The sequence below is a fragment of the Coregonus lavaretus genome, assembly GCF_964263955.1.
Source record: "Coregonus lavaretus genome assembly, contig: SUPER_35_unloc_2, whole genome shotgun sequence".
Lineage (NCBI taxonomy): Eukaryota > Metazoa > Chordata > Actinopteri > Salmoniformes > Salmonidae > Coregonus > Coregonus lavaretus.
The window spans coordinates 2,123,078-2,364,383 of record NW_028167180.1 but is presented as its reverse complement, the minus strand read 5'-3'; the positions used below and the strand labels follow the sequence as shown (position 1 = coordinate 2,364,383).

Genomic DNA, 241,306 nt, shown 5'->3' with positions numbered 1-241,306 from the left:
GGAAAGCTCCTAAGAAGTTAAAATACTAACGTTGCCCATGATGTGATTCACAATCTGTAGAAACGATGAGAATAGAAAGGTTCAGAACTTTTCTAAAACATCACAGTACGGTTGAAATATATATGGCAAATAGAAATCCTATATGGATGGTGTTAAGAGATAGATGGGAGGTATTGAATAGAGTTGAAGGATGGGACAAATAACAAATAGCAACAAATAATAACAAAGATAGCTAATAACGTAAGCATACTGTTTCCATAATAAGTATATAGGTTGTATGTTGGGAGCTTTTGGGAAAGAGCACAGTTAGAAAGATATGGCATATAGAAGCAAACCGGATGGACATCATGAAAATGATCGGAGAGGTTGAGAGTAGAAGAAGTTCAGGAGTAAAAAAAGAATATATATATATATATATATATATATATATATATATATATATATATATATATATATATATATATATATATAATAGAATTATTGTAAAATTAACTGTGTCCAGAAGGTGTAGATAGTTAAGTATAGACCGGAAGTAGAGGCCTGGGCATTGTTGTTCACTAATTTACTCCAAGTAGGGAAAGGATGGCGGGGTTGAAAAGTAATAAAGGGGAGTATATATATCAAAAACATGGGGGATTGGAAGTGATGCAGACAATTACATTGATAGAAGATACAATCTATCTGCAATATTAAGCTGATCCATCCCCCCCCAAAAAAAAAAAAAAATAAATAAATAAAGAAGATAAAATACTAAATTTGCCCATGATGTGATTCGAACACACAACCTTTGGGTTGCTAGACATTTGCATCATACGGCCACCCATCCTCCCTCCTTTTGTTTTTGGCTTAAATAACCTTCTGTATTATGTAACACCACCAAACGTAACATATCATAGTAATCTGAGTGTCACAGATTTACATTTACTATGTTACGTCTAGTCTTAGTGACTGACTTGACTACTTACCAAGCTCAGAGAGCTACTTCCCCAGCGCCACCTTCTCATTGGTCAGAACACTGACCCTGTCTCTCAACATGTCCCTGTCTTTATTTGTAACGCTCCTGTAACAGTTTTTTGTCTTCTGTTTTCTCTGACTGGTCTCTGTCCCTCAGTAACTGGCCTTTTCCCCTCTCTAGCTGGTTCATGTCCTTCCGAAGCTGGTCTATCTCCTTCTGCAACTGGTCTCTCTCTGTATACATGTCAGTGATACCACTACTGGTATCTGGCTGGTCTCTGTCTTGTGCCAGTCCAGTGGTGTTGTAACAGGCCTCTAACTGGTTTCTCTCTTCTTTAGAGCGGGCTGAAAAAGAAGTTCCTGCATGCGATGCGTCCCAAATGACACCCTATTCCTTCCATAGTGCACTACTTTCTACGAAAGCCCTATGTACCCTGTTCAAAAGTAGTGCAATTTAAAGAGGATAGGGTGCCATTTGGGACACAGCCCTGGTTGTGATGTATACAATGTACACCATGTTCAGTGACTTACACAAGGCCAAGGGCACCAGTTACCGTAGACAATGTCGACTTTCTTTTTTTTCTTTTTTTTTTCTTTTTTATGTGTGTCAACAATATTGACAAACTACTGGTCCCACAAGCCATGTAAAGTCAAGTCTGAATTGTGATCCTTGCTTTGAGAGATCAGAACTACAGTGTGATATAAAATACATATCTGTCCTATGGGCCCTGGTTAAAAGTAATGCAGGAAATATCTTCCCGCAAGATATTGTGTTGTTTCACACACTACAAATGGTAAAGAGTGCGAGAAAAGAGGGAGACAGGCAGACAGGCAGGGAGACAGGCAGACAGGCAGGCAGACAGGCAGACAGGCAAGGAGACAGACAGGTTCTTGGTGCTATGTTGAAACAGCAGGCTCAGGGAGGAGGAGTATGAACAACACAGAGAAACAGTCTTACTCCTTACACAGTGGTCAGTGTTATCAGAGCAGTAGTATATTACCTTGGGGTGGTCAGTGTTATTAGAGCAGTAGTCGCTTACCTTGGGGTGGTCAGTGGTGTGCGGTCCACCCATCTCCAGGTCCCCTCAGTAACAGAGTCAGTCATACCGATCCAGGCTCTCTTGTTGAGGCCAAAGAGAAACTCCTGTTGGTGAGAAAGATACTGATATTGCCAACTGCAATAGACTACATGTGACCAAGGGATTCTCTCTCTCTCTGTCTCTCTGTCTCTCTCTCGGTCTCTCTCTCTGTCTCTCTCTGTCTCTCTCTCTCTCTCTCTCTCTCTCTCTCTCTCTCTCTCTCTCTCTCTCTCTCTCTCTCTCTCTCTCTCTCTCTCTCTCTCTCTCTCTCTCTCTCTCTCTCTCTCTCACACACACTCACACTCACACTCACACCTGTTCTTCCTTGCTGTTTATGATCACCAGGTCTGCTCCTTTTTTCAGAGAATCCATTCTACTCTCCTCCTAGGTTTTCATCTCATTAGACAGGAAGTAACAGCTGGATCCCAACAGCCTCCAACCCTCTGGACAAGTTTTCCAGATTTTCTGACAAATGTTTTGCTCTGTTGAAGAAATATACTGCATATGTGAAATATATAACATCTGTGTATTGTATTGAATAATTGTTTTATTTTGTCATTTAACTATTGGTGAATTCATGATTGTTGTGCACTGCACACAGTGTCTAAGTGCACACTTCAAGTTCCACCCTGGACTCAGGAACAGACGTAACATGGTAAATGTAAATCTGTCTCCCTCCATTTAGTATGATATGTTACGTTTCACATGGTATGTATTCATTTGTGGATATCCATCATCCATTTCATATGATATGTTATGAATTTCACTTTGTTGTGGCTAACGTTAGCTATGTGGCTAGGTTACTAACGTTATCTAGGTTAGGGATGGTATCTGGCTGGTCTCTGTCTTGTGCCAGTCCAGTGGTGTTGTAACAGGCCTCTAAGTGGTTTCTCTCATCGTTAGAGCAGGCTGAAAAAAATAAGAAGTTCCTGCATGCGATGCATCCCAAATGACACCCTATTCCTTCCATAGTGCACTACTTTCTACCAAAGCCCAATGTGCCCTGGTCAAAAGTAGTGCACTTTAAAGAAGATAGGGTGCCATTTGGGACAGAGCCCTGGTTGTGTTGTGTACAATGTACACCGTGTTCAGTGACTTACACAAGGCCAAGAGCACGAGTTACCGTAGTTACTACACGAGTTGCAGTATTTACTCAATTGTCTGTTGATGATGTTGACATTATTTGTTGTGTGTGTCAACAATATTGACAAAATACTGGTCCCACAAGTCTGAATTGTGATCCTTGAATTGTGAGTACATAACTATAGTGTGATAATGAAATGCATATCTGTCCTATGGGCCCTGGTCAAAAGTAATGCATTACAGTGCATTCAGAAAGTATTCAGAACTCTTACCTTTAACCACATTTTGTTACGTTACAGCCTTATTCTAAAATTGATTAAATAAAAAATGTTCCTCATTAATCTACATACAATACCCCATAATGATAAAGCGAAAACAGTTTTTTCTCAAACATTTTTGTACATGTATTACAAATATAAAAACAGAAATACCTTATTTACATAAGTATTCAGAGCCTTTGCTATGAGACTCGAAATTGAGCTCAGGTGCATCCTGTTTCAATTATTAATCCTTGAGATGTTTCTACAACTTCATTGGAGTCCACCTGTGGTAAATTCAATTGATTGGACATGATTTGGAAAGGCACACACCTGTCTATATAAGGTCCCACAATTGACAGCGCATGTCAGAGCAAAAACCAAGCCATGAGGTCGAAGGAATTATTATTATTATTATTATTATTATTATTATTATTATTATTATTATTGTCCATAGAGCTCAGAGAGAGGATTGTGTCGAGGCACAGATCTGGGGAAGGGTACCAAAACATTTCTGCAGCATTGAAGGTCCCCAAGAACACAGTGCCTCCATCATTCTTAACCCTTGTGTGGTGTTACTGTTTTTGTTATTCACACAATGTTCACAGGTCTGATGGACCCACAGCATTATTGGGATTTTAGAACAATACAGCCATAACAATTTACGTAAAAATACTTAATACTTAGATGTTGACTTATATCAATTACAAGCAGTATAGACAGCATACATGGTTCATATTTGCCATTTACCTCTGCTAGATCACATTTATCAAAAGCGATATTATTTTTGTTTTGATAAAATGTGATTTTTGTAAACAAAAATCAATTATAATCAAGACATGGGTGGAATAAATCATGTTTATCTTGAACAAATATAAATGAAACAAGGTTTTCATTACTATTGATGTTAATTGCTTTGAACTGAACACATTGGAAGGACAACTTTTACATACAGTATTTTATAGAAATGATAAATGAGCCCAATTGAACAGAAATATAGGCCGGTTTACACCCCACATGAGGGACACATTTTTACTGTGTGTGTGTTGCAAATGTATTTCTGGCACTTGATGCATGTGTACTGTGTCTTCCTGTCATTCTTGGGTCCACACACATTGCAGCGCTTCTTCTTCTTGTTGCTACCAGCTGCAATCTAGAATGATGAAAACACTTAGTTCTGGAAATTTACTAACAACTCACTCACTCACTCACTCACTCACTCACTCACTCACTCACTCACTCACTCACTCACTCACTCACTCACTCACTCACTCACTCACTCACTCACTCACTCACTCACTCACTCACTCACTCACTCACTCACTCACATACACTACCAGTAAAAAGTTTGGACACACCTACTCATTCAAGGGTTTTTCTTTTCTTTTAACTTTTTTTAATACATTGTAGAATAATAGTGAAGACATCAAAACTATAAAATAACACATATGGAATCATGTAGTAACCCAAAAAGTTTTAAACAAATCAAAATATATTTTATTTTTGAGATTCTTCAAATAGCCACCCTTTGCCTTGATGACAGTTTTGCACCCTCTTGGCATTCTCTCAACCAGCTTCATGAGGTAGTAACCTGGACTTGATTTCAATTAGCAGGTGTGCCTTCTTAAAGTTTAATTTGTGGAATTTCTTTCCTTCTTAATGCATTTGTGCCAATCAGTTGTGTTGTGACAAGGTAGAGGGCGTAAACAGCAAGCTTTTCATGTGGCGTCGACTGTTAATACTCTTCAGGGGGGCTTAGCATAGATGACCTCAGATATCTCCAACACAGTACTGTGTTTTCTGTCTTTCTGAGTGCATGCTTCTGTATGTGTGTGTGTGTGTGTGTGTGTGAGTGTGTGTGTGCTTTTCTCTCCTACGTCTAGTTCAGAGTCATCTATATTTTTCATAGCTGTCTATTTACCACCACAAACCAATGCTGGCATTAAGATTGCACTGAATGAGTTGTTTTCTGTCTTTCTGAGTGCATGCTTCTGTATGTGTGTGTGTGTGAGTGTGTGTGTGCTTTTCTCTCCTACGTCTAGTACAGAGTCATCTATATTTTTCATAGTTGTCTATTTACCACCACAAACCAATGCTGGCATTAAGATTGCACTGAATGAGTTGTACAAGGCCATTAATCAACAGGAAAACGCTCATCCAGATGCAGCGCTCCTAGTGGCCGGGGACTTTAATGCAGGGAAACTTAAATCCGTTCTACCTAATTTCTACCAGCATGTTAAATGTGCAACCAGAGGGAAAAAAACTCTAGACCACCTTTACTCCACACACAGAGACGCATACAAAGCTCTCCCTCGCCCTCCATTTGGCAAATCTGACCATAACTCTATCCTCCTGATTCCTGCTTATAAGCAAAAACTAAAGCAGGAAGCACCAGTGACTCGGTTAATAAAAAAGTGGTCAGATGACGCAGATGCTAAGCTACAGGACTGTTTTGCTAGCACAGACTGGAACATGTTCCGGGATTCTTCAGACAGCATTGAGGAGTACACCACATCAGTCACTGGCTTCATCAATAAGTGCATCGATGATGTCGTCCCCACAGTGACCGTACGTACATACCCCAACCAGAAGCCATGGATTACAGGAAACATCCGCACTGAGCTAAAGGGTAGAGCTGCCGCTTTCAAGGAACGGGACTCTAACCCGGACGCTTATAAGAAATCCCGCTATGACCTCCGACGAACCATCAAACAGGCAAAGAGTCAATACAGGTCTAAGATTGAATCGTACTACACTGGCTCTGACGCTCGTCGGATGTGGCAGGGCTTGAAAACCATTACAGACTACAAAGGGAAGCACAGCTGCGAGCTGCCCAGTGACACAAGCCTACCAGACGAGCTAAACCACTTCTATGCTCACTTCGAGGCAAGCAACACTGAAGCATGCATGAGAGCACCAGCTGTTCCGGATGACTATGTGATCACGCTCTCCGTAGCCGATGTGAGTAAGACTTTTAAGCAGGTCAACATTCACAAGGCCGCAGGGCCAGACGGATTACCAGGACGTGTACTCCGAGCATGTGCTGACCAACTGGCAAGTGTCTTCACTGACATTTTCAACATGTCCCTGACTGAGTCTGTAATACCAACATGTTTCAAGCAGACCACCATAGTCCCCGTGCCCAAGGACTCTAAGATAACCTGCCTAAATGACTACCGAACCGTAGCACTGACGTCTGTAGCCATGAAGTGCTTTGAAAGGCTGGTCATGGCTCACATCAACAGCATTATCCCAGAAACCCTAGACCCACTCCAATTTGCATACCGCCCCAACAGATCCACAGATGATGCAATCTCTATTGCACTCCACACTGCCCTTTCCCACCTGGAAAGAGGAAAACCTACGTGAGAATGCTATCCATTGACTACAGCTCAGCATTCAACACCATAGTGCCCTCTAAGCTCATCACTAAGCTAAGGATCCTGGGACTAAACACCTCCCTCTGCAACTGGATCCTGGACTTCCTGACGGGCCGCCCCCAGGTGGTAAGGGTAGGTAACAACACATCTGCCACACTGATCCTCAACACGGGGGCCCCTCAGGGGTGCGTGCTCAGTCCCCTCCTGTACTCTCTGTTCACCCATGACTGCATGGCCAGGCACGACTCCAACACCATCATTAAGTTTGCCGACGACACAACAATGGTAGGCCTGATCACCGACAACGATGAGACAGCCTATAGGGAGGAGGTCAGAGATCTGGCCGTGTGGTGCCAGGACAACAACCTCTCCCTCAACGTGACCAAGACAAAGGAGATGATTGTGGACTACAGGAAAAAAAAGATGACTTAGCACCCCCCCATACTCATCGACGGGGCTGTAGTGGAACAGGTTGAGAGCTTCAAGTTCCTTGGTGTCCACATCACCAACGAACTATCATGGTCCAAACACACCAAGACAGTCGTGAAGAGGGCACGACAAAGCCTATTCCCCCTCAGGAGACTAAAAAGATTTGGCATGGGTCCTCAGATCCTCAAAAAATTCTACAGCTGCACCATCGAGAGCATCCTGACTGGTTGCATCACCGCCTGGTATGGCAACTGCTTGGCCTCCGACCGCAAGGCACTACAGAGGGTAGTGCGTACGGCCCAGTACATCACTGGGGCAAAGCTTCCTGCCATCCAGGACCTCTATACCAGGCGGTGTCAGAGGAAGGCCCTCAAAATTGTCAAAGACTCCAGCCACCCTAGTCATAGACTGTTCTCTCTGCTACTGCACGGCAAGCGGTACCGGAGTGCCAAGTCTAGGTCCAAAAGACTTTTCAACAGCTTCTACCCCCAAGCCATAAGACTCCTGAACAGCTAATCATGGCTACCCAGACTATTTGCACTGACCTACCCATCCTTTTTACGCTGCTGCTACTCTGTTAAGTATTTATGCATAGTCACTTTAACTCTACCCACATGTACATATTACCTCAACTACCTCAACTAGCCGGTGCCCCCGCACATTGACTCTGCAACGGTACCCCCTGTATATATAGCCTCCCTACTGTCACTTTATTTTACTTCTGCTCTTTTTTTTTTCTCAACACTTTTTTTGTTGTTGTTTTATTTTTACTTTTTTTGTTTAAAATAAATGCACTGTTGGTTAAGGGCTGTAAGTAAGCATTTCACTGTAATGTCTGCACCTGTTGTATTCGGCGCATGTGACCAATAAAATTTGATTTGATTTGATTTGAGTGCCATTCTACCAAAATATGTTATCAGTCTTCAGAGTTCCATAAACAGCAGTGACTACAAAGAGCCTTTTTCACAGATCCAGTACTCTGGATATGAACACCGATAGTCCCACCATTCTCCTTGGCCTGATAACCAGTAATGTAGCACCAAACAGTTCTCCATTCCACCACCATTAGACTCTCCACTCCTCCAATAGCTGCAGTAGAAACAACAGAGTTAGACTGGCCACTCTCTCAGAACCTAGAATATGAACAACACAGAGAGTCAGTCCTACTCCTTACACTGTGGTCAGTGTGATTAGAGCAGCAGTCTCTTACCTTGGGGTGGTCAGTGTTATTATAGAGCAGTAGTCTCTTACCTTGGGGTGGTCAGTGTTATTATAGAGCAGTAGTCTCTTACCTTGGGGTGGTCAGTGGTGTGCCGTCCACCATTTCCAGGTCCCCTCAGTTACAGAGTCAGTCATACCAATCCAGGCTCTCTTGTTGAGGCCAAAGAGAAACTCCTGTTGGTGAGAAAGATACTGATATTGCCAACTGCAATAGACTACATGTGTTAAATACTGGAAGATACATTACTGACCAAGGGATTCTCTCTCTCTCTTTGTCTCTCTGTCTCTCTCTGTCTCTCTGTCTTTCTCTCTCTCTCTCTCTCTCTCTCTCTCTCTCTCTCTCTCTCTCTCTCTCTCTCTCTCTCTCTCTCTCTCTCTCTCTCTCTCTCTCTCTCTCTCTCTCACTCACTCACTCTCTCTCTCTCTCTCTCTCTCTCACACACACTCACACTCACACTCACACCTGTTCCTCGTTGCTGTTTATGATCACCAGGTTTGCTCCTCTCTTCAGACAATCCAGTCTGCTCACCTCCCAGGTTTTCATCTCAGTAGACAGGAAGTAACAGCTGGATCCCAACAGCCTCCAACCCTCTGGACAAGTTTTCCAGGTTTTCTGACAAATGTTTAGCTCTGTTGAAGAAATATACTTCATATGTGAAATATATAACACCTGTGTATTGTATTGAATAATTGTTTTATTTTGTCATTTAACTATTGGTGAATTCATGATTGGTGTGCACTGCACACGGTGTCCAAGTGCACACTTCAAGTTCCACCCTGGACTCAGGAACAGACGTAACATGGTAAATGTAAATCTGTCTCCCTCCATTTAGTATGATATGTTACGTTTCACATGGTATGTATTCATTTGTGGATATCCATCATCCATTTCATATGATATGTTATGAATTTCACTTTGTTGTGGCTAATGTTAGCTATGTGGCTAGGTTACTAACGTTATCTAGGTTAGGGATGGTATCTGGCAGGTATCTGTATTGTGCCAGTCCTGTGGTGTTGTAACAGGCCTCTAAGTGGTTTCTCTCATCGTTGGAGCAGGCTGAAAAAAATAAGAAGTTCCTGCATGCGATGCGTCCCAAATGACACCCTATTCTTTCCATAGTGCACTACTTTCTACCAAAGCCCAATGTGCCCTGGTCAAAAGTAGTGCACTTTAAAGAGGATAGGTTGCCATTTGGGACACAGCCCTGGTTGTGTTGTGTACAATGTACACCGTGTTCAGTGACTTACACAAGGCCAAGAGCACAAGTTACCATAGTTACTACACGAGTTGCAGTATTTACTCAATTGTCTGTGGATGATGTTGACATTCTTTGTTGTGTGTGTCAACAATATTGACAAAATACTGGTCCCACAAGTCTGAATTGTGATCCTTGAATTGTGAGTACATAACTATAGTGTGATAATGAAATGCATATCTGTCCTATGGGCCCTGGTCAAAAGTAATGCATTACAGTGCATTCAGAAAGTATTCAGACCCCTTACCTTTTTCCACATTTTGTTACGTTACAGCCTTATTCTAAAATTGTTAAATAAAAATTGTTCCTCATTAATCTACATAGAATACCCCATAATGATAAGGCGAAAACAGTTTTTTCTCAAACATTTTTGTACATGTATTACAAATAAAAAAACATAAATACCTTATTTACAAGCTTCCAGGAAATTGGAACGGAAATGGCGCCACACCAAACTGGAAGTCTTCCGACTAGCTTGGAAAGACAGTACCGTGCAGTACCGAAGAGCCCTCACTGCTGCTCGATCATCCTACTTTTCCAACTTAATCGAGGAAAATAAGAATAATCCAAAATTTATTTTTGATACTGTTGCAAAGCTAACTAAAAAGCAGCATTCCCCAAGAGAGGATGGCTTTCACTTCAGCAGTAATAAATTCATGAACTTCTTTGAGGAAAAGATCATGACCATTAGAAAGCAAATTACGGACTCCTCTTTGAATCTGCGTATTCCTCCAGGGCTTAGCTGTCCTGGATCTGCACAGCTCTGCGAGGGCCTGGGATCGGGAGAGACACTTAAGTGTTTTAGTACTATATCTCTTGACACAATGATGAAAATAATCATGGCCTCTAAACCTTCAAGCTGCATACTGGATCCTATTCCTACTAAACTGCTGAAGGAGCTGCTTCCTGTGCTTGGCCCTCCTATGTTGAACATAATAAACAGCTCTCTATCCACCGGATGTGTACCAAACTCACTAAAAGTGGCAGTGATAAAGCCTCTCTTGAAAAAGCCAAACCTTGACCCGGAAAATATAAAAAACTATCGGCCTATATCGAATCTTCCATTCCTCTCAAAAATTTTAGAAAAAGCTGTTGCGCAGCAACTCACTGCCTTTCTGAAGACAAACAATGTATACGAAATGCTTCAGTCTGGTTTTAGACCCCATCATAGCACTGAGACTGCACTTGTGAAGGTGGTAAATGACCTTTTAATGGCGTCAGACCGAGGCTCTGCATCTGTCCTCGTGCTACTAGACCTTAGTGCTGCCTTTGACACCATCGATCACCACATTCTTTTGGAGAGACTGGAAACCCAAATTGGTCTACACGGACAAGTTCTGGCCTGGTTTAGATCTTACCTGTCGGAAAGATATCAGTTTGTCTCTGTGAATGGTCTGTCCTCCGACAAATCAACTGTACATTTCGGTGTTCCTCAAGGTTCCGTTTTAGGACCACTATTGTTTTCACTATATATTTTACCTCTTGGGGATGTTATTCGAAAACATAATTTTAACTTTCACTGCTATGCGGATGACACACAGCTGTACATTTCAATGAAACATGGTGAAGCCCCAAAATTGCCCTCGCTAGAAGCCTGTGTTTCAGACATAAGGAAGTGGATGGCTGAAAACTTTTTACTTTTAAACTCGGACAAAACAGAGATGCTTGTTCTAGGTCCCAAGAAACAAAGAGATCTTCTGTTAAATCTGACAATTCATCTTGATGGTTGTAAAGTCGTCTCAAATAAAACTGTGAAGGACCTCGGCGTTACTCTTGACCCTGATCTCTCTTTTGACGAACATATCAAGACTGTTTCAAGGACAGCTTTTTTCCATCTACGTAACATTGCAAAAATCAGAAATTTTCTGTCCAAAAATGATGCAGAAAAATTAATCCATGCATTTGTTACTTCTAGGTTAGACTACTGCAATGCTCTATTTTCCGGCTACCCGGATAAAGCACTAAATAAACTTCAGTTAGTGCTAAATACGGCTGCTAGAATCCTGACTAGAACCAAGAAATTTGATCATATTACTCCAGTGCTAGCTTCCCTACACTGGCTTCCTGTTAAGGCAAGGGCTGATTTCAAGGTTTTACTGTTAACCTATAAAGCGTTACATGGGCTTGCTCCTACCTATCTTTCCGAGTTGGTCCTGCCGTACATACCAATACGTACGCTACGGTCACAAGACGCAGGCCTCCTAATTGTCCCTAGAATTTCTAAGCAAACAGCGGGAGGCAGGGCTTTCTCCTATAGATCTCCATTTTTATGGAACAGTCTGCCTACCCATGTGAGAGACGCAGACTCGGTCTCAACCTTTAAGTCTTTACTGAAGACTTATCTCTTCAGTAGGTCATATGATTGAGTGTAGTCTGGCCCAGGAGTGTGAAGGTGAACGGAAAGGCTCTGGAGCAACGAACAGCCCTTGCTGTCTCTGCCAGGCCGGTTCCCCTCTCCACTGGGGTTCTCTGCCTCTAACCCTGTTGCAGGGGCTGAGTCACTGGCTTGCTGGTGCTCTTTCATGCCGTCCCTGGGAGGGGTGCGTCACTTGAGTGGGTTGAGTTACTGACGTGATCTTCCTGTCTGGGTTGGCGCCCCCCCTTGGTTTGTGCTGTGGTGGAGACCTCTGTGGGCTATACTCGGCCTTGTCTCAGGATTGTAAGTTGGTGGTTGAGGATATCCCTCTAGTGGTGCGGGGGCTGTGCTTTGGCAGAGTGGGTGGGGTTATATCCTTCCTGTTTGGCCCTGTCCGGGGGTTTCTTCGGATGGGGCCACAGTGTCTCCGGACCGCTCCTGTCTCAGCCTCCAGTATTTATGCTGCAGTAGTTTATGTGTCGGGGGGCTGGGGTTAGTTGGTTATACCTGGAGTACTTCTCCTGTCTTATCCAGTGTCCTGTGTGAATTTAAGTATGCTCTCTCTAATTCTCTCGTTCTCTCTTTCTCTCTGAGAACCTGAGCCCTAGGACCATACGTCAGGACTACCGGGCATGATGACACCTTGCTGTCCCCAGTCCGCCTGGCCTTGCTGCTATTCCAGTTTCAACTGTTCTGCCTGCGGTTACGAAACCCCTACCTGTCCCAGACCTGCTGTTTTCAACTCTTAATGATCGGCTATGAAAAGCCAACTGAGAGACCTGAGCCCTAGGACCATACGTCGGGACTACCGGCCGTGGTGACTCCTTGCTGTCCCCAGTCCGCCTGGCCTTGCTGCTATTCCAGTTTCAACTGTTCTGCCTGCGTTTATGGAACCCCTACCTGTCCCAGACCTGCTGTTTTCAACTCTTAATGATCGGCTTTGAAAAGCCAACTGAGATTTATTCCTGATTATTATTTGACCATGCTTGTCACTTATGAACATTTTTGAACATCTTGGCATGGTTCTGTTATAATCTTCACCCGGCACAGCCAGAAGAGGACTGGCCACCCCTCATAGCCTGGTTCCTCTCTAGGTTTCTTCCTAGGTTTTCGCCTTTCTAGGGAGTTTTTCCTAGCCACCGTGCTTCTACACCTGCATTACTAGCTGTTTGGGGTTTTAGGCTGGGTTTCTGTACAGCACTTCGAGATATTAGCTGATGTAAGAAGGGCTATATAAAATAAAATTGATTGAAATTGATTGATTTACATAAGTATTCAGACCCTTTGCTATGAGACTCGAAATTGAGCTCAGGTGCATCCTGTTTCAATTATTAATCCTTGAGATGTTTCTACAACTTGATTGGAGTCCACCTGTGGTAAATTCAATTGATTGGACATGATTTGGAAAGGCACACACCTGTCTATATAAGGTCCCACAATTGACAGCGCATGTCAGAGCAAAAACCAAGCCATGAGGTCGAAGGAATTATTATTATTATTATTATTATTATTATTATTATTATTATTGTCCATAGAGCTCAGAGAGAGGATTGTGTCGAGGCACAGATCTGGGGAAGGGTGCCAAAACATTTCTGCAGCATTGAAGGTCCCCAAGAACACAGTGGCCTCCATCATTCTTAACCCTTGTGTGGTGTTACTGTTTTTGTTATTCACAGAATGTTCACAGGTCTGATGGACCCATAGCATTATTGGGATTTTAGAACAATACAGCCATAACAATTTACGTAAAAATACTTAATACTTAGATGTTGACTTATATCAATTACAAGCAGTATAGACATCATACATGGTTAATATTTGCCATTTACCTCTGCTAGATCACATTTATTAAAAAACAATATTATTTTTGTTTTGATAAAATGTGATTTTTGTAAACAAAAATCAATTATAATCAAGACATGGGTGGAATAAATCATGTTTATCTTGAACAAATATAAATGAAACAAGGTTTTCATCACTATTGATGTTAATTGCTTTGAACTGAACACATTGGAAGGACAACTTTTACATACAGTATTTTATAGAAATGATAAATGAGCCCAATTGAACAGAAATATAGTCCGGTTTACACCCCACATGAGGGACACATTTTTACTGTGTGTGTCGCAAATGTATTTCTTGCACTTGATGCATGTGTACTGTGTCTTCCTGTCATTCTTGGGTCCACACACATTGCAGCGCTTCTTCTTCTTGTTGCTACCAGCTGCAATCTAGAATGATAAAAACACTTAGTTCTGGAAATTTACTAACAACTCACTCAGTCACTCACTCACTCACTCACTCACTCACTCACTCACTCACTCACTCACTCACTCACTCACTCACTCACTCACTCACTCACTCACTCACTCACTCACTCACTCACTCACATACACTACCAGTAAAAAGTTTGGACACACCTACTCATTCAAGGGTTTTTCTTTTCTTTGTACTTTTTTTTTTACATTGTAGAATAATAGTGAATACATCAAAACTATAAAATAACACATATGGAATCATGTAGTAACCCAAAAAGTTTTAAACAAATCAAAATATATTTTATATTTGAGATTCTTCAATTAGCCAATCTTTGCCTTGATGACAGCTTTGCACCCTCTTGGCATTCTCTCAACCAGCTTCATGAGGTAGTAACCTGGAATTGATTTCAATTAGCAGGTGTGCCTTCTTAAAGTTTAATTTGTGGAATTTCTTTCCTTCTTAATGCATTTGTGCCAATCAGTTGTGTTTTGACAAGGTAGAGGGCGTAAACAGCAAGCTTTTCATGTGGCGTCGACTGTTAATACTCTTCAGGGGGGCTTAGCATAGATGACCTCAGATATCTCCAACACAGTACTGTGTTTTCTGTCTTTCTGAGTGCATGCTTCTGTATGTGTGTGTGTGTGTGTGAGAGTGTGTGTGTGTGAGTGTGTGTGTGCTTTTCTCTCCTACGTCTAGTTCAGAGTGCCATTCTACCAAAATATGTTATCAGTCTTCAGAGTTCCATAAACAGCAGTGACTACAAAGAGCCTTTTTCACAGATCCAGTACTCTGGATATGAACACCGATAGTCCCACCATTCTCCTTGGCCTGATGACAAGTAAGGTACCACCACACAGTTCTGACCTCCATCAACATTAGGCCCTCCACTCCTCCAATACCTGCAGTAGACACAACAGAGTTAGACTGGACACTCTCTCAGAACCTAGAGTATGAACAACACAGAGAATCAGTCTTACTCCTTACACTGTGTTCAGTGTTATTAATGAGCAGTAGTCTCTTACCTTGGGGTTTCAGGAGGTAGTAACTTGGAATTGATTTCAATTAGCAGGTGTGCCTTCTTAAAGTTTAATTTGTGGAATTTATTTCCTTCTTAATGCATTTGAGCCAATCAGTTGTGTTGTGACAAGGTAGAGGGGGTATACAGAAGATAGCCCTATTTGGTAAAAGACCAAGTCCATATTAAAGGCAAGAACAGCTCAAATAAGCAAAGATAAACGACCATCCTTACTTTAAGACATGAAGGTCAGTCAATACGGAAAATTTCAAGAACTTTGAATGTTTCTTCAAGTGAAGTCGCATAAACCATCAAGAGCTATGATGAAACTGTCTCTCATGAGGACCGCCACAGGAATGGAAGACCCAGAGTTACCTCTGCTGCAGAGGATAAGTTCATTAGAGTTACCACCCTCAGAAATTGTAGCCCAAATATATGCTTCACAGAGTTCAAGGGTATTGTGTGAATCAGGCCTTCATGGTTGAATTGCTGTAAAGAAACCACTACTAAAGGACACCAATAAGAAGAAGAGACCTGCTTGGGCCAAGACACACGAGCAATGGACATTAGACCGGTGGAAATTTGTCCTTTGGTTCAAACCGCCGTGTCTTTGTGAGACACGGTGTGAGTGAACGGATGATCTCCGCATGTGTAGTTCCCACCGTAAAGCACGGAGGAGGAGGTGTTATGGTGTGGGGGTGATTTTCTGGTGACACAGACTGTGATTTATTTAGAATTCAAGGCACACTTAACCAGCATGGATACCACAGCATTCTGCAGCGATACGCCATCCCATCTGGTTTGGGCTTAGTGGGACTATCATTTGTTTTTCAACAGGACAATGACCCAACACACCTCCAGGCCGTGTAAGGGCTATTTTACCAAGGAGAGTGATGGAATGCTGCATCAGATGACCTGGCTTCCACAATCCCCGGGATCAACCCAATTGAGATGGTTTGGGATGAGTCGCATGGCAGAGTGAAGGAAAAGCAGCCAACAAGTGCTCAGCATATGTGGGAACTCCTCAAGACTGTTGGAAAGCATTCAATGTGAAGCTGGTTGAGAGAATGCCAAGAGTGTGCAAAGCTGTCATCAAGGCAAAGGGTGGCTATTTGAAGAATCTCTCATTGTTTAACACTTTTTTGGTTACTTCATGATTCTATGTGTGTTATTTCATAGTTTTGATGTCGTCACTGTTATTATACAATGTACAAAATAGAAAAAAAAAAAAAAAAAACTTGAATGAGTAGGTGTGTCCAAACTTTTGACTGGTACTGGATATAGTTACAGCAGGCCAAGGTAGGAGATTCAGACACACGCATGCAACAACATCACTCACACTTTCTTCCGGTATTGGAGTTGTTGGTTCTGTGGGTCGGGCGGATGGGGAACCAGCATCCTCTTCCTGAATCCTCCTCACGATGGCTGCAGAAGCTGGGGTCCTTGGGATATGTTGCCTCCTCTGGATTTGAGATCTTACCAATGCCTTGCCCAGCTCCTCCAGAATGAGCCATCTCCTCTGGAGCTTCCCTCTGTTCCAATCTGGGTTCATTACCATCCAGATGACAAATACGTTGTATGCCGAGATGTCCAAGATGTTGAAGAATGTCACAAGTGGCCAGCGTAGGGTTCTTCTTTTGTAGCTGTAGCCAGTCACCAGCTTGTCTAATTTGTCCATCCTTCCTTTTGAGGTGTGGTGTCGAGAAAACGTTGCTAATTATGCTGTGAGACCAAGGAAATCCGCTGACGCTGTACTTTGATTACACAGGTTTATTTATATCAAAGGGTTACAGCTTCAATTTACAGATATCTGCCGATATCTGGAGAATAATCGCCCCATCTCAAATATGATTATTCTGTCCTCCTTTGTCTTAACTGTGGTATTTATATCCTATGCCCTATGTAACATAATATGGGTGGTTTTTCCTACCGACCAATGCCAGGAGGTCACCTAACAGACTTCCTCGGCTTTATGGTGCCCCTATAGAACTACTCCCCAGATGCTCCCTTTAAGCTTAGTCAACATCCTCTAAAACCATTTGAAACCATTAGCAAAGTCATTAATTCCTCAGATACCACAGAGGCATTGTAATCCATTATGATTTCTGGTTTTTGATGTTCCTGGCCACAGATTCTCCCATCCCTATGCAGCGTACTCATGAGTACCACATTTTTGCCTTTCTTTGGCACGTAGGACACTAGAGACGTGTCAGCCATGAACACAAACTTAGAGGAATTGATAGGCCTGTTCCGTGTATTCAACAGCTGAGGTGGGAGCTCTGGCTTGTTTTTTCCGTACTGTTCCTACCATCATCAGCTTCCTCTTGAGGAGCTCCTGTCACAGCTTGTGAGAAGTAAAAAAGTTATCACATGTGATGTTGTGGCCACGGAGTCCCTGTGTCACATCCAGGACAACCCGCATCCCTTGGTTCTTCTCAGGGGCTCCTCCATCTGGCTTCCCCATATACACTTGCAATTTCCATGCATATGATGAAGCAGCATCACAGGCAACCCAGATCTTGATTCCATATTTTGCGGGTTTAGACGGAATGTACTGCCTGAAGGGGCAGCGGCCCCTAAATGGCATAAACTGCTCATCAACAGTAAATTATTTCAAAGGCCCTCTATGCAGAGATGATTTTTGCCATACTGATTGATATTGGTAAGGATCCACACATGCAAAGCTATTTATTTGTTGTGTCCCTCCCCCAATTGCACCTGACTGGGGTAGAGTGAGGGAAAATACATACTTTTTTACAATGTATCGAAATATTGTATTGTAATAACATTGTGCAGCTTCCCGCAAGATATTGTGTAGTTTCACACACTACAAAGGGTAAAGAGTGCAAGAAAAGTTCTTGGTGCTATGTTGAAACAGTAGGCTCAGGAAAGAGGAAGACAGAGTGAAGGCACAGAGCAAACATTTTTGCTTCTTTTCACCTACACACACACAATTAGATTTTAGTCATTTAGCAGACGCTCTTATCCAGAGCAACTTAAAGGAGCAATTAGGGTAAAGTGCCTTGCTTAAGGGCACATCGACAGATTTTTCACCTAGTCGGCTCGGGGATTAGAACCAGCGACCTTTCGGTTACTGGCACAACACTCTTACCCACTAAGCTACCTGCCGCACACTTTTACACACTTTTATTACCCTCGGGTCCAGTGGACCAAAACACCACATATGTAATATAAATGTGTAGGGGGTTCACAGTGTGCACAAAATGAAAATGTGTTATTTTACATGTTCTTCACAGAAAATGAGCCAGTCTCAGGTTGAAAAGATAATTCATTGTATCATTTTTATTTTAGTAAACATTGAAAATGGGTCCCACAGACCCGAACACCACACAGCAACTAGATGTCAGTCCATACCATAGTGATTCCATTAGTCCTTAACAACTAGATGTCACCCCACACCATAGTGATTCCATTAGTCCTTTAACAACTAGATAACCTTACTTCTCACTTCTTTTTGTATTTTCAGACTAATTAAGCTATAATATATTGTAATGTATGAATGTGAACTGTATGAATGTTGTTTTGATGAGTTTCTCTGGTATCAAAGAATCAAGGATGCAAGGATATATACTTAGACACTTTGTAGAAAGTTAATGCAAATGTTTAATGATCGGTACCGGGTTCGTTACAACAATGACCAGAGCTTTGCCCTTGGTGTTACGAACTAACTTGATCAAAGGAGCCACTCTCCCTTATATACCCTCTGTTACCATCTTCTTGGCATACATCTTCTCCATGGGCACTCCCTGTCTTTGATGTTCATCACCCTTACCCCAAGTCATATATCCTGTCCCATCAATCATTCTAATATCAACCTCAGTGATCTCCTTTGACATAAGGAATGTAGACTCAGTGGGACCAAGTCAATTATCCCCTAACTCTTCCCTGGTCCACACAATACTATGAAATGACATCATTACAAATGTTAAATTACAACATACTGTATTAGAGTAGCTGGTCTGTAGCTGGTCTCTCTCCTCAGTCAGGTTGTTGTAACTGGCCAGTAACTGGTCTGTAGCTGGTCTCTCTCCTCAGTCAGGTTGTTGTAACTGGCCAGTAACTGGTCTGTAGCTGGTCTCTCTCCTCAGTCGGGTTGTTGTAACTGGCCAGTAACTGGTCTGTAGCTGGTCTCTCTCTTCAGTCAGGTTGTTGTAACTGGCCAGTAACTGGTCTGTAGCTGGTCTCTCTCCTCAGTCAGGTTGTTGTAACTGGCCAGTAACTGGTCTGTAGCTGGTCTCTCTCCTCAGTCGGGTTGTTGTAACTGGCCAGTAACTGGTCTGTAGCTGGTCTCTTTCCTCAGTCAGGTTGTTGTAACTGGCCAGTAGCTGGTCTGTAGCTGGTCTCTCTCCTCAGTCAGGTTGTTGTAACTGGCCAGTAACTGGGGTGGGTGGGTGGGTGTGTGTGCCTATGTGAAGCACATGGGGATGTGTGAAACTTACTCCTCAGCCTGAAGTGTCTTCACTTGTGCCAGCGAATAGCTAGCTCTTCACGTGGCGTCGACTGTTAAAACTCTTTAGGAGGGCTCAGCTTAGATGGCCTCAGACATCATCACCAAAAACGTACTGTGTTTTCTGTCTAACAAGTCTATGTTAAGTCTACCCAGGTTCTTTAGATATTTTTACCTCTGCCCTGTGTCTGTTCCTCCGCCTTACTGTAAGTGACACTGTTTTAACTTATAAGAAACTGTCAAATCAACACGTCACTGGCCACCACATGACTTCCCCCACTTTATAATAATTATTATATATATTTTTTTTATCCCCTTTACTCCTCAATTTCGTCATATCCAATTGGTAGTTACATTCGCTGCAACTCCTGTACGGACTCTGGAGAGGCGAAGGTCGAGAGCGGTGCGTCCTCCGAAACCCTAACCCCGCCAAGACACACTGCACGCTTAACCCGGAAGTCAGCCGCACAAATGTATCAAAGGAAACACTGTACACCTGGCGACCGTGTCAGCGTGCATGCGCCCGGCCCGCCACAGGAGTTGCTACAGCGCGACGGGACAAGGACATCCCATCCGGCCAAACCCTCCCCTATCCTGGACGACGCAGTGTCAATTGTGCATCGCCTCATGGGTCTCCCTGTCGCGGCCGGCTGCGACACAGTCCGGAATCGAACCAGGATCTGTAGTAACTCAGCTTGCACTGCGATGCAGTGCTTTAGACCGTTGAGCCACTCGGGAGGCTGACCCCACTTCAGTTTCTAACAGAAACGTTTTTGTTTCGCACCATGCACATGTTTTAAACATATGATTCAAGTTATAATTGAAGTGATACCCTTTGAATTCACATATAGATCATATAGTACTACTGAGGCTTTGACACGCCAGCCTTCAAACGGAGGTCACGTTATGGCTTGTTCTCTGTGGCCAGCCACCGATTTCATCACATACATCACCAATGGCCTTTTACCATAAATGGGCCATTTTTCTATCTATGCTGTCTGTGTGTAACATCAGTGTGAAGAGTTATCCAGAAGTGTGTGTGGGAAATCTATGTCTGGATCTTTCTCAGAAGTTTAAAAAGGGAAGTGTGTGTGTGGGCTCTCAGTACTGTTCTGCCTTCTGTGTGTGTCCAACTGCAGGTCACACTGTTTTATGAAAAAAAGCAAGAAAATATTTAAACTAAGCATAAGCCCATGGCAATGTTGCTAATAAACATAATTAATAAAATCATTTTACAGAGTACAGTTTGTCTACATCCTCTCCTCTACATCTAAAAATAACAATTACTTACCTTATTTTTTCTCTCTTCCTCATTCTCCTAATGTTCTTCTTCCTCCGCTATGTCTTTCTGACACTAAGGCTCTATCTCAATTAGTCTTTCCTAGATTCCTCTCTTCCTATCTCCTCATCTCTTATCTCTTCTCCTCCTATCTCCTCTCATCTTATCTCCTCTGCCATCTCCTCTCCTCCTATCTCCTCTCTTTACTCAGGTTGGTGTAACTGATCTTTAGCTGGTCTCTCTCAATAGTCAGGTTGTTGCAACTGATCTTTAGCTGGTCTCTCTTTAGTCAGGTTGTTGTAACTGGTCTGTAGCTGGTCTCTCTCCTCAGTCAGGTTGTTGTAACTGGTCTGTAACTGCTCGCTCTCTGCAGTCAGGTTATTGTAGATGGTCTGTAACTGGTCTCTCTCTTTAGTCAGGTTGTTGTAACTGGTCTGTAGCTGGTCTAGCTCTTTAGTCAGGTTGTTGTAGATGGTCTGTAACTGGTCTCGCTCTATAGTCAGGTTGTTGTAGCTTGTCATTAGCTGGTCTCTCTCTTTAGTCAGGTTGTTGTAACTGGTCTGTAGCTGGTCCAGCTCTTTAGTCAGGTTGTTGTAGATGGTCTGTAACTGGTCTCGCTCTATAGTCAGGTTGTTGTAGCTTGTCATTAGCTGGTCTCTCTCTTCAGTCAGGTTGTTGTAACTGGTCTGTAGCTGGTCTCGCTCTTTAGTCAGGTTGTTGTAACTGGTCTGTAACTGGTCTCTCTCTTTAGTCAGGGTATTGGAACTGGTCTGTAGCTGGTCTCGCTCTTTAGTCAGGTTGTTGTAGATGGTCTGTAACTGGTCTCTCTCTTTAGTCAGGTTGTTGTAGCTTGTCTGTAGCTGGTCTCTCTCTTTAGTCAGGGTGTTGTAACTGGTCTGTAGCTGGTCTCGCTCTTTAATCAGGTTGTTGTAACTGGTCTGTAACTGGTCTCTCTCTTTAGTCAGGGTGTTGTAACTGGTCTGTAGCTGGTCTTGCTCTTTAGTCAGGTTGTTGTAACTGGTCTGTAGCTGGTCTCTCTCTTTAGTCAGGGTGTTGTAACTGGTCTGTAGCTGGTCTCGCTCTTTAGTCAGGGTGTTGTAACTGGTCTGTAGTTGGTCTCGCTCTTTAGTCAGGTTGTTGTAACTGGTCTGTAAATGGTCTCACTCTTTAGTCAGGTTGTTGTAGCTGGTCTGTAGCTGGTCTCTCTCTGCAGTTGTGTTGGTCTTATAAACAGAATACCTCTTTGACAAGTTGCTCCTTTTATCTTCAGAAACTTTGATGGCTTTGTCAACTACAAAGTATAAATACATAGTTACTAAGTCTTTTACTAACTGTTCTGTAGCTGGTCTCGCTCTTTAGTCAGGTTGATGTAGCTTGTCTGTAGCTAGTCTCTCTCTTTAGTCAGGGTGTTGTAACTGGTCTGTAGCTGGTCTCGCTCTTTAATCAGGTTGTTGTAACTGGTCTGTAACTGGTCTCTCTCTTTAGTCAGGGTGTTGTAACTGGTCTGTAGCTGGTCTTGCTCTTTAGTCAGGTTGTTGTAACTGGTATGTAGCTGGTCTCTCTCTTTAGTCAGGGTGTTGTAACTGGTCTGTAGCTGGTCGCGCTCTTTAGTCAGGTTGTTGTTACTGGTCTGTAACTGGTCTCTCTCTTTAGTCAGGGTGTTGTAACTGGTCTGTAGTTGGTCTCGCTCTTTAGTCAGGTTGTTGTAACTGGTCTGTAAATGGTCTCTCTCTTTAGTCAGGTTGTTGTAGCTGGTCTGTAGCTGGTCTTTCTCTGCAGTTGTGTTGGTCTTATAAACAGAAAACCTCTTTGACAAGTCGCTCTTTTTATCTTCAGAATCTTTGATGGCTTTGTCAACTACAAAGTATAAATACATAGTTACTAAGTCTTTTACTAACTGTTCTGTAGCTGGTCTCGCTCTTTAGTCAGGTTGATGTAGCTTGTCTGTAGCTAGTCTCTCTCTTTAGTCAGGGTGTTGTAACTGGTGTGTAGCTGGTCTCGCTCTTTAATCAGGTTGTTGTAACTGGTCTGTAACTGGTCTCTCTCTTTAGTCAGGGTGTTGTAACTGGTCTGTAGCTGGTCTTGCTCTTTAGTCAGGTTGTTGTAACTGGTATGTAGCTGGTCTCTCTCTTTAGTCAGGGTGTTGTAACTGGTCTGTAGCTGGTCTCGCTCTTTAGTCAGGTTGTTGTTACTGGTCTGTAACTGGTCTCTCTCTTTAGTCAGGGTGTTGTAACTGGTCTGTAGTTGGTCTCGCTCTTTAGTCAGGTTGTTGTAACTGGTCTGTAAATGGTCTCTCTCTTTAGTCAGGTTGTTGTAGCTGGTCTGTAGCTGGTCTTTCTCTGCAGTTGTGTTGGTCTTATAAACAGAAAACCTCTTTGACAAGTCGCTCCTTTTATCTTCAGAATCTTTGATGGCTTTGTCAACTACAAAGTATAAATACATAGTTACTAAGTAAAACACCAGGTAAATAGGCCTAGTAACCAGTACTTCTTACAACTATGTGATAATCAATGAACATATGAAACAAACTCAGAGTAGACAGACAGGCCTATGATCCCAGCCAGTAGGAGAACACATAGCAGCCCCAGACACACTACAACAAGAAGGAAGGGTGTCTTCCCTGGCTCTTTGCACACTTAACATAATATTTTATGTGAGAGTACGTGTGTGTGTGTGCGTGCATGTCAGGTGGATGGAGATGTGTGAAACTTACTCCTCAGCCTGAAGTGTCCCCACTTGCACCAGCCAATAGCTAGCTTTTCGCATGGCGGCGACTGGTAAGACGCTTCAGGAAGGCAGTCACGTGTGCTAGCAAGGCAGAGGTCCTGAGTTCACACCAGGGAGTAAGTGGCATTCGCTAAGCATGCAGCGTGACGTCCTTTACACATTCATGTTTGTGTGTGTGTGTGTGTTACCTGAGTGCTGGTCTCCTGGTATATTATTAGGAGCAGTGTCTGCTGTCTCTTCTCTCTTGGTGCTGGTCTCACCTTCTCTCAGGGTGTTTGCACTGACGTAGATATCAACAATCCTCTCCTCAATCTCATCTCTGTCAAACCTCTTGGTCATATCTGGCTCAGCATAGATGTCCTCAGACATCGTTAACAATTTTCTCTTCTCGGTCATATCTGGCTCAGCATAGATGGCATCAGACATCTCCAACACTGTTTTCTTCTTGGTCCTATCTGGCTCAGCATAGATGGCCTCAGACATCTTCAACAATGTTTGACACTTTCTTTCTATGTAGGTCTCCTATATGTTCATTCTAGGTTCTAGTGATATCACTGCCTCTATCTCTCTGTGTCTGTCCGTCTCTATGTCTCCCTTCGTCTCTCTCTGTGTCATCTGTGTGTCTCTGTCTGAGTGACTTACTGTTGTAGGTGTTAACCATAGGGAAGTTTCAAAGGAAGTAAGCTGACCAAGAAATGTCATGGGTAGTTGTGATGCGGCATCTTCTCCTTTTTATATTTCTATCTGATTCCTGAGTAGTGTGTGTGTGCATACGGGTGTCTCTCTTCAGTAAGGTTTCTGTAACTTGTCTGTAGCTGGTCTCTCTCTTTAGTCAGGTTGTTATTACTGGTCTGTAGCTGGTCTCTCTCTTTAGTCAGGTTGTTGTATCTGGTCTGTAGCTGGTCTCTCTCTTCAGTCAGGTTGGTGTAGCTGGTCTCTCTCTCCTTCTTGACAAGTTGTAACTTTTATCCTCAATCGTTGATGGCTCTCTTATCTGCAAAGTATAAATACATAGTTACTAGCTAAAACATCAGGTAAGTAGTAACCATCTATTACATCTAGGGGATAAGCAATGAACACATGGCACAAACATTAAACTTACAGTGGACAGACAGTGCTATGATCCCAGCAGTGGAGGCTCCTCAGAGGAGGAAGGGGAGGTTATCCTCTTTAGATAAAACTATACTAAATATATTCATATATTCTCTTCAATACAAACTCTAGGACACTCTTGGTTCTCACCCCCTTCCATAGACTTACACAGTAATTATGACAAATTCCGGAGGACGTCCTCCATCCTATAAGAGCTCTTGCAGCATGAAGTGACATTTTGTCCACCCAATCAAAGGATCTGTCAGTGTTGATGTGGATGCGGTTGAGGAGTCAGACGCAGGACGCATAGGCTGAGTCAAACAAGACTTTACTAACTGTATAAACAATACAAAATAAAGGACCTCAAAACAAGGAAGCGAGCGACAACGCAACACAGTGCGTCACAAATAAACAAAGTCCAGAGTACTGCACAGGTGACACCAACGGACAGGCGGAAAATAACACACAAACTAATGAAAACAACATAGGAAACTTATAGGGCACATAATCAGACCCAAACGGACACAGGTGTAACGGACAGACCCAACCAAACGAACATCGAAACATTCAACGGTGGCAGCTAGTACTCCGGGGACGACGAACGCCGAAGCCTGCCCGAGCAAGCAGGAGGAGCAGTCTCGACAGAATTCGTGACAGTACCCCCCCCTTGACGCGCGGCTCCAGCCGTGCGCCGACCCCGGCCTCGGGGACGACCAGGAGGACGCGGAGCCGGGCGCGTGGGATGACCACGGTGGAACTCAGTCAGGAGGGATGGATCTAGGATATCCCTCCTAGGCACCCAGCACCGTTCCTCCGGGCCGTACCCCTCCCACTCCACGAGATACTGGAGACCCCCATCCGACGTCTCGAGTCCAAGATGGTCCTAAACGTGTACGCTGGAGCTCACTCGATGTCCAGTGGGGGCGGAGGGGTCTCTCCTATCTCACCTTCCTGGAGTGGACCAGCTACCACCTGCCTGAGAAGAGACACATGGAACGAGGGGTTAATATTCTTATAATCAATAGGCAGTTGTAACCTGTTACACACCTCGTTCAATCTCCTCAGGACTTTAAAAGGTCCCACAAACCGCCGACCCAGCTTCCGGCAGGGCAGGCAGAGGGGTAGGTTTCGAGTCGAGAGCCAGACTCGATCTCCCGGTGCGTACACCGGTACCTCACTGCGGTGGCGATCGGCGCTCGCCTTCTGTCGACGGATGGCCCGCTGCAGATGGACATGTGCAGCGTTCAACGTCTCCTCCGAGCGCCGAATCCACTCATCCACCGCAGGAGCCTCAATCTGGCTCTGGTGCCATGGTGCCAGAACCGGCTGATACCCTAACACACACTGGAAAGGGGTTAGATTGGTGGAGGAGTGGCGGAGAGAGTTCTGTGCCATCTCTGCCCAGGGGATATACCTTGACCACTCCTCCGGCCGGCCCTGGCAATAGGACCTCAGAAACCTACCCACATCCTGGTTGACTCGTTCTACCTGCCCATTGCTCTCTGGGTGGTAACCCAAGGTAAGGCTCACCGAGACCCCCAAGCGTTCCATGAACGCCCCCCAGACTCTGGAGGTGAACTGTGGACCTCGGTCAGACATTATATACTCGGGAACCCCATAGTGCCGGAAAACGTGGGTAAATAGGGCCTCAGCGGTCTGTAGGGCAGAAGGGAGACCCGACATTGGGAGGAGACGACAGGCCTTGGAAAACTGATCCACAACGACCAAAATTGTGATATTCCCCTGGGAGGGGGGAAGGTCGGTCACAAAATCCACCGAGAGGTGGAACCATGGTCGTTGTGGAACGGGCAGGGGATGTAACTTCCCCCTGGGCAGGTGTCTAGGCGCCTTACACTGGGCGCACACCGTGCAGGAGGAGACATAAACCCTCACATCCCTAGCTAACGTTGGCCACCAGTATTTCACGCTAAGGCAGTGCACTGTCCGGCCAATACCTGGATGTCCAGAGGAGGGTGATGTATGAGCCCAATAAATAAGGCGATTTCGAACCTCGAGCGGAACGTACGTCCGCCCCACAGGACACTCTGGGGGAGTAGGGTCGGTACGTAACGCCCGCTCGATCTCCGCATCGACCTCCCACACCACCGGAGCCACCAGACAAGACTCTGGCAGTATGGGAGTAGGCTCAATGGACCTCTCCTCTGTGTCATACCGCCGGGACAGGGCGTCTGCCTTCCCGTTCTGGGACCCTGGGATGTACGTGATCTTAAAAACAAACCGGGTCAGGAACATGTTCCACCTAGCCTGACGAGGGTTTAATCTCCTAGCAGCCCAAATGTACTCCAGGTTACGGATGCCTCCACACCTTTAGGGCCTGAACCACGGCTAACAGCTCCCTGTCCCCTACGTCATAATTACGCTCCGCCGGGCTGAGCTTCTTAGAATAGAACGCACAGGGGCGGAGTTTAGGTGGCGTGCCGAACCGTTGCGACAGAACTGCCCCAATACCGGCCTCTGACGCGTCTACCTCAACTTGGAATGGTAAAGCGGGGTCCGGATGCGCCAGCACCGGAGCCGAAGTGAACAGGTTCTTCAGTTTAACAAATGCCCTGTCCGCTTCAGCTGACCACTGCAAACGCACCGGGCCCCCCTTCAGCAGGGACGTAATGGGAGCTGCCACCTGTCCAAAGCCCCGGATAAACCTCTGGTATTAATTAGCAAAACCCCAAAACTGCTGCACCTCTTTTACAGTGGTTGGAGTTTGCCAATTACGCACGGCAAACACACGGTCAACCTCTATCTTCACACCAGACGCGGACAATCGATAACCCAAAAAGGAGATGGACTCCTGGAAAACAAGCATTTCTCTGCCTTGACATACAAGTCATGCTCCAACAGCCTCCTCAACACTCGGCGCACCAGGGCTACATGCTCGGCTCGTGTAGAAGAGTACACTAGGATGTCGTCGATGTACACTACCACACCCTGCCCATGCATGTCCCGGAAAATCTCGTCCACAAAGGATTGGAAGACTGAAGGAGCATTCATTAACCCGTTTGGCATGACGAGATACTCGTAATGACCCGAGGTGGTGCTAAATGCTGTTTTCCATTCATCTCCCTCCCTAATGCGCACCAGACTGTACGCGCTCCAAAGATCCAACTTTGTGAAGAACCGCGCTCCGCGTAATGATTCAGTCATAGTCGCAATCAGAGGAAGAGGATAACTGTACTTAACCGTGATCTGATTGAGACTACGGTAATCAATACACGGGCGCAAACCCCCGTCCTTCTTCTTCACAAAGAAGAAACTCGAGGAAACCGGGGAAGTGGAGGACTGTATGTATCCCTGTTCCAAGGACTCGGCTATGTAAGTCTCCATAGCCGCTGTCTCCTCTTGAGACAGGGGATACACACGGCTCCGCGGAAGTGCCGCTCCTGTTTGGAGATCTATCGCACAATCCCCCTGTCTATGAGGTGGCAACCGTGTTGCCCTAGTCTTGCTGAACACAAGTGCTAAATCCTCATATTCAGGGGGAATGCGCATTGCGGGCACTTGGTTCGGACTCTCCACCGAGGTCGCCCCTACGGAAACACAGAGACATCTCCCTACACACTGGGCAGACCACTCCATAAGAGCCCTCTGTTGCCACGCAATGGTAGGATCATGGGCGCTTAACCAGGGAAGCCCCAGCACCACGGGATACGCAGGAGAGTCGATCAGATAAAACTGAATGATCTCCTCATGACCCCCCTGCGTAATCATCTTAAGTGGTGCTGTGACTTCTCTAATCAACCCCGACCCCAGCGGCCGGCTGTCTAGGGCATGAACAGGGAAGGGGGCTTCCACCGGCCGAAGGGGAATTCCTAACCTAGAACAAAATTCATGATCAACAAAATTCCCAGCTGCGCCTGAATCTACTAGCGCCTTATGCTGGGAATGAGGTACCACCTGTGGAAATCTCACAGGTATACACAGGTGACCAACAGAGAGCTCTGGGTAAGTGGGGCGCCTACTCACCTGAAATGACTCCCCAGTGCGTGACCTGTTGTCCCCTCTCTCAGGAGACCCTCCCCAGCACCTAGCCGCAGTGTGCCCTCCACGGCCACAGTTGGTGCAGGGGACGGCCCCCCTTGGGTTCTCTCTCCTCCTCTCCCTAGCGCCAGCACGCCCGAGCTCCATGGGAATCGGCTCGGAGGTGCTGGAGGATAGAATGGACGACCCCCATTCGGGACGTCCGCGGGTAGCCAGCAGGGTGTCAAGACGGATGGAAATGTCCACCAACTGGTCGAAGGATAGGTTGGTGTCCCTGCAGGCCAGCTCACGACGAATGTCCTCTCGTAGGCTGCATCGATAGTGGTCGATGAGGGCCCTCCCATTCCACCCCGCATCCGCCGCTAGAGTCCGGAACTCCAGGGCGAACTCCTGTGCACTCCTCTTCCCCTGTCGGAGGTGGAACAGACGCTCCCCCGCCGCCTTCCCCTCAAGTGGATGATCAAACACTGCCCTGAAGCAGCGGGAGAACTCTGCATAGGTGATGGTGGCGGCGTCTATTCCCCTCCATTCCGCGTTGGCCCACTCCAACGCCTTGCCGGAGAGACAGGAGATGAGGGCGGAGACGCTCTCGTATCCCGAGGGCGCCGGGTGTATGGTGGCCAGGTAGAGTTCCACCTGCAGGAGGAACCCCTGACACCCGGCTGCGGTACCATCATATGCCCTCGGGAGCGAGAGCCGAATGCCACTGGGTTCCGGTGCTGGGAGAGGAGGACTGGCCGATGGTGATGGTAAGGTGTGCGAAGGTGTGGGCACCTCTCCGGTGACCAAACGGCGCAGAGTGTTGGACACCTCGTTCATGGCGGCCCCAAGTTGCCGGATCATGGAGTCTTGATCGCTGATCCGTTCCTCCAGCGACTTGGGTGCCGCCGCTGCTCCTGCTGACTCCATAGCGGGTGTGTTATTCTGTCAGTGTTGATGTGGATGCGGTTGAGGAGTCAGACGCAGGACGCATAGGCTGAGTCAAACAAGACTTTACTAACTGTATAAACAATACAAAATAAAGGACCTCAAAACAAGGAGCCGAGCGACAACACAACACAGTGCGTCACAAATAAACAAAGTCCAGAGTACTGCACAGGTGACACCAACGGACAGGCGGAAAATAACACACAAACTAACGAAAACAACATAGGAAACTTATAGGGCACAAAATCAGACCCAAACGGACACAGGTGTAACGGACAGACCCAACCAAACGAACATCGAAACATTCAACGGTGGCAGCTAGTACTCCGGGGACGATGAACGCCGAAGCCTGCCCGAGCAAGGAGGAGGAGCAGTCTCGGCAGAATTCGTGACAGGATCAGAGAATGAATCTAGTACTTAAAGCATAAGCTACAGCTGGCTAGCACTGCATTGCATAAAATGTGGTGAGTAGTTGAGTTAAAGAGAGAGAAAGACAATAGTTGAACAGTTTTGAACAAATTCATTTATTTTAAAAGGAAGGAGATGTAAGAGAAAGAGAGCTAGCAATATTTTGTTATATTTTTTTCCACTTTCACTTAGCTAGCGAATGCAGCCTTCTAGTTTAGCCTACTCAAACACCAGATTCAAATAGAGAGGGATGACATGTTAGCTAGCTGGCTATGGCTATACAACACTGGAAATCTTACAAGTCAAGGTAAGGTTTATAAATGTTTTGTCACCGGGGCCCGCTGGTGTAACTGCTAAACTGATTGCTGACTTGACTGTACACTGTACTGCATGATTGTGTTGGGTTTAATAACGCGTTAGTTCTAGTAGCTATGTTGACTAGCTATGACATTAGCTAAAATGGTGACAACGATGTAGGATGTGTGTAGCGGTTAGCGGTTATGATATGGTTTGTGTACTACACACTGACTGTAGTTCTCCAGCTGGGAAAACACTGGACCACTGCTATTCTCTCTTCCGGGATGCCATCCCCCGTCCTCCCTTCGGCAAGTCAGATCACGACTCCATTTTGCTCCTCCCTTCCTATAGGCAGAAACTAAAACAGGAAGTACCCATGCAAAGGTTTATTCAACGCTGGTCTGACCAATCGGAATCCATGCTTCAAGATTGTTTTGATCACGTGGGCTGGGATATAATCTGGGTAGCCTTGTAGAATAACATTGATGTACACATGGACACGGTGACTGAGTTCATCAGGAAGTGTATAGGGGATGTTGTTCCCATTGTGACTATTAAAACCTACCCAAACCAGAAACCGTGGATAGATGGCAGCATTCCCGTTAAACTGAAAGCGCGAACCACAGCATTTAACCATTGCAAGGTGACTGGGAATATGGTCTAACCCAAACAGTGTAGTTATTCCCTCCGTAAGGCAATCAAACAGGCAAAACGTCAGTACAGAGACAAAGTGGAGTTGCAATTAAACGGCTCAGACACAAGACGTATGTAGCAGGGTCTACAGACAATCACGGATTACCAAGGGAAAACCAGCCACGTCGCGGACACCAACGTCTTGCTCCCGGAAAAGCTAAACACTTTCTTTGCCCGCTTTGAGGATAACACAGTCCCATCGATGCGGCCCGCTCCTAAGGACTGTGGGCTCTCGTTCTCCGCGGCCGACGTGAGTAAGACATTTAAGCATGTTAACACTCGCAAGGCTGCCGGCCCAGACGGCATCCCTAGCCGCTTCCTCAGAGCATGCGCTGACCAGCTTGCTGGAGTGTTTACGGACATATTCAATCTCTCACTATCCCAGTCTGCTATCCCCACTTGTTTCAAGATGGCCCCCATTGTTCCTGTGTCCAAGAAAGCAAAGGTAACTGAACTAAATGACTATCGCCCCGTAGCACTTCTGTCCTCATGAAGTGCTTTGAGAGGCTAGTTAAGGATCATATCACCTCTACCTTAACTGACACCCTTGACCCACTTCAATTTGCTTACCGCCCCAATAGATCCACAGACGATGCAATCGCCATTGCACTGCACACTGAACTATCCCATCTGGACAAGAGGAATACCTATGTAAGAATGCTGTTCATTGACTATAGCTCAGCCTTCAACACCATAGTACCCTCCAAGCTCATCATCAAGCTTGGGGCCCTGGGTCTGAACCCTGCCCTGTGCAACTTGGTCCTGGACTTCCTGACGGGCCGCCCCCAGATGGTGAAGGTAGGAAACACCACCTCCACTTCACTGATCCTCAACACAGGGGCCACACAAGGGTGCGTGCTCAGCCCCCTCCTGTACTTCCTGTTCACCCATGACTGCGTGGCCACACATGCCTCCAACTCAATCACCAAGTTTGCAGACGACACAACAGTTGTAGGCATGTTTACCAACAATGACGAAACAGCCTACAGGGAGGAGGTGAGGGCTCTGGCGGAGTGGTGCCAGGAAATAACCTCTCCCTCAACGTCAACAAATCGAAGGAGCTGATCGTGGACTTCAGGAATCAGCAGAGGGAGCACCCCCCTATCCACATCGACGAGATCGCAGTGGAGAAGATGGATAGCTTCAAGTTTCACTGATAATCTGAAATGGTCCACCCACACAGACAATGTAGTGAAGAAGGCGCAACAGTACCTCTTCAACCCCAGGAGGCTGAAGGAATTTGGCTTGGCCCCTAAGACCCTCACAAACTTGGTGTGGTCTGCCCAACGCATCACCGGGGGAACACTGCCTGCCCTCCAGTACACCTACAGCACCCGATGTCACAGGAAGGCCGAAAATATCACCAAGGCAACTGCCTGTTCACCCCACCCGAGCAATCAACCACCCGAGCAACTGCCTGTTCACCCCGTTATCATCCAGAAGGCGAGGTCAGTACAGGTGCATCAAAGCTGGGACCGGGAGACTGAAAAACAGCTTCTATCCTCCAAGCTCATCATCAAGCTCTGGGCCCTGAGTCTGAACCCTGCACTGTGCAACTTGGTCCTGGACTTCCTGACGGGCCGCCCCCAGATGGTGAAGGTAGGAAACAACACCTCCCCATCAGACTGTTAAATAGCCATCACTAGGCGGCTACAACCCGGTTACTCAACCCTGCCCCTTCGAGGCTGCTGCCTTATACACATAGACATGGAATAACTGGTCACTTTAATAATGGAACACTAGTCACTTTAATAATGTTTAATACTGCTTTACTCATTTCATATGTATATACTGTATTCTATTCTACTGTATTTTAGTCAAAGCCACTGCTTTGCTTGTCCTAATATTTATTTATTTCTTAATTCCATTATTTTACTTTTAGATTTGTGTGTATTGTTGGAGCTAGTAACACAAGCATTTCGCTACACCTGCAATAACGTCTGTTAAATATGTGTATGTGACCAATACAATTTGATTTGATTTACTTGGAAAGGTTTTTTCGTCTGGTCACAGACAGCTGATGTGTTGCGCACTGAAGTCCACAAGTGAAAGTAAGAGGAGGAGGGCGCGTGAAGATGATGCGAGAAGGTATCATATATTATGCTGTTTGTATGTGGCTGCTATGAAAGTGAACAGTGTTTGCGTGTGATCAGGGATGTATTCATTCTGCCGATTCTGTTGAAAAACGTTTAATAAATGGAAGAAAACGGAACGAAACGGGAATAAACATACCTGATTGTGTCTAATAGAAACTCTTGTTTGCAACTGTTGGACTAACGATGACACCCTAGACCAGCTAGATACAGGCAAGAGTGTGCAAGGCGGTAAAAGTGTCACCGTCTGTCACCTTGATTACTGATAGAGGAATTTGTTAATGTGACTAAAAGTATTACACCTTGAAAATTATAGGAATGTGATAGAATCATAAAACTACAATAAGTTTAGTTAGAAGAAAAACGAGGGCTTTGGCTTATTTTCATATCAATGCTAGCATGAAACAGGATGTGAAACTAGACACTGAAGAACATGTTCCCATCTTAGGTGTCTGTGTAGGATGCATGTTTGCTCAGCAACAGACTATTTGGGTCTTAAAAAAAGAAGTGTGCTTCTTCAAGCTTATAGAGAAATGTGATAGTTGCCTAAATATGGGCTAGGAACTTTTTCATTGGCCCATTTAGGGGCGTAGTAAAGGTATAAAAACATTGTGCATTGTATGATTTTCAGAGCGCTCTCAATGAATAAAGGCTGACCATTGCAGAGTTGGGTCTTTGCTTATTTTATTTAAACTAAGACATTTACAACCTCTTGGGAAATATTCAAAGATTTAAGAAGTAGTTGACTTCAACCATTGAGATAACAAATTCTTGTGACAATTACTCCATTTTGTCTCTTGACCTGTGCACCTACGTTGTAAACTTTCATTCATAGGCTAGGTTGTAGCAACCTAATGATACTGTAGGTATAGGGAAAATGTCAGTGTCATGTAATAGCCTAAAACTATCCATGATACATAGAGCTGGGTGAATGGAATATGAACACACAGCAGCCCCAGAAACGCTGCAGCAACTCTGAAGGATCTCTTCCTTGTGCTATCACTCTCTGTGGAAACATAAAATATATGTATTTGTACAAACATTTTAAGATAACAAGAACAAAAGAGAATGAGAAATGGTATTTGTGTGTGTAACCTGTGGGCTGATTTCCTGGTTGGCTCGTTGGCGTGGTAACAGAGTCTGCTGCCTCTTCTCTCTTGGTGCTGGTCTCACCGTCTCTTAGGGTGTCTGCACTGACGTGGATATCCACAATCCTCTCCTCCATCTCATCTCTGTTAAACTTGACCTTCTTGGTAATATCTGGCTTGGTATAGACAGCCTCAACAAAGTTTTCTGACTATAGTTACGGTGCCTTACATGCTGACCAAACCGCTTGCGTTACCTGCTCAAACGTTACAAAATACATTTACATGTTATTCAATCATTTCATCCAAACTGCTCGAGCCCATCAATGAGCGTCTGTGTAGCCAGGCTCGGTTCTATTTTTGACTCTTGACTTGGTGCAAGTCCCGCCTCTCCCATCTCCTCATTGGTTTTTAGGAGCATATACCCATGTGGGTGATTGAAAGATGAACTGAGGTCCACACTCCAGTTCAGTTGGTGGTGGTTATGCACCTTTAAAGTTGGTTGCCAATCGCCATATAAAGTCCACAGAAGAAGAAGAAGAAAAAGAAGAAGAAGAAGAAGAAGAAGAAGAAGAAGAAGAAGAAGAAGAAGAAGAAGAAGAAGAAGAAGAAGAAGAAGAAGAAGAAGAAGAAGAAGACTGAAGGAGGAGAGATCACTAGAAACAAACTATATTTCCCCTTTTATCTGTGGATTAATTGTCGAAGTAAAGAACACACCATTTTGTGTGAGTCAAAATGGGTCAAAATTCTACAAAGATCCAGGAAAAAAAGGACCTGCATTTCAGTTAAAATAACAACCCAATGTTTATATCCCAGGACAAATTAGCTAGCAACAACCATGAATATTTCATGTGTTTCGACCTGTCCCCAAATTAATATAGTTGGTGCAGAGTTCATTTTGATATTTCAACCTGTGTGTCCTGATCGCGTTTGGTGTGGATGGACGAAATCAACATGCAAGCGATGGCGCACGCGGACACACGCGTGCCCGGTGTAGTCAGCATGTTAAAGTATGCAAGACAATTTCACTGGTTCAAGAGGGTATCTCTGCCCTGTGTCAGTGTCTGCTTTTGAACCTGTTTTAGGTGGGGGTTATCCCCAGCACAATGATAAAATATCAAAAGTTGAAGATAAAAACAACGTTTACATGGATTTGTGGAACAGAAACATGTCCTGGCTGGTTATAATTGGGACACTTTCTTCTTCTTCTTTCACCTTTTTATCTGATTTCTGGGTGACTTCCTGGTCTACTGAGGGAAGTTCCACCCACATACACCAGGTACAAACACCCTCTTATATGGTCTCCGACTGCTCTATATCACTGATTAACATATTGCACGTATTAATGGGACTTAATTTACCTTCTGTTTTTCTCTAAAGTAAACCAGGTAGAGTCTGGCATACCTCAGAGCAGCTGTCTAGGCCCCTTACTTTAAAAAATATTTTTACTAATGACCTACCACTAGCACTGAGTAAAGCCTGTGTGTCTATGTATGCTGATGACTGAACATTATACAAGGCAGCTACCACAGCAAGGGAAATCACTGCAACACTTAACAAAGAGCTATAGCCAGTTTAAGAATGGCTGGCATGTAGCTAATCCTAAATATATCAAAAAATGAAAAGCATTGTATGTGGGACCAATCATTCGCTAAACACTAAACCTCAACTGAATATTTTAATGAATAATGTGGAAATTGAGCAAGTTAAGGAGACTAAACTGCTTGTTGTAACCCTAAATTGTAATGTGACATCGTCAAAACATATTGATGCAATGGTAGCTAAGATGGAGAGAGGTCTGTCTGTGATAAAGCGCTGTTCTGTTTTCTTGACTTCACAATCAACCAAACAAATCATACAAGCCCTAGTTTTATGACAACTGCACTACTACCCAGTTATAGTGTCAAGTGCTGCAAAGAAGGACATGGGCAAATTACAGTTGGCCCAGAACAGAGCAGCAAGGCTAACATCAATAACATGCATGTTGATCTCTCCTGGTTCAAAGTAGAGGAGAGATTGACTTTATCACTACTACCTGTTGTTGTGAGAGGTATTGACGTGCTGAAAGCACCAAACTGTCTGTTCAAACAGCTAACACACAGCTCAGACACCCATACATACCCCACAAGACCTGGCACCAGGGGTCTCTTCACAGTCCCCAAGTCCAGAACTTACTCTGCGAAACGCACAGTACTACATAGAGCCATGGCGACATGGAACTCTCTTCCACATCAAGTAACTCAAGCGAGCAGTAAAATCAGATTTTTAAAAACAACACCTCACGGCACAACGCAGACAGTGAAGAGACACGCACACATTCTAACACAGGCACTCTACACACATACACACATTGTAGTATTGTAGTATTGTACATTTTCTATTGTACATTTGTAGTATTAGAGTAATTATGTAATAATGTCTTGTATGATGTATTGTTTTATTTATGATGTATACTGTTGTTATGTTTTGTTGTGATGTAATTGTTTTGAGTAATTGTTTTTATCCTTTTTGGAGCATAGGAAGAGTAGCTGCTGCCTTGGCAGGAACTAATGGCGACCCTAATAAATACAAATACAAAACATACATCTATTTGCATATTTAAAGTGCAATCTGCAGTTGCAACATACATTTTTTTGACTTATACATTTATGATATGTACCGATTTGATTCTTGAACAATATAATCTATAAATGCCTCATGGGCTTCTTTAACTGTTGTAACCCAATAGAACCCAAAATATACACTTGTTTTTCTACAATGTTTGCAAACAAATTAAGTGTATACAAACACTATATAGCCTGAAAAGACGGTTACAGCTATCATTTTTATATAATGGATGGTCATTCCTTGCATCCATAGCGCTGTTTATGAATTTGAGAGTGGTTACATTTCTTCAGCCCCATCCCCCAGCTTTTTACCAAAAAAGGTGTGGGGAGTCCCTTACTTTTAGTTTCAACTGCTTATTGTCCTTTTAAAGGTAAAATCAATAAAAAAAACCTGAGACTTATTATCCGTTTTTTTGCAGTGTTTTTGTGTCATGCATTTGTGTAAGTCTTTGTCAGTGTGTGATAGTTTTCTTAGTTCTTACGTGAGCGATGGGTCTCAGTCTACTCATTGCTGTGTTCTGAAATTTCTTCAATAACCTTGTTTTCTTCAACAATCCAGTTTAATGCAATAACCTGTTTGTTGACTCAGTCATCCATCTTAACTAACCTTATGATTACCTTTCTAACTGACTCCTAATGGTAATATCTACTGTATGATTACCTTTCTAACTGACTCCTAATGGTAATATCTACTGTATGATTACCTTTCTAACTGACTCCTAATGGTAATATCTACTGTATGATTACCTTTCTAACTGACTCCTAATGGCAATATCTACTGTATGATTGTAACTTCACTGACAAGTAGTTGAGTAGTTGGTCTGATTTGCATCTCTACCTGGTACCTCTGATCTCTGTCTGTGGTCCACTACAGTTGATATAATGTTGTAAGTATCCAATCATCTTCAATCAGGAAGTTCTAAACACAGTGATACAACATGATAGCTGCATGACAAGAAGTAGTGACGAGTGCAGCCTTTCATCCTATCACTTTGCCAGGCCTGTTTGTGGCATCCTTCAAATGGAGTTCAAATGGAGTTCACATTATGGCTCTTAATCTCTCTATGCCAGCCACCGATGGCCATATAGGGGCCCTTTACTTTTATCTATGCTGTATGTGTGTGACATCAGTGTGAGGAGTTATTAATGGGAGACCAATGGGGCGGCGCACAATTGGCCCAGCGTCGTCCAGGGTAGGGGAGGGAATGGCCGGCAGGGATGTAGCTCAGTTGGTAGAGCATGGCGTTTGCAACGCCAGGGTTGTGGGTTCGATTCCCACAGGGGGCCAGTATGAAAAAATAGAAAAATAATGTATGCACTCACTAACTGTAAGTCGCTCTGGATAAGAGCGTCTGCTAAATGACTAAAAATACATTATTCAGAGGTTTGTGTGTGTAGGAAATTGGTCTGTGTTTTTCTCAGAGGTTTTAAAGGGGAGCTTCACGTGCGTCCGTGTCTGCCTGTGTGCAGTGTGTCTGTCCTCTCACTACTGTTCTGCCCTCTGTCTGTGTCCAACTGCAGGTGACACTGCCTAAAACCAGTATTTCTGTGTACGGTGGCACTTTACATTTCGGCGCGCGCGAGTTACTGTTCATTCTCTTGAGAGAACAAAGATGAGAAGGAGAACCGGAGGTACTTCGTTAACTTGCTGCTACTATAGCTAGCTACTTTTGTTAGCCCATGATGAGATATTCAGAGTTATTGACCTCACAGTAAGCCAGATTCAAGTAATTTAGCTACGTTTCAACATGTTGACTCAAAAGCTGCACTGACAGATAACGTTAAGCTAGCTAACTAACGCTAGGGACTACCCAGTCTAGCAAATGTTATGACAGTAGATTATTAGCTATCTGGACACTGGACACTAAATCCAACTGCTGGAGCTCTGTTCACGACACGAAAAGTATCACTAACTAACCAATTACTGTCTAATCAATTACTGTCCAAATATGCAAAAAATATGCAAATAAAGCTATTTAGCTTGCTAACTTGAAGGGCATCAAAGACCAACATGACGTTAGCTACTTTTGGTAACCTGAGCTCAATTAACTGTTGAAAGATCAAAGCTGGATGGCTGCGTTAACATTGTTTTTCCAACTTGTAGAAGATGGACTTACAGAATTTCTTCTTGAGAAAGAGGGAGCTGGAGCTCGAGAGATGGAGCTCAGCAAACACTGAGACGGTCATTCTATTTGCAGGAGTAAGTGATTTTGTGTGTATGTGTGTTTACAATACAATTGCAAATGCACTGATATTATTCTACATCTACATAGAGAGACAGAGGCCCACAGGACAGACAGAGGAGAGTACAGGAGAACAGAGAGAGAGAACAAAGGTATTGTGGTTAGTGATAGGTTGACAGTTCAATGCTCATCAGCTTTAAGATTGAGTTGAACTGCTATTATCATTAAGGAATATAAATTATCTCAGATTTTACCTTTAGCTCAATTAAATTAAACATAATTTGCCCGTTTTCCTGTTCTTCACATTGCTTATTTGTGTGTGTGTGTGTGTGTGTGTGTGTGTGTGTGTGTGTGTGTGTGTGTGTGCGTGTGTGTTCAGAATGCTGATACTATTCCATCTTTGTAATAATATAAAGTAATAATATAAAGGATCTAGGAAAGCAGAACATCAGACAGCATGGAACAGAGGGGAGTGAGGAGCAGACAGGACAGAGAGAGGAGAACACAGGACAATATATATACACTGCTCAAAAAAATAAAGGGAACACTTAAACAACACATCCTAGATCTGAATGAATGAAATAATCTTATTAAATACTTTTTTCTTTACATAGTTGAATGTGCTGACAACAAAATCACACAAAAATTATCAATGGAAATCAAATTTATCAACCCATGGAGGTCTGGATTTGGAGTCACCCTCAAAATTAAAGTGGAAAACCACACTACAGGCTGATCCAACTTTGATGTAATGTCCTTAAAACAAGTCAAAATGAGGCTCAGTAGTGTGTGTGGCCTCCACGTGCCTGTATGACCTCCCTACAACGCCTGGGCATGCTCCTGATGAGGTGGCGGATGGTCTCCTGAGGGATCTCCTCCCAGACCTGGACTAAAGCATCCGCCAACTCCTGGACAGTCTGTGGTGCAACGTGGCGTTGGTGGATGGAGCGAGACATGATGTCCCAGATGTGCTCAATTGGATTCAGGTCTGGGGAATGGGCGGGCCAGTCCATAGCATCAATGCCTTCCTCTTGCAGGAACTGCTGACACACTCCAGCCACATGAGGTCTAGCATTGTCTTGCATTAGGAGGAACCCAGGGCCAACCGCACCAGCATATGGTCTCACAAGGGGTCTGAGGATCTAATCTCGGTACCTAATGGCAGTCACGCTACCTCTGGCGAGCACATGGAGGGCTGTGCGGCCCCCCAAAGAAATGCCACCCCACACCATGACTGACCCACCGCCAAACCAGTCATGCTGGAGGATGTTGCAGGCAGCAGAACATTCTCCACGGTGTCTCCAGACTCTGTCACGTCTGTCACATGTGCTCAGTGTGAACCTGCTTTCATCTGTGAAGAGCACAGGGCACCAGTGGCGAATATGCCAATCTTGGTGTTCTCTGGCAAATGCCAAACGTCCTGCACGGTGTTGGGCTGTAAGCACAACCCCCACCTGTGGACTTCGGGCCCTCATACCACCCTCATGGAGTCTGTTTCTGACCGTTTGAGCAGACACATGCACATTTGTGGCCTCCTGGAGGTAATTTTGCAGGGCTCTGGCAGTGCTCCTCCTGCTCCTCCTTGCACAAAGGCGGAGGTAGCGGTCCTGCTGCTGGGTTGTTGCCCTCCTACGGCCTCCTCCACGTCTCCTGATGTACTGGCCTGTCTCCTGGTATTGCCTCCATGCTCTGGACACTACGCTGACAGACACAGCAAACCTTCTTGCCACAGCTCGCATTGATGTGCCATCCTGGATGAGCTGCACTACCTGAGCCACTTGTGTGGGTTGTAGACTCCATCTCATGCTACCACTAGAGTGAAAGCACCGCCAGCATTCAAAAGTGACCAAAACATCAGCCAGGAAGCATAGGAACTGAGAAGTGGTCTGTGGTCACCACCTGCAGAACCACTTCTTTATTGGGGGTGTCTTGCTAATTGCCTATAATTTCCACCTGTTGTCTATTCCATTTGCACAACAGCATGTGAAATGTATTGTCAATCAGTGTTGCTTCCTAAGTGGACAGTTTGATTTCACAGAAGTGTGATTGACTTGGAGTTATATTGTGTTGTTTAAGTGTTCCCTTTATTTTTTTGAGCAGTGTATATATAAATATATATATATATATATATAGAGAGAGAGAGAGAGGAGGCCTACACAAGACAGACAGAGGAGCGTTCAGGAGAACAGAGATCTGCATGGATGTACTAACATCCTATTTCTGTGTATAATAACTTGCAAACATTGTGAATATTTAGTTGGAGAAAGGAGTGTATGCTGGTGTGTACATATGTGTAAAATTGTGATGTGTCACTACAGTAAAACCCACAAAAATGTTCTCAGGGGGAGGAGGTGGTGCATTTGTTTTTGTGTAATTAAATAAGTTGAAATATTGTCCTGTAGCTAATTGACATTGGAATCTGTGATTTATTACCACAAATAAATATACAATTATGATTTTCAAGTGTGTTTGGTGCCCGAGTTTGTACATATTATCTTTAAAAGTGGTGTGTCCCCCCATTCTACAGATATAACACAAGCCAACTGCTAATGTGAGTTTACGCAGTTCCAACATAATCCAAAGGATGGCAGCCTGAAATCCCAATCCTGCTACAGTGCACATAACCAGAATAATATTTACTGCAAAAATTATTTTTTTGGTCTAGGCTGCCACCCTTTGTAACAATTTGGAACTGCACCGTGCACGCAGCATAAACTCACATTAGTTATCAGTAACGTGACCAACATCAACATGTGGAGGCCCACTATCATGAGGTTTCCACGCCAAATCATCCTAAAGTATCAAAAACAATTATATGTAACTCAAAGTTACTTGTAGATGATTTGGAAAATAATACTTTAGGTACCATTGACTTGTACCCTCTTACATTTGACTGCTTTATTAAAATCTGATTACAATTTTTATCTTCAAACAAGTGGATTATGTATCTTTAGGCTCCCATAATGGTGTTTATATATAAAACGTTTATAGTTAATTTAATTTAACTTAATTAAATTATCTATATAACGTTTTCTAAATGACAAAATATTAGATCAACTTACCTCAGAATCGTTTTGCTAGTGACTTTAAAATGCATGAGACATAAAGTTTAAGTTGATCAAGATTAGTGGCAGTCAGGGAAAGTGTTGGAAAATAAATTGGTGACATAAAGTGGTTGCTGTGAGAATTAGGGAGTGGGGGGCTAGTTGCTCCACATTACCCTATATGCTAATAGATCTCAATAAATATATTATTAATAGTAGGTACGCAATTACCTAACACCATATTCCATGGGTTTACCGACCACAATCCGTTGAATTAATATAAAAAAGTGTTGATTAAAAGGCGTCAGGAGAGCACAGCATGTGGAAGAAAGCAGTGAGATATGGAACATGGTGTTATGTTTTGGCAAAAATGTTCACTGCTAGCGTGTAGGCCAAGAGTGCAAGGCGCTTCATTTCCGTCGCTCAGGTATCTGTGTTACAGTATGATGTCATGAAGAGGAGGCTGGTGGGAGGAGCTATAGGAGGACAGGCTCATTGTAATGGCTGGAATGGAATTAATGGAACGGAGTCGAACGTGTTTTCTATATGTTTGATGTGTTTGATACCGTTCCATAGATTCCATTCCAGTCATTACAATGAGCCCGCCCACCCTCCCACCCTCCCACCAGCCTCCTCTGTTGTCATGGTGTTGTTAAACCCGTTTTTCACAAATCCAGTGACGATTGTCTTCACATGACTGGTCATTCCATGCCTTTACAGGAAGCCATGTTTCTGTGTTCAGCTCAACACAGTCCTCCTCCCCATTTTCTGGGTCGTCATTACCATTGTCAGGCTGCTGTTGGTACCAGTAACTACAGGGTAAACAAGACAGAGAAAATTAAATAATAAACATTTGATTTGTCACATGCGACAAATACAACAGGCTTACACTTTACCATGAAATGCTTACTTACGGGTCCTTTCCCAACAATGCAGAGTTAAAATGTTAGAAAAAAAGAAATACTACATTTTCTAAACAAAAAAAAGGAAAATAGTAACACAATAAAATAACAATAACGAGGCTTTATACAAGGAATACCGGTACCGAGTCAATGTGCAGGGGTACGAGGTAGTTGAGGTAATTTAGGTACTATATACATGTAGGTAGGGGTAAAAGTGTCAAGGCAATCAGGTTAGATAATAAACAGAGTAGCAGCAGTGCATGAGAAAAGTGTGAAGGTGTGTCTATGTATGAGTGTGTGTGTGTGAGCGTAGGTAGTGTGTGTGTGTGTGTGTGTGAGTGTGTGTTGGTGTGTCAGTGTAGTATGTGTGTGTGTGTGTGTGTGTGTGGGTAGAGTCTAGTGAGGGTGCATAGAGCCAGTGGAAGAGAGCCAGTACAAAAATCAACAACAAAAAGGGGTCAAAGTAAATAGTCAGACACTGTGGTAGAAAACATCATCCTAAATTATAGACATGTTTTTTTAGCTTTAAAATGAAGATACCTCACCAAGCATGGACAAACAACCAAAACTTTAGTTGTATTTTTTGAATGCCATTTTCAAATGCAAATAGTACTTGGTTTCTATGCTATATCTTTAGTGCTTGTGGAATGACATCTATGAGTGAAAACAAGATTTGAAGCAATATGTAATTTGTTAAGTCTCCATATTACACCAGGAGGATCAAATCTCACCTCGTAGTCATTGGATTATGAACAACACAGAGAATCAGACCTACCCCTTACACTGTGGTCAGTGTTATTAGAGCAGTAGTCTCTTACCTTGGGGTGGTCAGTGGTGTGCGGTCCACCCATCTCCAGGTCCCCTCAGTAACAGAGTCATTCAGACCAATCCAGGCTCTCTTATCGAGGCCAAAGAGAAACTCCTGTTGATAAAGATACTGATATTGTCAACTGCAATAGACTACATGTGTTAAATATTGGAAGATACATTACTGACCAAGGGATGTTTGATCATAACCCCCCCCATATCTCTCTCTCTCTCTGTTCTCTCACCTGTTCCTTATAAATGTTTACGATGACTAGGTCAGCTCCTCTCTCCAGACAGTCCTCTCTGCTCTCCATCCAGGTTTTAGTCTCAGTAGACAGGAAGTACCAACTGGATTCAAACTTCTGCCAGCCTTTAGGACAGGTTTGTTCTACAAGACAAAAACATGAATTATTATACTGCACCTATTATTGAAGAATACAAACACAAGTTGACTGCATATTAGGCATGTGATGTTATGATCATTTATTAGGTGAACTCACTCAGATTAGAGAACTTTCTCTTGAGATCATCTCTCTCCTTCTGTAGCTGGCCTCTCTCTGTAGTCAGGGTGTTGTAACTGGTCTGTAGCTGGTCTCTCTCTTCAGTCAGGGTGTTGTAACTGGTCTGTAGCTGGTCTCTCTCTTTAGTCAGGTTGTTGTAACTGGTCTGTAGCTGGTCTCTCTCTGCAGTCACATTGGTTTTATCTCCCATGCCTCTGTTATCTAGAAAGGATTGATACATATACTGTAGCTACTGGTGAAAACACCATTTCTTACTTCTACTGTAATTGGCAGTTGTTAAAAACTGAAGGTCTATACAGTCTGCTAAAAGTGGACAGAATATTTTGGATGTGTTTTGTTAGTTCCTTGAACATGTCTAAAAGAGGAGGAATTTAGTTACACAGATAACAACATTCATCTGAATTTGGGACCTTGTGAAAAACTGATATAGTGTAATGATTAGATAACAATACACTCACAGACAAGTCTCAGGGAGATGTTGAGCGTGACTTGTAGAACACACAGCATCCCAAAGCTCACAGCACCCCTTCTCCCTGAATCCTCAGGTCCTGAGGAGATACACTCTGATGTGAGAACACACATACACAACGTTCCCATGCACACATACCCACACACACACACACACCCACATACACAACGTTCCCATGCACACAAACAAACACACGTAGACGAGGGTGGTGTTGGTCCATGACCAGCTACAAGAGGACTGTTTCTCAATGTTGTTTTAGAGGAGGTTACCATATCAGTATGACATGTTAGAAGCACATAATTACATTAATACATCTAAATACACTGAAAACATACAGCTATTTGCATATTTACATTCAAGGTAAAATCATTATAAAAAACTTCCACTGGGACTTGCTATCAATTAGCATTTTTCTGTGTTTTTGTGTCATGTGTAAGTCTTTGTCTTTGTGTGTGTGTGTGTGTGTGTGTGTGTGTGTGTGTGTGTGTGTGTGTGTGTGTGTGTATGTGACTTGAGATTTCTATAGTTTTAATTATACTTTGTGGCAAGTAACAATTTTTCCGGGGGAAGAAATAGTTTCTTTGGAGGTCACTATAACTTTTTGAATACAGATCCAAAAAAATTACAACTCTTTAAAACTGTTTGAATACAGATCTGAGAAAGCAACCACTCAGTCGGGGTCTCAACTTTGTAGAGAATACACAATGTGAATACACAATATGCAATTTGGAAATTAGGTTTTGCATCAGCAGTTTTTCTCTTGTTACGTCAGTCACTCTACTAGCCTTGTCAGCTAACAATTTTTAGAATGTCAGTTAGTCTAGCCAGCTATCTAAACTCTTTGTACTCATGGCCGAATACCGGTCTGGGCACATAGGATGTGTTCCCAGGGGCCCTGGCCTCCAGGGGTTCCCCATTTACTTATTTTGTCACTCTCACTCATATATCATTAACATGTCATAAGTCTTGACAAAATTTGTAGAATTGCAGGAAATGTGCTTTAAAAATGCAAAAATGTCTCTCCAGTCCATGGCAAAATGATTAGAATAGCAGAAAGCTTGCTTTAAAACGGCAACATTTTCTCTACTCCTTATGGCAAAATGTGTAAAATGTCAGGAAATTAACTTTAAAAGTAAAAGGTATTGACTATTTGTTTTTCCGCGTTATTTGTAATTTATTTTGTACATAATGTTTCTGCCATCGTCTCTTATAATCAAAAAGAGCTTCTGGATATCAGGACAGCGATTACTCACCTCGTATTGGACGAAGATTTTTTCTTCAACAAGGCGGCCGCGAAAGATATCCCACAGATACCCGACAAGGCCCAAATCCCCATCATTCGCATGAGGAAGAGACGGAAATATCGTGGACGTAGGTCGGGCTGCCTTGTAAGGATCCGACGGCGAGCGAGTAAACTGCCTCTGCCATCAATCCTATTAGCCAATCTTCAATCATTAGAGAACAAATTGGATGATTTAAGATTACGGTTATCCTACCAACAGGACATTAAAAACTGTAACATCTTATGTTTCATGGAGTCGTGAAGGAACGACGAAATGGACAACATACAGCTAGCGGGCTATACGCTACATCGGCAGGATAGAATGGCTGACTCCGGTAAGACAAGGGGTGGCGGTCTGTGTATATTTGTAAACAACAGCTGGTGCACAAAATCAAATACTAAGGAAGTCTCGAGGTTTTGCTCGCCTGAGGTAGAGTATCTTATGATAAGCTGTAGACCACACTATTTACCAAGAGAGTTTTCATCTATATTTTTAAGCAGGAAGCACCATTGACTCGGTTAATAAAAAAGTGGTCAGATGACGCAGATTCTAAGCTACAGGACTGTTTTGCTAGCACAGACTGGAACATGTTCCGGGATTCTTCAGATAGCATTGACGAGTACACCACATCAGTCACTGGCTTCATCAATAAGTGCATCGATGATGTCGTCCCCACAGTGACCGTACGTACATACCCCAACCAGAAGCCATGGATTACAGGAAACATCCGCACTGAGCTAAAGGGTAGAGCTGCCGCTTTCAAGGAGTGGGACTCTAACCCGGACGCTTATAAGAAATCCCGCTATGCCCTCCAACGAACCATCAAACAGGCAAAGAGTCAATACAGCGCTAAGATTGAATCATACTACACCGGCTCTGACGCTCGTCGGATGTGGCAGGGCTTGAAAACTATTACAGACTACAAAGGGAAGCACAGCCATGAGCTGCCCAGTGACACAAGACTTCCAGACGAGCTAAACCACTTCTATGCTCGCTTCGAGGCAAGCAACACTAAAGCATGCATGAGAGCACCAGCTGTTCCCGAGGACTATGTGATCACGCTCTCCGTAGCCGATGTGAGTAAGACTTTTAAGCAGGTCAACATTCACAAGGCCGCAGGGCCAGATGGCTTACCAGGACGTGTACTCTGAGCATATGCTGACCAACTGGCAAGTGTCTTCACTGACATTTTCAACATGTCCCTGACTGAGTCTGTAATACCAACATGTTTCAAGCAGACCACCATAGTCCCCGTGCCCAAGGACACTAAGATAACCTGCCTAAATGACTACCGACCCGTAGCACTGACGTCTGTAGCCATGAAGTGCTTTGAAAGGCTGGTCATGGCTCACATCAACACCATTATCCCAGAAACCCTAGACCCACTCCAATTTGCATACCGCCCCAACAGATCCACAGATGATGCAATCTCTATTGCACTCCACACTGCCCTTTCCCACCTGGACAAGAGGAACACCTACGTGAGAATGCTATTCATTGACTACAGCTCAGCATTCAACACCATAGTGCCCTCAAAGCTCATCACTAAGCTAAGGATCCTGGGACTAAACACCTCCCTCTGCAAATGGATCCTGGACTTCCTGACGGGCCGCCCCCAGGTGGTAAGGGTAGGTAACAACACATCTGCCACACTGATCCTCAACACGGGGGCCCTTCAGGGGTCCCCTCGTGTACTCCCTGTTCACCCATGACTGCATGGCCAGGCACGACTCCAACACCGTCATTAAGTTTGCAGACGACACAACAGTGGTAGGCCTGATCACCGACAACGATGAGACAGCCTATAGAGAGGAGGTCAGAGACCTGGCCGTGTGGTGCCAGGATAACAACCTCTCTCCCTCAACATGACCAAGAAAAAGGAGATGATTGTGGACTACAGGAAAACAAAGAGGACTGAGCACGCCCCCATTCTCATCGACGGGGCTGTAGTGGAACAGGTTGAGAGCTTCAAGTTCCTTGGTGTCCACATCACCAACGAACTATCATGGTCCAAACACACCAAAACAGTCGTGAAGAGGGCACGACAAAGCCTATTCCCCCTCAGGAGACTGAAAAGTTTTGGCATGGGTCCTCAGATCCTCAAAAAATTCTACAGCTGCACCATCGAGAGCAGCCTGACTGGTTGCATAACCACCTGGTATGGCAAATGCTTGGCCTCCGACCGCAAGGCACTACAGAGGGTAGTGCGTACGTCCCAGTACATCACTGAGGCCAAGCTTCCTGCCATCCAGGACCTCTATACCAGGCGATGTCAGAGGAAGGCCCTCAAAATTGTCAAAGACTCCAGCCACCCTAGTCATAGACTGTTCTCTCTGCTACCGCACGGCAAGCGGTACAGGAGTGCCAAGTCTAGGTCCAAAAGACTTCTCAACAGCTTCTACCCCCAAGCCATAAGACTCCTGAACAGCTAATCATGGCTACCCGGACTATTTGCACTGCCCTCCCACCCCCACTCCACCTTTTTACGCTGCTGCTACTCTGGTAATTATTTATGCATAGTCACTTTAACTCTACCCACATGTACATATTACTTCAATTACCTCAACTAGCCGGTGCCCCCGCACATTGACTCTGCACCGGTACCCCCCTGTATATATAGCCTCCCTACTGTTATTTTATTTTACTTCTGCTCTTTTTTTCTCAACACTTTTTTGATGTTGTTTTATTTTACTTTTTTATTAAAATAAATGCACTGTTGGTTAGGGGCTGTAAGTAAACATTTCATTGTAATGTCTGCACCTGTTGTATTCGGCACATGTGGACAATAACATTTGATTTGATTTGATTTGAAGCCACTAGCCAGCCATATATCATGAGTTAGAAGATTATGAACATTAGGTTATATTATGAAGTTATTATTTAAGAGCATTGAAGACTAATCACAATCAGTAAATAAAATAATGCAGATTAACATCAATCATCAAAATCAATGATTAGCTGATAGCCTACCCTCCTTTCCTGATGTCAATCATGTCTTTAGGAGCCACTGTAACTAGTGGTGTAGTGATATTTGTTTAGGTGAGGGAGCGCATAAAAAAAAGAATGATGTCATCGTTTGTCTCTAGAAAAACTTTTGTTTTAATAACCTCAAAACATCAATTTAGGCATATCTAATTTCAAAATAGGCAAACATCACTGTCAATCTTGAATGATAATTCCTCACGTTTTACTGATGAAATGTCCAAACTGCATTCCAATCATTTCAATCATTTTCATGGGAATATGCATTTAGATCTTCTTGAATTACTGTTTTGTGAGGTAATCAACCCAGATGGTGTTAACATAACTATTAGCCTTTCTTGTAGGCCTATTTTGTTTCAATCAAAGCATATATCCTGCCTACAGTGCTGTTGAGTTCTTCAGATAAGAAATGACTGAGGAGGTGTTTCTGGTGTAACATATTATAGACCTACTATGCTACAGGACAGTGCTTATAGAAAGTCTACACCCCCTTGATCTTTTATCACATTTTGCTGCCTTAAAATTACATCTTAAAAGGGTTTAATTCGATATATTTTCTACAGATCTACACAACCTACTCCACATTTTCAAAGTGAAAGACAGTTATAGAACAAAGAAAACTGAAATATCATAATTGGATACGTCTCCACCCCCCTGAGTTAATACTTGGTGGAAGCACCTTTTTGCTGCAATTACAGCTGTGAATCATTTGAATTAAGATTCTACCAAATTTTGCACAACAAAAATATATCCATTGTTTTTGTCAAATTTGCTTGGATCGCTTGCCTTCTGCCTAGGCAGCATTGCTACAATGCTTGAGCTGGTCCCATGGTTGATTCAGAGCGGTAGCAAAGACAGTGCAGTATGAAGATATGCTAAAACTGCGACTCGAATAGCAATCCCTGATCACATTTGTAGGCGATGTCATGGCGACGTTGGCTAGAGAAGCTCATGCGCAGAAACACGTCATTGGGTCTAATAGTCATCTTGCGCCGACGTGCCCATGTACAGGACATATAAAGTTGCTTTTGTCACATTCATGAGGATGGAGTAATAACATGTAGAACTAATTAAGACATTGGCTTGAATCTAGGTTGTGCCTTTAGATTTTGAGAAAATTAACAATTAAGGAAGAATTTTTCACATCTCTCATTGACTTCCCCAAACGCCGGCCTGGTGTGTTTGGTCTGTTTTGCAAGTGTTCAGGAAGTCTTGCAATGTTGTGCTTCTGGGTTTAGCAACCCTGCATTATTGTGACGCTGTTGTCTTAACCTTTGTAATTTTCAAGCTAGGATCAGTGTCAAGGGGCATCTTGCTCTCATGTGGAAATAAAGTTACACATACATACACAGAAACTGCAACATCACAACCTTTACAGCATCACCTTATGAAGACCCCCTCTGCGCAATTGAACTTGGTGAGGAGAGCAAATCGGTATGTTTTCTTGCGTCACTATGAGGAAACAGTTGTGGCTCTTCCACAGTATTGATTCACTTCCACAAGTCCATTTCCTCCTCCACTGAACATTTAAAAAAAGGAAATCATGGTTCTATTTATCTGAAACCCACAGCCTGAATGATTCAGAGATGCTTTGATTTCCTAACAGTGTTGATCCACATGATCCTGCTTGTTGTTCCCATCTTCTGACAGATCTCTTTGTCCTATGTCTTCTTCCTGTTTTACATTTACATTTTACATTGAAGTCATTTAGCAGACGCTCTTATCCAGAGCGACTTACAAATTGGTGCGTTCAACTTAGGATAGCCAGTGGGACAACTACATCTTGATCACAGTAAGTACACTTCTTCAAACAAGCAGCTGTTAGCAAAGTCAGTGCAATCAGGGACAACTACAGTGGGGAAAAAAAGTATTTAGTGAGCCACCAATTGTGCAAGTTCTCCCACTTAAAAAGATGAGAGAGGCCTGTAATTTTCATCATAGGTACACGTCAACTATGACAGACAAAATGAGAATTTTTTTCTCCAGAAAATCACATTGTAGGATTTTTAATGAATTTATTTGCAAATTATGGTGGAATATAAGTATTTGGTCAATAACAAAAGTTTCTCAATACTTTGTTATATACCCTTTGTTGGCAATGACACAGGTCAAACATTTTCTGTAAGTCTTCACAAGGTTTTCACACACTGTTGCTGGTATTTTGGCCCATTCCTCCATGCAGATCTCCTCTAGAGCAGTGATGTTTTAGGGCTGTCGCTGGGCAACATGGACTTTCAACTCCCTCCAAAGATTATCTATGGGGTTGAGATCTGGAGACTGGCTAGCCCACTCCAGGACCTTGAAATGCTTCTTACGAAGCCACTCCTTCGTTGCCCGGGTGGTGTGTTTGGGATCATTGTCTTGCTGAAAGACCCAGCCACGTTTCATCTTCAATGCCCTTGCTGATGGAAGGAGGTTTTCACTCAAAATCTCACGATACATGGCCCCATTAATTATTTCCTTTACACGGATCAGTCGTCCTGGTCCCTTTGCAGAAAAACACCCCCAAAGCATGATGTTTCCACCCCCATGCTTCACAGTAGGTATGGTGTTCTTTGGATTCAACTCAGCATTCTTTGTCCTCCAAACACGACAAATTGAGATTTTTCCAAAAAGTTATATTTTGGTTTCATCTGACCATATGACATTCTCCCAATCCTCTTCTGGATCATCCAAATGCACTCTAGCAAACTTCAGACGGGCCTGGACATGTACTGGCTTAAGCAGGGGGACACGTCTGGCACTGCAGGATTTGAGTCCCTGTTGGCGTAGTGTGTTACTGATGGTAGGCTTTTTTACTTTGGTCCAAGCTCTCTGCAGGTCATTCACTAGGTCCCCCCGTGTGGTTCTGGGATTTTTGCTCACCGTTCTTGTGATCATTTTGACCCCACGGGGTGAGATCTTGCGTGGAGCCCCAGATCGAGGGAGATTATCAGTGGTCTTGTATGTCTTCCATTTCCTAATAATTGCTCCCACAGTTGATTTCTTCAAACCAAGCTGCTTACCTATTGCAGATTCAGTCTTCCCAGCCTGGTGCAGGTCTACAATTTTGTTTCTGGTGTCCTTTGACAGCTCTTTGGTCTTGGCCATAGTGGAGTTTGGAGTGTTACTATTTGAGGTTGTGGACAGGTGTCTTTTATACTGATAACAAGTTCAAACAGGTGCCATTAATACAGGTAACGAGTGGAGGACAGAGGAGCCTCTTAAAGAAGAAGTTACAGGTCTGTGAGAGCCAGAAATCTTGCTTGTTTGTAGGTGACCAAATACTTATTTTCCACCATTCTCAATTTGTCTGTCAGAGTTGACGTGTACCTATGATGAAAATTACAGGCCTCTCTCATCTTTTAAGTGGGAGAACTTGCACAATTGGTGGCTGACTATATACTTTCTTTCCCCACTGTACATCTCGATCACATTTTCACTCAACAACTGTAGTTTAGACATGTTTGTGATCTAACTAACCCACAATCCTAATATTTGTGTAAACTCTTCACAGTTGTGTTCTGTGTGTGTAACTGAGTAGACTGATACCCCCTTTCATTGATCCACAATCCATAGGTAAGGCTGTACAGTGAAATAAAAGTATGCCCCGAGTCGTGGCTGAACAAGGACATTGTAAATATGAATCTAGCTGTTTTTTCTGTACACCGGCAGGACAGAACGGTGTTGGCAGGGAAGTTCAGTGGAGTGTGTCTCTTTGTTAACAACATCTGGTGTTATCAAGGAAGTCTCAAGATTCTGCTCACCTGAGTTAGAATACCTCATGATAATCTGTAGACCATAATATTTACCAAGAGAGTTTTCATCTATATTTTTTGTAGCTGTGTATTTACCACCACAAACCGATGCTGGCACTAAGACCTCACTCAAGGAGCTGTATATGGCCATTAGCAAACAAGAAAATGCTCACCCAGAGGTGGCACTCCTAGTGGCCGTTGACTTTAATGCAGGAAAACTTTAGTCTGTTTTACCTAATTTCTACTAGCACGTCACCTGTGCAACTGGAACTGAAAAAACTCTAAATCACCTTTACTCCACACACCGAGACACATACAAAGCTCTCCCTTGCCCTCCATTTGGCAAATCTGACCATAACTCTATCCTCCTGATTCTTGCCTACAAGCAATAACTAAAACAGGAAGTACCAATCACGCGCTCAATACAGAAGTGGTGCAATGAAGCGAATGTTAAGCTACAGGACTGTTTCTCTACGACAGACTGGAATATGTTCTGGGATTCATCCTATGGCATTGAAGAATTTACCACATCAGTGACCAGCTTCATTAGTAAGTGCATCGACGACATCTTCCCCACAGTGACCAGACGTACATATCCCAACCAGAAGCTATGGATTACAGGCAATATCGGCATTGGGCTAAAGGCTAGAGCTGCCACTTTCAAGGAGCGGGACACTAATCCAGACCCTTATAAGAAATCCCACTACCTCCTACGATGAACCATCAAACAGGCAAAGCTTCAATACAGGACCAAAATCGAATCCTACTACACAGGTTCTGACGCTCGTTGGATGTGGCAGGACTTGCAAACTATTACAAAGGGAAACCCAGCAGTGATTTGTCCAGTGACGCGAGCCTACCAGACAAGCTAGTTACACTATATATACAAAAGTATGTGAATTCCCCTTCAAATCAGTAGATTTGGCTATTTCAGACAAACCCGTTGCTGACAGGTGTATAAAATTGAGCACACAGCCATGCAATCTCCATAGAAAAAACACTGGCAGTAGAAAGGCCTTACCGAAGAGCTCAGTGACTTTCAATGTGGCACCATCATAGGATGCCACCTTTCCAACAAGTCAGTCAAATTTCTGCCCTGCTAGAGCTGCCCCGGTCAACTGTGAGTGCTATTATTGTAAAGTGGAAATGTATAGGAGCAACAGCGTCTCAGCTGTGAAGTGGTAGGCCACACAAGTTCACAGAACGGGACCGCCGAGTGCTGAAGCACGTAAAAATCGTCTATCCTCAGTTGTATCACTCACTCCCGAGTTCCAAACTGCCTCTGGAAGCAACTTCAGTACAATAGCAGCCGCACAGAAGCCTAAGATCACCATGTGCAATGCCAAGCGTCGGCTAAAGTGGTGTAAAGCTCGCCGTCATTGGACTATGGAGCAGTGGAAACGTGTTCTCTGGAGTGGTGAATCACGCTTCACCATCTGGCAGTCCGACGGACAAATCTGGGTTTGGCGGATAACAAGAGAACGCTACCTGCCCGAATGCAAAGTGCCAACTGTAAAGTTGGGTGGAGGAAGAATAATGGTCTGGGACGTTTTTTTATGGTTCGGGCTAGGCCCATTAGTTCCAGTGAAGGGAAATCTTAACGCCACAGCATACTATGACATTCTAGACGATTCTGTGCTTCCAACTTTGGGGCAAAAGTTTGGGGAAGGCCCTTTGCTGTTTTAGCATGACAATGACCCTGTGCACAAAGCGAGGTCCATACAGAAATGGTTTGTCGAGATCGGTGTGGAAGAACTTGACTGACCTGCACAGAGTCCTGAACTCAACCCAAATGAACACCTTTGGGATGAATTGGAATGCCGACTGCAAGCCAGGCCTAATCGCCTAACATCAGTGCCTCACCTCACTAATGCTCTTGTGGCTGAATGGAAGCAAGTCCCCGCAGCAATGTTCCAACATCTAGTGGAAAGCCTTCCCAGAAGAGTGGAGGCTGTTATAGCCGCAAAGGTGGGACAAACTCCATATTAATGCCCATGATTTTAGAATGAGATGTTCGACAAGCAGGTGTCCACATACTTTTGGTAATGTAGTATACCTTCTATGCTTGCTTTGAGGCTAGCAACACTAAACCATGCAGGAGAGCACCAGCTGTTCCGGACTACTGTGTGATCACGCTCTCCATGACTAAGACCTTTAAACAGCTTAGCATTCACAGACAAATTACCAGGACGCATAGTCAGAGCATGCGCTGAGCAACTGGAAAGTGTTTCAATGACATTTTCAACCTCTCCCTGACCCAGTCTGTAATACCTACATGTTTCAAGCAGACCACCATAGTCCCTGCGCCCAAGAATGCCTAATTAAACTGTCTAAATGACTATCGCCCTGTAGCACTCACACCTGTAGCCATGAAATGCTGTGAAAGGCTGGTCATGGCTCAGTTCAACACCATCATCCTAAACACCTTGGACCCACTCCAATTCGCATACCTCCCCACAGATCCACAGATGATACAATCTCTATGCTCATCATTGACTTCAGCTCAGAGTTCAACACCATAGTGCCCTCCAAGCTCAACACTAAACTAAGGACCCTGGGATTAAACAACTCCCTCTGCAACTGGATCCTAGACTTCCTGACGGGCTGCCCCCAGGTGGTGAGGGTAGGCAACAACATATCCGCCACACTGACCCTCAACATGGGGTCCCTCAGGGGTGCATGCTTAGTCCCTTTCTGTACTCTTTGTTCACCCATGACTGGGTGGCCGCGACCAACTCCAACACCATCATTAAATTTGCCGACGACACAACGGTGGTAGGCCTGATCACCTATGACGATGAGACGGCCTACAGCGAGGAGGTCAGAGACCTGGCAGTGTGGTGCCAAGATTAGTTTTGTTTTATTTCATACGATCAGTTACGAGTTTTGTAAATGTTTTCATTGTGTTTTGATTAGAGTGCTCCATGTCAGCAATGAGCATGTTTCTGGTTTCTCTGTCCTCTTAACATTGACGGAGAGTTTGTGCCAGAGCATGCATAGGTGTAGGCTAACTGGCCTGCTGCGTGCAAGTGTAGGTAAGTGCCATTTGGGGATGTCTGATTTCTGATTGCTTTAACTCACCATCACTAATAAGCTGAGCTTCTCAGTATTTTTGTTTCTCTCCGCACACAGTAAGTCAAAGAAGTCAGTATTATTGAATTTCAGTTGTGAATGTTAGTTCCTCAAAGTATTTAAAAAATCTTTCCAACACTCTCCCTTTTCGATAAACACCAGTCCACGGTGTGAAACAGCAAAATGTCATGTTCTGAAGATAGCATATATCCAGTAGAAATGTCATAAAATACCTGAACACATCTCCCTTTGCGTGAAAACAGCTGCGTCTCTCCCGAGTTTACTGGCACAAAACCTCTGAGGGCCCGGAATAGGCTAGTTGATTAAATGTTGCAAGTTCGCTAGCGTCAGCTTCCGGCCGGACCTCCATATATACAGTCATTGGGCCGGACCCAGTTGATTGATTTGATACAATGTTGCCATTCACTAACTGATTGATTTGATACAACGTTGCACTTCACTAGTGATAGCGCAAGTCAAGACTGAAAGGGACGCAGACAGGCAGAGTAAAGAGATGAATGAGATTGAAAGAACCTGCATTTTCATCAGGATATTTTCTGTTTTTATTTGTGGGGTTTATTCATTTTTACTTAGTTGACAATGGAAGTTATACTACTGCTACATTGGCCTATAGGCTATGTTGCTTAGTTCCATGCGCTAATTTATTAAGCCAATCAAGGTGTATCAATGTGTCCATATGGCAGAGGCTGGTTGATTTTGAGAAACAAAAACGTTATTGAAATTAAACTGTTCCACGAAAATACACATGAAAATCAGAACTGGCACGCAGATCAGTTGAAATGCTAGGGTAAACTTCCTCAAACTTTAAACTCACGCGCCACAAAAGAATAGACCGTTGTGAACAGGGTGCACGTTTCTTTGTACTACATAATTACAACGGGTGTGTTTTTGTGTGTCAAAAATATTGAAACATTTCTGGAATTGTGATACTTGCTTTGTCATTACTTAACTACATTGTGATAATACAATCTATACTGTGTATCTGCTCCATGGGCCCTGGTCAAAAATAGTGCATTAAAAAAGGGGAAGTCCCAAATGGCACCCTATTCCATATATGGTGCACTACGTTTGAACAGACCCTATGGGCCCTGGTCAAAGCAACTGTGCTAATAGGGAAGCATTTGGGACTATATTGAGATTGAGGGTTGGCAGCAAATGTTTGCTCAAGCTTGCAGTCATCTCAAATATGGTAAACAGGAACCTACTGTATGATTAAATTGCCAAAATTACACAATATAGCTGCAGCATGACTTAAAATGTGCAATCTGTGATTTCTAAATTAATGATATTTCCCCATTGATACTTGAAAATGTAACTTTTACTGTAAATGCCTCATGAGCTTAGTTGAAACGTCTAACCCCATCACGACCCAAAATATATGCTTGTTTCACGATGAAATTGTAAAAAAAACACCATACAGCTTCAGATGGTTAAAACTATCATTTTGATCTCGTGGATGGTCAGTCCTTGCATACATATATCTCTCTATGAATTTGAGAGTGGTTAAATTTTTCCAGCCCCGTCCCTCAGCTGTTTACCAAATACAGTGGCGGGGTGTCCCCTGTGTTGTTGTTTAAAAAGGTTATTTTCAATTGATCGTCTTTAAATAGTTCCAAATAGTTTCGATAAGTGAAGTAAAAAAATACATTGAATTGATACATTTTAGTGTACGTGACCCCAGCTGGTTTTGAACCACACGCTCTGTACCAACTGAACCACACAGAAGACAGAACCAAAAAAATGTGTTTTTTTCTATTACGTGGTGTTAGTGAGTGAGTGAGTGTGTGTGTGTGTGTGTGTGTGTGTGTGTGTGTGTGTGTGTGGACATGCGTTCAGTTAGTGCGTTCATAACTGCCTGCCTCCGCGTGTGAGAGAGAGAAAGATAGAGCTCATTCTTTGTACCTGAGAGATGGGTCTCAGTCTTCACGCTCCTTGTTGCTCTGTTCCGGTTTTCTTCAGTAACTTTGTTTAATTCAATCACCTGTTTGTTGATGTAGCTGGCCATCTTAACGAACTGTACCGAATATCAATGATTACCCCAATCAATCAATTAATCAACTAATTCAGTCTGTCTGACCTCTTATAGTGTTAACTTACTTATGATTACCTTTCTAATTGACTCGTAATGGTAATATCTACTGAATGATTCTAACTTCAATGACCAGTAGTTGAGTAGCTGCTCTGATATGCGTCTCTATTGCTTCCTCTCTGATGTCTGTCTGTGGTGCACTGCAGTTGGTAGAATGTTTTAAGTATCCAATCACTTTCAAGCAGGATGTAATATTTCGCAAGGCCTGTCTGTGGCATTGTTCATAAGGAAGTCACGTTATGTCTTGCACTCCGTGACTGGCCATCGATGTCCAAATAGGGTCCTTTCTTTCCATCTATGCTGTCTGTGTGTGACATCAGTGTGAGGAAATATTCAGAAGTGTGTTTAAGAAATCTGTCTGCATCTTTGTCAGAGGTTTTAAAGGGGAACTTCACAGACGTGCGTGCGTTGGTGGGTGCGTGCGGGTCTGCCTGCGAACAGTGTGTGTCCTCTAAGTTCTGTTTTGCCCTCTGCCTGTGTCCAACTGCAGGTCACACTTTTTTAAAGATCCAATCACATTCAATCAGGAAGCTGGCAGACCTCAGAGGACATTGTTCCTTTATTTATTAATCTCTGCTTTTGTTTTTCTTGTTATAAAAGTGATTTTTGAAAATAATGAATAAACTTATCAGAAACCCACATGGCAAATCACATGACATGTTGCTAATTAAAAGAGGTAGAGGGAGAGAGTGAGGTAGAGAGAGAGATTTTCGTAGAGCCTACATGCAATGTTACATAATGAACTGTACATCTTAACATTGACAACAGCTATTGAGTGATATATACCTACTTAGTTTTGTGTGCGTGCATGCGTGAGTGCATGCTTCCGTGTGTGTGTGTGTGTGTCAGCCTTTCTCTCCTACGTCTAGTTCAGAGTGCCATTCTACCAAAATATATAATCAGTCTTCAGAGTTCCTTAAACAGCAGTGACTACAAATAGCCTTTTTCACAGATCGAGTACTCTGGAATGGATCACCCATAGTCCCACCATTCTCCTTGGCCTGATGAACTGTAAGGTACCACCACACAGTTCTCCACTCCACCACCATTAGACTCTCCACTCCTCCAATACCTGCAGTAGAAACAACAGAGTTAGACTTGCCTCTCTCTCAGAACCTAGAGTATGAACAACACAGAGAATCAGTCCTACTCCTTACACTTTGGTCAGTGTTATTATAGAGCAGTAGTCTCTTACCTTGGGGTGGTCAGTGTTATTATAGAGCAGTAGTCTCTTACCTTGGGGTGGTCAGTGTCATTATAGAGCAGTAGTCTCTTACCTTGGGGTGGTCAGTGTTATTAGAGCAGTAGTCTCTTACCTTGGGGTGGTCAGTGTTATTAGAGCAGTAGTCTCTTACCTTGGGGTGGTCAGTGTTATTATAGAGCAGTAGTCTCTTACCTTGGGGTGGTCAGTGTTATTATAGAGCAGTAGTCTCTTACCTTGGGGTGGTCAGTGTCATTATAGAGCAGTAGTCTCTTACCTTGGGGTGGTCAGTGTTATTAGAGCAGTAATCTCTTACCTTGGGGTGGTCAGTGGTGTGCCGTCCACCCTTTTCCAGGTCCCCTCAGTAACAGAGTCAGTCAGACCAATCCAGGCTCTCTTATTGAGGTCAACTCCTGTTGTTGATAAAGATACTGATATTGTCAACTGCAATAGGCTACATAAGTTAAATACTGGAAGATACATTACTGACCAAGGGATGTTTGATTCTCACTCACTCACTCACTCACTCACTCACTCACTCACTCACTCACTCACTCACTCACTCACTCACTCACTCACTCACTCACTCACTCACTCACTCACTCACTCACTCACTCACTCACTCACTCACTCACTCACTCACTCACTCACTCACTCACTCACTCACTCACTCACTCTCTCACACATTCACTCACACATTCACTCACTCACTCACACTCACACCTGTTCCTCCTTGCTGTTTATGATCACCAGGTCTGCTCCTCTCTTCAGACAATCCAGTCTACTCTCCTCCCAGGTTTTCATCTCAGTAGACAGGAAGTAACAACTGCATCCCAACAGCCTCCAACCTTCTGGACAAGTTTTCCAGATTTTCCGACAATTAAAGAAATATACCTAATATATGAAATATGTAATACGTGTGTATTGTACAAAATATATTTTTTTACATTGTCATTTAACTATTGGTGAATCCATGATTGATGTGCTCTGCACACAGTGTCCAAGTGCACAGAGTGTCCACCCTGGACTCAGGAACAGACTTAACATGTTAAATGTAAATCTGGCTCCCTCCATTTAGTATGATATGTTACGTTCCACATGGTATGTATTAATTTGTGGATGTCCATTATCCATTTCGTATGATATGTTATGAATTTCACTTTGTTGTGGATAACGTTAGCTAGGTGGCTAGGTTGCTAACATAATCTAGGCTAGGGGTTAGGGATTAAGGTTAGGGTTTGGGGTTACGGTTAGGGTAAAAGGTTAGGGAAATGGTTAGATAACATGCTAAGTATATAGTTACAAAGTAGCTAAAAAGTAGTAAGTATTTGGAAAGCTGCTAAGAAGTTAAAATACTAGCGTTGCCCATGATGTGATTCACAATCTGTAGAAACGATGAGAATAGAAAGGTTCAGAACTTTTCTAAAACATCACAGTACGGTTGAAATATATATGGCAAATAGAAATCCTATATGGATGGTGTTAAGAGATAGATGGGAGGTATTGAATAGAGTTGAAGGATGGGACAAATAACAAATAGCAACAAATAATAACAAAGATAGCTAATAACGTAAGCATACTGTGTCCATAATAAGTATATAGGTTGTATGTTGGGAGCTTTTGGGAAAGAGCACAGTTAGAAAGATATGGCATATAGAAGCAAACCGGATGGACATCATGAAAATGATCGGAGAGGTTGAGAGTAGAAGAAGTTCAGGAGTAAAAAAAATAAAATATATATATGTATATAATATAATTATTATAAAATGAACTGTGTCCAGAAGGTGTAGATAGTTATGTATAGATCGGAAGTAGAGGCCTGGGCGTTGTTGTTCACTAATTTACTCCAAGTAGGGAAAGGATGGCGGGGTTGAAAAGTAATAAAGGGGAGTATATATATATCAAAAACATGGGGGATTGGAAGTGATGCAGACAATTACATTGATAGAAGATACAATCTATCTGCAATATTAAGCTGATCCACCCCCCCCCCCAAAAAAAAATAAAAAAAATAAAAAAATTAAGAAGATAAAATACTAAATTTGCCCATGATGTGATTCGAACACACAGCCTTTGGGTTACTAGACATTCGCATCATACGGCCACCCATCCTCCCTCCTTTTATTTTTAGCTTAAATAACCTTCTGTATTATGTAACACCACCAAACGTAACATATCATAGTAATCTGAGTGTCACAGATTTACATTTACTATGTTACGTCTAGTCTTAGTGACTGACTTGACTACTTACCAAGCTCAGAGAGCCACTTCCCCAGCGCCACCTTCTCATTGGTCAGAACACTGACCCTGTCTCTCAACATGTCCCTGTCTTTATTTGTAACGCTCCTGTAACTGGTTTTTGTCTTCTGTTTTCTCTGACTGGTCTCTGTCCCTCTTTAAGGAATACCTGGGATAGGATAAAGTAATCCTTCTAACCCCCCCCCCCCCCCCCAAATTGTAAAGTGGTTATCCCACTGGCTATAGGGTGAACGCACCAATTTGTGAGTCGCTCTGGCTAAGAGCGTCTGCTAAATGACGTTAATGTGCCCTTGAGCAAGGCACTTAACCCTAATTGCTCCTGTAAGTCGCTCTGGATAAGAGCGTCTGCTAAATGACTAAAATGTAAATGTAAATGTAAATGTAACTGGCCTTTTCCCCTCTCTAGCTGGATCATGTCCTTCCGACGCTGGTCTATCTCCTTCTGCAACTGGTCTCTCTCTGTACACAGGTCAGGGATACCACTACTGGTATCTGGCTGGTCTCTGTCTTGTGCCAGTCCAGTGGTGTTGTAACAGGCCTCTAACTGGTTTCTCTCTTCGTTAGAGCGGGCTGAAAAAATATGAAGTTCCTGCATGCGATGCATCCCAAATGACACCCTATTCCTTCTATAGTGCACTACTTTCTACCAAAGCCCTATGTGCCCTTGTCAAATGTAGTGCACTTTAAAGAGGATAGGGTGCCATTTGTGACACATACCTGGTAGTGGTGTATACATTGTACACCGTGTTCAGTGACTTACACAAGGCCAAGGGCACCAGTTACCATAGTTACTACATTTTCCGTTGACAATGTCGTCATTATTTTTTTGTGTGTCAACAATATTGACAAACTACTGGTCCCACAAGCCATGTAAAGTAAAGTCTGAATTGTGATCCTTGCTTTGTGAGTACATAACTACAGTGTGAAAATGAAATACATATCAGTCCTATGGGCCCTGGTCAAAAGTAATGCATTACAGTGCATTCAGAAAGTATTCAGACCCCTTTCCTTTTTCCACATTTTGTTACGTTACAGCCTCATTCTAAAATTGATTAAATAAAAATGTTTCCTCATTAATCTACACACAATACCCCATAATGACAAAGCGAAAACAGGTTTTTAGAAATGTTTGTAAATTTCTTAAATATAGAAAACGTATACAGTACCTTATTCACATAAGTACACAGAACCTTTGCTATTAGACTCGAAATTGAGCTCAGGTGCATCTTGTTTCCATTGTTGATCCACTTGTGGTAAATTGATTGGACATGAGAGCAAAAACCAAGCCATGAGGTTGAAGGAATTATTAAAGCTCCGAGACAGGATTGTGTCGAGGCACAGATCTGGGGAAGGGTACCAAAACATTTCTGCAGTATTAAAGGTCCCCAAGAACACAGTGGCCTCCATCATTCTTAAATGGAAGATGTTTGGAACCACATAGTCTCTTCCTAGAGCTGGCCGCCCGGCCAAACTGATCAATCGGGGGAGAAGGACCTTGGTCAGGGAGGCTATTAAGATGAGTAAGGAACAGCAAAAGCACTAGCCTATTTCACTCTACAATGCCCCATAGTACAAAAGTTGACCTATCCTGTTGGTCAGCTTGTCGTTCTGTGCGAGAAATAAATATTCTAGATTTTGAGACAGTTGTGGGACAATAGATCCCAAATTCAAAAACCACCGTACATCAAAAACACTTTTACAAGTATTGAAGCTGATGCAACAGATCTGACATTTTAGCTTAAAATATTCATAAATGATTAGGCTATTTCTTCACATTATAAGTGCAGCAATACACACACAGCAGTAGGCTAAAAGTGCGATTGTTTCAACATGCTAATTATGTATATACATTTACAAAGACTTGTGTTTTTTCTTAACAGAATGGCTAGTGTTTTTCCGTTTTCAAATCAATTTAACTGGCTATTTTGGTTCATGGCCATGGTGCCCTAGCAGATGGATGGTGCCCTGGCAGATTGGGCACTTCTTGAAGGCCAAATGGCCTTGCTCTTAAAATCACGAAATTCAAGGCCTGGTGTGCACATGTATGTGTGTGATAGAGAGTTTTCTTAGTTCTTACCTGAGCGATGCGTCTCAGTCTTCATTCACTTTGCTCTGTTCTCATTTTCTTCAACAACCTCTTCATTGACGTAGTCATCCATTCTTAACTAACTGTATGATTACCTTTCTAACAGACTCCTAATGGTAATATCTACTGTATGATTACCTTTCTAACTGACTCCTAATGGTAATATCTACTGTATGATTACCTTTCTAACTGACTCCTAATGGTAATATCTACTGTATGATTACCTTTCTAACTGACTCCTAATGGTAATATCTACTGTATGATTACCTTTCTAACTGTCTCCTAATGGTAATATCTACTGTATGATTACCCTTCTAACTGACTCCTAATGGTAATATCTACTGTATGATTACCTTTCTAACTGACTCCTAATGGTAATATCTACTGTATGATTACCTTTCTAACTGACTCCTAATGGTAATATCTACTGTATGATTACCTTTCTAACTGACTCCTAATGGTAATATCTACTGTATGATTACCTTTCTAACTGTCTCCTAATGGTAATATCTACTGTATGATTACCTTTCTAACTGACTCCTAATGGTAATATCTACTGTATGATTACCTTTCTAACTGACTCCTAATGGTAATATCTACTGTATGATTACCTTTCTAACAGACTCCTAATGGTAATATCTACTGTATGATTACCTTTCTAACTGACCCCTAATGGTAATATCTACTGTATGATTACCTTTCTAACTGACTCCTAATGGTAATATCTACTGTATGATTACCTTTCTAACTGACTCCTAATGGTAATATCTACTGTATGATTACCTTTCTAACAGACTCCTAATGGTAACACCTACTGTATGATTACCTTTCTAACTGACTCCTAATGGTAATATCTACTGTATGATTACCTTTCTAACTGACTCCTAATGGTAATATCTACTGTATGATTACCTTTCTAACTGACTCCTAATGGTAATATCTACTGTATGATTACCTTTCTAACTGACTCCTAATGGTAATATCTACTGTATGATTACCTTTCTAACTGACTCCTAATGGTAATATCTACTGTATCATTACCTTTCTAACTGACTCCTAATGGTAATATCTACTGTATCATTACCTTTCTAACTGACTCCTAATGGTAATATCTACTGTATGATTACCTTTCTAACTGACTCCTAATGGTAATATCTACTGTATGATTACCTTTCTAACTGACTCCTTGTCAGTAGAACCGATGTGGATGTGGTGGAGGAGTCAGGCGCAGGACACAGAGGCTTCGTCCAACAGACTTTACTAGTCAAAAGTGCTAAATAACAATACACGGCCTCGAAAACAAACAGAGGCGAGTGAATATGTAAACCATGCGTAAACACTAAACAAACAAACAGAGCGTCAAAACGCAGCTCCGAAAATACAGGCAGACAACAACACACAATCTAACCAATACCAAACAGGGAACTTATAGGACACATAATCAGAACACAAACAGACACAGGTGTACAAGACAGACCAAAGCAATCACACCACGAAACATTCAACGGTGGCAGCTAGTACTCCGGGGACGGCGAACGCCGAAGCCTGCCCGAACCAGGAGGAGGAGCAGTCTCGGCCGAAACCGTGACAGTACCCCCCCCTTGACGCGTGGCTCCAGCCGTGCGCCGACCCCGGCCTCGGGGACGGCCAGGAGGACGCGGACCCGGGCGCGTGGGATGCCCACGGTTGAACTCAGTCAGGAGGGATGGATCTAGGATGTCCCTCCTAGGCACCCAGCACAGTTCCTCCGGACCGTACCCCTCCCACTCAACGAGATACTGGAGACCACTCATCCGGCGCCTCGAGTCCAAGATGGTCCGGACCCTGTACGCCGGGGCCCCCTCGATGTCCAAAGGGGGCGGAGGGGTCTCTCCTATCTCATCTTCTTGGAGTGGGCCAGCTACCACCGGCCTGAGAAGAGACACATATTCTTGTACTCAATAGGCCGTTGTAACCTGTAACACACCTCGTTCAATCTTCTCAGGACTTTAAAGGGCCCCACAAACCGCCGACCCAGCTTCCGGCAGGGCAGGCGGAGGGGCAGGTTTCGAGTCGAGAGCCAGACTCGATCTCCCGGTGCGTACACCGGTCCCTCACTGCGGTGGCGATCGGCGCTCGCCTTTTGTTGACGGATGGCCCGCTGCAGATGGACATGGGCAGCGTCCCACATCTCCTCCGAGTGCCGAATCCACTCGTCCACCGCAGGGGCCTCGATCTGGCTCTCGTGCCACGGTGCCAGGACCGGCTGATACCCTAAAACACACTGGAAAGGTGTTAAGTTGGTGGAGGAGTGGCGGAGAGAGTTCTGGGCCATCTCTGCCCAGGGGATATACCTAGACCACTCCTCCGGCCGGTCCCGGCAATAGGACCTCAGAAACCTACCCACATCCTGGTTGACTCGTTCAACCTGCCCATTGCTCTCTGGGTGGTACCCCGAGGTAAGGCTCACCGAGACCCCCAAGCGTTCCAGGAACGCCCCCCAGACTCTGGAGGTGAACTGGGATCCTCGGTCAGACACAATATCCTCGGGGACCCCATAGTGCCGGAACACGTGGGTAAATAGGGCCTCGGCGGTCTGTAGGGCAGTAGGGAGACCCGGCATTGGGAGGAGACGACAGGCCATGGAGAACCGATCCACAACGACCAAAATGGTGGTATTCCCCTGGGAAGGGGGTAGGTCGGTTACAAAATCCACCGAGAGGTGGGACCATGGTCGTTGTGGAACGGGCAGGGGATGTAACTTACCCCTGGGCAAATGTCTAGGCGCCTTACACTGGGCACACACCGAGCAGGAAGAGACATAAACCCTCACATCCTTAACTAATGTTGGCCACCAGTATTTCACGCTAAGGCAGTGCACTGTCCGGCCAATACCTGGATGTCCACAGGAGGGTGATGTATGAGCCCAATAAATAAGACGATCACGAACCTCGAGCGGCACGTACGTCCGCCCCACAGGACACTCGGGGGGAGTAGGGTCGGTATGCAGTGCCCGCTCGATCTCCGCATCGACCTCCCATACTACTGGAGCCACCAGACAAGACTCCGGCAGTATGGAAGTAGGCTCAATGGCCCTCTCCTCTGTGTCATACCACCGGGACAGGGCGTCTGCCTTACCGTTCTGGGACCCTGGGATGTATGTGATCTTAAAAACAAACCGGGTCAGGAACATGTTCCACCTAGCCTGACGAGGGTTCAATCTCCTAGCTGCCCGGATGTACTCCAGGTTACGGTGATCAGTCAGAATGAGGAAAGGGTGTTGAGCCCCCTCAAGCCAATGCCTCCACACCTTTAGGGCCTGGACTACAGCTAACAACTCCCTGTCCCCAACGTCATAATTGCGCTCCGCCGAGCTGAGCTTCTTGGAGTAGAACGCACAGGGGCGGAGCTTAGGTGGCGTGCCGGACCGTTGTGACAGGACTGCCCCAATACCGGTCTCGGACACGTCTACCTCTACTTGGAATGGTAAAGAGGGATCCGGATGCGCCAGCACCGGGGCCGAGGTGAACAGGTTCTTCAGTTTGACAAATGCCCTGTCCGCCTCAGCTGACCACTGCAAACGAACCGGACCCCCCTTTAGCAGGGACGTAATGGGAGCTGCAACCTGTCCAAAGCCCCGGATAAACCTCCGGTAGTAATTATCAAAACCCAAGAACTGCTGCACCTCTTTTACAGTGGTTGGAGTTTGCCAATTACGCACGGCCGACACACGGTCTACCTCTATCTCCACACCAGACGCGGACAACCGATAACCCAAAAAGGAGACGGACTACTGGAAGAACAGGCATTTCTCTGCCTTGACATACAAGTCATGCTCCAACAGTCTTCTCAACACTCGGCGCACCAGGGCTTCATGCTCGGCTCGTGTAGAAGAGTACACTAGGATGTCGTCGATGTACACTACCACACCCTGCCCATGCATGTCCCGGAAAATCTCGTCAACAAAGGATTGGAAGAATGAAGGAGCGTTCATTAACCCGTATGGCATGACGAGATACTCGTAATGACCCGAGGTGGTACTAAATGCCGTTTTCCATTCATCCCCCTCCCTAATGCGCACCAGATTGTACGCGCTCCTGAGATCCAACTTTGTGAAGAACTGCGCTCCGCGTAATGACTCCGTCATAGTCGCAATCAGTGGAAGAGGGTAACTGTACTTAACCGTGATCTGATTGAGACTACGGTAATCAATACACGGGCGCAAACCCCCGTCCTTCTTCTTCACAAAGAAGAAACTCGAGGAAACCGGGGAAGTGGAGGACCGAATGTATCCCTGTGCCAAGGACTCGGCTATGTAAGTCTCCATAGCCGCAGTCTCCTCTTGAGACAGGGGATACACACGGCTCCGCGGAAGTGCCGCTCCTGTTTGGAGATTTATCGCACAGTCCCCCTGTCTATGAGGTGGTAGACGTGTTGCCCTCGTTTTGCTGAACACAAGTGCTAAGTCCTCATACTCAGGGGGAATGCGCATTGCGGGCACTTGGTTCGGACTCTCTACCGAGGTCGCCCCTAAGGAAACACCTAGACATTTCCCTACACACTGGGCAGACCACTCCATAAGAGCCCTCTGTTGCCACGCAATGGTAGGATCATGGGCGCTTAACCAGGGAAGCCCCAGCACCACGGGGTACGCAGGAGAGTCAATCAGATATAACTGAATGATCTCCTCATGACCCCCCTGTGTTGTCATCTTAAGTGGTGCTGTGACTTCTCTGATCAGCCCCGACCCCAACGGCCGGCTGTCTAGAGCGTGGACAGGAAAGGGGGCTTCTATCGGCCGAAGGGGAATTACTAACCTATGACAAAATGCACAATCGATAAAATTCCCAGCTGCGCCTGAATCTACTAGCGCCTTATGCTGGGAATGAGGTGCCACCTGTGGAAATCTCACAGGGATACTCATGTGACCAACAGAGAGCTCTGGGTAAGTGGGGCGCCTACTCACCTGAAATGACTCCCCAGTGCGTGACCTGTTGTCCCCTCTCCCAGGAGACCCTCCCCAGCACCTGGCCGCGGTGTGTCCTCCACGGCCACAGTTGGTGCAGGGGATGGCCCCCCTCGGGTTCTCTCTCCTCCTCTCTCTAGCGCCAGCACCCCCGAGCTCCATGGGAATCGGCTCGGAGGTGCTGGAAGGTGGAATGGACGACCCCCACTCGGGACGTCCGCGGGTAGCCAGCAGGGTGTCGAGACGGATGGAGATGTCCACCAACTGGTCGAAGGATAGGTTGGTGTCCCTGCAGGCCAGCTCACGACGAACGTCCTCTCGTAGGCTACACCGGTAATGGTCGATGAGGGCCCTCTCATTCCACCCCGCATCCGCCGCTAGAGTCCGGAACTCCAGGGCGAACTCCTGTGCGCTCCTCTTCCCCTGTCGGAGGTGGAACAGACGCTCCCCCGCCGCCTTTCCCTCAGGTGGGTGATCGAAGACAGCCCTGAAGCGGCGGGAGAACTCAGCGTAGGTGATGGTAGCGGCGTCTATTCCCCTCCATTCGGCGTTGGCCCACTCCAACGCCATGCCGGATAGACAGGAGATGAGGGCGGAGACGCTCTCGTATCCCGAGGGCGCTGGGTGTAGGGTAGCCAGGTAAAGTTCCACCTGCAGGAGGAACCCCTGACACCCGGCTGCAGAACCGTCATATACCCTCGGGAGCGAAAGCCGAATGCCCCTGGGTTCCGGTGCTGAGAGAGGAGGACTGGCTGTTGGTGATGGGATGGTGTAAGAAGACGTGGGCACCTCCCCAGTAACCAACCGGCGCAGAGTGTTGGACACCTCGTCCATGGCGGACCCAAGTTGCCGGATCATGGTGTCCTGATAGCTGATCCGTTCCTCCAGCGACTTGGGTGTCGCAGCTGCTCCTGCTGACTCCATGGTTGGTGTGTTGTTCTGTCAGTAGAACCGATGTGGATGTGGTGGAGGAGTCAGGCGCAGGACACAGAGGCTTCGTCCAACAGACTTTACTAGTCAAAAGTGCTAAATAACAATACACGGCCTCGAAAACAAACAGAGGCGAGTGAATACGTAAACCATGCGTAAACACTAAACAAACAAACAGAGCGTCAAAACGCAGCTCAGAAAATACAGGCAGACAACAACACACAATCTAACCAATACCAAACAGGGAACTTATAGGACACGTAATCAGAACACAAACAGACACAGGTGTACAAGACAGACCAAAGCAATCACACCACGAAACATTCAACGGTGGCAGCTAGTACTCCGGGGACGGCGAACGCCGAAGCCTGCCCGAACCAGGAGGAGGAGCAGTCTCGGCCGAAACCGTGACACTCCTAATGGTAACACCTACTCTATGATTACCTTTCTAACTGACTCCTAATGGTAATATCTACTGTATGATTACCTTTCTAACTGACTCCTAATGGTAATATCTACTGTATGATTACCTTTCTAACTGACTCCTAATGGTAATATCTACTGTATGATTACCTTTCTAACTGACTCCTAATGGTAATATCTACTGTATGATTACCTTTCTAACTGACTCCTACTGGTAATATCTACTGCATGATTGTAACTTCACTGACAAATAGTTGAGTAGTTGGTCTGATCTGCATCTCTACCTGGTACCTCTGATCTCTGTCTGTGGTCCACTACAGTTGATATAATGTTGTAAGTATCCAATCACCTTCAATCAGGAAGTTAAGCATGACAGGATATTCTAAACACAGTGATATAACATGATAGCTGCATGACAAGAAGTAGTGACGAGTGCAGCCTTTCATCCTATCACTTCATAAGGTCTGTTTGTGGCATCCCCAGCCTTCAAATGGAGTTCACATTATGGCTCTTACTCTCTCTATGCCAGCCACCGATGGCCATATAGGGGCCCTTTACTTTTATCTATGCTGTCTGTGTGTGACATCAGTGTGAAGAGCTATTCAGAGGTGTGTGTGGGAAATCTACGTCTGCATCTTAATCAGAAAAGGGGGACTTCCCACGTCTGCCTGTGTGTGTGTCTGCCTGCGTCCAGCTTGTATCCTCTCAGTACTGTTTTGCCGTCCGTCTGTGTCCAACTGCAAGTCTCATTGTTTTAACGATCCAATCACATTAAATCAGGAAGCTGGTAACCCTGCTAGGACATTGTTCCTTTCTTACTTAATCTGAGCCTCAGATCATCTTCTTAAGAGAGATTTATGCTAATAATTGATCATGAAAAAAGCACAAGCTTTGGCAAATCACATAACATGTTTCTATTTAAAACAATTATTTTACAGATTACAGAGAGATGTTCAGCCTACATAGCAATACTATGAGAGAGAGAGAGAGAGAGAGAGAGAGAGAGAGAGAGAGAGAGAGAGAGAGAGAGAGAGAGAGAGAGAGAGAGAGAGAGAGAGAGAGAGAGAGAGAGAGAGAGAGAGAGAGAGAGAGAGAGAGAGAGAGAGAGAGAGAGAGTGCCCACAAAATGAGGTGGAAACTGAGCTGCACTTCCTAACCTCCTGCCAAATGTATGACCATATTAGAGACACATATTTCCCTCAGATTACAGCGATCCACAAAGAATTCGAAAACAAACCCAATTTTGATAAACTCCCTTATCTACTGGGTGAAAAACCACAGTGTGCCATCACAGCTGCAAGATTTGTGACCTGTTGCCACAAGAAAAGACCAGTGAAGAACAAACACCATTGTAAATACAACCCATATTTATTGTTTATTTATTTTCCCATTTGTACTTTAAACTATTTGCACATTGTTACAACACTGTATATATACATAATATGACATTTGAAATGTCTTTATTCTTTTGAAACTCTGAGTGTAATGTTTACTGTTAATATTTATTGTTTATTTCACTTTTGTTTACTATCTACTTCCCTTGCTTTGGCAATGTCAACACACGTTTCCCATGCCAATAAAGCCCTTAAATTGAATTGAATTGAAATTGAGAGAGAGAGAGAGAGAGAGAGAGAGAGAGAGAGAGAGAGATAGAGAGAGAGAGAGAGAGAGAGAGAGAGAGAGAGAGAGAGAGAGATGCACTGTAGGGTGCTTTATGTGTGGCTGTCCTACCACCACCAGCCTCCTCTGTTGTCATGGTGTTGTTAAGTCACTTTCTCACAAATCCAGTGACGATTGACTAAACATGGTTGGTCATTCCATGCCTTTACAGGAAGCCATGTTTCTGTGTTCAGCTCAACACAGTCCTCCTCCCCATTTGCTGGGTTGTCAACACCATTATCAGGCTGCTGTGGGTACCAGTAACTACAGGGTAAACAAGACAGAGAAAATTAAATAATAAACATTGTATTTGTCACATGCGCCGAATACAACAGGTGTAGACTTTACCATGAAATGCTTACGGGTCCTAAGAAAAAAAAAAAAGTGCTAAATAAGAAAAGGAAAATAGTAACACAATAAAATAACAATAACGAGGCTATATTCAAGGAATACCGGTTCCGAGTCAATGTGCGGGGGTACGAGGTAGTTGAGGTAATTTAGGTAAAATGTACATGTAGGTAGGGGTAAAATGGTCTAGGCAATCAGGTTAGATAATGAATAGAGCAGCAGCAGCGCATGAGAAAAGTGTGAAGGTATGTCTATGTGTGAGTGTGTGTGTGTGTGTGTTTTGTGTGTGTGAGCGTATGTAGTGTGTGTGTGTGTTGGAGTGTCAGTGTAGTATGTGTGAGTGTATGGGTAGAGTCTAGCGAGGGTTTATAGAGCCAGTGGAAGAGAGCTAGTGGAAGAGAGAGCCAGTGGAAAAGAGAGCCAGTGGAAGAGAGCCAGTGGAAGAGAGAGCCAGTGGCAGAGAGAGCCAGTGGAAGAGAGAGCCAGGGGAGGAGAGAGCCAGTGGGAGAGAGCCAGTGGAAGAGAGCCAGTGGAAGAGAGAGCCAGGGAAGAGAGCCAGTGGAAGAGAGAGCCAGAAAAGAGAGCAGTGGAAGAGAGAGCCAGGGGAAGGGAGCAGTGGAAGAGAGAGCCAGGGGAAGAGAGCCAGTGGAAGAGAGAGCCAGTGGAAGAGAGAGCCAGTGGAAGAGAGAGCCAGTGGCAGAGAGAGCAGTGGCAGAGAGAGCCAGGGGAAGAGAGAGCCAGGGGAAGAGAGCCAGTGAAGAGAGAGCCAGTGGAAGAGAGCCAGTGGAAGAGAGCCAGTGGAAGAGAGCCAGTGGAAGAGAGAGCCAGGGGAAGAGAGCCAGTGGAAGAGAGAGCCAGGGGAAGAGAGCCAGTGGAAGAGAGAGCCAGTGGAAGAGAGCCAGTGGAAGAGAGCCAGTGGAAGAGAGCCAGTGGAAGAGAGAGCCAGGGGAAGAGAGCCAGTGGAAGAGAGAGCAGGGGAAGAGAGCCAGTGGAAGAGAGAGCCAGGGAAGGGAGCCAGTGGAAGAGAGAGCCAGTGGAAGAGAGCCAGTGGAAGAGAGCCAGTGCAAAAATCATCAACAAAAATGGGTCAATGTAAATAGTCAGACACTGTGGTAGAAAACATCATCCTAAATTATAGACAGGTTTTTTTTTAGCTTTAAAATGAATATACCTCACCAAGCATGGACCAACAACCAAAACATTATTTGTATTTTTTGAATGCCATTTTCAAATGCAAATAGTACTTGGTTTCTATGCTATATCTTTAGTGCTTGTGGAATGACATCTATGAGTGAAAACAAGATTTGAAGCAATATGTAATTTGTTAACAAGTCTCCATATTACACCAGGAGGGTCAAATCTCACCTCGTAGTCATTGGATTATGAACAACACAGAGAATCAGTCCTACTCCTTACACTGTGGTCAGTGTTATTAGAGCATACTCCTTACACTGTGGTCAGTGTTATTATAGAACAGTAGTCTCTTACCTTGGGGTGGTCAGCGGTGTGCGGTCCACCCATCTCCAGGTCCCCTCAGTAACAGAGTCAGTCAGACCAATCCAGGCTCTCTTATTGAGGCCAAAGAGAAACTCCTGTTGTTGATAAAGATACTGATATTGTCAACTGCAATAGGCTAAATGCGTTAAATACTGGAAGATACATTACTGACCAAGGATGTTTGATCTCTCTCTCTCTCTCTCTCTCTCTCTCTCTCTCTCTCTCTCTCTCTCTCTCTCTCTCTCTCTCTCTCTCTCTCTCTCTCTCTCTCTCTCTCTCTCTCTCTCTCTCTCTCTCTCTCTCTCTCTCTCTCTCTCTCTCTCTCTCTCTTCTCTCTCTCTCTCTCTCTCTCTCTCTCTCTCTCTCTTCTCTCTCTCTCTCTCTCTCTCACCTGTTCCTTATCACTGTTTATGATGACCAGGTCTGCTCCTCTCTCCAGACAGTCCTGGCTACTCTCCCTCCAGGTTTTAGTCTCAGTAGAGATGAAGTACCAACTGGATTCAAACTTCTGCCAGCCTTCAGGACAGGTTTGTTCTACAAGACAAAAACATGAATTATTATTCTGCACCTATTATTGAAGAATACAAAATACAAGTTGACTGCATATTAGGCATGTGATGTTAGGATAATTTATTAGGTAATCTCACTCAGATTAGATAACTTTCTCTTGAGATCATCTCTCTCCTTCTGTAGCTGGTCTCTCTCTTTAGTCAGGGTGGTATAACTGGTCTGTATATATATATATATTTTTTTTTCCCACCTTTATTTAACCAGGTAAGCCAGTTGAGAACAGGATCTCATTTACAACTGCGACCTGGCCAAGACAAAGCAAAGTAGTGCAACAAAAACAACACAGAGTTACATATGGGGTAAAAAAAAACATAAAGTCAGAAATACAACAGAAAAGATATATACAGTGTGTGCAAATGTAGCAAGTTATGGAGGTAAGGCAATAAATAGGCTATAGTGCAGAATAATTACAATAGTATTAACACTGGAATGCTAGATGTGCAAGAGATTATGTGCAAATAGAGATACTGGGGTGCAAAAGATAAAATTAAATAACAATATAGGGATGAGGTAGTTGGGTGGGCTAATTTCAGATGGGCTGTGTACAGGTGCAGTGATCGGTAAGGTGCTCTGACAACTGATGCTTAAAGTTATTGAGGGAGATAAGAGTCTCCAGCTTCAGAGATTTTTGCAATTCGTTCCAGTCATTGGCAGCAGAGAACTGGAAGGAATGGCGGCCAAAGGAGGTGTTGGCTTTGGGAATGACCAGTGAGATATACCTGCTGGAGCGCAGACTACGGGTGGGTGCTGCTATGGTGACCAATGAGCTAAGATAAGGCGGGGATTTGCCTAGCAGTGATTTATAGATGGCCTGGAGCCAGTGGGTTTGACGACGAACATGTAGTGAGGACCAGCCAACAAGAGTGTACAGGTCACAGTGGTGGGTAGTGTATGGGGCTTTGGAGACAAAACGGATGGCACTGTGATAGACTACATCCAATTTGCTGAGTAGAGTGTTGGAGGCTATTTTATAAATGACATCGCCGAAGTCAAGGATCGGTAGGATAGTCAGTTTTACGAGGGCATGTTTGGCAGCATGAGTGAAGGAGGCTTTGTTGCGAAATAGGAAGCCGATTCTAGATTTAACTTTGGATTGGAGATTCTTTATGTGAGTCTGGAAGTTGAGTTTACAGTCTAACCAGACACCTAGATATTTGTAGTTGTCCACATACTCTAGGTCAGACCCGTCGAGAGTGGTGATTCTAGTCGGGTGGGCGGGTGCTAGCAGCGTTCGATTGAAAAGCATGCATTTAGTTTTACTAGTGTTTAAGAGCAGTTGAAGGCTACTGAAGGATTGTTGTATGGCATTGAAGCTCGTTTGGAGGTTTGTTAACACAATGTCCAATGAAGGGCCAGATGTATACAAAATGGTGTCGTCTGCGTAGAGGTGGATCTGAGAGTCACCAGCAGCAAGAGCGACATCATTGATATACACGGAGAAAAGTGTCGGCCCAATAATTGAACCCTGTGGCACCCCCATAGAGACTGCCATAGGTCCAGACAACAGGCCCTCCGATTTGACACACTGAACTCTATCTGAGAAGTAGTTGGTGAACCAGGCGAGGCAGTCATTTGAGAAACCAAGGCTATTTAGTCTGCCAATAAGAATGCGGTGGTTGACAGAGTCGAAAGCCTTGGCCAGGTCGATGAAGACGGCTGCACAGTACTGTCTATTATCAATCGCGGTTATAATATCGTTTAGGACCTTGAGCGTGGCTGAAGTGCACCCGTGACCAGCTCGGAAACCGGATTGCATAGCGGAGAAGGTACGGTGGTCTTCGAAATGGTCGATGATCTGTTTATTAACTTGGCTTTCGAATACTTTCGAAAGTCAGGGCAGGGACTGGTCTCTCTCTGCAGACACATTGGTTTTATCTCCCATGCCTCTGTTATCTAGAAAGGATTGATAGATATAGCTACTGGTGAAAAGGCCATTTCTTACTGCTACTGTAAGTGGCAGGCGTTAAAAACTGAAGGTCTATACAGTCTGCTAAAAGTGGACAGAATATCTTGGATGTGTTTTGCTAGTTCCTTGAACATGTCTAACAGAGGAGGAATTTAGTTACACAGATAACAACATTCATCTGAATTTGGGACCTTATGAAAAACTGATATAGTGTAATGATTAGATAACAATACACTCACAGACTAGTCTCAGGGAGATGTTGAGAGTGACTTGTAGAACACACAGCATCCCAAAGCTCACAGCAACCATCCTGTAGAGTCTTCTCCCTGAATCCTCAGGTCCTGAGGAGATACACACTGATTTGAGAACACACATACACAACGTTCCCATGCACACATACCCACACACGCACACGTACACACACACACAAACAAACACACGTAGACGAGGGTGGTGTTGGTACATGACCAGTTTCTCAATGTTGTTTTAGAGGAGGTTACCATATCAGTATGACATGTTAGAAGCACATAATTACATTAATACATCTAAATACACTGAAAACATACAGCTATTTTTATATTTACATTCAAGGTAAAATCATTATAAAAAACTTCCACTGGGACTTGCTATCAATTAGCATTTTTCAGTGTTTTTGTGTCATGTGTAAGTCTTTGTCTTTGTGTGTGAGTGTGTGTGTGTGTGTGTGTGTGTGTGTGTGTGTGTGTGTGTTTGTGAATGTGTGTATGTGACTTGAGATTTCTATAGTTTTAATTATACTTTGTGGAAAGTAACAATTTTTCCGGGGGAAGAAATCGTTTCTTTGGAGGTCACTATAACTTTTTGAATACAGATCCCAAAAAATTACAACTCTTTAAAACTGTTTGAATACAGATCTGAGAGAGCAAACACTCGGTCGGGGTATCAATTTAGTAGAATACACAAAGTGAATACACAATGGGAATACACAATGGGAATACACAATGTGCAATTTGGAAATTAGGTTGTGCATCAGCAGTTTTTCTCTTGTTATGTCAGTCACTGACAGTCACTCTGTTAGCCTAGTCAGCTAACCATTTTTAGATTGTCAGTTAGTCTAGCCAGCTATCTAAACTCTTTGCAGTCATGGCCGAATAACGACCGGGCACATAGGATGTGTTCCCAGGGGCCCTGGCCTCCAGGGGGTCCCCATTTACTTATTTTGTCACTCTCACTCATATATCATTAACATGTCATAAGTCTTGATAAAATGTGTAGAATTGCAGGAAATGTGCTTTAAAAATGCAAAAATGTCTCTCCAGTCCATGCAAAATTATTAGAATAGCAGATAGCTTGCTTTAAAACGGAAACATTTTCTCTACTCCTTATGGCAAAATGTGTAAAATGTCAGGAAATTAACTTTAAAAGTAAAAGGTATTGACTAATTGTTGAGGCAAAATCCCGATTTTACAAATTAAGAACACAGGTAGTGTAGACTAGCTAACCACCATATAGCCCACTAAAATATCAATTTTAGCGGCGCCGGAGAAGATGGCAGCCGTTTTACAGCCCTCTAACCAATTGTACTATTATGTGTGTTTTTCCTTGTTATTTGTCATTTATTTTGTACATAATGTTTCTGCCATCGTCTCTTATAACCAAAAAGAGCTTCTGGATATCAGGACAGCGATTACTCACCTCGTATTGGACGAAGATTTTTTCTTCAACAAGGCGGCCACGAAAGATATCCCACAGACACCCGACAAAGAACAAATCCCTATCATTCGCATGAGGAAGAGACAGAAATATCGTGGACCTAGGTCGGGGTGCCTTGTAAGGATCCGACGGCGAGCGAGTAAACTGCCTCTGCCATCAATCCTATTAGCCAATCTTCAATCATTAGAGAACAAATTGGATGATTTAAGATTACGGTTATCCTACCAACGGGGTATTAAAAACTGTAACATCTTATGTTTCACAGAGTCGTGGATGAACGACGAAGTGGACAACATGCAGCTAGCGGGCTATACGCTACATCGGCAGGATAGAACGGCTGACTCCGGTAAGACAAGGGGTGGCGGTCTGTGTGTATTTGTAAACAACAGCTGGTGCACAAAATCAAATACTAAGGAGGTCTCGAGGTTTTTTTGCCTGAGGTAGAGTATCTTAAGATAGGCTGTAGACCACACTATTTACCAAGAGAGTTTTCATCTATATTTTTCATAGCTGTCTATTTACCACCACAAACCAATGCTGGCACTAAGATTGCACTGAATGAGCTGTATAAATCAATAGGAAACCGCTCATCCAGAGGCAGTGCTCCTAGTGGCCGGGGACTTTAATGCAGGGAAACTTAAATCCGTTCTACCTAATTTCTACCACCATGTTAAATGTGCAACCAGAGGAAAAAAAAACTCTAGACCACCTTTACTCCACACACAGAGACGCATACAAAGCTCTCCCTCGCCCTCCATTTGGCAAATCTGACCATAACTCTATCCTCCTGATTCCTGCTTATAAGCAAAAACTAAAGCAGGAAGCACCAGTGACTCGGTTAATAAAAAAGTGGTCAGATGACGCAGATTCTAAGCTAAAAGGACTGTTTTGCTAGCACAGACTGGAACATGTTGTGGGATTCTTCAGATAGCATTGAGGAGTACACCACATCAGTCACTGGCTTCATCAATAAGTGCATCGATGATGTCGTCCCCACAGTGACCGTACGTACATACCCCAACCAGAAGCCATGGATTACAGAAAACATCCGCACTGAGCTAAAGGGCAGAGCTGCCGCTTTCAAGGAGCGGGAATCTAACCCGGACGCTTATAAGAAATCCCGCTATGCCCTCCAACGAACCATCAAACAGGCAAAGAGTCAATACAGGGCTAAGATTGAATCGTACTACACCGGCTATGACGCTCGTCGGATGGGGCAGGGCTTGAAAACTATTACAGACTACATTTACATTTACATTTTAGTCATTTAGCAGACTACAAAGGGAAGCACAGCTGCGAGCTGCCCAGTGACACAAGACTTCCAGACGAGCTAAACCACTTCTATACTCGCTTCGAGGCAAGCAACACTGAAGCATGCATGAGAGCACCAGTTGTTCCGGAGGACTATGTGATCACGCTCTCCGTGGCCGATGTGAGTAAGACTTTTAAGCAGGTCAACATTCACAAGGCCGCAGGGCCAGACGGCTACCAGGACGTGTACTCCGAGCATGTGCTGACCAACTGGCAAGTGTCTTCACTGACATTTTCAACATGTCCCTGACTGAGTCTGTAATACCAACATGTTTCAAGCAGACCACCATAGTCCCCGTGCCCAAGTACACTAAGATAACCTGCCTAAATGACTACCGACCCGTAGCACTGACGTCTGTAGCCATGAAGTGCTTTGAAAGGCTGGTCATGGCTCACATCAACACCATTTTCCCAGAAACCCTAGACCCACTCCAATTTGCATACCACCCCAACAGATCCACAGATGATGCAATCTCTATTGCACTCCACACTGCCCTTTCCCACCTGGACAAGAGGAACACCTACGTGAGAATGCTATTCATTGACTACAGCTCAGCATTCAACACCATAGTGCCCTCAAAGGTCATCACTAAGCTAAGGATCCTGGGACTAAACACCTCCCTCTGCAACTGGATCCTGGACTTCCTGACGGGCCACCCCCAGGTGGTAAGGGTAGGTAACAACACATCTGCCACACTGATCCTCAACACGGGGGCCCTACAGGGGTGCGTGCTCAGTCCCCTCCTGTACTCCCTGTTCACCCATGACTGCATGGCCAGGCACAACTCCAACACCGTCATTAAGTTTGCCGACGACACAACAGTGGTAGGCCTGATCACCGACAACGATGAGACAGCCTAGAGAGAGGAGGTCAGAGACCTGGCCGTGTGGTGCCAGGATAACAATCTCTCTCCCTCAACGTGACCAAGACAAAGGAGATGATTGTGGACTACAGGAAAACAAAGAGGACTGAGCACGCCCCCATTTTCATCGACGGGGCTGTAGTGGAACAGGTTGAGAGCTTCAAGTTCCTTGGTGTCCACATCACCAACAAACTATCATGGTCCAAACACACCAAGACAGTCGTGAAGAGGGCACGACAAAGCCTATTCCCCCTCAGGAGACTGAAAAGATTTGGCATGGGTCCTCAGATCCTCAAAAAATTCTACAGCTGCACCATCGAGAGCATCCTGACTGGTTGCATCACCGCCTGGTATGGCAACTGCTTGGCCTCCGACCGCAAGGCACTACAGAGGGTAGTGCGTACGTCCCAGTACATCACTGGGGCCAACCTTCCTGCCATCCAGGACCTCTATACCAGGCGATGTCAGAGGAAGGCCCTCAAAATTGTCAAAGACTCCAGCCACCCTAGTCATAGACTGTTCTCTCTGCTACCGCAAGGCAAGCGGTACAGGAGTGCAAAGTCTAGGTCCAAAAGACTTCTCAACAGCTTCTACCCCCAAGCCATAAGACTCCCGAACAGCTAATCATGGCTACCCGGACTATTTGCACTGCCCTCCCACCCCCACCCCACCTTTTTACGCTGCTGCTACTCTGTTAATTATTTATGCATAGTCACTTTAACTCTACCCACATGTACATATTACTTCAACTACCTCAACTAGCCGGTGCCCCCGCACATTGACTCTGCACAGGTACCCCCCTGTATATATAGCCTCCCTACTGTTATTTTATTTTACTACAGGACATATAAAGTTGCTTTTGTCACATTCATGAGGTTGGAGTAATAACATGTAGAACTACTTAAGACATTGGCTTGAATCTAGGTTGTGCCTTTAGATTTTGAGAAAATTAACAACTAAGGAATCATTTTTCACATCTCTCATTGACTTCCCCAAACGCCGGCCTGGTCTGTTTGGTCTGTTTTGCAAGTGTTCCAGGAAGTCTTGCAATGTTGTGCTTCTGGGTTTAGCAACCCTGCATTATTGTAACGCTGTTGTCTTAACCTTTGTAATTTTCATGCTAGGATCAGTGTCAAGGGGCATCTTGCTCTCAAGTGGAAATAAAGTTACACATGCATACACAGAAACTGCAACATCACAACCTTTACAGCATCACCTGATGAAGACCCCCTCTGCGCAATTTAACTTGGTGAGGAGAGGAAATCGGTATGTTTTCTTGCGTCACAATGAGGAAACATTAGTTGTGGCTCTTCCACAGTATTGAGTCACTTCCACAATTCCATTTCCTCCTACGCTGAACATTTAAAAAAAGTAAATCATGCATCTATTTATCTGAAACCAACAGCCTGAATGATTCAGAGATGCTTTGATTTCCTGACAGTGTTGATCCACATCATCCTGCTTGTTGTTCCCATCTTCTGACAGATCTCTTTGTCCTTTGTCTTCTTTCTGTTTTACATTTACATTTTACATTTAAGTCATTTAGCAGACGCTCTCATCCAGAGCGACTTACAAATTGGTGCATTCAACTTAGGATAGCCAGTGGGACAACCACATCTTGATCACAGTAAGTACACTTCTTCAAACAAGCAGCTGTGAGCAAAGTCAGTGCAATCAGGGACAACCACAGTGGGGGAAAAAAGTATTTAGTCAGCCACCAATTGTGCAAGTTCTCCCACTTAAAAAGATGAGAGAGGCCTGTAATTTTCATCATAGGTCAACTATGACAGACAAAATGAGATTTTGAGCTGGGACCAAAGTAACAAAGCCTACCATCATTTGTCTGTCATAGTTGACGTGTACCTATGATGAAAATTACAGGCCTCTCTCATCTTTTAAGTGGGAGAACTTGCACAATTGGTGGCTGACTAAATACTTTTTTTCCCCACATTTTGACTCAACAACTGTAGTTTAGACATGTTTGCGATCTAACTAACCCACAATCCTAATATTTGTGTAAACTCTTCACAGTTGTGTTCCGTGTGTGTAACTGAGTAGACTGATACCCCCTTTCATTGATCCACAATCCATAGGTAAGTCTGTACAGTGAAATACAAGTATGCCCCGAGTCGTGGCTGAACAAGGACATGGTAAATATGAATCTAGCTGTTTTTTCTGTACACCGGCAGGACAGAACGGTGGTGGCAGGGAAGTTCAGGGGAGGGGGTGTGTGTCTCTTTGTTAACAACATCTGGTGTTATCAAGGAAGTCTCAAGATTCTGCTCGCCTGAGTTAGAATACCTCATGATAAGCTGTAGACCATAATATTTACCAAGAGAGTTTTCATCTATATTTTTTGTAGCTGTGTATTTACCACCACAAACCGATGCTGGCACTAAGACCTCACTCAAGGAGCTGTATATGGCCATTAGCAAACAAGAAAATGCTCACCCAGAGGTGGCACTCCTAGTGGCCGTTGACTTTAATGCAGGAAAACTTTAGTCTGTTTTACCTAATTTCTACTAGCACGTCACCTGTGCAACTGGAACTGAAAAAACTCTAAATCACCTTTACTCCACACACCGAGACACATACAAAGCTCTCCCTTGCCCTCCATTTGGCAAATCTGACCATAACTCTATCCTCCTGATTCTTGCCTACTAGCAATAACTAAAACCGGAAGTACCAATCACGCGCTCAATACAGAAGTGGTGCAATGAAGCGAATGTTAAGCTACAGGACTGTTTCTCTACGACAGACTGGAATATGTTCTGGGATTCATCCTATGGCATTGAAGAATTTACCACATCAGTGACCAGCTTCATTAGTAAGTGCATCGACGACATCTTCCCCACAGTGACCAGACGTACATATCCCAACCAGAAGCTATGGATTACAGGCAATATCGGCATTGGGCTAAAGGCTAGAGCTGCCACTTTCAAGGAGCGGGACACTAATCCAGACCCTTATAAGAAATCCCACTACCTCCTACGATTAACCATCAAACAGGCAAAGCTTCAATACAGGACCAAAATCGAATCCTACTACACAGGTTCTGACGCTCGTTGGATGTGGCAGGACTTGCAAACTATTACAAAGGGAAACCCAGCAGTGATTTGTCCAGTGACGCGAGCCTACCAGACAAGCTAGTTACACTATATATACAAAAGTATGTGAATTCCCCTTCAAATCAGTAGATTTGGCTATTTCAGACACACCCGTTGCTGACAGGTGTATAAAATTGAGCACACAGCCATGCAATCTCCATAGAAAAAACACTGGCAGTAGAAAGGCCTTACCGAAGAGCTCAGTGACTTTCAATGTGGCACCATCATAGGATGCCACCTTTCCAACAAGTCAGTCAAATTTCTGCCCGGCTAGAGCTGCCCCGGTCAACTGTGAGTGCTATTATTGTAAAGTGGAAATGTATAGGAGCAACAACGTCTCAGCTGTGAAGTGGAAGGCCACACAAGCTCACAGAACGGGACCGCCGAGTGCTGAAGCGCGTAAAAATCGTCTATCCTCGGTTGTAACACTCACTGCCGAGTTCCAAACTGCCTCTGGAAGCAACATCAGTACAATAGCAGCCGCACAGAAGCCTAAGATCACCATGTGCAATACCAAGCGTCGGCTAAAGTGCTGTAAAGCTCGCCGTCATTGGACTATGGAGCAGTGGAAACGTGTTCTCTGGAGTGGTGAATCACGCTTCACCATCTGGCAGTACGACGGACAAATCTGGGTTTGGCGGATAACAAGAGAACGCTACCTGCCCGAATGCATAGTGCCAACTGTAAAGTTGGGTGGAGGAGGAATAATGGTCTGGGATGTTTTTTTATGGTTCGGTCTAGGCCCCATAGTTCCAGTGAAGGGAAATCTTAATGCTACAGCATACAATGACATTCTAGACGATTCTGTGCTTCCAACTTTGGGGAAAAAGTTTGGGGAAGGCCCTTTGCTGTTTTAGCATGACAATGCCCCTGTGCACAAAGCGAGGTCCATACAGAAATGGTTTGTCGAGATCGGTGTGGAAGAACTTGACTGACCTGCACAGAGTCCTGAACTCCTTTGGGATGAATTGGAATGCTGACTGCAAGCCAGGCCTAATCGCCTAACATAAGTGCCTGATCTCACTAATACTCTTGTGGCTGAATGGAAGCAAGTCCCCGCAGCAATGTTCCAACAAAGGTGGTACAAACTCCATATTAATGCCCATGAATTTAGAATGAGATGTTCGACAAGCAGGTGTCCACATACTTTTGGTAATGTAGTATACCTTCTATGCTTGCTTTGAGGCTAGCAACACTAAACCATGCTGGAGAGCACCAGCTGTTCCGGACTACTGTGTGATCACGCTCTCCATGACTAAGACCTTTAAAAAGGTTAGCATTCACAGACAAATTACCAGGACACATACTTAGAGCATGCGCTGAGCAACTGGAAAGTGTTTCAACAACATTTTCAACCTCTCCCTGACCCAGTCTGTAATACCTACATGTTTCAAGCAGACCACCATAGTCCCTGCGGCCAAGAATGCCTAATTAAACTGTCTAAATGACTATCGCCCTGTAGCACTCAGACCTGTAGCCATGAAATGCTTTGAAAGGCTGGTCATGGCTCAGTTCAACACCATCATCCCAAACACCTTGGACCCACTCCAATTCGCATACCTCCCCACAGATCCACAGATGATACAATCTCTATGCTCGTCATTGACTTCAGCTCAGCGTTCAACACCATAGTGGCTTCCAAGCTCAACACTAAACTAAGGACCCTGGGATTAAACAACTCCCTCTGCAACTGGATCCTAGACTTCCTGACGGGCCGCCCCCAGGTGGTGAGGGTAGGCAACAACATATCCGCCACACTGACCATCAACATGGGGTCCCTCACGGGTGCATGCTTAGCCCCTTTCTGTACTCTTTGTTCACCCATGACTGGGTGGCCGCGACCAACTCCAACACCATCATTTAGTTTGCCGACGACACAACAGTGGTAGGCCTGATCACCTACGACGATGAGACGGCCTACAGCGAGGTCAGAGTCCTGGCAGTGTGGTGCCAAGATTAGTTTTGTTTTCTTTCATACGATCAGTTACGAGTTTTGTAAATGTTTTCATTGTGTTTTGTTTAGAGTGCTCCATGTCAGCAATGAGCATGTTTCTGGTTTCTCTGTCCTCTTAACATTGACGGAGAGTTTGTGCCAGAGCATGCATAGAAGTAGGCTAACTGGCCTGCTGCATGCAAGTGTAGGTAAGTGCCATTTGGGGATGTCTGATTTCTGATCGCTTTAACTCACCATCACTAATAAGCTGAGCTTCTCAGTATTTTTGTTTCTCACCGCACACAGTAAGTCAAAGAAGTCAGTATTATTGAATTTCAGTTGTGAATGTTAGTTCCTCAAAGTATTTAAAAAATCTTTCCAACACTCTCCCTTTCGATAAACACCAGTCCACGGTGTGAAACAGCAAAATGTCATGTTCTGAAGATAGCATATATCCAGTGAAAATGTCAAAAAATACCTGAACACATCTCCCTTTGAGTGAAAACAGCTGCGTCTCTCCCGATCTCACTGGCACAAGAAACTCTGAGGGCCCGGAATAGGCTAGTTGATTAAATGTTGCAAGTTCGCTAGCGTCAGCTTCCGGCCGGACCTCCATATAAACAGTCATTGGGCCGGACCCAGTTGATTGATTTGATACAATGTTGCCATTCACTAACTGATTGATTTGATACAACTTTGCACTTCACTAGTGATATCGCAAGTCAAGACCGAAATGGAGGCAGACAGGCAGAGTAAAGAGATTAATGAGATTGAAAGAACCTGCATTTTCATCAGGATATTTTCTGTGATTCTTTGTGGGGTTTATGCATTTTTACTTAGTTGACAATGGAAGTTATTCTACTACTACATTTGGCCTATAGGCTATATTGCTTAGTTCCATGAGCTAATTTATTAAGCCAATCAAGGTGTATCAATGTGTCCATATGGCAGAGGCTGGTTGATTTTGAGAAACAAAAACGTTATTGAAATTAAACTGTTCCACGAAAATACACATGAAAATCATAACTGGCACGCAGATCAGTAGAAATGCTAGGGTAAACTTCCTCAAACTTTAAACTCACGAGCCACAAAAGAATAGACCGTTGTGAACAGGGTGCACTTTTCTTTGTACTACATAATTACAACGGGTGTGTTTTTGTGTGTCAAAAATATTGAAACATTTCTGGAATTGTGATACTTGCTTTGTCATTACCTAACTACATTGTGATAATACAATCTATACTGTATATCTGCTCCATGGGCCCTGGTCAAAAATAGTGCATTAGAAAAGGGGAAGTCCCAAATGGCACCCTATTCCATATATGGTGCACTACGTTTGAACAGAGCCCTATGGGCCCTGGTCAAAGCAACTGTGCTAATAGGGAAGCATTTGGGACTATATTGAGATTGAGAGTTGGCACCAAATGTTTGCTCAAGCTTGCAGTCATCTCAAATATGATAAACAGGAAGCTGCTTGTCACGATCGTCTACCAATGAGGAGGACCAATGCGCAGCGTTGAAGGTGAACATATTTTAATTACTATAAATGATCACACGATCAAAAACACAAACGAAAACGTGACGTCTACGGTTACACACAAACCGAAATGAACAAGAAACCACAAACACAACGTGAAAGACAGATAGTTAAATATGGCTCCCAATCAGAGACAACGAGCCAACAGCTGACACTCGTTACCTCTGATTGGGAGTCACTCAAACAAAGAAATACAATAACCTAGAACCCACCACAAAACATAGAAACTAACACCCTGGCTCAACATACGAGAGTCCCCCGAGCCAGGGCGTGACAGTACCCCCCCCTAAAGGCGCGGACTCCGACCGCGCCAACGAAACACAACAGGGGAGGGACGGGTGGGCACTCCGCCTAGGCGGCGGATCCGGCTCCAGTGGAACAGGCACGTGCCGTGCCGGACCGACGACTTACACCACTGGCTTGGTGTGGGGAACAGGCACGGGCCGTGCTGCCCTGACGACGCACACCACTGGCTTGGTGTGGGGAGCAGGAGCGGGCCGGACAGGGCTGACGAACCGCCCCACAGACTTGGTGCTGGGAGCAGGAATGGGCCGGACCGGGCTGGCGACGCGCACCACAGACCTGGTGCGGAGAGCAGGAACGGGCAGAGCCGGGCTGACGAGACGCACCACAGACTTGACGCGGGGAGCAGGAATGGGCCGGACCGGGCTGGCGACGCGCACCACAGACCTGGTGCGGAGAGCAGGAACGGGCAGAGCCGGGCTGACGAGACGCACCACAGGCTTGATGCGGGGAGCAGGAATGGGCCGGACCGGGCTGGCGACGCGCACCACAGACCTGGTGCGGGGAGCAGGAACGGGCAGAGCCGGGCTGACGAGACGCACCACAGACTTGATGCGGGGAGCAGGAATGGGCCGGACCGGGCTGGCGACGCGCACCACAGACCTGGTGCGGAGAGCAGGAACGGGCAGAGCCGGGCTGACGAGACGCACCACAGGCTTGATGCGGGGAGCAGGAATAGACCGGACCGTACTGGGGACACACACCACTGGCTCCACACCGGGATCTGGAACGGGCCGGACCGGACTGGCAACACACGCCAGTACCTCTCGCCGTGCCTCCACACCTTCCATCCCCTCTTCTACCAGTGGCCCCCGTAACCCGGCGGCCTTCTCCGGCAACCCACTGGACCGCTCTATCGCGGCCTCCTGCTGGTCCGCCGTCGTGAGCCCCCCCCTAAAAATTTTCGGGGCGTCTCTCCTACCCGTGGACCACGTCTCCATATCCCTCGCCAGCTTCTCGCCCTTCTGCCATAATGTCAAGCCCTTGTCTTCCTCCCTCGGCTTGACCCAGTCCAGGAGGCGAAGGAGATCTGTGAGGGATCTCCCTGGCGACGGCTCCTGGACACGCTGCTTGGTCCCATCTTGGTGGTTTCTTCTGTCACGATCGTCTACCAATGAGGAGGACCAATGCGCAGCGTTGAAGGTGAACATATTTTAATTACTATAAATGATCACACGATCAAAAACACAAACGAAAACGTGACGTCTACGGTTACACACAAACCGAAATGAACAAGAAACCACAAACACAACGTGAAAGACAGATAGTTAAATATGGCTCCCAATCAGAGACAACGAGCCAACAGCTGACACTCGTTACCTCTGATTGGGAGTCACTCAAACAAAGAAATACAATAACCTAGAACCCACCACAAAACATAGAAACTAACACCCTGGCTCAACATACGAGAGTCCCCCGAGCCAGGGCGTGACACTGCTGTATGATTAAATTGCCAAAATTACACAATATAGCTGCAGCATGACTTAAAATGTGCAATCTGTGATTTCTAAATTAATGATATTTCCCCATTGATACTTGAAAATGTAACTTTTACTGTAAATGCCTCATGAGCTTAGTTGAACCGTCTAACCCCATCACGAAATAAAATATAAGCTTGTTTCACAATGAAATTGTAAACAAACACCATATAGCCTCATATGGTTAAAACTATCATTTTGATCTCGTGGATGGTCAGTCTTTGCATACATATCTCTCTCTATGAATTTGAGAGTGGTTAAATTTTTCTAGCCCCGTCCCTCAGCTGTTTACCAAAAACAGTGGCGGGGTGTCCCCTGTGTTGTTGTTTAAAAAGGTTATTTTCAATTGATCGTCTTTAAATAGTTCCAAATAGTTTCGATAAGTAAAGTAAAAAAATACATTGAATTGATACATTTTAGTGTACGTGACCCCAGCTGGTTTTGAACCACACGCTCTGTACCAACTGAACCACACAGAAGACAGAAGCAAAAACATGTGTTTTTTCTATTACGTGGTGTTAGTGAGTGTGTGTGTGTGTGTGTGTGTGTGTGTGTGTGTGTGTGTGTGTGTGTGTGTGTGTGTGTGTGTGTGTGTGTGTGTGTGTGTGTGTGTGTGTGTGTGTGTGTGTGTGTGTGTGCGTGTGTTCCGTTAGTGCGTTCATAACTGCCTGCATCCACGTGTGAGAGAGTGAAAGATAGAGATCATTCTTTGTACCTGAGAGATGGGTCTCAGTCTTCACGCTCCTTGTTGCTCTGTTCCGGTTTTCTTCAGTAACTTTGTTTAATTCAATCAGCTGTTTGTTGACGTAGCTGGCCATCTTAACGAACTGTACCGAATATCAATGATTACCCCAATCAATCAATTAATCAACTAATTCAGTCTGTCTGACCTCTTATAGTGTTAACTTACTTATGATTACCTTTCTAACTGACTCGTAATGGTAATATCTACTGAATGATTCTAACTTCAACGACCAGTAGTTGAGTAGCTGCTCTGATATGAGTCTCTATTGGTTCCTCTCTGATGTCTGCCTGTGGTGCACTGCAGTTGATAGAATGTTTTAAGTATCCAATCACTTTCAAGCAGGATGTAATATTTCGCAAGGCCTGTCTGTGGCATTGTTCATAAGGAAGTCACGTTATGTCTTGCACTCCGTGACTGGCCATCGATGGCCAAATAGGGGGCTTCTTTTTTATCTGTGCTGTCTGTGTGTGACGTCAGTGTCAGGAAATATTCAGAAGTGTGTGTAAGAAATCTGTCTGCATCTTTGTCAGAGGTTTTAAAGGGGAACTTCACAGATGTGCGTGCGTTGGTGGGTGCGTGCGGGTCTGCCTGTGAACAGTGTGTGTCCTCTAAGTTCTGTTCTGCCCTCTGCTTGTGTCCAACTGCAAGTCACACTTTTTTGAAGATCCAATCACATTCAAGCTGGTAGACCTCAGAGGACATTGTTCCTTGATATTTTAATCTGTGCTTTTGTTCTTCTTATTATAAAAGTGATTTATGATAACTGATCAAGAAAAAACTCTAGAAAAATAATGAATAAACTTATCAGAAGCCCACATGGCAAATCACATGACATGTTGCTAATTAAAAGTGGTAGAGGGAAAGAGTGAGGTAGAGAGAGATTTGTGTAGAGCCTACATGCAATGTTACATAATGAACTGTTAACATTGACAACAGCTATTGAGTGATATATACCTAATTTGATTTGTGTGCGTGCATGTGTGAGTGCATTCTTCCGTGTGTGTGTGTGAGCCTTTCTCTCCTACGTCTAGTTCAGAGTGCCATTCTACCAAAATATGTCATCAGTCTTCAGAGTTCCATAAACAGCAGTGACTACAAAGAGCATTTTTCACAGATCGAGTACTCTGGAATGGATCACCCATAGTCCCACCATTCTCCTTGGCCTGATAACCAGTAATGTAGCACCAAACAGTTATCCACTCCACCACCATTAGACTCTCCACTCCTCCAATAGCTGCAGTAGAAACAACAGAGTTAGACTGGCCACTCTCTCAGAACCTAGAGTATGAACAACACAGAGAATCAGTCCTACTCCTTACACTGTGGTCAGTGTTATTAGAGCAGTAGTATATTACCTTGTGGTGGTGAGTGTGGTGCCGTCCACCCATTTCCAGGTCCCCTCAGTAACAGTCAGACCAATCCAGACAGGACTGACTGTTTTAAGCCCATTGATAAATGTCTGTTGTTGTGACAGAAAACAATGTTATTAATACAGTCTCCACCTCTCTCTCTCTCTCTCTCTCTCTCTCTCTCTCTCTCTCTCTCTCTCTCTCTCTCTCTCTCTCTCTCTCTCTCTCTCTCTCTCTCTCTCTCTCTCTCTCTCTCTCTCTCTCTCTCTCTCTCTCTCTCTCTCTCTCTCTCTCTCTCTCTCTCTCTCTCTCTCTCTCTCTCTCTCTCTCTCTCTCTCTCTCTCTCTCTCTCTCTCTCTCTCACCTGTTCCTTATCACTGTTTACAATGACCAGGTCTGCTCCTCTCTCCAGACAGTCCTGTCTGCTCTCCCTGCAGGTTTTAGTCTCAGTAGACAGGAAGTACCAACTGGATTCAAACTTCTGCCAGCCTTTAGGACAGGTTTGTTCTACAAGACAAAAACATGAATTATTATACTGCACCTATTATTGAAGAATACAAACACAAGTTGACTGCATATTAGGCATGTGATGTTCATCATTTATTAGGTGAACTCACTCAGATTAGAGAACTTTCTCTTGAGATCATCTCTCTCATTCTGTAGCTGGTCTCTCTCTTCAGTCAGGGTGTTATATCTGGTCTGTATCTGGTCTCTCTTTTTAGTCAGGGTGTTATATCTGGTCTGTGGCTGGTTTCTCTCTTTTGTCAGGGTGTTGTAACTGGTCTGTAGCTGGTCTCTCTCTTTAGTCAGGGTGTTGTAACTGGTCTGTAGCTGGTCTCTCTCTTTAGTCAGGGTGTTGTAACTGGTCTGTAGCTGGTCTTTCTCTGCAGTCACATTGGTGTTATATTCCATGCCTCTGTTATCTGGAAAGGATTGATACATATAGCTACTGGTAAATTCGCTCACGAAACAGTAATTCAAGAATATCTAAATGCCTATTCCCATGAAAATGATTGAGATGATTGGCATGATGTTTGGACATTTCACCAGTAAAACGTGAAGACCATATTTAAATTAGGTATGCCTAACTTGGTGTAGGAAGGTATTAAAAACAGAACACTTTCTTGAGACAATATGGATAGAGGCAGATTTTGCAATCGGAGGATGCATTTTGTGCATATTCTATAATGATATTCAATAGGCGACATCTGCCAGTACAAACTTTGATTGAGAAATGATGACGTCCATAAAAAAAAAAAATGTGTGCTCCCTTGCCTAAACAAATATCACTACACCACTGGTTACAGTGCCTCCAAAATACATGATTGACATTGGCAAAAGAGGATGGAATATCAGCTGATCATTAATGTTGATGAAGTAAATATGCTAGTCAGCTAAATCAATATTGTTTTCACTGATTGTGATTAATCTTCAACGCTCTTAAATAATAACTTAATAATATAGCCTGACCTTGCTTTCATAAACGTTCAGCTTATAAAGGCTTCATAAAGCCTTCATAGTGCCTTCATAAGCACTACATAAATGTGTTATAAGCATCTATAAGCATATGTCATGCTTTACAAAGGGTTCATAAACGTGGCATAACTGTGTGACATAATCACCCAAGTCAAATGTGACATAACCCACTGTCAAATATGATATAAATATGTGCTTTATAAAGGTTGATATGTTTTCACATTACATCTAATCTCGTTCCCAGACACTTCCGCCCAAATGCTTGACAGTTTTGGTGGACCAACGCATGAAACTTGGCTTCATTAGGTAGTGTTCATTTTAAAATCACATTTTAACAATACAACAAGCCATATCACGCAGTGCTGGGCCCATTCAGCTCTTTGACACATTCACCCACTCCCCCGCTGAAATGTTACCACTATTACATTTTGTTTACATTTTAGTCATTTAGCAGAGCAACTTTCAGTAAGTTAATGCATACATTTTCATATTGGCCCCCCGTGGGAATCGAACCCAAAACCCTGGCGTTGCAAACGCCATGCTCTACCAACTGAGCTACACAAGAGCTCAGCCCTACTCCAAATCAGTTTGGTTCTCACACACACACTCACACACACACACAGACACACACACACACACACACACACACACACACACACACACACACACACACACACACACACACACACACACACACACACACACACACACACACACACACACACACACACACACACACACACACACACACAAACACAAACACAAGCTTTGCAGGTCCATCAAGCCATTTAAATACCTCTCACACCCTACTGGAGGGTTGCCCAAGCCTGTTCCTGGAGAGCTACCCTCCTGTAGGTTTTCGCTCCAATACTTAGTTTGAAGTGAGACACCTTCGGTCATTCATAACACATCCATAAAGTCTCTATATCGCATGATGCTGTACTTAATTTAAAGTCAGACCCCTTAGGTCATTTATAACATACGTAAATGCCATGTATCATATGACGCTGTACTTATTATCAAGTCAGACCCCATTTGTCATTCATAACACATACATAAAGGCTGAATGATGTGAACACAAATGTATTAATACTTAAAGAATTATCAAATTTTACATTACATTTACGTCATTTAGCAGACGCTCTTATCCAGAGCGACTTACAAATTGGTGCATTCACCTTATAGCCAGTGGGATAACCACTTTACAATTATTATTATTATTATTATTATTTATTTATTTGGGGGGGTGGGTTGGGGTAGGGGGGGGGGGGGGGGGGGGGGGTAGAAGGATAACTTTATCCTATCCCAGGTGTTCCTTAAAGAGGTGGGGTTTCAAATGTCTCCAGAAGGTGGTGAGTGACTCTGCTGTCCTGACGTCGTGAGGGAGCTTGTTCCACCATTGGGGTGCCAGAGCAGCGAACAGTTTTGACTGGGCTGAGCGGGAACTGTGCTTCAGCAGAGGTAGGGGAGCCAGCAGGCCAGAGGTGGATGAACTCAATGCCCTCGTTTTGGTGTAGGGACTGATCAGAGCCTGAAGGTACGGAGGTGCCGTTCCCCTCACAGCTCCGTAGGCAAGCACCACAGCTAAAACAAATAAACATTAAAGAAATGATTAAACCATACATTTTATTTTATTAGTACATTTATAAAACATTATCAATACATTAAGTTTCAAAAAGTCCAGCAATGCAGTTACATTGAACATTACACATGGCTGTGAATAGGGTAGCTTGTTCCTGAGCTGGCGGATGAATGGTTCTTGCCTCTCTGCCTGCTGGAGGTACTGCATGTTGGTTCCAACCTTCAAAGTAACAACAAAGAAAGTTAGCAGGTCTGTTAGGAAATGCCTTTGTCACACCATCTGGATAAGGTCATGTCTGTGCTGCGCCAGAAATACTCTAAATGGGGAGATGGGAAACTCCATTAGATCCGTATTATTATATTCCTCTTTCAATTACAAATCTCATGACGTGACTATAAGACGTGGCTGTATCTAGGGGGACTTTTATATAGCTGAGTCTGCTTGCTAGCAATTGCTGTGAAGTCACCAAAATTATTTGAAATAACGATTGAGGTAGCTATGTAATCTAACTTCACACTAAACTACTACAAATTAATTTAAGGTTAACTTACTAGTTTTCTCGCTCTCCAGTGGCACCACAAGTGGGCGTTTGATTTGCAAACTCATCACATGTGCGCTTACAGCACTACAGAATCACTGCTAACCAAACAACAGTGCAGGGCATGTGCACTGAATTAATGAAAAACAACAGTCAAAGATCTAAGTTTCTTAGATTTTTCCCAGAACTCAAAAGTCGTCCCCTGACGTTGTTTAAGCATAATTGTTAACACAGAAAATCAAATGTTGTTGTTTTTCTATTAAATAAGTGTGAAAACTGGGTGAAAATCAGAAACAATTTTGGAGAAATCTGAAACCTGGAAAAACAAAATAGAGGAAACTGAATTTTGTGTGCATGACTGCACTTTAGAGAGTGTGCCATCCTGCAGCAGAGCATTTTGGGGGAAGTTGAGGTCAGGTCCAATATTGACTATGCACCCAAGAGGGAAAGAAGTTGGGCCATCCTAGATATGTTTTAGAGTAAAACAATATATAAAATGTACATGCTTTGTGAAGCTTCAATTTAATATGATTTATAAAGCCTTTATTAAACAATGCTTATAACACACTTTATAAAGCACAGGTTTGTGTCATATTTTAGGGTTAGGTCACTTTCGACATTGGTGGTAATGTCACATGGTCATGCCACATTTACGAACCCTTTATAGAGCAGGATGTACGGTTCTAGATGATTTGTCACACATTTATGTAGTGTTTATGAAGGCTTTATGAAGGCTTTATAAGTTGCACGTCATTTAAAGCAGGACCATATTCATAATCTTCTATCTCATGATATATGGCTGGCTGGCTAGTGGCTTGTGTGGATATTTTAGTAGGATATATGGTGGTTAGCTAGAGACTACCTGTGTTCATTGGCGACCCATCATTCAGGGCAGGTTGGGTAAAGCCCCACTTGTTTAAAGCCCCACCTGTTTAGTATGTTATTTTGGCATTGATACGTGTCACATATCAGTTTGCAAACAATGTAAAAAAAATACTCTTTGACTTAATAAAACCGCATACAAACATGGTCTCTTTTTTGCTTTATTGACTAAGGCAGCTCCAACATGCAGGTGTTTCAGCCTAGCTTAGTGCTTTCTGTGGTGGTGGGGCAGCCAGACAAAACACAGCGCGTAGGGGTTGGCAATGTTCTCTAGTTGCGCCGTGATTGGCTCAGTGTTCTGTCACTCATGGGGACACTACGTCCCTGTAAAATCTACAGGGAGAGCTAAAAAAATTAAAGCCCCTTGGGTGCTGCCATAGATTTTCATTAGAAGTGCCCATCCAAGAAGGCTCAAGGTCATTGGCCACAGATAAAATAAAGTCAAATCACGTTAAATCTACCATAGCATTGATTGGACTGATCATGTCAACATCATACTTTCAAAATCTTAGCTAGCAAGCTAGACAAGCAGTCATCATCAATCAAGTCGACAATCTACTGGCAAATCCTTTTCAATCCTTGTCATATGAAGAAAAATTACAGATAAAACGTATCGGTGCTCATCGGCCATTGGACATAAACATTACACAACAAGTTGGAAATCGCAAATTCAACAATGAGTGGTTTGGAAGGAATCAGTGGCTAACTGCAAGCGTTGCAAAGCAATACTAGCCTGCTATTCAGTGGAGAGGGTAGGTGGTCCAAGTCTGGGGTTAAGGGTCTCTTTTTTCCAAGCTTAAAAGGATAAACATTCCCATGCAACACCATGGGCAAGAAAAGGTTGAATACATTGGCCATGCTGTAAATCCAGCATGACTTCTTCCGCGTTCAAAACAACTGGAAACTCTGAACTGGGAAATCTCAGACTTCAGTGAGTTCAAGAGAACTGGGAACTGAAATAAACTAGCTCCGACTGGAAAAATACATTTTGAATGGTCATCCAACTCAGAATTACAAGTCGGGAAGTCTGGCCTCTTTCTAGAGCTCCGACCTGAAGATCACTGACGTCATGATTCAACCTTGTTTTTTTCAAAGTTCCCAGTTGTCTGGAAACCAACATAACCATAATGGTCCTCTGTAGCTCAGCTGGTAGAGCACGGCGCTTGTAACGCCAAGGTAGTGGGTTCGATCCCCGGGACTACCATACACAAAAAAAAATTATGCACGCATGACTGTAAGTCTCTTTGGATAAAAGTGTCTGCTAAATGGCATATTATTATTATAACTCCAGAGAATGCAAGACTTTGATGACAAAGTTTGATGACAAAATTCGCCCACAAGAAGGACCTCCACGCCACCTTCCTGTTCAAGTGAGCACAGCACAACAAGGTGAGTACAAAAATGTATTCTATGCTGCTGCATAAATGATGTAATATGCCAGGGAGATATGTATACTGTAGCTAAAAAAGTAATACTAAGTATATGTTGTGTAGTAAGCTGTTTGTAGCCCATGTGCTTCACCCTAATAATTTGGTCACTTTCCCTCTCAGAACTTGTTCTGACTTGGTGGTGCACATGTAGCCTATAGCCTGTTTTAGAGAAATGTCATCATCAAATATTGTAAGAGCTTTCATTGTCTGCTTATATGCCCCCTTTATTTATCCTACGGTTCTGACTTGGTGCACAGTGCAAAGCTGTCATCAAGGCAAAGGGTGGCTACTTTGAAGAATCTCAAATATAAAATATATTTTCATTTGTTTAACACTTTTTTGGTTACTACATGATTCTATATGTGTTATTTCATAGTTTTGATGTCTTCACTATTATTCTACAATGTAGAAAATAGTAAAAATAGAGAAAGACCCTGGAATTAGTAGGTGTGTCCAAACTTTTGACTGGTACTGTATAAGTATCAACATTATAAATCATTTCAAATATCTTATATTAAGCAAACAAGACTGCACCATTTTCTTGTTTATAAAATGTATTTATGGATAGCCATGGGCACACTCCAACACTCAGACATCATTTACAAACAACACATTTGTGTTTAGTGAGTCTGCCAGATCAGAGGCAGTAGGGATGAAATTGAATGGAAGTTCTCTTGATAAGTGCGTGAATTGGACCATTTTCCTGTCCTGCAAAGCATTCAAAATGTAACGAGTACATTATGTTCTTTAGGAATGTAGTGAAGAAAAAGTTATTTGTAAAAAATATAAACAGTAAAGTACAGATACCCAAAAAAACAACTTAAGTAATACTGTAAAGTATTTTTACTGAAACTCATGCACAGTCTAGGAATAGACCATTGTAAACAGAGCGCACATTTCTTTGTACTGCATAAATTAAACTGTTTACCAAAAAGTTAGTCTGAGGAGGAGACGTAAATGCCTGGGCCTGGGCACACAAGGTAAACTAGATGGATGGGGAAGAAATGTGGGGTGTAATGAACTAAAATAACCAGACAACAACCAGATCTCAAGGTTAGCCCTCGGGGGACGTTTAGTAATGTACTTAAACAAAATATACAAACACCCATAAAGAAACAGTAAGGAAACAACAAATCAATCAAACAAACAAACCAGGGAAGGTAAGAGAAGGGAATATTTGGGAACGGGGTCCAAGTAATGAAAATAAACAAAAGGTCCCCCCTCTTCTACACACCTAAACCTTCCTATCACACTCTAACCCTAACCCACTAAACTGCCTGTTTACCAAAAATACAGGGGTGACACCCGCCCGGCTAACCTAGTGTATAAAACAATGGGTTATCTACGTGTGAATGTACACCCATGGGCAGATCTACCTTTCCCTTCTCCAGGAGCTAGGTAGGGTGGAGTACATCAGGAGGACAGGCTGGAACACAAACGAAGATAAATTAACACCACCAAACAGCCAAACAACAAGTGTCCTCCCCCCTCTTTTCTTCGAGCTCACGTGGCAAACAGGTATACTCTCGTCAATCAGCGACAGCTGCCAGGACTACGGACCGAAGCCATGCCCACCATCGTCAGCCGCAACTCAGCACACCTGTAATGCCCAGAACACACAAACACACTACAAAGGAAAAATGGGGAGAAAGAAAAATACGTCACACGTAACAGGGTCCCAAATGGAATAAGGTCCCAAATGGAATAGGGTCCCAAATGGCACCCTATTCCCTATATAGTGCACTGTCAAAAGTACTGCGCTAATAGGGTCTCATTTGGGACTCAGACTCACTCACAGAAAGCCAGCCTCAGGGAGATGTTGAGAGTGACTTGTAGAACACACAGGACTCCAAAACACACGGCAGCCAGGCTGTAGAGTCTTGGTTTTCCATCTGCAGAGGAACACACACACACACACACACACACACACACACACACACACACCATCATCACTAATGATTTAGATTAAAACAGAACACACATCATCCCACAAAACCTTAACTAATTCTGATAACCTAACATTTCCAATGTGTCATTGGTTTTACCCCAAATGTGGGTTGGCAGCACCAGTTTGCTCAAGAGTGTGGTCATCTCAAATCTGATAAACAGGAAGCTACTGTATGATGACATTACCAAAATTACACAATATAGCTGTCTCATGATTTAAAGAGGCTATCTGCGATTGCTGCATACATTTTTAGGATTTTGAAATGTATGATATTTACCCATTCATTCTTGAAGTATGTAACTTATAAATAACCCCATCAGGAACCAAAATACACACTGAGTGGAGAAAAGTCATCACTCTCAAATTCATAGACAGAGCTATGTATTCAAGGACTGCCCATCCATGAGCTCAAAATGATTGTTTTAACCATTTAAAGATGTTCTATGCAGAAATTGCTCCGCCATTTCCTGGTTGCTAAAATTCTAATATGTTATGTGAAAAAACAAGCAGTCATTGTGTAAAATAAATTTTGTATATTCAGCTGTTTGAAGTTGCTGTACAAAACCTAAAGTAAAAGACGCAAAAATGAAACTTCATAAAGGGAAGCATAGAAATAGCACACATAGAACAGATCTAGCACTTCTTAGACTTGCTTTGGATGGGGATGAAAGATCTATATAACATGTATGTGAATTTGGTTGGGTCTCCCAAAAAATGTACTGTAGCTTTAAGGCAATATAAAGTTTGTACAATTCCATTATTTACAATTCCAGAGTAAAACAAGTTTACACTGAGCATACATAGCTCTGTCTATGAATTTGAGAGTGCTTACACGATAGATAATTCTTAGTTCATACCTGAGCGAAGGGTCTCAGTCTTCAAGCTCCTCATTGCTCTGTTCCGGCTTTCTTCATTCCTCTTGTTTAATTCAATAACTTGTTTGTTGACATAGTTGGCCATCTTAACTAACTGTACCGAATATATCAATGATTACCCCAATCAATCAATTAAACAACTAATTCAGTATGTCTGACCTCTTATTGTAATATCTATGACTCTAACATACTTTTACTTATAGTATTAACTTACTGTATGATTACCTTTCTAACTGACTGAGCAGTAGTTAGTCTGATGTGTCTAAACCCTGTACTTCTCTGTTCTCTGTCTGTGTCCAACAGTTGGATGTTTCAAGGCTCTATCCACCAATAAGAAGGCTGTAGGTGTCAGGATGTTTCAAGGCTCTTCCACCAATAAGAAGGAGACTCTTATCTCGATACAGTGCACTATATAGGGAAATAGGGTACCATTTGGGACACAGATTTTAGACCAGACAGTTTTTTGTAACACCCTGTTCATCCCCCTTGTTCATTATGTTCTGTGGTTTCTTTTTTCTTCTTTATAACGTTTTTTATTTTTTCAATGTTAATATTTATAATTCATTATGTAGCATTGCATATCTCATGGGAAACGTATGTTAACATTGCCAAAGCAAGTGAAGCAGATAGTAAACACAAGTGAAATGAACAATAAATATTATATATTATCTCTCTCTCTCTCTCACTGCTGAGTTGTTAAGTGATGTTGTCACCTAGTGGTTAGAGAGAGAGATATTAAGAGAGAGAATAGAAGTGGAGACTGTATTAACAATGTTGTTTTCTGTCAAAACAGACATTTATCAATGGGATTGAATCAGTCAGTTATGTCTGGATTGATCTGATTGACTCTGTTACTGAGGGGACCTGGAAATGGGTTGGACGGCACCCCACTGACCACCCCAAGGTAAGAGACTACTGCTCTAATAACACTGACCACAGTGTAAGGAGTAGGATGGATTCTCTGTGTTGTGGTCTGTCGTACGGCAATTTGGTAAAAAGCCAATTTGACATTTACTCAGTACATGGTTTTCACTGAGGAAATGTACGAGTCTGTTGTTAATGATAATGGAGAGGATTTTCCCAAGGTTGCTGTTGTCACATATCCCACGGTAGTTATTGGGGTCAAATTTGTCTCCACTTTTGTGGATTGGGGTGATCAGTCCTTGGCTCCAAATATTGGGAAAGATGCCAGAGCTGAGAATGATGTTAAAGAGTTTAAGTATAGCCAATTGGAATTTGTTGTCTGTATATTTTATCATTTTATTTAGGATACCATCAAGACCACAGGCCTTTTTGGGTTGGAGGGTTTGTATTTTGTCCTGTAGTTCATTCAATGTAATTGGAGAATCGAGTGGGTTCTGGTAGTCTTTAATAGCTGATTCTCTACACATAGTTACTAGCTAAAACACCAGGTAAATAGGCCTAGTAACCAGCACTTCTTACAACTAGGTGATAAGCCATGAACCTGGACAGAAACTCACAGTAGACAGACAGGCCTATGATCCCAGCCAGTAGGAGAACACACAGCAGCACCAGACACACTGCAGCAACTCTGGAGGATCTCTTCCCTAAAGAACATCTCTTCCCTGAGCTATCAGGCTCTGTGGACACATCAAATATACTTTTACGTCAGTCTATGTGCTGTTGTGTGTCTTGGTGATGGTCTCACCGTCTCTCAGGGTGTCTGCACTTATGTAGATATCCACAATCCTCTCCTCAGCTTCACCTCTGTCAATCTTGAATGTATACAACAGTTACGACAACGGCTGAAAACTCCTTAAGAGGGGTATCTTGTCTGAAAGCCATGTTTCAGAAAAAGCAGAGAATATTGCAGTTACCTGAGACCCGTTGGGAGCAAATCCGCCATTGGTGGTCATCCATCTTATTATAAAGTGACTGAATGGAGGGAAGAGGTGGCCGGTTTTCCCTTTGCCTTAATCCCTCCAGGACTCCCCCTCTCTTGCCTCTGTATCACCGGCGTTTCCTCTTGGATTCCCTGAAAATTGGGTCGGAATTCCATAAAGAGCCCAGGGCAGATGAGTCAACGTTGAAGCTGGAATTGAGGGTACTAACTCCCGATCTGATGTTCAAAAGTTGTCTATCATAAGAAATTATGGTGGATACATTTAATGAAAATAAAGAATCACAAAACAGCAAAATTGTGTCGGAGCTCGCACAGTGTGTCTGTGTGAGTGTGCAATCTTATCTGAATGTTGAGCAACAACTCCATCTCTTGGACTGGGCTTGAAGGCTCTTACGTTGCCATATAATTGGCCATCAATGTCCGTGTTCTTCATTGCATTAGGTTTGTTGTCTTCAAATCCATCTGGGATTTCATAGACTCCCTCTGACATCTTAACACACTTGTGGTCAAATACAGTAACTTATAATTCTAACCTCAGCTCTAATGTACGTCTGTACCTGTTTTCTCCCTGGACTGTACTACCACTACTTATGGTAGTGAAACTATTTATCAGTCAACCACAGTGGATTGGAAACACTGGCCACCACGTGACTCCCACCAGCCTTAGTTTGATAATATAATACATGATATGACTCTATAACATGCTATATGATGTATATCTGAATTCACAGGGTCCCAATTTTAGATCTGCTAACATAAATTCGGATCCTGTTAATTGACATATAAACTACATATATCCTTACTGAGTGTACAGCACCCCCAGCCTTGGGTCTATGTGACTTACTGTAGTGACACAATTTTTCTTTGTCTTGGATCAATTTTGCATTTCCACCACAAATAGTTAAGGTTAAGATTGGGGGAGGGAAAGCTGATCCTAGATCTGTACCTAGGGGAAACGTCACCACACAGTGTGACCGGCCACCGATGACCACATCGTTTTTTTTTTGTATTTATGCTGTATTTAAACTTGGTTTACAGGGGAATTTCACCAAAAGCAGAAGTTGTGACAAGATTGCCATAGTTTCAGTTTGACAGATTTAAGAGAATAGAAAGAAGAATTAAAACCCTTCACATGTATTATGACAACAAGTTCATATTTCCACCCTATCTTTTAGTACAACATCACCAGTGGGGGCTGGTGGGAAGAGCGATAGGAGGTTGGGCTCATTGTAATGGCTGCAATGGAATTAATGGTATAGTATCAAACGCATCAAACATATGGAAACCACATGTTTGACTCCGTGCCTTTAATACCATTCCAGGCATTACAATGATCCTGTCCTCCTATAGCTCCTCCCACCGGCTTAGACAGGGCTTAGACTGTACAAAAAATACATCAAAACTATATCTCCTGATCTTTCTGATATCTCTCAGACACTTCAGAAAAAACTTTAGATTTGGGGACTATGTGTTGTTCCATGTAGTGAATCTGTTATTCAATGTACAGTGGGGGGAAAAAAATATTTAGTCAGCCACCAATTGTGCAAGTTCTCCCACTTAAAAAGATGTGAGAGGCCTGTAATTTTCATCATAGGTACATGTCAACTATGACAGACAAAATGATGAAAAAAAAATCAGAAAATCACATTGTAGGATTTTTTATGAATTTATTTGCAAATTATGGTGGAAAATAAGTATTTGGTCAATAACAAAAGTTTCTCAATACTTTGTTATATACCCTTTGTTGGCAATGACACAGGTCAAACATTTTCTGTAAGTCTTCACAAGGTTTTCACACACTGTTGCTGGTATTTTGGCCCATTCCTCCATGCAGATCTTCTCTAGATTAGTGATGTTTTGGGGCTGTCACTGGGCAACACAGACTTTCAACTCCCTCCAAAGATTTTCTATGGGGTTGAGATCTGGAGACTGGCTAGGCCACTCCAGGACCTTGAAATGCTTCTTACGAAGCCACTCCTTCGTTGCCCGGGCGGTATGTTTGGGATCATTGTCATGCTGAAAGACCCAGCCACGTTTCATCTTCAATGCCCTTGCTGATGGAAGGAGGTTTTCACTCAAAATCTCACGATACATGGCCCCATTAATTATTTCCTTTACACGGATCAGTCGTCCTGGTCCCTTTAAAGAAAAACAGCCCCAAAGCATGATGTTTCCACCCCCATGCTTCACAGTAGGTATGGTGTTCTTTGGATGCAACTCAGCATTCTTTGTCCTCGAAACACGACGAGTTGAGTTTTTACCAAAAAGTTATATTTTGGTTTCATCTGACCATATGACATTCTCCCAATCCTCTTCTGGATCATCCAAATGCACTCTAGCAAACTTCAGACGGGCCTGGACATGTACTGGCTTAAGCAGGGGGACATGTCTGGCACTGCAGGATTTGAGTCCCTGGCGGCGTAGTGTGTTACTGATGGTAGACTTTGTTACTTTGGTCCCAGCTCTCTGCAGGTCATTCACTAGGTTCCCCGTGTGGTTCTGGGATTTTTGCTCACCGTTCTTGTGATCATTTTGACCCCACAGGGTGAGATCTTGCGTGGAGCCCCAGATCGAGGGAGATTATCAGTGGTCTTGTATGTCTTCCATTTCCTAATAATTGCTCCCACAGTTGATTTCTTCAAACCAAGCTGCTTACCTATTGCAGATTCAGTCTTCCCAGCCTGGTGCAGGTCTACAATTTTGTTTCTGGTGTCCTTTGACAGCTCTTTGGTCTTGGCCATAGTGGAGTTTGGAGTGTGACTGTTTGAGGTTGTGGACAGGTGTCTTTATACTGATAAAAAGTTCAAACAGTTGTCATTAATACAGGTAACGAGTGGAGGACAGAGGAGCCTCTTAAAGAAGAAGTTACAGGTCTTTGAGAGCCAGAAATCTTGCTTGTTTGTAGGTGACCAAATACTTATTTTCCACCATAATTTGCGAATAAATTCATTAAAAATCCTACAATGTGATTTTCTGGATTTTTTTCTCTCAATTTGTCTGTCATAGTTGACATGTACCTATGATAAAAATTACAGGCCTCTCTCATCTTTTTAAGTGGGAGAACTTGCACAATTGGTGGCTGACTAAATACTTTTTTTCCCCACTGTATTATAATAAGAGGTCAGACATACTGAATGAGTTGTTTAATTGATTGGGGTAATCATTGATATATTATTATATTATATATTCGGTACAGTTAGTTAAGATGGCCAACTATGTCAACAAACAAATTATTGAATTAAACAAGATTAATGAAGAAAACCGTAACAGAGCAACAAGGAGCATGAAGACCTAGACCCATCTCTCAGGTAAGAACTAATAATTATCTATTGTGTAAGCACTCTCAAATTCATAGACAGAGCTATGTATGCTCAGTGTAAGCTTGTTTTACTCTGAAATTGTAAATTATGGAATTGTACAAACTTTGTATTGTTTTAAAGCTACAGTAAATGTTTGGGCGACCCAACCAAATTCACATAAATGTTATAGATCTTTCACCCCCATCCAAAGCAAGTCTAAGAATGGGTAGATCTGTTCTATGTGTGCTATTTCTATGCTTCCCTTTATGAAGTTTCATTTTTGCGTCTTTTATTTTAGGTTTTGTACAACAACTTCAAACAGCTGAATATACAATATTTATTTTACACAATGACTGCTTGTTTTGTCACATAACATATTAGAATTTTAGCAACTAGGAAATGGCGGAGCGATTTCTGCATAGAGCATTTTAAATGGTTAAAACAATCATTTTGAGCTCATGGATGGGCAGTCCTTGCATACATAGCTCTGTCTATGAATTTGAGAGTGATTACTTTTCTCCACTCAGTGTGTATTTTGGGTCCTGATGGGGTTAGAATGTTAAACTAAGCTCATGAGGCATTTATAAGTTACATTCTTCAAGAATGAATGGGTAAATATCATACATTTCAAAGTCCTAAAAATGTATGCAGCAATCACAGATAGCCTCTTTATCTCATGAGACAGCTATATTGTGTAATTTTGGTAATTTCTTCATACAGTAGCTTCCTGTTTATCAGATTTGAGATGACCACACTCTTGAGCAAACTGTTGCTGCCTACCCTAAATCGGGGGGAAAACCAATGACACATTGGAAATGTTAGGTTCTCAGAATTAGTTAAGTTTTGTGGGATGACGTGTATTCTGTTTTAATCTAAATCATTAGTGATAATTTGTAAGTCACTCTGGATAAGAGCGTCTGCTAAATGACGTAAATGTAAATGTAAATGATGGTGTGTGTGTGTGTGTGTTCCTCTGCAGATGGAGTGTTTTGGAGTGCTGTGTGTTCTACAAGTCACTCTCAACATCTCCCTAAGGCTGGCTTTCTGTGAGTAAGGTTGAGTCCCAAATGACACCCTATTAGTGCAGTACTTTTGACAGTGCACTATATAGGGAATAGGGTGCCATTTGGGACCCTAGTCCATTTGGGATCCTATTCCATTTGGGACCCTATTCCATTTGGGATCCTATTCCATTTGGGAAGCTAATCCATTTGAGACCCTAGTCCATTTGGGACCCTATTCCATTTGGGACCTTATTCCATTTGGGACCCTATTCCAGTTGGGAACCTATTCCATTTGGGACCCTATTCCATTTGGGACCCTAGTCCAGTTGGGACCCTAGTCCATTTGGGACCCTATTCCATTTGGGACCCTATTCCATTTGGGACCCTATTCCATGTTTAGTGCACTACTTTTGACCAGGGCCCATAGGGCAGATATGTATTATATTATCACACTATAGTTCTGTTCTCACAAAGCAAGGGTCATAATTCATGTAGTTTGTCAAAACTGTTGACACACCATTTTTTTATTATTTTATTATGCAGTACAAAGAAATGTGCACTCTGTTTACAATGGTCTATTCCTAGACTGTGCATGAGTTTCAAGTTTGGGAAAGTTTACAATTTATCTAATTTCTACTGATCTGCGTGCCAGTTATGATTTTCATATGCATGTTTTAGTGGAACTGTTTCATTTCAATAATAACGTTTTTGTTTTTCAAATAATTGTCACGTGGTTAAGAATACAAACCGGAATTACATTTACATGATTTAGGAGACGCTCTTATCCAGAGCGACTTACAGGAGCAATTAGGAGTAAGTGCCTTGCTCAAGGGCACATAGACAGATTCTTCACCTAGTCGACTCGGGGATTCAAACCAGCGACCTTTCGTATACTGGCCCAACGCTCGTCACCGCTAAGCTACCTGCCGCTTCAAACCGGAATTAAAATGATAAACATCTCAAAGTTAAAATTCAACTAATGCAAGAGCACCAGCCTCTGCCATATGGACACATTTATACACAGTGATTCATTGGTGCCTACAGAAATGAGTGCATGCACTAAGAGATAGCCTATAAGACAATGTAGCAGTAAGCCTAAACCTTCTTTGTCAAGTAACTAAAAATAAATTGCCTTCGGAAAGTATTCAGACCCCTTGACTTTTTCCATATTTATTTCCATATTTCAGCCTTATTCTAAAATGGATTAAATAAAATGTAATCCTTAGCAATCTACACACAATACCCCATAATGACAAAGCAAAACAGTTTTTTTAATTTTTATGTTTGCACATTTATTACACATAAAGAACAGAAATACCTTATTTACATAAGTATTCAGTCCCTTTACTATGAGAATTGAAATTGAGCTCTGATGTTTCAATTTATCATCTTTAAGATGTTTCTACATCTTGATTGGAGTCCACCTGTGGTAAATGCAATTGATTGGACATCATTTGGAAAGGCACATACCTGTCTATATAATTTCCCACAGTTGACAGTGCATGTCAGAGCAAAAACCAAGACATGAGGTCGAAGGAATTGTCCATAGAGCTCAGAGACAGGATTGTGTTGAGGCACAGATCTGGAGAAGGGTACCAAAACATTTCTGCAGCATTGAAGGTCCCCAAGAACCCGGTGGCCTCCATCATTCTTAAATGGAAGAAGTTAGGAACCATCAAGACTCTTCCTAGAGCTGCCCAACCAGCCAAACTGAGCAATGGGGGGAAAAGGGTCTTGAACTGGGAGGTGACAAAGAACCTGATGGTCGCTCTGACAGAGCTTTAGAGTTCCTCTGTGGAGATGGGAGAACCTTCCAGAAGGACAACCATCTCTGCAGAGTGGCCAGACGGAAGACACTCCTCAGTAAAAGGCACATGATTGCCCACTTGGAGTTTGCTAAAAGGCACCTAAAGACTCTGAGACCATGAGAAACAAGATTCTCTGGTCTGATGAAACCAAGATTGAACTCTTTGGCCTGAATGCCAAGCGTCACATCTGGAGGAAACTTGGCACCATCCCTACGGTGAAGCATGGTAGTGGCAGCATCATGCTGTGGGGATGTTTTTCAGCGGCAGGGACTGGGAGACTAGTCAGGATCGAGGGAAAGATGAACGGAGCCAGAGACACAAGTACAGAGAGATCCTTGATGAAAACCTGCTCCAGAGTGCTCAAGACATCAGACTGGGGCGAAGTTTCCCGTTCCAACAGGACAACGACCCTAAGCACACAGCCAATACAAAGCAGGAGTGGCTTCAGGACAAGTCTCAATGTCCTTGAGTGGCCCAGCCAGAGCCTGGACTTGAACCGGATCGAACATCTCTGGAGAGACCTGAAAATAGCTGTGCAGCAACGCTCCCCATCCAACCTGACAGAGCTTGAGAGGATCTGTAGAGAAGAATGGGAGAAACTCCCCAAATACTGGTGTGCCAAGCTTGTAGTGTCATACACAAGAATTCTCGAGGCTGTAATTGCTGCCAAAGGTGCTTCAACAAAGTACTGAGTAAAGGGTCTGAATACTTTTTATTTGTTTATACATTTGCTAAAATTTCAAAAAAAATGTTTTTGCTTTGTCATTATGGGGTATTGTGTATAGATTGATGAGGGGAGGGGGAAACAATTTAATCAATTTTAGAATAAGGCTGTAACCTAACAAAATGTGGAAAAAGTCAAGGGGTCTGAATACTTTCCGAAGCTGCCAATTACAATCAGAAAATATCCTGATGAAAATGCAGGTCCTTTCAATCGCATTCATCTTGGGACAGACATAGCTGTTTTTGCAGAAAGAGAGATGTGTTCAGGTATTTTGTAAAATTTCCACTGGATATATGGAATCTATGACATTTAGCTCTTTCACAGGAGGACTGGTGATTATCAAGGGGGAGAGTGTTGGAAAGATTTTTCATATACTGTAAGGAACTAACATTCACAATGGATGTTCAAACTGTGTGAGGTGAAGAAAAAATGACTGAGAAGCTTAGCTTATTAGTGGTGTTGAGTTAAGAGGATCAGAAATCAGACATCCCGTAATGGTTACTTTCCTACATTTGCGCAGCAGGCCAATTAGCCTACTTCTATGCGTGCTCTGGCTTGTGCGCTCCGTCAACATTAAGAGGACAGAGAAACCAAACACATGCTAATTGCAATGACCTCATCAGGGAGGAACACAAACATACTGACTTCTTCCTGCATCTGAACAATCTGCAGAGAGAGAGGGAGGAAAGGAGAAATAAACAGGGAGAAATAAAATGGAGAAGGGGAGAGATCAGATCAATTGGAAAACATGTTTATGAACAATAAGAAGTCTTTTAAATGTTTTATACCAGGCTGTGAGAACAAATGAACTGTACTTACTGTACAGCCCAGGTCTGAGTTGATGCCCAATTTCACTGGGTAATGTTCCTAGGTCATCATGGCAATGCAGGTGAGCGCCTCCCCATCTAGCTGGACATCCTCTATCCCTCTACTTTGACTGAACCGAGTTATCCATCTATCCAGACACACACGTAAATATGAGGTGTCGTATCGAGTGAGTGGTGGCAATTATTGCTGATGAACAAAAGGAGTCTGCTCATACTGAGCGTTGATCATAAGGTTTATTCAGACCACAAGCTTCAGCATGAGTAACAGACTCGCGAGGTCTGGAGAGCAGTGTCCTCCCATTCTAATGGCTGCTCTGCCCTATCTTCTTCGTGTACCCCTATTTATAAACAATGCAACAAGATGGGCTCCCTCTTCTGGCCAATCACCATTTTACAACACACTTCCTGTCTATTATATGTGACATTATACTAAACATTGCCTTTTGATACTAACATAACCAACATTCCATTTCTTCATGAAAAACATTTAACAAAGACATAATCTTAATACACTACATATTCCCCCCTTCGCGACGAACTAAACGTCTCGAAAACAAACAGAATAGGATTATGACTAGTAACCATTTATCTTATTGAGTATCTTTAACATTAAACCAAAAACATTCTCCTCTAGAGTGTAAATACCTTTCTATGAAATAACTGTTTATGAAATGTGAATACATTACTATCTTTATGAAGTGTGAATACATTACTATGAAATATGAAGAAATCTCTATGGAGTGTAAGAGCGAAAAACTGTCTGGCAGCCATCTTTTCAGATATCCATCCATCAATCAAGACAGTAAAATTCTCTCACGGTCCCTCTGCCCCAGGCAACCACCGTCGGTACTCCAGATAACCTCATAAACCATGTAAATGCATTTTGAAACTATGATGCAATTAAATACACATGTAAGCCCCTGCAAACAAAATCCTATCCAAAAACATCCACTGTACGGCTGGTCAACCCATCGGATCGTACAATGAATCTCTCCCTTCCTAGCCTCTCTGTCCCTAAACATTCACGAAATAAACACAAACATCTAAGATCCTCACATGTATTCAATAACATCAAACATCATTCTACAAAAATTTATACCTGAGACTATTACACAATTATGTATTACACTTGTCTATATTTCATTGCAGACACTGGAATGTAGTCCACTACACTTCATCTCCCTGTAGTCTTGACTTGGATGAATGGATTGTTGATGATGAAATCAGCCACACCCTCCTTGTTTCATCTCCTCCAGTCATATTGTCCCTTCATATTGTCTTTGTTTGAGTATTTCAATCTCCACATGTTCTCCCAAATGCTTCTGGAATGAAAAGAAAAGAAACGACCAAACAGTATCTTTTGCAAAACAACCCTTTCAAATTAAACATCAATATCCACTAAGAATATAAACTGATATATAAATGATGCATGAATCACATAAACCTATTCCCCCCTTTGATTCATAAATCATACCAACATCACCCCAATATTGAGATTTTTTTTTTGAAAAATCATCAAATAATCAAAATGATATTTATCCATCAGCTCCACTTGTCCATCTTTATCCAGATTAGGAACAGTCAACACCGGCATCTGAGTGTTGTCTCCCGGCATCACTCTCCAACCTATCTCAATATCATAACTTTCTCAAAGGTCAGTAACAAATTACAAACATCACACAGTGTTATCAAAACTGAACCTAAAATCTGACCCATCACTGCCCCTACTGGCCTAACTGATCTTGCAACCAAGTCTTCCAAATGCATCCCTTATTTAACCCCAGTGATATTATCTGAAAGTATAACTAATATTTATCACTATGATCTTCCCAAATGTTACACCATACCATGAATAAAGTCCCCCCTTCTCCCTTAGACTTATCCTTCAATGATAGGCTTGAAGCCTATGACATGTCCCTTTTCATCCTATTTTGAACTCTAGTTTCAAATTGATCTGTGTTCGGTGCTACTCCTCTTTTAATAGTAAAAGCCTCATATGGAAGCTTCAACGTTGACATGTAACCAAATCCTGTCCATTCATAATGTAAGAATATATATTTTATCATCACAAACCCACCAAATATCTCTAAAATTCTCCATAGTCACATTGTCAGTCAAAAGCTAATCGTTTAACCATCAAAGTCCTGCTCTTCTTACTACCTGGTACCTAAAAAGTAAGATATTTCTCATTACTACCCTTAAGGTCATGCTTATCCAAAGTTATCATATAACATCCCAATCTGATCTTCCCATAAACACACCCCCTACCTCACATGTTTCATTAGAACAAAAACAACCTTTAGCCCTCAATGTTTCACCTGAATACTTCAGGATTCCGTTGTTACCTGATTTTCCTTTCCCATTTAAAAATTCCCATATTAATTCACTAAACCCAATTCCACCTAACCCTAGGCTTAAACCACTGTTCTGACAACAACATTATTTTATCTGTCAATGACTGTTGCTGATACCACAGTCATGACAAAGCATAAGACTGAACCACACCTGATAGAGGCCGCGCGACCGTCTAACATGTTTGGTGCTGGAATCCTCAACAGACATGGACCCTCAAGATTCCTCACTGATCTTACAGAATGAGTTAATCTATCTCTAATTTCCACAACAGAAGAACGAGCGGTACTGATCAGATACCTCTCCTTGTCTGTCATCAAAATCAAAGATCTCATCCTGTCCTCCATGATGAATCTATATTCTCTCTACTACTATCTGTTCTCCTATTTTAACCCCATTCGTACTATCATTGACAGCACTCTCCATCCGTAACATAACCCATGAGTCTAAAATTCCCCATTTAATTTCAGAAAAGTTGTTGTCGATGTCATACTCCCTCTTTTGCTATTGCCATCGTATCACTAATCCCTTCCAAAGTTACCATTAAAGTAGTTGATTTAATAACCTTAATCACTTCTAGTGCAACAGTTCCCATTATCCTCTGTGTATTATCTACTGTTGGAGTGACTACTATAATCTACTCTTCCTGAACTCCCTCGGTGACTGCGGAAGCTTCAACAGACCTCAAATCTTCCATTATAAGCGTCACTTTACGAATTACATAGCCTTTTAACCAATAATTCTTAACCGGAACAACTTCTAATGCTTGCACTAGATAAGCATACATATATTCTCCCTGTCTTTCTCTGTAACATTACGCCAAATAAGTGAACAGTCACTCCTAACCTCTTCCACTTCATATCGTTGTACAAACTATCCCTCCTTTTGACTAGGTGCAACAGCTTCTACTCCTGGTCCTGATAACAATACTTATTCTCCATAATTATCTCTCCATATGGGAGGAACGTCCCCATCCTAACCCTAATAAGTATTCTTTCCCTAACATTGGTGCTGTATTGATTCCCTTATAATCAAATGCGATATATTTATGGCTTTAATAACTATCAATGTTGAAAGAGTTAAATTGCTTCTCACTGTTGTTATAATAGACTGAAGTGTTAATGTCCTTAGTTACTCCTAATTTCCCCAGTTTTCCCCTAAGACTTTGAACTCTTTACTTGTACTTCCCTCTATCACCACTAGTGTCACTTTTTCCCAAAATCTCAGTCCTTTCTCTAAATCCCTGACTTTCAAACTTTTGATTACACAAAATACACCTATAATTACCTTGATCTTCCTGCTGGGAACTGTAACTATAGATACTCAATCACCCTCAAGCTTCTCTTATCAATGCATCGGCTCCTAACAGATCTAAACTCCTACCATATCTTCCCACTAAACTTTAAAATGTCCTTCATCACTGTTCTCTCTCTCTCTTACTACTAACTTTGAAACTTAGCTTACTGTCTCAGAGTTCCTTCAACCCTAATCTACTCCTAACTTATTTTAATCCAATCTTTTCTCTCATAACTTTTAAACCTTTTTCCACTGATATATTTACAAAATCCCTTTACCACCAAATGTTAGAATATGTGATTGGGAAAGTTCCCAACTGCCTTTGACTTTTTACACACACTTGGCAAATGACTAAACACATTTTAGCCTAGCCTGAAATCTCTTAGTGTAAGAATGTAACCCAGAATAAACAGTCACCCCTTTTAACTTTGTAGACAGATTGTCTAATAGACAGAACAATAGATTATCATCCTTCCTATGATATTATCTTTTTTAAGCACATGATTCCCAAAAACCCAGTCGTCTAGTGTACATCTTATTGTACAATTTAATTTAAACAATGCATCTCTTCCCAACACTGCCATAACAGTATCTTCTAATATTAGTATGTCTATTTTGATTAACTGTTTTACTACCTCAAATCCCTCTCCTAATTAGTTAGCAATTAGTGAGATGTTTAACCTCTTTAGGCTGAACCCAGATAAGTTTTCCCCTATTCACTATCCCTTCTAATGGTCGGTTGTTTCAATTGTTAGCTATTTTGTCTTCTTCTCTAATCGATGCTCTCAGCAATGCACCCCCCTTCCGGATCTCCTAGGCACTAACAGGTGATCTTCACTTGCTCCATCTTCCTCTGTTGTTTTCTCCTGATGCATTTCCATCCCAGGTAAAGTAACCAATCTGTCCACAATTATAACAGTCTTCTGAAAGTTGCTGGAAGTGTAGCTGAAATCTTCCTCCTATTTCTTCTTTGTTCTTCTCCAATTCTTGGGATCCTCTCAGCAGTTTCTCCTCTTCTGTATCTTCAGCGTCTCGAGCTGTTCCTCTAGCTCTCTTACCTCTCCCAAAGTCATCGCTTCCTCCAGGCCTGATACGCCTCGGTCTATATCTCCTATTTCTTCTTTGCCAGTCATTGTAGGATAAAATCCTCTTGAACATAAAGCACCCTTAATCTCCAAATCTTCATCGCTTTCTTCATCAGAGATCAAATCTCGTGTATCCTTCTTCGTTTCTCTCTTGCCAACTTCCTTCTGATCACAGAGTCATATCCACCCATAACCTCTTCATCATCATCCTCATCTTCTTCAACCTCACTCTTCTCTTCCATACATCACATTTTCTTTCTTCTGGAGTTCTGGATTCATCTTCATTGTCGTTTCTGCTTGTCCTCTATCTATTATTCGTCTTCATCTCTGATGCCATAATCACCCTGCTGGATGATCACTGAAAGCTGAGGATAAAACTCCCTAAGCTGTACTTTTTGCTGAATCCGTATGTGAGAAAGGTGTACTAACTTCTGCCATTAGTTTTTCTAACCCTACTTTCTAACCCTACTTTAATTAAAGGATTACTATTTTACTCAATTTTCCCCTATATCAAGCCTTTTATATTCCTTTATTGTGAACTATCTTATTTTAGACTGTATAGCCTAAGGCTTCCCCCCTTAAATTATTAATATAACCCTAACAACCCCCCCCAAAAAAAAAAAAATATATATATAGATTTTTTTTTCCCCTCCCCAAAAAATCAAATAAAATAAAATATGAATATAAAAAAATTCAATTAAATGCCTTATTCAAAAACCATTTAATTAAAAATAAAAACCAATTAAAAACTCCATTAAAAATTATGAATAATTTAAAACCAATTTTTTATTCCTATATCACCAATTTATCAATTAGTGTTGGCTATCTTACCACAACCCATCAACTGCAAGTAAATGCAAGTTAGTCATCTTCAGACTAAAATACCCATAAACAAAGCCTTTAACCCCTTGCTCTAACCCCTAATTATCATAAATTTACAGAAGAATGTCAGTCTTCGATTCCCAACACATCTGTAATTAACCCAAGTGATGCACATAGCCTCCAAAATGCAACTTTTAATGAAATAGCATTTGCCAAGCCTATGTAAAATCGTCACAACATCACATATTTTGTCAAAGATGATTCTATGAACTAGCCTGATATCTGATCCTCTCGTCTGCCTCGTCACACCTTGTCACGTCACGCACACGTTAGCCCCCCTCTCTCTCCTTTGCTCCGTTCTATAGGCTCATATGACAAGGAAAGAAAACAGTACAGACAAGCATTCAAAGTTTATACACTTAATCAAGTTATCCACATTCAATATTCCCCACTCATATTATTCCCTCTAAGACTAAAATCAGAACTAAATAGATCACTCAAAAACATTTTTATTTTATTTTAATCCGTCATTTAATTCAATTAATTCAATTCATTATACTTCGCCAACATATATTTAATGTATAAATTTACTACATCTCAACAACTAGTTTAACGTTCGAATAACAGTTACTTTAACTATTTAAAAGATTCGTGACCATCTTCTCTTTATCTGTAGCTATCCCACCCCTGAAGAGAAACCCCTTAAAAAACCTATGACCTTAAGCCACCATTTTGTTTTGTAGGCTCAGCGCGACCACATGTCGTAGTTTTAGCCCTGTAAAATCAAACGCATGCGCACATCCATTCAAGCCCATGCTTACCACACAACAGAACGATAGCATTCCGCTACAACCTCACTATTTCATACCTTATAATCACACAATTACACATAACAGAGCTCACATTTGCGTAAAACTTTAAATTCTACACACACATACATATTTTAAGAGGCTTAGTCCATCGCAATGGAGTCTCTAAGGATACATTAGCATGTAGCACACAACACAATTAGCATTTAGCATTAGCCGCCATGTACCATGTAGCATGAAACACACTCCCATCTAGCCCTAACATTAGCCTTAGCCTTTAGCTAACTGCGGCCTACCCAGCCCTAAGTAACCTTGCATTGTCCCCAAATCATTATCCATATATCTCCGTCTAACTTTATGCTGCCTTGAATTATGAATATCATATCGAGAGGTTACCCCCTGCCAATTTCCCGTCGGCCAGAGGAGGAGTATAACATAGATACAATCGTTCACCTCATGGTTCCCAGAACCAACCTGACCAAGTCGAATACTTCGCCCGGATTTGTAGCCCACTCAATAATAATAATAATTATTATTATTACGAGTCGCCCCGTTTCGAGGTCTTTCCAGATTGACAATGCCCTAAAATGCATACGTATTCCTGACTTCATTCTGCCAATATCTGCCGTTAATATCTCTACCATCGATTGCTCTAAAATTATTTACCGTTTACCCATCAACCAAATTTAGAAATTTTTCAGACTCCTAGTCAACAGCCATAACGCCACCCGAAACACGGTCGTAATGGTACATTCCTCCAGTGTACACAAGCAGTAACAAAACTAACAACTTAGCTGTGTCTGGTCGGGTCATGACTCCAGACCGAAGTCAGCTTGAGTCAGCTTGGCGACTCCAAATGCAGCAAAGAAGGATAGCAAAACCATCTCCTGGCAAGCTCGCCATTTGTCGTATCGAGTGAGTGGTGGCAATTATTGCTGATGAACAAAAGGAGTCTGCTCATACTGAACATTGATCATAAGGTTTATTCAGACCACAAGCTTCAGCATGAGTAACAGACTCGCGAGGTCTGGAGAGCAGTGTCCTCCCATTCTAATGGCTGCTCTGCCCTATCTTCTTCGTGTACCCCTATTTATAAACAATGCAACAAGATGGGCTCCCTCTTCTGGCCAATCACCAGTTTACAACACACTTCCTGTCTATTATATGTGACATTATACTAAACATTGCCTTTTGATACTAACATAACCAACATTCAATTTCTTCATGAAAAACATTTAACAAAGACATAATCTTAATACACTACAGAGGCGATAGGTGAAAGGTGAAAACAACTTCAGGAGATGAAATAAGGACTTGAACCCCAGACCTCTAGTATCTTTGAAGTTGGCAACACCCAGAGCAACCAAGCCAGCACTTCTTCCCAGGGGCTGTCAGGATGTGATCCACCTCGCCGTCAGTCTGGTTGATTGTATAAATGGTCATGCCTGTTTTCAATCTTTCCACTAGGTGGCTCCAACGCTCCATTTTTTTGTAAATTTACATTTACATTTACGTCATTTAGCAGACTCTCTTATCCAGAGTGACTTACAGTAAGTGAGTGCATACATATTTTTTTTTATACTGGCCCCCCGTGGGAATCGAACCCACAACCCTGGCATTGCAAACGCCATGCTCTACCAACTGAGTTACATCCCTGCCGGCCATTCCCTCCCCTACCCTGGACGACGCTGGGCCAATTGTGCGCCGCCCCATGTGTCTCCCGGTCATGGCCGGCTACGACAGAGCCTGGATTCGAACCAGGAGATGCTCAGTACAACGCTCATGTGCTTTCAAATTGGTCCCGATATTCTTCCGGTAACCGCTGCTTGACTTGGGCAGGAGCTCACCGGAGCTGAGTACCGGCACTTCAAATGTTCTACTGCTTGAGCTCCTGTTTCTTTCCTAACCTGCTGCATAAATTCTCCTAACCTGCTACGCAAAGTCAAATCTGACGGTAATTGAACAAAAGCTGGATCCCTTCTAGCCATGACCCAGCAGCACGGGAACTCTAGTCAGGGTGGAATAGTCCATTATATGAACCAGTCCGTGGGTTATTCATGACACTTGTTTCTACTATTATGAGAAAAACTTGGATTTATTAATATTTATATGAAATGAATGTATATGTAGGTAAATAAATTATTTATCTGTTATTAATTATTATTCGGCTGTATGGATTCATTTACTTTTTTGTAGGCCTTTTTTGTTGACAAAGTGGCCTCATTAACCTGGGCACAGTGGGCGAGCAGAGATTTTATTGTATTATTTTTATTTTTTGTTAATATGCCCAGCTCATGAGGCCCCTTGATGATGTGAGGCCTGAGGCCTCGTCTGCCGAATGGTAAGTCTGCCACTGTCGATCCCAGGTATAGGCCTGTTACTTACCTTCTTCTTCTCACTGGTCAATGGTGCATGAAGATCCCCACGGTTGTATCCCCAGGGTAAAGTGTACAGATCCAATGGTGTAGCTGTGGGTTGTATCATAACTCTTTCGTAACTCATTAACAGCCCTCCTCCACAAAATAAAATGGATAATACCGCTCTATAACAAAAACATGAAGGGTATGGATAAATCCTATGCAGTCAATGTACTGTCATTTCTTATTTCCCATGCATAAATCATTTATGAACATTCCTAACTTAAAGTAAAATAATACAGACACAGCCCATTTAAGGAAATATGGAAATTGAATTTCCATTTTCTAGAAAACAAGAAAATCCTGAAGAATCCTATTATTTAAAAAAATCAGTTTTCCTTACTTTATTGACAGCTAACAGAGATTCAAATTGAACTCCCCATTTTAGACTCATAGCATTAACTATTTTAGTGAGTGAAACGTTGCTACTAAACAAGGGTGGGTAATCTAGCTAGCTGACATCCCTTCATTGTCCACTAGCTAGATAGCTAAGCCCCTACCTCATTGTTTTTAACACGTTTTCCAAATCTGATCTCAAACTCATGAAACAATTCGTTAACAATTTTATTTTACTATTCTAAGACTTAAATTGTACTTATGCAAATTACAAACATTTTAAAACAGTGACCTTTTAAGAAGACAAATTGTAGAAATACAGTGGGGGGAAAAGTATGTAGTCAGCCACCAATTGTGCAAGTTCTCCTACTTAAAAAGATGAGAGAGGCCTGTAATGTTCATCATAGGTACACGTCAACTATGACAGACAAATTGAGAGAAAGAAAATCCAGAAAATCACATTGTAGGATTTTTATTGAATTTATTTGCAAATTATGGTGGAAAATAAGTATTTGGTCACCTACAAACAAGCAAGATTTCTGGCTCTCACAGACCTGTAACTTCTTCTTTAAGAGGCTCCTCTGTCCCCACTCGTTACCTGTATTAATGGCACCTGTTTGAACTTGTTATCAGTATAAAAGACACCTGTCCACAACCTCAAACAGTCACACTCCAAACTCCACTATGGCCAAGACCAAAGAGCTGTCAAAGGACACCAGAAACAAAATTGTAGACCTGCACCAGGCTGGGAAGACTGAATCTGCAATAGGTAAGCAGCTTGGTTTGAAGAAATCAACTGTGGGAGCAATTATTAGGAAATGGAAGACATACAAGACCACTGATAATCTCCCTCGATCTGGGGCTCCACGCAAGATCTCACCCCGTGGGGTCAACATGATCACAAGAACGGTGAGCAAAAATCCCAGAACCACACGGGGGGACCTAGTGAATGACCTGCAGAGAGCTGGGACAAAAGTAACAAAGCCTACCATCAGTAACACACTACGCTGCCAGGGACTCAAATCCTGCAGTGCCAGACGTGTCCCCCTGCTTAAGCCAGTATATGTCCAGGCCCGTCTGAAGTTTGCTAGAGTGCATTTGGATGATCCAGAAGAGGATTGGGAGAATGTCATATGGTCAGATGAAACCAAAATATAACTTTTTGGTAAAAACTAATCTCGTCGTGTTTGGAGGACAAAGAATGCTGAGTTGCATCCAAAGAACACCATAACTACTGTGAAGCATGGTGGTGGAAACATCATGCTTTTGGGGTGTTTTTCTGCAAAGGGACCAGGACGAATGATCTGTGTAAAGGAAAGAATGAATGGGGCCATGTATCGTGAGATTTTGAGTGAAAACCTCCTTCCATCAGCAAGGGCATTGAAGATGAAACGTGGCTGGGTCTTTCAGCATGACAATGATCCCAAACACACCGCCCGGGCAATGAAGGAGTGGCTTCGTAAGAAGCATTTCAAGGTCCTGGAGTGGCCTAGCCAGTCTCCAGATCTCAACCCCATAGAAAATCTTTGGAGGGAGTTGAAAGTCTGTGTTGCCCAGCGACAGCCCCAAAACATCACTGCTCTAGAGGAGATCTGCATGGTTGAATGGGACAAAATACCAGCAACAGTGTGTGAAAACCTTATGAAGACTTACAGAAAACGTTTGACCTGTGTCATTGCCAAAAAAGGGTAAATAACAAAGTATTGAGAAACTTTTGTTATTGACCAAATACTTATTTTCCACCATAATTTGCAAATAAATTCATTAAAAATCCTACAATGTGATTTTCTGGATTTTCTTTTCTCATTTTGTCTGTCATAGTTGATGTGTACCTATGATGAAAATTACAAGCCTCTCTCATCTTTTTAAGTGGGAGAACTTGCACAATTGGTGGCTGACTAAATCACATTTTTTCCCCACTGTATCTATGACTCTAACTTACTTTTACTTATAGTATTAACTTACTGTATGATTACCTTTCTAACTGACTGAGAAGTAGTTTGTCATATGTGTCTAAACCCTGTACTTCTCTGTTCTCTGTCTGTGTCCAACAGCTGGATGTTTCAAGGCGCCATCCACCTATAAGAAGGAGACTCTTAAGATGTGTCTCAAATGGCACTACATAGGGAAATAGGGTACCATTTGGGATGCAACATTTTAGACCAGACAGTTTTTTGATTTATAATTCATTATGTAGCATTATGTACAGTCTAAGCCCTGTCTAAGCCAGTGGGAGGAGCTATTGCATCTCTCATGGGAAACGTATGTTAACATTGCCAAAGCAAGTGAAGTAGATAGTAAACACAAGTGAAATAAACAATAAATATGATCTATTATCTCTCTCTCTCTGCTGAGTTGTTAAGTGATGTTGCCACCTAGTGGTTAGAGAGAGAGATAGAGAGAGATAATAGAAGTGTAGACTGCATTAACAATGTTGTTTTCTGTCACAACAGACATTTATCAATGGGTTTGAATCAGTCAGTTATGTCTGGATTGATCTGATTGACTTTGTTACTGTGGGGACCTGGAAATTGGTGGACGGCACCCTACTGACCACCCCAAGGTAAGAGACTACTGCTCTAATAACACTGACCACCCCAAGGTAAGAGACTACTGCTCTAATAACACTGACCACCCCAAGGTAAGAGACTACTGCTCTAATAACACTGACCACAGCGGAAGGAGTAGGACTGATTCTCTGTGTTGTTCATATTCTAGGTTTGGAGAGACTGGCCGCTGCATGTATTGACAACTGTGTGTTGTTACCTCACAGGTTATCAGGCCAATGGTGGGCCAGTCGCTGTTCCTTTTCATACAACTGGATCTCTGAGAAATTGGCTTAGGTCTGCACATTATTCCCATAGAAACACATTTGGCTTTTAGTGGACATATTTTGGCGAGAGTGAGTCCTCTCGCTTTGCCTCTTCCTCTCTGCTGAAACTCTGAAACCGGAGTAAGCAACCGAGCGAGCGAAACAGCGCCCCTCTGTATGTAGCCCATGTATCTGATAATGTCTGGCCAAAAATTGTATGACATCCCATACTCTTTTGGTCCAGACAGCATCAGATACATGGTCTACACATACTGAAACAGAGGGGCGCAGTTTTGCTCGCTTGGATGCTTTAACTAAGATTGATGCTTCTTTGTGTTGGCACACTTCTCTGTCAAATAAATGATCATTATTTCAATATTTTATTTGGAGTGGTAAGGAGATAGGGTAGGGTGGGCCAGGCCCCATTAAGCCTGGCCATAACACCGGCCATGATAAAAATCAGCTAGTATAAGCTAAATATATAAGTTTCTTTGCATTGGATGCGTCTCAATCCATGCATTCACCAATATCACACTTCCACCCTTGGCCATGGTATATTCACCATATACCACAAAGCCCGAGGTGCCTTATTGCTATTATAAACTGGTCACTAATGTAATTAGAGCAGTAAAAATAAATGGTTTGTCATACACGTGGTATATGGTCTGAGATACCACGGCTGTCAGCCAATCAGCATTCAGGGCTCGAACCTCCCAGTTTATAATGTAATATATGAATCTCTCACAGTATTACAATCTTTCAAAATAATACTCAAAGCAGTTTATCAAAATTGGATTCGTTTTCTAATTCTTTGTGGGTCTGTGTAATCTGAGGGAAATATGTGTCTCTAATATGGTCATACATTTGGCAGGAGGTTAAGAAGTGCAGCTCAGTTTCCACCTCATTTTGTGGGCAGTGTCCTGTTGGTAGCAAATCCGCCATTGGAGGTCATCCATCTTATTATCAAGTGACTGAATGGAGGCAAGAGGTGGCCGGTTTTCCCTTCACCTTAATATCGCCAGGATACCCCCTCTCTTGCCTCTGTATCGCAGGCGTTTCCTCTTGGATTCCCTGAAAATTGGGTCGGAATTACATAAAGAGCCCAAATTGAGGTTACTAACTCCCGATCTGATGTTCAAAAGTTATTGTCTATCATAAGAAACTATAGTGGATACATTTAGTGAAAATAAAGAATCACAAAACAGCAAAGTTGGGTCGGAGCTCGCACAGTGTGTGTGTGTGTGAGTGTGCAATCTTATCTGAATGTTGAGCAACAACTCCATCTCTTGGACTGGGCTTGAAGGCTCTTACGTTGCCACATAATTGGCCATCAATGTCCGTATTCTTCATTGCATTAGGTTCATTGTCTTCAAATCCATCTGGGATTTCATAGACTCCCTCTGACATCTTAACACACTTGTGGTCAAATACAGTAATTTCTACTTCTTACCTCAACTCTAATATACGTCTGTACCTTTGTCTTGCGTCTATGTGAATTATTATAGTGACACAATTTTTCTTTGTCTTGGGTCAGTTTTGCATTTCCACCACAAATAGTTAAGGTTAAGATTGGGGGAGGGAAAGCTGATCCTAGATCTGTACCTAGGGGAAACGTCACCACACAGTGTGACCGGCCACCGATGACCACAGTTTTTTTTTTTGTATTTATGCTGTCTCTGAAGAGTTATTCAGAATGAAACTCTTGCGGTCAACTTGGTTTAGAGGGGAATTTCACCAAAAGCAGAAGTTGTGACAATATCTCCATAGTTTCAGTTTGACAGATTTAACAGACTAGAAAGAAGAATTAAAACCCTTCACATGTATTATGACAACAAGTTCATATTTCCACCCTGTCTTTTAGTACAACATCACCAGTGGAGGCAGGTGGGAAGAGTGATGGGAGGTTGGGCTCATTGTAATGGCTGCAATGGAATGAATGGAATAGTATCAAATGCATCAAACATATGGAAACCACATGTTTGACTCCGTTCCTTTAATACCATTCCAGCCATTACAATGAGCCTGTCCTCCTATAGCTCCTCCCACCGGCTTAGACAGGGCTTAGACTGTACAAAAAATAAATCAAGACTATATCTCCTGATCTTTCTGATATCTCTCAGACACTTCAGAACAAACTTTAGATTTGGGGACTATGTGTTGTTCCATGTAGTGAATCTGTTATTCAATGTATAGGCTAATAGCATTAAGGCCAAAACACATTTTTTATGAAATATTTTTTACATATTTTTTTTATACTTCTAGGGGTCTGACAATTCAAAATCAAATAGCCAAATGATTTTTGGTATGACCTTCTTTAAAGAAATTCCAAATAGCTTAGTAGTCTGTCTGCTCTCCTCCCAGGTTTTAGTCTCAGTAGAGAGGAAGTAACAGCTGCAGTAAAGTTCTGCCAGCTGTTAGGACAAGGTTGTTCTGCAAGATGAACACATGAATTGCCTTCAACTTATCACACTGTACACTTAATAAAAGAATACAGTCGTGGTCAAAAGTTTTGAGAATGACACAAGTATTGGTCTCCACAAAGTTTGCTGCCTCAGTGTTGATGATGGCAATTTGCATATACTCCAGAAAGTCAGGAAGAGTGATCAGATGAATTGCAATTCATTTCAAAGTCCCTCTTTGCCATGAAAATGAACTTAATCCCAAAAAAACATTTCCACTGCATTTCAGCCCTGCCACAAAAGGACCAGCTGCCATCATGTCAGTGATTGTCTCGTTAACACAGGTGAGAGTGTTGACGAGGACAAGGCTGGAAATCATTGTTCTTCCTCTGTCAACCATGGTTACCTGCAAGGAAACCTGTGCCGTCATCATTGCTTTGCACAAAAAGGGCTTCACAGGCAAGGATATTGCTGCTAGTAAGATTGCACCTAAATCAACCATTTATCGGATCATCAAGAACTTCAAGGAGAGAGGTTCAATTGTTATGAAGAAGGCGTCAGGGCGCCCAAGAAAGTCCAGCAAGTTCCAGGACCGTCTCCTAAAGTTGATTCAGCTGCGGGATCGAGGCACCACCAGTGCAGAGCTTGCTCAGGAATGGGTGCAGGCAGGTGTGAGTGCATCTGCACGCACAGTGAGGCGAAGACTTTTGGAAGATGGCCTGGTGTCAAGAAGGGCAGCAAAGAAGCCACTTCTCTCCAGGAAAAACATCAGGGACAGACTGATATTCTGCAAAAGGTACAGGGATTGGACTGCTGAGGACTGGGGTAGAGTCATTTTCTCTGATGAATCCCCTTTCCGATTGTTTGGGCCATCCGGAAAACACCTTGTCCGGAAAAGACAAGGTGAGTGCTACTATCAGTCCTGTGTCATGCCAACAGTAAAGCATCCTGTGACCATTCATGTGTGGGGTTGCTTCTCAGCCAAGGGAGTGGGCTCACTCAAAATTTCGCCTAAGAACACAGCCATGAATAAAGAATGGTACCAACACATCCTCCAAGAGCAACTTCTCCCAACCATCCTAGAACAGTTTGGTGACAACCAATGCCTTTCCAGCATGATGAAGCACCTTGCCATAAGGCAAAAGTGATAACTAAGTGGCTCGGGGAACAAAACATCAACATTTTGGGTCCATGGCCAGGAAACTCCCCAGACCTTAATCCCATTGAGAACTTGTGGTCGATCCTCAAGAGGCGGGTGGACAAACAAAAACCCACAACTTCTGACAAACTCCAAGAATTGATTATGCAAGAATGGGCTGCCATCAGTCAGCATGTGGCCCAGAAGTTAATTGACAGCATGCCAGGGCGGATTGCAGAGGTCTTGAAAAATAAGGGTCAACACTGCAAATATTGACTCTGCATAAACTGAATGTAATTGTCAATGAAAGCCTTTGACATTTATGGAATGCTTGTAATTATACTTCAGTGTACTATAGTAACTACTGACAAAAAGATCTAAGAACACTGAAGCAGCAAACCCTATATTGTTATTTATTTTGCTCATTTGTACCCCAGTATCTCTATTTGCACATCATCTCTTGCACATCTATCATTCCAGTGTTAATACTAATTGTAATTATTTTGCACTATAGCCTATTTATTGCCTTACCTCCATAACTTGCTACATTTGCACACACTGTATATATATATGTATTTCTGTTGTATTTTTGACTTTGTTTGTTTTACCCCATATGTAACTCTGTGTTGTTGTTTTTATCGCACTGCTTTGCTTTATCTTGGCCAGGTCGCAGTTGTAAATGAGAACTTGTTCTCAACTGGTTTACCTGGTTAAATAAAGGTGAAATAAATAAAAATAAAAACCTTGTGGAGACCAATACTTGTGTCATTCTCAAAACCTTTGACCACGTCTGTACACACTTATGATCAGGTGTGTGTGATTAATGACATTATCATTTATTCCTGTAGCTTTGCTCACTGAGATTTGTAAGACTCCCACTAAGAAAATATATCTGTCTGTAGCTGGTCTCTCTCTTTAGTCAGGGTGTTGTAACTGGTCTGTAGCTGGTGTCTCTCTTCAGATGAGTTGGTCTTATAGGCTAAGAAGCTCTTAGAGACCAATCATCTGCCACAACAAAAATGTTTCTAATTTAAACTAGATGATCACATCACTGCTATGAGTTGTAGGAATAATATAATGTAAACTCCCAGTAGACAGACAGGCCTATGATCCCAGCCAGTAGAACACACATCAGCCCCAGACACACTGCAGCAACTAGGAAGGATCTCTTCCCTTTGCTATTAGGCTCTGTGGACACATACATATATGTGCATATATAATTTGTGTGTGTGTGTGTGTTACCTGAGTGCTGGTCTCCTGGTCCATTATTAGGAGCAGTGTCTGCTGTCTCTTCTGTCTTGGTGCTGGTCTCACCGTCTCTCAGGGTGTTTGCACGGACGTAGATATCAACAATCCTGTCCTCCATCTCACCTCTGTCAAACTTGACCTTCTTGGTCATATCTGGCTTGGCATAGATGGCCTCAGACATCTTCAACAATGTTTTCTGACTTTAGCTAAGGTGCTTTAATGCACGCAAGACAAATCCACTGGTTCAGCAGAGCATTTCTGCCCTGTGTCTGTGTCGAACTGCTTTTGACCCTGTTGTAGGTGGGGGTTATCCCCAGCACACAGGAAGTATCAAATATCGAAAGAGGAAGACAACAACATTTACATGGATTTGTAGAACAGAAACATGTTCTGGCTGGTTATAGTTGGGACACTTTCTTCTTCTTCTTTCACCTTTTGATCTGATTCCTGAGTAACTTCCTGGTCTACTGGGGGAAGTTCCACCCACATACACCAGGTACACACACCCTCTACATCAGGGTTCTTCAATTCCGGTCCTGGAGGGCCGAAACACCTCTGTTTTTCATCCTCTCCTTCTAATCAGGGGCTAATTCAGACCTGGGACACCAGGTGAGTGCAATTAACTACCAGGTAGAAAGACTACCAGGTAGAGGTGTGGTCCTCTGTAGCTCAGCTGGTAGAGCACGGCGCTTGTAACGCCAAGGTAGTGGGTTCGATCCCCGGGACCACCCATACACAAAAATTTATGCACGCATGACTGTAAGTCGCTTTGGATAAAAGCGTCTGCTAAATGGCATATTATATTATTATTAAATAAAAAACAGAAGTGTTTCGGCCCTCCAGGACCGGAATTGAAGAACTCTGCTCTACATGGTCTCCTACTCTAACTGTATACATCTTAATAATGTCTCTGGATGCTTGAAAAAAATAACTAATAACCAGACCTGGGTTTAAACACTATTTGAAATCTGTCATGCTTTGAGCATTTGGGACTATTCTATTGGTTTCATTAAGCCAGGCAAGTTCAATCAAGCATAGCTAAAGTATTTTGGTCGTATTCATTAGGCACCAAACGGAAGAAACCAAACTGAAACAGGGAGGGACTAACTATACATGTCCAATAAAAATAACGTGTTTTCATTTTGTTGTAAAACATTTTGCTCTGGTGTGCCCTAATGAATATGTGGCCCAGTTCTGCTAATAACCAGCAACCACTGACAGACAAACAGACAGACAGGAAGCAACACATGCAGAAATCAACTGAAATTACAATTCAATAGGTGCTCCAGCAATAACTTCCTTAAACTTACTGTGTCCCAGATGGCACCCTATAGTGATCGGCCAAAGGTAGTGTACACTATGTAGGGAATAGGGTGCCATTTGAGACGTACGCTTAATGTCAATAGTTTACATTCTATGTCGGCCTTATGCACTCTACCTCTATTAAAAACACAGGCCACTTTCCATCCATGGATATAAGGTTATCACAATAATGTTATTTCATCATACAACACAAGGTTTCTCATGTTTCATTTCGGAATATGTTAACAATAGATGAAGGTTAGGGTTAAGGGTTTGGTTAAGGTAAGGGTCAGGTTTAGCTGTCAATGGGATGCTAGTCAGAAAAGTCCCTTATGTTAAGTCTTGTTCACACTGACCAAATCAGATTTCTGTGTGTTCAGATGGTAGTCATTTGCTGACAAGGCTATGCTAGTTGTCATAGTAATGACGGGTGTGTGTGCAGTGGTGTAGTCTGATTGGTGGTGGTGCTTAGGTTTGCTATCACTCAGAAGTTATTTAGCAAGATAAGGTGACAAAAATGCCTTCCATGGATGTTTCCCATTTGCATTGAATGTTCCAAATCATAGTGTAAGCATACCTTTAAAGCCTCAAAGTATAAGATGATCCAACTTTCCAAACAAGTCCATTTTGGCTAGCCACATCAGTCAAGTAGCTAGCTAGGTAGCTGTTTAGCTTTCTAGCACATTCACTCATTTGTTTTAAACAATTAAAGCTGCAATATGTAAGTTGTTGGGCGACCCGACCAAATTCACATAGAAATGTGAGTTATAGACCTGTCATTCTTATTAAAAGCAAGTCTAAGAAGCAATAGATCTGTTCTATGGGCACTATTTATATGCTTCCTGTTAAGTTTTGTTTCTTTTACTATTGGTTTTCTACATCAGCTTCAAACAGCTGAAAATACAATCTTTCTGGTTATGGAAAATATATTTCACGGCGGTTTAGATGGTACAATGATTCTCTACACTATTCATGCTTGTTTTGTTACATAAACTGATATTAGGCTACCAGGAAATGGCGAAGTGAATTCTGCACAGTGCATCTTTAACAAGCTAGTTAGCTACCACATGTTCTTGTCAAACTGTTAACAGAGTAGCTAGAAAGCAACAAGATATGCCAAATAACAGTCTAAAAACCACTTGAGGGCAAACAAATCAGATTTGACCGTTCAGACACAAGTCGCATGGCAAGGAACCAGATTTGTATCTGACTACAAACCAAATAGGAAGGTGGTTTGAAATGTGGCTTGAAATATCCAATTCCATTTGGCTTTTGGCTGTTCAGACTGCAGGAAAAGGAACAGATTTGAATCAGATATGCAAAATAATAGGATTTTAGTCATTTCAAACTGCCAATGTGAACAAGGCTTTAGTCTTTCCTGTTACATGTGTATGAATACCTACTTTTAGTAGTGTTTGTCTCCCCCTACTGGCTGTTTTCTACAAGCTCAGTTTCTTAGCTGTCATGCCATGTGACCTCTTAACAGGAAGTTGATGTTTCTGATGGAGGATAACCTCATGTTTGATTCTGCAGTCTGCATATATGTAATCACCATCAATCTGCATATCTGTTGTAATCACCATCAATCTGCATATCTGTTGTAATCACCATCAATCTGCATATCTGTGGTAATCACTATCAATCTGCATATCTGTGGTAATCACTATCAATCTGCATATATGTGGTAATCACTATCAATCTGCATATCTGTGGTAATCACTATCAATCTGCATATATGTGGTAATCACTATCAATCTGCATATCTGTGGTAATCACCATCAATATGGAAACGTGTAATGCCTTTGGTCTACTATATGTATGGTTCTGCCTCTACCCGAAAATCGGTCTTCTCACGAAAACGTATGTAGCGTCCGAACGGTTTGACCGCCAAACTATTATGACCCCACTATGGAAAGGGGTATTCAAGGCTTGTATTCTCCAATGTGTTTTGAGAAGGAGGCGAGGAGGAATCGAGGAAAGATTAATTGAGAAAGAGACCATTGACCAAGTTTTTAATAACCCTATTTAACCACTATGGTGAGTTCATCGCTCACTTTAACCACTACAGTGCCTTCAGAAAGTATTCATACCCATTTACTTATATATATATTTTTTTGTGTTAAAGCCTGAATTCAAAATGGATTAAATTGATTATTTTTCTCACCCATATACATACAGTGCCCCACAGTGACTATGTGAAATCATGTTTTTAGGAATATGAGCAAATGTATTGAAAATTAAATATACCTATATCTCATTTACATAAGTATTCACACCCCTGAGTTAATACTTTGTAGACGGACCTTTGCCAGTGATTATTAGTCTTTCCACACCTGGATTGTGCAACATTTGTCCATTATTATTTTCAAAATTCTTCAAGCTCTGTCAAATCGGTGGTTGATCATTGCTAGACAACCATTTTCAGGTCTTGCCATAGATGTTCAAGTAGATTTAAGTCAAAACTGTAACTCGGTCACTCAGGGACATTCTCTGTCTTCTTGGTAAGCAACTCCAGTGTAGATTTGGCCTTGTGTTTTAGGTTATTGTCTTGCTGATAGGTGAATTCATCTCCCAGTGTCTGGTGGAACGCAGACTGAACCAGATTTTCCTCTAGGATTTGTCCTGTGTTTAGCTCTATTCCGTTTATTTTTTATCCTGAAAAATTCCCCACTTCTTAACGATTACAAGCATACCCATAACATGATGCAGCCACCACTATGCTTGAAAATATGGAGAGTGGTACTCTGTAATGTGTTGTATTGGATTTGCCCCAAACATAACAAACATAACACTTTGTATTCAGAGCCAAAAGTTAATTGCTTTGCCACATTTTTTGCAGTATTACTTTAGTGCCTTGTTACAAACAGGATGCATGTTTTGGATTTTTTTTAAATTATGTACAGGCTTCCTTCTTTTCAATCTGTCAATCAGGTTAGTATTGTGGAGTAACTACAATGTTGTTGATCCATCCTCAGTTTTCTCCTTTCACAGCCATTCAACTCTGTAACTGTTTTAATGTCACCATTGGCCTCATGGTATTCTTCCTCTCTGGCAACTGAGTTAGAAAGGACGCCTATATCTTTGTAGTGACTGTGTGTATTGATACACCTTCCACAGTGTAATTAATAACTTCACCATGCTCAAAGGAATATGTAATACCTGCTTTATTTAATTTTTTTACGCATCTACCAATCAATGCCCTTCTTTGCGAGGCATTGGAAAACCTCCCTGGTCTTTGTGGTTGAATCTGTGTTTGAAATTCACTGCTCGACTGAGGGACCTTACAGATAATTGTATGTGTGGGATACAGAGATGAGGTAGTCATTCGAAAATGTTCATGATAATTAAACACTAGTATTTCACACAGAGTGAGTCTATGCAACTTATTATGTGTCAAGGTTAAGCACATTTTTACTCCTGAACTTATTTAGGCTTGCCATAACAAAGGGGTTGAATACTTACTGACTCAAGACATTTCAGCTTGAAATCTTTTATTAATTTGTTATTTTTTTTTTGAAAAACATATTTCCACTTTGACATTATGGGTTATTGTGTGTAGGCCAGTGACAATAAAGTCTCAATTTAATCCATTTTAAATTCATGCTGTAAAACAACAAAATGTGGAAAAAGTCAAGGGGTATGAATACATTCTGAAGGCACTGTAGGTGACATCATGACGTTCAGCACGACCATCAACATGATATCTACGAGAGAGCGAGAGATAACTATATCTCACAGATCCAGAAACTGTTAGATGAACACGGATTGATATGCCATGTTCCTTGGCTTGATGACCTGTAAGGTACCACAACACAGTTCTCCACTCCACCACCATTAGGCTCTCCACTCCCCCAATAGCTGCAGTAGAAACAACAGAGTTAGACTGGGCACTCTCTCAGAACCTAGAGTATGAACAACACAGACAATCAGTCCTACTACTTACACTGTGGTCAGTGTTATTAGAGCAGTAGTCGCTTACCTTGGGGTGGTCAGTGGTGTGCCATCCACCCATTTCCAGGTCCCCTCAGTAACAGTCAGACCAATCCAGGTATTCTTGACTCTTTGAAGCCTATTGATGAATGTGTGCTGTTGTGACAGAAAACAACATTATTAATACAGTCTCTCTCTCTCTCTCTCTCTCTCTCTCTCTCTCTCTCTCTCTCTCTCTCTCTCTCTCTCTCTCTCTCTCTCTCTCTCTCTCTCTCTCTCTCTCTCTCTCTCTCTCTCTCTCTCTCTCTCTCTCACCCATTCCTCTCTGTTGTTTATGATCACCAGGTCTGCTCCTCTTTCCAGACAGTCCTGTCTGCTCTCCCTCCAGGTTTTAGTCTCAGTAGAGATGAAGTACCAACTGGATCCAAACTTCTGCCAGCCTTCAGGATAGGTTTGTTCTAGAAGACAAAAACATGAATTTCCATCTTATTATTCTGCACCTATTATTGAAGAATACAAACACAAGTTGACTGCATATTAGGCATGTGATGTTATGATCATTTATTAGGTGAACTCACTCAGATTAGAGAACTTTCTCTTGAGATCATCTCTCTCCTTCTGTAGCTGGCCTCTCTCTGTAGTCAGGGTGTTATAACTGGTCTGTAGCTGGTCTCTCTCTTCAGTCAGGGTGTTGTAACTGGTCTGTAGCTGGTCTTTCTCTTTAGTCAGGGTGTTGTAACTGGTCGGTAGCTGGTCTCTCTCTTTAGTCAGGGTGATGTAACTGGTCTGTAACTGGTCTCTCTCTTTAGTCAGGGTGTTGTAACTGGTCTGTAGCTGGTCTCTCTCTTTAGTCAGGGTGTTGTAACTGGTCGGTAGCTGGTCTCTCTCTTCAGTCAGGGTGTTGTAACTGGTCTGTAGCTGGTCTTTCTCTTTAGTCAGGGTGTTGTAACTGGTCTGTAGCTGGTCTCTCTCTTCAGTCAGGGTGTTGTAACTGGTCTGTAGCTGGTCTTTCTCTTTAGTCAGGGTGTTGTAACGGGTCTGTAGCTGGTCTTTCTCTTTAGTCAGGGTGTTGTAACTGGTCTGTAGCTGGTCTTTCTCTTTAGTCAGGGTGTTGTAACTGGTCTGTAGCTGGTCTCTCTCTTCAGTCAGGGTGTTGTAACTGGTATGTAACTGGTCTCTCTCTTTAGTCAGGGTGTTGTAACTGCTCTGTAGCTGGTCTCTCTCTTTAGTCAGGGTGTTGTAACTGGTCTGTAGCTGGTCTTTCTCTGCAGTCACATTGGTGTTATATTCCATGCCTCTGTTATCTGGAAAGGATTGATACATATAGCTACTGGTAAATTCGCTCACGAAACAGTAATTCAAGAATATCTAAATGCATATTCCCATGAAATGATTGAGATGATTGGCATGATGTTTGGACATTTCACCAGTAAAGCGTGAATAATTATCATTCAAGATTGACATTGATGTTTACCTATATTTAAATTAGGTATGCCTAACTTGGTGTAGGAAGGTATTAAAAATGGAACATTTTCTTGAGACAATATGGATAGAGGCAGACGTTGCAATCGGAGGATGCATTTTGTGCATATTCTATAATGATATTCAATAGGCGACATCTGCCGGTACAAACTTTGATTGAGAAATGATGACGTCCATTAAAGAAAAATGTTGTGCTCCCTTGCCTAAACAAATATCACTACACCACTGGTTACAGTGCCTCCATAATACATGATTGACATTGGCAAAAGAGGATGGAATATCAGCTGATCATTAATGTTGATGAAGTAAATATGCTAGTCAGCTAAATCAATATTGTTTTCACTGATTGTGATTAATCTTCAACGCTCTTAAATAATAACTTCATAATATAGCCTGACCTTGCTTTCAATGACGTTCAGCTTATAAAGGCTTCATAAAGCCTTCATAATACCTTCATAAGCACTACATAAGTGTTATAAAGCATCTATAAGCATACGTCATGCTTTATAAAGGGTTCATAAACGTGGCATAACTGTGTGACATAATCACCCAAGTCAAATGTGACACAACCCACTGTCAAATATGATATAAATATGTGCTTTATAAAGGGTGATGTGTTTTCACATTACATCTAATCTCGTTCCCAGACACTTCCGCCCAAATGCTTGAAAGTTTTGGTGGACCAACGCATGAAACTTGGCTTCATTAGTTAGTGTTTGTTTTAAAATCACATTTTAAGAAGAGCAATTGTGGAAATGGGCAAGGATTAGCCATAATTCTGACTTTGTGGCTGTGTTAACTAGTGACGACCAGGGGAAATGTTTTTGCTAGCAAAGGAATATTTTACTCAGTGTAGCTCCTGGAGAGCTATTCTCCTGTAGGTTTTCGCTCCAACCCCAGGTGTTACTAACCTGATTCATCTTATCAACCTGCTAATTATTAGAATCAGGTGTGCTAGATTAGGGTTGGAGTGAAAACCTACAGGACGGTAGCTCTCCAGGAACAGGGTTGGGCAGTCCTGCCCTACAGAAACCTGAGAGAACCTTCATAAATCAGCAGAACGTTAATAACCTATTTATTGACACTTCATGTAGTGTCCTGTAACACTTAGTTTGAAGTGAGACACCTTCGGTCATTCATAACACATCCATAAAACTCTACATCACATGATGCTGTACTTAATTAAAGTCAGACCCATTTGGTCATTCATAACACATACATAAAGGCATAATGATGTGAACACAAATGTATTAATACTTAAAGAATGATCACTACCAGCTAAAACAAATAAACATTAAAGACACGATTAAACCATACATTTTCTTTTATTTGTAATGTTTTTTAACATTATCAATACATTAAGTGCTGCGCCAGAAATACTCTAAATGGGGAGATGGGAAACTCCATTAGATCCATATTATTATATTCCTCTTTCAATTACAAATCTCATGACGTGACTATAAGACGTGGCTGTATCTAGGGGGATTTTTATATAGCTGAGTCTGCTTGCTAGCAATTGCTGTGAAGTCACCAAAATTATTTGAAATAACGATTGAGGTAGCTATGTAATCTAACTCCACACTAAACTACTACAAATTAATTTAAATTACAATAAATAAAGGTTAACTTACTAGTTTTCTTGCTGTCCAGTGGCACCACAAGTGGGCGTTTGATTTGCAAACTCATCACATTTGCGCTTACAGCACTACAGAATCACTGCTAACCAAACAACAGTGCAGGGCATGTACACTGAATTAATGGAAAACAACAGACAAAAATCGAAGTTTCTTAGATTTTTCCCAGAACTCAAAAGTCGTCCCCTGATGTTGTTTAAGCATAATTGTTAACACAGAAAATCAAATGTTGTTGTTTTTCTATTAAATAAGTGTGAAAACTGGAGGAAAACCAGAAAAAAAATGGGGGAAATCTGAAACCTGGGACAACAAAACAGTGAAAACAGAATTTGGGGGAAAAAATGAATGAGGCAAAAATTCTAAACTGATTTTAAAATACCCTACCACCGTTTTTTTCTGTGCATGACTGCACTTTAGAGAGTGTGTCATCCTGCAGCAGAGCATTTTGGGGGAAGTTGAGGTCAGGTCCAATATTGACTATGCACCCAAGAGGGAAAGAAGTTGGGCCATCCTAGATATGTTTTAGAGTAATACAATATATAAAATGTACATGCTTTTTGAAGCCTCAATTTAATATGATTTATAAAGCGATGCTTATAACACACTTTATAAAGCACAGGTTTGTGTCATATTTTACGTAGTGGGATGAGCCCCACCTGTTTAGCATGTTATTTTGGCATTAATACGTGTCACATATCAGTTTGCAAACAATGTAAAAAAAAATACTCTTTGACTTAATAAAGCCACACACAAACATGGTCTCTTTTTTGCTTTATTGACTAAGGCAGCTCCAACATGCAGGTGTTTCAGCCTAGCTTAGTGCTTTGTGTGGTGGTGGGGCAGCCAGACAAAACACAGCGCGTAGGGGTTGGTAATGTTCTCTAGTTGCGCTGTGATTGGCTCAGTGTTCTGTCACTCATGGGGACACTACGTCCCTGCAAAATCTACAGGGAGAGCTAAATAATTCAAGCCCCTTGGGTGCTGCCATAGATTTATATTAGAAGTGCCCATCCAAGAAGGCTCAAGGTCACTGGCCAAATCTACCATAGCATTGATTGGACAGATCATGTCAACATCATATTTTCAAAATCTTAGCTAGCAAGCTAGACAAGCAGTCATCATCAATCAAGTCAACAATCTACTGGCAAATCCTTTTCAATCCTTGTCATATGAAGAGAAATTACAGATAAAACGTATCGGTGCTCATCGGCCATTGGACATAAACATTACACAACAAGTTGGAAATTCAACAATGAGTGGTTTGGAAGGAATCAGTGGCTAACTGCAAGCGTTGCAAAGCAATACTAGCCTGCTATTCAGTGGAGAGGGTGTGTGGTCCAAGTCTGGGGTTAAGGGTCTCTTTTTTCCAAGCTTAAAAGGATAAACATTCCCCTTGCAACACCATGGGCCAGAAAAGGTTGAATACATTGGCCATGCTGTCAATCCAGCATGACTTATTCCACATTAAAACAACTGGAAACTCTGAACTGGGAAATCTCAGACTTCAGTGAGTTCAAGAGAACTGGGAACTCTGAAAAAAATTTGCTCTGTCTGAAGAAATACGTTTTGAATGGTCATCCAACTCGGAATTCCAAGTCGGGAAGAACTCTTTCTAGAGCTCCGACCTGAAGATCACTGACGTCATGATTCGACCTTGTTTTTTTCTAAGTTCCCAGTTGTCGTGAAAGCCCCACAACTCCAGAGAATGCCAGACTTTGACGACAAAGTTTGATGACAAAATTTGCTCAGAAGAGGGACCTCCACGCCACCTTCCTGTTCAAGTGAGCACAGCACAACAAGGTGAGTCCAAAATGTATTGTATGCTGCTGCATAAATTATGTAATATGCCAGGGAGATATGTATACTGTAGCTAAGAAAGTAATACTACAGTGCCTTGCAAAAGTATTCAACCCCTTTTGGCGTTTTTCCTATTTTGTTTCATTACAACTTGTAATTTAAATGGATTTTTATTTTGGATTTCACGTATTGGATATACACAAAATAGTCCAAATTGGGAAGTGAAATGAAAAAAATAACTTTCAAATTCTAAAAAATAAATAACGGAAAAGTGGTGCGTGCATATCTATTCACCCCCTTTGCTATGAAGCCCCTAAATAAGATCTGGTGCAACCAATTACCTTCAGAAGTCACATAATTAGTTAGATTGCACACAGGTGGACTTTATTTAAGTGTCACATGATCTGTCACATGATCTCAGCACATATACACCTGTTCTGAAAGGCCCCAGAGTATGCAACACCACAAAGCAAGGGGCACCATGAAGACCAAGGAGCTCTCCAAACAGGTCAGGGACAAAGTTGTGGAGAAGTACAGATCAGGGTTGGGTTATGAAAAAATATCAGAAACTTTGAACATCCCACAGAGCACCATTAAATCCATTATTAAAAAATTGAAAGAATATGGCAACAAAACAAACCTGCCAAGAGAGGGCCGCACACTAAAACTCATCGACCAGGCAAGGAGGGCATTAATCAGAGAGGCAACAAAGATACCAAAGATAACCCTGAAGCAGCTGCAAAGCTCCACAGCGGAGATTGGAGTATCTGTCCATAGGACCACTTTAAGCCGTACACTCCACAGAGCTGGGCTTTACGGAAGAGTGGGCAGAAAAAAGTAATTGCTTAAAGAAAAAAATAAGCAAACACGTTTGGTGTTCGCCAAAAGGCATGTGGGAGACTCCCCAAACATATGGAAGAAGGCACTCTGGTCAGATGAGACTAAAATTGAGCTTTTTGGCGATCAAGGAAAATGCCATGTCTGGCGCAAACCCAACACCTCTCATCACCCCGAGAACACCATCCCCACAGTGAAGCATGGTGGTGGCAGCATCATGCTGTAGGGATGTTTTTCATCGGTAGGGACTGGGAAACTGGTCAGAATTGACGGAATGATGGATGGCGCTAAATACATGGAAATTCTTGTGGGAAACCTGTTTCAGTCTTCCAGAGATATGAGACTGGGACGGAGGTTCACCTTCCAGCAGGACAATGACCCTAAGCATACTGCTAAAGCAACACTTCAGTTGTTTAAGGGGAAACATTATACATTTCTTGGAATGGCCTATTGGAATCCAATTGAGAAACTGTTGTATTACTTAAAGATTGCGGTACACCAGCGGAACCCATCCAACTTGAAGGAGCTGGAGCAGTTTTGCCTTGAAGAATGGGCAAAAATCCCAGTTGCTAGATGTACCAAGCTTATAGAGACATACCCCAAGAGACTTGCAGCTGTAATTGCTGCAAAAGATGGCTCTACAAAGTATCGACTTTGGACGGGTGAATAGTTATGGACACTCTGGTTTTCTGTGTTTTTGTCTTATTTCTTGTTTGTTTCACACACAAAAAATGTTTGCATCTTCAAAGTGGTAGGCATGTTGTGTAAATCAAATGATACAAACCCCCAAAAAATCCATTTTAATTCCAGGTTGTAAGGCAACAAAATAGGAAAAATGCCAAAGGGGTTGAATACTTTCTCAAGCCACTGTAAGTGTATGTTGTGTAGTAAGCTGTTAGTAGCCCATGTGCCTCACCCTAATAATTTGGTCCCTTTCCCTCTCAGAACTTGGGCTAACGTTCTGAGTTGGTGGTGCACATGTAGCCTATAGCCTGTTTTAGAGAAATGTCATAATTGAATATTGTAAAAGCTTTCATTGTCTGCTTATATGCCCCCTTTATTTATCCTACGGTTCTGACTTGGTGCACAGTGCAAAGCTGTCATCAAGGCAAAGGGTGGCTACTTTGAAGAATCTCAAATATAACACTTTGTTTTGGTTACTACATGATTCCATATGTGTTATTTTATAGTTTTGATGTCTTCACTAGTATTCTATGATGTAGAAAATAGTGAAAATAGAGAAAAACCCTGGAATGAGTAGGTGTGTCCAAACTTTTGACTGGTACTGTACATAAGTATCAAAATTATAAATCATTTCAAATTGCTTATATTAAGCAAACAAGACGGCACCATTTTCTTGTTTTTAAAATGTATTGATGGATAGCCAGGGGCACACTCCAACACTCAGACATAATTTACAAACAACACATTTGTGTTTAGTGAGTCTGCCAGATCAGAGGCAGTAGGGATGACCAGGGATGGAAGTTCTCACGGGGGGCCAGTTTGAAAAATGTATGCACTCACTAATTGGAAGTCACTCTGGATAAGAGCGGCTGCTAAATGACTAAAATGTAAAATAATACCCACCAACAATAATTGTAACTCTTGAACCGTTCGAGCTAGAGACATCAAACCAACTTTCACATGTTCAGGCTATCCTATCAACCACCAATCAATCAATCAATATTTTAATCTAATAATTTTTTCCACTATATCCAGTCACCACCATTACTACTGCAGACACTACCACTACTATAACCTATTTCAAAACCATACATACTTTAAAACAAGCTAGCAAGCACACAACATTTTCTTCAGGAAATGTACTTTTCAGTGATTATTGTTAGCCTAAATAGTTTATTTATTAGATAGAACTACAGCTAGCTATCAGTAGGTCTACATACAAACCTATTCTACAGTTCTTTAACTACCACAAAAGTACTTTTAAGAGCTGTCATCACTAGACGCACCGTCATATGTCTCTCCCCAAATAATAGCCTAAAACTTTCTAATCATTACATCACCATTCACCTAAAATAAAACGTTTTACAAAAGTGAATTGTGCATCTATTTATCTGAAACCACAGCCTGAATGATTCAGAGATGCTTTGATTTCCTAACAGTGATGTACACAACCCACAATCCTAATATTTGTGTAAACTCTTCACAGTTGTGTTCCGTGTGTGTAACTGAGTAGACTGATTCCCCCATTTCATTTATCCACAATCCATAGGTAAGGCTGTACAGAGAAATACAAGTATGCCCCAATTCAATTGTAAAGTCTAATACATCCAAAGTGTGATTTCAACTTACTTGTACTTTTTTGCCAAATTAACTTTTGTTGAATTTATATCACAACATTCCAAGCTTGATTGGCATTATCTAGTCCAAATGTGGCATGATTCCACTATTTGTATCCATTTGCATGACTTTCAATGAGGGACTTTAATTTTGAAGGCAAACCTTAAATTCCACTATTGTGGCTAATCCGTATTGTGGCTAGCTTCACATATGTGAGAAGATAGAGGTCAGTGATATAAAGAGTTATGATATGACCCACAACTACACGATTTGATCTGTAAACTTTACCCTGGGGATTCACCACTGTGGGGATCTTCATGCACCATTGATCAGTGAGAAGAAGAAGGTAAGTAACAGTGTGGTCCTCTGTAGCTCAGCTGGTAGAGCACGGCGCTTGTAACGCCAAGGTAGTGGGTTCGATCCCCGGGACCACCCATACACAAAAAATGTATGCACGCATGACTGTAAATCGCTTTGGATAAAAGCGTCTGCTAAATGGCATATTATTATTATTAACAGGCCTATACCTGGGATCGGCAGTGGCAGACTTACCATTCGGCAGAAGAGGCAACTGCCTCAGGCCTCCCATCATCAAGGGGCCTCATGAGCTGGGCATATTAACAAAAAAATAATTAATACAATAACATCTCTGCTCGCCCACTGTGCCCAGGTTAATGAGGCCACTTTGTCGACAAAAAAAGGCCTCCAAAAAAAGTAAATGAATCCATACAGCCAATTAATAACAGATAAATACTTTATTTCCCTACATATACATACATTTCATATCAATATTAATATAACCCAAGTTTTTCTAATAATAGTAGAAACAAGTACCATGAATCACCCACGGAATGGTTCAGATAATAGACTATTCCACCCTGACTAGAGTTCCCGTGCTGCCGGGTCATGGCTAGAAGGGATCCAGCTTTTGTTAAATTACAGTCAGATTTGACTTTGCGTAGCAGGTTAGGAAAGGAACAGGAGCTCAAGCAGTAGAACATTTGAGGTGCCGGTACTCAGCTCATGGTGAGCTCCTGCCCAAGTCACGCAGCGGTTACTGGAAGAATATCGGACCAATTTGAAAGCGTATGAGCGTTGTACTGAGCATTTACAAAAATGGAGCGTTGGTGCCACCTCGTGGAAAGATTGAAAACAGGCATAACCATTTATACAATCAACCAGACTGACGGCGAGGTGGATCACATCCTGACAGCCCCTGGGAAGAAGTGCTGGCTTGGTTGCTCTGGGTGTTGCCAACTTCAAAGGTACTAGAGGTCTGGGGTTCAAGTCCTTATTTCATCTCCTGAAGTTGTTTTCACCTTTCACCTATCGCCTCGTATTCACGTGTGTGTCTGGATAGATGGATAACTCGGTTCAGTCAAAGTAGAGGGATAGAGGATGTCCAGCTAGATGGGGAGGCACTCACCCGCATTGCCATGATGACCCAGGAACATTACCCAGTGAAATTGGGCATCAACTTAGACCTGGGCTGTACAGTAAGTCCACAGTTCATTTGTTCCCTCAGCCTGGTGTAAAACATTTAAAATACTTCTTATTGTTCATAAACATGTTTTCCAATTGATCTGATCTCTCCCCTTCTCCATTTTATTTCTCCCTGCCTATTTCTCCTTTCCTCCCTCTCTCTCTGTAGGTTGTTCAGATGCAGGAAGAAGTCAGTATGTTTGTGTTCCTCTCTGATGAGGTCATTGCAATGTGCATGTGTTTGGTTTCTCTGTCCTCTTAATGTTGACGGAGCCACGAGCCAGAGCACGCATAGAAGTAGGCTAATTGGCATGCTGCGCAAATGTAGGAAAGTAACCATTACGGGATGTCTGATTTCTGATCCTCTTAACTCAACACCACTAATAAGCTAAGCTTCTCAGTCATTTTTTCTTCACCTCACACAGTTTGAACATCCATTGTGAATGTTAGTTCCTTACAGTATATGAAAAATCTTTCCCCCTTGATAATCACCAGTCCTCCTGTCAAAGAGCAAAATGTCATAGATTCCATATATCCAGTGGATATTTAACAAAATACCTGAACACATCTCCCTTTCCGCAAAAACAGCTGTGTCTGTCCCGAGCTCACTGCCGCAAAACAACTCTGAGAATCCGGAATATGCTAGTTGATAAAATGTTGCATGTTTGCTAGCATCAGCTTCGGGCTGGAACTTCATATATACAGTAATTGGGCTGGACCCAGTTGATTGATTTTATACAATGATGCACTTCACTAGCTAATTGATTTGATAGAATGTTGCACTTCACTACTGATAGCGCAAGCCAAAACAGATAGAAAGCGAGGCAGACATGCGAAGTAGAGAGATGAATGCAATTGAAAGAACCTGCATTTTCATCAGGATATTTTCTGATTGCAAATGGCAGCTTTATGTACAGTGCCTTCGGAAAGTATTCAGACCCCTTGACTTTTTCCACATTTTGTTAGGTTACAGCCTCATTCTAAAATGTCCCCCCCCCCCCCCCCCCTCATCAATCTACACACAATACCCCATAATGACAAATCAAAAACAGGTTTGTAGAAATGTTTGCACATTTATAAAAAAAATTAAACAGAAATATAACATTTACATAAGTATTCAGACCCTTTACTCAGTACTTTGTTGATGCACCTTTCGCAGCGATTACAGCCTGAATTCTTCTTGGGTATGACACTACAAGCTTGGCACACCTGTATTTGGGGAATTTCTCCATTAATCTCTACAGATCCTCTCAAGCTCTGTCAAGTTGGATGGGGAGCGTCGCTTCACAGCTATTTTCAGGTCTCTCCAGAGATGATAGATCGGGTTCAAGTCCGGGCTCTGGCTGGGCCACTCAAAGACATTCAGAGACTTGTCCTGAAGCCACTCCTGCGTTGTATTGGCTGTGTGCTTAGGGTTATTGTCCTGTTGGAACGGGAATCTTCGCCCCAGTCTGAGGTCCTGAGCGCTCTGGATCAGGTTTTCATCAAGGATCTTTCTGTACTTTGCTCCGTTCGTCTTTCCCTTAATCCTGACTAGTCTCCCAGGTCCTGCCGCTGAAAAACATTCCCACAGCATGATGCTGCCACCACCATGCTTCACCGTAGGGATGGTGCCAGGTTTCCTCCAGACGCTTGGCATTCAGGCCAAAGAGTTCAATCTTGGTTTCATCAGACCAGATAATCTTGTTTCTCATGGTCTCAGTGTCTTTACGTGCCTTTTAGCAAACTCCAAGTGGGCTATCATGTGCCTTTTACTGAGGAGTGGCTCCCATCTGGCCACTCTACCATAAAGGCCTGATTGGTGGAGTGCTGCAGAGATGGTTGTCCTTCTGGAAGGTTCTCCCATTTCCACAGTGGAACTCTAGAGCTCTGTCAGAGCGACAATCGGGTTCTTGGTCACCTCCCAGTTCAAGACCCTTCTCCCCCCATTGCTCAGTTTGGCTGTGCGGGCAGCTCTAGGAAGAGTCTTGGTGGTAAAATGTATTCACTCACTACTGTTAGTCGCTCTGGATAAGAGCGTCTGCTAAATGACGTAAATGTAAATGTTGCAAACTTCTTCCATTTAAGACTGATGGAGGCCACCGTGTTCTTGGGGACCTTCAATGCTGCAGAAATGTTTTGGTACCCTTCCCCAGATCTCTGCCTCAACACAATCCTGTCTCGGAGCTCTATGGACAATTCCTTCGACCTCATGGCTTGGTTTTTGCTCTGACATGCGCTGTCAACTGTGGGACCTTATATAGACAGGTATGTCCCTTTCCAAATGAGGTCCAATCAATTGAATTTACCACAGGTGGACTCCAATCAAGTTGTAGAAACATCTTGAAGATGATCAATAGAAACATGAGGCATCAGAGCTCAATTTCGAGTCTCATAGCAAAGGGTCTGAATATATATGTAAATAATGTATTTCTGTTTTTTATGTGTAATAAATGTGCAAACATTTTTTTTTAAACGGTTTTGCTTTGTCATTATGAGGTATTGTGTATAGTTGCTGAGGATTGAATTTCATTTAATCCATTTTTGAATAAGGCTGTAATATGGAAAAAACTATGGAAAAAGTCAAGGGGTCTGAATACTTTCCGAAGGCACTCTATTTTTACTTACTTGACAATAGTAGTTTTAGGCTTACTGCTACATTGGCTTATAGGCTAACTCTTAGTGCATGCACTCATTTCTTTAGGCGCCAATGTATCACGGTGTATAAATGTGTCCATATGGCAGTGGCTGGTGCTCTCGCATTAGTGGAATTTAAACTCTGAGATGTAATCATTTTAATTCCGGTTTGAAGCGGCAGGTAGCCTAGCTGTGAAGAGCGTCGGGCCAGTATACGAAAGGTCGCTGGTTTGAATCCCCGAGCCAAATAGGTGAAGAATCTGTCGATGTGCCCTTGAGCAAGGCAATTACTCCTAATTGCTCCTGTAAGGTCGCTCTGGATAAGAGTGTCTCCTAAATCATGTAAATGTAATTCCGGTTTGTATTATTAACCACGTGACAATTATTTTGAAAAACTAAAACGTCATTATTGAACTGAAACTGTTCCACTAAAACATGCATATGAAAATCATAACTGGCACGCAGATCGGTAGAAATTGGATAAATTGTAAACTTTCCCAAACTTGAAACTCATGCACAGTCTAGGAATAGACCATTGTAAACAGAGCGCACATTTCTTTGTACTGCATAATTAAAACTTTTGTTTTTTGTGTGTGTCAACAATATTGACAAACTACAGGAATTATGATCCTTGCTTTGTGAGAACAGAACTATAGTGTGATAATATAATACATATCTGCCCTATGGGCCCTGGTCAAAAGTAATGCACTAAACGTGGAATAGGGTCCCAAATGGAATAAGGTCCCAAAAGGAATAGGGTCCCAAATGGAATACGGTCCCAAATGGAATACGGTCCCAAATGGTATAGGATCCCAAATGGAATAGGGTCCCAAATGGAATAGGGTCCCAAATGGAATAGGATCCCAAATGGAATAGGATCCCAAATGGAATAGGGTCCCAAATGGAATATCGTCCCAAATGAAACAGGGTCCCATGTGGAATACGGTCCCAAATGGAACACGGTCCCAAATGGCACCCTATTCCCTGCATAGTGCACTGTCAAAAGTACTGCGCTAATAGGGTGTCATTTGGGACTCACTCACAGAAAGCCAGCCTCAGGGAGATGTTGAGAGTGACTTGTAGAACACACAGGACTCCAAAACACACGGCAGCCAGGCTGTAGAGTCTTGGTTTTCCATCTGCAGAGGAACACACACATACAAACACACACACACACACACCATCATCACTAATGATTTAGATTAAAACAGAACACACGTCATCCCACAAAACCTTAACTAATTCTGAGAACCTAACATTTCCAATGTGTCATTGGTTTTACCCCAAATGTGGTTTGGCAGCAACAGTTTGCTCAAGAGTGTGGTCATCTCAAATCTGATGAACAGGAAGCTACTGTATGATGACATTACCAAAATTACACAATATAGCTGTCTCATGATTTAAAGAGGCTATCTGCGATCGCTGCATACGTATTTAGGACTTTGAAATGTATGATATTTACCCATTCATTCTTCAAGAATGTAACTTATAAATGCCGAATGAGCTTAGTTTAACCTTCTAACCCCATAAGGACCCAAAATACACACTGAGTGGAGAAAAGGCATCACTCTCAAATTCATAGACAGAGCTATGTATGCAAGGACTGCCCATCCATGAGCTCAAAATGATTGTTTTAACCATTTAAAGATGCCCTATGCAGAAAAAAAATAAAAATAAAAAATCGCTCCGCCATTTCCTGGTTGCTAAAATTCTAATATGTTATGTGACAAAACAAGCAGTCATTGTGTAAAATAAATATGGTATATTCAGCTGTTTGAAGTTGCTGTACAAAACCTAAAGTAAAAGACGCAAAAATGAAACTTTATAAAGGGAAGCATAGAAATAGCACACATAGAACAGATCTACCACTTCTTAGACTTGCTTTGGATGGTGATGAAAGATCTATAACATTCATGTGAATTTGGTCGGGTCGCCCAAAAATGTACTGTAGCTTTAAGGCAATACAAAGTTTGTACAATTCCATAATTTACAATTCCAGAGTAAAACAAGCTTACACTGAGCATACATAACTCTGTCTATGAATTGAGTGCTTACGCGATAGATAATTCTTAGTTCATACCTGAGCGAAGGGTCTCAGTCTTCAAGCTCCTCATTGCTCTGTTCCGGTTTTCTTCATTCCTCTTGTTTAATTCAATAACTTGTTTGTTGACATAGTTGGCCATCTTAACTAACTGTACCGAATATATCAATGATTACCCCAATCAATCAATTAAACAACTAATTCAGTATGTCTGACCTCTTATTGTAATATCTATGATTCTAACTTACTTTTCCTTATAGTATTAACTTACTGTATGATTACCTTTCTAACTGACTGAGCAGTAGTTAGTCTGATGTGTCTAAACTCTGTACTTCTCTGTTCTCTGTCTGTGTCCAACAGCTGGATGATTCAAGGCTCTATCCACCAATAAGAAGGCTGTAGGTGTCAGGATGTTTCAAGGCTCTTCCACCAATAAGAAGGAGACTCTTGAGATGTGTCTCAAATGGCACCCTAATCTCTATACAGTGCACTACATAGGGAAATAGGGTACCATTTGGGACACAGCATTTTAGACCAGACAGTTTTTTGTAACACCCTGTTCATCCCCCTTGTTCATTCTGTTCTGTGGTTTCTTTTTTCATCTTTATAACGTTTTTTATTTTTTCAATGTTAATATTTATAATTCATTATGTAGCATTGCATCTCTCATGGGAAACGTATGTTAACATTGCCAAAGCAAGTGAAGCAGATAGTAAACACAAGTGAAATGAACAATAAATATTATATATTATCTCTCTCTCTCTCTCTCTCTCTCTCTCTCTCTCTCTGCTGAGTTGTTAAGTGATGTTGTCACCTAGTGGTTAGAGAGAGAGATAGAGAGAGAGAATAGAAGTGGAGACTGTATTAACAATGTTGTTTTCTGTCAAAACAGACATTTATCAATGGGATTGAATCAGTCAGTTATGTCTGGATTGATCTGATTGACTCTGTTACTGAGGGGACCTGGAAATGGGTTGGACGGCACCCCACTGACCACCCCAAGGTAATATACTACTGCTCTAATAACACTGACCACAGTGTAAGGAGTAGGACGGATTCTCTGTGTTGTGGTCTGTCGTACGGCAATTTGGTAAAAAGCCAATTTGACATTTACTCAGTACATTGTTTTCACTGAGGAAATGTACGAGTCTGTTGTTAATGATAATGGAGAGGATTTTCCCAAGGTTGCTGTTGTCACATATCCCACTGTAGTTATTGGGGTCAAATTTGTCTCCACTTTTGTGGATTGGGGTGATCAGTCCTTGGCTCCAAATATTGGGAAAGATGCCAGAGCTGAGAATGATGTTAAAGAGTTTAAGTATAGCCAATTGGAATTTGTTGTCTGTATATTTTATCATTTTATTTAGGATACCATCAAGACCACAGGCCTTTTTGGGTTGGAGGGTTTGTATTTTGTCCTGTAGTTCATTCAATGTAATTTGATAATCCAGTGGGTTCTGGTAGTCTTTAATAGCTGATTCTCTACACATAGTTACTAGCTAAAACACCAGGTAAATAGGCCTAGTAACCAGCACTTCTTACAACTAGGTGATAAGCCATGAACCTGGACAGAAACTCACAGTAGACAGACAGGCCTATGATCCCAGCCAGTAGAAGAACACACAGCAGCACCAGACACACTGCAGAAACTATGGAGAATCCCTTCCCTGAAGAACATCTCTTCCCTGAGCTATCGGGCTCTGTGGACACATCAAATATACTTTTATGTGAGTCTATGTGCTGATGTGTGTCTTGGTGATGGTCTCACTGTCTCTCAGGGTGTCTGCACTTATGTAGATATCCACAATCCTCTCCTCAGCTTCACCTCTGTCAATCTTGAATGTATACAACAGTTACGATAACGGCTGAAAACTCCTTATGAGGGGTATCTTGTCTGAAAGCCATGTTTCAGAAAAAGCAGAGAATATTGCAGTTACCTGAGTCCCGTCATCCATCTTATTATCAAGTGACTGAATGGAGGGAAGAGGTGGCCGGTTTTCCCTTTGCCGTAATCCCTCCAGGACTCCCCCTCTCTTGCCTCTTTATCGCCGGTGTTTCCTCTTGGATTCCCTGAAAATTGGGTCAGAATTCCATAAAGAGCCCAGGGCAGATGAGTCAAAGTTGAAAATGGAATTGAGGTTACTAACTCCCGATCTGATGTTCAAAGGTTATTGTCTATCATAAGAAACTGTAGTGGATACATTTAGTGAAAATAAAGAATCACGAAACAGTAAAATTGGGTCGGAGCTCGCACAGTGTGTGTGTGTGAGTGTGCAATCTTATCTGAATGTTGAGCAACAACGCTATCTCTTCGACTGGGCTTGAAGGCGCTTACGTTGCCATATAATTGGCCATCAATGTCCGTGTTCTTCATTGCATTATGTTTGTCGTCTTCAAATCCATCTGGGATTTCATAGACTCCCTCTGACATCTTAACACACTTGTGGTCAAATACAGTAACTTCTACTTCTAACCTCAGCTCTAATGTACATCCTGTGTCTTCTCCCTGCACTGTACTTCCTCTGTGTGATTTATGGTAGTGAAACTATTTATTAATCCACAGTGGATTAGAAACACTGGCCACCACGTGACTCCCACCAGCCTTAGTTTGATAATATAATACATGATATGACTCTATACCATGTTATATGATGTATATCTGAATTCACAGGGTCCCAATTTTAGATATGCTAACATAAATTGGGATCCTGTTAATTGACATATAAACTACATATATCCTTACTGAGTTTACAGCACCACCAGCCTTGCGTCTATGTGACTTACTGTATTGACACTATTTTTCTTTGTCTTGGGTCAGTTAAGCATTTCCACCACAAATAGTTAAGGTTAAGATTGGGGGAGGGAAAGCTGATCCTAGATCTGTACCTTGGGGAAACGTCACCACACAGTGTGACCGGCCACCAATGACCACATAGTTTTTTTTTTTGTGTATTTATGATGTCTCTGAAGAGTTATTCAGAATGAAACACTGGTGGTCAACTTGGTTTACAGAGGAATTTCACCAAAAGCAGAAGTTGTGACAAGATCGCCATAGTTTCAGATTGACAGATTTAAGAGAATAGAAAGAAGAATTAAAACCCTTCACATGTATTATGACAACAAGTTCATATTTCCACCCTGTCTTTTAGTACAACATCACCAGTGGGGGCTGGTGAGAAGAGCGATAGGAGGTTGGGCTCATTGTAATGGCTGCAATGGAATTAATGGTATAGTATCAACCGCATCAAACATATGGAAACCACATGTTTGACTCCGTGCCTTTAATACCATTCCAGCCATTACAATGATCCTGTCCTCCTATAGCTCCTCCCACCGGCTTAGACAGGTCTTAGACTGTACAAAAAATATATCAAAACTATGTCTCCTGATCTTTCTGATATCTCTCAGACACTTCAGAACAAACTTTAGATTTGGGGACTATGTGTTGTTCCATGTAGTTAATCTGTTATTCAATGTACAGTGGGGAAAAAAAGTATTTAGTCAGCCACCAATTGTGCAAGTTCTCCCACTTAAAAAGATGAGAGAGGCCTATAATTTTCATCATAGGTACACGTCAACTATGACAGACAAAATGAGAATTATTTTTCCAGAAAATCACATTTTAGGATTTTTAATGAATTTATTTGCAAATTATGGTGGAAAATAAGTATTTGTTCAATAACAAAAGTTTCTCAATACTTTGTTATATACCCTTTGTTGGCAATGACACAGGTCAAACGTTTTCTGTAAGTCTTCACAAGGTTTTCACACACTGTTGCTGGTATTTTGGCCCATTCCTCCATGCAGATCTCCTCTAGAGCAGTGATGTTTTGGGGCTGTCGCTGGGCAACACGGACTTTCAACTCCCTCCAAAGATTTTCTATGGGGTTGAGATCTGGAGACTGGCTAGGCCACTCCAGGACCTTGAAATGCTTCTTACGAAGCCACTCCTTCATTGCCCGGAGGGTGTGTTTGGGATCATTGTCATCCTGAAAGACCCAGCCACATTTCATCTTCAATGCCCTTGCTGATGGAAGGACGTTTTCACTCAAAATCTCACGATACATGGCCCCATTAATTATTTCCTTTACACGGATCAGTCGTCCTGGTCCCTTTACAGATAAACAGCCCCAAAGCATGATGTTTCCACCCCCATGTTTCAGAGTAGGTATGGTGTTCTTTGGATGCAACTCAGCATTCTTTGTCCTCCAAACACGACGAGTTGAGTTTTTACCAAAAAGTTATATTTTGGTTTCATCTGACCATATGACATTCTCCCAATCCTCTTCTGGATCATCCAAATGCACTCTAGCAAACTTCAGACGGGCCTGGACATGTACTGGCTTAAGCAGGGGGACACGTCTGGCACTGCAGGATTTGAGTCCCTGGCGGCGTAGTGTGTTACTGATGGTAGGCTTTGTTACTTTGGTCCCAGCTCTCTGCAGGTCATTCACTAGGTCCCCCCGTGTGGTTCTGGGATTTTTGCTCACCGTTCTTGTGATCATTTTGACCACACGGGGTGAGATCTTGCGTGGAGCTCCAGATCGAGGGAGATTATCAGTGGACTTGTATGTCTTCCATTTCCTAATAATTGCTCCCACAGTTGATTTCTTCAAACCAAGCTGCTTACCTATTGCAGATTCAGTCTTCCCAGCCTGGTGCAGGTCTACAATTTTGTTTCTGGTGTCCTTTGACAGATCTTTGGTCTTGGCCATAGTGGAGTTTGGAGTGTGACTGTTTGAGGTTGTGGACAGGTGTCTTATATACTGATAACAAGTTCAAACAGGTGCCATTCATACAGGTAACGAGTGGAGGACAGAGGAGCCTCTTAAAGAAGAAGTTACAGGTCTTTGAGAGCCAGAAATATTGCTTGTTTGTAGGTGAACAAATACTTATTTTCCACCATAACTTGCAAATAAATTCATAAAAAATCCTACAATGTGATTTTCGGGAGAAAAAAAATCTCAATTTGTCTGTCATAGTTGACGTGTACCTATGATGAAAATGACAGGCCTCTCTCATCTTTTTAAGTGGGAGAACTTGCACAATTGGTGGCTGACTAAATACTTTTTCCCCCACCGTGTAGGCTAATAGCAGTAAGGCCAAAACACATTTTTTATTAAATATTTTTTACATATATTTTTTTTATACTTCAAGGGGTCTTAAAATTCAAAATCAAATAGCAAAATGATTTTTGGTATGACCTTCTTTAAAGAAATTCCATATAGCTTAGTAGTCTGTCTGCTCTCCTCCTAGGTTTTAGTCTCCGTAGAGGGGAAGTAACAGCTGCAGTAAAGTTCTGCCAGCTGTTAGGACAAGGTTGTTCTGCAAGATGAAAGTCCGTGTTGCCCAGCGACAGCCCCAAAACATCACTGCTCTAGAGGAGATCTGCATGGAGGAATGGGCCAAAATACCAGCAACAGTGTGTGAAAACCTTATGAAGACTTACAGAAAACATTTGACCTGTGTCATTGCCAACAAAGGGTATATAACAAAGTATTGAGAAACTTTTGTTATTGACCAAATACTTATTTTCCATCATAATTTGCAAATAAATTCATTAAAAATCCTACAATGTGATTTTCTGGATTGTTTTTCCTCATTTTGTCTGTCATAGTTGACGTGTACCTATGATTAAAATTACAGGCCTCTCTCATCTTTTTAAGTGGGAGAACTTGCACAATTGGTGGCTGACTAAATACTTTTTTTCCCCACTGTACGTATATCAAATTTACATAAGTATTCACACCCCTGAGTTAATACTTTGTAGAAGGACTTTTGGCAGTGATTACAGCTGTTAGTCTTTCCACACCTGGATTGTGCAACATTTGTCCATTATTCTTTTCAAAATTCTTCAAGCTCTGTCAAATCGGTGGTTGATCATTGCTAGACAACCATTTTCAGGTCTTGCCATAGATGGTCAAGTAGATTTAAGTCAAAACTGTAACTCGGCCACTCAGGGACTGTCTTCTTGGTTAGCAACTCCAGTGTAGATTTGGCCTTGTGTTTTAGGTTATTTTTTTGCTGATAGGTGAATTCCCCAGTGTCTGGTGCAATGCAGACTGAAACAGGTTTTCCTCTAGGATTTTTCCTGTGCTTAGCTCTATTCCTTTTTTTTTTTATCCTGAAAAACTCCCCACTCCTTAACGATTACAAGCATACCCATAACATGATGCAGCCACCACTATGCTTGAAAATATGGAGTTTGGTACTCTGTGATGTGTTGTATTGGATTTGCCCCAAACATAACAAACATAACACTTTGTATTCAGGACCAAAAGTTAATTGCTTTGCCACAGTTTTTGCATTATTACTTTAGTGCCTTGTTACAAACAGGATGCATGTTTTGAAATATTTGTTATTATGTACAGGCTTCCTTCTTTTCACTCTGTCAATCAGTTTAGTAACTACGATGTTGTTGATCCATCCTCAGTTTTCTCCTTTCACAGCCATTCAACTCTGTAACTGTTTTAATGTCACCATTGGCCTCAGGGTTTTCTTCCTCTCCGGCAACTGAGTTAGGAAGGACACCTATATCTTTGTAGTGACTGTGGGTATTGATACACCATCCAAAGTGTAATTAATAACTTCACCATGCTCAAAGGGATATTTAATACCTGCTTTATTTTATTTTCTTACCCATCTACCAATCAATGCCCTTCTTTGCGAGGCATTGGAAAACCTCCCTGGTCTTTGTGGTTGAATCTGTGTTTGAAATTCACTGCTCGACAGAGGGACCTTACAGATAATCGTACATGTGGGGTACAGAGATGAGGTAGTCATTCAAAAATGTTCATGTTAATTAAACACTAGTATTTAACACAGAGTTAGTCTATGCAACTTATTATGTGTCTAGGTTAAGCACATTTTTTTTCTCCTGAACTTATTTAGGCTTGCCATAACAAAGGGGTTGAATACTTACTGACTCAATACATTTCAGCTTGAAATATTGTATTAATTTGTTAAAAAAAATGGAAAAACATATTTCCACTTTGACATTATGGGTTATTGTGTGTAGGCCAGTGACAATAAAATCTCAATTTAATCCATTTTAAATTAATGCTGTAACACAACAAAATGTGGAAAAAGTCAAGGGGTGTGAATACTTTCTGAAGGCACTGTAGTTGGCATCATTGACGTTCAGCACGACCATCAACATGATAACTACGAGAGAGTGATAGATAACTATATCTCACATATCCAGCATCTGTTATATGAACATGGATAGTCCTGCCATGTTCCTTGGCCTGATGACCTGTGTTCGAACAACACACAATTCTCACGTACACCACCACTAGGATCTCCTCTCTCCCAATACCTGCAGTAGAAACAACAGAGTTAGACTGGCCTCTCTCTCAGAACCTAGAGTATGAACAATGCAGAGAATCAGTCCTACTCCTTACACTGTGGTCAGTGTTATTAGAGCAGTAGTCTCTTACCTTGGGGTGGTCAGTGTTATTATAGAGCAGTAGTCTCTTACCTTGGGGTGGTCAGTGTTATTATAGAGCAGTAGTCTCTTACCTTGGGGTGGTCAGTGTTATTAGAGCAGTAGTTTATTACCTTGGGGTGGTCAGTGGGGTGCCGTCCACCCATTTCCAGGTCCCCTCAGTAACACAGTCAGTCAGACCAATCCAGACCTGACTGACTGTTTTAAACCTATTGATGAATGTCTGTTGTTGTGACAGAAAACAACATTATTAATACAGTCTATCTCTCTCTCTCTCTCTCTCTCTCTCTCTCTCTCTCTCTCTCTCTCTCTCTCTCTCTCTCTCTCTCTCTCTCTCTCTCTCTCTCTCTCTCTCTCTCTCTCTCTCTCTCTCTCTCTCTCTCTCTCTCTCTCTCTCTCTCTCTCTCTCTCTCACCTGTTCTTTATCACTGTTTACGATGACCAGGTCTGCTCCTCTCTCCAGACAGTCCTCTCTGCTCTCCATCCAGGTTTTAGTCTCAGTAGAGATGAAGTACCAACTGGATCCAAACTTCTGCCAGCCTTCAGGATAGGTTTGTTCTACAAGACAAACACATGAATTTCCATCTTATTATTCTGCACCTATTATTGAAGAATACAAACACAAGTGAGACATGTGATGTTATGATCATTTATTTGGTGAACTCACTCAGATTAGAGAACTTTCTCTTGAGATCATCTCTCTCCTCTTGTATCTTGTCTCTCTCTTTAGTCAGGTTGTTGTAACTGGTCTGTAGCTGGTCTCTCTCTTTAGTCAGGTTGTTGTAACTGGTCTGTAGCTGGTCTCTCTCTGCAGTCACAATGGTTTTATCTCCCATGCCTCTGTTATCTAGAAAGGATTGATACATATACTGTAGCTACTGGTGAAAAGGCCATTTCTTACTGCTACTGTAAGTGGCAGGCGTTAAAAACTGAAGGTCTATACAGTCTGCTAAAAGTGGACAGAATATCTGAGATGTGGTTTGTTAGTTCTTTGAACATGTCTAACAGAGGAGGAATTTAGTTACACAGATAACAACATTCATCTGAATTTGGGACCTTGTGAAAAACTGATATAGTGTAATGATTAGATAACAATACACTCACAGACTAGTCTCAGGGAGATGTTGAGCATGACTTGTAGAACACACAGCATCCCAAAGCTCACAGCAACCATCCTGTAGAGTCTTCTCCCTGGATCCTCAGGTCCTGAGGAAAGACACACTAATGTGAGAACACACATACACAACGTACCCATTCACACATACACACACATACGCAGACTCACACACACACAAACAAACACACGTAGAAGAGGGTGGGGTTTGTACATGACCAGCTACAAGAGGACTGTTTCTCAATGTTGTTTTAGAGGAGGTTACCATATCAGTATGACATGTTAGAAGCACATAATTACATGAATACATCTAAATACACTGAAAACATACAGCTATTTGCATATTCACATTCAAGGTAAAATCATTATAAAAACTTCCACTGGGACTTGCTATCAATTAGCATTTTTCAGTGTTTTTGTGTCATGTGTAAGTCTTTGTCTTTGTGTGTGTGTGTGTCTGTGTGTGTGTGTGTGTGTGTGCGCGCGTGTGTGTGTGTGTGTGTGTGTGTGTGTGTGTGTGTGTGTGTGTGTGCGCGCGTGTGTGTGTGTGTGTGTGTGGGGGGGGGGGGGGGGGGGGGGGGGGGGGGTTGTGTGGGTGTGTGTATGTGTCTGTATGTGTCAGACCTGAGATATCTATAGTTTTAATTATACTTTGCGGAAAGTAACTACAGTGAGGAAAAAAAGTATTTGATCCCCTGCTGATTTTGTACGTTTGCCCACTGACAAAGACATGATCAGTCTATAATTTTAATGGTAGGTTTATTTGAACAGTGAGAGACAGAATAACAACAAAAAGATCCATAAAAACGTATGTCAAAAATGTTATAAATTGATTAGCATTTTAATGAGGGAAATAAGTATTTGACCCCTCTGCAAAACATGACTTAGTACTTGGTGGCAAAACCTTTGTTGGCAATCACAGAGGTCAGACGTTTCTTGTAGTTGGCCACCAGGTTTGCACACATCTCAGGAGGGATTTTGTTCCACTCCTCTTTGCAGATCTTCTCCAAGTCATTAAGGTTTCGAGGCTGACGTTTGGCAACTCAAACCTTCAGCTCCCTCCACAGATTTTCTATGGGATTAAGGTCTGGAGACTGGCCTGTCCATTCCAAGACCTTAATGTGCTTCTTCTTGAGCCACTCCTTTGTTGCCTTGGCCGTGTGTTTTGGGTCATTGTCATGCTGGAATACCCATCCTCGACCCATTTTCAATGCCCTGTCTGAGGGAAGGAGGTTCTCACCCAAGATTTCACGGTACATTGCCCTGTCCATCGTCCTTTGATGCGGTGAAGTTGTCCTGTCCCCTTAGCAGAAAAACACCCCCAAAGCATAATGTTTCCACCTCCATGTTTGACGGTGGGGATGATGTTCTTGGGGTCATAGGCAGCATTCCTCCTCCTCCAAACACGGAGAGTTGAGTTGATGCCAAAGAGCTCGATTTTGGTCTCATCTGACCACAACACTTTCACCCAGTTCTCCTCTGAATCATTCAGATGTTCATTGGCAAACTTCAGACGGCCCTGTATATGTGCTTTCTTGAGCAGGGGGACCTTGCGGGCGCTGCAGGATTTCAGTCCTTCACGGCATAGTGTGTTACCAAATGTTTTCTTGGTGACTATGGTCCCAGCTGCCTTGAGATCCTCCCGTGTAGTTCTGGGCTGATTCCTCACCGTTCTCATGATCATTGCATCTCCACGAGGTGAGATCTTGCATGGAGCCCCAGGTCGAGGGAGATTGACAGTTATTTTGTGTTTCTTCCATATGCGAATAATCGCACCAACTGTTGTCACCTTCTCACCAAGCTGCTTGGCGATGGTCTTGTAGCCCATTCCAGCCTTGTGTAGGTCTACAATCTTGTCCCTGACATCCTTGGAGAGCTCTTTGGTCTTGGCCATGGTGGAGAGTTTGGAATCTGATTGATTGATTGCTTCTGTGGACAGGTATCTTTTATACAGGTAACAAACTGAGATTAGGAGCACTCCCTTTAAGAGTGTGCTCCTAATCTCAGCTCGTTACCTGTATAAAAGACACCTGGGAAACAGAAATCTTTCTGATTGAGAGGGGGTCAAATACTTATTTCCCTCATTAAAATGCAAATCAATTTCTAACATTTTTGACATGCGTTTTTCTGGATTTTGTTGTTGTTATTCTGTCTCTCACTGTTCAAATAAACCTACCATTTAAATGATAGACTGGTCATTTCTTTGTCAGTGGGCAAACATACACAATTAGAAATTTTTTATTTGTCACTACAACAGTTTGAATACAGATCCCAAAAAATGACAACTCTTTAAAACTATTTGAAAATAGATCTGAGAAAGCAACCACTCAGTCGGGGTCTCAACATAGTAGAGAATACACAATGGGAATACACAATGGGAATACACAATGGGCAATTTGGAAATTTGGTTGTGCATCAGCAGTTTTTCTCTTGTTATGTCAGTCAGTCCCTCTACTAGCCTTGTCTGCTAACAATTTTTTGATTGTCAGTTAGTCTAGCCACCTATCTAAACTCTTTGTAATCTTGGCCGAATATCGACCGGTCACATAGGATATGTGCCCAGGGGCCCTGGCCATTTACTTATTTTGTCACTCTAACTCGTATATCATTAACATGTCATAAGTCTTGACAAAATATGTACAATTGCAGGAAACGTGCTTTAAAAATGCAAAAATGTCTCTCTAGTCCATGGCAAAATGGTTAGAATTGCAGAAAGCTTGCTTTACACGGCAACATTTTCTCTACTCCTTATGGCAAAATGTGTAACATTTCAGGAAATTAACTTTAAACCTAAAAGATATTGACCAGGAGGGGGGAGCTCCCCTCTCTCCCCGGGTCACCCCCCTCTCATGCTCACTTTTTGTTGCGGCAAAATCCCAATATTACAAATTAAGAACACAGGTAGTCTAGACTCTAGCTAACCACCATATAGCCCACTCAAATATCCACACAAGCCACTAGCCAGCCATATATCATGATTTAGAAGATTATGAACATTAGGCTATATTATGAAGTTATTATTTAAGAGCATTGAAGACTAATCACAATCAGTAAAAAAAAAAGCAGATTAACATCAATCATCAAAATCAATGATTAGCTGATAGCCTACCCTCTTTTTCCGATGTCAATCATGTCTTTAGGAGCCACTGTAACTAGTGGTGTAGTGATATTTGTTTAGGTGAGGGAGCGCAGCAAAAAAAAAAAAATGACGTCATCATTTCTCAAAGTTTGTATAACCTCAAAACACCAAGTTAGGCATACCTAATTTTAAAATAGGCAAACATCACTGTCAATCTTGAATGATAATTCTTCACGTTTTACTGGTGAAATGTCCAAACGCCATTCCAATCATATGTCAGGGTGTCCGTGTAGCGGGAGGACGGAGTCTGGCGCAGGACACAGAACTGAGTAAAAACGTACTTTACTCTAATAAGGAAATAGGACATCATTTTCCACGCAGGGAAAACACACCAGCTCACAGAAGTCTGACACGAAACATAAAACGAACACGCACAAAACCATGAGGGAACCAGAGGGTTAAATAGGGAACTGATGACAACATAATGGGAACCAGGTGTGTACAATACAGACAAAACAAATGGGAAAAGAAACATGGATTGGTGGCAGCTAGAAGACCGGTGATGACGAACGCCGAAACCTGCCCGAGCAAGGAGGAGGGGCAGCCTCGGCTGAATTCGTGACAGTACCCCACTCTTGACGCGCGGCTCCAGCTGCGCGCCGACTCCGGCCTCGGGGACGACCCGGAGGACGAGGCGCTGGACGATCCGGGTGGAGACGGTGAAATTCCTGCAGTAAGGAAGGGTCCAGGAAGTCCTTCACCGGCACCCAGCATCTCTGCTCCGGACCGTACCCCTCCCACTCCACGAGGTACTGAAGCCCCCCCGCCCGACGCCTTGAGTCCTTGAGGGCTCGCACAGTATACGCCGGAGCCCCCTCGATGTCCAGAGGGGGCGGAGGAACCTCCCGCACCTCAGACTGCTGGAGCGGACCACCCACCACCGGCCTGAGGAGAGACACATGGAACGAGGGGTTAATACGGTAATCAGGTGGAAGCTGTAACCTATAACAAACCTCGTTCAGTCTCCTCAGGACTTGAAATGGCCCCACAAACCGCGGACCCAGCTTCCGGCAGGGCAGGCGAAGGGGCAGGTTTCGGGTCGAGAGCCAGACCCTGTCCCCCGGTGCATACACCGGGGCCTCACTGCGGTGGCGGTCGGTGCTCGCCTTCTGTCGTCTGATGGCCCGTTGCAGGCGCACATGGGCAGCGTTCCATGTCTCCTCCGAGTGCCGAAACCACTCCTCCACCGCAGGTGCCTCGATCTGGCTCTGATGCCACGGTGACAGGACCGGCTGAAAACCTAGTACACACTGAAACGGAGACAGGTTAGTGTAGGAGTGGCGGAGGGAGATTTGGGCCATCTCTGCCCAGGGAATGAACGCCGCCCACTCCCACGGACGGTCCTTGCAATAGGACCGCAGAAACATACCCACATCCTGGTTTACTCTCTCCACCTGCCCATTACTCTCGGGGTGAAACCCTGAGGTCAGGCTGACCAAGATCCCCAGACGTTCCATGAACGCCCTCCAGACCCTCGATGTGAACTGGGGACCCCGATCAGACACTATATTCTCAGGCACCCCGTAGTGCCGGAAGACGTGTGTAAACAGAGCCTCCGCAGTCTGTAGGGCCGTAGGGAAACCGGGCAAAGGAAGGAGACGGCAGGATGACCAGGATCGTGGTGTTTCCCTGTGATGGAGGAAGATCCGTCACGAAATCCACCAATAGGTGTGACCACGGCCGTTGTGGAACGGGTAGGGGTTGTAATTTCCCTCTGGGCAGGTGTCTAGGTGCCTTGCACTGAGCGTCCACCGAGCAGGAGGAAACATAAACCCTCACATCCTTATCTAAAGTGGGCCACCAGTACTTCCCACTAAGACAGCGCACTGTCCGACCGATGCCAGGATGACCAGAGGAGGGTGACGTGTGAGCCCAACAGATCAATCGATCGCGGACATTAGACGGAACGAACATACGCCCCACTGGACACTGGGTGGGAGTGGGCTCCGTACGTAGCGCCCGCTTGATGTCCGTGTAAATCTCCCATACCACCAGGCAAGAAGCCGGAAGTATGGGAGTGGAATCCGTGGACCGCTCCTCTGAGTCATACATATGGGACAGAGCGTCTGCCTTAGCGTTCTGGGAACCTGGTCTGTAGGAGAGGGTGAAAACAAAACGGGTGAAAAACATGGCCCACCTTGCCTGGCGAGGGTTCAGTCTCCGTGCCTCCCGGATGTACTTCAGGTTGCGGTGGTCAGTCCAAATGAGGAAAGGGTGTTTAGCCCCCTCAAGCCAATGCCTCCACGCCTTCAGGGCCCTGACAACAGCTAACAGCTCCCGGTCCCCCACATCATAGTTGTGCTCCGCCGGGCTGAGCTTCTTCGAAAAAAGAAAGCACAGGGGCGGAGCTTTGGTGGTGTACCCGAGCGCTGAGACAGCACAGCTCCTATCCCAGCCTCGGACGCGTCTACCTCTACTATGAATGCCAAGGAGGGATCAGGATGCGCCAGCACGGGAGCCGAGGTAAACAGAGCCTTCAGGTGACCAAAAGCCCTGTCTGCCCCAGCTGACCACTGCAGTCGCTCCGGTCCCCCCTTCAGCAAGGAGGTAATGGGAGCCGCTACCTGACCAAAGCCCCGGATAAACCTCCGGTAGTAGTTGGCAAACCCTAAGAACCGCTGCACCTCCTTTACCGTGGTTGGAGTCGGCCAATTACGCACGGCTGCAATGCGGTCATTCTCCATCTCAACCCCTGACGCAGACAGGTGGTACCCCAGGAAGGAGATGGACTGTTGGAAGAACAGACATTTCTCAGCCTTGACGTACAGGTCATGCTCCAACAGTCGACCAAGCACCTTGCGGACCAGGGACACATGCTCGGAGCATGGAGCGGAGTATATTAGAATGTAATCTATATACACCACTACACCCTGCCCGTGCAGGTCCCTGAAAATCTCATCGACAAAGGATTGAAAGACTGCAGGAGCATTCATCAACCCGTATGGCATTACGAGGTACTCATAGTGCCCAGAGGTGGTACTAAATGCCATCTTCCACTCATCCCCCTCCCGGATACGCACCAGGTTGTACGCGCTCCTGAGATCCAATTTGGTGAAGAAGTGCGCCCCATGCAATGACTCTGTCACACTGGCTATGAGAGGCAGTGGGTAACTGTACTTTACAGTGATCTGATTAAGACCTCGATAGTCAATGCACGGGCGTAAACCTCCATCCATCTTCACAAAAAAGAAACTCGAGGAGGCAGGTGAAGTGGAAGACCGAATGTATCCCTGTCCCAGAGATTCGGAGACATATGTTTCCATAGCCATAGTGGAGACCTGGTTTGGACTTTCCACCGTAGTTGCACCTATGGAAACACCTACACACCTCCTTGAGCACTGACGTGACCATCCCTTGAGAGCCCTCTGTTGCCACGAAATAGTGGGGTCATGAGCGGCCAACCAGGGAAGCCCCAACACCACAGGAAACGCAGGAGAATCGATCAGGAAGAGACTAATTCTCTCCTCATGACCCTCCTGCGTTTTCAGGCATAGTGGATCTGTGACCTCCCTGATCAGACCCTACCCTAAAGTACGACTATCTAAGGCATGTACAGGGAAGGGCACATCAACAGGATCAACAGGGATCCCTAATCGACGGGAAAATGAACAGTCAATAAAATTCCCAGCTGCGCCTGAATCTACTAGCGCCTTATGATGGGAATGCGGGGAAAACTCAGGAAATTCTATGCTTAACCACTTGTGCATAACAGGGAGCTCTGGGTGAGTCGGGTGCCTACTCACCTGGGATGATCCACCAGTGCCCTGCCTGCTGCCTCGACTCCCTGGGGAACCCCCCCAGCAGTGTGCCCTCTGCGGCCACAGTTGGTGCAGGAAACGGCCCCTCCTCCGGTCACCCTAGGGGCAGCACCTCCGAGCTCCATAGGTGTAGACATGGAACGGACAGACCCCAATTCCACCAGCTTGTCGAGGGTGAGGGTGGTGTCCCTGCAGGCCAGCTCCCGACAAACGTCCTCACGGGGACTGCACCGGTAATGGTCGATCAGGGCCCTCTCGTTCCATCCCGCGCTGGCAGCCAGGGTCCTGAAGTCCAGGGCGAAGTCCTGTGCGCTCCTCATCCCCTGTCTGAGCTGGAACAAGCGTTCCCCCGCCGCTCTCCCCTCCGGTGGATGATCGAATACCGCCCGGAAGCGGCGGGTGAAGTCCTCGTAGCGAACCAACGCTGCGTCTATTCCTCCCCATTCGGCGTTGGCCCACTCCAGCGCTTTCCACGACAGACAGGAGATGAGGGCGGACACGTTCTCGTATCCCGAGGGAGCCTGGTGGATGGTCACCAGGTAGAGCTCCACCTGGAGCAGGAACCCCTGGTACGCGGCAGCCCTCCCTTCATATGCCCTCGGGAGCGAGAGCCGAATCCCACTGGGTCCAGGTAACGGAGGGGTGGACAGCGGTGTGGGTGGAGGTGAAGTAGATAGGGGTGTGGGACAACCTGGCTGTGCCAAGCTTGTGTAGCATCGTCGCATGCTGCTGGACGCGCTCCTCCACCGGTAACGGAGGACTGGATGCACCTGCTGACTCCATAGTAGGTGCGTGTTTCTGTCAGGGTGTCAGTGTAGCGGGAGGACTGAGTCTGGTGCGGGACACAGAACTGAGTAAAAACGTACTTTACTCGAAGAAGGAAATAGGACATCACTTTCCACGCAGCGAAAACACACCAGCTCACAGACGTCAGACACGAAACATAAAACAAACACTCACAAAACCATGAGGGAACCAGAGGGTTAAATAGGGAACTGATGACAACATAATGGGAACCAGGTGTGTACAATACAGACTAAACAAATGGGAAAAGAAACATGGATTGGTGGCAGCTAGAAGATCGGTGACGACGAACGCCGAAACCTGCCCGAGCAAGGAGGATGGGCAGCCTCGGCTGAATTCGTGACATCATCTCAATCATTTTCATGGGAATATGCATTTAGATATTCTTGAATTACTGTTTTGTGAGGTAATTAACCCTGATGGTGTTAACATAACTATTAGCCTTTCTTGTAGGCCTATTTTGTTTCAATCAAAGCATATATCCTGCCTACAGTGCTGTTGAGTTCTTCAGATAAGAAATGACTGAGGAGGTGTTTTTGGTGTAACATATTAAATCAAGTCAAATCCAATTTTATTTGTCACATACACGTGTTTAGCAGATGTTATAGCGGGTGTAGCGAAATGCTTGTGCTTCTATCTCCGACAGTGCAGTAATATCTAACAAGTAATATCTAACAATTTCACAACATATACCTAAAACACACAAAACTAGTAAGGAATGGGATTTAAGAATATATACATATATGGACAAGCAATGACAGACTAAGATACAGTAGAATATTATAGAATAGAATACAGTATATACATATGAGATGAGTAGTGCAAGATATGTAAACATTATTAAAGTGACTAGTGTTCAATTTCTTAAAGTGGCCAGTGATTTCAATAGGCAGCAGCAGCCTCTAATGTGCTAGTGATGGCTATTTAGCAGTCTGATGGCCTTGAGATAGAAGCTGTTTTTCATTATCTCGGTCCCAGCTTTGTTGCACCTGTACTGACCTCGCCTTCTGGATGATAGCGGGGTGAACAGGCCGTGGCTCGGGTGGTTGATGTCCTTGATGATCTTTTTGGCCTTCCTGTGACATCGGTGCTGTATGTGTCTTGGAGGGCGGATAGTTTACCCCCGGTAATGCGTTCGGCAGACCGTACCACCCTCTGGAGAGCCCTGTGGTTGCGGGCGGTGCAGTTGCCGTACCAGGCGGTGATACAGCCCGACAGGATGCTCTCAATTGTGCATCTGTAAAGGTTTGTGAGGGTTTTAGGTGCTAAGCCGAATTTCTTCAGCCTCCTGAGGTTGAAGAGGCTCTGTTTCTCCTTCTTCACCACACTGTCTGCGTGGGTGGACCATTTAAGTTTGTTGGTGATGTGTACGCCAAGGAACTTGAAGCTTTCCACCTTCTCCACTGCGGTCCCATCGATGAGGAGAGGGGGGTGCACCCTCTGCTGTTTCCTGAAGTCCACGATCATCTCCTTTGTTTTGTTAATGTTGAGTGAGAGGTTATTTTCCTGGCACCACACTCCCAAAGCCCTCACCTCCTCACTGTAGGCGGTGTCGTCATTGTTGGTAACCAAGCCTACTACTGTTGTGTCGTCTGCAAACTTGATGATTGAGTTGGAGGCGTGCTTGGCCACGCAGTCATGGGTGAACAGGGAGTACAGGAGGGGGCTGAGCATGCACCCTTGTGGGGCCCCAGTGTTGAGGATCAGTGAAGTGGAGATGTTGTTTCCTACCTTCACCACCTGGGGGCGGCCCGTCAGGAAGTCCAGGACCCAGTTGCACAGGGCAGGGTTCAGACCCAGGGCCTCAAGGTTAATGATGAGCTTGGAGGGTACTATGGTGTTGAATGCTGAGCTATAGTCAATGAACAGCATTCTTACATAGGTATTCCTCTTGTCCAGATGGGATAGGGCAGTGTGCAGTGTGATGGCGATTGCATCGTCTGTGGATCTTTTGGGGCGGTAAGCAAATTGGAGTGGGTCTAGGGTGACAGGTAAGGTAGAGGTGATGTGATCCTTGACTAGTCTCTCAAAGCACTTCATGATGACAGAGGTGAGTGCTACAGGGCGATAGTCATTTAGTTCAGTTACCTTTGCTTTCTCGGGTACAGGAACAATGGTGGCCATCTTGAAGCATGTGAGAACAGCAGACTGGGAAAGGGAGAGATTGAATATGTCCGTAAACACACCAGCCAGCTGGTCTGCGCATGCTCTGAGGACGTGGCTAGGGATGCCGTCTGGGCCGGCAGCCTTGTGGGGGTTAACATGCTTAAATGTCTTAATCACATCGGCCACGGAGAAGGAGAGGCCACAGTCCTTGTTAGTGGGCCTCGTCAGTGGCACTGTGTTATCCTCAAAGCGGGCAAAGAAGGTGTTTAGCTTGTCTGGAAGCAAGACGTCGGTGTCGTGGCTGGTTTTTATAGACCTACTATGCTACAGTACAGTGATTATAGAAAGTCTACACCCCCTTGATCTTTTTTTCCACATTTTGCTGCCTTAAAATCACATCTTAAAAGGGTTTAATTCGATTTCTGTTCTACAGATCTACACAACATACTGCACATTTTCAAAGTGAAAGAAGGTTAGAGAACAAAGAAAACTAAAATATCATAATTGGATACGTCTCCACCCCCCTGAGTTAATACTTGGTGGAAGTACCTTTTGCTACAATTACAGCTGTGAATCATTCGAAATCGGTATGTTTTCTTGCGTCACTATGAGTAAACATTAGTTGTGGCTCTTCCACAGTATTGAGTCACTTCCACAAGTCCATTTCCTCCTCCACTGAACATTTAAAAAAAGTAAATGATGCTTCTATTTATCTGAAACCCACAGCCTGAATGATTCAGAGATGCTTTGATTTCCTAACAGTGATGTACACAACCCACAATCCTAATATTTGTGTAAACTCTTCACAGTTGTGTTCTATGTGTGTAACTGAGTAGACTGATACCCCCTTTCATTGATCCACAATTAATAGGTAAGGCTGTACAGTGAAATAGAAGTATGCCCAGAGTCGTGGCTGAACAAGGACATGGTAGATATGAATCCAGCTGTTTTTTCTATACACCGGCAGGACAGAACGGTGGTGGCGGAAAACTGAAATCTGTTTTACCTCATTTCTACTAGCACGTCACCTGTGCAACTTGAAGTGAAAAAAACTCTAAATCACCTTTACTCCACACACAGAGACACATACAAAGCTCTCCATTGCCCTCCATTTGGCAAATCTGACCATAACTCTATCCTCCTGATTCTTGCCTACAAGCAAAAACTAAAACAGGAAGTACCAATAATGCGCTTAATACAGAAGTGGTGCAATGAAGTGAATGTTAAGCTACAGGACTGGAATATGTTCTGGGATTCATCCTATGGCATTGAAGAATTTACCACATCAGTCATCGGCTTCATTAATAAGTGCATCGACGACATCTTCCCCACAGTGACCATACGTACTTATCCCAACCAGAAGCCATGGATTACAGGGAACATTGGCAGTGAGCTAAAGGCTAGAGCTGCCACTTTCAAGGAGCGGGACATTAATCCAGACCCTTATAAGAAATCCCGCTACCTCCTCCGATGAACCATCAAACAGGCAAAGCTTCAATAAAGGACCAAAATCGAATCCTACTACACAGGTTCTGACGCTCGTTGGATGTGGCAGGGCTTGCAAACTATTACAAAGGGAAACCCAGCAGCGATCTGTCCAGTGACGCAAGCCTACCAGACAAGCTAGTTACACTATATATACAAAAGTATGTGGACACACCTTCAAATGAGTGGATTCTGATATTTCAGCCAAATCCGTTGCTGACAGGTGTATAAAATCGAGCACACAGCCATGCAATCTCCATAGCAAAGACGTTGGCTGTAGAATGGCCTTACTGAAGAGCTCAGTGACTTTCAATGTGGCACCGTCATAGGATGCCACCTTTCCAACAAGTCAGTCAAATTTCTGTCCTTCTAGAGCTGTCCCGGTCAACTGTGAGTCTGTTATTGTGAAGTGGAAATGTATAGGAGCAACAACAGCTCAGCTGTGAAGTGGTAGGCCACACAAGCTCACAGAACGGGACCGCCAAGTGCTGAAGCATGTAAAAATCGTGTGTCCTCGGTTGCAACACTCACTGCCGAGTTTCAAACTGCCTCTGGAAGCAACATCAGTACAATAACTGTTCGTTGGGATCTTCATGAAATGGGTTTCCGTGGCCGAGCAGCCGCACAGAAGCCTGAGATCACGTGCAATGCCAAGCGTCGGCTAGAGTGGTGTAAAGCTCGCCGTCATTGGACTCTGGAGCAGTGGAAACGTGTTCTCTGGAGTGATGAATCACGCTTCACCATCTGGCAGTCCGACGGACAAATCTGGGTTTGGCGGATAACAGGAGAACGCTAACTGCCCGAATACATACTGCCAACTGTAAAGTTGGGTGGAGGAGGAATAATGGTCTGGGATGGTTTTTTATGGTTCGGGCTAGGCCCCTTAGTTCCAGTGAAGGGAAATCTTAACGCTACAGCATACTATGACATTCTAGACGATTCTGTGCTTCCAACTTTGGGGCAAAAGTTTGGGGAAGGCCCTTTGCTGTTTTAGCATGACAATGCCCCTGTGCACAAAGCGAGGTCCATACAGAAATGGTTTGTCGAGATAGGTGTGGAAGAACTTGACTGGCCCGCACAGAGCCCCTACCTCAACCCAAATGAGCACCTTTGGGATGAATTGGAATGCCGACTGCGAGCCAGGCCTAATCGCCTAACATCAGTGTCGAACCTCACTAATGCTCTTGTGACTGAATGGAAGCAAGTCCCCGCAGCAATGTTCCAACATCTAGTGGAAAGTCTTCCCAGAAGAATGGAGACTGTTATTGCAGCAAAGGGGGGACCAACTCCATATTAATGCCCATGATTTTGGAATGAGATGTTCGACGAGTAGGTGTCCACATACTTTTGGTCATGTTGTGTACCTTCTATGCTTGCTTTGAGGCTAGCAACACTATACCATGCAGGAGAGCACCAGCTTTTCCGGACGACTGTGTGATCACGCTCTCCATGACTAAGACCTTTAAACAGGTTAGCATTCACAGACAAATTACCAGGACGCTTACTCAGAGCATGCGCTGATCAACTGGCAAGTGTCTTCAACGACATTTTCAACCTCTCCCTGACCCAGTCTGTAATACCTACATTTTTCAAGCAGACCACCATAGTCCCTGCGCCCAAGAATGCCAAGTTAACCTGTCTAAATGACTATCGCCCTGTAGCACTCACCCCTGTAGCCATGAAATGCTCTGAAAGGCAGGTCATGGCTCATATTAACACCTTCATCCCAAACACCCTGGACCCACTCCAATTCGCATACCTCCCCACAGATCCACAGATGATGCAATCTCTATGCTGTTCATTGACTACAGCTCAGCGTTCAACACCATAATGCACTCCAAGCTCTTCACTAAACTAAGGACCCTGGGATTAAACAACTCCCTCTGCAACTGGATCCTGGACATCCTGACGGGCCGCCCCCAGGTGGTGAGGGTAGGCAATAATATATCCGCCACACTGACCCTCAACATGGGGTCCCTCAGGGGTGCATGCTTGGTCCCTTCCTGTACTCTTTGTTCACCCATGACTGCGTGGCCGCGAACAACTCCAACACCATCATTAAGTTTGCCGACGACACGACGGTGGTAGGCCTGATCACCGACGACGATGAGACGACCTACAGCGAGGAGGTCAGAGACCTGGCAGTGTGGTGCCAAGATAAGTTTTGTTTTATTTCATACGATCAGTTACGAGTTCTGTAAATGTTTTCATTGAGTTTTGTTAGAGCGCGCCATGTGAGCAATGAGCATGTTTCTGGTTTCTCTGTCCTCTTAACGTTGATGGAGCGTGTGAGCCAGAGCACGCATATAAGTAGGCTAACTGTCCTGCTGCGTGCAAGTGTAGGTAAGTGCCATTTGTTGATTTCTGATTTCTGATTGCCTTAACTCACCATCACTAATAAGCTGAGCTTCTCAGTATTTTTTTTTCACCACACACAGTAAGTCAACGAAGTCAATATTTTTGAATTTCAATTGTGAATTTTTGTTCCTCAAAGTATTTCAAAAATCTTTCCTACACTCTCCCTTTCGATAAACACCAGTCCACGGTGTTAAACAGCAAAATGTCATGTTCTGAAGATAGCATATAAAATACCTGAACACATCTACGTTTGCGTGAAAACAGCTGTGTCTGTCCCGAGCTCACTGGCACAAAAAACTCTGAGGGCCCGGAATAGGCTAGTTAATAAAATGTTGCAAGTTCGCTATCGTCAGCTTCCGGCCGGACCTTTATATATACAGTCATTGGGCCGGACCCAGTTGATTGATTTGATACAACATTGCACTTCACTAGTGATAGCGCAAGTCAAGACCGAAAGGGAGGCAGACAGGCAGAGTAAAGAGATTAATGAGATTGAAACAGCGCCGGAAGAAGATGGCTGCCGTTTTACAGCCCTCTAACCAATTGTACTATTATGTGTGTTTTTCCGCGTTATTTGTAATTTATTTTGTACATAATGTTTCTGCCATCGTCTCTTATAACCAAAGAGAGCTTCTGGATATCAGGACAGCGATTACTCACCTCGCGTTGGACGAAGACTTTTTCTTCAACGAGGCGTTCGCGAAGGATATTCTACAGACACCCAACAAGGCCCAGATCCCCGTCATTCGCGTGAGGAAGAGACGGAGATATCGTGGACGCAGATCCGGGTGCCTTGTAAGGATCCGACGGCGAACGAGTAAACTGCCTCTCCCATCAATCCTATTAGCCAACGTTCAAGCTTTTGAGAATAAAATGGACGATTTAAGATTACGGTTATCCTACCAACGGGACATTAAAAACTGTAATATCTTATGTTTCACGGAGTCGTGGCTGAACGACAACAATGACAACATTCAGCTAGCAGGCTATACGCTACATCGGCAGGATAGAACGGCTGCCTCCGGTAAGACAAGGGGCGGCGGTCTGTGTATATTTGTAAACAACAGCTGGTGCACAAAATCAAATACTAAGGAAGTCTCAAGGTTTTGCTCGCCTGAGGTAGAGTATCTTATGATAAGCTGTAGACCACACTATTTACCAAGAGAGTTTTCATCTATATTTTTCATAGCTGTCTATTTACCACCACAAACCAATGCTGGCATTAAGATTGCACTGAATGAGTTGTACAAGGCCATTAATCAACAGGAAAACGCTCATCCAGATGCAGCGCTCCTAGTAGCCGGGGACTTTAATGCAGGGAAACTTAAATCCGTTCTACCTCATTTCTACCAGCATGTTAAATGTGCAACCAGAGGGGAAAAAACTCTAGACCACCTTTACTCCACACACAGAGACGCATACAAAGCTCTCCCTCGCCCTCCATTTGGCAAATCTGACCATAACTCTATCCTCCTGATTCCTGCTTATAAGCAAAAACTGAAGCAGGAAGCACCAGTGATTCGGCTAATAAAAAAGTGGTCAGATGACGCAGATGCTAAGCTACAGGACTGTTTTGCTAGCAAAGACTGGAACATGTTCCGGGATTCTTCAGACAGCATTGAGGAGTACACCACATCAGTCACTGGCTTCATCAATAAGTGCATCGATGATGTCGTCCCCACAGTGACCGTACGTACATACCCCAACCAGAAGCCATGGATTACAGGAAACATCCGCACTGAGCTAAAGGGTAGAGCTGCCGCTTTCAAGGAACGGGACTCTAACCCGGACGCTTATAAGAAATCCCGCTATGACCTCCGACGAACCATCAAACAGGCAAAGAGTCAATACAGGTCTAAGATTGAATCATACTACACTGGCTCTGACGCTCGTCGGATGTGGCAGGGCTTGAAAACTATTACAGACTACAAAGGGAAGCACAGCCGCGAGCTGCCCAGTGACACAAGCCTACCAGACGAGCTAAACCACTTCTATGCTCGCTTCGAGGCAAGCAACACTGAAGCATGCATGAGAGCACCAGCTGTTCCGGACGACTATGTGATCACGCTCTCCGTAGCCGATGTGAGTAAGACTTTTAAGCAGGTCAACATTCACAAGGCCGCAGGGCCAGACGGATTACCAGGACGTGTACTCCGAGCATGTGCTGACCAACTGGCAAGTGTCTTCACTGACATTTTCAACATGTCCCTGACTGAGTCTGTAATACCAACATGTTTCAAGCAGACCACCATAGTCCCCGTGCCCAAGAACTCTAAGATAACCTGCCTAAATGACTACCGACACGTAGCACTGACGTCTGTAGCCATGAAGTGCTTTGAAAGACTGGTCATGGCTCACATCAACAGCATAATCCCAGAAACCCTAGACCCACTCCAATTTGCATACCGCCCCAACAGATCCACAGATGATGCAATCTCTATCGCACTCCACACTGCCCTTTCCCACCTGGACAAGAGGAACACCTACGTGAGAATGCTATTCATTGACTACAGCTCAGCATTCAACACCATAGTGCCCTCTAAGCTCATCACTAAGCTAAGGATCCTGGGACTAAACACCTCCCTCTGCAACTGGATCCTGGACTTCCTGACGGGCCGCCCCCAGGTGGTAAGGGTAGGTAACAACACATCTGCCACACTGATCCTCAACACGGGGGCCCCTCAGGGGTGCGTGCTCAGTCCCCTCCTGTACTCTCTGTTCACCCATGACTGCATGGCCAGGCACGACTCCAACACCATCATTAAGTTTGCCGACGACACAACAGTGGTAGGCCTGATCACCGACAACGATGAGACAGCCTATAGGGAGGAGGTCAGAGATCTGGCCGTGTGGTGCCAGGACAACAACCTCTCCCTCAACGTGACCAAGACAAAGGAGATGATTGTGGACTACAGGAAAAAAAAGAGGACTGAGCACGCCCCCATTCTCATCGACGGGGCTGTAGTGGAACAGGTTGAGAGCTTCAAGTTCCTTGGTGTCCACATCACCAACGAACTATCATGGTCCAAACACACCAAGACAGTCGTGAAGAGGGCACGACAAAGCCTATTCCCCCTCAGGAGACTAAAAAGATTTGGCATGGGTCCTCAGATCCTCAAAATATTCTACAGCTGCACCATCGAGAGCATCCTGACTGGTTGCATCACCACCTGGTATGGCAACTGCTTGGCCTCTGACCGCAAGGCACTACAGAGGGTAGTGCGTACGGCCCAGTACATCACTGGGGCAAAGCTCCCTGCCATCCAGGACCTCTATACCAGGCGGTGTCAGAGGAAGGCCCTCAAAATTGTCAAAGACTCCAGCCACCCTAGTCATAGACTGTTCTCTCTGCTACCGCACGGCAAGCGGTACCGGAGTGCCAAGTCTAGGTCCAAAAGACTTCTCAACAGCTTCTACCCCCAAGCCATAAGACTCCTGAACAGCTAATCATGGCTACCCGGACTATTTGCACTGCCCCCCCACCCCATCCTTTTTACGCTGCTGCTACTCTGTTAAGTATTTATGCATAGTCACTTTAACTCTACCCACATGTACATATTACCTCAACTACCTCAACTAGCCGGTGCCCCCGCACATTGACTATGCAACGGTACCCCCCTGTATATATAGCCTCCCTGCTGTCACTTTATTTTACTGTATATATAGCCTCCCTACTGTCACTTTATTTTACTTCTGCTCTTTTTTTCTCAACACTTTTTTGTTGATGTTTTATTCTTACTTTTTTGTTTAAAATAAATGCACTGTTGGTTAAGGGCTGTAAGTAAGCATTTCACTGTAATGTCTGCACCTGTTGTATTCGGCGCATGTGACCAATAAAATTTGATTTGATTTGATTTGATCCTGCATTTTCATCAGGATATTATCTGTTTATATTTCTGGGGTTTATGCATTTTTACTTAGTTGACAATGGAAGTTATACTACTACTACATTGGCCTATAGGCTATGTTGCTTAGTTCCATGCGCTAATTTATTAAGCCACCAATGGATCAAGGTGTATCAATGTGTCCATATGGCAGAGGCTGGTTGATTTTGAGAAACCAAAACGTTATTGAAATTAAACTCTTCCACGAAAATAAACATGAAAATCATAACTGGCTCGCAGATCAGTAGAAATGCTAGGGTAAACTTCCTCAAACTTGAAACTCACGCGCCACAAAAGAATAGACCGTTGTGAACAGGGTGCACGTTTCTTTGTGCTACATAATTACAACGGGTGTGTTTTTGTGTGTCAAGAATATTGAAACATTTCTGGAATTGTGATACTTGCTTTGTCATTACTTAACTACATTGTGATAATACAATATATATATAGTATATCTGCTCCATGAGTCCTGGTAAAAAAATAGTGCATTAGAAAAGGGGAAGTCCCAAATGGCCCCCTATTCCATATATGGTGCACTACGTTTGAACAGAGCCCTATGGGGCCCTGGTCAAGGCAACTGTGCTAATAGGGAAGCATTTGGGACTATATTGAGATTGAGGGTTGGCAGCAACAGTTTAATCAAGCTTGCAGTCATCTCAAACATGATAAACAGGAAGGTACTGGAAGACATTACCAAAAATTACACAATATAGCTGTAGCATGATTTAAATGTGCAAACTGTGATTTTTATATATATTTAAAAAAATGCTTTAAAATGAATGATATTTCCCCATTGATTCTTGAAGAATGTAACTTATACTGTAAATGCCTCATGAGCTTAGTTTAACCGTCTATTCCCATCACGACCCAAAATATAAGCTTGTTTCACGATGAAATTGTAAACAAACACCATATAGCCTCAGATGGTTAAAACTATCATTTTGATCTCGTGGATGGTCAGTCCTTGCATACATATCTCTCTCTATGAATTTGAGAGTGGTTACATTTTTCCAGCCTCGTCCTTTAGCTGTTTATCAAACAGTGGCGGGGTGTCCCCTGTGTTGTTGTTTAAAAAGGTTATTTTCAATTGATCGCCTTTAAATAGTTTCAATAAGTGTAGTAAAAAAATACTTTGAATTGATACATTTTAGTGTACGTGACCCCAGCAGCTTTTGAACTCCACGCTCTGTAACAACTGAACCACAGAGAAGACAGAACCCAAAAAAATGTACAAGTGTTTTTCTATTATGTGGTATTAGTGTGTGTGTGTGTGTGTGTGTGTGTGTGTGTGTGTGTGTGTGTGTGTGTGCGTGCGTGCGTTCAGTTAGTGCGTTCATAACTGCCTGCCTCCGCGTGTGAGAGAGTGAAAGATAGAGATCATTCTTTGTACCTGAGAGATGGGTGTCAGTCTTCACGCTCCTTGTTGCTCTGTTCCGGTTTTCTTCAGTAACTTCGTTTAATTCAATCACCTGTTTGTTGACGTAGTTGGCCATCTTAACTAACTGTACCGAATATCAATGATTACCCCAATCAATCAATTAATCAACTAATTCAGTCTGTCTGACCTCTTATAGTGTTAACTTACTTATGATTACCTTTCTAACTGACTCGTAATGGTAATATCTACTGAATGATTCTAACTTCAATGACCAGTAGTTGAGTAGCAGCTCTGATATGCGTCTCTATTGGTACCTCTCTGATGTCTCTCTGTGGTGCACTGCAGTTGATAGAATGTTTTAAGTATCCAATCACTTTCAAGCAGGACGTCATATTTCGCAAGGCCTGTCTGTGGCATTGTTCATAAGGAAGTCACGTTAAGTCTTGCACTCCGTGACTGGCCATCGGTGTCCAAATAGGGGGCTTGTTTTCTATCTATGCTGTCTGTGTGTGACATCAGTGTGAGGAAATATTCAGAAGTGTGTTTAAGAAATCTGTTTGCACCATTATCAGAGTTTTTAAAGGGGAACTTCACAGATGTGCGTGCGTTGGTGGGTGCGTGCGGGTCTGCCTGCGAACAGTGTGTGTCCTCTAAGTTCTGTTCTGACCTCTGCCTGTGCCTCAGTAACTGGTCTCTTTCCCTCTCTAGCTGGTTCATGTGCTTCCGACGCTGGTCTATCTCCTTCTTTAACTGGTCTCTCTCTGTATACAGGTCAGTGATACCACTACTGGTATCTGGCTGGTCTCTGTCTTGTGCCAGTCCAGTGGTGTTTTAACAGGCCTCGAACTGGTTTCTCTCATCGTTAGAGCGGGCTGAAAATAAAAGAAGTTCCTGCATGCCATGCGTCCCAAATGACACCCTATTCCTTCCATTGTGCAGTACTTTCTACCAAAGCCCTATGTGCCTTGTTCAAAAGTAGTGCACTTTAAAGAGGATAGGGTGCCATTTGGGACACAGACCTGGCAGTGGTGTGTACAATGTACACCATGTTCAGTGACTTACACAAGGCCAAGGGCACCAGTTACCGTAGTTACTACATTTTCCGTTGACAATGTCGACATTCTTTTTTTTGTGTGTCAACAATATTGACAAACTACTGGTCCCACAAGCCATGTAAAGTCAAGTCTGAATTGTGATCATTGCTTTGAGAGATCAGAACTACAGTGTGATATAAAGTACATATCTGTCCTATGGGCCCTGGTTAAAAGTAATGCAGGAAATATCTTCCCGCAAGATATTGTGTTGTTTCACACACTACAAATGGTAAAGAGTGCGAGAAAAGTGGGAGACAGGCAGACAGGCAGACAGACAGGCAGACAGGCAAGGAGACAGGCAGACAGGCAGGCAGACAGGCAGGGAGACAGACAGACAGGCAGGCAGACAGGCAGACAGGCAAGGAGACAGGCAGACAGGCAGGCAGGCAGGCATTGAGACAGACAGGTCTTGGTGCTATGTTGAAACAGCAGGCTCAGGGAGGAGGAAGACAGAGTGAAGGCACACAGCAAACCTTTTTCTTTCATTTTTGCTTGTTTTCACCTACACATTTTTCCATACTTTTATTACCGTCGGGTCCAGTGGACCAAAACACCACATATGTAATAGAAATGTGTAGGGGGGTGCACAGTGTGCACTCAATGAAAATGTGTTCTTTAACATGTTCTTCACAGAAAATGAGCCAAAGCCAATGAGTCTCAGGTTGAAAAAATAATTAATTGTATAATTTTTCTTTCAGTAAACATTGAAAATGGGTCCCACAGACCCGAACACCACACAACAACTAGATGTCAGTCCATACCATAGTGATTCCATTAGTCCTTAACAACTAGATGTCACTCCATACCATAGTGATTCCATTAGTCCTTTAACAACTAGATGTCAGTCCATACCATAGTGATTCCATTAGTCCTTAACAACTAGATGTCACTCCATACCATAGTGATTCCATTAGTCCTTAACAACTAGATGTCACTCCATACCATAGTGATGCCATTAGTCCTTAACAACTAGATGTCACTCCATGCCATAGTGATTCCATTAGTCCTTAACAACTAGATGTCACTCCATACCATAGTGATGCCATTAGTCCTTAACAAATAGATGTCACTCCATACCATAGTGATTCCATTAGTCCTTAACAACTAGATGTCACTCCATACCATAGTGATGCCATTAGTCCTTTAACAACTAGATGTCAGTCCATACCATAGTGATTCCATTAGTCCTTAACAACTAGATGTCATTCCATACCATAGTGATTCCATTTGTCCTTTAACAACTAGATGTCAGTCCATACCATAGTGATGCCATTAGTCCTTAACAACTAGATGTCACTCCATACCATAGTGATTCCATTAGTCCTTAACAACTAGATGTCACTCCATACCATAGTGATTCCATTAGTCCTTAACAACTAGATGTCACTCCATACCATAGTGATTCCATTAGTCCTTAACAACTAGATGTCACTCCATACCATAGTGATTCCATTAGTCCTTAACAACTAGATGTCACTCCATACCATAGTGATTCCATTAGTCCTTAACAACTAGATGTCACTCCATACCATAGTGATTCCATTAGTCCTTAACAACTAGATGTCACTCCATACCATATTGATGCCATTAGTCCTTAACAACTAGATGTCACTCCATACCATAGTGAATACATTAGTCCTTAACAACTAGATTTCACTCCATACCATAGTGATTCCATTAGTCCTTAGCAACTAGATGTCAGTCCATACCATAGTGATGCCATTAGTCCTTAACAACTAGATGTCACTCCATACCATAGTGATTCCATTAGTCCTTAACAACTAGATGTCACTCCATACCATAGTGATGCCATTAGTCCTTAACAACTAGATGTCAGTCCATACCATAGTGATGCCATTAGTCCTTAACAACTAGATGCCACTCCATACCATAGTGATGCCATTAGTCCTTAACAACTAGATGTCACTCCATACCATAGTGATGCCATTAGTCCTTAACAACTAGATGCCACTCCATACCATAGTGATGCCATTAGTCCTTAACAACTAGATGTCACTCCATACCATAGTGATGCCATTAGTCCTTAACAACTAGATGTCACTCCATACCATACTGATTCCATTAGTCCTTTAACAACTATATGACCTTACTTCTCACTTCTTTTTGTATTTTCAGACTAATTAAGCTATAATATATTGTAATGTATGAATGTGAACTCTGTATGAATGTTAAATTACAACATACTGTATTAGAGTAGCTGGTCTGTAGCTGGTCTCTCTCCTCAGTCAGGTTGTTGTAACTGGCCAGTAACTGGTCTGTAGCTGGTCTCTCTCCTCAGTCAGGTTGTTGTAACTGGCCAGTAACTGGTCTGTAGCTGGTCTCTCTCCTCAGTCAGGTTGTTGTAGCTGGCCAGTAGCTGGTCTGTAGCTGGTCTCTCTCCTCAGTCAGGTTGTTGTAACTGGCCAGTAACTGGTCTGTAGCTGGTCTCTCTCCTCAGTCAGGTTGTTGTAACTGGCCAGTAACTGGTCTGTAGCTGGTCTCTCTCCTCAGTCAGGTTGTTGTAACTGGCCAGTAACTGGTCTGTAGCTGGTCTCTCTCCTCAGTCAGGTTGTTGTAACTGGCCAGTAACTGGTCTGTAGCTGGTCTTTCTCCTCAGTCAGGTTGTTGTAACTGGCCAGTAACTGGTCTGTAGCTGGTCTCTCTCCTCAGTCAGGTTGTTGTAACTGGCCAGTAACTGGTGTGGGTGGGTGGGTTTGTGTGCTTATGTGAAGCACATGGGGATGTGTGAAACTTACTCCTAAGCCTGAAGTGTCTTCACATGTGCCAGCGAATAGCTAGCTTTTCATTTTCATATCGTCGACTGTTAAGACTCTTCAGGGGGGCTTAGCATAGATGACCTCAGAGATCTCCAACACAGTACTGTGTTTTCTGTCTTTCTGAGTGCATGCTTCCGTGTGTGTGTGTGTGTGTGTGTGTGAGAGCCTTTCTCTCCTACGTCTAGTTCAGAGTGCCATTCTACCAAAATATATCATCAGTCTTCAGAGTTCCTTAAACAGCAGTGATTATAAAGAGCCTTTTTCACAGATCCAGTACTCTGGAATGGATCACTCATAGTCCCACCATTCTCCTTGGCCTGATAACCAGTAATGTAGCACCAAACAGTTCTCCACTCCACCACCATTAGGCTCTCCACTCCTCCAAAAGCTGCAGTAGAAACAACAGAGTTAGACTTGCCTCTCTCTCAGAACCTAGAGTATGAACAACACAGAGAGTCAGTCCTACTCCTTACACCGTGGTCAGTGTTATCAGAGCAGTAGTATATTACCTTGGGGTGATCAGTGTTATTAGAGCAGTAGTCGCTTACCTTGGGGTGGTCAGTGGTGTGCCGTCCACCATTTCCAGGTCCCCTCAGTAACAGGGTCAGTCATACCCATCCAGGCTCTCTTGTTGAGGCCAAAGAGAAACTGCTGTTGGTGAGAAAGATACTGATATTGCCAACTGCAATAGACGACATGTGTTAAATACTGGAAGATACATTTCTGACCAAGGGATTCTCTCTCTCTTTGTCTCTCTGTCTCTCTCTCTGTCTCTCTCTCTGTCTCTCTCTCTCTGTCTCTCTCTGTCTCTCTGTCTCTCTGTCTTTCTCTCTCTCTGCCTCTCTGCCTCTCTGTCTGTCTCTCTCTCTCTCTCTCTCTCTCTCTCTCTCTCTCTCTCTCTCTCTCTCTCTCTCTCTCTCTCTCTCTCTCTCTCTCTCTCTCTCTCTCTCTCTCTCTCTCTCTCTCTCTCTCTCTCTCTCTCTCTCTCTCTCTCCTCTCTCTCTCTCTCACACACTCACACTCACACTCACACCTGTTCCTCCTTGCTGTTTATGATCACCAGGTCGGCTCCTTTCTTTAGAGAATCCATTCTACTCTCCACCTAGGTTTTCATCTCATTAGACAGGAAGTAACAGCTGGATCCCAACAGCCTCCAACCCTCTGGACAAGTTTTCCAGATTTTCTGACAAATGTTTTGCTCTGTTGAAGAAATATACTTTTATGTGAAATATATAACACCTGTGTATTGTATTGAATAATTGTTTTATGTTGTCATTTAACTATTGGTGAATTCATGATTGTTGTGCACTGCACACAGTGTCCAAGTGCACACTTCAAGTTCCACCCTGGACTCAGGAACAGACGTAACATGGTAAATGTAAATCTGTCTCCCTCCATTTAGTATGATATGTTACATTTCACATGGTATGTATTCATTTGTGGATATCCATCATCCATTTCATATGATATGTTATGAATTTCACCTTGTTGTGGCTAACGTTAGCTATGTGGCTAGGTTACTAACGTTATCTAGGTTAGGGATGGTATCTGGCTGGTCTCTGTCTTGTGCCAGTCCTGTGGTGTTGTAACAGGCCTCTAACTGGTTTCTCTCATCGTTAGAGCAGGCTGAAAAAAATAAGAAGTTCCTGCATGCGATGTGGCCCAAATGACACCCTATTCCTTCCATAGTGCACTACTTTATACCAAAGCCCAATGTGCCCTGCTCAAAAGTAATGCACTTTAAAGAGGATAGGGTGCCATTTGGGACACAGCCCTGGTTGTGGTGTGTACAATGTACACCGTGTTCAGTGACTTACACAAGGCCAAGAGCACAAGTTACCATAGTTACTACACGGGTTGCAGTATTTACTAAATTTTCTGTGGATGATGTTGACATTCTTTGTTGTGTGTGTCAACAATATTGACAAACTAATGGTCCCACAAGTCTGAATTGTGATCCTTGAATTGTGAGTACATAACTATAGTGTGATAATGAAATGCATATCTGTCCTATGGGCCCTGGTCAAAAGTAATGCATTACAGTGCATTCAGAAAGTATTCAGACCCCTTTCCTTTTTCCACATTGTGTTACGTTACAGCCTTATTCTAAAATTGATTAAATAAAAAAAATTCCTCATTAATCTACACACAATACCCCATAATGATAAAGCAAAAATAGTTTTTTCTCAAACATTTTTGTACATTTATTACAAATAAAAAAACAGAAATACCTTATTTACATAAGTATTCAGACCCTTTGCTATGAGACTCGAAATTGAGCTCAGGTGCATCCTGTTTCAATTGTTAATCCTTGAGATGTTTCTACAACTTGATTGGAGTCCACCTGTGGTAAATTCAATTGATTGGACATGATTTGGAAAGGCACACACCTGTCTATATAAGGTCCCACAGTTGACAGTGCATGTCAGAGCAAAAACCAAGCCATGAGGTCGAAGGAATTATAATTATTATAATTATAATTATTATTATTATTATTATTATTATTATTATTATTATTATTATTATTATTATTATTGTCCATAGAGCTCAGAGAGAGGATTGTGTCGAGGCACAGATCTGGGGAAGGGTACCAAAACATTTCTGCAGCATTGAAGGTCCCCAAGAACACAGTGGCCTCTATCATTCTTAACCCTTGTGTGGTGTTAATGTTTTTGTTATTCACACAATGTTCACAGGTCTGATGGACCCACAGCATTATTGGGATTTTAGAACAATACAGCCATAACAATTTACGTAAATATACTTAATACTTAGATGTTGACTTATATCAATTACAAGCAGTATAGACATCATACATGGTTAATATTTACCATTTACCTCTGCTAGATCACATTTATCAAAAGTGATATTATTTTTGTTTTGATAAAATGTGATTTTTGTAAACAAAAATCAATTATAATCAAGACATGAGTGGAATAAATCATGTTTATATTGAACAAATATAAATGAAACAAGATTTTCATCACTATTTGATGTTAATTGCTTTGAATTGAACATATTGGAAGGACACATTTTACATACAGTATTTTATAGAAATGATAAATGAGCCCAATTGAACAGAAATTTAGGCTGGTTTACACCCCACATGAGGGACACATTTTTACTGTGTGTGTGTCGCAAATGTATTTCTTGCACTTGATGCATGTGTACTGTCTTCCTGTCCTTCTTGTGTCCACACACATTGCAGCGCTTCTTCTTCTTGTTGCTACCAGTTGCAATCTAGAATGATGAAAACACTTAGTTCTGGAAATGTACTAACAACTCACTCAGTCACTCACTCAGTCACTCACTCAGTCACTCACTCACTCACTCACTCACTCACTCACTCACTCACTCACTCACTCACTCACTCACTCACTCACTCACTCACTCACTCACTCACTCACTCACTCACTCACTCACTCACTCACATACACTACCAGTGAAAAGTTTGGACACACCTACTCATTCAAGGGTTTTTTTCTTTTCTTTTTACATATTTTTTTTATATTGTAGAATAATAGTGAAGACATCAAAACTATGAAATAACACATATGGAATCATGTAGTAACCCAAAAAGTTTTAAACAAATCAAAATATATTTTATATTTGAGATTCTTCAAATAGCCACCCATTGCCTTGATGACAGCTTTGCACACTCTTGGCATTCTCTCAACCAGTTTCATGAGGTAGTAACCTGAAATTCATTTCAATTAGCAGGTGTGCCTTCTTAAAGTTTAATTTGTGGAATTTATTTCCTTCTTTATGCGTTTGAGCCAATCAATTGTGTTGTGACAAGGTAGAGGGGGTATACAGAACATAGCCCTATTTGGTAAAAGACCAAGTCCATATTAAAGGCAAAAACAGCTCAAATAAGCAAAGAGAAACAACAGTCCATCATTACTTTAAGACATGAAGGTCAGTCAATAAGGATAATTTCAAGAATTTTGAATGTTTCTTCAAGTGAAGTTGCATAAACCATCAAGCGCTATGATGAAACTGTCTCTCATGAGGACCGACACAGGAATGGAAGACCCAGAGTTACCTCTGCTGCAGAGGATAAGTTCATTAGAGTTACCAGCCTCAGAAATTGCAGCCCAAATATATGCTTCACAGAGTTCAAGTAACAGACACATCTCAACTTTAACTGTTCAGAGGGGACTGTGTGAATCAGGCCTTCATGGTTGAATTGCTGCAAAGAAACCACTACTAAAGGACACCAATAAGAAGAAAAAACCTGCTTGGACCAAGAAACACGAGCAATGGACATTAGACGGGTGGAAATTTGTCCTTTGGTCTGGAGTCCAAATTGGAGATTTTTGGTTCAAACTACCATGTCTTTGTGAGACGTGGTGTGGGTGAACGGATGATCTCCGCATGTGTAGTTCCCACCGTAAAGCATGGAGGAGGACGTGTTATGGTGTGGGGGTGCTTTGCTGGTGACACGGACTGTGATTTACTTAAAATTCAAGGCATTCTTAACCAGCATGGCTACCACAGCATTCTGCAGCAATACGCCATCCCATCTGGTTTGGGCTCAGTGGGACTATCATTTGTTTTTCAACAGGACAATGACCCAACACACCTCCAGGCTGTGTAAGGGCTATTTTACCAAGAGAAGAGAGTGATGGAGTGCTGCATCAGATGACTTGGCTTCCACAATCCCCCGGGATCAAACTAATTGAGATGGTTTGGGATGAGTCGCACGGCAGAGTGAAGGAAAAGCAGCCAAGAAGTGCTCAGCATATGTGGGAACTCCTTCAATACTGTTGGAAAAGCATTCCAGGTGAAGCTGGTTGAGAGAATGCCAAGAGTGTGCAAAGCTGTCATCAAGGCAAAGGGTGGCTATTTGAAGAATCTCAAATTGTTTAAAACATTTTTTGGTTACTACATGATTCCATGTGTGTTATTTCATAGTTTTGATGTCTTCACTATTATTCTACAATGTACAAAATAGTACAAATGAAGGAAAACCCTGGAATGATTAGGTGTGTCCAAACTTTTGACTGGTACTGTATATAGTTACAGCAGGCCAAGGTAGGAGATTCAGACACACACACATGCAACAACATCACTCAGACTTACTTCCGGTATTGGAGTTGTTGGTTCTGTGGGTCAGGCGGATGGGGCACCAGCATCCTCTTCCTGAATCCTCCTCACGATGGCTGCAGAAGCTGGGGTCCTTGGGATATGTTGCCTCCTCTGGATTTGAGATCTTACCAATGCCTTGCCCAGCTCCTCCAGAATGAGCCGTCTCCTCTGGAGCTTCCCTCTGTTCCAATCTGGGTTCATTACCATCCAGATGACAAATGCGTTGTATGCCGAGATGTCCAAGATGTTGAAGAATGTCACAAGTGGCCAGCGTAGGGTTCTTCTTTTGCAGCTGTAGCCAGTCACCAGCTTGTCTAAATTGTCCACCCCTCCTTTTGGGGCATTGTAATCCATTATGATTTCTGGTTTTTGATGTTCCTGGCCACAGATTCTCCCATCCCTATGCAGCGTACTCATGTGTACCACATTGTTGCCTTTCTTTGGCACATAGGACACTAGAGACGTGTCAGCCATGAACACAAACTTAGAGGAATTGGTTGGCCTGTTCCGTGTATTCAACAGCTGAGGTGGGAGCTCTGGCTTGTTTTTTCCGTACTGTTCCTACCATCGTCAGCTTCCTCTTGAGGAGCTCCTGTCACAGCTTGTGAGAAGTAAAAAAGTTATCACATGTGATGTTGCGGCCACGGAGTCCCTGTGTCCCGTCCAGGACAACCCGCATCCCTTGGTTCTTCTCAGGGGTTACTCCATCTGGCTTCCCCGTATACACTTGCAAGTTCCCCTCATATGATGAAGCAGCATCACAGGCAACCCAGATCTTGATTCCATATTTTGCGGGTTTAGACGGAATGTACTGCCTGAAGGGGCAGCGGCCCCTAAATGGCATAAGCTGCTCATCAACAGTAAATTATTTCAAAGGCCCTCTGTGCAGAGATTATTTTTGCCATACTGATTGATATTGGTAAGGATCCACACATGCAAAGCTATTTATTTGTTGTGTCCCTCCCCCAATTTGCACCTGACTGGGGTAGAGTGAGGGAAAATACTGAATGTTTTACAATGTATCGAAATATTGTATTGTAATAACATTGTGCAGCTTCCCGCAAGTTATTGTGTAGTTTCACACACTACAAAGGGTAAAGAGTGCGAGAAAAGTGGGAGACAGGCAGACAGGCAGGGAGACAGGCAGACAGGCAGGGAGACAGGCAGGCAGACAGGCAGGCAGGCAGGGAGACAGGCAGGTTCTTGGTGCTATGTTGAAACAGCAGGCTCAGGGAGGAGGAAGACAGAGTGAAGGCACACAGCAAACCTTTTTCTTTCATTTTTGCTTGTTTTCACCTACACACACACTTTTCCACACTTTTATTACCCTCGGGTCCAGTGGACCAAAACACCACATATGTAATATAAATGTGTAGGGGGGTGCACTTTGTGCACTCATTGAAAATGTGTTATTTTACATGTTCTTGAAAACATTATTCATTGTATCATTTTTCTTTTAGTAAACATTGAAAATGGGTCCCACAGACCCGAACACCACACAACAACTAGATGTCAGTCCATACTATAGTGATTCCATTAGTCCTTAACAACTAGATGTCAGTCCATACCATAGTGATTCCATTAGTCCTTAACAACTAGATGTCAGTCCATACCATAGTGATTCCATTAGTCCTTAACAACTAGATGTCAGTCCATACCATAGTGATTCCATTAGTCCTTTAACAACTAGATGTCAGTCCATACCATAGTGATTCCATTTGTCCTTTAACAACTAGATGTCAGTCCATACCATAGTGATTCCATTAGTCCTTAACAACTAGATGTCAGTCCATACCATAGTGATTCCATTAGTCCTTAACAACTAGATGTCACTCCATACCATAGTGATTCCATTAGTCCTTAACAACTATATGACCTTACTTCTCACTTCTTTTTGTATTTTCAGACTAATTAAGCTATAATATATTGTAATGTATGAATGTGAACTCTGTATGAATGTTAAATTACAACATACTGTATTAGAGTAGCTGGTCTGTAGCTGGTCTCTCTCCTCAGTCAGGTTGTTGTAACTGGCCAGTAACTGGTCTGTAGCTGGTCTCTCTCCTCAGTCAGGTTGTTGTAACTGGCCAGTAGCTGGTCTGTAGCTGGTCTCTCTCCTCAGTCAGGTTGTTGTAACTGGCCAGTAACTGGTCTGTAGCTGGTCTCTCTCCTCAGTCAGGTTGTTGTAACTGGCCAGTAACTGGTGTGGGTGGGTGGGTGTGTGTGCTTATGTGAAGCACATGGGGATGTGTGAAACTTACTCCTCAGCCTGAAGTGTCTTCACTTGTGCCAGCGAATAGCTAGCTTTTCACGTGGCGTCAACTGTTAAAAATGTTAAGGAGGGCTCAGCTTAGATGGCCTCAAACATCATCTCCAAAAATGTACTGTGTTTTCTGTCTAACAGGTCTATGTTAAGTCTACCCAGGTCCTTTAGATATCGTTACCTCTGCCCTGTGTCTGTTCCTCCGCCTTACTGTAAGTGACACTGTTTTAACTTATGAGAAACTGTCAAATCAACATGTCACTGGCTACCACATGACTTCCACCACTTTATAATTATTATTATAAATATATTTTTTATCCCCTTTACTCCTCAATTTCGTCATATCCAATTGGTAGGTACAGTCGCTGCAACTCCTGTACGGACTCTGGAGAGGCGAAGGTCGAGAGCGGTGCGTCCTCCGAAACCCTAACCCCGCCAAGACACACTGCTTCTTGACACTATGCACGCTTAACCCGGAAGCCAGCCGCACAAATGTGTCAGAGGAAACACAGTACACCTGGCGACCGTGTCAGCGTGCATGCGCCCGGCACGCCACAGGAGTTGCTACAGCGCAATGGGACAAGGACATCCCACCCGGCCAAACCCTCCCCTAACCCGGACGACGCTGGGCCAATTGCGCATCGTCTCATGGGTCTCCCGGTCGCGGCCGGCTGCGACACAGCCCGCAATCGAACCAGGATCTGTAGTAACTCAGCTTGCACTGCGATGCAGTGCTTTAGACCGCTGAGCCACTCGGGAGGCTGACCCCACTTTAGTTTCTAACATAAACTTTTTTGTTTCGCACCATGCACATGTTTTAAACATATGATTCAAGTTATAATTGAAGTGATACCCTCTGAATTCACATATAGATCATATAGTACTACTGAGGCTTTGACACGCCAGCCTTCAAACGGAGGTCATGTTATGGCTTGTTCTCTGTGGCCAGCCACCGATTTCATCACATACATCACCAATGGCCTTTTACCATATATGGGCCTTTAATCTATCTATGCTGTCTGTGTGTGACATCAGAGTGAAGAGTTATCCAGAAGTGTGTGTGGGAAATCTATGTCTGGATCTTTCTCAGAAGTTTAAAAAGGGAAGTGTGTGTGTGTGTGCTCTCAGTACTGTTCTGCCTTCTGTGTGTGTCCAACTGCAGGTCACACTGTTTTATGAAAAAAAGCAAGAAAATATTTAAACTAAGCATAAGCCCATGTCAATGTTGCTAATAAACATAATTAATAAAATCATTTTACAGAGTACAGTATGTCTACATCCTCTCCTCTACATCTAAAAAGAACAATTATTTACCTTATTTTTTCTCTCTTCCTCATTCTCTTAATGTTCTTCTTCCTCCTCTATGTCTCTCTGACACTAAGGCTCTATCTCAATTAGTCTTATCTAGATTCCTCTTCTCCTATCTCCTCTCCTCCTATCTCCTCTCATCTTATCTCCTTTGCCATCTCCTCTCCTCCGATCTCCTCTCTACTCAGGTTGTTGCAACTGATCTTTAGCTGGTCTCTCTCCTCAGTCAGGGTGTTGTAACTGGTCTGTAGCTGGTCTCGCTCTTTATTCAGGTTGTTGTATCTGGTCTGTAACTGGTCTCTCTCTTTAGTCAGGTTGTTGTAACTGGTCTGTAGCTGGTCTCTCTCTTTAGTCAGGTTGTTGTAACTGGTCTGTAGCTGGTCTCTCTCTTTAGTCAGGTTGTTGTAACTGGTCTGTAACTGGTCTCTCTCTGCAGTCAGGTTGTTGTAACTGGTCTGTAACTGGTCTCTCTCTGCAGTCAGGTTGTTGTAGCTGGTCTGTAACTGGTCTCTCTCTTTAGTCAGGTTGTTGTAGCTGGTCTGTAGCTGGTCTCTCTCTTTAGTCAGGTTGTTGTAACTGGTCTGTAACTGGTCTCTCTCTTTAGTCAGGTTGTTGTAGCTGGTCTGTAACTGGTCTCTCTCTTTAGTCAGGTTGTTGTAACTGGTCTGTAACTTGTCTCTCTCTTTAGTCAGGTTGTTGTAACTGGTCTGTAGCTGGTCTCTCTCTTTAGTCAGGTTGTTGTAACTGGTCTGTAACTGGTCTCTCTCATTAGTCAGGTTGTTATAGCTGGTCTGTAGCTGGTCTCTCTCTGCAGTTGTGTTGGTCTTATAAACAGAAAAACGATTTGACAAGTTGCTCCTTTTATCTTCAGAATCTTTGATGGCTCTGTCATCTACAAAGTATAAACACATAGTTACTATCTAAAACACCAGGTAAATAGGCCTAGTAACCAGCACTTCTTACAACTAGGTGATAATCAATGAACAAATGAAACAAACTCACAGTAGACAGACAGGCCTGTGATCCCAGCCAGTAGGAGAACACATAGCAGCCCCAGACACACTGCAACAACAAGGAAGGGTGTCTTCCCTGAGCTATCAGGCTCTGTGGACACATAACATTATATTTTATGTTAGGGTACGTGTGTGTGTGTGCGTGCATTTCAGGCAGATGGAGATGTTTGAAACGTACTCCTCAGCCTGAAGTGTCCCCACTTGCACCAGCCAATAGCTAGCTTTTCGCATGGCACCGACTGGTAAGACGCTTCAGGAGGGCAGTCACGTGTGCTAGCAAGGCAGAGGTCCTGAGTTCACACCAGGGAGTAAGTGGCACTCGCTAAGCATGCAGCGGGATGTCCTTTACACATTCATGTTTGTGTGTGTGTGTGTGTGTGTGTGTTACCTGAGTGCTGGTCTCCTGGTCCATTATTAGGAGCAGTGTCTGCTGTCTCTTCTTTCTTGGTGCTGGTCTCGCCTTCTCTCAGGGTGTTTGCACTGACGTAGATATCAACAATCCTCTCCTCCATCTCATCTCTGTCAAACCTCTTGGTCTTATCTGGCTCAGCATAGATGTCCTCAGACATCGTTAACAATGTTTTCTTCTTGGTCATATCTGGCTCAGCATAGATGTCCTCAGACATCGTTAACAATTTTCTCTTCTCGGTCATATCTGGCTCAGCATAGATGGCATCAGACATTTCCAACACTGTTTTCTTCTTGGTCCTATCTGGCTCAGCATAGATGGCCTCAGACATCTTCAACAATGTTTGACACTTTCTTTCTATGTAGGTCTCCTATATGTTAATTCTAGGTTCTAGTGATATCACTGCCTCTATCTCTCTGTGTCTGCTGTCTCTATGTCTCCCTTCGTCTCTCTCTGTGTCATCTGTGTGTCTCTGTCTGAGTGACTTACTGCTGTAGGTGTTAACCATAGGGAAGTTTCAAAAGAAGAACACTGACCAAGAAATGTCATGGGTAGTTGTGGCTGCGGCATCTTCTCCTTTTTATATTTCTATCTGATTCCTGAGTAGTGTGTGTGTGTGCATACGGGTGTCTCTCTTCAGTCAGGGTGGTGTAGCTGGTCTGTAGCTGGTCTCTCTCTTTAGTCAGGCTGGTGTAGCTTGTCTGTAGCTGGTCTCTCTCTTCAGTCAGGCTGGTGTAGCTGGTCTCTCTCTCCTTCTTGACAAGTTGTAACTTTTATCCTCAATTGTTGATGGCTCTCTTATCTGCAAAGTATAAATACATAGTTACTAGCTAAAACATCAGGTAAATAGTAACCATCTATTACATCTAGGGGATAAGCAATGAACATATGGCTCAAACATTAAACTTACAGTGGACAGACAAGCCTATGATCCCAGCAGTGGAGGCTCCTCAGAGGAGGAAGGGGAGGTTATCCTCTTTAGATAAAACTATACTAAATATATTCATATATTGACTTCAATACAAAATCTAGGACACTCATGGTTCCCACCCCCTTCCATAGACTTACACAGTAAATATGACAAATTCCGGAGGACATACTCCAACCTATCATTTTGTCCACCCAATCAAAGGATCAGAGAATTAATCTAGTACTTAAAGCATAAGCTACAGCTGGCTAGCATTGCAGTGAATAAAATATGGTGAGTAGTTGACTTAAAGAGAGAGAAAGACAATATTTGAACAGTTTTGAACAAATTCATTTCTTTTAAAAGGAAGGAGAAGCGAGAGAGAGAAGGAGCTAGCTATATTTTGCTGTATTTTTTTCCACTTTCACTTAGCTAGCGAATGCAGCCTTCTAGTTTAGCCTACTCAAACACCTGACTCAAATAGAGAGGGATGACATGTTAGCTAGCTGGCTATGGCTATCCAACACTGGAACTCTTCCAAGTCAAGGTAAGGTTTATAAATGTATTGTCACCGGGGCCAGCTGGTGTAACTGCTAAACTGCTTGCTGACTGTACACTATACTGCACGATTGTGGTGGGTTTACTAACGCATTAGTTCTAGTAGCTATGTTGACTAGCTATGACATTAGCTAAAATGGTGACAATGATGTATGCTGTGTGTAGCGGTTAGCGGTTATGATATGGTTTGAGTACTACACATTGACTGTAGTACTCCCGCTGGGAAAACACTGGACCACTGCTATTCTCTCTTCGGCAAGTCAGATCACGACTCCATTCCTATAGGCAGGAACTAAAACAGGAAGTACCCGTGCAAAAGTCTATTCAACGCTGGTCTGACCAATCAGAATATGTTCTGGGTAGCCTTGGAGAATAACATTGATGTACACATGGACACGGTGACTGAGTTCATCAGGAAGTGTATAGGGGATGTTGTTCCCATTGTGACTACTAAAACCTACCCAAACCAGAAACCGTGGATAGATGGCAGCATTCGCGCTAAAATGAAAGCACGAACCACCGGATTTAACCATGGCAAGGTGACTGGGAATATGGTCTAATACAAAGAGTGTAGTTATTCCATCCGTAAGGCAATCAAACAGGCAAAACGTCAGTACAGAGACAAAGTGGAGTCGCAATTCAACAGCTCAGACACAAGACATTTGTATCAGGGTCTACAGACAATCACGGATTACAAAGGGAAAAACACTGTCTTCACCAGCTTTGAGGATAACACAGTCCCATCGACACGGCCCACTCCCAAGGACTGTGGGCTCTCGTTTTCCGCGGCCGACGTGAATAAGACATTTAAGCATGTTAACCCTTGCAAGGCTGCCGGCCCAGACAGCATCCCTAGCCGCTTCCTCAGAGCATGCGCAGACCAGCTGGCTGGAGTGTTTACGGACATATTCAATCTCTCATTATCCCAGTCTGCTATCCACACTTGTTTCAAGATGGCCATCATTGTTCCTGTACCCAAGAAAGCAAAGGTAATTGAACTAAATGACTATCGCCCCGTAGCACTTACTTCTGTCATCATGACGTGCATTGAGAGGCTAGTTAAGGATCAATCACCTTTACCTTACCTGACACCCTAGACCCACTTCAATTTGCTTACCGCCACAATAGATCCACAGACGATGCAATCGCCATTGCACTGCACACTGCCCTATCCCATCTGGACAAGAGGAATACCTACGTAAGAATGCTGTTCATTGACTATAGCTCAGCCTTCAACACCATAGTATCCTCCAAGCTCATCATCAAGCTTGGGGCCCTGGGTCTGAACCCTGCCCTGTGCAACTTGGTCCTGGACTTCCTGACGGGCCGACCCCAGATGGTGAAGGTAGGAAACAACACCTCCATTTCACTGATCCTGAGACACAGGGGCCACACAAGGATGAGTGCTCAGCCCCCATGTTCACCCATGACTGCGTGGCCAAGCTTTACTTATTTCATATGTATATACTGTATTCTATTCTAGTCAAAGCCACTCCGACATTGCTTGTCCTAATATTTATATATTTCTTAATTCCATTATTTTACTTTTAGATTTGTGTGTATTGTTGTGAATTGTTAGATATTACTGCACTGTTGGAGCTAGGAACACAAGCATTTCGGCTACACCCGCAATAACGTCTGCTAAATATGTGTATGTGACCAATACAATTTGATTTGATTTGATTTACTGAGAAAGGTATTTTTTCGCCTGGTCACAGACAGCTGATGTGTTGTGAACTGAAGTCCACAAGTGAAAGTAAGAGGAGGAGGGCACGTGAAGATGATGCGAGAAGGAATCATACATCATGCTGTTTGTATGTGGCTGCTATTAAAGTAAACCGTGTTTGCGTGTGATCAGGGGTGTATTCATTCTGCCGATTCTGTTGATAAACGTTTTTGGATCGAAACGGGGATAAACATACCTGATTGTGTCTAATAGAAACTCTTGTTTGAAACTGTTGCACTAATGATTACACCCTAGACCAGCTAGATACAGGCAAGAGTGTGCAAGGTGGGAAAAGTGTCACCCTCTGTAACCATGATTACTCAATTTTGTCTCTTGACCTGTGTGCACCTACGTTGTGAACTTTCATTCATAGGCTAGGTTGTAGCAACCTCATGATACTGTAGGTATAGGGAAAATGGGTGTATCATGTAGTAGCCTAAAACTATCGATGATACATAGAGCTGGGTGAATGGAATGTGAACACACAACAGCCCCAGAAACACTGCAGCAACTCTGGAGGATCTCTTCCCTGAGCTATCAGGCTCTGTGGACAGACAAAATATATTGGTAAAAAAAATAAAAAGAGAACAAAACAAAAGAGAATGAGAAATGGTATTTGTGTGTGTTACCTGTGGGCTGATTTCCTGGTTGGCTCGTTGGCGTGGAAACGGAGTCTGCTGCCTCTTCTCTCTTGGTGCTGGTCTCACCGTCTCTCAGGGTGTCTGTACTGACGTAGATATCCACAATCCTCTCCTCCATCTTATCTCTGTCAAATTTGACCTTTTGGTAATATCTGGCTTGGTATAGACAGCCTCAACAATGTTTTTTGACTATAGCTACAGTGCCTTACATGCTGACCAAACCGCTTACATTACGTACATTTACAAGTACATGTTATTCAATAATTTCATCCAAACTGCTTGAGCCTGTCGATGAGAGTATGTGTAGCCAGGCTTGGTTCTATTTTTGACTCTTGACGCGGTGCAAGTCCCGCCTCTCCCATCTCCTCATTGGTTTTTAGGAGCATATACCCATTTGGGTGATTGAAAGATGAACTGAGGTTCACACTCCAGTCCAGTTGGTGGTGGTAATGCATCTTTAAAGTTGGTTGCCAATCGCCATATAAAGTCCACAGATGAAGAAGAAGAAGAAAAAGACTGAAGGAGGAGAGATCACTAGAAACTAACTACATTTCCCCTTTTTATCAGTGGATTAATTGTCGGAGTAGAGAACACACAATTTTGTGTGAGTCAAAATTCTACCAAGATCCAGGAAAAAAAGGACCTTCTGCATTTCAGGTAAAATAACAACCCAATGTTTATATCCAAGGACAAATTAGCTAGCAACAGCAAGCTAGCTAGCTTAATGTCCATTAATATTTCATGTGTTAGCGACCTGTCCCCAAATTAATATAATTGGTTCAGAGTTCATTTTGATATTTCAACCTGTGTGTCCTGATCGCGTTTGGTGTGGATGGACAAAATCAACATGCGTGCGATGGCGCACGTGGACACACGCGTGCCCGGTGTAGTCAGCATGTTAAAGTATGCAAGACAATTTCACTGGTTCAAGAGGGTATCTCTGCCCTGTGTCAGTGTCTGAAACGAACTGCTTTTGACCCTGTTGTGGGTGGGGGTTATCCCCAGCACACAATAAGTATAAAATATCAAAAGAGGAAGATGGCAACAACATTTACATGGATTTGTGGAACAGAAACATGTCCTGGCTGGTTATAGTTGGGACACTTTCTTCTCTACATTTACATTTACGTCATTTAGCAGACGCTCTTATCCAGAGCGACTTACAAATTGGTGCATTCACCTTATAGCCAGTGGGATAACCACTTTACAATATGTTTTTTTCTTTTCTTTTTTTCTTTGGGGTGGGGTAAGGGGGGGTAGAAGGATTACTTTATCCTATCCCAGGTATTCCTTAAAGAGGTGGGGTTTCAAGTGTCTCCGGAATGTGGTGAGTGACTCCGCTGTCCTGGCGTTGTGAGGGAGCTTGTTCCACCATTGGGGTGCCAGAGCAGCGAACAGTTTTGACTGGGCTGAGCCGGAACTGTGCTTCCGCAGAGGTAGGAGGGCCAGCAGGCCAGAGGTGGATGAACGCAATGCCCTCGTTTGGGTGTAGGGACTGATCAGAGCCTGAAGGTACGGAGGTGCCGTTCCCCTCACAGCTCCGTAGGCAAGCACCATGGTCTTGTAGCAGATGTGAGCTTCAACTGGAAGCCAGTGGAGTGTGCAGAGGAGCGGGGTGATGTGAGAGAACTTGGGAAGGTTGAACACCAGACGGGCTGCAGCAATCTGGATGAGTTGTAGGGGTTTAATGGCACAGGCAGGGAGCCCAGCCAACAGCGAGTTGCAGTAATCCAGACGGGAGATGAAGTGCCTGGATTAGGACCTGTGCCGCTTCCTGTGTAAGGCAGGGTCGTACTCTCCGAATGTTGTAGAGCATGAACCTACAGGATCGTGTCACCGCCTTGATGTTAGCGGAGAACGACAGGGTGTTGTCCGGGGTCACGCCAAGGCTCTTTGCACTCTGGGAGGAGGACACAACGGAGTTGTCAACCGTGATGGCGAGATCATGGAATGGGCAGTCCTTCCCTGGGAGGAAGAGCAGCTCCGTCTTGCCGAGGTTCAGCTTGAGGTGGTGATCCGTCATCCACACTGATATGTCTGCCAGACATGCAGAGATGCGATTCGCCACCTGGTTATCAGAAGGGGGAAAGGAGAAGATTAGTTGTGTGTCGTCTGCGTAGCAATGATAGGAGAGGCCATGTGAGGATATGACAGAGCCAAGTGACTTGGTGTATAACGAGAATAGGAGAGGGCCTAGAACTGAGCCCTGGGGAACACCAATGGTGAGAGCACGTGGTGCGGAGACAGCCTCCAACAACACGGTTTAGCACCAATGCTCGGCCACAACAAACCACCAGTGTGTCAACACGGCAAGCAGATCATACGTGTCCGTGTCTAACGTTGTGGGTTAGTCCCGACAGCTTGAGCGAGTCCGTCGTCAACTTATTCAGCCAGTTAGTTAGCTAGAATAGTTAGCATACTAGCTAGCCATTGCTCTCTGTCAACAAACCAACCCCTCCTCCCACGGCACGAACACACAGAGAGAGCCAAGCTAACGTTAACTAGTCACCCATGTCCCGAATTCCCTTGAACGACTCTGGCTACCAGTATGTAAAAACAAAACACAAATGTAGGTTATAACTTACCCCTAGCAGCTACTGTCAGCTAGCCAAGTGCAAAGCTAGCCACTGAATTGACTCAGCCAGTTCGCGTCTGTTCGCTAGGTCGTTCCAGCTAATATTTAGTTAGCTATCCAGGTAGCAACAAGCTAGCTACATTTCGAGCACAGTAGCTACTTACTACCTAATGTTAACGCTTCAGACAATGAGGTTAGAAAAACAGCTGAATGGTAGGCATTATTGTATGTAATTATTGTAGGCAGCTAGCTGGCGTAATTACAGGTACTCTCAAGCGTGAAACAACTATCCACAGTTGCTAATAGTTACCAGTAGCTACCCGCTAGCTAGTCCAGGTAGTGGGTTAGCTAGCCTCGTGCTTCACCGGGCTCAGCCGAATACAATACTTACCTACAATAATTACATGCAATAACCCACAATAACTACCTACAATACCTAACTACAATCTAAATACATAGTTTAAGCTTTACTCTACACCATATAAGCCATATAAGCCAAGCTTACCTCCCGCCAGAGAGAGACACAACCTCACCCGACGACGACGACCCTGACTTAATTTACCTTTCTTCTTCTATCACCTTTTTATCTGATTCCTGAGTAACTTCCTGGTCTACTGGGGGAAGTTCCACCAACATACACCAGGTACAAACACCCTCTTATATGGTCTCTTACTGCTCTATATCACTGATTAACATATTGGACGTATTAATGGGACTTTTTTTTCCTTCTGTTTATCTTAATGTTTTTCTGTATTGGATGGGACTTAATTTACCTTCTGTTTATCTCTACCGTAAACCAGGTAGTGTCTGGCATACCCCAGAGCAGCTGTCTAGGCCCCTTACTAAATTATTTTTTTTTTTACTAATGACCTACCACTAGCACTGAGTAAAGCCTGTGTGTCTATGTATGCTGATGACTGAACATTATACAAGGCAGCTACCACAGCAAGGGAAATCACTGCAACACTTAACAAAGAGCTGCAACCTGTTTAAGAATGGCTGGCATGTAGCTCATCCTAAATATATCAAAAAACAAAAGGCATTATATTTGGGACCAATCATTCGCTAAACCCTAAACCTCAACTAAATATTTTAATGAATAATGTGAAAATTGAGCAAGTTAAGGAGACTAAACTGCTTGGTGTAACCCTAAATTGTAAACTGACATGGTCAAAACATATTGATGCAATGGTAGCTAAGATGGAGAGAGGTCTGTCTGTGATAAAGCGCTGTTCTGTTTTCTTGACTTCACAATCAACCAAACAAATCATACAAGCCCTAGTTTTTTGACAACTGCACTACTACCCAGTTATAGTGTCAAGTGCTGCAAAGAAGGACATGGGCAAATTACAGTTGGCCCAGAACAGAGCAGCAAGGCTAACATCAATAACATGCATGTTAATGTCTCCTGGTTCAAAGTAGAGGAGAGATTGACTTTATCACTACTACCTGTTATTGTGAGAGGTATTGACGTGCTGAAAGCACCAAACTGTCTGTTCAAACAGCTAACACACAGCTCAGACACGCATACATACCCCACAAGACATGGCACAAGGGATCTCTTCACAGTCCCCAAGTCCAAAACACACTCTGGGAAACGCACAGTACTACATAGAGCCATGGCGACATGGAACTCTCTTCCACATCAAGTAAGTCAAGCGAGCAGTAATATCAGATTTTTTTTTTTAAACACCTCACGGCACAACGCGGACAGTGAAGTGACACGCACACATTCTAACACAGGCACTCTACACACATACACACATTGTAATATTGTAGTATTGTACATTTTCTATTGTACATTTGTAGTATTAGAGTAATAATGTCTTGTATGATGTATTGTTTTATTTATGATGTAGACTGTTGTTACATTTTGTTGTGATGTAATTGTTTTTGATCCTTTTTGGAGCCCAGGAAGAGTAGCTGCTGCCTTGGCAGGAACTAATGGCGATCCTAATAAATACAAATACAAAACATACATCAATTTGCATATTTAAAGTGGAATCTGCAGTTGCTACATACATTTTTTTGACTTATACATTTATGATATGTACCGATTTGATTCTTGAACAATATAATCTATAAATGCCTCATGAGCTTCTTTAACTGTTGTAACCCATTAGAACCCAAAATATACATTTGACAATGTTTGTAAACAAAGTAAATGTAAACAAACAATATATAGCCTCAAAAGACGGTTACAACTATCATTTTTATATAATGGATGGTCATTCCTTGCATCCATAGCGCTGTTTATGAATTTGAAAGTGGTTACATTTCTTCAGCCCCATCCCCCAGCTTTTTACCAAAACAGGTGTGGAGAGTCCCTTTCTTTTAGTTTCAACTGCTGATTGTCCTTTTAAAGGTAAAATAAAAAAAAATAAAAAAAGAGACTTATTATCCGTTTTTTTGCAGTGTTTTTGTGTCGTGTATTTGTGTAAGTCTTTGTCAGTGTGTGATAGTTTTCTTAGTTCTTACGTGAGCGATGGGTCTCAGTCTTCACTCTACTCATTGCTGTGTTCTGATTTTCTTCAATAACCTTGTTTTCTTCAACAATCTCGTTTAATGCAATAACCTGTTTGTCGACTCAGTCATCCATCTTAACTAACTTTATGATTACCTTTCTAACTGACTCCTAATGGTAAAATCTACTGTATGATTGTAACTTCACTGACAAGTAGTTGAGTAGTTGGTCTGATGTAGTTGGTCTCTACCTGGTACCTCTGATCTCTATCTGTGGTCCACTACAGTTGATATAATGTTGTAAGTATCCAATCACCTTCAATCAGGAAGTTAAACATAACAGGATATTCTAAACACAGTGATATAACATGATAGCTGCATGACAACAAGTAGTGACGAGTGCAGCCTTTCATCCTATCACTTCATAAGGCCTGTTTGTGGCATCCCCAGCCTTCAAATGGAGTTCACATTATGGCTCTTAATCTCTCTGTGCCAGCCACCGATGTAGGGCCATATATGTGGTTGTCATGTGAATTTCTATCTCTAATTCAACCTAAGCTTGAATCATTACCAGAGGTTGTAAGGCTCTGGTTTTAATCATCAATGATTCAAGGTCCACAACCCACAAGTATTATCTGTATATTTATTCATGGAGAGCTCTCCCGCCAAAAACACATACACTCCGTTTTATACCTCCTGAACTTGACTCCACCCACCTTTAGGTGGCTTTTCTAAACAGTTTCCGCCTTCCCCTTCACCCTTGAATGTTTAGTACCGCCCCCTCTGTTAGTGGGTTGACACTACATGATAATTCTAACATTTATACTGTATTTGGGGTGAAATCCTTTAGTCATTATTCTTAAAATACAAATTAATCTAACAATCCACCCCTTTGACTAAATATTCCCACATTCAGGATAAATGTATTTTACAAGCATGATTAATCTCAGAGATCACATCAGAACTAATAAACATTTCATCCAATTGCGGTCTTTCAGGGTCCAAATCCTCGTCATCCACCAAGCCTGGAGGATCGTTTTTCACATTCCCCTGGTCAGAGTCCGGAGTCAGTCCATCTCTCATCATTGTTTAGATACTGCATTTCACCAACGCCTGACTCACCAATCCTCGGACACAGGGAACAAGACAACAACCACATAATACAAGAATACCCATACAAACACTGACCGCTCCTAAGATGGTGGCTGCTAGGGTTTTCCATTTACCAAATATTTCATCAAACCACCCTATCCACAATGTACGAACTTCTGAGTTCAGTTCATCCTTCACTTAGTGCAGTTAATTCTGTAAGAGCTCTGGTGACTGTCCCATCCAGTGTGGTGTTGTTAGGGATAAATGTGCAACAATGGCTTATCTTTCTATAGACACCGGCCCTTTCTGCCTGATCTAGAACCAACCTCTACTAACTCTATCGCTCAGAGATCCCCTTTACTGCATCTCTAGTCTGGTCAATAAATCGTTGTTGGTTGTAATAGATATAATTTATCCAATCCATATTTTTGTTTTTTGTCACCCACCAGAAAAATGTTGCAGTAAAACTCTCCCATATTTGATTCATAGCTTTGTATTCGTCTGGAAACCCACCTGGGAATGCCTATACCATCTATCCAAATTGGGCTATTTCCTTCCTGACTTATATTTCTTTTTCTCCTAATTATTCTTCCTGTCACTGGTCTTTGATGACCAATTCTTACAGGTTGGACCAACAATACTGGTGCACAAGTACCCACCCATCCCTCTGGTAATGTCTGCCGAATGCTCCCTTTGTTAGTGCATGCCCACCACACATCAGTCAGAGGGATGGTTAGGCTCCTAATTTTTTCCCTCCCTTCCTTATCTAAATCAGTCACATTAATTATCTCCTTACAGCCATCAAAATCACCCAAGTTACGGGTGCCATTTCCATGTCTGTAACACTGGTATTCGCCAGGAGTTAAAGTGAATCTAGGTGGGCTGGCCGAGTATGTCAATTTTGCCAGCCCAATCCCTGTGCAATTTGGCTCTTTTTGATTGGACCCCAGGTCTAATACACAGGGAAACATTGCCTTTGGCATTGGGGCGGTCAACATTGTCGGTCGCCCAATGGAGCATGCACAACAATTGGTCTCTCCCAAGGCCCTAGCGATGTACTTCATCCACTTTAACCAGATTCTCATCAGGGACCCCCTCCACTTCCCCTTGGTTCCATTCTTGGAGGAGAAAATCTTTCATAGTGGACGGGTTAGTCGAATTGACTCCGTCATCCCTTGACTGATTTACTCGGTCTATTGCTGTTAGTGGATTAATGACAGTACCTGTGCTTTCCATATCTTTTGACTCCATCAAATGTAATCTTAGACAAGTATCCCATCCGTATTTGTCCGCGCAAGCCCAGTAAGTTCTTTTCATGTCCTCTTTAGTGACCTTTACTATCGTTACTACCATCTCCGTGGGGATGTCGTTATACCTTCTTATCCTCCATCTGGACGTCCAGCCCCCCCCCCCCCCCCCCCGTCTCATATCTACGTCCCCCAGTATGTCTAAATACCTGAGCCCAGGAACAATCTGCCGAGGGTGCTGAACATAAATACAATGGGATTTTATAATCCCACGTTGCTTGCTTATCTGCCCTGATAAGATCCCTGATCCTAATTTTGAATCTTACTCCCCACCCTTCTCTGACCCCTATTTTGTAGATCACTCGTCCTTGACGGTCAGTATGTCGGGTTGCTTCCCTTTTATTTCTTAATAATGGTAAGGCCATAGCGTAATTGGTGCGAGGTGGTGGTGGATCTTGACATACCAAGACTATTGCCGAGACTATGATGCAGCTCAGGGTCACCCATATTCCCCAAAACCGCCAACCCTCTCCTGTCTTGAGTCCTTCTGCTCAGTACCACCCCATACTCACACCCTAGGAACACACTACAGTGATGATAGGTCTGGGTAGGAGATCTTCGTTGACAGAGGTGACCCCCGGACCCTGTGGCCCAGTTCTGCTCGCCAACTCTGCGTGTGCTAAGTGGTGCTTGTATGTGGTCTTACCTTCTTGCAGTGGGTAACATGGACCCAGGTTCCTCTCTCTGCTATTCTAATGGCCAAGGCAGTGACCAACATAACCCGAGAGGGCCCTTCCCAACAGGCCTGCTTCCAGTTTTCCTTCTAATGACTGGATGCTCACCAGGCACCTGGTTAGATAGTGGGTCACCTTCTCCTTTAGTTCACCTGTGGGGCACAAAACCTCTGACATACGGGTGTGGTTAATAAACTATCTTCACACATGTTCAGATTAATCTAACAATTTCTGACTGTATCTAAAAAAATGTTTTTTTAAAAAAAAGTATTTTGTCCTCTCCTTCGTATATTATTTAATCCTACAATTAGCCTCTTCCCCCCTCTTGAAACATTGTTCTGCTCATGTGTCAATATTTACCACCTACCTAACATTCCCTTCGGTAATTTATCAACCAATTGCCATGCCTTTCATTTTTGAGATTGTCTTTTGCTTCTTTATTGCTCCTCCCACTTCCTTTGTCTTTTATGGCGGCTAAATTCTACTTTCATTCAGTTCAGAATCAATTAGTAATCCAATCAATCAATCTCTTATCTTGTAAAAACACTTATGTTTAGTTCAACCTCTGTTCTACCCCGGCTCTCCCGGGCTTGACCTGAAGACTGATTGTTGGACATGACATGTCCATATTTAGGTCACCTAAGTCTTCTGCCTAGCAACAAATAATAAAAACCTCTATGTTCGTGATTAACCCAGTTATCTCTAATAGCCCACCAAAAAACCCCATCATCTTTAAATCACGACCAATGTCATATCCCTCTTTAATCTCTACCATTTGGTTAACATCCCTGATATATGTATGCCTCCCTAGAGTTCCAAATGATTTTACCATGGGCCGCCATTGCCTTCCATAGATAAGATCACTTAATTTACCCGTATGCAGTACATAATGGAGTACCCAAGCTTTACAGCAGTCTATCCTTACCAAAAAGCTCATCATTCTTCATCTAATTTTTTTTTTCTTCTAGTCCCTATCTACCTGATCCTATTGCTAAATCAATGATCAAGGCAATAGTTGTCTCGCCTTAGATTGTACATTCCTCTGATTACTGCAGCTTATTCCATTAATTTAGGTTCAAATATCACCCAACAAACCGTTCCATCCTACAGCATAGTAAACACCACCCATGAACTGCTGAAAATCCCCTAAATTCAACATAACAACCCTTTATAAGCATCATGCTGGGTGTGTTGTTTTTTTATTTGAAAAACCCAATTGAAAAACAACAATCAAAGATAGCCAGGCTCAACAAAATTTTGTAGCTCCCTTTTATGACCTAACTTCACTACTGCTTCCCCTTAGCAACATTCCAATGAGATAAGCTAATCTCTTTCTCCTGGTTATACATTTAGTTAACCTTCAATTACCATCAGTAATCTAAAGATGGTAGTACACACAAAACATGATACAGATATCCCCAGTCCTAACCCATGAATAATGTTTGTATCAATCTAATTCCTTATAACTAATCCATAAAATCACTCAAAATTCCTCGAGTATACAATGATTATTTAATTGATTACTCTAAATCTGCTACATGTGATCTCATTTCAAATGATCCATTATCAATTATTTGATCCACCCCCTAAGAAAATCTCTCTCCCCTTCTATTCTGGAGTTCTACCTCTACCAGCTATTTCCCCTAGTGGCCATTAAATACTCAGCTCCCGTATATTATTTTTCTTACTCTATCCTGTCTACTATTCCGCTCATGATGGATTGCATCTCTCTTGACCTCGGCTAACGAAGTAGTTCCCCATCCCACTAAAGTCCTCTTAATATTCCTGCTTATTTCTCGTCTCATTCCACTAAGGAATGCTATTTTTTAGCTGCTGATGGTACGGAGTATCATTTCCCTGTCCCTCGGGAGGCTCAGGTATGCCACTTGGCTGATGGTCTCACTGTCTTCCTGTTTACATTCATGTACTTTGGAGAAGTCAGCATGTCGATGGTAATGTTCCCTTAAATTATTACACAACTCAGTTATTTTCCCAACATATTGCCCATCATTTGCCCATGGTAGGACTGCTCCATTGGCATCCCCTGAAACCCACTGCCCCCGAACAGCTGCCCAATCTTTCCCAACTAGGGTTCTGTAATTTCCTTCTGTAAAACTGCTCGTTGTCTCATCTTCTCCTGCTTGTTTTTCAACCCTAAACAGTTGCCTTCTCTCCATTTATTTTATTCTCTCCTCCTTAAACTGTGTACTTATAACCAATGTTTTTTCAATCCATCATCCTAATAGTAAAAACGATATCCCATTGTTCACATAACGAAACCAAATTATTTTTTAGAATCCACCATTTATTTTCATCCACCACTGGTGTTACTCAACCTATACAATAAAGTAATAACCATTTGAATTCATCAAAGCACTTCCTCTCAGTAAAGTCTCCCGACCTCCACTTTTTCCCGCCAACCAGAGCCACAAATCATTCTCCTTGTCCTCAACTCAACCCTCACAGCTCTATCGCTACTTCAGTTCGCCATCCAATTTCTTCAACTGTTCTCTCTGATTCGGCCCTAATCAATAAAACAAACACTTGATATCGTTGATAAGCATACATTTAAGGATGATATTCCTTAATGTCATTCGTACTTGTAACATATTTTCATAGACCTATCTAGAATACTACTAAAGCTATCTTATGCAACTTTTAATACACGTAAAAACTCTCTCTCCCTACACCCATTCCCCATTGAATAAGTGCGTCTTCCTAGTTACCCCATAACCACGCCTCAAATCTCTTATTCAGCATTTAACCAACCAAATACTAAGTAGTATCCGGTTATCATTCATACCCGCCGTTGAATTCCCTCATACACACATATTTCACCTTATGCCATTCAAATGCCCAACACAACATAATAGTTCAATGCAACCCTCTATTGGTTCTGCAAGTCGCTCCGGACCAGAGCGTCTGCCAAATGACCAAAAATGCAAATGTAAATATTCTCTACTTTCTCACTCATGACGTACGTCTACGTTTGAGTGAGAAAGTTCATACATATGCATCGTTGGAATTTTATAGGTACCTCTCAAATAATCGCTTTGTGGTGTTTTTAGCCAATTCTTAATTGACACGAATCATTTTTTCAAACATTTTACCCGTTGAACCAAAAAATGGACTGTCCTATTCATTTTCTTTACCCCTGCAGTCACGATGGTTAAATATTCCTTTGTTACCGTTAAAGCACTTTCGCGCTTAAAAAAACACTCGCTGTCTCTAGCCCCTCCTTTCGCTGTTTTTTCAAATCCGTTTCACATGCATCTGCCTAATCATATAACTTCTAACTTTTTTACTTCGAGATGCCCAATAAATTCATACCTCTTCTCCCAAATGGATCCATAAAACATATTTATTCGATCTCTTCCTAACATATATCTTTCATCCCCCTGTTAAGACCTCTTTAGAAGATTTATTTCCCATGGTGGAAAAATAAAAATCCCCCCCTTTAGTAATAATTCCCAGAATTATTCTTCTAGGAGCTATTATTTTAGTGCGTCTCTTGAGCCAATGTATGATCTGCTTTTGTAATTAACCATTTAAAATTATTTAACCCCTAACCCAGAGTTTTTTATTTAAAACTCCGGTTTCATGAAAGGGGTCGATAACCATTTTTTTCTCACGCGACCTAATTAATTTTTTAGCTCCTTCCTTGAAACAATTATCACGTATACTGATGGATTCTCAAGTCTCACACGTACACAACATTATACAGTCATTTGCTAAACCTATTTGTAACCTAGAGGTCGTAACTGCTCTAGTTTCATGAAACACACAGAGTTCTAGCAAATCCCCAGTCGTATACGCAACTTTTGACCTGTTTTATGTATCCATAGCACACGACAAAAATCATCCCTTTCCCTGTTTATCGTAGCACTGTACCCAGTACAGTCTCAATAAAAACTAGTTTACATTGGTGATGGCCTTTCACCCCTTGTCATTTCGGACTAGATTATTCTGGTAATAGCTATTTACCTAGGGTCAATTGCGGACCCTCCCCGTTTCGTAATAATTATTACTTCCTTTGAGATTTTGGTAACTATTCTCTGCCCTCCACAATAATTACTATTCTCATACAAGTTCAAATCATTTCACCAAAATCCATGAATACAAATTACTGACCTTTTCCTTGCAGTTTGGATTTAAATGCTTTTTCAAACTTGTTAACGTCTTTATCGTTCATAAGAGTAATCACCGGCCTGTTTATAACCTTAACGTCGAAGGCCAGGACTATTCTCCATGGATGCAATCACCCGGCCGTGCACGGATTCGGTGTCCTTAGAACGATAAAGACGTATTTAAGATCCGGCTCGAAGGACCAATCTGTCATGTGAATTTCTGTCTCTAATTCAACCTAAGCTTGAATCATTACCAGAGGTTGTAAGGCACTGCTTTTAATTATCAATGATTCAAGGTCCACAACCCACAAGTATTATCTGTATATTTATTCATGGAGAGCTCTCCCGCCAAAAACACATACACTCCATTTTATACCTCCTGAACTTGACTCCACCCACCTTTAGGTGGCTTTTCTAAACAGTTTCCACCTTCCCCTTCACCCTTGAATGTTTAGTACCGCCCCCTCTGTTAGTGGGTTGACACTACATGATAATTCTAACATTTATACTGTATTTGGGGTGAAATCCTTTAGTCATTATTCTTAAAATACAAATTAATCTAACAGTGGTCCTCTGTAGCTCAGCTAGTAGAGCACGGCGCTTGTAACGCCAGGGTAGTGGGTTCGATCCCTGGGACCACCCGTACACAAAAATGTATGCACGCATGACTGTAAGTCGCTTTGGATAAAAGTGTCTGCTAAATGGCATATTATTATATATGGGCCTTTTCATTTATCTATGCTGTCTGTGTGTGACATCAGTGTAAAGAGTTATTCAGAGGTGTGTGTGGGAAATCTACGTCTGCATCTTAATCAGAAAAGGGGGACTTCCCACGTCTGCCTGTGTGTGTGTCTGCCTGCGTCCAGCGTGTATCCTCTCAGTACTGTTCTGCCGTCCGTCTGTGTCCAACTGCAAGTCACATTGTTTTAATGATCCAATCACATTAAATCAGGAAGCTGGTAACCCTGCTAGGACATTGTTCCTTTCTTACTTAATCTGAGCCGTAGATCATCTTCTTAAGAGAGATGTATGCTAATAATTGATCATGAAAAAAGCCACATGTTTCTACTTAAAAAAGTTACTTTACAGATTACAGAGAGATGTTCAGCCTACATGCATTAGCAATGCTATGAGAGAGAGAGAGAGAGAGAGAGAGATAGATGCACTGTAGGGTGCATTATGTGTGGCTGTCCTCCCACCACCAGCCTCCTCTGTTGTCATGGTGTTGTTAAACCACTTTCTCACAAATCCAGTGACGATTGTCTAAACATGATTGGTCATTCCATGCCTTTACAGGAAGCCATGTTTCTGTGTTCAGCTCAACACAGTCCTCCTCCCCATTTGCTGGGTTGTCACCACCATTATCAGGCTGCTGTGGGTACCAGTAACTACAGGGTAAACAAGACAGAGAAAATTAAATAATAAACATTTGATTGTTCACATGCGCCGAATACAACAGGTGTAGACTTTACCATGAAATGCTTACTTACGAGTGCTTTTCCAACAATGCAGAGTTAAAAAGTAATACAAAATAAATAAAAAATGTGCTAAATAAAAAAAGGAAAATAGTAACACAACAAAATAAAAATAGTCTATGTAGGACTACCAGTACCGAGTCAATGTGCAGGGGTACGAGGTATGTAGTTGAGGTAATTGAGGTAATACAGTGCCTTCAGAAAATATTCACACCGCTTGACTTTTTAAAAATGTTGTTGTTTTACAAAGTGGGATTAAGATTGATTTAATTGTAATTTTTTTGACAACAATCTACACAAAATACTAAAATGTATTCTAACATTTAAAAAAAACACACTAATATATCTTGATTAGATAATTATTCAACTCCCTGAGTCAATAAATGTTAGAATCACCTTTGGTCTTTTGGGGTACATTTGTTAAGAGCTTTCCACACCTGGATTGTGGAATATTTGCCTATTATTCATTGAAAAATTCTTCAAGCTCTATCAAATTCATTGTTGATCATTGCTAGACAACCATTTTCAGGTCTTGCCATACATTTTCAAGCAGATTTAAGTCAAAACTATAACTCGGCCACTCAGGAACATCCACTGTCTTCTTTGTAAGCAACTCCAGTGTAGATTTGACCTTGTGTTTTAGGTTATTGTCTTGCTGAAAGGTGAATTCATCTCCCAATGTCTGGTGGAAAGCAGATTTTCCTCTAGGATTTTGCCTGTGCTCAGCTCCATTCTGTCCTTAAATCTTTACGAGATTTTACCTGTGCGTCAATCTAAGTATCGTAATAAAACAATCTCCATCACAATCCGTCAATTTAAGCTAAAGATATCTGTTTTTTTTGCATGGGAAGGTGGCCAAGCTACAGCGGTGTTTATCAGACCATGAGAATGTCTGTGCAAACCCCTCTATAGAAAGGGGAGACTCTCACGAACATGATGGTGTTCTCCGTTTTGCTCTACAACCCTCACAAGTGTCACGGGACTCGTCTGAAGTCGGTAACACTGATGTGCCAACTTCTGTCTGTAGCGTCCGAACCGTTTTAGCATTTTTTGCAGTATTACTTTAGTGCCTTATTGCAAACAGGATTCCTCCGTTTTCTCCTATCACAGCCATTCAACTCTGTAACTGTTTTAATGTCACCCTTGGCCTCATGGTTTTCTTCCTCTCCGGCAACTGAGTTAGGAAGGACGCCTGTATCTTTGTAGTGACTGGGTGAATTGGTACTCCATCCAAAGTGTAATTAATAACTTCACCATGCTCAAAGGGATATTCAATGTCTGCTTTTTTTTGTTTTTACCCATCTACCAATAGGAGTCCTTCTTTGCGAGGCATTGGAAAACTTCCCTGGTATTTGTGGTTGAATCTGTGTTGGAAATTCACTGCTCGAATGAGGGACCTTACAGATAATTGTATGTGTGGGGTACTGAGATGATGTAGTCATTCAAAATCATGTTAAAGACTATTGTTGCACACAGTGAGTCCATGCAACTTATTATGTCACTTTTAAAGCACATTTTTACTCCTGAACGTATTTAGGCTTGCCATAACAAAGGGGTTGAAACTTATTGACTCAAGACATTTCAGCTTTTCATTTTAAATGTATCCCTGCAAATTTTGAAACACATTATTCCACTTTGACATTATGGGGTATTGTGTGTAGGCCAGTGAGAAAAAACATCTACATTTAATCAATTTTAAATTCAGGCTGTAACACAACAAAATGTGGAAAAAGTCAAGGGGTGTGAATACTTTCTGAAAGCACTGTTTGTACATATAGGTATGGGTAAAAGTGACTAGGCAATCAGGATAGAAAATAAACAGAGTAGCAGAAGTGCGTGTTTGTGTGTGTGTGTGTGTGTGTGTGTGTGTGTGTGTGTGTGTATGTGTAGTATGGTGAGTATGTGGGTAGAGACTAGTGAGGGTGCAGAGAGCCAGTGCAAGAGAGGCAGTACAAGAGAGTCAGTTCAAATAATACATTTGAATTTAAAAAAGGGTCAAAGTAAATAGTCAGACACTGTGGTCGAAAACATAATTCTAAATTATAGACATGTTTTTTCAGCTTTAAAATTAGCATAGCCTTATCAAGCGTGGACCAACAACCAAACCTTTATTTGTATTTTTTTTAATGATATTTTCACATGCAAATATTACTTGGTTACTATGATGTATTGTTAGTGCTCATGGAATGACAACTATGACTGGAAACAATATTTTTTATGAACATGATTTGAAGCAATATGTAATTTGCTAAAAAGTCTCTATCACAACTGGATGGACAAATCTCACCTTATGGTCAGTGGTGTGCCGTCCACCCATTTCCAGATCCCCTCATTAACAGAGTCAGTCAGACCAATCCAGGCTCTCTTATTGAGGCCAAAGAGAAACTCCTGTTGTTAATAAAGATACTGATATTGTCAACTGCAATAGGCTAAATGCGTTAAATACTGGAAGATACATTACTGACCAAGGGATGTTTGATCATAAACCCCATATCTCTCTCTCTCTCTCTCTTGCTTTCTCACCTGTTCCTTATCACTGTTTACGATGACCAGGTATGCTCCTCTCTCCAAACAGTCCTGTCTGCTCTCCCCCCAGGTTTTAGTCTCAGTAGAGATGAAGTAACAACTGGATTCAAACTTCTGCCAGCCTTTAGGGCAGGTTTGTTCTACAAGACAAAAACATGAATTATTATTCTGCACCTATTATTGAACAATACAAATACAAGTTGACTGCATTTTAGGAATGTGATGTTATGATAATTGATTAGGTGATCTCACTCAGATTAGAGAACTTTGCCATGAGATCATTGTTCTCCCTCTTTTGTTGGTCTCTCTCTTCAGTCAGGGTGTTGTAACTGGTCTGTAGCTGGTCTTTCTCTTCAGTCAGGGTGTTGTAACTGGTCTGTAGCTGGTCTTTCTCTTCAACCAGGGTGTTGTAACTGGTCTGTAGCTGGATTTTCTCTTCAACCAGGGTGTTGTAACTGGTCTGTAGCTGGATTTTATCTTCAACTAGGGTGTTGTAACTGGTCTGTAGCTGGCCTTTCTCTTTAGCCAGGGTGTTGTAACTGGTCTGTAGCTGGTCTTTCTCTTTAACCAGGGTGTTGTAACTGGTCTGTAGCTGGATTTTCTCTTCAACCAGGGTGTTGTAACTGGTCTGTAGCTGGCCTTTCTCTTTAGCCAGGGTGTTGTAACTGGTCTGTAGCTGGATTTTCTCTTCAACCAGGGTGTTGTAACTGGTCTGTAGCTGGCCTTTCTCTTTAGCCAGGGTGTTGTAACTGGTCTGTAGCTGGCCTTTCTCTTTAGCCAGGGTATTAAAACTGGTCTGTAGCTGGTCTTTCTCTGCAGTCACATTGGTTTTATCTCCCATGCCTCTGTTATCTAGAAAGGATTGAAACATATAGCTACTGGGGAAAACGCAATTTCATACTGCTACTGTACGTGACAGGCATTAAAAACTGACGGTCTACACAGTCTTTTAAAAGTGGACAGAATATCTTGGATTAGGTTTGCTAGTTCCTTAAAAATTTTCTTACACAGATTTACATTGACATTTGAGTCATTTAGCAGACACTCTTATCCAGAGCGACTTACAGTTAGTGAGTGTATACATTTTCATACTGGCCCCTCTGGCCCTCCGTGGGAATCGAACCCATAACCCTGGTGTTGCAAGCGCCATGCAGATAACAACATTCATCTGAATTTGGGACCTTGTGAAAAACTGATATAGTGTAATGATTAGATAACAATACACTCACAGACTAGTCTCAGAGAGATGTTGAGCGTGACTTGTAGAACACACAGCATCCCAAAGCTCACAGCAACCATCCTGTAGAGTCTTCTCCCTGAATCCTCAGGTCCTGAGGAGATACACACTGATGTGAGAACACACATACACAACGTTCCCATGCACACATACCCACACACACACACACCCACATACACAACGTTCCCATGCACACAGACACGTACACACACACACACAAACACATGTTGAAGAGGGTGGGGTTTGTACATGACCAGCTACAAGAGGACTGTTTCTCAATGATGTTTTAGAGGAGGTTACCATATCAGTATGACATGTTAGAAGCACATAATTACATTAAAAGACACTGAAAACATACAGCTATTTGCATATTTACATTCAAGGTAAAATCATTATAAAAAACTTCCACTGGGACTTGCTATCAATTAGCATTTTTCAGTGTTTTTGTGTCATGTGTAAGTCTTTGTGTGTGTGTGTGTGTGTGTGTATGTGTCAGACCTGAGATATCTATAGTTGTAATTATACTTTGTGGAAGGAACAATTTTTCCGGGGGAAGAAATCGTTTATTTAGAGGTCACTACAACCTTTTGAATACAGATCCCAAAAAATGACAACTCTTTAAATCTTTTTGAATACAGATCTGAGAAAGCATCCACTCAGTCGGGCTTTCAACTTAGTAGAATACACAATGGGAATACACAATGGGAATACACAATGGGCAATTTGGAAATTTGGTTGTGCATCAGCAGTTTTTCTCTTGTTACGTCAGTCACTCTACTAGCCATGTCAGCTAACAATTTTTAGATTGTCAGTTAGTCTAGCCAGCTATCTAAACTCTTTGCAATCATGGCCGAATACCGACCGGGCACATAGGATATGTTCCCAGGGGCCCTGGCCTCCAGAGGGTCCCCATTTACTTATTTTGTCACTCTCACTCATGTATCATTAACATGTCATAAGTCTTGACAAAATGTGTAGAATTGCAGGAAATGTGCTTTAAAAATGCAAAAATGTCTCTCCAGTCCATGGCAAAATTATTAGAATAGCAGATAGCTTGCTTTAAAACGGAAACATTTTCTCTACTCCTTATGGCAGAATGTGTACAATTTCAGGAAATTAACTTTAAAACTAAAAGGTATTGACCAGGAGGTGGGAGCTCCCCTCTCTCCCAGGTCACCCCCCTCTCATGCTCACTTTTTGTTGCGGCACATCCTGATTTTACAAACAAAGAACACAGGTAGTCTAGACTAGCTAACCACCATACAGCCCACTAAAATATCCACACAAGCCACAAGCCAGCCATATATCATGAGATAGAAGTTTGTTGACGTTAGGCTATATTATGAAGTTATTATTTAAGAGCATTGAAAAAAAGAATGATGTCATAATTTCTCATAATTTGTACCAACTGATGTCGTCTTTGAATATCTTTATAGAATATACATAAAATGCATCCTCCAATTGAAACGTCTACCTACACACACACATACTGTCTCAATAAAAAGTTATAATGTTTTAATAACCTCAAAACACCAAGTTAGGCATACCTAATTTCAAAACAGGCAAACATCACTGTCAATCTGGAATGATAATTATTCACATTTTACTGGTGAAATGTCCAAACTGCATTCCAGTCTTCACAATCATTTTCATGGGAATATGCATTTAGATCTTCTTGAATTACTGTTTTGTGAGGTAATCAACCCAGATGGTGTTAACATAACGATTAGCCTTTCTTGTAGGCTTATTTTATTTCAATCAAAGCATATATCCTGCCTACAGTGCTGTTGAGTTCTTCAGATAATAAATGACTGAGGAGGTGTTTCTGGTGTAACATATTATAGACCTACTATGCTACAGGACAGTGCTTATAGAAGGTCTACACCCCCTTGATTTTTTTTCACATTTTGCTGCCTTAAAATGACATCTTAAAAGGGTTTAATTCGAATTATTTTCTACAGATCTACACAACCTACTTCACATTTTCAAAGTGAAAGAAAGTTATAGAACAAAGAACACTGAAATATCATAATTGGATAAGTCTCCACCCCCCTGATTTAACACTTGGAGGAAGCAGCTTTTGCTGCAATTACAGCTGTGAATCATTTGAATTAAGATTCTACCAATTTTGCACAACAAAAATATATATCCATTGTTTTTGTCAAAATTGCTCGGAGTGCTTGCCTTCTGCCTAGGCAGCATTGCTACAATGCTTGAGCTGGTCCCATGGTTGATTCAGAGCGGTAGCTAAGACAGTGCAGTATGAAGATATGCTAAAACTGCGACTCCAATAGAAATCCGTGATCACATTTGTAGGCGATGTCATGGCGACGTTGGCTAGAGAAGCTCATGCGCAGAAACACGTCATTGGGTCTAATAGTCATCTTGCGCCGACATGCCCATGTACAGAACATATCAAGTTGCTTTTGTCACATTCATGAGGTTGGAGTAATAACATGTAGAACTAATTAAGACATTGGCTTGAATCTAGGTTGTGCCTTTAGATTTTGAGAAAATTAACAACTAAGGAAGAATTTTTCACATCTCTCATTGACTTCCCCAAGCGCCGGCCTGGTCTGTTTGGTCTGTTTCGCAAGTGTTCCAGGAAGTCTTGCGATGTTGTGCTTCTGGGTTTAGCAACCCTGCATTATTGTGACGCTGTTGTCTTAACCTTTGTAATTTTCAAGCTAGGATCAGTTTCATGGGGCATCTTGCTCTCAGGTGGAAATAAAGTTATACACACATACACAGAAACTGCAACATCACAACCTTTACAGCATCACCTTATGAAGACCCCCTCTGCACACTTTAACTTGGTTAGGAGAGGAAATCGGTATGTTTTCTTGCGTCACTATGAGGAAACATTAGTTGTGGCTCTTCCACAATTCAATTTCCTCCTACACTGAACATATAAATAAAGTAAATCATGCTTCTATTTATCTGAAACCCAAAGCATGGATGATTCAGAGATGCTTTGATTTCGTAACAGTGATTTCCACATGATCCTGCTTGTTGTTCCCATCTTCTGACACATCTCTTTGTCTTCTTTCTGTTTTCACTCAACAACTGTAGTTTAGACATGTTTGTGATCTAACTAACGCACAATCCTAATATTTGTGTAAACTCTTCACATTTGTGTTCTGTGTGTGTAACTGAGTAGACTGATACGCCCTTTCATTGATCCACAATCCATAGGTAAGGCTGTACAGTAGTGTGGTCCTCTGTAGCTCAGCTGGTAGAGCACGGCGCTTGTAACGCCAAGGTAGTGGGTTCGATCCCCGGGACCACCCATACACAAAAAAAAAAAAATGTATACACGCATGACTGTAAGTCGCTTTGGATAAAAGCGTCTGCTAAATGGCATATTATATTATATATTATATACAAGTATGCCCAGAGTCGTGGCTGAACAAGGACATGGTAAATATGAATCTAGCTTTTTTTTCTGTACACCGGCAGGACAGAACGGTGGTGGTGGGGAAGTTCAGGGGAGGGGGTGTGTGTCTCTTTGTTAACAACATCTGGTGTTATCAAGGAAGTCTCGAGGTTCTGCTCGCCTGAGTTAGAATACTTCATGATAAGCTGTAGACCATAATATTTACCAAGAGAGTTTTCATCTAGATTTTTCGTAGCTGTGTATTCACCACCACAAACCGATGCTGGCACTAAGACCTCACTCAAGGAGCTGTACATGGTCATAAGCAAACTAGAAAATGCTCACCTAGAGGCGGCAGTCCTAGTGGCCGTTGACTTTAATGCAGGAAAACTGAAATCTGTTTTACCTAATTTCTATCAGCACGTCACCTGTGCAAATGGAAGTGAAAAAACTCTAAATCACCTTCACTCCACACACAGAGACACATGCAAAGCTCTCCCTTGCCCTCCATTTGGCAAATCTGACCATAACTCTATCCTCCTGATTCTTGCCTACGAGCAAAACCTAAAACAGGAAGTACCAATGACGCGCTCAGTACAGAAGTGGTGCAATGAAGCAAATGTTAAGCTACAGGACTGTTTCTCTACGACAGACTGGAATATGTTCTGGGATTCATCCTATGGCATTGAAGAATTTACCACATCCGTAACCGGCATCATTAATAAGTGCATCGACGACATCTTCCCCACAGTGACCAGACGTACATATCCCAACCAGAAGCCATGGATTACAGGCAATATCGGCAGTGAGCTAAAGGTTAGAGCTGCCACTTTCAAGGAGTGGGACACTAATCCAGACCCTTATAAGAAATCCCGCTACCTCCTCCGATGAACCATCAAACAGGCAAAGCTTCAATACAGGACCAAAATCGAATCCTACTACAAAGGTTCTGACTCTCGTTGGATGTGGCAGGGCTTGCAAACTATTACAAAGGGAAAACTAGCAGCGATCTGTCCAGGGATGCGAGCCTACCAGACGCGCTAGTTACACTATATATACAAAAGTATGTGGATACCCCTTCAAATGAGTGGATTCTGCTTTTTCAGCCAAACCCGTTGCTGACAGGTGTATAAAATCGAGCACACAGCCATGCAATCTCCATAGACAAACATTGGCAGTAGAATGGCCTTACTCAAGAGCTCAGTGACCTTTAACGTGGCACCGTCATAAGATGCCACCTTTCCAACAAGTCAGTCAAAATTCTGCCCTGTTAGAGCTGCCCCGGTCAACTGTGAGTGCTGTTATTGTGAAGTGAAATGTATAGGAGCAACAACAGCTCAGCTGTGAAGTGGTAGGCCACACAAGCTCACAGAACGGGACCGCAGAGTTCTGAAGCGTGTAAAAATCATCTATCCTCGGTTGTAACACTCACTGCCGAGTTCCAACTGCCTCTGGAAGCAACATCAGTACAATAACTGTTCGTTGGGATCTTCATGAAATGAGTTTCCATGGCCGAGCAGCCGCACAGAAGCCTGAGATCACCATGTGCAATGCCAAGCGTCGGCTAGAGTGGTGTAAAGCTCGCCGTCATTGGACTCTGGAGCAGTGGAAACGTTTTCTCTGGAGTGATGAATCACGCTTCACCATCTAGCAGTCCGACGGACAAATCTGGGTTTGGCGGTTAACAGGAGAACGCTAACTGCCCGAATACATAGTGCCAACTGTAAAGTTGGGTGGAGGAGGAATAATGGTCTGGGATGGTTTTTTATGGTTCGGGCTAGGCCCCTTAGTTCCAGTGAAGACAAATCTTAACGCTACAGCATACTATGACATTCTAGACGGTTCTGTGCTTCCTGCTTTGTGGCAAAAGTTTGGGGCACTATTTGTTGTTTTAGCATGACAATGCCCCTGTGCAGAAAGCAAGGTCCATACAGAAATGGTTTGTCGAGATAGGTGTGGAAGAACTTGACTGGCCTGCACAGAGCCCTGACCTCAACCCAAATGAACACCTTTGGGATGAATTGGAATGCCGACTGCGAGCTAGGCCTAATCGCCTAACATCAGTGCCTAACCTCACTAATGCTCTTGTGACTGAATGGAAGCAAGTCCCCGCAGCAATGTTCCAAAATCTAGTGGAAAGTCTTCCCAGAAGAGTGGAGGCTGTTATTGCAGCAAAGGGGGGACCAACTCCATATTAATGCCCATGATTTTGGAATGAGATGTTCGACGAGCAGGTGTCCACATACTTTTGGTCATGTAGTGTACCTTCTATGCTTGCTTTGAGGCTAGCAACACTAAACCATGCAGGAGAGCACCAGCTTTTCCGGACGACTGTGTGATCACGCTCTCCATGACTAAGACCTTTAAACAGGTTAGCATTCACAGACAAATAACCAGGACGTGTACTCAGAGCATGCGCTGAGCAACTGGCTAGTGTCTTCAACGACATTTTCAACCTCTCCCTGACCCAGTCTGTAATACCTACATGTTTCAAGCAGACCACCATAGTCCCTGCGCCCAATAATGCCAAGTTAACCTGTCTAAATGATTATCGCCCCGTAGCACTCACACCTGTAGTCATGAAATGCTCTGAAAGGCTGGTCATGGCTCATATCAACACCATCATCCCAAAAACACTGGACCCACTCCAATTCGCATACCTCCCCACAGTTTCACAGATGATGCAATCTCTATACTGTTCATTGACTACAGCTCAGTGTTCAACACCATAATGCCCTTCAAGCTCATCACTAAACGAAGGACCCTGGGATTAAACAACTCCCTCTGCAACTGGATCCTGGACTTCCTGACGGGCCGCCCCCAGGTGGTGAGGGCAGGCAATAATATATCCGCCACACTGACCCTCAACATGGGTTCCTTCATGGGTGCATGCTTAGTCCCTTCCTGTTCCCCTTTTTCACCCATGACTGCGTGGCCGCGAACAACTCCAACACAATCATTAAGTTTGCCGACGACACGACTGTGGTAGGCCTGATCACCGACGATGATGAGACGACCTACAGCGAGGAGGTCAGAGACCTGGCAGTGTGGTGCCAAGATAAGTTTTATTTTATTCCATACGATCAGTTACGAGTTTTGTAAATGTTTTCATTGTGTTTTGTTTAGAGCGCGCCATTTGTGAGCAATGAGCATGTTTCTGGTTTCTCTGTCTTTTTAACGTTGACGGAGCGTGTGAACCAGAGCACGCATAAAAGTAGGCTAACTGTCCTGCTGCGTGCAAGTGTAGGTAAGTGCCATTTGGGGATGTCTGATTTCTGATTGCCTTAACTCACCATCACTAATAAGCTGAGTTTTTCAGTATAATTTTTTTCACCACACACAGTAAGTCAACGAAGTCAGTATTTTTGAATTTTAATTGTGAATGTTAGTTCCTCAAAGTATTTGAAAAATCTTTCCAACACTCTCCCTTTCGATAAACACCAGTCCACGGTGTGAAACAGCAAAATGTCATGTTCTGAAGATAGCATATAAAATACCTGAACACATCTACGTTTGCGTGAAAACAGCTGTGTCTGTCCCGAGCTCACTGGCACAAAAAACTCTGAGGGCCCGGAATAGGCTAGTTAATTAAAAGTTGCAAGTTCGCTATCGTCAGCTTCCGGTCTGACCTTTATATATACAGTCATTGGGCCGGACCCAGTTGATTGATTTGATACAATGTTGCCCTTCAATAGCTGATTGATTTGATACAACGTTGCACTTCACTAGTGATAGCGCAAGTCAAGACCGAAAGGGAGGCAGACAGGTAGAGTAAAGAGGAGAATGAGATTGAAAGAACCTGCATTTTCATCAGGATATTTTCTGTTTTTATTTGTGGGGTTTATTTTTACTTAGTTGACAATGGAAGTTATACTACTGCTACATTGGCCTATAGGCTATGTTGCTTAGTTCCATGCGCTAATTTATTAAGCCCCAATGGATCAAGGTGTATCAATGTGTCCATATGGCAGAGGCTGGTTGATTTTGAGAAACCAAAACGTTATTGAAATTAAACTCTTCCACGAAAACATGAAAATCATAACTGGCTCGCAGATCAGTAGAAATGCTAGGGTAAACTTCCCCAAACTTGAAACTAACGCGCCACAAAATAATAGACCGTTGTGAACAGGGTGCACATTTCTTTGTACTACATCATTACAACGGGTGTGTTTTTGTGTGTCAAGAATATTGAAACATTTCTGGAATTGTGATACTTGCTTTGTCATTACTTAACTACATTGTGATAATACAATATATACAGTATATCTGCTCCATGAGCCTTGGTAAAAAATAGTGCATTAGAAAAGGGGAAGTCCCAAATGGCCCCCTATTCCATATATGGTGCACTACGTTTGAACAGAGCCCTATGGGCCCTGGTCAAAGCAACTGTGCTAATAGGGAAGCATTTGGGACTATATTGAGATTGAGGGTTGGCAGCAACAGTTTGCTCAAGCTTGCAGTCATCTCAAATATGATAAACAGGAAGGTACTGGAATACATTACCAAAAATTACACAATATACAGTGAGGGGAAAAAAGTATTTGATTCCCTGCTGATTTTGTACGTTTGCCCACTGACAAAGACATCATCAGTCTATGATTTTAATGGTAGGTTTATTTGAACAGTGAGAGACAGAATAATAACAAAAAAATCCATAAAAACACATGTCAAAAATGTTATAAATTGATTTGCATTTTAATGAGGGAAATAAGTATTTGACCCCTCTGCAAAACATGATTGAATACTTGGTGGCAAAATCCTTGTTGGCAATCACAGAGGTCAGACGTTTCTTGTAGTTGGCCACCAGGTTTGCACACATCTCAGGAGGGATTTTGTTCCACTCCTCTTTGCAGATCTTCTCCAAGTCATTAAGGTTTTGAGGATGACGTTTGGCAACTCGAACCTTCAGCTCCCTCCACAGGTTTTCTATGGGATTAAGGTCTGGAGACTGGCTAGGCCCCTCCAGGACCTTAATGTGCTTCTTCTTGAGCCACTCCTTTGTTGCCTTGGCCGTGTGTTTTGGGTCATTGTCATGCTGGAATACCCATCTATGCCCTGGCCGAGGGATGGAGGTTCTCACCCAAGATTTGACGGTACATGGCCCCGTCCATCGTCCCTTTGATGCAGTGAAGTTGTCCTGTCCCCTTAGCAGAAAAACACCCACAAAACATAATATTTCCACCTCCATGTTTGACGGTGGGGATGGTGTTGTTGGGGTCATAGGCAGCATTCCTCCTCCTCCAAACACAGCGAGTTGAGTAAATGCCAAAGAGCTCGGTTTTGGTCTCATCTGACCACAACACTTTCACCGAGTTCTCCTCTGAATCATTCAGATGTTTATTGGCAAACTTGAGACGGCCCTGTATATGTGCTTTCTTGAGCAGGGGGACCTTGCGGGCGCTGCAGGATTTCAGTCCTTCACGGCGTAGTGTGTTACCAATTGTTTTCTTGGTGACTATGGTCCCAGCTGCCTTGAGATCATTGACAAGATCCTCCCGTGTAGTTCTGGGCTGATTCCTCACCGTTTTCATGATCATTGCAACTCGAGGTGAGATCTTGAATGGAGCCCCAGGCCGAGGGAGTTTGACTGTTATTTTGTTTCTTCCATTTGCGAATAATCGCACCAACTGTTGTCACCTTCTAACCAAGCTGCTTGGCGATGGTCTTGTAGCCCATTCCAGCCTTGTGTAGGTCTACAATCTTGTCCCTGACATCCTTGGAGAGCTCTTTGGTCTTGGCCATGGTGGAGAGTTTGGAATCTGATTGATTGATTGCTTCTGTGGACAGGTGTCTTTTATACAGGTAACAAACTGAGATTAGGAGCACTCCTTTTAAGAGTGTGCTCCTAATCTCAGCTTGTTACCTGTATAAAAGACACCTGGGAGCCAGAAATCTTTTATGATTGAGAGGGGATCAAATACTTATTTCCCTCATTAAAATGCAAATCAATTTATAACATTTTTGACATGCGTTTTTATGGATTTTTTTGTTGCTATTCTGTCTCTCACTGTTCAAATAAACCTACCATTAAAATTATAGACTGATAATTTCTTTGTCAGTGGGCAAACGTACAAAATCAGCAGGGGATCAAATACTTTTTTCCCTCACTGTAGCATGATTTAAATGTGCAATCTGTGATTTTTATATATATATAAAAAAATGCTTTAAAATGAATGATATTTCCCCATTGATTCTTGAAGAATGTAACTTATACTGTAAATGCCTCATGAGCTTAGTTTAACCGTCTATGTCACGTTCGTTTAATGACGGGTCAGACCAAGGCGCAGCGTGATATACGTACATGTTTATTTAACTTAATAAACACAACAACAAAACAATAAATGAAACGAAACGTGAAGTCCTAAGGTAGAATACACAACTAACCTTAACCAGAACAAGATCCCACAACCCACTAGTGCCAATAGGCTGCCTAAGTATTATCCCCAATCAGAGACAACGAGCAACAGCTGCCTCTGATTGGGAACCACACCGGCCAACATAGAACTACACATACTAGAATACATACATAGAAAACGCACAACAAAGAATATACACACCCTGACTCAACATTTAAGCATCCCCTGAGTCAGGGCGTGACAGTCTAACCCCATCACGACACAAAATATACGCTTGTTTCACGATGAAATTGTAAACAAACACCATATAGCCTCAGATGGTTAAAACTATCGTTTTGATCTCGTGGATGGTCAGTCCTTGCATACATATCTCTCTCTATGAATTTGAGAGTGGTTACATTTTTCCAGCCCTGTCCTTCAGCTGTTTACCAAACAGTGGCGGGGTGTCCCCTGTGTTGTTGTTAAAAAGGTTATTTTCAATTGATCGCCTTTAAATAGTTTCAATAAGTGTAGTAAAAAAATACTTTGAATTGATACATTTTAGTGTACGTGACCCCAGCAGGTTTTGAGCCCCACACTCTGTAACAACTGAACCAAACAGAAGACAGAACCAAAAAAAATTTACAAGTGTTTTTCTATTATGTGGTATTAGTGTGTGTGTGTGTGTGTGTGTGTGTGTGTGTGTGTGTGTGTGTGTGTGTGTGTGTGTGTGTGTGTGTGTGTGTGTGTGTGTTTGTGTGTGTGTGTGTTTGTGTGCGTGCGTTCAGTTAGTGCGTTCATAACTGCCTGCATCCACGTGTGAGAGAGAGAAAGATAGAGATCATTCTTTGTACCTGAGAGATGGGTGTCAGTCTTCACGCTCCTTGTTGCTCTGTTCCGGTTTTCTTCAGTAACTTTGTTTAATTCAATCACCTGTTTGTTGATGTAGCTGGCCATCTTAACTAACTGTACTGAATATCAATGATTACCCCAATCAATCAATTAATCAACTAATTCAGTCTGTCTGACCTCTTATTGTGTTAACTTACTTATGATTACCTTTCTAACTGACTCGCAATGGTAATATCTACTGAATGATTCTAACTTCAATGACCAGTAGTTGAGTAGCTGCTCTGATATGCGTCTCTATTGGTACCTCTCTGATGTCTGTCTGTGGTGCACTGCAGTTGATAGAATGTTTTAAGTATCGAATCACTTTCAAGCAGGATGTAATATTTCGCAAGGCCTGTTTGTGGCATTGTTCATAAAGAAGTCACGTTATGTCTTGCACTCCGTGACTGGCCATCGATGGCCAAATAGGGTCCTGTCTTTCCATCTATGCTGTCTGTGTGTGACATCAGTGTGAGGAAATATTCAGAAGTGTGTTTAAGAAATCTGTTTGCACCATTATCAGAGGTTTTAAAGGGGAACTTCACAGACGTGCGTGCGTTGGTGGGTGCGTGCGGGTCTGCCTGCGAACAGTGTGTGTCCTCTAAGTTCTGTTCTGCCCTCTGCTTGTGTCCAACTGCAGGTCACACTTTAAAAAAAATATCCAATCACATTCAATCAGGAAGCTGGCAGACCTCAGAGGACATTGTTCCTTTATTTATTAATCTGTGCTTTTGTTTTTCTTGTTATAAAAGTGATTTATGAAAATAATGAATAAACTTATCAGAAACCCACATGGCAAATCACATGCCATGTTGCTAATTAAAAGAGGTAGAGGGAGAGAGTGAGGTAGAGAGAGAGATTTTTGTAGAGCCTACATGCAATGTTACATAATGAACTGTACATTTTAACATTGACAACAGCTATTGAGTGATATATACCTACTTAGTTTTGTGTGCGTGCATGCGTGAGTGCATGCTTCCGTGTGTGTGTGTGTGTGTGTGTGTCAGCCTTTCTCTCCTACGTCTAGTTCAGAGTGCCATTCTACCAAAATATATAATCAGTCTTCAGAGTTCCTTAAACAGCAGTGACTACAAAGAGCCTTTTTCACAGATCGAGTACTCTGGAATGGATCACCCATAGTCCCACCATTCTCCTTGGCCTGATGAACTGTAAGGTACCACCAAACAGTTCTCCACTCCACCACCATTAGACTCTCCACTCCTCCAATACCTGCAGTAGAAACAACAGAGTTAGACTTGCCTCTCTCTCAGAACCTAGAGTATGAACAACACAGAGAATCAGTCCTACTCCTTACACTGTGGTCAGTGTTATTATAGAGCAGTAGTCTCTTACCTTGGGGTGGTCAGTGTTATTATAGAGCAGTAGTCTCTTACCTTGGGGTGGTCAGTGTTATTAGAGCAGTAATCTCTTACCTTGGGGTGGTCAGTGTTATTATAGAGCAGTAGTCTCTTACCTTGGGGTGGTCAGTGTTATTATAGAGCAGTAGTCTCTTACCTTGGGGTGGTCAGTGTTATTAGAGCAGTAGTCTATTACCTTGGGGTGGTCAGTGTTATTATAGAGCAGTAGTCTCTTACCTTGGGGTGGTCAATGTTATTAGAGCAGTAGTCTCTTACCTTGGGTGGCCAGTGTTATTAGAGCAGTAATCTCTTACCTTGGGGTGGTCAGTGGTGTTCCGTCCACCCTTTTCCAGGTCCCCTCAGTAACAGAGTCAGTCAGACCAATCCAGGCTCTCTTATCGAGGTCAACTCCTGTTGGTGAGAAAGATACTGATATTGTCAACTGCAATAGGCTACATAAGTTACATACTGGAAGATACATTACTGACCAAGGGATGTTTGATACTCACTCACTCACTCACTCACTCACTCACTCTCTCACTCACACATTCACTCACTCACTCACACACACTCACACCTGTTCCTCCTTGCTGTTTATGATCACCAGGTCTGCTCCTCTCTTCAGACAATCCAGTCTGCTCTCCTCCCAGGTTTTCATCTCAGTAGACAGGAAGTAACAACTGCACCTTCTGGACAAGTTTTCCAGATTTTCCGATAATTGAAGAAATATACCTAATATGTGAAATATGTAAAAGGTGTGTATTGTACAAAATATATTTTTTTACATTGTCATTTAACTATTGGTGAATCCATGATTGATGTGCTCTGCACACAGTGTCCAAGTGCACACAGTGTCCACCCTGGACTCAGGAACAGACTTAACATGTTAAACGTAAATCTGGCTCCCTCCATTTAGTATGATATGTTACGTTCCACATGGTATGTATTAATTTGTGGATGTCCATTATCCATTTCGTATGATATGTTATGAATTTCACTTTGTTGTGGATAACGTTAGCTAGGTGGCTAGGTTGCTAACATAATCTAGGCTAGGGGTTAGGGATTAAGGTTAGGGTTTGGGGTTACGGTTAGGGTTAAGGTTAGGGAAATAGTTAGATAACATGCTAAGTATATAGTTACAAAGTAGCTAAAAAGTAGTAAGTATTTGGAAAGTTGCTAAGAAGTTAAAATACTAACGTTGCCCATGATGTGATTCACAATCTGTAGAAACAATGAGAATAGAAAGGTTCAGAACTTTTGTAAAACATCACAGTACGGTTGAAATATATATGGCAAATAGAAATCCTATATGGATGGTGTTAAGAGATAGATGGGAGGTATTGAATAGAGTTGAAGGATGGGACAAATAACAAATAACAACAAATAATAACAAAGATAGCTAATAATGTAAGCATACTGTGTCCATAATAAGTATATAGGTTGTATGTTGGGAGCTTTTGGGAAAGCGCACAGTTAGAAAGATATGGCATATAGAAGCAAACCGGATGGACATCATGAAAATGATCGGAGAGGTTGAGAGTAGAAGAAGTTCATGAGTAAAAAAAAAAAAATATATATATATATATATATATATATATATATATATATAATAGAATTATTGTAAAATTAACTGTGTCCATAAGGTGTAGATAGTTAAGTATAGACCGGAAGTAGAGGCCTGGGCATTGTTGTTCACTAATTTACTCCAAGTAGGGAAAGGATGGCGGGGTTGAAAAGTAATAAAGGGGAGTATATATATCAAAAACATGGGGGATTGGAAGTGATGCAGACAATTACATTGATAGAAGATACAATCTATCTGCAATATTAAGCTGATCCATCCCCCCCCCAAAAAAATAATAATAATAATAAATAAATTAAGAAGATAAAATACTAAATTTGCCCATGATGTGATTCGAACACACAACCTTTGGGTTGCTAGACATTTGCATCATACGGCCACCCATCCTCCCTCCTTTTATTTTTGTCTTAAATAATCTTCTGTATTATGTAACAACACCAAACGTAACATATCATAGTAATCTGAGTGTCACAGATTTACATTTACCATGTTACGTCTAGTCTTAGTGACTGACTTGACTACTTACCAAGCTCAGAGAGCCACTTCCCCAGCGCCACCTTCTCATTGGTCAGAACACTGACCCTGTCTCTCAACATGTCCCTGTCTTTATTTGGGGCATTGTAACACTCCTTTAACTGGTTTTTGTCTTCTGTTTTCTCTGACTGGTCTCTGTCCCTCAGTAACTGGCCTTTTCCCCTCTCTAGCTGGTTCATGTCCTTCCGACGCTGGTCTATCTCCTTCTGCAACTGGTCTCTCTCTGTACACAGGTCAGTGATACCACTACTGGTATCTGGCTGGTCTCTGTCTTGTGCCAGTCCAGTGGTGTTGTAACAGGCCTCTAACTGGTTTCTCTCTTCTTAAGAGCGGGCTGAAAATAAAAGAAGTTCCTGCATGCGATGCATCCCAAATGACACCCTATTCCTTCCATAGTGCAGTACTTTCTACCAAAGCCCTATGTGCCCTGTTCAAAAGTAGTGCACTTTAAAGAGGATAGGGTGCCATTTGGGACACAGACCTGGCAGTGGTGTGTACAATGTACACCGTGTTCAGTGACTTACACAAGGCCAAGGGCACCAGTTACCGTAGTTACTACATTTTCCGTTGACGATGTCGACATTCTTTTTTTTGAGTGTCAACAATATTGACAAACTACTGGTCCCACAAGCCATGTAAAGTCAAGTCTGAATTGTGATCCTTGCTTTGAGAGATCAGAACTACAGTGTGATATAAAATACGTATCTGTCCTTTGGGCCCTGGTCAAAAGTAATGCAGGAAATATCTTCCCGCAAGATATTGTGTAGTTTCACACACTACAATGGGTAAAGAGTGCGAGAAAAGTGGGAGACAGGCAGACAGGCAGGGAGACAGGCAGACAGGCAGGGAGACAGGCAGACAGGCAGGCAGACAGGGAGACAGGCAGGGAGAAAGGCAGGTTCTTGGTGCTATGTTGAAACAGCAGGCTCAGGGAGGAGGAAGACAGAGTGAAGGCACACAGCAAACCTTTTTCTTTCATTTTTGCTTGTTTTCACCTACACACACACACACATTTCCACACTTTTATTACCCTCGGGTCCAGTGGACCAAAACACCACATATGTAATATAAATGTGTAGGGTGGTGCACTGTGTGCACTCAATGAAAATGTGTTCTTTAACATGTTCTTCACAGAAAATGAGCCAAAGCCAATGAGTCTCAGGTTGAAAAAAATAATTAATTGTATCATTTTTATTTTAGTAAACATTGAAAATGGGTCCCACAGACCCGAACACCACACAGCAACTAGATGTCAGTCCACACCATAGTGATTCCATTAGTCCTTAACAACTAGATGTCAGTCCATACCATAGTGATTCCATTAGTCCTTAACAACTAGATGTCAGTCCATACCATAGTGATTCCATTAGTCCTTAACAACTAGATGCCACTCCATACCATAGTGATTCCATTAGTCCTTAACAACTAGATGTCAGTCCATACCATAGTGATTCCATTAGTCCTTAACAACTAGATGTCACTCCATACCATAGTGATTCCATTAGTCATTAACAACTAGATGTCACTCCATACCATAGTGATTCCATTAGTCCTTAACAACTATATGACCTTACTTCTCACTTCTTTTTGTATTTTCAGACTAATTAAGCTATAATATATTGTAATGTATGAATGTGAACTCTGTATGAATGTTAAATTACAACATACTGTATTAGAGTAGCTGGTCTGTAGCTGGTCTCTCTCCTCAGTCAGGTTGTTGTAACTGGCCAGTAACTGGTCTGTAGCTGGTCTCTCTCCTCAGTCAGGTTGTTGTAACTGGCCAGTAACTGGTCTGTAGCTGGTCTCTCTCCTCAGTCAGGTTGTTGTAACTGGCCAGTAACTGGTCTGTAGCTGGTCTCTCTCCTCAGTCAGGTTGTTGTAACTGGCCAGTAACTGGTCTGTAGCTGGTCTCTCTCCTCAGTCAGGTTGTTGTAACTGGCCAGTAACTGGTCTGTAGCTGGTCTCTCTCCTCAGTCAGGTTGTTGTAACTGGCCAGTAACTGGTCTGTAGCTGGTCTCTCTCCTCAGTCAGGTTGTTGTAACTGGCCAGTAACTGGTCTGTAGCTGGTCTCTCTCTTCAGTCAGGTTGTTGTAACTGGCCAGTAACTGGTCTGTAGCTGGTCTCTCTCCTCAGTCAGGTTGTTGTAACTGGCCAGTAACTGGTCTGTAGCTGGTCTCTTTCCTCAGTCAGGTTGTTGTAACTGGCCAGTAACTGGTCTGTAGCTGGTCTCTTTCCTCAGTCAGGTTGTTGTAACTGGCCAGTAACTGGTCTGTAGCTGGTCTCTCTCCTCAGTCAGGTTGTTGTAACTGGCCAGTAACTGGTCTGTAGCTGGTCTCTCTCCTCAGTCAGGTTGTTGTAACTGGCCAGTAACTGGTGTGGGTGGGTGGGTGTGTGTGCTTATGTGAAGCATATGGGGATGTGTGAAACTTACTCCTCAGCCTGAAGTGTCTTCACTTGTGCCAGCGAATAGCTAGCTTTTCACGTGGCGTCGACTGTTAAGACTCTTCAGGGGGGCTTAGCATAGATGACCTCAGAGATCACCAACACAGTACTGTGTTTTCTGTCTTTTTCAGTGCATGCTTCCGTGTGTGTGTGTGTGTGTGTGAGCCTTTCTCTCCTACGTCTAGTTCAGAGTGCCATTCTACCGAAATATATAATCAGTCTTCAGAGTTCCATAAACAGCAGTGACTACAAAGAGCCTTTTTCACAGATCCAGTACTCTGGATATGAACACCGATAGTCCCACCATTCTCCTTGGCCTGATAACCAGTAATGTAGTACCAAACAGTTCTCCACTCCACCACCATTAGACTCTCCACTCCTCCAATAGCTGCAGTAGAAACAACAGAGTTAGACTGGCCTCTCTCTCAGAACCTAGAGTATGAACAACACAGAGAATCAGTCCTACTACTTACACTGTGGTCAGTGTAATTAGAGTAGTAGTCTCTTACCTTGGGGTGGTCAGTGTTATTATAGAGCAGTAGTCTCTTACCTTGGGGTGGTCAGTGTTATTATAGAGCAGTAGTCTCTTACCTTGGGGTGGTCAGTGTTATTATAGAGCAGTAATCTCTTACCTTGGGGTGGTCAGTGTTATTAGAGCAGTAGTCTCTTACCTTGGGGTGGTCAGTGTTATTATAGAGCAGTAGTCTCTTACCTTGGGGTGGTCAGTGTTATTATAGAGCAGTAGTCTCTTACCTTGGGGTGGTCAGTGTTATTAGAGCAGTAGTCTCTTACCTTGGGGTGGTCAGTGTTATTATAGAGCAGTAGTCTCTTACCTTGGGGTGGTCAGTGTTATTATAGAGCAGTAGTCTCTTACCTTGGGGTGGTCAGTGTTATTATAGAGCAGTAGTCTCTTACCTTGGGGTGGTCAGTGTTATTATAGAGCAGTAGTCTCTTACCTTGGGGTGGTCAGTGTTATTAGAGCAGTAGTCTCTTACCTTGGGGTGGTCAGTGTTATTATAGAGCAGTAGTCTCTTACCTTGGGGTGGTCAGTGTTATTATAGAGCAGTAGTCTCTTACCTTGGGGTGGTCAGTGTTATTATAGAGCAGTAGTCTCTTACCTTGGGGTGGTCAGTGGTGTGCCGTCCACCATTTCCAGGTCCCCTCAGTAACAGAGTCAGTCATACCAATCCAGGCTCTCTTGTTGAGGCCAAAGAGAAACTCCTGTTGGTGAGAAAAATACTGACATTGCCAACTGCAATAGACTGCATGTGTTAAATACTGGAAGATACATTACTGACCAAGGGATTCTCTCTCTCTCTCTGTCTCTCTCTCTGTCTCTCTCTCTGTCTCTCTCTCTGTCTCTCTCTGTCTCTCTGTCTCACTGTCTTTCTCTCTCACTGTCTTTCTCTCTCTCTCTCCCTCTCTCACTCTCTCTCTCACTCTCTCTCTCTCTCTCTCTCTCTCTCTCTCTCTCTCTCTCTCTCTCTCTCTCTCTCTCTCTCTCTCTCTCTCTCTCTCTCTCTCTCTCACACACACACTCACACTCACACTCACACCTGTTCCTCGTTGCTGTTTATGATCACCAGGTTTGCTCCTCTCTTCAGCCAATCCAGTCTGCTCTCCTCCCAGGTTTTCATCTCAGTAGACAGGAAGTAACAGCTGGATCCCAACAGCCTCCAACCCTCTGGACAAGTTTTCCAGGTTTTCTGACAAATGTTTAGCTCTGTTGAAGAAATATACTTCATATGTGAAATATATAACACCTGTGTATTGTATTGAATAATTGTTTTATTTTGTCATTTAACTATTGGTGAATTCATGATTGGTGTGCACTGCACACGGTGTCCAAGTGCACACTTCAAGTTCCACCCTGGACTCAGGAACAGACGTAACATGGTAAATGTAAATCTGTCTCCCTCCATTTAGTATGATATGTTACGTTTCACATGGTATGTATTCATTTGTGGATATCCATCATCCATTTCATATGATATGTTATGAATTTCACTTTGTTGTGGCTAACGTTAGCTATGTGGCTAGGTTACTAACGTTATCTAGGTTAGGGATGGTATCTGGCTGGTCTCTGTCTTGTGCCAGTCCTGTGGTGTTGTAACAGGCCTCTAAGTGGTTTCTCTCATCGTTAGAGCAGGCTGAAAAAAATAAGAAGTTCCTGCATGCGATGTGGCCCAAATGACACCCTATTCCTTCCATAGTGCACTACTTTCTACCAAAGCCCAATGTGCCCTGGTCAAAAGTAGTGCACTTTAAAGAGGATAGGGTGCCATTTGGGACACAGCCCTGGTTGTGGTGTGTACAATGTACACCGTGTTCAGTGACTTACACAAGGCCAAGAGCACAAGTTACCATAGTTACTACACGAGTTGCAGTATTTACTCAATTGTCTGTGGATGATGGTGACATTCTTTGTTGTGTGTGTCAACAATATTGACAAAATACTGGTCCCACAAGTCTGAATTGTGATCCATGAATTGTGAGTACATAACTATAGTGTGATAATGAAATGCATATCTGTCCTATGGGCCCTGGTCAAAAGTAATGCATTACAGTGCATTCAGAAAGTATTCAGACCCCTTACCTTTTTCCACATTTTGTTACGTTACTGCCTTATTCTAAAATTGTTAAATACATTTTTTTCCTCATTAATCTACATAGAATACCCCATAATGATAAGGCGAAAACAGTTTTTTCTCAAACATTTTTGTACATGTATTACAAATAAAAAAACGGAAATACCTTATTTACATAAGTATTCAGACCCTTTGCTATGAGACTCGAAATTGAGCTCAGGTGCATCCTGTTTCAATTATTAATCCTTGAGATGTTTCTACAACTTGATTGGAGTCCACCTGTGGTAAATTCAATTGATTGGACATGATTTGGAAAGGCATACACCTGTCTATATAAGGTCCCACGATTGACAGCGCATGTCAGAGCAAAAACCAAGCCATGAGGTCGAAGGAATTATTATTATTATTATTATTATTATTATTATTATTATTATTATTATTATTATTATTATTATTATTGTCCATAGAGCTCAGAGAGAGGATTGTGTCGAGGCACAGATCTTGGGAAGGGTACCAAAACATTTCTGCAGCATTGAAGGTCCCCAAGAACACAGTGGCCTCCATCATTCTTAACCCTTGTGTGGTGTTACTGTTTTTGTTATTCACAGAATGTTCACAGGTCTGATGGACCCACAACATTATTGGGATTTTAGAACAATACAGCCATAACAATTTACGTAAAAATTCTTAATACTTAGATGTTGACTTATATCAATTAAAAGCAGTATAGACAGCATACATGGTTAATATTTGCCATTTACCTCTGCTAGATCACATTTATCAAAAGCGATATTATTTTTGTTTTGATAAAATGTGATTTTTGTAAACAAAAATCAATTATAATCAAGACATGGGTGGAATAAATCATGTTTATCTTGAACAAATATAAATGAAACAAGGTTTTCATCACTATTGATGTTAATTGCTTTGAACTGAACACAATGGAAGGACAACTTTTACATACAGTATTTTATAGAAATGATAAATGAGCCCAATTGAACAGAAATATAGGCCAGTTTACACCCCACATGAGGGACACATTTTTACTGTGTGTGTGTCGCAAATGTATTTCTTGCACTTGATGCATGTGTACTGTGTCTTCCTGTCATTCTTGGGTCCACACACATTGCAGTTCTTCTTCTTCTTGTTGCTACCAGCTGCAATCTAGAATGATGAAAACACTTAGTTCTGGAAATTTACTAACAACTCACTCAGTCACTCAGTCACTCACTCACTCACTCACTCACTCACTCACTCACTCACTCACTCACTCACTCACTCACTCACTCACTCACTCACTCACTCACTCACTCACTCACTCACTCACTCACTCACTCACTCATTCACTCACTCACTCACTCACTCACATACACTACCAGTAAAAAGTTTGGACACACCTAATCATTCAAGGCTTTTTCTTTTCTTTTTACTTTTTTTTTACATTGTACAATAATAGTGAAGACATCAAAACTATGAAATAACACATATGGAATCATGTAGTAACCCAAAAAGTTTTAAACAAATCAAAATATATTTTATATTTGAGATTCTTCAAATAGCCACCCTTTGCCTTGATGACAGCTTTGCACACTCTTGGCATTCTCTCAACCATCTTCATGAGGTAGTAACCTGGAATTGATTTCAATTAGCAGGTGTGCCTTCGTAAAGTTTAATTTGTGGAATTTCTTTCCTTCTTAATGCATTTGTGCCAATCAGTTGTGTTGTGACAAGGTAGAGGGCGTAAACAGCAAGCTTTTCATGTGGCGTCGACTGTTAATACTCTTCAGGGGGGCTTAGCATAGATGACCTCAGATATCTCCAACACAGTACTGTGTTTTCTGTCTTTCTGAGTGCATGCTTCTGTATGTGTGTGTGTGTGTGTGTGTGTGAGTGTGTGTGTGCTTTTCTCTCCTACGTCTAGTTCAGAGTGCCATTCTACCAAAATATGTTATCAGTCTTCAGAGTTCCATAAACAGCAGTGACTACAAAGAGCCTTTTTCACAGATCCAGTACTCTGGATATGAACACCGATAGTCCCACCATTCTCCTTGGCCTGATAACCAGTAATGTACCACCAAACAGTTCTCCACTCCACCACCATTAGACTCTCCACTCCTCCAATAGCTGAAGAAGAAACAACAGAGTTAGACTGGCCACTCTCTCTGAACCTAGAATATGAACAACACAGAGAGTCAGTCCTACTACTTATACTGTGGTCAGTGTAATTAGAGCAGTAGTCTCTTACCTTGGGGTGATCAGTGTTATTATAGAGCAGTAGTCTCTTACCTTGGGGTGGTCAGTGGTGTGCCGTCCACCATTTCCAGGTCCCCTCAGTAACAGAGTCAGTCATACCAATCCAGGCTCTCTTGTTGAGGCCAAAGAGAAACTCCTGTTGGTGAGAAAAATACTGATATTGCCAACTGCAATAGACTACATGTGTTAAATACTGGAAGATACATTACTGACCAAGGGATTCTAACTCTCTCTCTCTGTCTCTCTCTCTGTCTCTCTCTCTCTCTCTCTCTCTCTCTGTCTCTCTCTCTGTCTCCCTCTGTCTCTCTGTCTCACTGTCTTTCTCTCTCTCTGCCTCTCTCTCGCTCTCTCTCTCTCTCTCTCTCTCTCTCTCTCTCTCTCTCTCTCTCTCTCTCTCTCTCTCTCTCTCTCTCTCTCACACACACACTCACACTCACACTCACACCTGTTCCTCGTTGCTGTTTATGATCACCAGGTTTGCTCCTCTCTTCAGCCAATCCAGTCTGCTCTCCTCCCAGGTTTTCATCTCAGTAGACAGGAAGTAACAGCTGGATCCCAACAGCCTCCAACCCTCTGGACAAGTTTTCCAGGTTTTCTGACAAATGTTTAGCTCTGTTGAAGAAATATACTTCATATGTGAAATATATAACACCTGTGTATTGTATTGAATAATTGTTTTATTTTGTCATTTAACTATTGGTGAATTCATGATTGTTGTGCACTGCACACGGTGTCCAAGTGCACACTTCAAGTTCCACCCTGGACTCAGGAACAGACGTAACATGTTAAACGTAAATCTATCTCCCTCCATTTAGTATGATATGTTACGTTTCACATGGTATGTATTCATTTGTGGATATCCATCATCCATTTCATATGATATGTTATGAATTTCACTTTGTTGTGGCTAACGTTAGCTATGTGGCTAGGTTACTAACGTTATCTAGGTTAGGGATGGTATCTGGCTGGTATCTGTATTGTGCCAGTCCTGTGGTGTTGTAACAGGCCTCTAAGTGGTTTCTCTCATCGTTAGAGCAGGCTGAAAAAAATAAGAAGTTCCTGCATGTGATGCGTCCCAAATGACACCCTATTCCTTCCATAGTGAACTACTTTCTACCAAAGCCCAATGTGCCCTGGTCAAAAGTAGTGCACTTTAAAGAGGATAGGGTGCCATTTGGGACACAGCCCTGGTTGTGGTGTGTACATTGTACACCGTGTTCAGTGACTTACACAAGGCCAAGAGCACAAGTTACCATAGTTACTACACGAGTTGAAGTATTTACTCAATTGTCTGTGGATGATGGTGACATTCTTTGTTGTGTGTGTCAACAATATTGACAAACTACTGGTCCCACAAGTCTGAATTGTGATCCTTGATTTGTGAGTACATAACTATAGTGTGATAATGAAATGCATATCTGTCCTATGGGCCCTGGTCAAAAGTAATACATTACAGTGCATTCAGAAAATATTCAGACCCCTTACCTTTTTCCACATTTTGGTACGTTACAGCCTTATTCTAAAATTGTTAAATAAAATTTTTTCCTCATTAATCTACATAGAATACCCCATAATGATAAAGCGAAAACAGTTTTTTCTCAAACATTTTTGTACATGTATTACAAATAAAAAAACAGAAATACCTTATTTACATAAGTATTCAGACCCTTTGCTATGAGACTCGAAATTGAGCTCAGGTGCATCCTGTTTCAATTATTAATCCTTGAGATGTTTCTACAACTTGATTGGAGTACACCTGTGGTAAATTCAATTGATTGGACATGATTTGGAAAGGCACACACCTGTCTATATAAGGTCCCACAATTGACAGCGCATGTCAGAGCAAAAACCAAGCCATGAGGTCGAACAAATTATTATAATAATAATAATAATAATAATAATTATTATTATTATTATTTTTATTTTTATTATTATTATTATTATTATTATTATTATTATTATTATTATTATTATTATTATTATTATTATTATTGTCCATAGAGCTCAGAGAGAGGATTGTGTCGAGGCACAGATCTGGGGAAAGATACCAAAACATTTCTGCAGCATTGAAGGTCCCCAAGAACACAGTGGCCTCCATCATTCTTAACCCTTGTGTGGTGTTACTGTTTTTGTTATTCACACAATGTTCACAGGTCTGATGGACCCACAGGATTATTGGGATTTTAGAACAATACAGCCATAACAATTTACGTAAAAAATACTTAATACTTAGATGTTGACTTATATCAATTACATGCAGTATAGACAGCATACATGGTTAATATTTGCCATTTACCTCTGCTAGATCACATTTATCAAAAGCAATATTATTTTTGTTTTGATAAAATGTGATTTTTGTAAACAAAAATCAATTATAATCAAGACATGGGTGGAATAAATAATGTTTATCTTGAACAAATATAATGAAACAAGGTTTTCATCACTATTGATGTTAATTGCTTTGAACTGAACACATTGGAAGGACAACTTTTACATACAGTATTTTATAGAAATGATAAATGAGCCCAATTGAACAGAAATTTAGGCCGGTTTACACCCCACATGAGGGACACATTTTTACTGTGTGTGTGTCGCAAATGTATTTCTTGCACTTGATGCATGTGTACTGTGTCTTCCTGTCATTCTTGGGTCCACACACATTGCAGCGCTTCTTCTTCTTGTTGCTACCAGCTGCAATCTAGAATGATAAAATCACTTAGTTCTGGAAATTTACTAACAACTCACTCAGTCACTCAGTCACTCACTCACTCACTCATTCACTCACTCACTCAGTCACTCACTCAGTCACTCACTCACTCACTCACTCACTCACTCACTCACTCACTCACTCACTCACTCACTCACTCACTCACTCACTCACTCACTCACATACACTACCAGTAAAAAGTTTGGACACACCTACTCATTCAAGGGTTTTTCTTTTCTTTTCACTTTTTTTTTTACATTGTAGAATAATAGTGAAGACATCAAAACTATGAAATAACACATATGGAATCATGTAGTAACCCAAAAAGTTTTAAACAAATCAAAATATATTTTATATTTGAGATTCTTCAAATAGCCACCCTTTGCCTTGATGACAGCTTTGCACACTCTTGGCATTCTCTCAACCATCTTCATGAGGTAGTAACCTGGAATTGATTTCAATTAGCAGGTGTGCCTTCTTAAAGTTTAATTTGTGGAATTTCTTTCCTTCTTAATGCATTTGTGCCAATCAGTTGTGTTGTGACAAGGTAGAGGGCGTAAACAGCAAGCTTTTCATGTGACGTCGACTGTTAATACTCTTCAGGGGGTCTTAGCATAGATGACCTCAGATATCTCCAACACAGTACTGTGTTTTCTGTCTTTCTGAGTGCATGCTTCTGTATGTGTGTGTGTGTGTGTGTGTGTGTGAGTGTGTGTGTGCTTTTCTCTCCTACATCTAGTTCAGAGTGCCATTCTACCAAAATATATCATCAGTCTTCAGAGTTCCATAAACAGCAGTGACTACAAAGAGCCTTTTTCACAAATCCAGTACTCTGGATATGAACACCGATAGTCCCACCATTCTCCTTGGCCTGATGACAAGTAAGGTACCACCACACAGTTCTGACCTCCATCAACATTAGGCCCTCCACTCCTCCAATACCTGCAGTAGACACAACAGAGTTAGACTGGCCACTCTCTCAGAACCTAGAGTATGAACAACACAGAGAATCAGTCCTACTCCTTACACTGTGTTCAGTGTTATTATAGAGCAGTCTCTTACCTTGGGGTTTCAGGAGGTAGTAACTTGGAATTGATTTCAATTAGCAGGTGTGCCTTCTTAAAGTTTAATTTGTGGAATTTATTTCCTTCTTAATGCATTTGAGCCAATCAGTTGTGTTGTGACAAGGTAGAGGGGGTATACAGAAGATAGCCCTATTTGGTAAAAGACCAAGTCCATATTAAAGGCAAGAACAGCTCAAATAAGCAAAGATAAACAACCATCCTTACTTTAAGACATGAAGGTCAGTCAATACGGAAAATTTCAAGAACTTTGAATGTTTCTTCAAGTGAAGTCGCATAAACCATCAAGAGCTATGATGAAACTGTCTCTCATGAGGACCGCCACAGGAATGGAAGACCCAGAGTTACCTCTGCTGCAGAGGATAAGTTCATTAGAGTTACCTGCCTCAGAAATTGTAGCCCAAATATATGCTTCACAGAGTTCAAGGGTATTGTGTGAATCAGGCCTTCATGGTTGAATTGCTGTAAAAAAAAAACACTACTAAAGGACACCAATAAGAAGAAGAGACCTGCTTGGGCCAAGACACACGAGCAATGGACATTAGACCGGTGGAAATTTGTCCTTTGGTCTGGAGTCCAAATTTGAGATTTTTGGTTCAAACCGCCGTGTCTTTGTGAGACACGGTGTGAGTGAACGGATGATCTCCGCATGTGTAGTTCCCACCGTAAAGCACGGAGGAGGAGGTGTTATGGTGTGGGGGTGCTTTTCTGGTGACACGGACTGTGATTTATTTAGAATTCAAGGCACACTTAACCAGCATGGATACCACAGCATTCTGCAGCGATACGCCATCCCATCTGGTTTGGGCTTAGTGGGACTATAATTTGTTTTTCAACAGGACAATGACCCAACACACCTCCAGGCCATGTAAGGGCTATTTTACCAAGAAGAAGAGTGATGGAATGCTGCATCAGATGACCTGGCTTCCACAATCCCCGGGATCAACCCAATTGAGATGGTTTGGGATGAGTCGCAAGGCAGAGTGAAGGAAAAGCAGCCAACAAGTGCTCAGCATATGTGGGAACTCCTCAAGACTGTTGGAAAGCATTCAATGTGAAGCTGGTTGAGATAATGCCAAGAGTGTGCAAAGCTGTCATCAAGGCAAAGGGTGGCTATTTGAAGAATCTCTAATTGTTTAACACTTTTTTGGTTACTTCATGATTCTATGTGTGTTATTTCATAGTTTTGATGTCGTCACTATTATTCTACAATGTACAAAATAGTAAAAAAAAACTAAAAAACTTGAATGAGTAGGTGTGTCCAAACTTTTGACTGGTACTGGATATAGTTACAGCAGGCCAAGGTAGGAGATTCAGACACACGCATGCAACAACATCACTCACACTTACTTCCGGTATTGGAGTTGTTGGTTCTGTGGGTCGGGCGGATGGGGCACCAGCATCCTCTTCCTGAATCCTCCTCACGATGGCTGCAGAAGCTGGGGTCCTTGGGATATGTTGCCTCCTCTGGATTTGAGATCTTACCAATTCCTTGCCCAGCTCCTCCAGAATGAGCCATCTCCTCTGGAGCTTCCCTCTGTTCCAATCTGGGTTCATTACCATCCAGATGACAAATACGTTGTATGCCGAGATGTCCAAGATGTTGAAGAATGTTACAAGTGGCCAGCGTAGGGTTGTTCTTTTGTAGCTGTAGCCAGTCACCAGCTTGTCTAATTTGTCCATCCTTCCTTTTGAGGTGTGGTGTCGAGAAAACGTTGCTAATTATGCTGTGAGACCAAGGAAATCCGCTGACGCTGTACTTTGATTACAAAGGTTTATTTATATCAAAGGGTTACAGCTTCAATTTACAGATATCTGCCGATATCTGGAGAATAATCACCCCATCTCAAATATGATTATTCTGTCCTCCTTTGTCTTAACTGTGGTATTTATATCCTATGCCCTATGTAACATAATATGGGTGGTTTTTCCTACCCACCAATGCCAGGAGGCCACCTAACAGACTTCCTCGGCTTTATGGTGCCCCTATATAACTACTCCCCAGATGCTCCCTTTAAGCTTAGTCAACATCCTCTAAAACCATTTGAAACCATTAGCAAAGTCATTAATTCCTCAGATACCACAGAGGCATTGTAATCCATTATGATTTCTGTTTTTTGATGTTCCTGGCCACAGATTCTCCCATCCCTATGCAGCGTACTCATGAGTACCACATTTTTGCCTTTCTTTGGCACGTAGGACACTAGAGACGTGTCAGCCATGAACACAAACTTAGAGGAATTGATAGGCCTGTTCCGCGTATTCAACATCTGAGGTGGGAGCTCTGGCTTGTTTTTTCCGTACTGTTCCTACCATCGTCAGCTTCCTCTTGAGGAGCTCCTGTCACAGCTTGTGAGAAGTAAAAAAGTTATCACATGTTGTGGCCACGGAGTCCCTGTGTCCCGTCCAGGACAACCCACGTCCCTTGGTTCTTCTCAGGGGCTCCTCCATCTGGCTTCCCCGTATACACTTGCAATTTCCCCGCATATGATGAAGCAGCATCACAGGCAACCCAGATCTTGATTCCATATTTTGCGGGTTTAGACGGAATGTACTGCCTGAAGGGGCAGCGATTACTTCTCACTTCTAAATGTCATAAGCTGCTCATCAACAGTAAATTATTTCAAAGGCCCTCTGTGCAGAGATTATTTTTGCCATACTGATTGATATTGGTAAGGATCCACACATGCAAAGCTATTTATTTGTTGTGTCCCTCCCCCAATTGCACCTGACTGGGGTAGAGTGAGGGAAAATACATACTTTTTTACAATGTATCGAAATATTGTATTGTAATAACATTGTGCAGCTTCCCGCAAGATATTGTGTAGTTTCACACACTACAAAGGGTAAAGAGTGCAAGAAAAGTTATTGGTGCTATATTGAAACAGCAGGCTCAGGAAGACAGAGTGAAGGCACAGAGCAAACATTTTTGCTTCTTTTCACCTACACACACACATTTAGATTTTAGTCATTTAGCAGACGCTCTTATCCAGAGGTACTTACAGGAGCAATTAGGGTAAAGTGCCTTGCTTAAGGGCACATCGACAGATTTTTCACCTAGTCGGCTCGGGGATTAGAACCAGCGACCTTTCGGTTACTGGCACAACGCTCTGACCCACTAAGCTACCTGCCGCACACTTTTACACACTTTTATTACAATCGGGTCCAGTGGACCAAAACACCACATATGTAATATAAATGTGTAGGGGGTTCACAGTGTGCACTCAATGAAAATGTGTTATTTTACATGTTCTTCACAGAAAATGAGCCAAGGCCAATGAGTCTCAGGTTGAAAAGATACTTCATTGTATCATTTTTCTTTTAGTAAACATTGAAAATGGGTCCCACAGACCCGAACACCACACAGCAACTAGATGTCAGTCCATACCATAGTGATTCCATTAGTCCTTAACAACTAGATGTCACCCCATACCATAGTGATTCCATTAGTCCTTTAACAACTAGATAACCTTACTTCTCACTTCTTTTTTGTATTTTCAGACTAATTAAGCTATAATATATTGTAATGTATGAATGTGAACTGTATGAATGTTGTTATGATGAGTTTCTCTGGTATCAAAGAATCAAGGATGCAAGGATATGTACTTAGACACTTTGTAGAAAGTTAATGCAAATGTTTAATGATCGGTACCGGGTTCGTTACAACAATGACCAGAGCTTTGCCCTTGGTGTTACGAACTAACTTGATCAAAGGAGCCACTCTCCCTTATATACCCTCTGTTACCATCTTCTTGGCATACATCTTCTCCATGGGCACTCCCTGTCTTTGATGTTCATTACCCTTACCCCAAGTCATATATCCTGTCCCATCAATCATTCTAATATCAACCTCAGTAATCTCCTTTGACATAAGGACTCAGTGGGACCAAGTCAATTATCCCCTAACTCTTCCCTGGTCCACACAATACTATGAAATGACATCATTACAAATGTTAAATTACAACATACTGTATTAGAGTAGCTGGTCTGTAGCTGGTCTCTCTCCTCAGTCAGGTTGTTGTAACTGGCCAGTAACTGGTCTGTAGCTGGTCTCTCTCCTCAGTCAGGTTGTTTTAACTGGCCAGTAAATGGTGTGGGTGGGTGGGTGTGTATGCTTATATGAAGCATATGGGGATGTGTGAAACATACTCCTCAGCCTGAAGTGTCTTCACTTGTGCCAGCGAATAGCTAGCTTTTCACGTGGCGTCAACTGTTAAGACTGTTAGGGAGGGCTCAGCTTAGATGGCCTCAGACATCATCACCAAAAACGTACTTTGTTTTCTGTCTAACAAGTCTATGTTAAGTCTACCCAGGTTCTTTAGATATTTTTACCTCTGCCCTGTGTCTGTTCCTCCGCCTTACCTTAAGTGACACTGTTTTAAATTATGAGAAACTGTCAAATCAACACGTCACTGGCCACCACATGACTTCCCCCACTTTATAATTATTATTATATATATTTGTTTACCCCCTTTTCTCCTCAATTTCGTCATATCCAATTGGTAGTTACAGTCGCTGCAACTCCTGTACGGACTCTGGAGAGGCGAAGGTCGAGAGCGATGCGTCCTCCAAAACCCTAACCCCGCCAAGACACACTGCACGCTTAACCCGGAAGTCAGCCGCACAAATGTATCAAAGGAAACACTGTACACCTGGCGACCGTGTCAGCGTGCATGCGCCCGGCCCGCCACAGGAGTTGCTACAGCGCGATGGGACAAGGACATCCCATCCAGCCAAACCCTCCCCTAACCTGGACGACGCAGTGCCAATTGTGCATCGCCTCATGGGTCTCCCGGTCGCGGCAGCCTGCGACACAGTCCGGAATCGAACCAGGATCTGTAGTAACTCAGCTTGCACTGCGATGCAGTGCTTTAGACCGTTGAGCCACTCGGGAGGCTGACCCCACTTCAGTTTCTAACAGAAACGTTTTTGTTTCGCACCATGCACATGTTTTAAACATATGATTCAAGTTATAATTGAAGTGATACCCTTTGAATTCACATATAGATCATATAGTACTACTGAGGCTTTGACACGCCAGCCTTCAAACGGAGGTCACGTTATGGCTTGTTCTCTGTGGCCAGCCACCGATTTCATCACATACATCACCAATGGCCTTTTACCATATATGGGCCTTTTATCTATCTATGCTGTCTGTGTGTGACATCAGTGTGAAGAGTTATCCAGAAGTGTGTGTGGGAAATCTATGTCTGGATCTTTCTCAGAAGTTTAAAAAGGGAAGTGTGTGTGTGGGCTCTCAGTACTGTTCTGCCTTCTGTGTGTGTCCAACTGCAGGTCACACTATTTTATGAAAAAAAGCAAGACAATATTTAAACTAAGCATAAGCCCATGGCAATGTTGCTAATAAACATAATTAATAAAATCATTTTACAGAGTACAGTTTGTCTACATCCTCTCCTCTACATCTAAAAAGAACAATTACTTACCTTATTTTTTCTCTCTTCCTCATTCTCCTAATGTTCTTCTTCCTCCTCTATGTCTTTCTGACACTAAGGCTCTATCTCAATTAGTCTTTTATAGATTCCTCTCTTCCTATCTCCTCATCTCTTATCTCTTCTCCTCCTATCTCCTCTCATCTTATCTCCTCTGCCATCTCCTCTCCTCCTATCTCCTCTCTTTACTCAGGTTGGTGTAACTGATCTTTAGCTGGTCTCTCTCAATAGTCAGGTTGTTGCAACTGATCTTTAGCTGGTCTCTCTTTAGTCAGGTTGTTGTAACTGGTCTGTAGCTGGACTCTCTCCTCAGTCAGGTTGTTGTAACTGGTCTGTAACTGTTCTCTCTCTGCAGTCAGGTTGTTGTAGATGGTCTGTAACTGGTCTCTCTCTTTAGTCAGGTTGTTGTAACTGGTCTGTAGCTGGTCTCGCTCTTTAGTCAGGTTGTTGTAGATGGTCTGTAACTGGTCTCGCTCTATAGTCAGGTTGTTGTAGCTTGTCATTAGCTGGTCTCTCTCTTTAGTCAGGGTGTTGTAACTGGTCTGTAGCTGGTCTCGCTCTTTAGTCAGGTTGTTGTAACTGGTCTGTAACTGGTCTCTCTCTTTAGTCAGGGTATTGGAACTGGTCTGTAGCTGGTCTCGCTCTTTAGTCAGGTTGTTGTAGATGGTCTGTAACTGGTCTCTCTCTTTAGTCAGGTTGTTGTAGCTTGTCTGTAGCTGGTCTCTCTCTTTAGTCAGGGTGTTGTAACTGGTCTGTAGCTGGTCTCGCTCTTTAATCAGGTTGTTGTAACTGGTCTGTAACTGGTCTCTCTCTTTAGTCAGGGTGTTGTAACTGGTCTGTAGCTGGTCTTGCTCTTTAGTCAGGTTGTTGTAACTGGTCTGTAGCTGGTCTCTCTCTTTAGTCAGGGTGTTGTATCTGGTCTGTAGCTGGTCTCGCTCTTTAGTCAGGGTGTTGTAACTGGTCTGTAGTTGGTCTCGCTCTTTAGTCAGGTTGTTGTAACTGGTCTGTAAATGGTCTCTCTCTTTAGTCAGGTTGTTGTAGCTGGTCTGTAGCTGGTCTCTCTCTGCAGTTGTGTTGGTCTTATAAACAGAAAACCTCTTTGACAAGTCGCTCCTTTTATCTTCAGAATCTTTGATGGCTTTGTCAACTACAAAGTATAAATACATAATTACTAAGTCTGTTACTAACTTGTCTGTAGCTGGTCTCGCTCTTTAGTCAGGTTGATGTAGCTTGTCTGTAGCTAGTCTCTCTCTTTAGTCAGGGTGTTGTAACTGGTCTGTAGCTGGTCTCTCTCTTTAGTCAGGGTGTTGTAACTGGTCTGTAGCTGGTCTCGCTCTTTAGTCAGGTTGTTGTAACTGGTCTGTAAATGGTCTCTCTCTTTAGTCAGGTTGTTGTAGCTGGTCTTTCTCTGCATTTGTGTTGGTCTTATAAACAGAAAACCTCTTTGACAAGTCGCTCCTTTTATCTTCAGAATCTTTGATGGCTTTGTCAACTACAAAGTATAAATACATAGTTACTAAGTAAAACACCAGGTAAATAGGCCTAGTAACCAGCACTTCTTACAACTATGTGATAATCAATGAACATATGAAACAAACTCACAGTAGACAGACAGGCCCATGATCCCAGCCAATAGGAGAACACATAGCAGCCCCAGACACACTACAACAAGAAGGAAGGGTGTCTTCCCTGGCTCTTTGGACACATAACATTATATTTTATGTGAGAGTACGTGTGTGTGTGTGCGTGCATGTCAGGTGGATGGATATGTGTGAAACTTACTCCTCAGCCTGAAGTGTCCCCACTTGGACCAGACAATAGCTAGCTTTTCGTATGGCGGCGACTGGTAAGACGCTTCAGGAAGGCAGTCACGTGTGCTAGCAAGGCAGAGGTCCTGAGTTCACACCAGGGAGTAAGTGGCACTCGCTAAGCATGCAGCGTGACGTCCTTTACACATTCAGGTTTGTGTGTGTGTGTGTGTTACCTGAGTGCTGGTCTCCTGGTATATTATTAGGAGCAGTGTCTGCTGTCTCTTCTCTCTTGGTGCTGGTCTCACCTTCTCTCAGGGTGTTTGCACTGACGTAGATATCAACAATCCTCTCCTCAATCTCATCTCTGTCATATCTGGCTCAGCATAGATGTCCTCAGACATCGTTAACAATGTTTTCTTCTTGGTCATATCTGGCTCAGCATAGATGTCCTCAGACATCGTTAACAATTTTCTCTTCTCGGTCATATCTGGCTCAGCATAGATGGCATCAGACATCTCCAACACTGTTTTCTTCTTGGTCCTATCTGGCTCAGCATAGATGGCCTCAGACATCTTCAACAATGTTTGACCCTTTCTTTCTATGTAGGTCTCCTATATGTTCATTCTAGGTTCTAGTGATATCACTGCCTCTATCTCTCTGTGTCTGTCTGTCTCTATGTCTCCCTTCGTCTCTCTCTGTGTCATCTGTGTGTCTCTGTCTGAGTGACTTACTGTTGTAGGTGTTAACCATAGGGAAGTTTCAAAAGAAGAAAGCTGACCAAGAAATGTCATGGGTAGTTGTGATACGGCATCTTCTCCTTTTTATATTTCTATCTGATTCCTGAGTAGTGTGTGTGTGCATACGGGTGTCTCTCTTCAGTAAGGTTTCTGTAACTTGTCTGTAGCTGGTCTCTCTCTTTAGTCAGGTTGTTGTAACTGGTCTGTAGCTGGTCTCTCTCTTTAGTCAGGTTGTTGTATCTGGTCTGTAGCTGGTCTCTCTCTTCTGTCAGGTTGGTGTAGCTGGTCTCTCTCTCCTTCTTGACAAGTTGTAACTTTTATCCTCAATCGTTGATGGCTCTCTTATCTGCAAAGTATAAATACATAGTTACTAACTAAAACATCAGGTAAGTAGTAACCATCTATTACATCTAGGGGATAAGCAATGAACACATGGCACAAACATTAAACTTACAGTGGACAGACAGGGCTATGATCCCAGCAGTGGAGGCTCCTCAGAGCAGGAAGGGGAGGTTATCCTCTTTAGATAAAACTATACTAAATATATTCATATATTGACTTCAATACAAACTCTAGGACACTCTTGGTTCTCACCCCCTTCCATAGACTTACACAGTAATTATGACACATTCCGGAGGACGTCCTCCATCCTATCAGAGCTCTTGCAGCATGAAGTGACATTTTTTCCACCCAATCAAAGGATCTGTCAGTGTTGATGTGGATGCGGTTGAGGAGTCAGAAGCAGGACGCATAGGCTGAGTCAAACAAGACATTACTAACTGTATAAACAATACAAAATAAAGGACCTCAAAACAAGGAAGCGAGCGACAACGCAACACAGTGCGTCACAAATAAACAAAGTCCAGAGTACTGCAC

General features: G+C 42.8%; 3 protein-coding genes, 1 long non-coding RNA gene and 1 pseudogene across 10 annotated transcripts; all 5 read right to left on the bottom strand.

Moving 5' to 3' along the window:
• Window positions 1-15,149: 15,149 nt before the first annotated feature.
• On the bottom strand, window positions 15,150-24,246 carry LOC311110211 (annotated as a pseudogene). Its single transcript has 5 exons — window positions 23,952-24,246; window positions 22,998-23,459; window positions 22,365-22,809; window positions 21,803-22,179; window positions 15,150-15,217 (listed from the first exon to the last, which is right to left on the bottom strand). The product of its transcript is annotated as an uncharacterized misc_RNA (transcript).
• Window positions 24,247-42,839: 18,593 nt separating this feature from the next.
• On the bottom strand, window positions 42,840-172,379 carry LOC311110163 (C-type lectin domain family 4 member E-like; the record flags this gene model as incomplete). 6 transcript variants are annotated; one of them, XM_084188718.1, is made up of 6 exons in its annotated part: window positions 57,884-58,173; window positions 44,880-44,950; window positions 44,397-44,520; window positions 44,142-44,284; window positions 43,908-44,011; window positions 42,840-42,999 (listed from the first exon to the last, which is right to left on the bottom strand). In XM_084188718.1, exons 1-6 carry the CDS (start codon window positions 57,984-57,986, stop codon window positions 42,840-42,842), a joined length of 705 nt encoding a protein of 234 aa, XP_084044844.1. In that variant the 5' UTR covers window positions 57,987-58,173. The 6 variants fall into 6 exon arrangements, 2 of the variants coding, with proteins under 2 accessions (XP_084044844.1, XP_084044843.1); XM_084188717.1 differs by lacking the exons at window positions 42,840-42,999; window positions 43,908-44,011; window positions 44,142-44,284; ... (1 more) ...; window positions 44,880-44,950; window positions 57,884-58,173 and adding exons at window positions 151,273-151,923; window positions 152,166-152,275; window positions 152,468-152,610; ... (1 more) ...; window positions 153,157-153,258; window positions 172,091-172,379; XR_014610685.1 differs by lacking the exons at window positions 42,840-42,999; window positions 43,908-44,011; window positions 44,142-44,284; window positions 44,880-44,950; window positions 57,884-58,173 and adding exons at window positions 76,134-76,235; window positions 172,091-172,379 and having other exon boundaries at window positions 44,514-44,618.
• LOC311110165 lies at window positions 73,417-74,142 on the bottom strand. The gene is made up of 3 exons (XR_014610689.1): window positions 74,066-74,142; window positions 73,810-73,952; window positions 73,417-73,513 (listed from the first exon to the last, which is right to left on the bottom strand). It is a non-coding gene; the product is annotated as an uncharacterized lncRNA (long non-coding RNA).
• Window positions 172,380-181,064: 8,685 nt separating the features above from the next.
• LOC311110210 (uncharacterized protein) lies at window positions 181,065-240,265 on the bottom strand (the record flags this gene model as incomplete). Its single annotated transcript, XM_084188752.1, has 5 exons — window positions 181,065-181,478; window positions 184,767-185,419; window positions 238,208-238,711; window positions 239,927-240,066; window positions 240,150-240,265. 5 exons carry the CDS (start codon window positions 240,263-240,265, stop codon window positions 181,065-181,067), a joined length of 1,827 nt encoding a protein of 608 aa, XP_084044878.1.
• On the bottom strand, window positions 202,420-218,227 carry LOC311110159 (uncharacterized protein). The gene is made up of 6 exons (XM_084188713.1): window positions 217,907-218,227; window positions 207,334-207,435; window positions 206,357-206,956; window positions 206,102-206,244; window positions 205,866-205,966; window positions 202,420-203,491 (listed from the first exon to the last, which is right to left on the bottom strand). The coding sequence occupies exons 1-6, from the start codon at window positions 218,007-218,009 to the stop codon at window positions 203,332-203,334; spliced, it is 1,209 nt and encodes a 402-aa protein (XP_084044839.1). The 5' UTR covers window positions 218,010-218,227; the 3' UTR covers window positions 202,420-203,331.
• Window positions 240,266-241,306: the final 1,041 nt, after the last annotated feature.

What these genes read in the sequence shown, in the direction of transcription:
- LOC311110159 (XM_084188713.1), bottom strand. Translation starts at nt 218,009, where the DNA reads ATGGCCAGCTACATCAACAAACAGGTGATTGAATTAAACAAAGTTACT. An exon ending in GACTGACACCCATCTCTCAG is followed by an intron (nt 207,436 to 217,906) that starts GTACAAAGAATG and finishes GTATCTCCTCAG; the next exon opens with GACCTGAGGATTCAGGGAGA. An exon ending in GGCAAAGTTCTCTAATCTGA is followed by an intron (nt 206,245 to 206,356) that starts GTGAGATCACCT and finishes TTTGTCTTGTAG; the next exon opens with AACAAACCTGCCCTAAAGGC.